General features: G+C 44.0%; 2 protein-coding genes across 4 annotated transcripts; both read left to right on the top strand.

Moving 5' to 3' along the window:
• The first annotated feature begins 135,513 nt into the window (after window positions 1-135,513).
• On the top strand, window positions 135,514-213,200 carry AHCYL1 (adenosylhomocysteinase like 1). Of its 3 annotated transcripts, none has more exons than XM_077295220.1 (17): window positions 135,514-135,780; window positions 163,790-163,901; window positions 168,775-168,918; window positions 169,017-169,117; window positions 169,921-170,023; window positions 181,347-181,441; window positions 181,548-181,654; window positions 183,277-183,393; window positions 191,755-191,818; window positions 199,240-199,328; window positions 202,349-202,419; window positions 202,594-202,688; window positions 204,261-204,359; window positions 206,389-206,457; window positions 211,767-211,845; window positions 212,069-212,189; window positions 212,997-213,200. In XM_077295220.1, exons 1-17 carry the CDS (start codon window positions 135,691-135,693, stop codon window positions 213,001-213,003), a joined length of 1,563 nt encoding a protein of 520 aa, XP_077151335.1. In that variant the 5' UTR covers window positions 135,514-135,690; the 3' UTR covers window positions 213,004-213,200. The 3 variants fall into 3 exon arrangements, with proteins under 3 accessions (XP_077151335.1, XP_077151336.1, XP_077151337.1); XM_077295221.1 differs by having other exon boundaries at window positions 135,552-135,780; window positions 163,793-163,901; XM_077295222.1 differs by lacking the exon at window positions 212,997-213,200 and having other exon boundaries at window positions 135,552-135,780; window positions 212,069-212,193.
• Window positions 213,201-232,343: 19,143 nt separating this feature from the next.
• Window positions 232,344-277,865, top strand: STRIP1 (striatin interacting protein 1). The gene is made up of 21 exons (XM_077295219.1): window positions 232,344-232,660; window positions 233,179-233,248; window positions 236,784-236,858; window positions 236,956-237,090; window positions 237,173-237,293; window positions 238,321-238,389; window positions 238,502-238,608; window positions 239,270-239,397; window positions 239,471-239,653; window positions 240,699-240,916; window positions 255,087-255,152; window positions 255,233-255,296; window positions 270,376-270,447; window positions 270,536-270,610; window positions 273,097-273,194; window positions 273,360-273,486; window positions 274,949-275,049; window positions 275,140-275,206; window positions 275,289-275,393; window positions 276,709-276,913; window positions 277,023-277,865. Exons 1-21 carry the CDS (start codon window positions 232,538-232,540, stop codon window positions 277,268-277,270), a joined length of 2,457 nt encoding a protein of 818 aa, XP_077151334.1. The 5' UTR covers window positions 232,344-232,537; the 3' UTR covers window positions 277,271-277,865.
• Window positions 277,866-288,358: the final 10,493 nt, after the last annotated feature.

Below are 288,358 nucleotides of genomic sequence, written 5' to 3'. Positions count from 1 at the left end.
TACCATGGCGGTGGAGGCTACCTGTGCAGCAGGCCACCCCTGACAGGGTTGTCTCTTGGTTGGTAAGCTATAGAATTTGCAGCCTGGTTATTGCATGAAATAAGTTTTTGATCACCTATCAACCAGCAACAATTCTGGCTCTCACAGACCTGTTAGTTTTTCTTTAAGAAAGCCTCCTACTCTCCACTCCTGTTTTACCTGTTTTAATTGCACTTGTTTGAACTTGTTAACTGTATAAGACACCTGTCCACACACTCAATGACTCTCCATACTCTCCACCATGGCCAAGACCAAAGAGTTGTCTAAGGACACCAAGGACAAAATTGTAGACCTGCAAAAGGATGGCATGGGCTATAGGACAATAGTCAAGCAGCTTGGTGAGAAGGCAACAACTGTTGGCACAATTATTGGAAAATGGAAGAAACACAAGATGACTGTCAGTCTTCCTGTCAATTTGATTCACTTTCAAAATCTGCAGTGTATCAAATACTTATTTTCCCCACTGTATATAGAGTGCTCGCAATTGAAACGGAGACAATTGGGGTGGGACCAAAATTTCTGAGGGACATTAAACACACAGGTGCAGACTCTGGTTTGCCATTTTCCCAGTGAGACCCTGACTCCCCTGCTGGAGAAGTGGAAGGATGAGGGTTATCATGCTCTCCTCCAGGTCTAGTACGGAGGCTGTAATTTCTACTTATGTGTCCAGTCCTTCCACAATTATAACATGTAACATTTCCTTGTCCTTGCTTTGTTTGGGCCCCTTGCTAGATCTGGTCATACATAAAAAGGGCCTCAGACCTAGGTTTTTGCCTTGTTATTCAGGGCTTTGGTTGCTTCCACATCCTTGGCTACTTGGAGTATGACTGCCGAGGACATAGTCTAGTACTCTGGGGGGAGAGGGACACTATTAGTGGCTCTTTAATTACAGGCTTTAAACCTTCAACAAAAGCACATGACAGTAAGTGGGTGAGGACTTCAGGTGCGCTCTCGTATCCTAAGTTCTGCCATCTTTGCCAGAGCCAGATATAATATTTTACTACTAACTCTAGCATCCTGTTGAATATCATGAAGGATAGCTGACTTGCTTACTGAGAAGCTAACCTGGCCTGCACCCACTGCGTAATTTATCACATACAGCTTCCCTGAATCCAGTGAAATATCTGCTGTGGGTGGGTCCCTTATTGCCCCCGCCATGAGTGCGTAGAAGGTATTCCCTGCCTTTGATGACACCAGGTCCTCTAAATCCCACCAACAATAGGAGAAAGCATTTCTAATTTTCTCTACTTCTCAAACAAATGGCATAGAAAACATTTCAGGATCTGGCATTCTATTTATCAAGGCCAACATTTGACTGGGATTCCCACAACGCCAGACACCCTCCTGGGGCTCTACACTATCTGTCACCCTAGACTGGGTTGTGAAATCTGGTGGTAGTAATCTGGGCGAGCGCTGCGGGTGAGCAGCAGGGGTTGAGGTGAGCTTTCCACCTTGACTGAGTAATTGTCCTATTGAGTCTAGGATAGCAGTTAAAGAATGATGTATAACTGCTGTATCTATTTGGGTTGTGTCAGGGGAGGAGCTAAACAGCAGAGCAGGTCCTGAAGCGGCTTTGGTTCCATCCAGTGCAGGCATGAAATTCATTGGGGGCATGGCATAGACTTGTGGGGATGTAGCACTTAAGGCACTGGCCAGGGTGGCTACACTGTCTTGGCCGGGCTCTGGCGGCTTATTGTATGCAAATGAATTGCAGGGCAATAATACAGGCTACAATCTTGTCTTTGGTATAAGCATAGCAGAGATGTTTACCTGCCCAGGCCTCCAGACAAATGCACTAACAGGATGCAGTGGACCCAACAAGCACAGGTGCAAAAAAAAGCCGATGAGACAACCACTCAAGACCAGCCAATTCATGGAGGGGGTGGTTGCTTGGCATATTAATGCACCCTTTTTTCGTGCATTAACATGCCAAGCAACCACCCCCTCCATGAATTGGCAGGTCATGAGTGGTTGTCTCATCGGCTTTTTTGCACCTGTGCTAGGTGGGTCCACTGCATCCTGTTGGTGCATTTGTCTGGAGGCTTGGGCAGGTAAACATCTCTTCTCTGCTTATACTTTTCTCAATGTTTTGTAGGATTTTTAAGTCCTTTTTTTGTTGCTTAGGAATACAATCTTGTCTTTGCAGTAAGAGGTTTATCAGTTTCCATGTGCCAACATGGTGCACCACAAACACGACAGATCTCCATCCATCCAATCTGGATTCTGATTCCTGCATACACAACATGTCCATACTTCAGGGACAATGTAAGGAGGTGGAGTCAATCTGGGAGTGGCAGGAAGGTCAGTGCCATCTTTGTTACGTGCTTTTACATACACAAACTTATTACCATGTTATTCTTCCTTCAACTTCCCTCTCTGTACACATTTAGAGTTTTTCCACCTTATATCAGCCTGGTCTAACAAGCCAGCATCATTGAAACATCCTCTCTTTTCCTTCAATACACTTTGCCAGAAATGTTAATTAAGCCTGCCGCCCTGTGAACAACCAGTCACTGAACCAAACCTATTCATTTTTGGCAAAAATTTCTTTCCTTCTTTCTCCTTCACCAATTTGACAGCATTTCTACCTTGCTTAGTCTGTCCCTTAGTGGACAGATTACCCATCCTCTGTCTCTTACAGCACAAATACTGGACTAGAGAGTTAAACCAGTTTGGACACTTACCTTTCACTATGGTCTCCTACTCTGTCACTCCTGCCTGACATATATGACTAGATGAAAACCTTCAGCCCCTTCTTCTTGGGGCTGAAACATACGAGTTTCCTTTGCACTACAAAAGGCTGCTGCCGGCAATCAACAACTTCGGCCCTACCGGGTACAATCAATTAATCGTTACAATTCAATCCCATGGACAGATGACCAATAAAATGCCAAATCCAAACTTCCCAAACAGCACACAACACAGCAATCCAACACAGTACACAACGTCTCCTAAGGGTTCTTTGTCTAACAGTAACTGACCCATTTTTGAACAGATCGAATGACGTGCGATACACTTACCCAAAACACATCTGGGCTAAGACAGAGGTACAAATTCAGGTAGTGTAAGAATAAAGATTCTTACCTTTGCTGCAGCTGTCCTGAGTTGTCTGTCTGTCAAGGCACGGCAAAACATTTATTTGGATGAAGCAGTCCTTTGAACTAGGGGGTCCCTATTTGTTGTGCCAGGTTTTGTTATTGTCACGTCATGTGGGACGTTCTGAGATGTTGTGCCTGTTCGAAATTAAATTGTAAAATCTAAGTACATATAGAAGAGAAGTACCACACACATACTTATGTATCTAAGCAGAACTCTCTTTATTACATCATCGGTCAGGGTTTATATAGTTTAGTGTACATACACTGTAACAATATAATTGGCTCAGCTTATCTCTACATATGTGCTGGCACATACATTTCTCGAATTCACTAAAGTTAACACTATCGACACCTAGCTTTAGTGTGGCTCTCATTTTCTTAACTTTCACTTTCCTGTTATTTCTAAGTCCCTTTTGACAAAGAAACTCCTGAGAACCCCTTATCTACAAACATACACAGACTCAATTTCGGAAAGCAAGGAGATGCACGTAGAATAACCAAAATGGAGTAATAATCGATAATAATAAACTCCTGCTTTCACACATTCAATCAGTGAGCTCAGGCTGCCGTGCTGTCAATGAGACGTCAGCGGTGCAGTCGATACCAAACAATGGGCGCAGTGGTGGAGACTCGCAGCTGGACCTGGAGAAAGTACAGTTCGGTTGGTTTCTATATTATAACATGCAGCTGGGAACCAACTTTTAAAGAAAGGGAACAACCCATCTAAGTAAAAAATCCTTCTTTCCTGGTCCCTCACAAGTCACATTCAGAAGCAATGTGTTTCAACAGCTCTTCCTTTCCACTGATCAGCAATGCTGGAGGGCCAGATGCTGTACATAAAGCCAGGATACTGTGTGACAGCATAATGCATCAAGAGTAAAGAGGAAATCCAATCCACTATACTTCATGCAAGTGGCTGCTTACTCTATTAAAGCCTGGATCTGCCGGTCACGCAGACAAAGCTTCAACTGGAAGTGTATATTGGTGATGGCAGTTTCTCGGCACCAGTCTTACTTTCTGCATGATACAAAAAGGAAGCCAGGTGTACTGATAGGTTGAGAACAGAAATAATCTCCATTTGTGCAGCTGTCTGATCAGTCCTCTTGCTTCTTAGGCTACTTTCACACATCAGGTTTTTTCATTCCAGCCCATTACGGCTATTTTTAGAAAAACCGGAACCGGCGAAATTAAAAACCGGAACTTTTTTTTCCCATTGACTTGTATTGGCGCCGGATTGCGCAGCATGGCCCTACGTTCCTTCCTGTTTTTTCTGGATCCGGCGAAAATTTCGATTCCGGCGTCTGGATAAAATGTCTACAGTAACATTTTTTTGTCTGCGGCGAAAAAGCCGGATCCGGCCTTTCTGACTTTTTCCTACAATGCATGTCTATGGATGCCGGAATGTGCCGGATCCAGAAAAAGCTGGATCCGGTGACCTGATCCGGCTTTTTAATCTAACCATGCTCAGAACATATTGGCCTGCTCCCAGGACACATATATAAACAATGCCAGTGAGGCCCTCACTCATTACCAGCCTTAGCAGAGCTAAGAGCCTGCCTGCCAACAGCCTGCCAACCAGAGAGCCTAGTCTGCCTGCCTGCCAAGAGCCTGCCAGCAGAGAGCCAAGCCTGCCTGCCTGCCAAGAGCCTGCCTGCAGAGAGCCTAGCCTGCCTGCCAAAAGCCTGCCAGCAGAGAGCCAAGCCTGCCTGCCTGCCAAGAGTCTGCCTGCAGAGAGCCTAGCCTGCCTGCCTGCCAAGAGCCTACCTGCAGAGAGCCTAGCCTGCCTGCCAAGAGCCTGCCAGCAGAGAGCCAAGCCTGCCTGCCAAGAGCCTGCCAGCAGAGAGCCTAGCCTGCCTGCCTGCCTGCCAAGAGCCTGCCTGTAGAGAGCCTAGCATGCCTGCCAAGAGCCTAACTGCAGAGAGCCTAGCCTGCCTGCCAAGAGCCTGCCAGCAGAGAGCCTAGCCTGCCTGCCAAGAGCCTGCCAGCAGAGAACCAAGCCTGCCTGCCTGTCTGCCTGCCAAGAGCCTGCCTGCAGAGAGCCTAGCCTGCCTGAGTGCCAAGAGCCTGCCTGCAGAGAGCCTAGCCTGCCTACTAAGAGCCTGCCTGCAGAGAGCCAAGCCTGCCTGCCAAGAGCCTGCCAGCAGAGAGCCAAGCCTGCCTGCCAAGAGCCTGCCTGCAAAGAGCCTAGCCTGCCTGCAAGAGCCTGCCAGCAGAGAGCCAAGCCTGCCTGCCTGCCAAGAGCCTGCCTGCAGAGAGCCTAGCCTGCCTGCCAAGAGCCTGCCAGCAGAGAGCCTAGCCTGCCTGCCTGCCAAGAGCCTGCCAGCAGAGAGCCTAGCCTGCCTGCCAAGAGCCTGCCTGCAGAGAGCCAAGAGCCTGCCAGCCGAAATACACAAGTACATACTTGTAGGTATGCATCTTGAGAAGCTGAGTGTAGTCTATCTGAAGATGTTGGAATAGGTAGAGGGACCTCAGTGTGTCTCATAGGTGTCTTGGTGGTGCGCCCATGTTGTTGAATGCACAGGTCAGACAGGCTTGAATGTGTTTGGCTGCAGTAACAATGAACCCAGGAGCATACCAGTGGCAGATAGGTCGGCATTGCCGTGGGTGGCTTGAGCCATCTTAGAATATAGAACCTGGGGAAGGCAAACTTTGTCTCCCACGTGCCGCAGTCCTTGTGATGATTGCACAGCTCCCTTCTCTTGCTATCTGGTGAATTCTTTAACAGCAGCCTGGTGTAGCTTCTGAACAATACCATGGCGGTGGAGGCTACCTGTGCAGCAGGCCACCCCTGACAGGGTTGTCTCTTGGTTGGTAAGCTATAGAATTTGCAGCCTGGTTATTGCATGAAATAAGTTTTTGATCACCTATCAACCAGCAACAATTCTGGCTCTCACAGACCTGTTAGTTTTTCTTTAAGAAAGCCTCCTACTCTCCACTCCTGTTTTACCTGTTTTAATTGCACTTGTTTGAACTTGTTAACTGTATAAGACACCTGTCCACACACTCAATGACTCTCCATACTCTCCACCATGGCCAAGACCAAAGAGTTGTCTAAGGACACCAAGGACAAAATTGTAGACCTGCAAAAGGATGGCATGGGCTATAGGACAATAGTCAAGCAGCTTGGTGAGAAGGCAACAACTGTTGGCACAATTATTGGAAAATGGAAGAAACACAAGATGACTGTCAGTCTTCCTGTCAATTTGATTCACTTTCAAAATCTGCAGTGTATCAAATACATATTTTCCCCACTGTATATAGAGAGCTCGCAATTGAAACGGACACAATTGGGGTGGGACCAAAATTTCTGAGGGACATTAAACACACATTTCTACCTTGCTTAGTCTGTCCCTTAGTGGACAGATTACCCATCCTCTGTCTCTTACAGCACAAATACTGGACTAGAGAGTTAAACCAGTTTGGACACTTACCTTTCACTATGGTCTCCTACTCTGTCACTCCTGCCTGACATATATGACTAGATGAAAACCTTCAGCCCCTTCTTCTTGGGGCTGAAACATACGAGTTTCCTTAGCACTACAAAAGGCTGCTGCCGGCAATCAACAACTTCGGCCCTACCGGGTACAATCAATTAATTGTTACAATTCAATCCCATGGACAGATGACCAATAAAATGCCAAATCCAAACTTCCCAAACAGCACACAACACAGCAATCCAACACAGTATACAACGTCTCCTAAGGGTTCTTTGTCTAACAGTAACTGACCCATTTTTGAACAGATCGAATGACGTGCGATACACTTACCCAAAACACATCTGGGCTAAGACAGAGGTACAAATTCAGGTAGTGTAAGAATAAAGATTCTTACCTTTGCTGCAGCTGTCCTGAGTTGTCTGTCTGTCAAGGCACGGCAAAACATTTATTTGGATGAAGCAGTCCTTTGAACTAGGGGGTCCCTATTTGTTGTGCCAGGTTTTGTTATTGTCACTGTTGTGAATTAGACTTTTTGGCTCCCTCTTGTGGTTACTAGTGATATGACTCTGGGATTGTCTTTCCTCAGTTTGGCACCCACCTGGGTCGTTAGTCCAGGGGTGTTGCTATTTAAACTTCCGGATCCTTAGTCCAGTGCCTGGCATCGTTGTAATCAGATCCTTTCTGTTTGCTCCTGTCTGCTGATCCTGGTTCGTGCAAAATTAAGCTAAGTCCTGCTTCTTGTTTTTTGGTTATTTGCTTTGCTCTTATTTTTGTCCAGCTTGTACTAAATGTGACTCCTGATTTTGCTGGAAGCTCTAGGGGGCTGGTGTTCTCCCCCCGGGCCGTTAGACGGTTCGGGGGTTCTTGAATATCCAGCGTGGATATTTTGATAGGGTTTTTGCTGACCATATAAGTCATCTTACTATATTCTGCTATTAGCTAGTGGGCCTCTCTTTGCTAAATACCTAGCTCATTCTTACGTTTGTCTTTTCCTCTTACCTCACCGTTATTATTTGTTGGGGGCTTGTATCCAACTTTTGGGGTCTTTTCTCTGGAGGCAAGAAAGGTCTTTCTTTTCCCTTCTAGGGTTAGTTAGTTCTCCGGCTGGCGCGAGACGTCTAGAACCAACGTAGGCACGTTCCCCGGCTGCTGCTATTTGTGGTGCTAGGATTAGATATATGGTCAGTTCAGTTACCACTGCCCTATGAGCTGGTTTTTGGTGTTTGCAGACTTAGTAATTATTTCTGAGACCCTCTGCCATTGGGGTCATATCAGTATGCCAGGCCAACATTGAATGTTTATTGCATTGCAGAAGTGGGATTATAAGAAAGGAAATTCTGAGGTTTTTTTTTTTTTTTTTTTTCCTCTCTTCCTCCCCTTTACCTCTGAGTGGCTTGTGCTTGCTGCAGACATGAATGTCCAGACCTTGATTACAAGTGTAGACCAGCTTGCTGCTCGTGTGCAGGCATACAAGATTTTGTTACTAGTAGTCCAATGTCTGAACCTAAAATACCTATTCCTGAACTGTTTTCTGGAGACCGATTTAAGTTTAGGAATTTCAGGAATAATTGTAAATTGTTTCTATCTCTGAGACCCCGTTCATCTGGAGATTCAGCTCAGCAAGTTAAAATTGTTATCTCTTTTTTACGGGGCGACCCTCAGGATTGGGCTTTCTCGCTAGCGCCAGGAGATCCGGCATTGGCAAATATTGATGCGTTTTTTCTGGCGCTCGGATTGCTTTACGAGGAACCCAATCTTGAAGTTCAGGCAGAAAAAGCCTTGCTGGCTATTTCTCAGGGCCAGGATGAAGCTGAAGTGTATTGCCAAAAATTTCGGAAATGGTCCGTGCTTACTCAGTGGAATGAGTGTGCTCTGGCCGCAAATTTCAGAAATGGCCTTTCTGAAGCCATTAAGAATGTGATGGTGGGTTTCCCCATTCCTACAAGTCTGAATGATTCCATGGCGCTGGCTATTCAAATTGACCGGCGTTTGCGGGAGCGCAAAACCGCTAATCCTCTGGTGGTGTTGTCTGAACAAACACCTGATTTAATGCAATGTGATAGAATTCAGACTAGAAATGAGCGGAAAAATCATAGACGTCAGAATGGGTTGTGTTTTTACTGTGGTGATTCTACACATGTTATATCAGCATGCTCTAAACCAGAGGTCCCCAACCTTTTTTGCACCAGGGACCGGCTTTAAGCAAGACCAGTTTTCCATGGCCCGGTGGGGGTGGGGCAGGGGCGGGGCTTTGGTCATATGGGGGTGGGGTTATGGAGGGATGGAGCTTAGTGCATACTTATCATATAATTATGACATTTATAATGAGAATGTGATTCAACTTACCATAGGTTCAGAATGAGTGGGAGCACCATGCTTGTTTCCCTGGTGTTCTGCACCATTATTGCCCCATAGCTGTGCCATATAGTGCTCTGCACCATTATTGCCCCATAGCTGTGCCATACAGTGCTCTGCACCGTTTATTATTGCCCCATAGCTGTGCCATACAGTGCTCTGCACTGTTTATTATTGCCCCATAGCTGTGCCATACAGTGCTCTGCACCGTTTATTATTGCCCCATAGCTGTGCCATACAGTGCTCTGCACCGTTCATAATTGCCCCATAGCTGTGCCATATAGTGCTCTGCACCGTTCATAATTGCCCCATAGCTGTGCCATATAGTGCTCTGCACCGTTCATAATTGCCCCATAGCTGTGCCATACAGTGCTCTGCACCATTATTGCCCCATAGCTGTGCCGTATAGTGCTCTGCACCATTATTGCCCCATAGCTGTGCCATACAGTGCTCTGCACCATTATTGCCCCATAGCTGTGCCATACAGTGCTCTGCACCATTATTGCCCCATAGCTGTGCCATACAGTGCTCTGCACCATTATTGCCCCATAGCTGTGCCATACAGTGCTCTGCACCATTATTGCCCCATAGCTGTGCCATACAGTGCTCTGCACCATTATTGCCCCATAGCTGTGCTGCTGCAATAAAATAATAAAACACATACTCACCTCTCTTGCTTGCAGCTCCTCGGCGCCATCTTCCCGGCGTCTCCCTGCACTGACTGATCAGGCAGAGGGCGGCGCGCACACTATATGTGTCATCGCGCCCTCTGCCTGCAGTCAGTGCGGAGAGACGCCGGGAAGATGGAGACAGCGCCCGGCGTGTGGAACGAGGACAGGTGAATATGTCATACTTACCTGCTCCCGGCGTCCCGCTCCTTCCCCCGGACAGCTGGTCTTCGGTGCCGCAGCCTCTTCCTCTATCAGCGGTCACCGGCACCGCTGATTAGAGAAATGAATTATGCGGCTCCGCCCCTATGGGAGGTGGAGCAGCCTATTCATTTCTCTAATGAGCGGTCCCACGTGACCGCTGAACAGGGGCGCCGCGGACCGGCTGAAAAACCCCAACGGCCCGGTCCTGGTCCGCGGACCGGCGGTTGGGGACCTCTGCTCTAAACGCCTAACAAGGGTTGTTAGTCCTGTCGCCATTGGTAATTTGCAACCTAAATTTATTTTGTCTGTGACTTTAATTTGCTCATTGTCTTCTTACCCTGTTATGGCGTTTGTGGATTCAGGTGCTGCCCTGAGTCTTATGGATCTGTCATTTGCCAAGCGCTGTGGTTTTGTTCTTGAACCGTTGGTAAATCCTATTCCTCTTAGAGGTATTGATGCTACGCCATTGGCGGAAAATAAACCGCAGTTTTGGACGCAGGTAACCATGTGCATGACTCCTGAACATCGGGAGGTGATTCGTTTTCTTGTTCTGCATAAAATGCATGATTTGGTCGTTTTGGGTCTGCCATGGTTACAGACCCACAATCCAGTCTTGGATTGGAAGGCAATGTCTGTGTCAAGTTGGGGCTGTCAGTGAATTCATGCTGATTCCCCGCCGGTGTCTATTGCTTCCTCTACTCCTTCGGAAGTTCCTGAGTATTTGTCTGATTATCAGGATGTATTCAGCGAGTCCAGGTCCAGTGCTCTGCCTCCTCATAGGGACTGTGACTGCGCCATAGATTTGATTCCAGGTAGTAAATTTCCTAAGGGAAGACTATTTAATCTGTCTGTACCTGAGCATGCCGCAATGCGTTCGTATATCAAGGAGTCTCTGGAGAAGGGGCATATCCGTCCATCCTCTTCCCCTGTTGGTGCGGGATTCTTTTTTGTGGCCAAGAAGGATGGATCTTTGAGACCTTGTATTGACTATCGGCTTCTGAATAAAATCACTGTTAAATTTCAGTATCCTTTGCCTCTGTTGTCGGACTTGTTTGCCCGGATTAAAGGTGCCAAGTGGTTCACCAAGATAGATCTTCGTGGTGCGTACAACCTTGTGCGCATTAAGCAAGGAGATGAATGGAAGACAGCATTTAATACGCCCGAAGGTCATTTTGAGTACTTGGTGATGCCTTTTGGGCTCTCTAATGCTCCCTCAGTGTTTCAGTCCTTTATGCATGATATTTTCCGGAAGTATCTGGATAAATTTATGATTGTTTATCTGGATGATATTCTGGTTTTCTCTGAAGATTGGGACTCACATGTGGAGCAGGTCAGGATGGTGTTTCAGGTTTTGCGTGAGAATGCTTTGTTTGTTAAGGGCTCAAAGTGTCTCTTTGGAGTACAGAAGGTTCCCTTTTTGGGGTTTATTTTTTCCCCTTCTGCTGTGGAGATGGACCCAGTCAAGGTCCGAGCTATTCATGATTGGACTCAACCCACGTCAGTTAAGAGTCTTCAGAAGTTCTTGGGTTTTGCTAACTTCTACCGTCGTTTTATCGCTAATTTTTCTAGCGTTGTTAAACCTTTGACGGATATGACCAAGAAAGGTTCTGATGTTGCTAACTGGGCTCCTGCAGCCGTGGAAGCGTTCCAAGAGTTGAAGCGCCGGTTTACTTCGGCGCCTGTTTTGTGCCAGCCTGATGTCTCACTTCCCTTTCAGGTCGAAGTGGATGCTTCTGAGATTGGGGCAGGGCCCGTTTTGTCGCAGAGAGGCCCTGGTTGCTCGGTAATGAGACCATGTGCTTTCTTCTCTAGGAAGTTTTCGCCTGCTGAGCGGAATTATGATGTTGGCAATCGGGAGTTGCTGGCCATGAAGTGGGCATTTGAGGAGTGGCGTCATTGGCTCGAGGGTGCTAAGCATCGTGTGGTGGTCTTGACTGATCACAAAAATTTGATGTATCTCGAGTCTGCTAAACGCCTGAATCTTAGACAGGCCCGCTGGTCATTGTTTTTCTCCCGTTTTGACTTTGTGGTCTCGTATTTACCAGGTTCAAAGAATGTGAAGACTGATGCTCTTTCAAGGAGCTTTGTGCCTGACTCTCCTGGAGTCGCAGAACCAGTTGGTATTCTTAAAGAGGGAGTTATCTTGTCGGCCATTTCTCCTGATTTGCGACGTGTGTTGCAGAGATTTCAGGCTGGTAGACCTGACTCTTGTCCACCTGACAGACTGTTTGTTCCTGATAAGTGGACCAGCAGAGTCATTTCCGAGGTTCATTCCTCGGTGTTGGCAGGGCATCCGGGAATTTTTGGCACCAGAGATCTGGTGGCTAGGTCCTTTTGGTGGCCTTCCTTGTCACGGGATGTGCGGTCATTTGTGCAGTCCTGTGGGACTTGTGCTCGAGCTAAGCCTTGCTGTTCTCGTGCCAGCGGGTTGCTCTTGCCCTTGCCTGTCCCGAAGAGGCCTTGGACACACATTTCCATGGATTTCATTTCAGATCTCCCGGTGTCTCAGGGCATGTCTGTCATCTGGGTGGTATGTGATCGCTTTTCTAAAATGGTCCATTTGGTGCCTTTGCCTAAGCTGCCTTCCTCTTCCGATCTGGTTCCTGTGTTCTTTCAGAATGTGGTTCGTTTACACGGCATTCCTGAGAATATTGTGTCTGACAGAGGATCCCAGTTTGTTTCCAGGTTCTGGCGATCCTTTTGTGCTAGGATGGGCATTGATTTGTCGTTTTCGTCTGCCTTTCATCCTCAGACTAATGGACAAACGGAGCGAACTAATCAGACTCTGGAGGCTTATTTGAGGTGTTTTGTTTCGGCAGATCAGGATGATTGGGTGACCTTCTTGCCGTTGGCTGAGTTTGCCCTTAATAATCGGGCTAGTTCCGCTACTCTGGTTTCACCATTTTTCTGTAACTCTGGTTTCCATCCTCGTTTTTCCTCGGGACATGTGGAGCCTTCTGACTGTCCTGGGGTAGATTCTGTGGTGGATAGGTTGCAGCAGATCTGGAATCATGTGGTGGACAACTTAAAGTTGTCACAGGAGAAGGCTCAGCGTTTTGCCAACCGCCGCCGCGGTGTGGGTCCCCGACTTCGTGTTGGGGATTTGGTATGGCTGTCTTCTCGATTTGTTCCTATGAAGGTCTCCTCTCCTAAATTTAAGCCTCGCTTCATCGGTCCTTACAAGATATTGGAAATCCTTAATCCTGTGTCCTTTCGCTTGGATCTTCCGGTGTCGTTTGCCATTCACAACGTGTTCCATAGGTCTTTGTTGCGGCGGTACGTTGTGCCTGTGGTTCCTTCTGTTGAGCCTCCTGCTCCGGTGTTGGTTGAGGGCGAGTTGGAGTACGTGGTGGAGAAGATCTTGGATTCTCGTCTCTCCAGACGGAGGCTTCAGTATCTGGTCAAGTGGAAGGGCTATGGTCAGGAGGATAATTCCTGGGTGGTTGCTTCTGATGTGCATGCGGCCGATTTAGTTCGTGCCTTTCACGCTGCACATCCTGATCGCCCTGGTGGTCTTAGTGAGGGTTCGGTGACCCCTCCTTAAGGGGGGGGTACTGTTGTGAATTAGACTTTTTGGCTCCCTCTTGTGGTTACTAGTGATATGACTCTGGGATTGTCTTTCCTCAGTTTGGCACCCACCTGGGTCGTTAGTCCAGGGGTGTTGCTATTTAAACTTCCTGGATCCTTAGTCCAGTGCCTGGCATCGTTGTAATCAGATCCTTTCTGTTTGCTCCTGTCTGCTGATCCTGGTTCGTGCAAAATTAAGCTAAGTCCTGCTTCTTGTTTTTTGGTTATTTGCTTTGCTCTTATTTTTGTCCAGCTTGTACTAAATGTGACTCCTGATTTTGCTGGAAGCTCTAGGGGGCTGGTGTTCTCCCCCCGGGCCGTTAGACGGTTCGGGGGTTCTTGAATATCCAGCGTGGATATTTTGATAGGGTTTTTGCTGACCATATAAGTCATCTTACTATATTCTGCTATTAGCTAGTGGGCCTCTCTTTGCTAAATACCTAGCTCATTCTTATGTTTGTCTTTTCCTCTTACCTCACCGTTATTATTTGTTGGGGGCTTGTATCCAACTTTTGGGGTCTTTTCTCTGGAGGCAAGAAAGGTCTTTCTTTTCCCTTCTAGGGTTAGTTAGTTCTCCGGCTGGCGCGAGACGTCTAGAACCAACGTAGGCACGTTCCCCGGCTGCTGCTATTTGTGGTGCTAGGATTAGATATATGGTCAGTTCAGTTACCACTGCCCTATGAGCTGGTTTTTGGTGTTTGCAGACTTAGTAATTATTTCTGAGACCCTCTGCCATTGGGGTCATAACATGTCACGTCATGTGGGACGTTCTGAGATGTTGTGCCTGTTCGAAATTAAATTGTAAAATCTAAGTACATATAGAAGAGAAGTACCACACACATACTTATGTATCTAAGCAGAACTCTCTTTATTACATCATCGGTCAGGGTTTATATAGTTTAGTGTACATACACTGTAACAATATAATTGGCTCAGCTTATCTCTACATATGTGCTGGCACATACATTTCTCGAATTCACTAAAGTTAACACTATCGACACCTAGCTTTAGTGTGGCTCTCATTTTCTTAACTTTCACTTTCCTGTTATTTCTAAGTCCCTTTTGACAAAGAAACTCCTGAGAACCCCTTATCTACAAACATACACAGACTCAATTTCGGAAAGCAAGGAGATGCACGTAGAATAACCAAAATGGAGTAATAATCGATAATAATAAACTCCTGCTTTCACACATTCAATCAGTGAGCTCAGGCTGCCGTGCTGTCAATGAGACGTCAGCGGTGCAGTCGATACCAAACAATGGGCGCAGTGGTGGAGACTCGCAGCTGGACCTGGAGAAAGTACAGTTCGGTTGGTTTCTATATTATAACATGCAGCTGAGAACCAACTTTTAAAGAAAGGGAACAACCCATCTAAGTAAAAAATCCTTCTTTCCTGGTCCCTCACAAGTCACATTCAGAAGCAATGTGTTTCAACAGCTCTTCCTTTCCACTGATCAGCAATGCTGGAGGGCCAGATGCTGTACATAAAGCCAGGATACTGTGTGACAGCATAATGCATCAAGAGTAGTGTTGAGCGATACCGTCCGATACTTGAAAGTATCGGTATCGGAAAGTATCGGCCGATACCGTCACAGTATCGGAATCCAATCCGATACCGATACCCGATACCAATACAAGTCAATGGGACTCATGTATCGGACGGTATCCCTGATGGTTCCCAGGGTCTGAAGGAGAGGAAACTCTCCTTCAGGCCCTGGGAACCATATAAATGTGTAAAAGAAAGAATTAAAATAAAAAATATCGCTATACTCACCTGTCCGACGCAGCCGGGACTTCAGCGAGGGAACCGGCAGCGTTGTTTGTTTAAAAATCGCGCTATTACTTGGTTACGTGAATTCCCGGCTTGTGATTGGTCAGGTCGGCCATGTTGCCGGGACGCGGACCAATCACAGCAAGCCGTGACGAAATTACGTCACGGCTTGCTGTGATTGGTCCGCGTCCCGGCAATATGGCCGCCCTGACCAATCACAAGCCGGGACGTCACGGGAGGCTGGACACGCGCTCATTTTAAAATGGGCGCGTGTCCAGCCTCCCGTGACGTCACGGCTTGTGATTGGTTGCGCCGCGATCAACCAATCACAAGCCGGGAGGCTGGACGCGCTCATTTTGAAATGGGCGCGTGTCCAGCCTCCCGTGACGTCACGGCTTGTGATTGGTTGCGCCGCGATCAACCAATCACAAGCCGGGAGGCTGGACGCGCTCATTTTGAAATGGGCGCGTGTCCAGCCTCCCGGCTTGTGATTGGTTGACCGCGACGCAACCAATCACAAGCCGTGACGTCACGGGAGGCTGGACACGCGCCCTTTTTAAAATGAGCGCGTTTCCAGCGTCCCGTGACGTCACGGCTTGTGATTGGTTAATGGCGGCCATGTTGCCGGGACGCGGACCAATCACAGCAAGCCGTGACGTATTTTCGTCACGGCTTGCTGTGATTGGTCCGCGGCCCGGCAACATGGCCGCCCTGACCAATCACAAGCCGGGACTTCGCGTAACCATGTAAAAGCGGGAATTTTAAACAAACAACGCTGCCGGTTCCTGCGCTGAGGTCCCGGCTGCGTCGGACAGGTGAGTATAGCGATATTTTTTATTTTAATTCTCTATTTTACACATTTTAACATTAATGTTGTTCCGATACCCGATACCCGATACCACAAGAGTATCGGAATCCCGGTATCGGAATTCCGATACAGCAAGTATCGGCCGATACCCGATACTTGCAGCATCGGAATGCTCAACACTAATCAAGAGTAAAGAGGAAATCCAATCCACAATACTTCATGCAAGTGGCTGCTTACTCTATTAAAGCCTGGATCTGCCGGTCACGCAGACAAAGCTTCAACTGGAAGTGTATATTGGTGATGGCAGTTTCTCGGCACCAGTCTTACTTTCTGCATGATACAAAAAGGAAGCCAGGTGTACTGATAGGTTGAGAACAGAAATAATCTCCATTTGTGCAGCTGTCTGATCAGTCCTCTTGCTTCTTAGGCTACTTTCACACATCAGGTTTTTTCATTCCAGCCCATTACGGCTATTTTTAGAAAAACCGGAACCGGCGAAATTAAAAACCGGAACTTTTTTTTCCCATTGACTTGTATTGGCGCCGGATTGCGCAGCATGGCCCTACGTTCCTTCCTGTTTTTTCTGGATCCGGCGAAAATTTCGATTCCGGCGTCTGGATAAAATGTCTACAGTAACATTTTTTTGTCTGCGGCGAAAAAGCCGGATCCGGCCTTTCTGACTTTTTCCTACAATGCATGTCTATGGATGCCGGAATGTGCCGGATCCAGAAAAAGCTGGATCCGGTGACCTGATCCGGCTTTTTAATCTAACCATGCTCAGAACATATTGGCCTGCTCCCAGGACACATATATAAACAATGCCAGTGAGGCCCTCACTCATTACCAGCCTTAGCAGAGCTAAGAGCCTGCCTGCCAACAGCCTGCCAACCAGAGAGCCTAGTCTGCCTGCCTGCCGAGAGCCTGCCAGCAGAGAGCCAAGCCTGCCTGCCTGCCAAGAGCCTGCCTGCAGAGAGCCTAGCCTGCCTGCCAAAAGCCTGCCAGCAGAGAGCCAAGCCTGCCTGCCTGCCAAGAGTCTGCCTGCAGAGAGCCTAGCCTGCCTGCCTGCCAAGAGCCTGCCAGCAGAGAGCCTAGCCTGCCTGCCTGCCAAGAGCCTACCTGCAGAGAGCCTAGCCTGCCTGCCAAGAGCCTGCCAGCAGATAGCCAAGCCTGCCTGCCAAGAGCCTGCCAGCAGAGAGCCTAGCCTGCCTGCCTGCCTGCCAAGAGCCTGCCTGTAGAGAGCCTAGCATGCCTGCCAAGAGCCTAACTGCAGAGAGCCTAGCCTGCCTGCCAAGAGCCTGCCAGCAGAGAGCCTAGCCTGCCTGCCAAGAGCCTGCCAGCAGAGAACCAAGCCTGCCTGCCTGCCTGCTTGCCAAGAGCCTGCCTGCAGGGAGCCTAGCCTGACTGAGTGCCAAGAGCCTGCCTGCAGAGAGCCTAGCCTGCCTACTAAGAGCCTGCCTGCAGAGAGCCAAGCCTGCCTGCCAAGAGCCTGCCAGCAGAGAGCCAAGCCTGCCTGCCAAGAGCCTGCCTGCAGAGAGCCTAGCCTGCCTGCAAGAGCCTGCCAGCAGAGAGCCAAGCCTGCCTGCCTGCCAAGAGCCTGCCTGCAGAGAGCCTAGCCTGCCTGCCAAGAGCCTGCCAGCAGAGAGCCTAGCCTGCCTGCCTGCCAAGAGCCTGCCAGCATAGAGCCTAGCCTGCCTGCCAAGAGTCTGCCAGCAGAGAACCAAGCCTGCCTGCCTGCCTGCCTGCCAAGAGCCTGCCTGCAGGGAGCCTAGCCTGCCTGAGTGCCAAGAGCCTGCCTGCAGAGAGCCTAGCCTGCCTACTAAGAGCCTGCCTGCAGAGAGCCAAGACTGCCTGCCAAGAGCCTGCCAGCAGAGAGCCAAGCCTGCCTGCCAAGAGCCTGCCTGCAGAGAGCCTAGCCTGCCTGCAAGAGCCTGCCAGCAGAGAGCCAAGCCTGCCTGCCTGCCAAGAGCCTGCCTGCAGAGAGCCTAGCCTGCCTGCCAAGAGCCTGCCAGCAGAGAGCCTAGCCTGCCTGCCTGCCAAGAGCCTGCCAGCAGAGAGCCTAGCCTGCCTGCCAAGAGCCTGCCTGCAGAGAGCCAAGAGCCTGCCAGCCAGAGAGCCGAGAGCCTAGCCTGCCAGCCACAGAGTATATCAGCCAGCCATCCGCCATGTCTTCTTCTGGGAGCCCTCCTGAATGTCGGCAGCACACTGAGGTAAACAAAAGTTCTGTTTTTAGAGATTATTTTTTTTTGCACAGTCTGAATGTCTATCTATCTATCTATCTATCTATCTATCTATCTATCTATCTATCTATCTATCTATCTATCTGTCCTATATCTATCTGTCATATTTTATTTTTTATATGTATATACATTATATTAATGTATTTTTCAATCTCTAATTTTTTTTAGGAAGCTGTAGCAGAAGAGGTGCTTTCAGAAGAAGACCGAAGGGGTGGAGAGAGACCTGGAGTGGGATTGCAATTGGTAAGTGTCTTGCATGCATCACGGAACCACAACCTCACACTACACCCAACACATACTGTACAAACAAAAGATCGTTACCGAAAGAACACTGCACACAACACATAAAAAGCCAATACACAAGCACATAATTTTTTTTTTCTTATAGTCTTCTGATTTTGTGCTCGATCCAGAGGTCCTCAGAGCGGCTCCCAGGGTCGTCGGCGTGAGAGTGCGGGCGGCCGTCATCGTGTAAGCATCTCCTTATTTTTTTTTATTTTTTTTAATTTGAACTTAGTGTTTTTTTAAATGTAATGTTTTTTTTTCTTCTTTTTCAACAGGCTTCACAGCGTGCTCTTGACTCGGACGGTGAGGAGTTTGGGCTAAATATTGACCTCCTCATCGATCTGATCCGAGAGAGGGAGCCGCTGTGGAACATGGGTGACTGCCGCCACGCTGATGTCATTCTGACCCGTCGGCTCTGGGAGCAAGTCTGCGAACAGCTGGTAGACAACTGGGAGGACCTCGATGTTCGGGCCCAGAATCAGGCACGTAAGTATACACAGTTCAGTTATGTTGATGGATTTAAAGTGTTGTATCCTAACCAATTTGTGTTTCTCCTTTTTTTTACAGGTGAGAGGATTGTCAAGCGGTGGCGGTCGATCAGGGATCGCTTCAAGAAGGAGTTCAACAAAGAGATGCGGGCCCCGAGTGGATCTGGAGGACACAGAAGCAGATATAAATATGCCCAAGCCCTGTCATTCCTCAGGTCAACGATGGTGAGCCGAAAGTAAATATTACCCACCACATTTAATAACCAATGTTTTACATGTCTAACCCTCTTTTGCTGTTTCAGCCAGGGCCATGCAATATCAGTATATTAATTATATTTTCTTTTCTCTTTGTTCCACAGCACCGTCGACAGCACTCGGGAGCCTGCAGCAGAGTTGAACCCTTCTGCGGCGATCCCTCAGGAGTCCGCCACCACGGGACACTTCGACAGTCCCGGCCCCTCTGCAGCTTCCCACTCTGCACCTTGCGACTCTGCACCTTGCCACTCTGCACCTTGCCACTCTGCACCTTGCCACTCTGCACCTTGCCACTCTGCACCTTGCCACTCTGCACCTTGCCACTCTGCACCTTCCCACTCTGCACCTTCCCACTCTGCACCTTCCCACACATCGGATCCCTCTGTCCCATCCACCAGCGCTGGAGCATCCTGGCCAGCTGCATTGCATGAATCTGCTGGTGAGGATATAGCGTTTCCTTTACCCCACCCCTCTGATGCTGCCACCTCTACTACACCTGTGGCTTCGGGGCGGCAGCTCCAGAGGGGTCAGGTACAGAGTTATGCGCCCGAGTTCTAGCACCTGAATGAATCCTTCCAGAACTGTGTCAAAGTTTTGTCCAACCAAATGGCGGCAGGTTTCAATTTGGTAACTAAAAGCATTCTCGAGTTGCATACACTTCTGCTACAGATGCATTTGTAAGGAGTTAAAAGCACAAGAAGAGTCTGGGGGCGGTTACCTTCTTGGCTCTGTGCCCGGAACCATTGAGCTGTGCTGCGGGTTCCCTAGGGAGAGACTGATAGACTGGGACAGAAAGGAAGCAGCCACAGGGCGGAAAAGGGACGCGCGCAGGAGACAGAGCAGCGTGCAGAGCAGGGTGCAGCTGCGCTTCAGAAGAGAGAGAGAGCTCCCGGTCTGAGGACAAATAGAGAGAGACTGCCCAGAAAGACTGTATCTCGTGAGTACATAAAGCGGACTCTGCTGTGACTGGAGAGGGGCACTTTGAGACCCGTTTTAGAGACTATGACACCCTGGTCCCCGCGGTAACAGTACAGAGCCCCTGACTCCTGGTACAGAGACTTAACATTGCGGAGCCCCTGTTTTCCTGGTACAGAGACTTAACATTGCGGAGCCCCTGTTTTCCTGGTACAGAGACTTAACATTGCAGAGCCCCGATTTCCAGGTTGTGCTGTAAAAGTTAAAGACTCAGAGCCTGTGCATACCACATTAACTCCCTAAACCCCAGGCAGCAGGCTCTCAGAGACTACTCTGCCCACGGACAACAGAGGGACGTCAAGTGCCACTGTTTCTCGGCGCCTACGTTGGAGAAAACGACCCTCCAAGCAAGTCATCTTCAGACTGATAAGTGTTCTTTTCTCAAGGAAACCTGCTTAATTCGGTTATATTGTTTAACTCCCGTATTTTTGCATTGTTTTATTGTTAGTTATTTTGCATTGCTTCCTCCCTGCGAGGAGAACCATATCCCTGTTATTAAACCCCTCAACTGTTGGTCTGTCTGTTCCGTGGTGACATACTCAGTACCTGCATTCTATTACACATTCAGAAGCAAGTCAATCACCGAACCACACTTTTTTCCGGTCGGTACTCGAGCGCATGGATAAGCTATCTCCTGATCAGCAGATGCAAGTAATTTCCAGGAAGAGTTGACCGAGGGCTGGAGATGGAGCTGGAGAGACAGGGGACGGGTAGAGGCTCCTGGGGTGGGTGGGGGCTTGGGCATCTCATTTCTCTGTCCTCTGACATGTATATCATGTTAGAAGAGAGAAAAATGGTTTTAATAGTGGTCACATTTTTTTTTTTTACGCTATCGCCGTTATTCATTGAAACCCCAGAGAATTTCCTACACTGGGGGACGCTATATCCGTATTCATGGTCACCATTTTAAAATGGCAATGAGGGAATAAGTTCCCTTAATAGCCGACATTTTAACGCATATCGGCAATCGTTAAAGGGTTAACTAAGCCTGTTTACCTTTTTCTTTCAACTAGCTATGATAAGCTACAAACAGCATTCATTGCTGTACAAAAACACTTGAAAAAAAGCAAGTAAAAAATGTGTGAAAAACACTCTCAAAAACGCATAAAGAATGCGGTAATTGTATGCTGTGTTTTTCCTGCCAAGAGATGCAGAAATGGTGAAGAAATTTCTGCATCCAAATACGCAATATGTGCATATACCATGTGTCTATGTGATTGCTGTAGATTTCACTTGAGTGGGGAAATATGCAAAACACTTGTAAAAAATATGCATCAAAAGACGCCTGTAAAAAAGACGTCAAATGTCACCTATATAAAGCAACATTTTCCTGCCAAGAGATGCAGAAATGGTGCAGAAATTTCTACACTAATTACTTTACATCTGCACAGGTATGTTTTTTGCTGCAGATTTCATAGATACTAATGAGTGGGGAAATCAGCACCAAAAACTCATGTAAAAAATGCATTTCCTTCAGTAGCGGTGATGCGCCCCTGCTGGATGTTCTCATGAACTGCAGCCTGGGAATTTTTTCCCACGCTCCAGGTCATATGAGGACATCCACCAGGGGGCGCATCACCGCGACTGAAGGAAATATAGGTCAATGACCTACATTTCCTTCATTCGCCGGGGAATTACAAGCACGAGCACAGCTGCATTTGCAGGGCTCCTGCTTGTAAATTATTTTAACCCCTTCAGATGGATTACCTCGTGGGACGTGACGGGTCAGCAGAAGGTATGTATATTGTGGGTTTATTGTTTTGCCAAGCGAGGGTCTGCAAATGGATTGAGAGAGCAATAAAATATTAAAACAACCGCTGTGTTTATTTCATTAAAATACTTTTAAATCATGTGTGTGTGTGTTTTTTAACCCTTTCAAACAATTGGATTAATAATGGATAGGTGACATAATTGACGCCTCTCCATTATTAATCTGGCTTAATGTCACCTTACAATAGCAAGGTGGCATTAACCCTTCATTACCCCATATCCCACCGCTACACGGGAGTGGGAAGAGAGTGGCCAAGTGCCAGAATAGGCGCATCTTCCAGATGTGCCTTTTCTGGGGTGGCTGGGGGCAGATATTTTTAGCCACGGGGGGGCCAATAACCATGGACCCTCTCCTGGCTATTAATATCTGCCATCAGTCACTGGCTTTACCACTCTGGCGGAGAAAATTGCGCGGGAGCCCACGCCAATTTTTTCCGCCATTTAACCCTTTATTTTAGCAGCTACAGCGCCCAAATTTTGCATACACACACTACTAACATTAGTAGTGTGGAATATGCAAAAAAAATGGGGATATGAGATGGTTTACTGTATGTAAACCATGTCTCATATCCTGTCGGGTTTGGGAAGGAGAAATGAAAAGCCGGCAATTGAATTACCGGCTTTTCACAGATATCGCGCTGAAGTAAATATAAATACAGACTATATATACAGTGGGGCAAAAAAGTATTTAGTCAGTCAGCAATAGTGCAAGTTCCACCACTTAAAAAGATGAGAGGCGTCTGTAATTTACATCATAGGTAGACCTCAACTATGGGAGACAAACTGAGAAAAAAAAATCCAGAAAATCACATTGTCTGTTTTTTTATCATTTTATTTGCATTTTATGGTGGAAAAGAAGTATTTGGTCAGAAACAAACAATCAAGATTTCTGGCTCTCACAGACCTGTAACTTCTTCTTTAAGAGTCTCCTCTTTCCTCCACTCATTACCTGTAGTAATGGCACCTGTTTAAACTTGTTATCAGTATAAAAAGACACCTGTGCACACCCTCAAACAGTCTGACTCCAAACTCCACTGTGGTGAAGACCAAAGAGCTGTCAAAGGACACCAGAAACAAAATTGTAGCCCTGCACCAGGCTGGGAAGACTGAATCTGCAATAGCCAACCAGCTTGGAGTGAAGAAATCAACAGTGGGAGCAATAATTAGAAAATGGAAGACATACAAGACCACTGATAATCTCCCTCGATCTGAGGCTCCACGCAAAATCCCACCCCATGGGGTCAGAATGATCACAAGAACGGTGAGCAAAAATCCCAGAACCACGCGGGGGGACCTAGTGAATGAACTGCAGAGAGCTGGGACCAATGTAACAAGGCCTACCATAAGTAACACACTACGCCACCATGGACTCAGATCCTGCAGTGCCAGACGTGTCCCACTGCTTAAGCCAGTACATGTCCGGGCCCGTCTGAAGTTTGCTAGAGAGCATTTGGATGATCCAGAGGAGTTTTGGGAGAATGTCCTATGGTCTGATGAAACCAAACTGGAACTGTTTGGTAGAAACACAACTTGTCGTGTTTGGAGGAAAAAGAATACTGAGTTGCATCCATCAAACACCATACCTACTGTAAAGCATGGTGGTGGAAACATCATGCTTTGGGGCTGTTTCTCTGCAAAGGGGCCAGGACGACTGATCCGGGTACATGAAAGAATGAATGGGGCCATGTATCGTGAGATTTTGAGTGCAAACCTCCTTCCATCAGCAAGGGCATTGAAGATGAAACGTGGCTGGGTCTTTCAACATGACAATGATCCAAAGCACACCACCAGGGCAACGAAGGAGTGGCTTCGTAAGAAGCATTTCAAGGTCCTGGAGTGGCCTAGCCAGTCTCCAGATCTCAACCCTATAGAAAACCTTTGGAGGGAGTTGAAAGTCCGTGTTGCCAAGCGAAAAGCCAAAAACATCACTGCTCTAGAGGAGATCTGCATGGAGGAATGGGCCAACATACCAACAACAGTGTGTGGCAACCTTGTGAAGACTTACAGAAAACGTTTGACCTCTGTCATTGCCAACAAAGGATATATTACAAAGTATTGAGATGAAATTTTGTTTCTGACCAAATACTTCTTTTCCACCATAAAATGCAAATAAAATGATAAAAAAACAGACAATGTGATTTTCTGGATTTTTTTTTTCTCAGTTTGTCTCCCATAGTTGAGGTCTACCTATGATGTAAATTACAGACGCCTCTCATCTTTTTAAGTGGTGGAACTTGCACTATTGCTGACTGACTAAATACTTTTTTGCCCCACTGTATATATATGTGTCTCAATGACATATATATATATATATATATATATATATATATATATATATATATATATATATATATACTGTATATATGTTTTCCCGAACATTTGAGCACATAAATCCATTAGATGTCGGTTTTGCAAGCCTGCGAGAAAATATCGCAGTACGGCTGCCATACGGATTACATACGGAGGATGCCATGCGCAAAATACGCTGACACACCCTGCCTACGGATCACTATTTTGGGAACATTTCTCCATATTACGGCCGTATTATGGCCGTAAAATACGGACCGTATTGTCTTACGCCGAGTGGGACGCCGGCCTAACTTGTAAGAAGAGTCCAGGAGAAACAGAGTTGATTTTCTCTGAAATCTTGTATTTAAGCACAATGCAGCAGGTGGAAAGAGTAATCCAAACAGAGAATTACACATGTACATCCAAAAATGGCTACAACAAACTGATAATGAGAAAGAAGGGAGGAGCAAAGGCTGACATCATCAACTACAGGAGAGAAAAAAGGACAAACTTCAAGGAGCAGGGCTTCTGCCTAGCAAAAGCAGAATGCAATGCATAACATAGAGAATATATAACAAGTTGTTCCCATTCATGGGACACAACACTTTTAGAAGAAGACACAATCTTCTTGTACTATATAAGACACAGGTCTATGGAATATAATACGTGTATGCCCCCTTTAAATATGTACTTGAGGTAAATTTGCATGTGATGAATCCTTTGAGTATTTTGGCTGACAGCACGATATGCAATATAATTTATGGTTGATTTCGTACAGTTCTTGTATTTGCTATAATAAATAATGGTTATGCCCTTTTGCAATATGCGCCTGATGGTCTTATATACCTATAACGCATTCACAAGTGTGTGACAAAATTGTCTTCAAGAAAATGGTGCCTTAGACTCAGGGTATGTGCACACGTTCAGGAATTTTTGCGTTTTTTTCGTGATAAAAACGCAAAAAAAAGCATACAAATGCATCCTATCATTTAGAATGCATTCCGCAATTTTTGTGCACATGATGTGTTTTTTTCTGCGAAAAAAAGGCATCTCGGTAAAAAAAGCAGCATGTTCATTAACCCCTTCACCCCCAAGGGTGGTTTGCACGTTAATGACCGGGCCAATTCTTACAATTCTGACCACTGTCCCTTTATGAGGTTATAACTCTGGAACGCTTCAACGGATCTTGGCGATTCAGACATTGTTTTCTCGTGACATATTGTACTTCATGATAGTGGTAAAATTTCTTCGATATAACTTGCGTTTATTTGTGAAAAAAACGAATATTTGGCGAAAATTTTGAAAATTTCGCAATTTTCCAACTTTGAATTTTTATGCCCTTAAATCACAGACATATGTCACGCAAAATACTTAATAAGTAACATTTCCCACATGTCTACTTTACATCAGCACAATTTTGGAACCAAAATTTTTTTTTGTGACGGAGTTATAAGGGTTAAAAGTTGACCAGCAATTTCTCATTTTTACAACACCATTTTTTTTTAGGGACCACATCTCATTTGAAGTAATTTTGAGGGGTCTATATGATAGAAAATACCCAAGTGTGACACCATTCTAAAAACTGCACCCCTCAAGGTACTCAAAACCACTTTCAAAAAGTTTATTAACCCTTCAGGTGTTTCACAGGAATTTTTGGAATGTTTAAATAAAAATAAACATTTAACTTTTTTTCACACAAAATTTATTTCAGCTCCAATTTGTTTTATTTTACCAAGGGTAACAGGAGAAAATAGACCCCAAAATTTGTTGTACAATTTGTCCTGAGTACGCTGATACCCCATATGTGGGGGTAAACCACTGTTTGGGTGCATGGCAGAGCTCGGAAGGAAAGGAGCGCCATTTGACTTTTCAATGCAAAATTGACTGGAATTGAGATGGGACGCCATGTTGCATTTGGAGAGCCCCTGATGTGCCTAAACATTGAAACCCCCCACAAGTGACACCATTTTGGAAAGTAGACCCCCTAAGGATCATATCTAGATGTGTGGTGAGCACTTTGACCCAAGAAGTGCTTCACAGAAGTTTATAATGCAGAGCTGTAAAAATAAAAAATCATATTTTTTCACAAAAATGATCTTTTCGCCCCCAATTTTTTATTTTCCCAAGGGTAAGAGAAGAAATTGGACCCGAAAAATTGTTGTGCAATTTGTCCTGAGTACGCTGATACCCCATATGTGGGTGTAAACCATTGTTTGGGCGCAGGGCAGAGCTCGGAAGGGAAGGAGCGCCATTTGACTTTTCAATGCAAAATTGACTGGAATTGAGATGGGACGCCATGTTGTGTTTGGAGAGCCCCTGATGTGCCTAAACATTGAAACCCTGTACAAGTGACACCATTTTGGAAAGTAGACCCCTTAAGGAACTTATCTAGATGTGTGTTGAGCACTTTGACCCAACAAGTGCTTCACAGAAGTTTATAATGCAGAGCCGTAAAAATAAAAAATCATATTTTTTCACAAAAATGATCTTTTCGCCCCCAATTTTTTATTTTCCCAAGGGTAAGAGAAGAAATTGGACCCGAAAAATTGTTGTGCAATTTGTCCTGAGTACGACGATACCCCATATGTGGGGGTAAACCACTGTTTGTGCGCATAGCAGAGCTCGGAAGGGAAGGATCGCTATTTTACTTTTCAATGCAAAATTGACTGAAATTAAGATGGGATGCCATGTTGCGTTTGGAGAGCCCCTGATGTGCCTAAACATTAAAAACCCCCACAAGTGACACCATTTTGGAAAGTAGACCCCCTAAGGAACTTATCTAGATGTGTTTTGAGAGCTTTGAACCCCCAAGTGTTTTACTACAGTTTATAACGCAGAGCCGTGAAAATAAAAATTCTTTTTTTTTTTCACAAAAATGATTTTTAGCCCCCAGTTTTGTATTTTCACAAGGGTATCAGGATAAATTGGACCCCAAAAGTTGTTGTCCAGTTAGTCCTGAGTACGCTGATACCCCACATGTGGGGGGGAACCACTGTTTGGGCGCATGACAGAGCTCGGAAGGGAAGGAGCGCCATTTGGAATGCAGACTTAAATGGATTGGTCTGCAGGCGTCACGTTGCATATGCAGAGCCCCTGATGTACCCAAACAGTACAAACCCCCCACAAGTGACCCCATATTGGAAACTAGACCCCCCAAGGAACTTATCTAGATGTGTTGTGAGAACTTTGAACCCCCAAGTGTTTCACTACAGTTTATAACGCAGAGCCGTGAAAATAACAATTCTTTTTTTTTTCACAAAAATGATTTTTAGCCCCCAGTTTTGTATTTTCACAAGGGTATCAGGATAAATTGGACCCCAAAAGTTATTGTCCAATTTGTCCTGAGTACGCTGATACCCCATATGTGGGTGGGAACCACTGTTTGGGTGCATGACAGAGCTCGGAAGGGAAGGAGCGCCATTTGGAATGCAGACTTAAATGGATTGGTCTGCAGGCGTCACGTTGCATTTGCAGAGCCCCTGATGTACCCAAACAGTACAAACCCCCCACAAGTGACCCCATATTGGAAACTAGACCCCCCAAGGAACTTATCTAGATGTGTTGTGAGAACTTTGAACCCCCAAGTGTTTCACTACAGTTTATAACGCAGAGCCGTGAAAATAAAAATTCTTTTTTTTTCACAAAAATGATTTTTAGCCCCCAGTTTTGTATTTTCACAAGGGTATCAGGATAAATTGGACCCCAAAAGTTGTTGTCCAATTTGTCCTGAGTACGCTGATACCCCATATGTGGGGGGGAACCACTGTTTGGGCGCATGACAGAGCTCGGAAGGGAAGGAGCGCCATTTGGAATGCAGACTTAAATGGATTGGTCTGCAGGCGTCACGTTGCATTTGCAGAGCCCCTGATGTACCCAAATAGTACAAACCCCCCACAAGTGACCCCATATCGGAAACTAGACCCCCCAAGGAACTTATCTAGATGTGTTGTGAGAACTTTGAACCCCCAAGTGTTTCACTACAGTTTACAACGCAGAGCCGTGAAAATAAAAAATCCTTTTTTTCCCACAAAACTTATTTTTTGGCCCCCAGTTTTGTATTTTCCCAAGGGTAGCAGGAGAACTTGGACCCCAAAAGATGATGTCCAATTTGTCCTGAGTACGCTGATACCCCATATGTTGGGGTAAACCCCTGTTTGGGCACACGGGAGAGCTCTGAAGGGAAGGAGCACTGTTTTCCTTTTTCAACGCAGAATTGGCTGGAATTAAGATCGGATGCCATGTCCCGTTTGGAGAGCCCCTGATGTGCCTAAACAGTGGAAACCCCCCAATTATAACTGAAACCCTAATCCAAACACACCCCTTACCCTAATCCCAACAGTAACCCTAACCACTCCTCTAACCCAGACACACCCAACCCTATTCCCAACCGTAAATGTAATCCAAACCCTAACCCTATCTTTAGCCCCAACCCTAACTGTAGCCCCAACCCTAGCCCCAACCCTAGCCCTAACCCTAGCCCTAACCCGAGCAATAACCCTAGCCCTATCACTAGCCCTAACACTAGCCGTAACACTAGCCCTAACCCTAGCCCTAACCCTAGCCCCAACCCTAGCCCTAACCCTAGCCCTAACCCTAGCCCAACCCTAGCCCTAACCCTAACCCTAGCCCCAACCCTAGCCCCAACCCTAACCCTAGCCCTAACCCTTGCCCTAACCCTAACCCTAACCCTAGCCCTAACCCTAGCTCTAACCCTAGCCCTAACTCTAGTCCTAACTCTAGTCCTAACTCTAGCCCTAACCCTAACCCTAATGGGAAAATGGAAATAAATACATTTTTTAATTTTTTTATTTTTCCCTAACTAAGGGGGTGATGAAGGGGGGTTTGATTTACTTTTATAGCGGGTTTTTTAGCGGATTTTTATGATTGGCAGCCGTCACACACTGAAAGACGCTTTTCATTGCAAAAAATATTTTTTGCGTTACCACATTTTGAGAGCTGTAATTTTTCCATATTTGAGTCCACAGAGTCATGTGAGATCTTGTTTTTTGTGGGACGAGTTGACGTTTTTATTGGTAACATTTTCGGACACGTGACATTTTTTGATCGCTTTTTATTCCGATTTTTGTGAGGCAGAGTGATCAAAAACCAGCTATTCATGAATTTCTTTTGGGGGAGGCGTTTATACCGTTCCGCGTTTGGTAAAATTGATAAAGCAGTTTTATTCGTCAGGTCAGTACGATTACAGCGATACCTCATTTATATCATTTTTTTTATGTTTTGGCGCTTTTATACGATAAAAACTATTTTATAGAAAAAATAATTATTTTGGTATCGCTTTATTCTCAGGACTATAACTTTTTTATTTTTTTGCTGATGATGCTGTATCACGGATCGTTTTTTGCGGGACAAGATGACGTTTTCAGCGGTACCATGGTTATTTATATCAGTCTTTTTGATCGCGTGTTATTCCACTTTTTGTTCGGCGGTATGATAATAAAGCGTTGTTTTTTGCATCGTTTTTGTTTTTTTTTTCTTACGGTGTTTACTGAAGGGGTTAACTAGTGGGGCAGTTTTATAGGTTGGGTCGTTACGGACGCGGCAATACTAAATATGTGTACTTTTGCAAAAGAAATGTATTTATGGGAATAATATATATATTTTTTTTCTTTATTTAGGATATTTTTTTTATTTATTTTTTTACACATGTGGGGAATTTTTTTTTTACTTTTTTACTTTGTCCCAGGGGGGGACATCACAGATCATTGATCTGGCAGTGTGCACAGCACTCTGCCAGATCTGCGATCTGCTGTGCAGGGCTGCAGGCTTACCAAGTGTCTGCTCTGAGCAGACACTCGGTAAGCCACCTCCCTCCCTGCAGGACCCGGATGCCGCGGCCATCTTGGATCCGGGACCTGCGGCGAGGAGGGAGGTAGGAGACCCTCGGAGCAACGCGATCACATCGCGTTGCTCCGGGGGTCTCAGGGAAGCCCGCAGGGAGCCCCCTCCCTGCGCGATGCTTCCCTATACCGCCGGTACACCGCGATCATGTTTGATCGCGGTGTGCCGGGGGTTAATGTGCCGGGGGCGGTCCGTGACCGCTCCTGGCACATAGTGCCGGATGTCAGCTGCGTTATGCAGCTGACACCCGGCCGCGATCGGCCGCGCTCCCCCCGTGAGCGCGGCCGATCGTGTATGACGTACTATCCCGTCAGTGGTCATACGGGCCCACCCCACCTCGACGGGATAGTACGTCAGATGTCAGGAAGGGGTTAATTTTGCTGATTTTTTCGCGTTTTCCCGCTATTTAATGCATTGGGAAAAAAACTTGAAAAAAAGACGCAAAAACGCGTAAAAAACGCGCAAAAAAACACGAAAAAAACACATGCGGATTTCTGGCAGAAATGTCCGGTTTTTGTCAGGAAACTTATGCAAGAAATCCTGAACGTGTGCACATACCCTAAAACATGGCGGCGTGCATGTGCAATTGATGGAATCATGGTGTTCCCTGTTATTCATGTTCTGGGCATGCACTCTGTGACTTCTGAGACACCAAAAGCGGCGCTGATATGTTTCTATTTGCGTTTGCATATTATAAATGGTGGGATGAGTCATAATAATTGCTAATTGTATGCACATGAGAAGACTTCTTGAAATTAAGATGTACAGTACTGTGTCTGCACTATTGTCTTTAATATTAAATATGAGTCCCTTGAGATACTATGTACAATTGAACACATGTGAGATGCACAATGCACTTTTTTGCACATATGTACAGATATGTATGGATCTACTGTATATATTAATTGTTGTTTAATTGAAACATTTATTTATATATCAACTGTATAATATTGCACTGCTTGAAAAAGGTTAACACTTGCAACAAAATGTTTCCCCGCAATGATGGGTCAATAAACCTTTGAAAATTGAACTATGGAGTGCTGCCTTAATCTAAGCAGCACCAATAGAAAACAAAGGGTGCAAAAAATCCTTCCAGGTATATACCAAACCTCATGCTATTATCCAGAAAAAAGAAGGCAGCACTCCAATAGAAAAAATGTATGTGATTTATTGGCCCAAGTGCAACGTTTCAGTCCAGGAGGTGGACCTTTCTCAAGTCCACATCCTGGACTGGAACGTCGCAGATGGCCCAATAAATTACACATATTTTTTCTATTGGAGTGCTGCCTTCTTTTTTCTGGATAATAGCATGAGGTTTGGTATATACCTGGAAGGATTTTTTGCACCCTTTGTTTTCTTTTGGTGCTGCTTTTTGTTTTCTATAGATAGATAGATAGATAGATAGATAGATAGATAGATAGATAGATAGATAGATAGATAAAGAAAAAAACAAGAGCAGCACAAAAGAAAAGAGGGTCAGGGTGCAAAGTTCCCCCAGGCAAATACCAAACCTCAATTGTAGAACTCCAAAGATCAGAGGCAGAACACCGTTTGTAGTCAAAAAATATCTATTTAAAGGAACCTGTCACCCTCAAAATCAAAGGTGAGCTAAGCCCACCAGCATCAGGGGCTTATCTACAGGGCAGACAAAGTATGCCTGCGCCGGAGCCGCAGCGTGAATACAAGAAGAGGACGTCATCGTAAGAAGATGGGAGGCCGCGACGCCCATCGGACCAGAACCGGATCGGGATCGCCCCTGGGTGAGTATAATCTAACCTCTTTTTCTCATCTTTCAGAATACATAGGGTGCTAGTGCAGCGCCCCAGAGTCCTGGTCGTTGCAGTAATGTCGCTCTGCCACTAAGGGGAGTGATGTTACGTCTGATTGCACTAAAGGAGTTTCTCTGACCAGGTAACACTCACACTACACTTCACACTCCGGCCACCAGGGGGGGTGGTTCTATCTAGTAGGCCACTCCTCACACTCTGGTAAAACTGGGGGTTGGACAGGAAGAGGGGGGGAGAAGTAACTGGGAAGAGCTAGTGAGAGGACCTGTCAGGGATGGGATCCTGGCAGACTCCTAAGAGCAGAACTAACCAGTGAACAACGGGAATACAGTAAAGAGGAATTAGGACCAGAAGGAGTCGTGCTGTTAGACCGAGGCAACATCCTTCTGAGGCGCAAACAGTCGGTGGCCGGAACGCCGAGCAAGTAAGAGACTCTAAGTACTACTGCAAACCACGGCCGGACAGCCAATTATAGGTTGGCTGTCTCACACAAATCACCTAAGCAGACAACGGAGGCAGCTGTGGGAGAGGGGCATCTCTAGGGTCCCGGAAGAACTCCAGGCCTACCCCGTCATACGGGTGCGTCCTACCATATCATCTGGGGGACGGAGAGAACGAACATCAGAGACAGACAGACTCAGTTGTGAGGACTATCCCGGGAGCTCAGCAGGGAAGGACTACAACACACAGCGCTAGAAGGTAGACACTGATTCCCACCTGTAAAGAGAACTCCTGATGTGCCTTTGGACCGGCCGGTCTCTGACAGCCCTGTTGACAGCGCTCTGGACTGAGGATTCTAAAACCTTCAGTAAAGAGGTAAAGAGACTGCAACCTGGTGTCCTCGTTATTTACTACGACCTACACTGCACCGCAATATCACCACCATTTACAACCACCTTTCACTGGACGCCCCTCAGCAGGGTCACGGACCGGGTCTAGCCACCGGGACAACCCCAGAACAGAGACTCAGAGGCCCGGTACCGGGTACCCCTCGGCCCTGCGGCAGTGGGGGCGCTCCATTTATCTACAGCATTACAGAATGCTGTAGATAAGACCCTGATGCTGGTGGGCTTAGCTCACCTTCGATTTTGGGGGTGACAGGTTCCCTTTAATTAGCCCATCTTAGCGACATTTTGGTCCAAAAAAATGTGAACCTTTCTCAAGCCAAAGGTTCATATTTTTTGGACCGAAACGTTGCTAAGATGACCTAATAAAATAGCTATTTTTTCACTACAAACGGTGTGCTGCCTCTTATTTTTGGAGGTCTAGATAGATAGATAGATTAGACTAGATAAATTAGATTAGACAGATATATAGATAGATTAGATTGATGCTACATTCTATGTATTTTTACTGGGATAAATAAATAAGTAAATTATTAGTTTAAAAAAATGACGTGGGGTCCCCCATATTTTTAATAACCAGCTAAGGGAAAGCAAGCAGCTGCAGGCTTATATTAATAGGCTGGGAATGCCCATGGTCATTCGGCCCTTTCCAACCTAAAAATACCAGCCCCCAGATGCCCCAGAATGGTGCATCATGTTTCATGCGCCAATTCAGGCACTTAGCCTCGGCTCTTCCCGATTGGCCTGGAGCGGTGGCAATTGGGATAATTGTTTTTGGGGTCGATGTCAGCAGATGATACTGACACCAAGCCCAGGAGTTAGTAATGAAGAGGTGATGCCTCTTTCCATTACTAACCCATTAAGTAAAAGGAAAGAAAACACACACACAGAAAGGTCCATTATTTAAAAAAAGAAAAAAAAACACTCCCAGACAAATCCCCTCTTTTACCAATTTATTACCCAAAAAACACTCCCCCGCAGGTCCGATGTAGTCCAGATTGAGGTTCCACAAAGATTCATGACTTTGCTAGATCCGGCGGCTGTGCCAGGAAGGGTTACCGTCACACTAAGGGCAGCGTGGGAACTGGTAGCTTTGCTCGTCACAGCGGCTGGCTCTCGCGCTATACTCAGCGTGAGAACCGGCAGGGGCTGCTACAGCATATCAAGTTTTGTTCTGTGAATGAGGCTTCATATGCTGCGGAAGTCAGAGCGGTGATCGTGGTGCTGTGGACCTTTACTTTCCAATAAATGGGGAAATTAGAAGAATTGTCAGGGAATGTTTTTTTATATAAAAAACTATTGTGCGTGTCTATTTGCTATAAAATAACTAATCTTCCAGTTAAGCAGATGTAAATGGTTACTGGATATTCACTGCTTCCCCCGCCCATCTCTCGGCTCTGAGAGATGGGTGGGGGAAATAACGAATATTCATTTTATTCTCTGATTTCTGAGGTCATTATGCCGAACATCGGGTCCCCGGTCTTAGCTAGACTCAATGAGGCCAGCCAATCACAGTAATGCCAGCAGCCACCATGGCCAGTTCATTTTTGTGTATGGCAGGCAATCCCCGCATGCCAAACATGCGGAACAGGGACTTGAGCACTGCGCTCGAGCACTCCCAATACTTCGAAGAGCAACGCGAGTTCACAAGCATCCTAATCCTCTGTCGAGTAATGAAAAAATTCTGCGCACTCTGGCTCATTACTAAAAGTAGTATGTCATGTTAGGAAGGGGTTAATAAAAGTACACAAGGGAGGGGAGATGCATGTGAGCTCCAGCAAGTATCATATACCGATCACACAGAATTTTTTTTATATATTGTTCCATAAGTAAATGTAACTTCTCTTTACATTTACTGTATAGCTCCATCAATTCTCACCGTATATGAGGGAAATATTGTAGCTCTTTGCAACCTCAATGACATACTTGTGGTTTTCTCACACAACTGCAGACGTTTTCTCACATTAGGTGAGAAAATCTTATTGGTACTTTCTGTTTCATTTCTCATTAACTCAGTGCTATTAAATCTTACAAGATGTAAGATTCAAACACAATGCACTTACATATAGACATTATGAAAGAGAATTACTGCAAAAACTGGTCACATGCTCTATGGATAGTTGCTAAACCCTTCATGAGTGAATTGATAAATTGCTACATGTACATATCACTGACTTTGAGGATCTTTTAACAAAAAAAGATTGACATCAACTATGTATGTATCCATAGGAAAATAACTTATCATATTGGACAAGATTTAAAGTATTGGAAAGTGTGGTAGAGCGCCTCACTCAGCTGGACACAGAGGTATCTCTGGAACACCGTCTCTTTAAGAAAGTGCTTGCTTTATTGTAGCAGCATAAACCAAGCTTAAAAGTGAATACAGCCCTCTGGGCAAAACAGCAAGACAAAGAAACAAAAAGAAAAAACTGTCCTTTTTCCTAGCGGGATCAGACCGCTAACACACAGCAATGTGCACAGTTGAGTTAGGGCACACAACTCCCTGGAGTCCTATCTCTCCAGGAACCACTGTACACTGGAAGCTCTGCCAGTCAGTCATTTAAGCCCTGACCTTGTCACTCCTTCATCATGTGATTGATCACATGATTCTGATATCACACAGGTCCTGGCAGTTTTTCAGGAGATACGTGGACATTCTCCCTTACGCTCTATGAATGTCCACTAAAACCAACCCATTATCTATATATATAATTGTCTAAGGGTTTTTCTGTCTGTCTGTCTGTCTGTCCTGGAAATCCCGCATCTCTGATTGGTCGAGGCCGCCAGGCCTCGACCAATCAGCGATGGGCACAGCATGGCGACGATGATGTCATAAAGGTTGCCTCGACCAATCAGCGACAGGCACAGTCTGCCGCAAATTCGCCTCGACCAATCAGTGACAGGCACAGTATCGATGTAGATGTCATAATGGTTGCCATGGCGACGATGATGTCATAAAGGTTGCCTCGACCAATCAGCGACGGGCACAGTCTGCCGCAAATTCTGGAATCATCATTGTCCATATACTATGGGGACATGCATATTCTAGAATACCCGGTGCGTTAGAATCGGGCCACAATCTAGTATCTATATATATAATTGTCTAAGGGTTTTTCTGTGTGTCCTGGAAATCCCGCGTCTCTGATTGGTCGAGGCCGCCTGGCCTCGACCAATCAGCGACGGGCACAGTATCGACGTAGATGTCATAATGGTTGCCATGGTGACGATGATGTCATAAAGGTTGCCTCGACCAATCAGCGACAGGCACAGTCTGCCGCGAATTCTGGAATCATCATTGTCCATATACTACGGGGACATGCATATTCTAGAATACCCGATGCGTTAGAATCGCGCCACATCCCGCGTCGCTGATTGGTCGAGGCCTAGTGGCCTCGATCAATCAGCGATGGGCACAGTCTCTGATTGGTCGAGGCCAGCCGGCCTCGACCATTCAGCAACGGGCATTGTCCTCCACTGCTGTCAAGTGCCGCCATTGTGTTGTCTAAGGGTCTAATTGTCTGTCTGTCTCAGAAATCCCGCCTTGCTGATTGGTCGAGGCCAGCCGGCTTCGACCAATCAGCGACGGGCACAGTCTGCCGCGAATTCTGGAATCATCTCCCTGTGTTTCTATCTTAGAATGGGTCGTAAACGAAAATACGCCAATGAGGATGACAGAAAAGCAGCAGCAGCAAGAAAACGACAACATCGGGAACAGGAGACACCACAACAAACTGCCGCCTGACAAGCCCAGGATGTGGAATCTCATAGACAACGTCGCCAACAGGAGACACCACAACAAACTGCTGCTAGACAAGCCCAGGATGCGGAATCTCACAGACACCGTCGCCAACCGGAGACACCACTACAAACTGTTGTACGACAGGAACAACATGATCGCCAAATTCATAAAAAACGAATGCTCTACCAACTAAGGCATGACCAGGACAATATTCAACAACTTGCACATTACATAACAGACAATGAAAGTACAATTCATGAACACTACTGTGGGAATATGAATGCAGTTTGCTCTAAATGCGACTCTCTGAATTTCATTGATGTAAAACCATCTGACAATCAGTTTACTCAATGCTGCCAAAAAGGAAAAGTTATGCTACCGAGACCTCACTACTCAGATCTGTTTGAGCAGTTAATGAAAGGAATGCATCAACACAGTAGAAATTTCATGGAAAATATCAGAAGCAGCAACAGTTCTCATGCGTTTGCTTCATTCGGTGCCAACATTGCACCGCCCCCTGGATTCGGACCGTATTGTTTTAAAATTCACGGCCAGATCTACCACCGCACTGGAACACTTCACCCAGAAATAGGACAACCACCAAAATTTGCACAATTATACATCATTGATACAAATGAGGCTACAGAACAAAGGATGAACCTAAAAGAAAACGAAAAGTGTGATGCGGTCCAGGAGGGAGTGGTAAAACATACCTCTATGAAGTTATAATGCATCACGTTAGAGGGCTGGGAAAAGTCGTATTGCCGTCGGCTACAACAGGGATTGCAGCAAACCTTTTACGAGGAGGTCGCACTATCCATTCACTCTTTGGGATACCAGTTCCAGTCAATGAAATCTCTATTTCCAGAATAAAACAAGACACATTTGCAAGAAGACTGTTAAAAAATGCACATGTTTTCATACTTGACGAGTGCACCAGGGCACCCAAATACGCTTTGAGCTTAATTGACAGACTTCTGCGTGAAGTAATGACTACAAATGTTGCTGAAAAAAATAAAATTCCGTTTGGAGGTAAAGTTTTTGTCATTGGCGGAGATTTTAGGCAATGCCTTCCAGTCATACCAAATGGAACAAGAACAGATGTTATCGAGTCCAGCTTAAAAATGGCTGACCTTTGGAAACAGTTCAATAAACTCCAACTAATTAACAATATGCGATCTTCGGACCCAGAGTATAGCAACTGGCTTCTTAAACTTGGCAACGGCGAACTTAGCAACGAATACAACCTTGGAGAAGATATTATTGAAATACCAGAAGACATGTTGTGCACTGACTGCATCGTAACTGATGTTTTTGGACAATGCATTGAAATTGATGTGAACGACCAAAGCAGTGTTGAGAGGGCCTCTTCTCATGCAATTCTCTGTCCCAAGAATGATGACATGGCTCTGCTAAATTCCCAGGTGATGGATAGAATGCCTGGTGTGTATAAGTTGTATAAAAGTGATGATTCAGTGGATGTAGACAATGAAGATGAACGAGAGCATTATCCAGTTGAATTTTTAAATAGTCTTACGCCATCAGGAATGCCATCCCACAGACTTCAACTGAAAGTTGGAACAATCATAATGTTGCTGCGGAATCTAAATACGAAAAATGGTCTATGTAATGGAACTCGCCTTATTGTTACTGGACTCCATTCTCACGTCATTCAAGCAAGAGTGATCACTGGATCAGCCAAAGGAGATGAAGTGTTCATTCCACACATTGATTTATGTCCTTCAGACGCGGGTCTTCCATTTAGGCTTCCGCATTGACAGCTTCCAATAAAACCAGCTTTTGCCATGACAATAAACAAGTCACAAGGTCAAACTCTACACTGTGTTGGCATATATCTACCGCAGCCCGTTTTTGGTCATGGACAACTCTACGTTGCATTTTCAAGAGTTAAAATGAGATCCAACGTCAAGGTGCAAGTTCTTCCTACCCCTTTACAAGGAAAGTTGCTTATAGGTAGTCAAAAGGTATTCACAAGAAATGTGGTGTACAAAAATATTTTGGCTTGATATTGTTAATAAATATATTATAGTGTCAATGTCCTTCTTTTGTCCGATGATTTATTTAAATACAGTTACAGTTCATGTAATGTGGTTTATATATTTTGATGATCTGTTTCATAATTTCATTCAATTGTATTAAGTTCTATGACTAATAAAATTTAATGATAATAAATATATTTTACCCATTATTGCATTATTCTTCAATCTTCATAAATAAACTACATACATATTCTAGAATAATACGCTATATACTACGTGGCCGGCCGCGAACAATCAGCGACAGGCGACAGGGATATGGTGCCCACACTGCTAAATACTGCGTTGGCTGTGTGATATACTGCCAGACAAATAGGCCAGACAAATAGTACGTGGCCTGTGCTATATACTATGTGGCTGCTATATACATATATACATATTCTAGAATACCAGATGCGTTAATACAGGCCACGCACTATATATAACACAGCCCACTTACTATATAACACAGCCCACGCAGTATATAGCAGCCACGCAGTATATAACACAGGCCACGCAGTATATAACACAGGGCACATAGTATATAGCACAGCCCACGCAGTATATAACTGCGCCACCCTCTGCCTGAACAGTCAGTGCGGAGAGACGGGACGCTGAGGAGCAGCGACGAGAGGTGAGTATGTGATATTTTGTTTTTATTGCCTCAGCAGCAGCATTATATGTGGCACAATGCTGTATGGAGCGTCTATGGGGCCATAAAGAACTGCATGGAGCATTATATGGGGGATCTATGGGGCCATAACTGCATGGAGCATTATATGGGGCATCTATGGGGCATCTATGGGGCCATAAAGAACTGCATGGAGCATTATATGGGGCATCTATGGGGCCATAACTGCATGAAGCATTATACTACGTGACTGGGCAAAATACTACGTGACTGAGCAATATACTACGTGGACATGCAATGTACTGCGTGGGCTGCGCAATGTACTGCGTGGGCTGCGCAATGTACTGCGTGGGCTGCGCAATGTACTGCGTGGGCTGCGCAATGTACTACGTGGCTGTGCAATATACTGCGTGGGCTGTGCAATATACTACGCATACATATTCTAGAATACCCGATGCGTTAGAATCGGGCCACCATCTAGTAATTTTATATATACTGTCCCAACACGCAGTGCTGGAGGAAACTAATCTGGTTTCACATCATTGACGCGATCATGCGCAGTGACACGTATCTCCCCTCCATCACTTCACCAGTGACTCTGTTACAAAAGTCTAAGGGCTTGTTCACACGATCCTTTTTTCGCTGCGGATCCGCAGCGGATTTGCAGCTGCGGATCCGCAGACGTTTTCCATGCAGGGTACAGTACAATGTTACCCTATGGAAAACGAAATCCGCTGTGCCCACTATCCTTTTTTCGGCTTGAAAATCAGCGCGGATTTTCAGCGGAAAAAAAGAAGTACCATGTCAATTCTGTCTGCGGATTCCGCAGCGGGTTTCCACCTGCACCAATAGGAAAATGCAGCTGGAAACCCGCAGTGGAATCCGCAGTAGAAAAAGGACTGAAAACCGCAGTGAAAACCACCGCAGGTTTTGCACTGCGGTTTTCACAAATCAGGACCTGAAAAATCCGCAGCGAAAAAAGGATCGTGTGAACATAGCCTAAAGCACGTAAAAGTTGTAATCTGGCAAGTTGCTATTGTTCACTCTGTCTCTTTTATAAATAAAAGACAGAGACTGATTCATTAAGACTGGCATGTAATAAGAAATTCAGAGCATCTTATTCCAAAATAACTCTTTATTAAAAAGTCCACGCTATTTAAAGACGTGTTCTTAAATTTCTTTAAATAGTTATCATGAAAAAAAGCAAGTTTGCAATTGACTTGCTTATTTTATTTTCCGCCATTCTCTTTTATTAATGAGAGATTTTATAATGAACAGCTATTCTCTATGAAGCCCAGCCTCCAGTGCCTGGCTGTAAGTGCGCAGCAGTTACATTCCAGGAAAAGGTTTTAACATCCCAATTAGCTCTCTCCAGTCCATTGATTTCTATACAGCAGTTATCTGCAGTTACTGTATCTGCTTGCCTCACTTCACCCACAACACCACCCACACCTTCTCCTATCCTGCTCTCTTCTCTTTCATCTTCTGAAGAGATACAGTTCTAAATCAGCAGCCAGGCAGCTTTTACAACAATTGTCTGCTCTTTCTGTCCAGAGATGTGTGCTTGTTGAAATTACATGTTATTGTAACACCCCAGGAAACCGGTTGTTACAGTGATGTTGGCTTCCTTTCAGGGAGAGTGGTGCCATGCCTGGAAGCAAGGAAGATCCCTTTAACAGGTGGTACACACACATGCAACATATTTTGATTCCAGGCCAGAAGGGGGAGCTCTGAACCCAGTTTCAGGGGAGCTTCCCCAGATATATATATATATATTCTGGCTTGGACAAGGAGTTAGTTAGTTCAGTAGAGTGAGGAGAGAGGAGTGAGCAGAGAGCTGGGGCCGTGCAGCCATGTGTGGTGCTGCAGCTCCAGGACAGAGAAGAGAAGCAGATGGGTTGCATTGATAGCAAGTGCCAGAGGGGAGAAGCACAGGAGAACTACGGACCTGGAGTGGAGCTGTGATTGGGCTCCCTCTAAGCTGAAGTACAGGAACCAGGCACCGGAAGCCCGAGGCTGTGTTGTACTTCATGTCCCACAGCAGAACCAGAGGGCAGAAGACTCTAGCTGTCTGTCTGCACCCACACCCAAAGGTGCAGCAATACATAGAGCCCGGAGTCATCATAGAGACCCCTGTAAAAAGGCTCGCATTGCCCACCATGCGAGTACTGTCCTAGGACAGGAACAGAGAGGACCTTGTTAGGAGCCACAGACAGCAAGGAACTCGCCTCAAAGTGCGAGAAGGAAGGCTTACAAACCTCACCTGAGAGAGGGATCCATCATTGCATCCAGGCCGACCGGACCTCACCAACACCTGTTGTCGCTACCCTGGACCGTGGCTGTCTACCATCAGTAAACCAGGTAAAGAGACTGCAACCCTTTGTCCTGTGATTATTCCTGGCACCACACCATCCTTGCCAAATGCACCAGGAGCCCTGGGGACCCAGCTTCACCTGTGGGAAGCCATACCATCTTTGCTGCAGTACTACCACCCCCAGAGGACCCCTTTAAGCAGGTAACCCCTGACCGAGTATCACAAGTGGCATCACGAACATTTCTTATTTTACAAACTTTATTCAAACCCTTTTAAAGACCATCCCTTTAACATGGGAGCCCAGGGCCACGGTCCGGGTCGCCACCGCTGTGACGCATCCCTTTAAGTACCAGACCCGGTACAGAGTACCCCACGGCACTGGCGGGCGTTTTATTTTCACTATGTATAAATACATGTATAATAATGCATACCCCAGATCAAATTAATGAGAGCTTAATGTATTATAGCACATTATCTGGACTTTATCATTCTACTAATGCTACAGTTCTATTCACTAGAGCCATCACTCGACGAGAAGCTGCCCGCTAAATACCAGGAAGTAAGAAAACTGTAAGGAGACTGCATAGCTCTGAACTGTTCAAGAGACCATTGGAGAATACCACTTTAATGAAATTGTAGCATACTCTCGGTGGTGAGCGCCTCTATTGCACCTTGACAGAAATGTGAGTCTAGTCTAGTCAGGGACTCGAATAACATTTCTGGAGTAAGAAATGCGAGCATTTTGCTTAATTTGATGGACGGGTGTAGTTACAGCTTGTCCTACCCTGTCTCCTCACCAGCTCTGACCATTTTAGTGGGGCTGGTTCAAACTGGTCTGAGAAAGCCAAAAATCACAACAATTTTGCAACCAGCCACTGTGTTTTACACATTGGCGTAAGTAATGCTCTAGAAGTAATGTTTCTGTGGACTCAAGCACAAAGTATGTACATACTTACAAGACCTATTACTTGATTACTCAATGGAGATCATTAGAGAAAGATGGCTGTTACTGACCTTGCCTGGTTCCAGTACCATATCATGGAGTAACCAGCCACAGCTTCTGCTCAGCTTTTTACTTTTGCTATGGCCCTTTTGATCTGCCTTTATTGCAGCATCTGGTTCCAAAGGTAAGCAATGCATGTCTGATATATCTGTCACACGTTGCCTGCTATATGACATTCTTCCTGATTACTTGTTAGGTGCTTTTCACTCTTGTGTTACCTGGGCTTGTTGTATCCTGTAACCTTGGCTTGTTTCCTGATCATGCATCACTCAGGGCTACCTCAGCTACTCCGTGTCTATTCTAGGGACAGCGACCTGGGAATCGTCTTGTAACAAAATCCACATCTCCTTGCATAAGAAAGGGAAAAACAAGGGTTCCTTTAAACTCTAAACCCCAGCCTAATTTCCAACACATAGATTGTGGATTAAAGTCTTGAGTTATTTGGACGGCCTGTACCTGCTTGTCTTTGCAACATTCTTTGACAGTCCACCATCCCTCCATTTTAGAATCCATGCTTCATCTTTCCGGTTTTCCATGGTTTGATGAGGATCATAAGGCTTGTCAGGAGTTTACTGGTCAGTGAACTATACACTTGAGACATTAGGCAGATTTGGCCAAGGTGGCTTATATCAGTCATTAGAACTGGGCACTTGTATATGTGATTACAGCAATATTTGTTTGTGAACCAAATTAAACTGTGCATGACATTTTGGTTTTCAGCTTTGACCTTCATGAGATACACAGATTGTACTGGAGGAAGAAATATAGAACACAAGACAGGTAATAAGCTGGAGGAAGAGCGGTATGATCAAAGTGGTAAGAGCGCAATGCCATAAACAGTTTACTTTGGATTGTAAATATATATTGTCTTAATCACATACTCGGGTGCCTTGCTCTTCTCACTTGTTATAAGGTTAGAACCCTTCTAGTTAGTCACCTTTTTTGGAGTGCAAAAGACATGAACAGTCTATAATTTTAAGGATAGGTTAATTTTAACATTGAGAGATAGAGTATAAAAAATGAAATCCAGAAATCACATTGTATAAATTATATTAATTTAGCTGCATTTTGCAGTGAGAAATAAGTATATGATCCCTCTGGCAAACAAGACTTAATACTTGGTGGCAAAACCCTTTTTGGCAAGCTCAGCAGTCGGACTTTTTTGTAGTTGATGATGAGGTTTGCGCACATATCTGGAGGAATTTTGGTCCACTCCTCTTTGCAGATCATCTCTAAATCATTAAAATTTTGAGGCTGTAATTTGGCAACTCTGCTACAACTCCCTCCATAAGTTTTCTATGGGATTAAGGTCTGGAGACTGGCTAGGCCACTCCATGACGTTAATGTGCTTCTTTTTGAGCCACTCCTTTGGCTGTGTGTTTTGGGTCATTACTTGCTGGAAGACCCAGCCGCGACCAATTTTTAATGTCCTGATGGAAGGAAGGAGGTTGTCACTCAGGATTTTACGGTACATGGCTCTTTCATTCTCCCATTGATGTGGTGAAGTAGCCCTGTGCCCTTAGCAGAAAAACATCCCCAAAACATAATTTTTCCACCTCCATGCTTGACAGTGGGGACAATGTTCTTGGGGTCATAGGCAGCATTTCTCTTCCTCCAAACACAGCGAGTTGAGTTAATGCCAAAGACCTCAATTTTTATCTTTATGTGTAGTTTTAGGCTGATCTCTCACCTTCCTCATGATCAAGGATACCCCACGAGGTGAGATTTTGCATGGTGCCCCAGATCGATGTCAATTGACAGTCATTTTGTATATGTTCCATTTTCTTACTATTGCACCAACAGCTGTCTCCTTCTCACCCAGCATCTTACTTATGGTTTTGTAGCCCATCCCAGCTTTCAGCAGGTCTATGATCTTGACCCTGACATCCTTATAAAGCTCTTTGGTCTTGCCCATGTTGCAGAAGTTAGAGTCTGACTGATTAATTGAGTCTGTGGACAAGAGTCTTTTATAAAGGTGATTATGTAAGACAGGGTCTAAGGGGTAAGGTTTCTCCTTGTGGAGAGTGACATACCAGCTCTGGCTTGTCAAGGTAAGGAGTCTTATTTACTGTGCATTGCTAGGAAATTTAATATGCAAATAGCCTCTTCAGAGAGAAAGAGGACTTGAACTCTATGGCTGCTTATAGAAAAATAAGTTAAAAAAATTAAGATGCTTAGCGCATTAATTGGCCAATTCATGTGTCTCCAGAAACCAACGATAAGGCATACCTCTTTTTCTGGGACCCTAAATGTGGAGTCACAAGGGCCAGCAGGTGCCCTTGTCCGCTAGCTGAAACCACATGGACCAGGGATCATCCCACTGAACGCCTGCTCTCCTTTTACCATGGGCAAAATACTACTCAGACAACACAGGGTGAGGGTAAAAAAGTGTGGTAATACTCTATTGAACCACAAAACAGGCAAATAACGCATAGAATAGTTCCAGTAAAATGCCCAAGTTGGTGCAAAATTACAGAGCCTCACGCTCCCGCTGACTCGCCGGGACAAGAGCAGCTGTGATATCAGAGCATCCTGGGCTGACTACCCCCACCTGTGGCATGCACAGAGAGGAGATAATGACAAGATTAAGAAGATGACAGTCCATTGAGGTACAATACCAGGTGAGGGTCACAACGGAGTGAGGTGACCTGTGGATCCCATTCCTGGCTTTTCCAAATGTATCTGTGGGTTTCAAGTGAACGGTGTGTTCAAATCCTGACTACCCCAAACGTATCCATGTGTTCAGTGATGATCAGTGGAGCAGATCTGTATTCTATCAGCTGATTCCATGGTTCCCTAAGCTGGCATCTTGTAGAATGTCAAATCTTTGTCCCTCATGATGGAGCCATGATCTGACAGCTATCCTGTAGAGTGTTCCTGGCTGTGGTTTTGTAAAGAGTCTCTTGTTCTTTAGTTCTTTTTGGATGTCTTGGATTTTTGGATGTCTCTTGTTGCAGAGGCATGTCCCCTTTTTATTGTTCACAACTGTTCTTCAAGCCATTATTCACAGGTCAAGGAGAAGATGGGATAAGATTAACTCACATTGTTTGATTATTTTGTTTATCCTTCGATGTTTGCAAGTCAACAAACTGCATGGCCTGGTATAATGTGTAATCAACATATCAGCAAACATCATTGTTCAGTTACCCTACATCCCTGTTTTGCAAAGATAACAGTACAATAACCTGTAAGAGCTGATAACAGGTAAATAACCATTCATCAACTTACAAATATCAATTTAACTTACAAGAAGAATCAACATTTCATACTCTTGACCAACCGAAGAAGGAAACACATAAACTGAAAAGTCAACATATAGATATAGCTTATGCCTCCTGGCTTACTGATATTGTTGGGACATGGCACGTAAACCACCACTTCTAAGTCTATGAGTTCTCTTACGGACAGGGCAGATCAGCAGCATCGGGGAGGAGGGACATTGAGGAGCTGTCAATTAGGCTGCGTAGGTGGAGATTGCATTTATACATTTAAAAAAGATTATACAGCTGTTCTGACATGGATTTCAAAAGTATGTATATGCCTAAGGTAATTAGATGTAATAGATCTATTTAATAATGTATAGTATGCAGCTTTTAGTGTGAAATCAGGAGACAGATCTCATTTAATCAAATCTCTAAACTGATATTAAGCAGAATTGTGCACAGTAACCTACAGTGTGTAGAAAAAAGAAAAATTCAGCTCACCCCTATGAGTACTTTCATGGTCCATGAAAGGAATCCGAGCACAGAAGGGCGTTTCTGCTTGACGCTGTAAACTGGTGCAAAGAGACAAAAGGGTTTCCAGCTCCGGATATAAAATCAAAAAACTTTATTCCATAATACTAAAAGAAGAGGGATTTAGTTGTTGGACATAGACAGGTGTATCATGGAGGAAGATGCCGTTGTATCACTGAACACGTTTCAAACACGTTTAGTGTTCTTAGTCCTCAGTGGGAAATGCGTTCAGTGATACAACAGCATCTTCCTCCGGCATACTAAATCCCTCTTCTTTTAACCCCTTCACCCCCAAGGGTGGTTTGCACGTTAATGACCGGGCCAATTTTTACAATTCTGATCACTGTCCCTTTATGAGGTTATAACTCTGGAACGCTTCAACGGATCTTGGCGATTCTGACATTGTTTTCTCGTGACATATTGTACTTCATGATAGTGGTAAAATTTCTTCGATATAAGTTGCGTTTATTTGTGAAAAAAACGAATATTTGGCGAAAATGTTGAAAATTTCGCAATTTTCCAACTTTTAATTTTTATGCCCTTAAATCACAGACATATGTCACGCAAAATACTTAATAAGTAACATTTCCCACATGTCTACTTTACATCAGCACAATTTTGGAACCAAAATTTTTTTTTGTGACGGAGTTATAAGGGTTAAAAGTTGACCAGCAATTTCTCATTTTTACAACACCATTTTTTTTAGGGACCACATCTCATTTGAAGTCATTTTGAGGGGTCTATATGATAGAAAATACCCAAGTGTGACACCATTCTAAAAACTGCACCCCTCAAGGTACTCAAAACCACTTTCAAGAAGTTTATTAACCCTTCAGGTGTTTCACAGGAATTTTTGGAATGTTTAAATAAAAATGAACATTTAACTTTTTTTCACACAATATTTATTTCAGATCCAATTTGTTTTATTTTACCAAGGGTATTAGGAGAAAATAGACCCCAAAATTTGTTGTACAATTTGTCCTGAGTATGCTGATACCCCATATGTGGGGGTAATCCACTGTTTGGGCGCATGGCAGAGCTCGGAAGGAAAGGAGCGCCATTTGACTTTTCAATGCAAAATTGACTGGAATTGAGATGGGACGCCATGTTGCATTTGGAGAGCCCCTGATGTGCCTAAACATTGAAACCCCCTACAAGTGACACCATTTTGGAAAGTAGACCCCCTAAGGAACTTATCTAGATGTGTGGTGAGCACTTTGACCCAACAAGTGCTTCACAGAAGTTTATAATGCAGAGCCGTAAAAATAAAAAATCATATTTTTTCACAAAAATGATCTTTTCGCCCCCAATTTTTTATTTTCCCAAGGGTAAGAGAAGAAATTGGACCCCAAAAATTGTTGTGCAATTTGTCCTGAGTACGCTGATAGCCCATATGTGGGTGTAAACCAATGTTTGGGCGCAGGGCAGAGCTCGGAAGGGAAGGAGCGCCATTTGACTTTTCAATGCAAAATTGACTGGAATTGAGATGGGACGTCATGTTGCGTTTGGAGAGCTCCTGATGTGCCTAAACATTGAAACCCCCCACAAGTGACACCATTTTGGAAAGTAGACCCCCTAAGGAACTTATCTAGATGTGTGGTGAGCACTTTGACCCAACAAGTGCTTCACAGAAGTTTATAATGCAGAGCCGTAAAAATAAAAAATCATATTTTTTCACAAAAATGATCTTTTCGCCCCCATTTTTTTATTTCCCCAAGGGTAAGAGAAGAAATTAGAGCACAAAAGTTGTTGTGCAATTTGTCCTGAGTACGACGATACCCCATATGTGGGGGTAAACCACTGTTTGGGCGCATAGCAGAGCTCGGAAGGGAAGGAGCGCTATTTTACTTTTCAATGCAAAATTGACTGGAATTAAGATGGGATGCCATGTTGCGTTTGCAGAGCCCCTGATGTGCCTAAACATTAAAAACCCCCACAAGTGACACCATTTTGGAAAGTAGACCCCCTAAGGAACTTATCTAGATGTCTTTTGAGAGCTTTGAACCCCCAAGTGTTTCACTACAGTTAATAACGCAGAGCCGTGAAAATAAATTCTTTTTTTTTTTCACAAAAATGATTTTTTAGCCCCCAGTTTTGTATTTTCACAAGGGTAACAGGATAAATTGGACCCCAAAATTTGTTGTCCAATTTGTCCTGAGTATGCTGATACCCGATATGTGGGGGGGAACCACTGTTTGGGCGCATGACAGAGCTCGGAAGGGAAGGAGCGCCATTTGGAATGCAGACTTAAATGGATTGGTCTGCAGGCGTCACGTTGCATTTGCAGAGCCCCTGATGTACCCAAACAGTACAAAACCCCCACAAGTGACCCCATATTGGAAACTAGACCCCCCAAGGAACTTATCTAGATGTGTTGTGAGAACTTTGAACCCCCAAGTGTTTCACTACAGTTTATAACGCAGAGCCGTGAAAATAAATTCTTTTTTTTTTCACAAAAATGATTTTTTAGCCCCCAGTTTTGTATTTTCACAAGGGTAACAGGATAAATTGGACCCCAAAATTTGTTGTCCAATTTGTCCTGAGTATGCTGATACCCGATATGTGGGGGGGAACCACTGTTTGGGCGCATGACAGAGCTCGGAAGGGAAGGAGCGCCATTTGGAATGCAGACTTAAATGGATTGGTCTGCAGGCGTCACGTTGCATTTGCAGAACCCCTGATGTACCCAAACAGTACAAACCCCCCACAAGTGACCCCATATTGGAAACTAGACCCCCCAAGGAACTTATCTATATGTGTTGTGAGAACTTTGAACCCCCAAGTGTTTCACTACAGTTTATAACGCAGAGCCGTGAAAATAAAAATTCCTTTTTTTTTCACAAAAATGATTTTTTTAGCCCCCAGTTTTGTATTTTCACAAGGGTATCAGGATAAATTGGACCCAAAAAGTTGTTGTCTAATTTGTCCTGAGTATGCTGATACCCCATATGTGGGGGGGAACCACTGTTTGGGCGCATGACAGAGCTCGGAAGGGAAGGAGCGCCATTTGGAATGCAGACTTAAATGGATTGGTCTGCAGGCGTCACGTTGCATTTGCAGAGCCCCTGATGTACGCAAACAGTACAAACCCCCCACAAGTGACCCCATATCGGAAATTAGACCCCCCAAGCAACTTATCTAGATGTGTTGTGAGAACTTTGAACCCCCAAGTGTTTCACTACAGTTTACAACGCAGAGCCGTGAAAATAAAAAATCTTTTTTTTCCCACAAAACTTATTTTTTGGCCCCCAGTTTTGTATTTTCCCAAGGGTAGCAGGAGAAATTGGACCCCAAAAGATGATGTCCAATTTGTCCTGAGTACGCTGATACCCCATATGTTGGGGTAAACCCCTGTTTGGGCACACGGGAGAGCTCGGAAGGGAAGGAGCACTGTTTTCCTTTTTCAACGCAGAATTGGCTGGAATTCAGATCGGATGCCATATCCCGTTTGGAAAGCCCCTGATGTGCCCGAACAGTGGAAACCCCCCAATTATAACTGAAACCCTAATCCAAACACACCCCTTACCCTAATCCCAACAGTAACCCTAACCACTCCTCTAACCCAGACACACCCAACCCTATTCCCAACCGTAAATGTAATCCAAACCCTAACCCTATCTTTAGCCCCAACCCTAACTGTAGCCCCAACCCTAGCCCCAACCCTAGCCCTAACCCTAGCAATAACCCTAGCCCTAACTCTAGTCCTAACTCTAGCCCTAACCCTAACCCTAACGGGAAAATGGAAATAAATACATTTTTTAATTTTTTTATTTTTCCCTAACTAAGGGGGTGATGAAGGGGGGTTTGATTTACTTTTATAGCGGGTTTTTTAGCGGATTTTTATGATTGGCAGCCGTCACACACTGAAAGACGCTTTTCATTGCAAAAAATATTTTTTGCGTTACCACATTTTGAGAGCTGTAATTTTTCCATATTTGAGTCCACAGAGTCATGTGAGATCTTGTTTTTTGCGGGATGCGTTGACGTTTTTATTGGTATCATTTTCAGACACGTGACATTTTTTGATCGCTTTTTATTCCGATTTTTGTGAGGCAGAGTGATCAAAAACCAGCTATTCATGAATTTCTTTTGGGGGAGGCGTTTATACCGTTCCGCGTTTGGTAAAATTGATAAAGCAGTTTTATTCGTCGGGTCAGTACGATTACAGCGATATCTCATTTATATCATTTTTTTATGTTTTGGCGCTTTTATACGATAAAAACTATTTTATAGAAAAAATAATTATTTTGGTATCGCTTTATTCTCAGGACTATAACTTTTTTATTTTTTTGCTGATCATGCTGTATGGCGGCTCGTTTTTTGCAGGACAAGATGACGTTTTCAGCGGTACCATGGTTATTTATATCAGTCTTTTTGATCGCGTGTTATTCCACTTTTTGTTCAGCGGTATGATAATAAAGCGTTGTTTTTTGCCTCGTTTTTTTTTTTTTTTCTTACGGTGTTTACTGAAGGGGTTAACTAGTGGGCCAGTTTTGTAGGTCGGGTCGTTACAGATGCGGCGATACTAAATATGTGTACTTTTATTGTTTTTTTTATTTTATTTAGATAAAGAAATGTATTTATGGGAATAATATATATTATTTTTTTCATTATTTTGGAATATTTTTTTTTTTTTTTTTACACATTTGGAAATTTTTTTTTTAACTTTTTTACTTTGCCCCAGGGGGGGACAATACAGATCGGTGATCTGTCAGTTTGCATAGCACTCTGACAGATCACCGATCTGCGAGAAGTGCAGGCTGCTTCACAGTGCCTGCTCTGAGCAGGCTTCTGTGAAGCCACCTCCCTCCCTGCAGGACCCGGATCCGCGGCCATCTTGGATCCGGGTCTGGAGCAGGCAGGGAGGGAGGTAAGACCCTCGCAGCAACGCGATCACATCGCGTTGCTGCGGGGGGCTCAGGGAAGCCCGCAGGGAGCCCCCTCCCTGCGCGATGCTTCCCTGCACCGCCGGCACATCGCGATCATGTTTGATCGCGGTGTGCCGGGGGTTAATGTGCCGGGGGCGGTCCGTGACCGCTCCTGGCACATAGTGCCGGATGTCAGCTGCGATATGCAGCTGACACCCGGCCGCGATCGGCCGCGCTCCCCCCGTGAGCGCGGCCGATCGCGTATGACGTACTATTCCATCCTTGGGAAGTAGGGCCCACCCCACATGGACGGAATAGTACGTCTAATGACAGAAAGGGGTTAATATTATGGAAGTTTTTTGATTTTATATCCGGAGCTGGAAACCCTTTTGTCTCTTTGCAACAGTAACCTACAGACAGTGTCAGGTCGGCACTGTTATACTGATTAAAATGATATCTTGGTTGATGAAATCCATCTTGTCGTTGTTTAATCTCTATTTGCAGTTTTCAGGTTATGAGATTCCCGTGCTTCAGGTCAGCCTGTGGAGGGTTTTTCATGTGGTGCTCTGCTTACATATGTGCAGCGCCCCAGAGTTCTGGTCGTTGCAGTACTGTGGCTTCGCCGCTAAGGGGAGCCATGGTACGTTCGATGGCACCGAAGGAGTTCCTCCAATCAGGTATCACAGACACCAATATGTTTCACAGCTGGGCCTCCGGGGGGAGCTAAGGGTGCTATTCATTAGGCCACTCCCCACCATAGTGGGTAAACTGGGGGTCAGGCAGGAAGTTAGAGAGAACGCTGACGGGATTGAACGGAGCAACACCCTGTGGCAGGGGGTGTTGTGAAGGGAGAGACTGTAGGGTCTCTGCCAGGGGTGGGATCCTGGCAGAGGCTTGGCATTGAAAGAACGTAACGGGTCCGCGCAGGCTCCTGGAAGCGGCGGGACTCAAGAAAGGACTAGAAGCGAGATAGATTGTGCTGAGTGAGAAACGAGATCAAGCAGAAGGAGAATACCAGCAGGGGTTTTGTTGAAAGAGGCAGCACCCTGCTGAGGCGCAATACCGGTGGCCGTAACGCCGAGGGAGTGGATTAGAATACAGCTTCAAGCCATACTCCAAACAGCGGCAGGACAGTCGGTCTCAGGCGGGCTGTCTACCACATATCACCTATGAAGTCTTGGGGGGCAATTGCGGGAGAGGGGCGACTCTAGGGTCCCGGAAGAACTCCAGGCCTACCTGACAAACGGGTGCCATTCCAACCTGAATACAGGGAAGGGGTGGATTACAGAGGAACATCAAATCGAGTTGTGAGGGAACTTAAGAAACAGACACAACCGTTGTGGGGTTACTTTCCGTAAGCACAGCAGGGAAGGACTACAACACATAGCGCTAGAAGGAAGGCACAGATTTCCACCTGAGAGGAGAACTCTGGAGGTGCCATTGGACCGGCCGGACTTGCGTAGCCTGGTGAACCGTGTTCTGGACTGAGGACTCAGAGATCTCCAGTAAAGAGGTAAAGAGACTGCAACCTGGTGTCCTCGTTATTTACCGCGACTTACACCCCACAACTGCACCGCTCCACCGCTACCATTACTACCACCTATTACACCGGACGTCCCCCACTGACGGACAGGGCCACGGACCGGGTCTAGCCACCGTGACAACCCCGAGACTGAGACCCAGAGGCCCGGCTCCGGGTATCCCCTCGGCCCTGCGGCGGTGTGGGGGCGCTCCAAACTTGGCGTCACGAACAGGATCTACTTAAGCCTGAAGAATCAGGTCATGTGTGCCTAGAGACTGTGATTTACTGTGCTTGGACTGTACTTTATTGCAAGACTGTGTGCTGTGCCATTTGCCGCCAAAATCCGCCGCCATTGCAGCGCTGAGGAAAGCGCAGGAAGAGAAGAGGGGCGTGGAGTGGGCGTAGACGAGCTGGAGAGCGCGAACAGTAATGGCCGCCCAGTCTAAGTATTTCTGTGTCCTGAGGACGTGCCCGTCAACAGCTGAGGTACGCCTCCTGATCTTGGTCGGAGGGTGGAGACCATGGGGACGGGGCCGCCCACGGAAGAGACCGCGGGAAGAAGACGCGGGAGAGGAGAAAAAGATGGCGGCACCCGAAGCACCACGCGGAGCTGAGTCGGCTCAGTCTGAGGCCGCGGCGTCCGAGATAGGCTCCGAGGCACCGCTGCTGGGAGGTCTGACCCTTACCGAGTCCCCGATGGGCCGACCTCCGACGCCGTTATCGGAGGAACGTGTGGCTGCGGCCGAGGCCCGCCAGCTGACCCGCCGACTGAGGGCCGATGCCCGCGTGCTCACCCGGGTGGGCCAACCCACCGAGATTAAGCTGTCTCCCATTGCTCCTTACCCGGACCCGGCTGAAAGCGCCCTACCTGCACCGGGTCTGAAGATCATGCCGGATGCGGAGCACTTACGGCGCCTTATGGCAGAGTGGCGGAGCCGGCCCCAGCCTGCAGAACAAGTGGACTTGGTTAGTGTCCCCGAGATTTCGCCCTCACACTGGGGTGTTGTGGTGGCCTTCCATCCCCAGCAAGGGAGAGGGGTCATACAGGAGATCGGGGAGCCGATCCAGGTCCGGGTGGACCGAGAAGAGGTGGAACCTTCTGGCAGGCGGTCTGATTGCAATCTGGAGCCGGGGGACGCCGTCACCTATACGAGGTGGAGAAAGAACACCAGTGAGACGGGCTGGTTTGCCCGGGGGGTCCAACGATGTGTCGCCCTCCAGGCTGCTGCTGGGACACCAGAAGAGGATAGTCCTGGAGGAAAGGCAGCGGGACCTGACCCCGCGGAACCAGGGGAAGTTCGACCTCACCGCGCCCCGGAGAGGCGGGTACGCCTACCGACGAGAAGGACCTCCCGGAGAGGGATTCTATCCTTACTGGGACCAGAACGGCGTCCTGGCTCACCGGGCCGATCTGTGAGTCTGGTGAAGCCAGGAAGAAGGTCACCTCCCGTAGAACCTCAGTAAGATATAGCTTTCAATGTTATGAAAATGTACATAGTTGCTACTTTATTGTTTTAACTGTTCCTGTTGCTGCTAAACCCGCCCAGGGTTAATGGATCCCTTTGTTGACCCGTTTGTTCTGAGTTTTCTTGAAATTTTACAAAAGTGTAAAGAACTGCAGAAATCATGGACTGTGCATGATTCGAACTTCCTTTGTAAATAGTTTGCACCTTCTTAAAGGTGCACCCTACTGGTTTTAGCCAAAGACACTTTGCGAAGATATTTGCCCTATTTGTTTGAGCCAAAGACACTTTGTGAAGATACCTTTCCTACCGGTTCTAGTTAAAGACACTTTGCGAAGATACCATGCCGGAACCTTTGCATGGGCCGGTAGGCTGAGAAGACGAGCTACCTTAGAAAGACTTGGTCTCCTCTTAAAGGGGATGTGAGAAACTGAGCTTGAGAGAGATACTGTTGCAGAACAGTAATGCCATAATGATGCTTTGAAAAGAAATGTAACTGTTTTACATGCTAAGTTATATGTGTTGAATTTGTTGAAATGTGAAATCTAAATAATGTTTTGCAGAAAGAAGAGATGCAGAGAGCCCGTAGGGGTAGATGTAGAGGTCTGCATAGTTGAAAGTAAGCGAAGTAATAATGAAGGTGAGGATAGAAGGTAAACCCCGCGTCCCCATTGAAAGTTACTTTGTTACTAAGGACAGAGAGTGAACCCGTAGGGGTTAGAGAGTGAGTCCTTAAAGGAGCCGAGTAGAGCTGGCTCAGAGTTCTTTAAACGAAAGGAATGTTATGTCTATACCATGTATAGTAGAGAAAGGCAGTAGGCCCTGGCTGAACGGGGCGGTCCTGTAAAAGAAAGGAGAGGCAGTAGGTCTGGTGCCATAGGGACAGGCGGTCCTGCAGGTTCAAAGTAGGAGAATGTGAAGTTACCTTGCCCTGTAATGTGATTATAGGAAGGCCTTTGGTAAACTAAGAGTGTATGTTTCTTAAAGGCAATGTTAATTTATTGTTCCAGAATTTGCACTAAGTAGAATACCCGGTTGGGTAACAGGAGTTATGCATAGCCTGTAATTTATAATGTTGACCATGTTTGTAACGTTAAAAGTGTCCTCACCTCCCATAAAGGGAAGCCTGTTCAAGTATACTTATTGTTTTGCACTCAACAAAATTGTATGTCTGTTTACTAATCTGTATTGTTGTTTTTCTTCCCAGTCCCGGAGTACTGTGTTTAACCAGGGGGGAGTGCAGCGCCCCAGAGTTCTGGTCGTTGCAGTACTGTGGCTTCGCCGCTAAGGGGAGCCATGGTACGTTCGATGGCACCGAAGGAGTTCCTCCAATCAGGTATCACAGACACTAATATGTTTCACAGCTGGGCCTCCGGGGGGAGCTAAGGGTGCTATTCATTAGGCCACTCCCCACCATAGTGGGTAAACTGGGGGTCAGGCAGGAAGTTAGAGAGAACGCTGACGGGATTGAACGGAGCAACACCCTGTGGCAGGGGGTGTTGTGAAGGGAGAGACTGTAGGGTCTCTGCCAGGGGTGGGATCCTGGCAGAGGCTTGGCATTGAAAGAACGTAACGGGTCCGCGCAGGCTCCTGGAAGCGGCGGGACTCAAGAAAGGACTAGAAGCGAGATAGATTGTGCTGAGTGAGAAACGAGATCAAGCAGAAGGAGAATACCAGCAGGGGTTTTGTTGAAAGAGGCAGCACCCTGCTGAGGCGCAATACCGGTGGCCGGAACGCCGAGGGAGTGGATTAGAATACAGCTTCAAGCCATACTCCAAACAGCGGCAGGACAGTCGGTCTCAGGCGGGCTGTCTACCACATATCACCTATGAAGTCTTGGGGGGCAATTGCGGGAGAGGGGCGACTCTAGGGTCCCGGAAGAACTCCAGGCCTACCTGACAAACGGGTGCCATTCCAACCTGAATACAGGGAAGGGGTGGATTACAGAGGAACATCAAATCGAGTTGTGAGGGAACTTAAGAAACAGACACAACCGTTGTGGGGTTACTTTCCGTAAGCACAGCAGGGAAGGACTACAACACATAGCGCTAGAAGGAAGGCACAGATTTCCACCTGAGAGGAGAACTCTGGAGGTGCCATTGGACCGGCCGGACTTGCGTAGCCTGGTGAACCGTGTTCTGGACTGAGGACTCAGAGATCTCCAGTAAAGAGGTAAAGAGACTGCAACCTGGTGTCCTCGTTATTTACCGCGACTTACACCCCACAACTGCACCGCTCCACCGCTACCATTACTACCACCTATTACACCGGACGTCCCCCACTGACGGACAGGGCCACGGACCGGGTCTAGCCACCGTGACAACCCCGAGACTGAGACCCAGAGGCCCGGCTCCGGGTATCCCCTCGGCCCTGCGGCGGTGTGGGGGCGCTCCATATGCATCTGTATGGGCTTATGACGGGTCACCGATCCCTCACTGACCTGTCTCCTCTTTAACATGCTGCAAAAACTATTGTTGGGTTAGAAAAAAAATGACCTATGTGCAGTAGCATCTATTGCGTTTGGAAGTAAATAGATACTACTGCACATGAGCTGCCGGCGGCACCATTTTGCAGGGTGTATATTAGTGTGTAAGCTCTCAGGAGCAGCATGTATAGTGTATATTAGACTGTAAGCTCCTAAGAGTAGGGTGTATATTGTATATTAGACTATAAACTCCTAGGAGCAAGGTGTAGATTAGAGCACTAGCATTAGATATACTGCTGTATTTCTCATGAGAGAATTGCATCATAATCCTCATACTGACTGTAGGCTGTCCTGACCTGAGCTTGACAGCTGCATAGCAGTCCATCATTCTGTCTTGCTAAGGTCAGGAGAAGTGCCAGTCCAGTCCGTGCAGTGCGATGTGATTCTCGTATGAGAAATACGTCAGTCTGAGTGTGCCCTTAGTCTGTAAACTCTCAGGAGCAGCCTTTAGGCTGTATGCACACGTAGCAGATTTTTTGCGTTTTTTGCGTTTTTTCGCTATAAAAACACTATAAAACCGCAAACAAAACGCTCACGTTAAGCATCCTATTTAATAGAATGCAATCCGCATTTTTTGTGCACATGCTGCGTTGTTTTCCTGAGTGGAATCGCATTCCAGAAAAAAACGCAGCATGTTCATTAAATTTGCGGAATCGTTCCGCACACCTAGGAATGCATTGATCTGCTTACTTCCCGCATGGGGCTATGCCCACCATGCGGGAAGTAAGCAGATCATGTGCGGTTGGTACCCAGGGTGGAGGAGAGGAGACTTTCCTCCATGGACTGGGCACCATATAATTGTTAAAAAAATAATTAAAATAAAAAATCGTGATATACTCACCCTTTGATGGCCCCGGAGTCTTCCCGTCTCTCAGCGGTGCACGTGGCCGCTTCCGTACCCAGGGATGCTGTGTGTGAAGGACCTTCGATGACGTCGCGGTCACATGACCGCGATGACGTCGCGGTCACGTGACCGCGACGTCATCGAAGGTCCTGCACACAAAGCATCTATAGGAACGGAAGCCGCTGAGGAGATCGGCTGTCTGCGGAAGGTGAGAATAACCATTTTTTTAATTTTTTTATTATTTTTAACATTCTATCTTTTACTATTGATGCTGCATAGGCTGCATCAATAGTAAAAAGTTGGTCACACTTGTCAAGCACTATGTTTGACAAGTGTGACCAACCTGTCAAACAGTTTTCCAAGCGATGCTACAGATCGATTGGAAAACCCTAGCATTCTGCAAGCTAATTATGCTGGCAAAACGCTAGTTTTTAGCGGGAATATGCATGCCAATTCCGCATGCGATATACTCGCGGCAGGATTTGCAGAATTGCCGTGGAAATTTCCGCGGCAATTCTGCAACGTGTGCACTTAGCCTTATAGTGTATATTACATTGTAAGCTTCTAGGAACAGGATGTATAGCGTATATTAGACTGTAAGCTCCTAGGACCAGGGTGTAGATTAGTCTGTAAGCTCCCAGGAGCAGCCTGTATAGTGCATATTACATTGTAAGCTCCTAAGATGATGATTTGTCTTTTCCTTCCTAGGGTAGACACGCCTGAGCTTATAATTACATGCAGATATCCAGCAATATGCAGCAGGACAGAAGTGATCCAGGGAAATATCCGATCAACACAACTGGGGTCAGGAAGGAATTCCCCCCCCCCTGAGGCAGAACTCTCTGGGGGGTTTCTTTGCCTTCCTCTGGATCTTTGGGTCCAGTGGCTCTCAGCTGGTCCTCAATGAACACAGCTAGTTCTGTGGTCTCCATGGGGTCTGACCTGAGAGTCATTGTGATCATGATTTAATTTCTTAAAAGGCCGGTAATATTTTTATTACAATGTTGTTTATTGCTATTCCAATAAAAAAGAGAGAAAATAAAAGTGTCAAGTGAGTTCTTTTGTCTTGACTTTTACACAGTTACAACAATGGAAGTGATCATTACCAGGGTTGAGCGAAACGGGTCGGCCATTTTCAGAAGTCGCCGACTTTTGGCAAAGTCGGGTTTCATGAAACCCGACCCGACCCCTGTGTGGGGTCGGCCATGAGGTCGGCGATCTTCTGAATCTGGTATCGGAATTCCGATACCGAGTTCCGATATGTTTGCGATATCGGGAATCGGTATCGGAATCCATATTTATTAATAATAATAATAATAATAATAATAATTTTTATTTATATAGCGCCAACATATTCCGCAGCGCTTTACAACTTATAGAGGGGACTTGTACAGACAATAGACATTACAGCATAACAGAAATCACAGTTCAAAATAGATACCAGGAGGAATGAGGGCCCTGCTCGCAAGCTTACAAACTATGAGGAAAAGGGGAGACACGAGAGGTGGATGGTAACAATTGCTTTAGTTATTTGGACCAGCCATAGTGTAAGGCTCTGGTGTTCATGTAAAGCTGCATGAACCAGTTAACTGCCTAAGTATGTAGCAGTACAGACACAGAGTGCTATTAACTGCATAAAGTGTATGAGAACACGATGCAAGGAACCTGATTATGTATTTTGTTTTTGTTTTTTTTTCTATTTTTAATAGGCCACACAGGGATAGTTAGGATAATGCGTTGAGGCGGTAGGCCAGTCTGAACAACTGCGTTTTTAGGGCACGCTTAAAACTGTGGGGATTGGGGATTAATCGTATTAACCTAGGTAGTGCATTCCAAAGAATCGGCGCAGCACGTGTAAAGTCTTGGAGACGGGAGTGGGAGGTTCTGATTATTGAGGATGCTAACCTGAGGTCATTAGCGGAGCGGAGGGCACGGGTAGGGTGGTAGACTGAGACCAGAGAGGAGATGTAGGGTGGTGCTGAGCCATGGAGTGCTTTGTGGATGAGGGTAGTAGTTTTGTACTGGATTCTGGAGTGGATGGGTAGCCAGTGTAATGACTGGCACAAGGTAGAGGCATCGGTGTAACGGTTGGTGAGGAATATGATCCTGGCAGCAGCATTCAGGACAGATTGGAGCGGGGAGAGTTTGGTAAGAGGGAGGCCGATTAGTAGAGAGTTACAATAGTCCAGACGGGAATGAATAAGAGAAACAGTAAGAGTTTTTGCAGAGTCGAAAGTAAGAAAAGGGCGAATTCTAGAAATGTTTTTGAGATGCAAATAAGAAGAGCGAGCCAGTGATCGGATGTGGGGGGTGAATGAAAGCTTGGAATCAAGGATAACCCCAAGGCAGCGGGCATGTTGCTTTGGAGTAATCGTGGAACCACACACGGAGATGGCAATGTCAGGCAAAGGTAGGTTAGTAGAGGGAGAGAACATGAGGAGTTCAGTTTTTGACAGGTTCAGTTTCAGATAGAGGGAGGACATGATGTTAGAGACAGCGGTAAGACAATCACTGGTGTTTTCTAAGAAGGTCGGAGTGAAAGCAGGAGAAGAGGTGTATAATTGGGTGTCGTCAGCATAGAGATGGTACTGGAAACCAAATCTACTGATTGTTTGTCCAATAGGGGCAGTATACAAAGAGAAGAGGAGGGGGCCTAGGACTGATCCTTGAGGAACCCCAACAGTAAGGGGAAGGTGAGAGGAGGAGGAACCAGAAAAACATACACTGAAGGATCGGTCAGAGAGATAGGAGGAGAACCAAGAGAGAACGGTGTTCTTGATGCCGATGGAGCGGAGCATAGTGAGGAGGAGCTGATGATCCACAGTGTCGAATGCTGCGGAAAGATCCAATAGAATTAGCATGGAGTAGTGACCATTAGATTTAGCTGTTAGTAGGTCATTAGAGACTTTAGTGAGGGCAGTTTCAGTAGACTGTAAAGAGCGGAAGCCAGATTGAAGAGGGTCGAGAAGAGAGTTATCTGAGAGATAGCGGGTAAGACGGGAGTGGACCAGGCGTTCCAGGAGTTTAGAGATGAAGGGAAGATTAGAGACAGGTCTATAATTAGCGGCACAGTTTTGGTCGAGGGAGGGTTTTTTAAGTAATGGATGTATGATGGCATGCTTAAATGAGGAGGGAAAAATACCGGAAGTGAGGGAAAGGTTGAATATTTTTGTTATGTGAGAGGTGACAGCCGGGGAAAGGGACTGGAGGAGATGTGACGGAATGGGGTCACTGGTGCAAGTGGTCGGGCGAGAAGATGCAAGGAGCCTGCTTACTTCTTCTTCAGTAACTGGTTCAAAGTCAGAGAGTGAACTAGATGCAGTGGGGGAGGGAGGACAGTGCCTGGTATGAAGAGATTGGGAGATGATTTCCTGGCGAATGTGGTCAATTTTTTCTTTGAAGTAATTGGCCAGATCTTCAGCGCGGAGATCTGTGGTTGGGGCCTGCTCTCTTGGGTTGAGTAGGGACTGGAAAGTGTCGAAGAGACGTTTAGGGTTATTGGACAGTGAGGTGATGAGGGTGTTGAAATAGGTTTGTTTGGAGAGGTGAAGGGCAGAGTTGTATGTTTTTAGCATGAACTTATAATGGATGAAATCTTCGGGTAGATAAGATTTTCTCCACAGACGTTCGGCGCACCTGGAGCATCGCTGCAGGAAGCGTGTTTGCAGCGTGTGCCACGGTTGTCGCCGTCTGTGTCGAGTTGCTCTATGTATAGGAGGAGCAGCTTCATCCAGGGCACTTTGCAGGGTTTCATTGTAATGGTTCAGAGCAGAATCAGGACATGAGATGGAGGAGATTGGGGCCAATGAGGACTGCAAGTTCTTCATAAGTTTCTGGGTGTTAATGGCCTGTATGTTTCTATAAGTGTGGAAAGTGGGGGTGACCTGAGCGGGATGGCAGTTCTTGATAGAGAATGAAAGAAGGTTGTGGTCAGAGAGCGGGAGAGGGGAGTTTGTGAAATCATCCACTGAGCAAAGCCGGGAGAAGACCAAGTCAAGGGAGTTTTTAATTAATTTTTAAGTGTTAAATAAAGAATCAAAATAAAAAATATTGATATACTCACCCTCGGACGCGCCCTGGTACTAACCGGCAGGCTTCCTTCCTAAGAATGAGCGCGTGAATGACCTGCGGTGACGTCGCGGCTAGAGTTGAGCGACTTTCATTTTTTTAAGATCGAGTCGGGTTTTGTGAAACCCGATTTTGTCCAGAGTCGAGTTGAGTGCAGTCGGCCGATTATCGCTAAAAGTCGGGGATCGACCGAAACACGAAACCCAATGCAAGTCAATGGGGAAGCATAGTCGGCAGTGAGTGGAGGCCAGGAAAACACCTACAGTGCCCATTTTAATGCCAAAAACATCCATTCTTGTTTCTGAAGCTTGTCAATCTTAATTAACTTTATAATAATAGTTGGGCATAGGGAATTGGGAGTCATTTGGCAAAAGTTGTGGGGGGAGTAGGGCTGGCTCAAGTTTTACGTGGGCCCAGGAAATGCGGACTACGTCACGGCGGTGTTGCAGGGAAAGGTAAGTATTTCAACGTTGCAAGTGCTGTGATCCTGAGCAAGCAGGGGGGGCCCACTCGTTCGCATTGGCACTGGCACAGGGCCCCTCAAAGTACGGCGGTGTGTTTGCATGGCGGGGGCGCCTCCCACCAGCAGCGACACTTTTGCGTACTCTGAGGGGCCCTGTGCCAGTGATGTCGCCAACGAGTATGCCCCCCCACCTGATGAAGGAACCTGCACTTTCATCTGCACCTTCCTCTCTGTCCCTGTGTAAGGTGGTATAACATGCGGGAAGGGGAACCTTACTTTCAGCAGGGTCAGATTCTGGCTGTGTAGAGTATAAGGGGAATGTAGTGGTCTAGGTCAATGTACCAGCAGACTCATCTAGCAGTGGCTGGGCAATGGGCAGGATGAGGAGGAAACAGATATAGGGCCAAAGAATAAAGTAGGCTAAATGCAGTTCAAAATTGGTAACAGGACTAAACAGGCGGCATTGCTTTGTTCAGTGGAGTAGCAAACCCAAGAGCAGCAGACACTGTTTCAAGGGCCTAACCACACTAGTAGGCCAAATGCAGTTTAATATCTGATAGTATAGGGCGAAAGCCAGAATGTGGAAGCTCAGCTTTGTTCAGTTGAGGACAACACCAGGCAGGGGCAGACAGACACCTTTAGTAGGCCGGAACAGCCAATTTTTTTAAAAAACAGCAGTTAATAAGAGGCAGAAGGTAGAAGCTCAGCTTTATTCAGTTGAGGACAACACCAGGCAGGGGCAGACCCCTTTAGTAGGCCGGAACAGCCAATTGCATTTTTAAAAATGGTAATTTGGAACAGAAGGTTGAAGCACAGCTTTATTCAGTTGCAGCTTCTTGGCAATAATATAAAGAAGACGAGACAGGACAACACTCGTTGGATGCCATATCTGTGTTTTCACTGGAAAAAAACCTGTCAGTTAACTACTTGTAGGAGAAAGTTTTTGTAGCTGGAGGCCACTTTTTGTATTGTACCAGTTTTTTGTTGTATGTTTGGAACTGAAGGTTGAAGCTCAGCTTTATTCAGTTGAGGACAACACCAGGCAGGGGCAGACCCCTTTAGTAGGCCGGAACAGCCAATTGCATTTTTAAAAATGGTAATTTGGAACTGAAGGTTGAAGCTCAGCTTTATTCAGTTGAGGACAACACCAGGCAGGGGCAGACAGACACCTTTAGTAGGCCGGAACAGCCAATTGCATTTTTAAAAATGGTAATTTGGAACTGAAGGTTGAAGCTCAGCTTTATTCAGTTGAGGACAACACCAGGCAGGGGCAGACAGACACCTTTAGTAGGCCGGAACAGCCAATTGCATTTTTAAAAATGGTAATTTGGAACTGAAGGTTGAAGCTCAGCTTTATTCAGTTGAGGACAACACCAGGCAGGGGCAGACAGACACCTTTAGTAGGCCGGAACAGCCAATTGCATTTTTAAAAATGGTAATTTGGAACAGAAGGTTGAAGCACAGCTTTATTCAGTTGCAGCTTCTTGGCAATAATATAAAGAAGACGAGACAGGACAACACTCGTTGGATGCCATATCTGTGTTTTCACTGGAAAAAAAACTGTCAGTTAACTACTTGTAGGAGAAAGTTTTTGTAGCTGGAGGCCACTTTTTGTATTGTACCAGTTTTTTGTTGTATGTTTGGAACTGAAGGTTGAAGCTCAGCTTTATTCAGTTGAGGACAACACCAGGCAGGGGCAGACCCCTTTAGTAGGCCGGAACAGCCAATTGCATTTTTAAAAATGGTAATTTGGAACTGAAGGTTGAAGCTCAGCTTTATTCAGTTGAGGACAACACCAGGCAGGGGCAGACAGACACCTTTAGTAGGCCGGAACAGCCAATTGCATTTTTAAAAATGGTAATTTGGAACTGAAGGTTGAAGCTCAGCTTTATTCAGTTGAGGACAACACCAGGCAGGGGCAGACAGACACCTTTAGTAGGCCGGAACAGCCAATTGCATTTTTAAAAATGGTAATTTGGAACTGAAGGTTGAAGCTCAGCTTTATTCAGTTGAGGACAACACCAGGCAGGGGCAGACAGACACCTTTAGTAGGCCGGAACAGCCAATTGCATTTTTAAAAATGGTAATTTGGAACAGAAGGTTGAAGCACAGCTTTATTCAGTTGCAGCTTCTTGGCAATAATATAAAGAAGACGAGACAGGACAACACTCGTTGGATGCCATATCTGTGTTTTCACTGGAAAAAAAACTGTCAGTTAACTACTTGTAGGAGAAAGTTTTTGTAGCTGGAGGCCACTTTTTGTATTGTACCAGTTTTTTGTTGTATGTTTGGAACAGAAGGTTGAAGCACAGCTTTATTCAGTTGAGGACAACACCAGGCAGGGGCAGACAGACACCTTTAGTAGGCCGGAACAGCCAATTGCATTTTTAAAAATGGTAATTTGGAACTGAAGGTTGAAGCTCAGCTTTATTCAGTTGAGGACAACACCAGGCAGGGGCAGACAGACACCTTTAGTAGGCCGGAACAGCCAATTGCATTTTTAAAAATGGTAATTTGGAACAGAAGGTTGAAGCACAGCTTTATTCAGTTGCAGCTTCTTGGCAATAATATAAAGAAGACGAGACAGGACAACACTCGTTGGATGCCATATCTGTGTTTTCACTGGAAAAAAAACTGTCAGTTAACTACTTGTAGGAGAAAGTTTTTGTAGCTGGAGGCCACTTTTTGTATTGTACCACTTTTTTGTTGTATGTTTGGAACTGAAGGTTGAAGCTCAGCTTTATTCAGTTGAGGACAACACCAGGCAGGGGCAGACCCCTTTAGTAGGCCGGAACAGCCAATTGCATTTTTAAAAATGGTAATTTGGAACTGAAGGTTGAAGCTCAGCTTTATTCAGTTGAGGACAACACCAGGCAGGGGCAGACAGACACCTTTAGTAGGCCGGAACAGCCAATTGCATTTTTAAAAATGGTAATTTGGAACTGAAGGTTGAAGCTCAGCTTTATTCAGTTGAGGACAACATCAGGCAGGGGCAGACAGACACCTTTAGTAGGCTGGAACAGCCAATTGCATTTTTAAAAATGGTAATTTGGAACTGAAGGTTGAAGCTCAGCTTTATTCAGTTGAGGACAACACCAGGCAGGGGCAGACAGACACCTTTAGTAGGCCAGAACAGCCAATTGCATTTTTAAAAATGGTAATTTGGAACTGAAGGTTGAAGCTCAGCTTTATTCAGTTGAGGACAACACCAGGCAGGGGCAGACAGACACCTTTAGTAGGCCGGAACAGCCAATTGCATTTTTAAAAATGGTAATTTGGAACAGAAGGTTGAAGCTCAGCTTTATTCAGTTGAGGACAACACCAGGCAGGGGCAGACAGACACCTTTAGTAGGCCGGAACAGCCAATTGCATTTTTAAAAATGGTAATTTGGAACAGAAGGTTGAAGCACAGCTTTATTCAGTTGCAGCTTCTTGGCAATAATATAAAGAAGACGAGACAGGACAACACTCGTTGGATGCCATATCTGTGTTTTCACTGGAAAAAAAACTGTCAGTTAACTACTTGTAGGAGAAAGTTTTTGTAGCTGGAGGCCACTTTTTGTATTGTACCAGTTTTTTGTTGTATGTTTGGAACTGAAGGTTGAAGCTCAGCTTTATTCAGTTGAGGACAACACCAGGCAGGGGCAGACAGACATCTTTAGTAGGCCGGAACAGCCAATTGCATTTTTAAAAATGGTAATTTGGAACAGAAGGTTGAAGCACAGCTTTATTCAGTTGCAGCTTCTTGGCAATAATATAAAGAAGACGAGACAGGACAACACTCGTTGGATGCCAAATCTGTGTTTTCACTGGAAAAAAAACTGTCAGTTAACTACTTGTAGGAGAAAGTTTTTGTAGCTGGAGGCCACTTTTTGTATTGTACCAGTTTTTTGTTGTATGTTTGGAACTGAAGGTTGAAGCTCAGCTTTATTCAGTTGAGGACAACACCAGCCAGGGGCAGACAGACATCTTTAGTAGGCCGGAACAGCCAATTGCATTTTTGAAAATGGTAATTTGGAACTGAAGGTTGAAGCTCAGCTTTATTCAGTTGAGGACAACACCAGGCAGGGGCAGACAGACATCTTTAGTAGGCCGGAACAGCCAATTGCATTTTTAAAAATGGTAATTTGGAACTGAAGGTTGAAGCTCAGCTTTATTCAGTTGAGGACAACACCAGGCAGGGGCAGACAGACACCTTTAGTAGGCTGGAACAGCCAATTGCATTTTTAAAAATGGTAATTTGGAACTGAAGGTTGAAGCTCAGCTTTATTCAGTTGAGGACAACACCAGGCAGGGGCAGACAGACACCTTTAGTAGGCCGGAACAGCCAATTGCATTTTTAAAAATGGTAATTTGGAACTGAAGGTTGAAGCTCAGCTTTATTCAGTTGAGGACAACACCAGGCAGGGGCAGACAGACACCTTTAGTAGGCCGGAACAGCCAATTGCATTTTTAAAAATGGTAATTTGGAACAGAAGGTTGAAGCACAGCTTTATTCAGTTGCAGCTTCTTGGCAATAATATAAAGAAGACGAGACAGGACAACACTCGTTGGATGCCATATCTGTGTTTTCACTGGAAAAAAAACTGTCAGTTAACTACTTGTAGGAGAAAGTTTTTGTAGCTGGAGGCCACTTTTTGTATTGTACTAGTTTTTTGTTGTATGTTTGGAACTGAAGGTTGAAGCACAGCTTTATTCAGTTGAGGACAACACCAGGCAGGGGCAGACAGACACCTTTAGTAGGCCGGAACAGCCAATTGCATTTTTAAAAACGGTAATTTGGAACTGAAGGTTGAAGCTCAGCTTTATTCAGTTGAGGACAACACCAGGCAGGGGCAGACAGACACCTTTAGTAGGCCGGAACAGCCAATTGCATTTTTAAAAATGGTAATTTGGAACAGAAGGTTGAAGCACAGCTTTATTCAGTTGCAGCTTCTTGGCAATAATATAAAGAAGACGAGACAGGACAACACTCGTTGGATGCCATATCTGTGTTTTCACTGGAAAAAAAACTGTCAGTTAACTGTTGTGAATTTGCTTTTTGCTCCCTCTAGTGGTTACTAGTTTTTTGACTCTGGTTTTTCTGTCATTCCTTTTATCCGCACCTGGGTCGTTAGTTAGGGGTGTTGCTATATAAGCTCCCTGGACCTTCAGTTCAATGCCTGGCAACGTAGTTATCAGAGCTAGTCTGCTGTGCTCTTGTCTACTGATCCTGGTTCCAGTTATATCAGCTAAGTCTGCCTTTTGCTTTTTGCTATTTGTTTTGGTTTTGTATTTTTGTCCAGCTTGTTCCATATCTACATCCTGACCTTTGCTGGAAGCTCTAGGGGGCTGGTGTTCTCCCCCCGGACCGTTAGACGGTTCGGGGGTTCTTGAATTTCCAGTGTGGATTTTGATAGGGTTTTTGTTGACCATATAAGTTACCTTTCTTTATTCTGCTATCAGTAAGCGGGCCTCTCTGTGCTAAACCTGGTTCATTTCTGTGTTTGTCATTTCCTCTTACCTCACCGTCATTATTTGTGGGGGGCTTCTATCCAGCTTTGGGGTCCCCTTCTCTGGAGGCAAGAAAGGTCTTTGTTTTCCTCTACTAGGGGTAGCTAGATTCTCCGGCTGGCGCGTGTCATCTAGAATCAACGTAGGAATGATCCCCGGCTACTTCTAGTGTTGGCGTTAGGAGTAGATATATGGTCAACCCAGTTACCACTGCCCTATGAGCTGGACTTTTGTATTCTGCAGACTTCCACGTTCCTCTGAGACCCTCGCCATTGGGGTCATAACAGTTTGCCAGGCCAGTATTAAATGTTTAATGCATTGCAGAAGAGGGATTATAAGAAAGAAGATTCTGAGTTTTTTTTTTTTTTCTTCTTCCCCTTTACCTCAGAGTGGCTATGCTTGCTGCAGACATGAATGTCCAGACCTTGATTACAAGTGTGGACCAGCTGGCTACTCGTGTGCAGGGCATACAAGACTATGTTATCAGAAATCCTATGTCAGAACCTAAAATACCGATTCCTGAACTGTTTTCCGGAGACAGGTTTAAGTTTAGGAATTTCGTGAATAATTGTAAATTGTTTTTGTCCCTGAGACCCTGTTCATCTGGAGATTCTGCTCAGCAAGTAAAAATTGTTATTTCGTTCTTACGGGGCGACCCTCAGGATTGGGCTTTTTCGCTGGCACCAGGAGATCCGGCATTGGCTGATCTTGATGCGTTTTTTCTGGCGCTCGGTTTACTTTATGAGGAACCCAATCTTGAGATTCAGGCAGAAAAGGCCTTGCTGGCTATGTCTCAGGGGCAGGACGAGGCTGAAGTGTATTGCCAAAAATTTCGGAAATGGTCCGTGCTGACACATTGGAACGAGTGTGCACTGGCCGCTAATTTTAGAAATGGTCTTTCTGAAGCCATTAAGAATGTTATGGTGGGTTTTCCCATTCCCACAGGTCTGAATGATACTATGGCACTGGCTATTCAAATTGACCGGCGGTTGCGGGAGCGCAAAACCGCAAATTCCCTCATGGTGTTGTCTGAACAGACACCTAATTCGGTGCAATGTGATAGAAAAACCGCAAATTCCCTCATGGTGTTGTCTGAACAGACACCTGACAGACTGTTTGTCCCAGATAAGTGGACCAGCAGAGTCATTTCCGAGGTTCATTCCTCGGTGTTGGCAGGTCACCCGGGAATTTTTGGCACCAGAGATCTGGTGGCCAGGTCCTTTTGGTGGCCTTCCTTGTCAAGGGATGTGCGGTCATTTGTGCAGTCCTGTGGGACTTGTGCTCGAGCTAAGCCTTGCTGTTCTCGTGCCAGCGGTTTGCTCTTGCCCTTGCCTGTCCCGAAGAGACCTTGGACTCATATCTCCATGGATTTCATTTCTGATCTTCCGCTATCTCAGGGCATGTCCGTTATCTGGGTGATATGTGATCGCTTCTCCAAGATGGTCCATTTGGTTCCTTTGCCTAAGCTGCCTTCCTCTTCCGATCTGGTTCCTGTGTTTTTCCAGAACGTGGTTCGTTTGCACGGCATCCCTGAGAATATTGTGTCAGACAGAGGATCCCAGTTCGTTTCCAGGTTCTGGCGATCCTTTTGTAGTAGGATGGGCATTGATTTGTCGTTTTCGTCTGCTTTCCATCCTCAGACTAATGGACAGACGGAGCGAACCAATCAGACTTTGGAGGCTTATTTGAGGTGTTTTGTCTCTGCTGATCAGGACGATTGGGTGACATTCTTGCCGTTGGCTGAGTTTGCCCTTAATAATCGGGCTAGTTCCGCCACCTTGGTTTCGCCTTTTTTCTGCAACTCTGGTTTCCATCCTCGCTTTTCTTCGGGTCATGTGGAGCCTTCTGACTGTCCTGGGGTGGATTCTGTGGTGGATAGGTTGCAGCAGATCTGGAATCATGTGGTGGACAACTTAAAGTTGTCACAGGAGAAGGCTCAGCGCTTTGCCAACCGCCGCCGCGGTGTGGGTCCCCGACTACGCGTTGGGGATTTGGTATGGCTTTCTTCCCGCTTTGTTCCTATGAAGGTCTCCTCTCCCAAATTTAAACCTCGTTTTATTGGGCCTTACAAGATATTGGAAATCCTTAATCCTGTATCTTTTCGTCTGGATCTTCCTGTGTCGTTTGCTATTCACAATGTATTTCATAGGTCCTTGTTGCGGCGGTACATTGTGCCTGTAGTTCCTTCTGCTGAGCCTCCTGCTCCGGTGTTGGTTGAGGGCGAGTTGGAGTACGTGGTGGAGAAGATCTTGGATTCTCGCCTCTCCAGGTCGGAGGCTTCAGTACCTGGTCAAGTGGAAGGGCTATGGTCAGGAGGATAATTCCTGGGTGGTCGCCTCTGATGTTCATGCGGCCGATTTAGTTCGTGCCTTTCATGCCGCTCATCCTGATCGCCCTGGTGGTCGTGGTGAGGGTTCGGTGACCCCTCACTAAGGGGGGGGTACTGTTGTGAATTTGCTTTTTGCTCCCTCTAGTGGTTACTAGTTTTTTGACTCTGGTTTTTCTGTCATTCCTTTTATCCGCACCTGGGTCGTTAGTTAGGGGTGTTGCTATATAAGCTCCCTGGACCTTCAGTTCAATGCCTGGCAACGTAGTTATCAGAGCTAGTCTGCTGTGCTCTTGTCTACTGATCCTGGTTCCAGTTATATCAGCTAAGTCTGCCTTTTGCTTTTTGCTATTTGTTTTGGTTTTGTATTTTTGTCCAGCTTGTTCCATATCTACATCCTGACCTTTGCTGGAAGCTCTAGGGGGCTGGTGTTCTCCCCCCGGACCGTTAGACGGTTCGGGGGTTCTTGAATTTCCAGTGTGGATTTTGATAGGGTTTTTGTTGACCATATAAGTTACCTTTCTTTATTCTGCTATCAGTAAGCGGGCCTCTCTGTGCTAAACCTGGTTCATTTCTGTGTTTGTCATTTCCTCTTACCTCACCGTCATTATTTGTGGGGGGCTTCTATCCAGCTTTGGGGTCCCCTTCTCTGGAGGCAAGAAAGGTCTTTGTTTTCCTCTACTAGGGGTAGCTAGATTCTCCGGCTGGCGCGTGTCATCTAGAATCAACGTAGGAATGATCCCCGGCTACTTCTAGTGTTGGCGTTAGGAGTAGATATATGGTCAACCCAGTTACCACTGCCCTATGAGCTGGACTTTTGTATTCTGCAGACTTCCACGTTCCTCTGAGACCCTCGCCATTGGGGTCATAACAGTTAACTACTTGTAGGAGAAAGTTTTTGTACCTGGAGGCCACTTTTTGTATTGTACCACGTTTTTGTTGTATGTTTGGAACTGAAGGTTGAAGCTTAGCTTTAGTCAGTTGAGGACAACACCAGGCAGGGGCAGACCCCTTTAGTAGGCCGGAACAGCCAATTGCATTTTTAAAAATGGTAATTTGGAACTGAAGGTTGAACTCAGCTTTATTCAGTTGAGGACAACACCAGGCAGGGGCAGACAGACACCTTTAGTAGGCCGGAACAGCCAATTGCATTTTTAAAAATGGTAATTTGGAACTGAAGGTTGAAGCTCAGCTTTATTCAGTTGAGGACAACACCAGGCAGGGGCAGACAGACACCTTTAGTAGGCTGGAACAGCCAATTGCATTTTTAAAAATGGTAATTTGGAACTGAAGGTTGAAGCTCAGCTTTATTCAGTTGAAGACAACACCAGGCAGGGGCAGACAGACACCTTTAGTAGGCCGGAACAGCCAATTGCATTTTTAAAAATGGTAATTTGGAACAGAAGGTTGAAGCTCAGCTTTATTCAGTTGAGGACAACACCAGGCAGGGGCAGACAGACACCTTTAGTAGGCCGGAACAGCCAATTGCATTTTTAAAAATGGTAATTTGGAACAGAAGGTTGAAGCACAGCTTTATTCAGTTGCAGCTTCTTGGCAATATTATAAAGAAGACGAGACAGGACAACACTTGTTGGATGCCATATCTGTGTTTTCACTGGAAAAAAAACTGTCAGTTAACTACTTGTAGGAGAAAGTTTTTGTAGCTGGGGGCCACTTTTTGTATTGTACCAGTTTTTTGTTGTATGTTTGGAACTGAAGGTTGAAGCTCAGCTTTATTCAGTTGAGGACAACACCAGGCAGGGGCAGACAGACATCCTTAGTAGGCCGGAACAGCCAATTGCATTTTTAAAAATGGTAATTTGGAACAGAAGGTTGAAGCACAGCTTTATTCAGTTGCAGCTACTTGGCAATAATATAAAGAAGACAAGACAGGACAACACTCGTTGGATGCCATATCTGTGTTTTCACTGGAAAAAAAACTGTCAGTTAACTACTTGTAGGAGAAAGTTTTTGTAGCTGGAGGCCACTTTTTGTATTGTACCAGTTTTTTGTTGTATGTTTGGAACTGAAGGTTGAAGCTCAGCTTTATTCAGTTGAGGACAACACCAGCCAGGGGCAGACAGACATCTTTAGTAGGCCGGAACAGCCAATTGCATTTTTAAAAATGGTAATTTGGAACTGAAGGTTGAAGCTCAGCTTTATTCAGTTGAAGACAACACCAGGCAGGGGCAGACAGACACCTTTAGTAGGCCGGAACAGCCAATTGCATTTTTAAAAATGGTAATTTGGAACAGAAGGTTGAAGCTCAGCTTTATTCAGTTGAGGACAACACCAGGCAGGGGCAGACAGACACCTTTAGTAGGCCGGAACAGCCAATTGCATTTTTAAAAATGGTAATTTGGAACAGAAGGTTGAAGCACAGCTTTATTCAGTTGCAGCTTCTTCGCAATAATATAAAGAAGACGAGACAGGACAACACTTGTTGGATGCCATATCTGTGTTTTCACTGGAAAAAAAACTGTCAGTTAACTACTTGTAGGAGAGAGTTTTTGTAGCTGGAGGCCACTTTTTGTATTGTACCAGTTTTTTGTTGTATGTTTGGAACTGAAGGTTGAAGCTCAGCTTTATTCAGTTGAGGACAACACCAGGCAGGGGCAGACAGACATCCTTAGTAGGCCGGAACAGCCAATTGCATTTTTAAAAATGGTAATTTGGAACAGAAGGTTGAAGCACAGCTTTATTCAGTTGCAGCTTCTTGGCAATAATATAAAGAAGACGAGACAGGACAACACTCGTTGGATGCCATATCTGTGTTTTCACTGGAAAAAAAACTGTCAGTTAACTACTTGTAGGAGAAAGTTTTTGTAGCTGGAGGCCACTTTTTGTATTGTACCAGTTTTTTGTTGTATGTTTGGAACTGAAGGTTGAAGCTCAGCTTTATTCAGTTGAGGACAACACCAGCCAGGGGCAGACAGACATCTTTAGTAGGCCGGAACAGCCAATTGCATTTTTAAAAATGGTAATTTGGAACTGAAGGTTGAAGCTCAGCTTTATTCAGTTGAGGACAACACCAGGCAGGGGCAGACAGACATCTTTAGTAGGCCGGAACAGCCAATTGCATTTTTAAAAATGGTAATTTGGAACTGAAGGTTGAAGCTCAGCTTTATTCAGTTGAGGACAACACCAGGCAGGGGCAGACAGACACCTTTAGTAGGCTGGAACAGCCAATTGCATTTTTAAAAATGGTAATTTGGAACTGAAGGTTGAAGCTCAGCTTTATTCAGTTGAGGACAACACCAGGCAGGGGCAGACAGACACCTTTAGTAGGCCGGAACAGCCAATTGCATTTTTAAAAATGGTAATTTGGAACTGAAGGTTGAAGCTCAGCTTTATTCAGTTGAGGACAACACCAGGCAGGGGCAGACAGACACCTTTAGTAGGCCGGAACAGCCAATTGCATTTTTAAAAATGGTAATTTGGAACAGAAGGTTGAAGCACAGCTTTATTCAGTTGCAGCTTCTTGGCAATAATATAAAGAAGACGAGACAGGACAACACTCGTTGGATGCCATATCTGTGTTTTCACTGGAAAAAAAACTGTCAGTTAACTACTTGTAGGAGAAAGTTTTTGTAGCTGGAGGCCACTTTTTGTATTGTACCAGTTTTTTGTTGTATGTTTGGAACTGAAGGTTGAAGCACAGCTTTATTCAGTTGAGGACAACACCAGGCAGGGGCAGACAGACACCTTTAGTAGGCCGGAACAGCCAATTGCATTTTTAAAAACGGTAATTTGGAACTGAAGGTTGAAGCTCAGCTTTATTCAGTTGAGGACAACACCAGGCAGGGGCAGACAGACACCTTTAGTAGGCCGGAACAGCCAATTGCATTTTTAAAAATGGTAATTTGGAACAGAAGGTTGAAGCACAGCTTTATTCAGTTGCAGCTTCTTGGCAATAATATAAAGAAGACGAGACAGGACAACACTCCTTGGATGCCATATCTGTGTTTTCACTGGAAAAAAAACTGTCAGTTAACTACTTGTAGGAGAAAGTTTTTGTAGCTGGAGGCCACTTTTTGTATTGTACCACGTTTTTGTTGTATGTTTGGAACTGAAGGTTGAAGCTTAGCTTTAGTCAGTTGAGGACAACACCAGGCAGGGGCAGACCCCTTTAGTAGGCCGGAACAGCCAATTGCATTTTTAAAAATGGTAATTTGGAACTGAAGGTTGAACTCAGCTTTATTCAGTTGAGGACAACACCAGGCAGGGGCAGACAGACACCTTTAGTAGGCCGGAACAGCCAATTGCATTTTTAAAAATGGTAATTTGGAACTGAAGGTTGAAGCTCAGCTTTATTCAGTTGAGGACAACACCAGGCAGGGGCAGACAGACACCTTTAGTAGGCTGGAACAGCCAATTGCATTTTTAAAAATGGTAATTTGGAACTGAAGGTTGAAGCTCAGCTTAATTCAGTTGAAGACAACACCAGGCAGGGGCAGACAGACACCTTTAGTAGGCCGGAACAGCCAATTGCATTTTTAAAAATGGTAATTTGGAACAGAAGGTTGAAGCTCAGCTTTATTCAGTTGAGGACAACACCAGGCACGGGCAGACAGACACCTTTAGTAGGCCGGAACAGCCAATTGCATTTTTAAAAATGGTAATTTGGAACAGAAGGTTGAAGCACAGCTTTATTCAGTTGCAGCTTCTTGGCAATAATATAAAGAAGACGAGACAGGACAACACTTGTTGGATGCCATATCTGTGTTTTCACTGGAAAAAAAACTGTCAGTTAACTACTTGTAGGAGAAAGTTTTTGTAGCTGGAGGCCACTTTTTGTATTGTACCAGTTTTTTGTTGTATGTTTGGAACTGAAGGTTGAAGCTCAGCTTTATTCAGTTGAGGACAACACCAGGCAGGGGCAGACAGACATCCTTAGTAGGCCGGAACAGCCAATTGCATTTTTAAAAATGGTAATTTGGAACAGAAGGTTGAAGCACAGCTTTATTCAGTTGCAGCTTCTTGGCAATAATATAAAGAAGACGAGACAGGACAACACTCGTTGGATGCCATATCTGTGTTTTCACTGGAAAAAAAACTGTCAGTTAACTACTTGTAGGAGAAAGTTTTTGTAGCTGGAGGCCACTTTTTGTATTGTACCAGTTTTTTGTTGTATGTTTGGAACTGAAGGTTGAAGCTCAGCTTTATTCAGTTGAGGACAACACCAGGCAGGGGCAGACAGACATCTTTAGTAGGACGGAACAGCCAATTGCATTTTTAAAAATGGTAATTTGGAACTGAAGGTTGAAGCTCAGCTTTATTCAGTTGAGGACAACACCAGGCAGGGGCAGACAGACATCTTTAGTAGGCCGGAACAGCTAATTGCATTTTTAAAAATGGTAATTTGGAACTGAAGGTTGAAGCTCAGCTTTATTCAGTTGAGGACAACACCAGGCAGGGGCAGACAGACACCTTTAGTAGGCTGGAACAGCCAATTGCATTTTTAAAAATGGTAATTTGGAACTGAAGGTTGAAGCTCAGCTTTATTCAGTTGAGGACAACACCAGGCAGGGGCAGACAGACACCTTTAGTAGGCCGGAACAGCCAATTGCATTTTTAAAAATGGTAATTTGGAACTGAAGGTTGAAGCTCAGCTTTATTCAGTTGAGGACAACACCAGGCAGGGGCAGACAGACACCTTTAGTAGGCCGGAACAGCCAATTGCATTTTTAAAAATGGTAATTTGGAACAGAAGGTTGAAGCACAGCTTTATTCAGTTGCAGCTTCTTGGCAATAATATAAAGAAGACGAGACAGGACAACACTCGTTGGATGCCATATCTGTGTTTTCACTGGAAAAAAAACTGTCAGTTAACTACTTGTAGGAGAAAGTTTTTGTAGCTGGAGGCCACTTTTTGTATTGTACCAGTTTTTTGTTGTATGTTTGGAACTGAAGGTTGAAGCACAGCTTTATTCAGTTGAGGACAACACCAGGCAGGGGCAGACAGACACCTTTAGTAGGCCGGAACAGCCAATTGCATTTTTAAAAACGGTAATTTGGAACTGAAGGTTGAAGCTCAGCTTTATTCAGTTGAGGACAACACCAGGCAGGGGCAGACAGACACCTTTAGTAGGCCGGAACAGCCAATTGCATTTTTAAAAAGGTAATTTGGAACAGAAGGTTGAAGCACAGCTTTATTCAGTTGCAGCTTCTTGGCAATAATATAAAGAAGACGAGACAGGACAACACTCCTTGGATGCCATATCTGTGTTTTCACTGGAAAAAAAACTGTCAGTTAACTACTTGTAGGAGAAAGTTTTTGTAGCTGGAGGCCACTTTTTGTATTGTACCACGTTTTTGTTGTATGTTTGGAACTGAAGGTTGAAGCTTAGCTTTAGTCAGTTGAGGACAACACCAGGCAGGGGCAGACCCCTTTAGTAGGCCGGAACAGCCAATTGCATTTTTAAAAATGGTAATTTGGAACTGAAGGTTGAACTCAGCTTTATTCAGTTGAGGACAACACCAGGCAGGGGCAGACAGACACCTTTAGTAGGCCGGAACAGCCAATTGCATTTTTAAAAATGGTAATTTGGAACTGAAGGTTGAAGCTCAGCTTTATTCAGTTGAGGACAACACCAGGCAGGGGCAGACAGACACCTTTAGTAGGCTGGAACAGCCAATTGCATTTTTAAAAATGGTAATTTGGAACTGAAGGTTGAAGCTCAGCTTTATTCAGTTGAAGACAACACCAGGCAGGGGCAGACAGACACCTTTAGTAGGCCGGAACAGCCAATTGCATTTTTAAAAATGGTAATTTGGAACAGAAGGTTGAAGCTCAGCTTTATTCAGTTGAGGACAACACCAGGCAGGGGCAGACAGACACCTTTAGTAGGCCGGAACAGCCAATTGCATTTTTAAAAATGGTAATTTGGAACAGAAGGTTGAAGCACAGCTTTATTCAGTTGCAGCTTCTTGGCAATAATATAAAGAAGACGAGACAGGACAACACTTGTTGGATGCCATATCTGTGTTTTCACTGGAAAAAAAACTGTCAGTTAACTACTTGTAGGAGAAAGTTTTTGTAGCTGGAGGCCACTTTTTGTATTGTACCAGTTTTTTGTTGTATGTTTGGAACTGAAGGTTGAAGCTCAGCTTTATTCAGTTGAGGACAACACCAGGCAGGGGCAGACAGACATCCTTAGTAGGCCGGAACAGCCAATTGCATTTTTAAAAATGGTAATTTGGAACAGAAGGTTGAAGCACAGCTTTATTCAGTTGCAGCTTCTTGGCAATAATATAAAGAAGACGAGACAGGACAACACTCGTTGGATGCCATATCTGTGTTTTCACTGGAAAAAAAACTGTCAGTTAACTACTTGTAGGAGAAAGTTTTTGTAGCTGGAGGCCACTTTTTGTATTGTACCAGTTTTTTGTTGTATGTTTGGAACTGAAGGTTGAAGCTCAGCTTTATTCAGTTGAGGACAACACCAGGCAGGGGCAGACAGACATCTTTAGTAGGCCGGAACAGCCAATTGCATTTTTAAAAATGGTAATTTGGAACAGAAGGTTGAAGCACAGCTTTATTCAGTTGCAGCTTCTTGGCAATAATATAAAGAAGACGAGACAGGACAACACTCGTTGGATGCCATATCTGTGTTTTCACTGGAAAAAAAACTGTCAGTTAACTACTTGTAGGAGAAAGTTTTTGTAGCTGGAGGCCACTTTTTGTATTGTACCAGTTTTTTGTTGTATGTTTGGAACTGAAGGTTGAAGCTCAGCTTTATTCAGTTGAGGACAACACCAGGCAGGGGCAGACAGACATCTTTAGTAGGCCGGAACAGCCAATTGCATTTTTAAAAATGGTAATTTGGAACTGAAGGTTGAAGCTCAGCTTTATTCAGTTGAGGACAACACCAGGCAGGGGCAGACAGACACCTTTAGTAGGCCGGAACAGCCAATTGCATTTTTAAAAATGGTAATTTGGAACTGAAGGTTGAAGCTCAGCTGTATTCAGTTGAGGACAACACCAGGCAGGGGCAGACAGACACCTTTAGTAGGCTGGAACAGCCAATTGCATTTTTAAAAATGGTAATTTGGAACTGAAGGTTGAAGCTCAGCTTTATTCAGTTGAGGACAACACCAGGCAGGGGCAGACAGACACCTTTAGTAGGCCGGAACAGCCAATTGCATTTTTAAAAATGGTAATTTGGAACAGAAGGTTGAAGCACAGCTTTATTCAGTTGCAGCTTCTTAGCAATAATATAAAGAAGACGAGACAGGACAACACTCGTTGGATGCCATATCTGTGTTTTCACTGGAAAAAAAACTGTCAGTTAACTACTTGTAGGAGAAAGTTTTTGTAGCTGGAGGCCACTTTTTGTATTGTACCAGTTTTTTGTTGTATGTTTGGAACTGAAGGTTGAAGCACAGCTTTATTCAGTTGAGGACAACACCAGGCAGGGGCAGACAGACACCTTTAGTAGGCCGGAACAGCCAATTGCATTTTTAAAAACGGTAATTTGGAACTGAAGGTTGAAGCTCAGCTTTATTCAGTTGAGGACAACACCAGGCAGGGGCAGACAGACACCTTTAGTAGGCCGGAACAGCCAATTGCATTTTTAAAAATGGTAATTTGGAACAGAAGGTTGAAGCACAGCTTTATTCAGTTGCAGCTTCTTGGCAATAATATAAAGAAGACGAGACAGGACAACACTCGTTGGATGCCATATCTGTGTTTTCACTGGAAAAAAAACTGTCAGTTAACTACTTGTAGGAGAAAGTTTTTGTAGCTGGAGGCCACTTTTTGTATTGTACCACTTTTTTGTTGTATGTTTGGAACTGAAGGTTGAAGCTTAGCTTTAGTCAGTTGAGGACAACACCAGGCAGGGGCAGACCCCTTTAGTAGGCCGGAACAGCCAATTGCATTTTTAAAAATGGTAATTTGGAACTGAAGGTTGAACTCAGCTTTATTCAGTTGAGGACAACACCAGGCAGGGGCAGACAGACACCTTTAGTAGGCCGGAACAGCCAATTGCATTTTTAAAAATGGTAATTTGGAACTGAAGGTTGAAGCTCAGCTTTATTCAGTTGAGGGCAACACCAGGCAGGGGCAGACAGACACCTTTAGTAGGCTGGAACAGCCAATTGCATTTTTAAAAATGGTAATTTGGAACTGAAGGTTGAAGCTCAGCTTTATTCAGTTGAAGACAACACCAGGCAGGGGCAGACAGACACCTTTAGTAGGCCGGAACAGCCAATTGCATTTTTAAAAATGGTAATTTGGAACAGAAGGTTGAAGCTCAGCTTTATTCAGTTGAGGACAACACCAGGCAGGGGCAGACAGACACCTTTAGTAGGCCGGAACAGCCAATTGCATTTTTAAAAATGGTAATTTGGAACAGAAGGTTGAAGCACAGCTTTATTCAGTTGCAGCTTCTTGGCAATAATATAAAGAAGACGAGACAGGACAACACTTGTTGGATGCCATATCTGTGTTTTCACTGGAAAAAAAACTGTCAGTTAACTACTTGTAGGAGAAAGTTTTTGTAGCTGGAGGCCACTTTTTGTATTGTACCAGTTTTTTGTTGTATGTTTGGAACTGAAGGTTGAAGCTCAGCTTTATTCAGTTGAGGACAACACCAGGCAGGGGCAGACAGACATCTTTAGTAGGCCGGAACAGCCAATTGCATTTTTAAAAATGGTAATTTGGAACAGAAGGTTGAAGCACAGCTTTATTCAGTTGCAGCTTCTTGGCAATAATATAAAGAAGACGAGACAGGACAACACTCGTTGGATGCCATATCTGTGTTTTCACTGGAAAAAAAACTGTCAGTTAACTACTTCTAGGAGAAAGTTTTTGTAGCTGGAGGCCACTTTTTGTATTGTACCAGTTTTTTGTTGTATGTTTGGAACTGAAGGTTGAAGCTCAGCTTTATTCAGTTGAGGACAACACCAGGCAGGGGCAGACAGACATCTTTAGTAGGCCGGAACAGCCAATTGCATTTTTAAAAATGGTAATTTGGAACTGAAGGTTGAAGCTCAGCTTTATTCAGTTGAGGACAACACCAGGCAGGGGCAGACAGACACCTTTAGTAGGCCGGAACAGCCAATTGCATTTTTAAAAATGGTAATTTGGAACTGAAGGTTGAAGCTCAGCTTTATTCAGTTGAGGACAACACCAGGCAGGGGCAGACAGACACCTTTAGTAGGCTGGAACAGCCAATTGCATTTTTAAAAATGGTAATTTGGAACTGAAGGTTGAAGCTCAGCTTTATTCAGTTGAGGACAACACCAGGCAGGGGCAGACAGACACCTTTAGTAGGCCGGAACAGCCAATTGCATTTTTAAAAATGGTAATTTGGAACAGAAGGTTGAAGCACAGCTTTATTCAGTTGCAGCTTCTTGGCAATAATATAAAGAAGACGAGACAGGACAACACTCGTTGGATGCCATATCTGTGTTTTCACTGGAAAAAAAACTGTCAGTTAACTACCTGTAGGAGAAAGTTTTTGTAGCTGGAGGCCACTTTTTGTATTGTACCAGTTTTTTGTTGTATGTTTGGAACTGAAGGTTGAAGCACAGCTTTATTCAGTTGAGGACAACACCAGGCAGGGGCAGACAGACACCTTTAGTAGGCCGGAACAGCCAATTGCATTTTTAAAAATGGTAATTTGGAACTGAAGGTTGAAGCTCAGCTTTATTCAGTTGAGGACAACACCAGGCAGGGGCAGACAGACACCTTTAGTAGGCCGGAACAGACAATTGCATTTTTAAAAATGGTAATTTGGAACAGAAGGTTGAAGCACAGCTTTATTCAGTTGCAGCTTCTTGGCAATAATATAAAGAAGACGAGACAGGACAACACTCGTTGGATGCCATATCTGTGTTTTCACTGGAAAAAAAACTGTCAGTTAACTACTTGTAGGAGAAAGTTTTTGTAGATGGAGGCCACTTTTTGTATTGTACCAGTTTTTTGTTGTATGTTTGGAACTGAAGGTTGAAGCTCAGCTTTATTCAGTTGAGGACAACACCAGGCAGGGGCAGACCCCTTTAGTAGGCCGGAACAGCCAATTGCATTTTTAAAAATGGTAATTTGGAACTGAAGGTTGAAGCTCAGCTTTATTCAGTTGAGGACAACACCAGGCAGGGGCAGACAGACACCTTTAGTAGGCCGGAACAGCCAATTGCATTTTTAAAAATGGTAATTTGGAACTGAAGGTTGAAGCTCAGCTTTATTCAGTTGAGGACAACACCAGGCAGGGGCAGACAGACACCTTTAGTAGGCTGGAACAGCCAATTGCATTTTTAAAAATGGTAATTTGGAACTGAAGGTTGAAGCTCAGCTTTATTCAGTTGAGGACAACACCAGGCAGGGGCAGACAGACACCTTTAGTAGGCCGGAACAGCCAATTGCATTTTTAAAAATGGTAATTTGGAACTGAAGGTTGAAGCTCAGCTTTATTCAGTTGAGGACAACACCAGGCAGGGGCAGACAGACACCTTTAGTAGGCCGGAACAGCCAATTGCATTTTTAAAAATGGTAATTTGGAACAGAAGGTTGAAGCACAGCTTTATTCAGTTGCAGCTTCTTGGCAATAATATAAAGAAGACGAGACAGGACAACACTCGTTGGATGCCATATCTGTGTTTTCACTGGAAAAAAACCTGTCAGTTAACTACTTGTAGGAGAAAGTTTTTGTAGCTGGAGGCCACTTTTTGTATTGTACCAGTTTTTTGTTGTATGTTTGGAACTGAAGGTTGAAGCTCAGCTTTATTCAGTTGAGGACAACACCAGGCAGGGGCAGACCCCTTTAGTAGGCCGGAACAGCCAATTGCATTTTTAAAAATGGTAATTTGGAACTGAAGGTTGAAGCTCAGCTTTATTCAGTTGAGGACAACACCAGGCAGGGGCAGACAGACACCTTTAGTAGGCCGGAACAGCCAATTGCATTTTTAAAAATGGTAATTTGGAACTGAAGGTTGAAGCTCAGCTTTATTCAGTTGAGGACAACACCAGGCAGGGGCAGACAGACACCTTTAGTAGGCTGGAACAGCCAATTGCATTTTTAAAAATGGTAATTTGGAACTGAAGGTTGAAGCTCAGCTTTATTCAGTTGAGGACAACACCAGGCAGGGGCAGACAGACACCTTTAGTAGGCCGGAACAGCCAATTGCATTTTTAAAAATGGTAATTTGGAACTGAAGGTTGAAGCTCAGCTTTATTCAGTTGAGGACAACACCAGGCAGGGGCAGACAGACACCTTTAGTAGGCCGAAACAGCCAATTGCATTTTTAAAAATGGTAATTTGGAACAGAAGGTTGAAGCTCAGCTTTATTCAGTTGAGGACAACACCAGGCAGGGGCAGACAGACACCTTTAGTAGGCCGGAACAGCCAATTGCATTTTTAAAAATGGTAATTTGGAACAGAAGGTTGAAGCACAGCTTTATTCAGTTGCAGCTTCTTGGCAATAATATAAAGAAGACGAGACAGGACAACACTCGTTGGATGCCATATCTGTGTTTTCACTGGAAAAAAACCTGTCAGTTAACTACTTGTAGGAGAAAGTTTTTGTAGCTGGAGGCCACTTTTTGTATTGTACCAGTTTTTTGTTGTATGTTTGGAACTGAAGGTTGAAGCTCAGCTTTATTCAGTTGAGGACAACACCAGGCAGGGGCAGACCCCTTTAGTAGGCCGGAACAGCCAATTGCATTTTTAAAAATGGTAATTTGGAACTGAAGGTTGAAGCTCAGCTTTATTCAGTTGAGGACAACACCAGGCAGGGGCAGACAGACACCTTTAGTAGGCCGGAACAGCCAATTGCATTTTTAAAAATAGTAATTTGGAACTGAAGGTTGAAGCTCAGCTTTATTCAGTTGAGGACAACACCAGGCAGGGGCAGACAGACACCTTTAGTAGGCTGGAACAGCCAATTGCATTTTTAAAAATGGTAATCTGGAACTGAAGGTTGAAGCTCAGCTTTATTCAGTTGAGGACAACACCAGGCAGGGGCAGACAGACACCTTTAGTAGGCCGGAACAGCCAATTGCATTTTTAAAAATGGTAATTTGGAACTGAAGGTTGAAGCTCAGCTTTATTCAGTTGAGGACAACACCAGGCAGGGGCAGACAGACACCTTTAGTAGGCCGGAACAGCCAATTGCATTTTTAAAAATGGTAATTTGGAACAGAAGGTTGAAGCTCAGCTTTATTCAGTTGAGGACAACACCAGGCAGGGGCAGACAGACACCTTTAGTAGGCCGGAACAGCCAATTGCATTTTTAAAAATGGTAATTTGGAACAGAAGGTTGAAGCACAGCTTTATTCAGTTGCAGCTTCTTGGCAATAATATAAAGAAGACGAGACAGGACAACACTCGTTGGATGCCATATCTGTGTTTTCACTGGAAAAAAAACTGTCAGTTAACTACTTGTAGGAGAAAGTTTTTGTAGCTGGAGGCCACTTTTTGTATTGTACCAGTTTTTTGTTGTATGTTTGGAACTGAAGGTTGAAGCTCAGCTTTATTCAGTTGAGGACAACACCAGGCAGGGGCAGACAGACATCTTTAGTAGGCCGGAACAGCCAATTGCATTTTTAAAAATGGTAATTTGGAACAGAAGGTTGAAGCACAGCTTTATTCAGTTGCAGCTTCTTGGCAATAATATAAAGAAGACGAGACAGGACAACACTCGTTGGATGCCATATCTGTGTTTTCACTGGAAAAAAAACTGTCAGTTAACTACTTGTAGGAGAAAGTTTTTGTAGCTGGAGGCCACTTTTTGTATTGTACCAGTTTTTTGTTGTATGTTTGGAACTGAAGGTTGAAGCTCAGCTTTATTCAGTTGAGGACAACACCAGGCAGGGGCAGACAGACATCTTTAGTAGGCCGGAACAGCCAATTGCATTTTTAAAAATGGTAATTTGGAACTGAAGGTTGAAGCACAGCTTTATTCAGTTGCAGCTTCTTGGCAATAATATAAAGAAGACGAGACAGGACAACACTCGTTGGATGCCATATCTGTGTTTTCACTGGAAAAAAAACTGTCAGTTAACTACTTGTAGGAGAAAGTTTTTGTAGCTGGAGGCCACTTTTTGTATTGTACCAGTTTTTTGTTGTATGTTTGGAACTGAAGGTTGAAGCTCAGCTTTATTCAGTTGAGGACAACACCAGGCAGGGGCAGACACCTTTAGAAGGACGGAAAAGCCAATTTTTTTAAAAACAGCAGTTAATCAGAGCCAGAAGGTAGAAGCTCAGCTTTATTCAGTTGAGGCCAACTTGAATTAGGGACTGCAGACAGACTTTCCCTGTGTGGACCATGCATCCAATACATTAACCCATTGAGCCACAAAGGACACGTAACCTTCCGTGGCCAGGCCTACAGGTCCATGTGTCTGTTGTCAGGTATACCTTTGGACTGACAAATTGACAGAATGCAAGGACAATGCGGTCTTTAACATGCAGGTGGAGGGGTGGGATGGCTTTTCTCGCAAAAGAATTGTCAACTGGGTAGCTCATAGCGTGGTATATCGTAGTTCATCCTGGCTTTATTAATATTAAATTAAATTAAAAAATAGGCTCTATGCACTTTATAATTGGTTCCAGGGGTACACGGGCAGCAGTGGTCTGGTCAGTGGAGGCCTAGTGGAAGGAGGGAGCGCAGAAAGGCTTCGAAGGCCTAACATAATTAAATTGGGCTGGCTGTAGGCACTTTATTATTAGTTACAGGGGTACACGGGCAGCAGTGGTCTGGTCAGTGGAGGCCTAGTGGAAGGAGGGACCGCAGACAGGCTTCAAAGGCCTAACATAATTAAATTGGGCTGGCTGTAGGCACTTTATTATTAGTTACAGGGGTACATGGGAAGCAGTGGTCTGGTCAGTGGAGGCCTAGTGGAAGGAGGGACCGCAGACAGGCTTCGAAGGCCTAATATAATTAAATTGGGCTGGCTGTAGGCACTTTATTATTAGTTACAGGGGTACACGGGCAGCAGTGGTCTGGTCAGTGGAGGCCTAGTGGAAGGAGGGACCGCAGACAGGCTTCGAAGGCCTAATATAATTAAATTGGGCTGGCTGTAGGCACTTTATTATTAGTTACAGGGGTACACGGGCAGCAGTGGTCTGGTGTTGTGAATTCGGTTTGTGGGCTCCCCCGGTGGTCTGTTATGGTAGTGTCTCTTATGTGCCTTCCTCCATCTCTGATTACCTGTCGCCACCCTCTAGGGGAGTTTCCTATTTAAGGCTGCTTGGCTGTTAGTCACATGCCGGCCAACAATGTGCTAGTAGCATTCTGTTGCATTCACCTGCCTCAAGTTCCAGTTCAGCTAAGTTGAATTTAGTTTCTTGTTTTGCTATTTTTGTCCAGCTATCTGCAATGTGACTCTTCAGTGCTGGAAGCTCTTGTGGACAGAAAATTACTACTCCAGTGGCATGAGTTGTCACTGGAGTTTAAAGTAATTTCTGGATGGTGTTTTTGAATAGTGATTTTTAGGTCGACCGTGAAGTAACTCTTTCCTGTCCTTCTGCTATCTAGTAAGCGGACCTCACTGTGCTAAATCTGCTGTTCATCCTACGTATGTCATTTCCTCTGAACTCACCGTCAATATCTGTGGGGGCCTACTATCATCTTTTGGGGTTCCTCACTGGAGGTAAGGCAGGCCTGTATATTCCTCTTATAGGGGTAGTTAGATCTCCGGCTGGCGCGTGGTGTCTAGGGCATCGTAGGTACATCCCCCGGCTACTGTAAGTGTTGGGTCAGGTTCAGGTCACGGTCGACCTTAGTTTCCATCACCCGAGAGCTAGTCCGTTTTGTATTTTTGTTTCCCATGGTCATTGGGGTAACCATAACAGTTTGGCCGGCCCGTAAAAAATCTATGTGTTAAAATATGCACTAAAGTAGGAAGGAGAAGAAAAGGTTTTTTTTTCTGTGTTTGAAAGTGCACCTTAGTTTGATCATTTGTATTTCTTGCTTAAACTGCAGTCTTCAGCCTTTTTTTTTTCTCCTCTCCTCTTAACATCTGAATGCTTGGGTTACACCCATTTGAAACATGGATCCACAGAGTTTAGTTGCAGGTTTGAATAACCTTGCGACAAAAGTACAGAACCTACAAGATTTTGTTATACGTGCTCCAATGTCTGAACCTAAGATTCCTCTGCCTGAATACTTTACCGGAGACAGATCCCGGTTTTTGAGTTTCAGAGAAAATTGCAAATTGTTTTTGTCTCTGAGATCTCACTCTGCTGGTGATCAGACTCAACAAGTTAAAATTGTTATCTCTCTACTGCGCGGCGACCCACAAAGTTGGGCATTTGCATTATCGCCAGGGGATCCTGTGTTGTTAAATGTAGATGCGTTTTTTCAGGCTTTGGGGTTGCTTTATGAAGAACCTAATTTGGAGATTTTGGCTGAGAAAGCCTTGATAGCTCTTTCCCAAGGGCAAGATGAAGCTGAGATATACTGCCAGAAATTCCGTAAATGGTCGGTGCTTACTAAATGGAATGAGTGCGCTTTAGCAGCTAATTTCAGAGAAGGTCTCTCTGATGCCGTGAAGGATGTCATGGTGGGGTTCCCTGTGCCTACAGGTCTGAATGATGCCATGAAATTGGCTATCCAGATTGATCGGCGTTTGCGGGAGCGCAAATCTGTGCACCATATGGCGGGGTCTTCTGAGGAAAAATCTGTGCACCATATGGCGGTATCTTCTGAACAAAAACCTGTGCACCATATGGCGGTGTCTTCTGAGCAAAGACCTGTGCACCATTTGGCGGTGACCTCTGAAAAGGCATTAGAGCATATGCAATGCGATCGTGTTTTGTCTAGAGGCGAACGTCAAAATTACAGGCGCAAAAATGGATTGTGCTTCTACTGTGGAGATCCAGCTCATGTTATATCAGCATGCTCTAAACGTATAAATAAGGTTGATAAAAAGGTTGATAAATCTTTTTCTACAGGTACCTTGCAGTCAAAATTTCTTTTGTCCGTGACATTGATTTGTACCTTATCATCTGTGACTGTGAATGCTTATGTGGATTCTGGCGCCGCTCTGAGTCTCATGGATTGGTCCTTTGCCAAGCGTTGTGGGTTTGATTTGGAGCCGTTGGAAGTTTCTATTCCCCTGAAGGGTATTGATTCTACACCTTTGGCTAGCAATAAACCACAATATTGGACACAAGTGACTATGCGTCTTACCCCAGACCATCAGGAGATTATTCGTTTCCTTGTATTATATAACCTACATGATGTCTTAGTGCTTGGATTACCATGGTTACAGATTCATAATCCCGTCTTGGACTGGAAATCTATGTCTGTGTTGAGCTGGGGATGTCGGGGTATTCATGGGGATGCACCTTTGGTTCCTATTTCTTCATCTACTCCCTCTGAGATCCCAGCATTTTTGTCAGATTTTTATGATGTCTTTCAAGAGCCTAAAGTTGATTCTCTCCCTCCCCACAGAGAGTGTGACTGCGCTATTGAATTGATCCCCGGTAGTAAGTTTCCTAAGGGTCGCTTGTTTAATTTGTCTGTACCTGAACATACTGCTATGCGGGAGTATATCAGAGAATCCTTGGAAAAGGGTCATATTCGCCCCTCGTTGTCTCCACTAGGGGCAGGATTTTTCTTTGTAGGTAAAAAGGATGGTTCATTGAGACCTTGTATCGACTATCGACTTTTGAATAAGATTACAGTTAAATACCAGTACCCGTTACCTTTACTGACTGATCTGTTTGCTCGTATAAAGGGGGCTAAGTGGTTCACTAAGATCGATCTACGTGGTGCGTATAATTTGGTGCGGATTAAGCAGGGGGATGAGTGGAAGACCGCATTTAATACGCCTGAAGGCCATTTTGAGTATTTGGTAATGCCTTTCGGTCTTGCAAATGCCCCTTCCGTTTTTCAATCCTTTATGCACGATATTTTCCGTGAATATCTGGATAAGTTTATGATTGTGTATTTGGATGATATTCTTGTTTTTTCGGAGGACTGGGAATCTCACGTTCAACAGGTCAGGAGAGTTTTTCAGGTTTTGCGAGCTAATTCTCTTTTTGTAAAGGGCTCAAAGTGTAGTTTTGGAGTTCAGAGAATTTCCTTTTTGGGATATATTTTTTCCCCTTCATCTATGGAGATGGACCCTGTCAAGGTCCAGGCTATTTGTGATTGGATGCAACCTACTTCTTTGAAGAGTCTGCAAAAGTTCTTGGGTTTTGCTAATTTCTATCGCCGATTTATAGCGGGTTTTTCTGCCATTGCTAAACCTTTGACTGATTTGACCAAAAAGGGTGCTGATGTTGCTAATTGGTCCTCTGCGGCTGTGGAGGCCTTTCAAGAGCTTAAGCGCCGCTTTTCTTCCGCTCCTGTGTTGCGCCAACCTGATGTGTTACTTCCGTTCCAGGTTGAGGTGGATGCTTCGGAGATCGGAGCAGGTGCAGTTTTGTCGCAGAAAGATCCTGACTGCTCAGTAATGAGACCATGTGCGTTTTTCTCCCGAAAGTTTTCGCCCGCTGAGCGAAATTATGATGTGGGAAATCGGGAACTTCTGGCCATGAAGTGAGCGTTTGAGGAGTGGCGTCATTGGCTTGAGGGTGCTAGACACCAGGTGGTGGTCCTCACTGACCACAAGAATCTAATTTATCTTGAGTCGGCCAGGCGTCTGAATCCTAGACAGGCGCGCTGGTCGTTGTTTTTCTCCCGATTTAACTTTGTGGTGTCATATCTGCCTGGGTCCAAGAATGTGAAGGCGGATGCCCTCTCTAGGAGTTTTGAGCCTGACTCGCCTGGTGATTCCGAACCTACCGGCATCCTGAAGGATGGGGTGATATTGTCAGCTGTCTCCCCAGACCTGCGGCGTTCTTTGCAGGAGTTTCAGGTGGATAGGCCTGATCGCTGTCCGCCTGGTAGACTGTTTGTCCCTGATAATTGGACCAGTAGAGTTATCTCGGAGGTTCATTCTTCCGCGTTGACAGGTCATCCTGGAATTTTTGGCACCAGGGATTTGGTGTCTAGGTCCTTCTGGTGGCCTTCTTTGTCTCGAGATGTGCGCATGTTTGTGCAGTCTTGTGATGTTTGTGCTCGGGCCAAGCCCTGCTGTTCTAGGGCCAGTGGGTTGTTGTTGCCCTTGCCTATTCCTAAGAGGCCTTGGACGCACATCTCTATGGACTTTATTTCTGACCTTCCGGTTTCTCGTAGGATGTCTGTCATCTGGGTGATTTGTGACCGTTTTTCCAAGATGGTTCATTTGGTACCTTTACCCAAATTGCCCTCCTCCTCTGAGTTGGTTCCTCTATTTTTTCAGAATGTGGTGCGTTTGCATGGTATTCCTGAGAATATAGTGTCTGACAGGGGTACTCAGTTTGTGTCTAGATTTTGGCGGACGTTCTGTGCCAGGATGGGTATCGATTTGTCTTTTTCGTCTGCATTCCATCCTCAGACTAATGGCCAGACTGAGCGTACTAATCAGACCTTGGAGACTTACTTGAGGTGTTTTGTGTCCGCTGATCAGGATGATTGGCTTGACTTTTTGCCATTGGCAGAGTTTGCCCTTAACAATCGGGCTAGTTCTGCCACTTTGGTTTCTCCATTTTTTTGTAATTCAGGGTTTCACCCTCGGTTTTCGTCCGGTCAATTGGAGTCTTCGGATTGTCCTGGAGTGGATGCTGTGGTTGATAGGATGCATCAGATTTGGGGACAGGTTGTGGACAATCTGAAGTTGTCCCAGGAGAAGACTCAACAGTTCACTAATCGTCATCGGCGTATTGGTCCTCGTCTTTGTGTTGGGGACCTGGTGTGGCTGTCTTCTCGATTTGTTCCTATGAAGGTCTCGTCTCCTAAGTTTAAGCCTCGGTTTATCGGCCCTTATAGGATTCTGGAGGTTCTTAATCCTGTGTCCTTTCGTTTGGACCTCCCAGCATCTTTTAATATCCATAATGTTTTCCATCGGTCATTATTGCGGAGGTATGAGGTACCGGTTGTTCCTTCTGCTGATCCACCTGCTCCTGTGTTGGTTGAGGGTGAATTGGAGTATGTGGTGGAAAAGATCTTGGACTCCCGTGTTTCCAGACGGAAACTTCAGTATCTGGTTAAGTGGAAAGGTTATGGCCAGGAGGATAATTCTTGGGTGACAGCATCCGATGTTCATGCTCCCGATTTGGTTCGTGCATTTCATAGTGCTCATCCAGGTCGCCCTGGTGGTTCTGGTGAGGGTTCGGTGCCCCCTCCTTAAGGGGGGGGTACTGTTGTGAATTCGGTTTGTGGGCTCCCCCGGTGGTCTGTTATGGTAGTGTCTCTTATGTGCCTTCCTCCATCTCTGATTACCTGTCGCCACCCTCTAGGGGAGTTTCCTATTTAAGGCTGCTTGGCTGTTAGTCACATGCCGGCCAACAATGTGCTAGTAGCATTCTGTTGCATTCACCTGCCTCAAGTTCCAGTTCAGCTAAGTTGAATTTAGTTTCTTGTTTTGCTATTTTTGTCCAGCTATCTGCAATGTGACTCTTCAGTGCTGGAAGCTCTTGTGGACAGAAAATTACTACTCCAGTGGCATGAGTTGTCACTGGAGTTTAAAGTAATTTCTGGATGGTGTTTTTGAATAGTGATTTTTAGGTCGACCGTGAAGTAACTCTTTCCTGTCCTTCTGCTATCTAGTAAGCGGACCTCACTGTGCTAAATCTGCTGTTCATCCTACGTATGTCATTTCCTCTGAACTCACCGTCAATATCTGTGGGGGCCTACTATCATCTTTTGGGGTTCCTCACTGGAGGTAAGGCAGGCCTGTATATTCCTCTTATAGGGGTAGTTAGATCTCCGGCTGGCGCGTGGTGTCTAGGGCATCGTAGGTACATCCCCCGGCTACTGTAAGTGTTGGGTCAGGTTCAGGTCACGGTCGACCTTAGTTTCCATCACCCGAGAGCTAGTCCGTTTTGTATTTTTGTTTCCCATGGTCATTGGGGTAACCATAACAGTCTGGTCAGTGGAGGCCTAGTGGAAGGAGGGACCGCAGACAGGCTTCGAAGGCCTAACATAATTAAATTGGGCTGGCTGTAGGCACTTTATTATTAGTTACAGGGGTACACGGGCAGCAGTGGTCTGGTCAGTGGAGGCCTAGTGGAAGGAGGGACCGCAGACAGGCTTCGAAGGCCTAATATAATTAAATTGGGCTGGCTGTAGGCACTTTATTATTAGTTACAGGGGTACACGGGCAGCAGTGGTCTGGTCAGTGGAGGCCTAGTGGAAGGAGGGACCGCAGACAGGCTTCAAAGGCCTAACATAATTAAATTGGGCTGGCTGTAGGCACTTTATTATTAGTTACAGGGGTACACGGGCAGCAGTGGTCTGGTCAGTGGAGGCCTAGTGGAAGGAGGGACCGCAGACAGGCTTCGAAGGCCTAATATAATTAAATTGGGCTGGCTGTAGGCACTTTATTATTAGTTACAGGGGTACACGGGCAGCAGTGGTCTGGTCAGTGGAGGCCTAGTGGAAGGAGGGACCGCAGACAGGCTTCAAAGGCCTAACATAATTAAATTGGGCTGGCTGTAGGCACTTTATTATTAGTTACAGGGGTACACGGGCAGCAGTGGTCTGGTCAGTGGAGGCCTAGTGGAAGGAGGGACCGCAGACAGGCTTCGAAGGCCTAATATAATTAAATTGGGCTGGCTGTAGGCACTTTATTATTAGTTACAGGGGTACACGGGCAGCAGTGGTCTGGTCAGTGGAGGCCTAGTGGAAGGAGGGACCGCAGACAGGCTTCGAAGGCCTAACATAATTAAATTGGGCTGGCTGTAGGCACTTTATTATTAGTTACAGGGGTACACGGGCAGCAGTGGTCTGGTCAGTGGAGGCCTAGTGGAAGGAGGGAGCGCAGAAAGGCTTCGAAGGCCTAACATAATTAAATTGGGCTGGCTGTAGGCACTTTATTATTAGTTACAGGGGTACACGGGCAGCAGTGGTCTGGTCAGTGGAGGCCTAGTGGAAGGAGGGACCGCAGACAGGCTTCGAAGGCCTAATATAATTAAATTGGGCTGGCTGTAGGCACTTTATTATTAGTTACAGGGGTACACGGGCAGCAGTGGTCTGGTCAGTGGAGGCCTAGTGGAAGGAGGGACCGCAGACAGGCTTCAAAGGCCTAACATAATTAAATTGGGCTGGCTGTAGGCACTTTATTATTAGTTACAGGGGTACACGGGCAGCAGTGGTCTGGTCAGTGGAGGCCTAGTGGAAGGAGGGACCGCAGACAGGCTTCGAAGGCCTAATATAATTAAATTGGGCTGGCTGTAGGCACTTTATTATTAGTTACAGGGGTACACGGGCAGCAGTGGTCTGGTCAGTGGAGGCCTAGTGGAAGGAGGGACCGCAGACAGGCTTCAAAGGCCTAACATAATTAAATTGGGCTGGCTGTAGGCACTTTATTATTAGTTACAGGGGTACACGGGCAGCAGTGGTCTGGTCAGTGGAGGCCTAGTGGAAGGAGGGACCGCAGACAGGCTTCGAAGGCCTAATATAATTAAATTGGGCTGGCTGTAGGCACTTTATTATTAGTTACAGGGGTACACGGGCAGCAGTGGTCTGGTCAGTGGAGGCCTAGTGGAAGGAGGGACCGCAGACAGGCTTCGAAGGCCTAACATAATTAAATTGGGCTGGCTGTAGGCACTTTATTATTAGTTACAGGGGTACACGGGCAGCAGTGGTCTGGTCAGTGGAGGCCTAGTGGAAGGAGGGAGCGCAGAAAGGCTTCGAAGGCCTAACATAATTAAATTGGGCTGGCTGTAGGCACTTTATTATTAGTTACAGGGGTACACGGGCAGCAGTGGTCTGGTCAGTGGAGGCCTAGTGGAAGGAGGGACCGCAGACAGGCTTCGAAGGCCTAATATAATTAAATTGGGCTGGCTGTAGGCACTTTATTATTAGTTACAGGGGTACACGGGCAGCAGTGGTCTGGTCAGTGGAGGCCTAGTGGAAGGAGGGACCGCAGACAGGCTTCGAAGGCCTAACATAATTAAATTGGGCTGGCTGTAGGCACTTTATTATTAGTTACAGGGGTACACGGGCAGCAGTGGTCTGGTCAGTGGAGGCCTAGTGGAAGGAGGGACCGCAGACAGGCTTCGAAGGCCTAATATAATTAAATTGGGCTGGCTGTAGGCACTTTATTATTAGTTACAGGGGTACACGGGCAGCAGTGGTCTGGTCAGTGGAGGCCTAGTGGAAGGAGGGACCGCAGACAGGCTTCGAAGGCCTAACATAATTAAATTGGGCTGGCTGTAGGCACTTTATTATTAGTTACAGGGGTACACGGGCAGCAGTGGTCTGGTCAGTGGAGTCCTAGTGGAAGGAGGGACCGCAGACAGGCTTCGAAGGCCTAACATAATTAAATTGGGCTGGCTGTAGGCACTTTATTATTAGTTACAGGGGTACACGGGCAGCAGTGGTCTGGTCAGTGGAGGCCTAGTGGAAGGAGGGACCGCAGACAGGCTTCGAAGGCCTAATATAATTAAATTGGGCTGGCTGTAGGCACTTTATTATTAGTTACAGGGGTACACGGGCAGCAGTGGTCTGGTCAACGGAGGCCGATTGTAATGAGTGTCTGCCAGTTAGTAGTCCAAAACAACAACTAAATGTGAATGTCTCGCATTAAAACAAAACAAAAACACTAAAGGGTGCAATCATTAGGTTCAGGGGTGGGATCCTCTGCGTTGTTTCAGACCTACTAATTTTGCGCAAAGTATTTACTGTGGTAAATAGAGGACACTGCCCCTGACTATGTTAAGTACCATCATACATGTCAACACAATGGTATTGTCAGTGGCAGGTATGGAAGGATGTCAGCGCATAGACTTAACATTGGTGGAAGTGTGAGAGATAACTGTGGAAGTGGTAGAGCAATGTTTGACCTGGGGGTGGGTGAACTCTCTTGTGGCCAGCGTTACAGGAGCAAGGCCCCTCATGTTACAACAGTGTGTCTGACGTTGGGTGCGCACCACCACCGCCAGAGACACTTTATTGTACTATGAGGAACCCAGTAGCAATGCCGTCGACCAAAAGCGAGTACACCCACCTCTTCAGACAAACAGCAGTCTCACGGGTGCTTGCGCCAAGTCGCGATACCACGGCCCCGTGTGGGGAGTTTGGCCATTTAGGGAGGTGTAAACATGTCGTATGCTGGACAATCAGCTGCAGCAAATTAGACATTAGAAAAGTAATTCACAGTAGTCCACAGGCAAGAGCTTTTCATAGGAAAGCTAGGTGTCGGCCGGGCAAGGTGGGGCAAAAGATTTCGAAATCCAGTTGTGGTTCATTTTAATGAATGTTAGATCGTCAACATTTTGGGTAGCCAGACGAGTCCTTTTTTCGGTTAATATTGAACCTGCAGCACTGAATACTCTTTCTGATAGGACACTTGCTGCCGGGCAAGCAAGCTCCTGCAATGCATATTCTGCCCAGTAATCAAATGGGAATGACGGTTGAGGGAGAACATCGATAAGGGATGAAAAATAGTTAGTAACCATACTGGACAAATGTTGTCTCCTGTCACTTTCAATTGATGCAACAGTACCTGTCCTGTCTGCGGTCATAGCAAAATCACTCCACAACCTGGTCAGAAAACCCCTCTGTCCAACGCCACTTCTGATGTGTGCACCCCTAACACTCCTAGTCTGTTGCCCCCTTGAGCTCGTGTGAGAACGATCACGTGCGCTGTGTGCTGGGAATGCCTGAAGCAAACGGTCAACAAGAGTTGATTGTTTGGTTGCTAATATTAGTTCCAAGTTCTCATGTGGCATAATATTTTGCAATTTGCCTTTATAGCGTGGATCAAGGAGGCAGGCCAACCAGTAATCGTCATCGTTCATCATTTTCGTAATGCGTGTGTCCCTTTTTAGGATACGTAAGGCATAATCTGCCATGTGGGCCAAAGTTCCAGTTGTCAAATCTCCGGTTGTGATTGGGTGAGGGGCAGTTGCAGGCAAATCTACGTCACTTGTGTCCCTCAAAAAACCAGAACCCAGCCTTGACACGCAACCAATTTCCAGTGCCCCCGGGAAAGGTTCCGCATTAAAAATATACTCATCCCCATCATCCTCCTCGTCCTCCACCTCCTCTTCGCCCGCTACCTCGTCCTGTACACTGCCCTGACCAGACAATGGCTGACTGTCATCAAGGCTTTCCTCTTCCTCTGGTGCAGACGCCTGCTCCTTTATGTGCGTCAAACTTTGCATCAGCAGACGCATTAGGGGGATGCTCATGCTTATTACGGCGTTGTCTGCACTAACCAGCCGTGTGCATTCCTCAAAACACTGAAGGACTTGACACATGTCTTGTATCTTCGACCACTGCACACCTGACAACTCCATGTCTGCCATCCTACTGCCTGCCCGTGTATGTGTATCCTCCCACAAAAACATAACAGCCCGCCTCTGTTGGCACAGTCTCTGAAGCATGTGCAGTGTTGAGTTCCACCTTGTTGCAACGTCTATGATTAGGCGATGCTGGGGAAGGTTCAAAGACCGCTGATAGGTCTGCATACGGCTGGCGTGTACAGGCGAACGTCGGATATGTGAGCAAAGTCCACGCACTTTGAGGAGCAGGTCGGAGAACCCAGGATAAGTTTTCAATAAGCACTGCACCACCAGGTTTAAGGTGTGAGCCAGGCAAGGAATGTGTTTCAGTTGGGAAAGGGAGATGGCAGCCATGAAATTCCTTCCGTTATCACTAACTACCTTGCCTGCCTCAAGATCTACTGTGCCCAGCCACGACTGCGTTTCTTGTTGCAAGAACTCGGACAGAACTTCCGCGGTGTGTCTGTTGTTGCCCAAACACTTCATAGCCAATACAGCCTGCTGACGCTTGCCAGTAGCTGGCCCATAATGGGACAACTGGTGTGCAACAGTGTCATCTGCCGATGGAGTGGTTGGCCGACTGCGGTCTGTGGAAGAGCTGTAGCTTCTGCAGGAGGACGAGGAGGAGGGGGTGCGAACGCCTACAGCCAACTGTTTCCTAGACCGTGGGCTAGGCACAACTGTCCCGAAATTGATGTCCCCTGTGGACCCTGCATCCACCACATTCACCCAGTGTGCCGTGATGGACACATAACGTCCCTGGCCATGCCTACTGGTCCATGCATCTGTAGTCAGGTGCACCTTTGTACTCACAGATTGCCTGAGTGCATGGACGATGCGCTGTTTAACATGCTGGTGCAGGGCTGGGATGGCTTTTCTGGAAAAAAAGTGTCGACTGGGTAGCTCGTATCGTGGTTCAGCGTACTCCATCAGGGCTTTGAAAGCTTCGCTTTCAACTAACCGGTAGGGCATCATCTCTAACGAGATTAGTCTAGCTATGTGGGCGTTAAAACCCTGTGTACGCGGATGCGAGGATAAGTACTTCCTTTTTCTAACCAGAGTCTCATGTAGTGTGAGCTGAACTGGAGAGATGGAGATCGTGGAACTTGCGGGTGTGCCGGTGGACATGGCAGACTGAGAGACGGTTGGAGACGGTATTGTTTCCGCCGGTGCCCTAGATGCAATATTTCCGCCTACAAAACTGGTGATTCCCTGACCCTGACTGCTTTTGGCTGGCAAAGAAACCTGCACAGATACTGCCGGTGGTGCGGAAAATGGTGGCCTTACAGTGACGGAAGGGATGTTGCGTTGATGACTAGCTTCATTGGCCGAGGGTGCTACAACCTTAAGGGACGTTTGGTAGTTAGTCCAGGCTTGAAAATGCATGGTGGTTAAGTGTCTATGCATGCAACTAGTATTGAGACTTTTCAGATTCTGACCTCTGCTTAAGCTAGTAGAACATTTTTGACAGATGACTTTGCGCTGATCAATTGGATGTTGTTTAAAAAAATGCCAGACTGCACTCTTCCTAGCATCGGATCCCTTTTCAGGGATTGCAGACTGAGCTTTAACCGAATGGCAACGCTGTGCTCCAACAGGTTTTGGCTTTGACATGCGTTTTGGGCCAGATAGGGGCCCGGCAGATGGAACCTGTTGCGATGTTGATGCCTGCTGCGGCCCCTCCTCCACCTCCGCTTCTGAACTACTGCTGCCTGCACCCTGTTCCCCCAATGGCTGCCAATCGGGGTCAACAACCGGGTCATCTATTACCTCTTCTTCGAGCTCGTGTGCAACTTCGTCTGTGTCACTGTGTCGGTCTGTGGTATAGCGTTCGTGGCGGGGCAACATAGTCTCATCAGGGTCTGATTGTGGATCTGTACCCTGAGAGGGCAATGTGGAGGTCTGAGTCAAAGGAGCAGCATAGTACTCTGGCTGTGGCTGTGCATCAGTGCACTCCATGTCAGAATCTACTTGTAATGGGCATGGCCTGTTAAGTGTTTCACTTTCTAAGCCAGGGACGGTATGTGTAAAGAGCTCCATGGAGTGACCCGTTGTGTCGCCTGCTGCATCCTTCTCTCTTGTTGTAGTTTTTGCTGAGGAGGACAAGGAAGCGACTTGTCCCTGACCGTGAACATCCACAAGCGACGCGCTGCTTTTACATTTACCAGTTTCAGAAGAGGAGGCAAAAGAGCTAGAGGCTGAGTCTGCAATGTAAGCCAAAACTTGCTGTTGCTGCTCCGGCTTTAAAAGCGTTTTTCCTACTCCCAGAAAAGAGAGCGTTCGAGGCCTTGTGTAGCCAGACGACGAAACTGGCTCCACAGCTCCAGACTTAGGTGGAATATTTTTATCCCCACGACCACCTGATGCTCCACTACCATCATTACCAGCTGACAATGAACGCCCACGGCCACGACCTCTTGCACCAGACTTCCTCATTGTTTTAAAAAATTAACCAAAGTAACTTTATTTGTTGCTGTCAAACAACTTACACGGTGAGCTATAATTTCAGTATGATTTCTATATCCCTTAACAGGTTGGTGAGACCACAAGGAAAATCAGGCACAATGTTACACACTCTGTTTTCTGTGGCACAAAATCACAGAGATGACACACACGCAGGACTGTCACTCAAGCACTAATGTCAATATTATTCTCCCATCTAATTTTTTTTTTTTTTTTTCTCAGGGAGACTTTAGAAACCAAATAAGATAAAATGTTTTTTTCAGGGACAATTTAGAAACCAAATACTAATAAAAAAAAAAAAAAAAAAAAAAAAAGCCTTTCTATGGCCCACAATTAGAGAGAGAGAGGTGGCACACCCAGGAGTCAAGACTGGCACACAAGCTGAAAGGGCAATATTACTCTCCCACTGTTTTTTTATGTATTTTTTTTTTTTCAGGGAGACTTTAGAAACCCAATAATATTAAAAAAAACAAAAAAATAAATAGGCTTTGTATGGCCCACTGAATGAGAGATGGCACACACAGGAGTGGCACACAAGCCCTGACTGAGGCCAATATTTTTCTCCCACTGATTGATGTAGTGTTTTTGTGTTGAGGTAGATTTTAGAACACAAATCTAGGAAAAAAATAAATAGGCTTTCTATGGCCCACAATTAGAGAGAGAGAGGTGGCACACCCAGGAGTCAAGACTGGCACACAAGCTGAAACGGCAATATTACTCTCCCACTGTTTTTTTATGTTTTTTTTTTTTTTTTCACGGAGACTTTAGAAACCCAATAATATTAAAAATAACAAAAAAATAAATAGGCTTTGTATGGCCCACTGAATGAGAGATGGCACACACAGGAGTGGCACACAAGCCCTGACTGAGGCCAATATTTTTCTCCCACTGATTGATGTAGTGTTTTTGTGTTGAGGTAGATTTTAGAACACAAATCTAGGAAAAAAATAAATAGGCTTTCTATGGCCCACAATTAGAGAGAGAGAGGTGGCACACCCAGGAGTCAAGACTGGCACACAAGCTGAAAGGGCAATATTACTCTCCCACTGTTTTTTTATGTATTTTTTTTTTTCAGGGAGACTTTAGAAACCAAATAATATTAAAAAAAGCAAAAAAATAAATAGGCTTTCTATGGCCCACAATTAGAGAGAGAGAGGTGGCACACCCAGGAGTCAAGACTGGCACACAAGCTGAAAGGGCAATATTACTCTCCCACTGTTTTTTTATGTTTGTTTGTTTTTTCACGGAGACTTTAGAAACCCAATAATATTAAAAAAAACAAAAAAATAAATAGGCTTTGTATGGCCCACTGAATGAGAGATGGCACACACAGGAGTGGCACACAAGCCCTGACTGAGGCCAATATTTTTCTCCCACTGATTGATGTAGTGTTTTTGTGTTGAGGTAGATTTTAGAACACAAATCAAGGAAAAAAATAAATAGGCTTTCTATGGCCCACTCAGTGAGAGATGGCACACACAGGGATGGCACTGTAGCAGAAATGCCAATCTTAATCTTCCACAAAAAAAAAAAAAAAAAAAAAAAAAACAGGGACTGTCCTACAATTACTATCTCCCTGCAGTAATCTCAGCCAGGTATGGCAGGCAGCAATAGGAGTGGACTGATGCACAAATTAAATAAAAAGTGTGGACAAACAAAAAAGATAGCTGTGCAGAAAGGAAGGAACAAGAGGATATGTGCTTTGAAAAAAGCAGTTGGTTTCCACAGTGGCGTACACACAGCAATACAGCTATCACGGAGCCTTCTAGGGCAGCCCAATGAGCTACAGCGCTGAGGGAAAAAAAAAAAAAAATAGCTTCCACTGTCCCTGCACACCGAAGGTGGTGTTGGACAGTGGAAATCGCTACAGCACAAGCGGTTTGGTGGTTAGTGGACCCTGCCTAACGCTCTCCCTGCTTCTGACGAAGCGGCAGCAACCTCTCCCTAAGCTCAGATCAGCAGCAGTAAGATGGCGGTCGGCGGGAACGCCCCTTTATAGCCCCTGTGACGCCGCAGACAGCAAGCCAATCACTGCAATGCCCTTCTCTAAGATGGTGGGGACCAGGACCTATGTCATCACGCTGCCCACACTCTGCGTTCACCTTCATTGGCTGAGAAATGGCGCTTTTCGCGTCATTGAAACGCGACTTTGGCGCGAAAGTCGCGTACCGCATGGCCGACAAGCACAGGGGTCGGATCGGGTTTCATGAGACGCCGACTTAGCCAAAAGTCGGCGACTTTTGAAAATGAACGACCCGTTTCGCTCAACCCTAGTCGCGGCTTGTGATTGGTCGCGAGCGGTCACATGGACAAGCCGCGACGTCATCTAAGGTCCTTCACGCGCTCATTCTTAGGAAGGAAGGCTGCCGGAAAGAAGCAGGGCGCGTCCGAGGGTGAGTATATCAATATTTTTTATTTTGATTCTTTATTTTACACATTAATATGGATCCCAGGGCCTGAAGGAGAGTTTCCTCTCCTTCAGACCCTGGGAACCATAGTATCCCATTGCACTGCATTGGGTTTCGTGTTTCGGCCGACCCCGACTTTTTTATAGGATCGGCCAATTTCACTCGGCCCGACTTTTGAGAAAGTCGGGTTTCGTGAAACCCGACCCGATCCTATAAAAATAAAAGTCGCTCAACCCTAATCATTACTACTCTCAGTATTCCACAAGTAGAACCAGGAACTATGGGGGTGTCATTTACAGATGGCAGACCACATACACATACAACTTCTGTCCCAAGTTACATTATAAGTGTTATGGGAGCCAATCTCTATGATGGGGCAGGGCCCTAAAATAGTATGTATCCTGCACAACAAACTACATGAGAGAAGACTGAAGACCGGGACACAGAGCTGCTGAATACAAGAGACACAAGGTTCTTGTATAAAAGTAGAAAACAGACTAAAGAGGTCTGCAATAAGTGGCCCTCGGGGAAAACCTGGTGGTAGGTTTTATATCTCATTCAGATGTCATTGATTTTTCTTGTTCTGCCAATGGACTCTTTTGTGATCCCAGGCAGAAAGATGGCCGCGGGGTCACTCAGGGACGGTGAAATGTCAGCTCAGGTTCAGAGCATGAGCTAATACGCCTCCTCCCTGCATCTGAGAAGCATCAGAAGTACTACAGAATATTACTAATAGATCAGCAATCTGTCAGTTCACCGGTACAGCTGATATCCCATTCTGGGACAATGTAAAAAATAAAAAAGTTAATAAAATTGTAATAACATTTTTTTAAAAAAATCACAAAATAAACAACAAAAAAAAGAAAACATATTCCAATAAATATATTTCTGTAAAACCAAAAATAAACAAAAAGTATGCATATTTGATATCACCGTGTCCGGACCCGCCCTATAAAACTGTCCCACTAGTTAACCCATTCAGTAAAAAAAAAAAAAAAAAAAAATGAGGCAACCTTGCTTTATAATCATACCGTCAACAAAAAGTGGTAGAAAATCAATCAAAAAGACGACTGTAAATAACAATGGTACCTATGAAAATTGTCATCTTGTCCCGCAAAAAACAAGCCATCATATGGCTCCATCAGCGGAAAAATAAAAAAGTGAAAGCTCTCAGAATAAAGCGATTAAAAATTTTTTTTGGTTCTATAAAAGCCCTGAGGAAGTGGCAGATTGACACGAAACGCGTCGGCACAATAAAGCTTTTAAGAAAATTTCCATCGTCGCGTGGTCACCGCGGATACAAGAAACCCTGTCTTCTTCTTCCTTCTTTGCAGCATTGAGAAATAGCATATCAAAAATAAAATCCAGAAAATCACACTGTATAAACTATATAAATTAATTGGCATTTTGCAGTGAGAAATAAGTATTTGATCCCCTACCAACCATTAAGGGTTCTGGCTCCTACAGTACAGTTAGACGCTCCTAATCAACTCATTACATGCATCAAAGACAGCTGTCATAGATATTCACCTTTATAAAAGACTCCTGTCCACAGACTCAATTAATCAGTCAGACTCTAACCTCTACAACATGGGCAAGACCAAAGAGCTTGCTAAGGATGTCAGGGACAAGATCATAGACCTGCACAAAGCTGGAATGGGCTATAAATCCATAAGTAAGACACTGGGTGAGGAGACAACTGTTGGTGCAATAGTAAGAAAATGGAAGAAATACAAAATGACTGTCAATGGACATCGATCTTGGGCACCATGCAGAATCTCACCTCGTGAGGTATCCTTGATCACGGGGGGGAAACGTTAATGATCTCAAAGCCACTGAGACCACAGTCACCAAGAAAACCATTGGTAACACATTACGCCATAAAGGTTTAAAATCGTGCAGTGCCCGCAATGTTCCCCTGCTCTAGAAGACAAATGTGCTGGCCCGTCTGAAGTTTGCCAATGAAGACCTGGATGATTCTGTGAGTGATTGGGAGAAAGTGCTGTGGTCAGGTGAGACAAAAATTGATCTCTTTGGCACTAACTCAACTCGCCGTGTTTGGAGGAAGAGAAATGCTGCCTATGACCCAAAGAACACCATCCCCACTGCTAAGCATGGAGGTGGAAACATGTTTTGGGGGTGTTTCTCGCTAAGGGCACAGGACTAATTCACCGCACCAGTGGGAAAATGGATGGAGCCATGTACCGTAAAATCCTGATTAACAACCTCCTTCCCTCTGCCAGGACATTAAAAATGGGTTGTGGCTGGGTCTTCATGGAAGACAATGACCCAAAACACACAGCTAATGCAACAAAGGAGTGGCTAAAAAAAAAGCACATTAACATCATGGAGTGGCCTAGCCAGTCTCCAGACCTTAATCCCATAGAAAACTTATGGAGGGAATTGAAGCTCCGAGTTGCCAAGTGACAGCCTCAAAATCTTAATGATTTAGAGATGATCTGCAAAGAGGAGTGGACCAAAATTCCTCCTGACATGTGCGCAAACCTCATCATCAACTACAAAAAAAATCTGACTGCTGAGCTTGCCAACAAGGGTTTTGCCACCAAGTATTAAGTCTTGTTTGCCAGAGGGATCAAATACTTATTTCTCACTGCAAAAAGCAGCTAAATTAATATAATTTATACAATGTGATTTTCTGGATTTTATTTTTGATATTCTATGACTCACTTTTAAAATTAACCTACCCTTAAAATTATAAACTGCTCATGCCTTTTTCAGTGGGCAAACTTACAAAATCAGCAAAGGATCAAATACTTATTTCCCCCACTGTATATTCCACAGGTTCGGTATAGAGGGCTAAACTAAGTGTTTATACCAGTTCATCAAAAATGACACACATCGTTCATGAATTTGGCACAAAGTAAAAAATGAACTTCAATCATGCTATGAACGAGCACAAATTGCACCAATATACTGGCATACTCAAAAAAACAAGGGGGATACTGGAGTGGAGTTGTTCCAAAATTTGCAACTTTTTAAAAAAGCCATAATTAATGAGTCAGACTAAAACAGTGTTTCTTAACTCCAGTTCTCAGGAGCCACCAATAGGTCATGTTTTCAGGATTTCCTTACTATTGCATAGGTGATGGAATTAATGCTTGAGCAGGTGACAAAATTATCACCTGTGCAATACTAAGGAAATCCTGAAAACATGACCTGTTGGCTCTTGAGGACTGGATTTCACCTATATATAACAAGGCTTACTCTGTGGCACTTCCCACAACAATATATGAACCAATCAGAAAAATCGGACGCAAAACGCCAAATAAAATTCAAACACTTTATTAATGATAAACATTACTGGTATAAATACACAAAATTATTAAAATATGAAGATACTGGTGCACAATACAACTGCCCTTCTAGGTGATACACCCCTGATAAATCCTAAACATCCCACTTTGTTAACGCCCACTTGGCTAAATACCAACTAGTTGTAAAAAGCCGTTAATAATATAAGGATTTGTCCATATACGCAGTGGCTTATACAAGCCTACCTAGCATGGAGGAGGCAGATAAAATCACCCCCAGCCCTGTGTATGAAAAATAGATTAAGTAAAAAACATAATACTACTCTTTAATACTCAATTGTAAAGTGCTCAGTGCAGGTGCTTAATCCATAATGGATTTAGATGCAATGTATAGTCTAATAATATGGGTACACATTACCTCAATAGCCTCACAGGCATAACAAACATGCATTGATTTACACCGATTTGAATACAATATAAAGGGCACACCTGCAAAAGTGCTCACTTAATTAAAGCAAATCTATCCGACTTAAATATATTGCACAGTAGCAAAAAGTGGACAGTGGGAGATCAGCTAAAATAGACTTAAGGAAAAGGGTATACGACCTAGTGGAGCAGTCTGGGTCCCCGACGCGCGTTTCGCGTTCCTGCTTCTTCCTGGGGGGTTTACCTAATGTGTGGGCTAATCTGGCGTGCTTTTATCTACCCATGAATCAGTGGTGGCAGTGGTTTGTGCGGCGCTTCCGCCCACGTGTCGGGCATGACGTAAGCCCTTGTCAGCGTCATATGACGCCGGCCGCGCACACCTCCGTCCGACGCGTCAGGACAGAGGGGCGGAGCCAGCGGCAATGCAGACGCGTCTCCAGGGCTACCCATACCCGGAAGTCAGCCGAAGCGCTCACCGCTGCAGAAAGCCTGAACTTATCAGTGTTCGCTACTCTACAGCCTACATCGTATGTATTTAAGTTGATGTTTTTCCCTCAATTACCTAAATAGCATCACAATGATAGAGAAAGGACTGCCTATGATTACTCATATGTCTTTTTGAAGTACCACAGAATAACAGAGTCCGGCCCTACATATAATAAATAAATAAATAAGTATGGCAGTTATCCATATTACCGATTAGTGATTAGTGCAGTATATAAAAAAAAAAGTGCCTACAAATCTATATAAAAAAATAAAAAAATGCTATAAAATATTGGATGAGTGACAGAAAATAACTAAAGTGAATCCTGATCTAGTGTGGTTTATTATCACTATACATATATATAAAGTGGGAGAAATGAGTATATCACTACCTGGGATGTTAAACACTTCTATATTGGCCCTTTGATTTTTAGTTATTTTTGCATGTACATGTTTCTATTTGTATTAGTTCACTATGTCTGCTGTAAATTATGGGCAGTAACATCTTGTGCACTTTTGGAGATCAGGTAAATATAAGTATCTGAGTAAAATCCCAGGTAGTGATATACTCATTTCTCCCACTTTATATATATGTATAGTGATAATAAACCACACTAGATCAGGATTCACTTTAGTTATTTTCTGTCACTCAACCAATATTTTATAGCATTTTTTTATTTTTTTATATAGATTTGTAGGCACTTTTTTTTTATATACTGCACTAATCACTAATCGGTAATATGGATAACTGCCATACTTATTTATTTATTTATTATATGTAGGGCCGGACTCTGTTATTCTGTGGTACTTCAAAAAGACATATGAGTAATCATAGGCAGTCCTTTCTCTATCATTGTGATGCTATTTAGGTAATTGAGGGAAAAACATCAACTTAAATACATACGATGTAGGCTGTAGAGTAGCGAACACTGATAAGTTCAGGCTTTCTGCAGCGGTGAGCGCTTCGGCTGACTTCCGGGTATGGGTAGCCCTGGAGACGCGTCTGCATTGCCGCTGGCTCCGCCCCTCTGTCCTGACGCGTCGGACGGAGGTGTGCGCGGCCGGCGTCATATGACGCTGACAAGGGCTTACGTCATGCCCGACACGTGGGCGGAAGCGCCGCACAAACCACTGCCACCACTGATTCATGGGTAGATAAAAGCACGCCAGATTAGCCCACACATTAGGTAAACCCCCCAGGAAGAAGCAGGAACGCGAAACGCGCGTCGGGGACCCAGACTGCTCCACTAGGTCGTATACCCTTTTCCTTAAGTCTATTTTAGCTGATCTCCCACTGTCCACTTTTTGCTACTGTGCAATATATTTAAGTCGGATAGATTTGCTTTAATTAAGTGAGCACTTTTGCAGGTGTGCCCTTTATATTGTATTCAAATCGGTGTAAATCAATGCATGTTTGTTATGCCTGTGAGGCTATTGAGGTAATGTGTACCCATATTATTAGACTATACATTGCATCTAAATCCATTATGGATTAAGCACCTGCACTGAGCACTTTACAATTGAGTATTAAAGAGTAGTATTATGTTTTTTACTTAATCTATTTTTCATACACAGGGCTGGGGGTGATTTTATCTGCCTCCTCCATGCTAGGTAGGCTTGTATAAGCCACTGCGTATATGGACAAATCCTTATATTATTAACGGCTTTTTACAACTAGTTGGTATTTAGCCAAGTGGGCGTTAACAAAGTGGGATGTTTAGGATTTATCAGGGGTGTATCACCTAGAAGGGCAGTTGTATTGTGCACCAGTATCTTCATATTTTAATAATTTTGTGTATTTATACCAGTAATGTTTATCATTAATAAAGTGTTTGAATTTTATTTGGCGTTTTGCTTCCGATTTTTCTGATTGGTTCATATCTTGAGGACTGGAGTTGAGAATCACTGGGCTAAAACATTTAGAATTGCTAAACTCAGCCCAGAAATTGGAAAAAAACAAACAAAAGAAAGAAACCAGACAAAAACAAATATAAAATAGATTAAGAAAGGCCCAAATATAAAAACGAATTGGGTGCAAACGAAAAAAGGTGCAAAACACTCAAAACTAGACAAAAAACATACTCAAAGGAAATGATTTGGGGACGTTATGTGCATCGAAATCTTGCCTTTGCACGAGATGACTTCATCTCCCTAATCGCTAGAGTGGATCTTTGTGTCCAAATGATGACTCAGTTAAAGGAATGTGGCAATCGTTATTCTCATTTGGCTCCAACCATTAATAACCCTTCTGCTAGGGAACCAGTTGAACCCATGCAATTGTTTCATGTTTTCCTGATACTGGGAAGACAAAAGCATTCTAAGAGTGATACCTTTACAGTGTCATGTAAAAGTTTGGGCACCCCTGGTGAAAATTACTGTTATTGTGAACAGTTAAAGGGGTTGTCCACTACTTTCAATTATCCCCCCAATGTATCCCCCCGGGGCCCCTGATGAATTGTGTAAATACCTTGCGTTGCCTTTTTCCCCTGTGAGCGGCGCTATGCTGGTGGCTGAGTCCGGGTCACATGACCCCCAGGCTGCAGCCACCGCTAATTTCCGCCGACGTCACGTCAATTTCCAGACTCTGGAAATTGACGTGACGTCAGTAACAGGCGTGTCCCAGCCGCACAGTCAGCAGTCACTCAAGAGTGACTGGGCTGTGGGCGGGACTGTGCTGTGCTGTGCTGTGCTGGGGGCGGGCGGGGCTTTGCTGGGGCGGGCGGGGCTCTGCACTGCAGGTGGTGTCTGGTGCTGGGATCTGCTTGCTGAGATGTGCTGCAGCGGCGGCTGATCCCGTGGCTGCGGCCGGTGCCGCGGCGGCTGGTGCGTCGGCGGCCGGTGCCCTGGCGGCGGCCGCTGGTGCGTCGACGGCCGGCCCCGCCGCAGCGGCTGCGGCCGGTGCTGAAGGTGGCTGTGCGGTGGTGGTGGCGGCGGCGTTGTCTCTGTGTGCAGGCATGTCCGATGGGACTACAAGTCCCATCGGGCTCTGCCTGCTACAGTGACAGTGAGTGACACATTAGCCAATGATGGGACAGTTGTAGTCCCATCATCCGGCTAATGTGTTGAATGTAAAAAAAAAAAAAAAAAACCACATATACAGTACATACTATACATAGAACACATAGAGGACATACGCCATGCGACGACATGCGCCATGCGACGACATGCTGCATGCGCCAACATGCGCCGACATGCGCCATGCGACGACATGCGGCATGCGACGACATGCTGCATGCGACGACATGCGCCATGCGACTACATGCGCCATGCGACGACATGCGCCATGCGACGACATGCGGCATGCGACGACATGCGCCATGCATCGCCATGCGCCATGCGATGACATGCGCCATGCGACAACATGCGCCATGCGACGACATGCGACGACATGCGCCATGCGACGACATGCGGCATGCGACGACATGCGCATACAGTACATACATACAGTACATACATACAGTACATACATACATTACATACAGTACATACATATAGACATACAGTACATATAACATAGAGTACATACTCACCATCACTTGTCACTTTGATCCCCGAAGCCATTGTCATCTGTAAAAAATATTAAAATAATAAACAAACACTATACTCCCTGATCCGCAGAAATCCAATTAAAACGAGTGTCCCACGACGATCTCCCGTGGAGAGCAGCAGCATCAGATGATGCAACCACTCAGCAGGGGCACCAGGAACACAATGAGGGGAGGAAGGTATCCTTCCACAATGTATTCCCCACAATGTATTCCTACGCCCCTGTGAGAAAATAGTCCCTAGTCTCACTTTATGGCATGCTGTATGAGAAAGTTCCCACGCAGCTTTTTGCCATAAAGTGAGACCAGTGAACTTTAGTAACCTCAGTGATGCACTGCAGAAGCCATTGCCTCCTGTCAGTGTGTCACTGAGGGTCCTATAGAGCGGTGACATCAACCCTAACCCTAACCGTAAACGTGACAGAAATACGTGGCACTTTAATACGTGTGTTGTGATCCGCTTTTTGGCTCCCCTGGTGGTGGCTGGTGGTACTGGAGACTTGTGTGTGCTTTTCTGCCTCAGCTCACCTGCTTCCATCAGTTTTGGGAGTTCCCTATTTAGCCTTGCTCTCCAGTCACTTCCTTGCCGGTCATCATTGTAACCTGAGTCATTCAGTTGCATGTTCCTGCTACTAGTCTGCTGATCAGCTAAGTGGACTCTTGTCCTTATTGTTTTGTTTTTCTTGTCCAGTTTACAGTTTTGTCATTTCCTGTTACTGGAAGCTCTTGTGGACTGAAATTGCCACTCCTGTGTCATGAGTTGACACAGGAGTCTTAAAGTAATTTCAGGATGGGTTTTTTGAAAGGGTTTTTCAGCTGACCGTGAAGTCCTCTTTTGTATCCTTCCTCTATCTAGTAAGTGGACCTCGCTTTGCTAAATCTACCTTCATACTGTGTATGTCTTTTCCTCTGAACTCACCGTTAATATACGTGGGGGCTACTATCATCTTTGGGGAATTTCTCTAGAGGTAAGCCAGGTCTGTTCCTTCCTCTTCCAGGCGTAGTTAGTTCTCCGGCTGGCGCATGGCATCTAGGCAGCCGTAGGAATGCTTCCTGGCTACTGTTAGTTGTGTGGTAGATTTAGGTCACGGTCAGCTTGAGTTTCCATCACCCGAGAGCTAGTCTGTTATTTTTGTGTTTCTGATGTTCCCATGCCATTGGGGAATCATGACATACGTGACACTGAAATACGTGGCACGTGGCACTTACATACGTGGCACTTAAATCCGTGGCACTGAAATACGTGGCACTTACATAGGTGGCACTTAAATCCGTGGCACTGAAATACGTGGCACGTGGCACTGAAATATGTGGCACTTAAATAAGTGGCACTGAAATACGTGTCACGTGGTACTTAAATACGTGGCACTTACATACGTGGCACTTACATACATGGCACTGACATACGTGGCACTTACATACGTGACACTTAAATACGTGGCACGTGGCACTTACATACGTGGCACTTATATACGTGGCACGTGGCACTTATATACGTGGCACTGAAATACGTGGCACTGAAATATCGTGGCACTATGACTGTCAGAAAATGTTCATTAAACGGTTAGGGGTGAGGTTAGGGGTAGGGTTAGGGTTAGGGTTTGGATCCCTTTATCACCCTGATGGTGGTGGGTGGTGTTTCAGTGTTTTTTTCTGTTTTTTTCTATAAAAACGCATGCGTTTTTAACGCAAACAAACGCATGTGCTTAAAAACGCATGCGTTTACATAGACAGCAATGCATTTTTTTGCCGCAAATAAACGCCTGTGTTTTTTTTGCGGCAAAAAAACGCCGCTAAAAATTACTACAGGTTGCATTTCTGCAAATGAACGCGCGTGTACAAAAACGCATGCGTTGCCGAAAACGCGTCAAAACGCATGCGAAAAAACGCATGCGTATTTAACGTTAAGTATAGGAAAAAAAACGCATTCGTTTTTTAGCGCTAAAACGCAGCGTCCAAAAACGCAAGTGTGAAACCAGCCTCAGTGCCGGAATTGGCGCATCTTACAGATGCGCCATTTCTGGGGTGGCTGCGGACTGGTATTTGTAGCAGGGGGGGGGACCAATATCCATGGCCCCTCTCTAGGCTATGAATATCAGCCCGCAGCTGTCTGCATAGCCTTTCTGGCTATAAAATATAGGGGGACCCCACGTCATTTTTTTTTGGGGGGGTCCCCCTATTTTAATAGCCAGTAAAGGCTACGCAGACAGCTGCGGGCTGATATTCATAGCAGGCTACAAATATTGGCCCCTTCGTGGGCAGCGGATGCAGTTTTTCAACGCATCCGCTGCCCATTCTGAAGTCCGGGGAGGAGGGGGCGGAGTTTTGGCCGCGCATGCGCGGTAGAAAATGGCAGACGCGACGGACGTGCCAACGGTCCGCCAAAACACGACGCATCCGTTGCACGATGGACGCGATGTGTGGCCATCCGTCGCGATCCTTCACTAATACACGTCTATGGGTAAAAAACGCATCCTGCGAGCACATTTGCAGGATCCGTTTTTTTCCCAAAAAGACGGATTGCGGAAAACGCAAGTGTGAAAGTAGCCTTATAGAAACATCGGCCTTTCTATTATATATCTATGGATATATCTATCTATAGATATATTTATCTATAGATATATCTATAGATACATAGATGTATCTATCCATATATTTGGGTGCTTTCACACATCAGGTTTTTGCCGTGAGGCACAATCTGGCGAGTTTTGAAAAAAACGGATCCATTTTTTTCCGGCGGATCCGTTTTTTTCTCATAGAGTTTCATCCGTTTTTTGCTGGATCCGTCAAAAAAGCTGTTTCCGCCGGATGGAAAACACATACAGAGGAACGTTTTTTCTGTCCGGCGAAAAAACGCACAGCGACGGATCCGGCAAAAAAAGTATGAAACTGAGCTGTGAAATGATGAATCCGGCCTTGGAATCCGTTTTTTCATGCATGTTTCCATTCAAATCATGCACATTTTCCGTTTATTTACTTATTTCCAAAAACGGCATTAAAACCGCGCATAAACCGCACCAAAAAAAGCATCAAAACTGCACCAAAAACTGCATCAAAACCTGGTGCAGTTTTGCAGTTTTGGTGCGGTTTTGATACAGTTTTTGGTGCGGTTTTGATGCAGTTCTTGGTGTGGTTTTGGTGCGGCTTTTTCCGCAGCATGTGCACAACAAGTCTGCGGCTCCCATAGACTTACATTGGTTGTACACTACACTGCGGATTTGATGCAATTCAGTGCAGCAAAAAACGCTGCGGATCTGCAATCAGATCCGCAACGGGTGCACACAGCCTTAGCATTTAGTGAACCTAGCCAAAAAGCCAAGCAAAAAACAAGTGTGGGATTGCACTTTTTTGCCATTTCATTGCACTTTGAATATTTTTCACATTTTCTGTTACACGACATGGTAAAACCAATGGTGTCGTTCAAAAGTAGAACTTGTCACGCAAAAGATAAGCCCTCACATGGCCATATTGACGGAAAAATTATGGCTCTGGAAAGAAGGGGAGCGATAAACGAAAACAAAAAAGCTCCAGGGGGTGAAGGGGTTTAGAAACATGGATATGGACAGATCTATGGAAATAGACATAGATGTATAGATATATCTGTATCTATCTATCTATCTATCTATCTATCTATCTATCTATCTATCTATCTATCTATCTATCTATCTATCTATCCATTTATCTGTGTGTAATGGAGTGTGCGTTGGACAAATGTAAAAGAGGAGGTTGGACAGAAATGACATCACAAATCTTTTTGAAGATAGAGGGAGATGAGGGAGGGGTTTGGGTGTGTTTTGGAGTGGGTGTGGTAGGTTCGTGCTTAGTAGCAGTGCAATGCATCATGGAACTTGTAGTATTAGAGCACAGTAACTCAGGAGAAAGGAAGTTGTCGATTAACCCCATGAGAGCTGAATCCAGCACTAAAGATGTGCTGCTACAGCATGATAAAAGGTAATATTGCTAAAATAAACACAGTAGATGTTTTCAGTGGCCCATAATAGCAAGATTTGTGAAAAAAAAAAAAAAGGTTATAGTAGTGGACAACTTCTTTAAGCAAGTTGAAGATTAAATTATCTCTTAAAAGCCTAAAGTAACACATGACACATTTTCTTTGTGTTTTAGGCAAAAACATATATATATGTATAATTTTAATTTTTTAAATTTTAAAAGTTAAAAAAAGTAAAATTGGCAGATGCAAAAGTGTGGGCATCCTGCATAATTAGCACCTAGTAGCACTCCCATTTGAAAGGTTCACAGCTTGTAAATGCTTTTTGCAGCTAGACAAAAGTCTTTCAATTCTTGTTTGCAGGATTTTCATCCATTCTTCCTTGGACTTGTGTGCACTGCTCTTTTGAGGTCTAACCACAGATTTTCAATGATGTTCAGATAAGGGGACTGTGAGGGCCATTGTAAAACCTTTAGTCTACACCTTTTGAGGTATATAAACCTATAAACCAAGCCAGCACCAATAATACTTAATACAAAGTAAGCGGTATCAAGGAGTGCAAGGATGTATAGGATAGGGTTCAGTGCCTAAACATGAAAATCCTACGAGAAGCACCAAAAGAACCAAATAGGTTTAAAACAATGAATTTTATTAATAAATAGCAAGTTATAAACAAGTATATTGAAAACAGGGATGGGACAATGGTAATACAAAAAGCATATCCGCAGTAGTGCAACAGGTTAGCAAATTGCAAGAAACTCAGGCAGTATAAATAGAATAGGACAAGTCATAAAGTGCGATAGTGCTACAAAGTACAGCTTAATACCATCATTGTATATATGCCACCAGTGGTGAGGTACTTATTGTGCACAGTATGCTAAAAAGGCTGACCACCTTAAAAGCAACAAAGTAAATGACCTGGAGCCTAGAGGAGTACTCCATATAACAAAGAGCCAAGGGAATTACCTGTATGACCACGGAGACTCCCACCCCAACGCACGTTTCAGCACCAGTGCCTTCTTCCGGGGGTATGGCATCAAGGGGAAATAGGCTTTACGTACAAGTAGTCAACCAATCCAGGCAGCAAGTTATATGGGAAATGACGTGTAATCTGAGACTGAGCATGCGCCGGATAGGCAGCTAATAGTAAAAGAGGTGACGTTTACTCTAAGGCGGCGCATGCGTGGACGGCAGTACCCACTCTGCTCATCACCAGGGGCTTCATCGGATGTGAAGACCAGCGCCGACAAACCACGCCCACATGCATCACGTGGACGGAATCATCAGCGCGAAGCCCAGACAGAGCCGAAGGAGACGCCACCAGCGATGCCCAGCAACGGGACGCCAAGCGCGCATGCGCACAGAGCAAGCACCTAATAATATAAAGTTATAGAGCAAAAAAACAATGAAAAAAGATGTGACAAGTGAATATGCTAAGACAAGAGGGCGGCTACAGCAAGTGCACAGTGTTCAATATTAAATAATAATTAGGATACATCCAAAGGATGTAAAGTCCATGTACATTGCATGTGATCATACTCCTATAACAAAACACATGATATAACAATATAAAAGTGAGAGAGTGTGGACAGAATATATAATTTTTTAACCATAATAAAAATGGAGTCACAACAATATTAATTAATGCAGTGATGACATATAATTACATGAAAAATGGTGTAAAAACATAACAATCTTGTAAAGAAGTGCTTGATCCGTAGTGTCGAGAACGCTCAGGGGGAAAAACAGGAAAGCCAGATTCCATAAAATATGAGCTAAAATGAAAAGAGTTACATTAAAACATTAAAAAAAGGAGACAAATATGAGATAAAAACAATATTAAAATGACAGATGCCAACTAAAAAACAAGGGATAGGTGATTAAAGAAAGGGAGCAAAACTCATCATTTCATTAAGGCCAAATGGTTGTATGGTTGTTAGTCTCCATATCCACCGGGATTCCTTCTGTGCCAAAATTTTACTTAAATTCCCACCTCGTTGATTTGATGCTATCCGATCTATAGTCACCTTTTGAGGTCGTCTATTGTGGATTTTGATGTGTGTTTAGGACCATTATCCATTTGTAGAAGCTATCCTCTCTTCAACTTCAGCTTTTTTACAGATGGTGTTATTTTTGCATCAAGAATTTGTTGAAATTTCATTGAATCCATTCTTCCCTCTACCCATGAAATGTTCCCCATGCCATTGGCTGAAACACAACCCCAAAGCATGACTGATCCACCCTCATCCTTAATGGTTGGTGAGATGTCCTTTTCCTGAAATTCCATGCATTTTTTTTCTCTCCACACATACCTTTAATCATTATGGCCAAAGAAATCTATTTTAACCTCATCGGTCCACAGGACTTGGTTCCAAAATGTATCAGACTTGTTTAGATGTTCTTGTGCATACTTCTGACTGTGGTGAATTTTATGGTTAGGACGCATATGACTTCTTCTGATGGCTCTTTTATGAAGGCCATATTTGTGCAGGTGTCTCTAAACAGTAGAACGATGTACCAAAATTCCAGAGTCTGCTAAATTTTTCTGGTGGTCTTTTGCACTCCTTCAGGGGTACTAATATATGCCGCTCTAGCAATCCTCATTGAAATTTTGCTTGTTCTTCCAGACCTTATCTTGACCTCCACTGTTCCTATTAACGGCCATTACTTAGGGTATGTGCACACGTCAGGATTTCTTGCAGAAATTTCCTGAAGAAAACCGGAAATTTTCTGCAAGAAATCCGCATTTTTTTTTTTGCGTTTTTTTCCCGTTTTTTCACGTTTTTTTTTAGCATTTTGCAAGCGTAATTAGCTTGCAGAATGCTAAAGTTTTCTAAGCGATCTGTAGCATCGCTTGGAAAACTGATTGACAGGTTGGTCACACTTGTCAAACATAGTGTTTGACAAGTGTGACCAACTTTTTACTATTGATGCAGCCTATGCAGCATCAATAGTAAAAGATAGAATGTTTAAAAATAATTAAAAAAAAATGGTTATACTCGCCTGCAGACAGCCGATCTCCTCAGCGGCTTCCGTTCCTATAGATGGTGTGTGTGTGCAGGACCTTCGATGACGCCGCGGTCACGTGACCGCGACGTCATCGCGGTCATGTGACCGCGACGTCATCGCAGGTCCTTCACACACACCATCTATAGGAACAGAAGCGGCAGCATGCACCGATGAGAGGCGGGAAGACTCCGGGGGCCATCGAAGGTGAGTATATGACTATTTTTTATTTATAATTATTTTTTTACCAATTATACGGTGCCCAGTCCGTGGAGGAGAGTCTCCTCTCCTCCACCCTGGGTACCAACCGCACATGATCTGCTTACTTCCCGCATGGTGGGCATAGCCCCAGGCGGAAAGTAAGCAGATCAATGCATTCCTATGTGTGCGGAATCCCCGCAATTCCGCAAATTTAATGAACATGTTGCTTTTTTTTCCGCGATGCGATTTTTTCACGGAAAAAAATGCAACATATGCACAAGAAATGCGGAAAACACTGAAAATAATGGGAGGCATATGTAAGCATTTTTTTGGCGTTTTTATCACGTTTTTATAGCGAAAAAAACGCGAAAAATACTGAACGTGTGCACATGGCCTTACTTAACTAGATTTCAAACTGAGGAAAGGGCAACTTGAAAACACTTTGCTTTCTTCTTATTGCTTTCTCCTATTTTGTGGGCCTCCACCATTTCCATTTTCAGAGAGCTAGGCAGTGGCTTAGAAGAACCCATGGCTGCTGTTTTTTGGCACAAGGTTAGAGAAGGCTTGGTTTTTATGAAGCTGGGAAATTTGTATCACCTGGCTTTGATGATAGTGAACAAGTCATAACCCTAACAGGCTAATTATGGTCTGAAACCTAAATGAGCTTGCATCACAGATGTTATGGATGTCCTGATAGATGCCGTTCACAGCAGGAATTAGACTTTTAGCTGGACTAGACTAGGCAAACACTGTAACAAATGGAGATTTCCAAGAAGACTCCAAGAAGTGAATTTGTCCCAATGAAGCAGGTTCAGCCAGTTATCTTGGTGGGAGTTAGAAAATATTTGTATATACTGTTATAAATACTGATTAATTCTTTCAGTCTGCCCATTATTTTGGGGGAATAGGCCAAGAAGAAGTCCAAGGAAATTTTTAAGTTCTTGCAGAGCTCCCTCCGGAGAATGGATACAAATTGCACATGTATAGTCAGAGACTATATGAGCTGGAAAGCCATGGAGCCAGAAAGTTTCTTTAAAAAACACTTAAACCAACTGTGGAGTGAATAAAAGACTTAGTAAGGGCACAAAACTAGATATTTTAGAAAATCGGTCCCCTACAACCCAGATAGTATTGAACCCCTGCACTTCAGGAAAATCAGTAACAAAATCCATAGAGATCTCAGCCCAAGGCCTTGTGGAATAGGAAGAGGCTGATGAGGACCAAGAGGCGCTTGACGATGGTTTGAACAACACATACTGAGGGCAGGATGCTGTGAACTACTTGAGCCAAGAATAAGTCCTTCCAGTGGATTGCCTTTCAAACCAGGGAACTTTCCTTACGTGGAGAATTTGAGGAAGAAGAAACAGTGACAACAATATGTTTATATGTTAAGGTTTAATTACATATGAGGGAGGATCATCATTAGCATTAGATAGATCAGAGGACCTGGATAGGGTGTCAGCCCTGCAGTTTTTCTCAGCTGGGTGATATGTGAGGATGAAATAAAATTGTGACCAATAGAAAGGCCATCGAGCTTGGCTGGGATTCAGCCTATGAACATACCGAAGAAACTCCATATTTTTGTGGTCAGTATATATAATAACTGGGAACTTAGCTTCTTCAAGATTAAATGAAGGACTCCAGAGTAAATGTCTTAATTAAAAACCACATTTAATAGGTATGTATTAAAGCATATGTATAGGAAAAATCTAAATATAAATTAGAAAATGTATGTCACAATCACACTGGGGGGGGGGGGGGTTGTTATGGACCAACGCATTTCAGACAGAAGTCTTTAATCATTGCATACCAATGATACATGTGCAATGATTAAAGACTTCTGTCCAAAAAGCATTTGCCCATAACATCTCCTCAGTGTGGTTGTGGCATACATTTTCTAATTTATATTCATATTTTTCCTATACATATGCTTTTACCTAATAAGTGTAGCTTTTAATGAAGGTCCTGATCCTGGAATCCTCATTTTTTCGTTTAATATTTTTAGGGCGCAATTTTGCCATTCAGAGGGCACAAAAGAGGCATTTTACTTTGTAAGTGGCACAGTGGTGGCATTATTATGATAGGTACTAAGAGGATCACTGTTTTTGTACCACGCAGCAGGTACAATAGTAGGGTCACAAAGAGCAGCAGAAGGCTCAGCATTGGTGTGTCAGTAAGATAATGAGTTTTTGCAGGTTGGGAATAGATGGTGTAATGTGCTGCTGCAGTGTAGTATAGTGCAACCTCCACCAGGGGGAGCTGGTTCAGGAAAAGAGGTTGTACACACAGCACAGCAATACTGAACAACAACACAGGTGTCACAGGTAATGCAAGAGAAGTCAGACAAGCCAAAGGTCATACACATAGAGGTAAGCACAGTATACAGGGGAAGTCAGAAGAATGGTCGGGGACAAACAAGAAGTCAGAGCCTACCGGGAACGTGGTAACAAAATGTCAGACGTAAGACGAAGTCGGGATACAAGCCAAAGGTCAGAACAAGTCATAAACGGGTACAGGCAGTCAGAGGCAAAAAGGAACACTAGTACAAGTGAACAGGTCAGGTGCTCAAGCCGTGCAGCATGAACTATAGCAGACACTGGGCCACAGGCTGCAGAGGACTTAAATAGCTCAGCCAGCTTTAAAGTGAGGCAGAGGGAATTAACTCCCACATGACCAGTCCAGAGACAAGACAGCTGAACATAAACACAGAACTGGATCATGACAGATGGAGACGGTGGTGGAAACGTGAAAAGTCAGATGTGTCTTTGCCATAAACTCTACAAATGAATCCCGGCTGGAATAAGTTGTGATGTCATCTGTGCCAGATGTAGAAGATGGGAAAAATGAACGACTAGGGTTAGGGTTAGGGTTCGGGTTGGAGGGTTATGGTTAGGGTTAGGGATCTGATGATTGCTGCTATGTAGCTGAACCGATCCAGTTGTGCCAGCTTCTAGCCTCCCATGAAGGCTATTGAAGCATGGCAAAAGTTTAAAAAAAAAGTCTAAAAAAATATGAAAAAAATAAAAAAATAAAAAAGTTTAAATCGCCCCCCTTTCGCCCCATTCAAAATAAAACAATTAAAAAAAATCAAACCTACACATATTTGGTATTGCAGCGTTCAGAATCGCCCGATCTATCAATAAAAAAAAGGATTAACCTGATCACTAAACAGCGTAGTGAGAAAAAAATTTGAAACACCAGAATTACTTTTTTTGGTCGCTGCGACATTGCATTAACATGCATTAACGGGTGATCAAAAGAACATATCTTCACCCCCACCTGACCCCAGATCACGAAAAATGAAGACGCTACGGGTATCAGAAAATTGAGCAATTTTTTTTTTTAACAAAGTTTGGAATTTTTTTTTACCACTGAGATAAAACGTAACCTAGACTTGTTTGGTGTATATGAACTCATAATGAGAATCATAATGGCAGGTCAGTTTTAGCATTTAGTGGACCTAGCAAAAAAAGCCAAACAAAAAACAAGTGTGAGATTGCACTTTTTTTGCAATTTCACCGCATTTGGAATTTTTTTCCCGTTTTCTAGTACACGACATGCTAAAACCAATGATGTTGTTCAAAAGTGCAACTTGTCCCGCAAAAAACAAGCCCTTATATGGCCAAATTTACAGAAAAATAAAAAAGTTATGGCTCTGGGAAGGAGGGGAGTGAAAAATGAGAACGCATAAACGGAAAGGGGCAAGGTCTTGAAGGGGTTAAGAACATGCGACATAAGAGACAAGAATCCCCAGAGCTGTGTGACATTTGTGCAAGTAGACCGCATCTACTGTCCAAATGAGATCCTGTGGAACCAACCAGAAGAGAGAGTTTCAGGAAGAGGAAGAGTCTGGGTCAGGTGACCTTAGGCTAGTTTCACATTGCGTTAAAGCAGCCCATTCAACACATGCGTTAAACGGGCTGCATTAACGCAAGTGCTGCAATGTGATCGCGCTAGCGCAGATAGAGCTAGCAGATACTCTATCTGCGCTAGCGGTGACAGACCCGGAAACACTGCAGCCCGCGTCCCAGGGTCCGTCACTCAATGATGGCACATCGCTAGCGCACGCTCATTGTGGGTGTGCGCTAGCGATGCGTCCGACATAGGGATTAATGGCGCCATTAATGCCGCGGTGTAACGTAGCCCATCTAACGGACTGCCAATAATGTAATGTGAACCCAGCCTTAATGACACAGTTCCCCAATATAAAAGGCCAGAGCCCCAAAAACAGGAGGAGATTTTGGTGCTAAGTGAAGGTACAGGCAAGAAGACGCTAAGACTGAGGTGGCTGAAGCGGAAGACCCAAGGCAGACGGTCATGGCACGCCTGTAAGCAGAACCTGGGCAAGCAAAGTTCCAGAATCCAGACGATGCCAGTCAAGACCCAATCCACACCAGGCAAGTTCTGGAATTCAGAAGATGCCGGTCAAGGTGTGAAAACTCATTGTTCTACAGTGAAGATCTGGCGTCCAGACTACGCCGGTCAAGAGCCAAGACCCAGCCCTCATCTCACCGGGCACAAGAAATATTCGAGAAATAAAGTCCAGCTCACCATATCAGCATCCTGTAGGTGTTAGGAGCACAGGAACACCACCACATCAAGGTGTAAGGAAATGCAAATGAAGAAAATCAGGATTAAGGGGGCCTAGTCACCTTAAACACGTCGATGCCGGGTGTCATTTAAGCCTTACTACAAACTTTGTACTGTATGTCCTTTGAGCACTTTGTGTGAACAAAACATACACGGTTTATGGAGCTGGATTTTCTTTATTTACAAGAGATATCTGCCATCAGGCAAGAACCGAAAATCAGAGAGGTTCTGCTTGGGGATGGACCCCCTTAGTAATGAACGGGAAGTGTGAGTGAGCTGGGTCATTGCTTCTAGCACTGACATACAGGGCGGGGGTCTATCGAAATGAAAGACAGCCAAGTGTGCTTTGTTAGACTTTGTCAGGAGGACTTGTGGCCTAGTGGGAAAAACCAGAAACCCCACTAGGGTCTGTGTTAGAAGAAGTGATAATACAGTGACTTTCTCTAGAACCGGTATCATCCTCCTTGTCAGACGTTATAAGAATGTACAACCAGAGACTGTTAAAGTAGCTAGAGGGAACCTGAGGATTCTTTGTACATTTGTTGCTGTACATTTCTTGCTGCAATTACCCCGTCTAACATTAATTGCCATTGCTATAGTTACAATTCCTGCCATATCAGGGAAATAGTTTCAGTTAGGGTTGAGCGAAACAGATCGGACAAATTCAAAAATCGCCAACTTTTGGCAAAGTCCCCTAGTGTGGGATCGGCCATGAGGTCGCCGATCTGCGCGCAAAAGTCGCGTTTCATATGACGTTTTCAGCTCCATTTTTCAGCCAATGAAGGAAGACGCAGAGTGTGGGCAGCATGATGAAATAGGTCTCGGTCCCCACATCTTAAAGAAGGGCATGACAGTGATTGGCTTGCTTTCTGCTGCATTACCGGGGCTATAAAGGGGCGTGCACGCCGACCGCCATCTTACTGCTGCCGATCTTAGCATAGGGAGAGGTTGCTGCAGCTTCATCAGAAGAAGGGATATAGTTAGGGAGGGAAGATTAACCCCCAAACTGCTTGTGCTGTAGCGATTTCCACTGTCCAACACCACCTTTTTTTGCAGGAACATTGGAGGCTAGATTTCTGTGCATCAGCTCTGTAGCTTATTAGGCTGCCTTATAAGGCTCCCTGATAGCTGCATTGCTGTTTGTACGCTGCTGTGCAAACCAACTGTTTTAAAAGCAAAAATCCTGTTGCTCCTTTCTGCACAGCTATCTTGTTTATTTGTCCACACTTTTGTGTGCAGCAGTCCTTTTTATTGCTGCCATACTTGTCCTGAGATCATTGTAGGGAGATTGAAATTGTACTACAGTCCTTGTATTTTTTCAGATATCTTCCATCCACTTTCTGCCACTTACATTGTGTTGTTTTATACACTGGGCCTGAGTTTTGGTTCAGTCTCCAAAAAAAAAAGTGAGATTCAAATTCTCACAAAGTGGATATACCTCAGTCCTGTTAGTTTGTCGTATATCAGCCAGCCACTTTCTGCCACTTACATTGTGTTGTTTTATGCACAGGGCCTGAGTTTTGGTTCAGTCTCCCCAAAAAAAGGGAGATTTAAATTCTCAACAAGTTTATATACACCTTCTACCTTGTTTTACATTACCATATAACGGTTGTTATTTTGGTTAGATTTTCCAAAAAATGAGGAAGTCTGGTGGAAGAGCCCGTGGGCGGTGGTTGCCAGCTGGTACTCAAATTATTTTTCCCCACCTTCCCCTGCTGACACGTAGCTTGCCTGAAAAATGTCTTGCTTTTGGCCTCCTCTTACTGACTTCTCCAATTCCTCCGTTTGCAGCTGCTGAATGTCCACCATAGGCCATTTTTATACCTCCCTAAATGGGCTGACTCCCCCCACAGGGCCGTGGTCACCACTTGGCGCAAGCACCCGTGCGAGTGCCGTTTGCCTGGACAGGTGGGTGGGCCCACTCTTGGGCGACGGCACTGGCACAGGGTCCCTCATAGTACAATGAAGTGTCTCTGATGGTGGTGGTGCACAACCAACGTCAGACACACCGTCGTAATATGAGGGGCCCTGTGCCAGTACCGCCGCCCACGAGAGAGTGTTGCCCCCAGCTCGAACAGTGCTCTACCACTTGCAACACTTACCTCTCCCTGCTCCACCACTGTGTAGTCTGTGCTGTTAAATCCTTCAATGGCTCTGCCAATACAAATTTGTTGAAATGATAGATGATAGTTAAAATATACAGGGGCCCTTGCCTCCATTTAGACCAGCTAATACTTTGCGCCTACTACCACTGTCTGCTACTCAGCAGAGGAGCCCACCCCTGAACCTAGCTATGCCACCTGTTTATTTATGAACAATTTTTTGTCAGACATTTAGCCCACTTTATTATTTGGGCCTACTAACTGTGTCTGCTACTCATTACAATTTTCCGACACTGAGCAAAGCAATGTCGCCTGTTTATTTATGAACAATTTTTTGGCAGACATTTAGCCCACTTTATTGTTTGGGCCTACTAACTTAGTCTGCCCTTCCCCTCTGCGTTCAAACATGCCACACTCATGCCTATCCTTAAAAAGCCAACCCTCGATCCAACTGCTATGTCCAGCTATCGCCCAATATCGCTGCTCCCATTCGCTTCCAAACTCCGGGAGCAGCACGTCCATGCTGAACTCTCCTCCCACTTCTCATCTAACTTGTTCGACAATCTACAATCTGGTTTCCGCCCCCATCACTCAACTGAGACTGCCCTGACCAAAATCACTAACGACCTACTTACCGCCAAAGCTACTGGACAATACTCTGTACTCCTCCTTCTAGACCTGTCCTCTGCTTTCGACACAGTTGACCACTGCCTCCTACTACAGATCCTCTCCTCCTTTGGCATCAAAGACCTCGCCCTATCCTGGATCGCATCGTACCTTTCTAACCGCACATTCAGCGTTTCCCACTCCCACACTACCTCCTCATCCCACCCTCTCTCTGTTGGAGTCCCCCAAGGCTCTGTTCTAGGACCCCTACTCTTCTCAATCTATACACTTGGCTTGGGACAACTCATAAAGTCCCATGGATTCCAGTACCACCTCTATGCTGATGACACTCAGATCTACCTCTCTGGCCCAGACGTCACCGCTCTGCTGTCCAGAATCCCAGAGTGCCTATCAGCCATATCCTCCTTCTTCTCCTCTCGCTTCCTCAAACTCAATGTGGACAAATCTGAACTCATCATCTTTCCTCCATCCCACAAATCTTCCTTACCTGACCTATCTATCGCAATCAATGACATCATGCTTTCCCCCGTAACCGAAGTCCGCTGCCTCGGAGTAGCCTTCGACTCTGCCCTGTCCTTCAAACTGCACATCCAAGCTCTTTCCACCTCCTGTCGCCTCCAGCTCAAAAATATCTCCAGAATCCGTCCTTTCCTCAACCCTCAATCTACTAAAATGCTTGTGCATGCCCTCATCATCTCCCGCCTTGACTACTGCAACATCCTTTTCTGTGGCCTCCCTGCTAACACCCTTGCACCTCTCCAGTCCATCCTTAACTCTGCTGCCCGACTAATCCATCTCTCTCCTCGCTACTCCTCCGCTTCCCCCCTCTGCAAATCTCTTCACTGGCTCCCATTCCCTCAGCGTATCCAGTTCAAATTACTAATACTGACCTACAAAGCCATCCATAACCTGTCTCCTCCATATATCTCTGAACTAATCTCCCGATAACTTCCCTCACGTAATCTCCGGTCCTCCCAAGACCTCCTTCTCTCCTCCACACTTATTCGCTCCTCATCCAATCGCCTCCAAGACTTCTCCCGAATATCTCCCATCCTCTGGAACTCTCTGCCCCAACACGTCCGACTATCAACTACAGTCAGATCCTTCACACGGAACCTGAAAACTCATCTCTTCAGGAAAGCCTACAGCCTGCACTGACACCGCTGCCGCCTCATCACTATCGAAGCTACCGCCTCACCAACACCGGAGCTCCTGCAACCCCCAACCTACTGTCTCCTTCCCCATAATCCTGCTGAATGTAAGCCCGAAAGGGCAGGGTCCTCGCCCCTCTGTATCAGTCTGTCATTGTTAGTTTGTTTACTGTAAGTGATATCTGTAACTTGTATGTAACCCCTTCTCATGTACAGCACCATGGAATCAATGGTGCTATATAAATAATAATAATAATAAATAATTACAGTTTTCCTCCACTGAACAAAGCTATGCCGCCTGTTTAGTCCTGTTACCACATTTGAACTGCATTTAGCCTACTTTATTATTTGGGCCTATATCTGTGTTTCCTCCTCATCCTGCCCATTGCCCAGCCACTGCTAGATGAGTCTGCTGGTACATTGACCCAGACCACTACATTCCCCTTGCACTCTACACAGCCAGAATCTGACCCTGCTGAAAATCAGGTTCCCCTTCCGCATACTATACCACCTTACACGGGGACAAAGAGGAAGGTGCAGATGAAAGTGCAGGTTCCTTCATCAGGTGGGGGGGCATACTCGTTGGCGACGTCACTGGCACAGGGCCCATCATAGTACGCAGAAGTGTCTCTGCCAGAGGGAGGTGCCACCCGCCATCAAACACACCGCCGTACTATGAGGGGCCCTGTGCCAGTGCCAACGAGTGGGCCCCCCTGCTTGCTCAGGATCACAGCACTTGCAAAGTTGAAATACTTACCTCTCCCTGCTCCACCGCCGTGACGTATTCCGCATTTCCTGGGCCCACGAAAATCTTGAGCCAGCCCTACCCCCCCACAACTTTAGCCAAATGACCCGCAATTTTCAATGCCTAACTATTATTATTAGGTAAATTAAGATTGACAAGCTTCAGTAATAAGAATTTATGTTTTTGGCATTAAAATGGGCACTGTAGGTGTTTTCCTGTCCTCCACTCTCTGCCGACTTTGATTCCCCATTGACTTGCATTGGGTTTCATGTTTCAGTCGATCCCCGACTTTTCGCAATAATCGGCCGATTTCACGCGACCCGACTTTTGACAAAGTCGGGTTTCGCGAAACCCGACTCGATCCGAAAAAAGTAAAAGTCGCTCATCTCTAGTTTCAGTAATTACTTCCGCCTTGTGTTTTGTCTGTGTGCTGCATCCGGTCTCCTGCTTACATACACACATATAACAGCATAATAGAAAAGTTACCAGAAATGAAAAGTATGCTTTATGTAAATATTTTTTATTGGTTTGATAACTCCTTTAAATCCAGCCTGATTAAATGTTTACAAAAAAAAATCTAAAAGGAGGCAATGCCGTCATAGACCTTATACAAACAAAATCATTTGCATAAAAAGTGTGATCTCTAATTAACAATACATTAATAACTTTATGTTTAGTAACTCACAATGGGGTTCTCACAATGCATTCTGTATTAAATATATCTCCCTTTGCCTAGACTTGTTACTTCCGCTGCAAAGAAGAAATGCTTTTAAAGGGGTTGCCTGCTTTAGGGTATGTTAACATAATGATAGAGGGCAAATGTTTTCAAACCCATATTTTCCCCACCCTAATCAGGACTCTGCTTTTCTCCTTAAGCCTGCATTGTTCTATAGCTGCTTTATTAACTTGCTGACTTCCCAGGGTGTGGATTCCAATGTAATGACTGTGTTTGCTCTGTATAAAAGGCATACAGGCTTCTGAATTTAACTATTACGACATTGTACTGATATTAACCATTTCTTAACAGGAACCTATTTCTTCTAGGAACACTATCTACACCTATAGTGATAACCTTGGTATAAATCATGGCTGGTTTTCAACAGGGTTTCATCTTGTAAAAGGTGCTCCAATCATGTTCTCTCCACAAGCCTAAATCACCAAATTTTAACTGGTGCTCTTGTAGGATTGTAGAAAATATTCAATAATGTCCATTACTGCATTATGACATCATATAGTATAGACAAATAAGCACCCACGTGTATTTCCAAGGAATTTGCATTTTCCATAAGTATTTGCAGAGACGCTAAAGTCAATATGAGCTACATTGCCTGTAGCCTACAGTGTAAACTGTGAATAAAGGTAAATTCTTTGGGTGATATTTGTCTATACTATATGATGTCATTCTGCTGTAATGGCCATTATTGAATATTTCATAAAGAAGCATTTGAATACAATCATATCAGAGCACCAGCTATTTATATGATGCCTCTCATACTGGAGCAGTAGCCACAAGGAGAAAATGAAATGATATTTTCCCTACAGCCGCTCGTCTCCTGTCATTGGCCGGTGCTTGGCTTATAATCTTCACCACTCACTACAGCTGTAATGACTCCCCAGCACATTGATTGTGTTAGTACCACGCCGGCTTCTCAGTTCACTCACCCGTGCTGCAGTTGGTCCCTCTCATGCTCTGCATGCTCCTAGCAGCACTTCTGGCCAGGCCTGTGGCTATGCTCTAAGGGCACACGCGCGCTCCCGTCCTCTTAAATAGCCAGCGTGAGCACATGCTACTTTCTCCCCAGCCAATGGTTTTGAGGCATTAAGTATATATTGCTTCTTCACTGGGGAGGTACCTGAGCCACCTTCCTGTTACTGTCTAAGTTGTGTAAGGTTGCATACCAGTGCAAAATACTCTAAATACAAATCCTGCCTGCTGTACACCGAGAGCAATCCTGCTTGCTGCACTGTAGGGGGGTGGTGCTGTTATGGACAGTAAGGAACACGCTGCCACTTTAAGAGACAGCACCCCCTTGTCTGGTGTGATGGAATGCTCTGCTTCCCCCCTGCAATAGACTGTGAGAATGAACTGGACTGTGCTGAGGGAGGGGGGGGGGAAATGAACAGTGTGTGTGAGCTGAAGGTGCTACAGAGAACTTTGTGCTTGTAACTGTAAAAGAGGACCCACAGCCTGGGACGGAGTGGACTCATGAAATTGGACAGACTCTTCGGGTGTAGGAAGAGTGGCTGTCCTGTGCTAGTTTGAGAAGCCACGAAGATACAGAGAAAGGGATTTACAGTTTCCAGGAGCACCTCCCGAATCCAGAAGCAAGGAGAAGACCACATTTCACGGAGCTGGCAGACAAAGAACGCATGCGCCGGAGCCGCAGCGTGAAGACAAGAAGAAGACGTCATCGTAAGAAGATGGGAGGCCCCGGACCGGACCGCGACACCCATCGGACCGGACCGCAGCGGGACTGCCCCTGGGTGAGTATAATCTAACCTCTTTTTCTCATCTTTCAGGATACATCGGGGGCTTATCTACAGCATTACAGAATTACAGAATGCTGTAGATAAGCCCCTGATGCTGGTGGGCTTAGCTCATCTTCCATTTTGGGGGTGACAGGTTCCCTTTAATGACATTGGCTGTATATGTGAGGTTGTTTGGCTGTAGAATACATTTTGATCCAATCAGACACCTCTATGATGGCACTGTATGACGGACAAGTATCTGCCGGTATTTAATAGCGTTGAAGACACCATTAATCCTGAACAAATCCTCAACTCCATTTTTTGAAATGCAGTCCTGAACTTGAAAGGAACCACCACAATGCTTCACTGTTTCCTGCAGTCACTCATTATTTTACTGCTCTTCAGCCCTTTGCAAACAAACTGCCTTCTGCTACAGCCAAATATATAAATTTTTTGACTCATCAGTCCAGATCATCTGCTGCAAATTTTCAGCACCACATTCCCTATGTTTTCATGCATAGTTGAGTCACTTGGCCTTGATTCCATGTCGAAGGTAAGACTTTTTGACACATATTTTCAATGAAGACCATTTCTGGCCAGACTTCTACAAATAGTAGATTGTTATAGCAGAGTCCCATTGGTTGCTGTCAGTTCTGAGTTGATGGCACTAGGGGACATAATCCGTTATCGAATGGAAGTAAGCTTGACGTGTCTTTCATCTGCTACACTAAGATTCCTTGGCTGACCACTACATCTACAGTCCTCAACGTTGGCTATTTCTTTGTGCTTCTTCAAAACAGCATGACCAGCACATTTTGAAAGCCCAGTCTGGTAAGAAATCTTTGCCTACTAGAGACCTTGCTGATGTGGTATAACTGCCTTGTGTCTTGCTACTGTGCTCAGACTTGCCTCGATGTATGACTGTGACATTAAAGAATTACAAGGAGTCCTGGAAGTGATGCTATGAGCTAACATAGCCCTGATTTCAACATTATTGAGTCTGTGTGGGATTACATGAAGAGACAGAAAGATTTGCATAAGCCTACATCTACAGAAGATCTGTGGTTAGTTCTCTAAGATGTTTTGAACAACTTTGAAAACTGTGTGTAAGTGTACCTAGAAGAATTGATGATGCTTTCAAGGCAAAGGGAGGTCACACCAAATATTGTTTTGATTTAGATTTCTCTTTCATTCATTCACTTTGCATTTTGCTAATTGACAAAAATAAACTATTAGCATATCTATTTTTGAAAACATTCTCATTTTGTAACATTTTTTCCACAGTATATATTAATAAAAATACCATAACAATGTCATACATATTTGTGTATCCTAGCTAATCATTATAACCCTTAAAACAGGTTCTGTTATATAGATCCTGTAGAAGAAGCCAGCGGCGAAACACGTGTTGGGGAGTGGGGACGCCACTCTGCCACTTCCAAGGTAAACTACCGTGTGTATTTAGGTCTTGAGGATTGTATTAGTTTTCTCCCCTCACTGGTGGGCATCAGCCTTTTGGCTGTGGAGACACTTACACCACAACTTATATATCGTCAACAATAGTATTTATATTTTATTGGGAGTCTTACATGTTCTTATTATACTAGACAATTGAACTAATCAAAAATTAAATTGCAAAATTCCTATAATTACTATCTTAAGATATTTGTCGTGGGAGTGCGGAAGAAGCATGCGTACACCCCCAGAAGAAGCTGAGTTACAAAATGTGCGTCAGGGTGAGGGGGAACATCCGGTTCATCCTGGCTGTTTACTGAGGTAACAGTTCTTCTAGCCAATTCCTATCAGTTACTTAACTTGTATAATATAACACAATTTGGTGTATAGCCATTTAAACTGTATAGCCCTATACAGGGGTGTTTTTATCCTGACAGCTTTTGAACAGCAGTAATAGTTTATACTTCCATCTTATATACGTAACTTTTCTGTTCACAATCAAATCTCTGTTCCTCGGCCATATTTTTTGTATGTGTGGTTATCACCTTTGCATATAATTTATGTTACATCTTCGGTATTAAGTATTAAATATATACTATATCTTGTTCACAGGACGTATTGATCATAGCTCCCTACTGGGCACTCTGCTATTATGTTCATCCTGCATTTATCTTATTTTAAATCTTGTTTTTATCTTGCAATTAATTAATTAATGGGTCTCTTTGTTCGGCTGTGAATTTATATTAGTCTGAAATTGAGTCACGTGTTTTAGGATGTTGCTTTGTGCACTGGGGACAGCCATGCAGGAACAGAAGAGGGTCTTCCCCAAACTGTTCCCGTAAATTTGGAAGCTTACAAATGTCCAAAAAGCCTTCCTATGATAAAGCATTAAGATTTCCCTTTACTGCAACTAAGGGGCTTAAGGTCTACCCTGAAAAACAACCACATGGCATTAACCTTCCTCCATCATAATTTACAGCTGGCACAATGCTGGCAGGTAATGTCCTTCTTCTTTTGTGAAACCCAGACTTGTCCATCAGACTGACAGAGAACGGTGATTTATTGTCCATGGTTCAGCAGCAATGCATGCCAGCCTTATATCACCAAGCACCAAGGTGCCCAGTGGTGAATGGAGTGGTGTAAAACGTGACACCATTGCATTACTCTCCCGATGGACAGTTTTTGTGCTGATGTTAATGCCAGACGAGGTTTGGAACCTAACAGCATTGGCATCTTTCATACAGTATGCGCGTCACCACTTGCCAACCATGCTCTGTAACTTTAAGTGTTCTCCACTCCATGGTTGAGTTGCTGTGGTTCCTAAACACTTCCACTTTATCTTACCGCTTACAGTTGACGGTGGATTATTTAGGAGGGAAGACATATTATGAAACGACTTTCTACAACAATAGAATCCTATTACAGAACCATGCTCAAATTCAGTGAGCTCTTTAGAACAACCCGTACCTGTGATAATTGGACTGAAAAACCTGAATTCAATGATTAGAGGTGTGTACTTTTGCCCATATAAATGAAGTTTCTTACAATAGTTACAGCAGTTTAGATGGAATCTGTCAGCAGGATTTTACCCCAAACTACTTCCAGTTATGTGCAAAATAGTCCTCAGAATAGCATTTATTTCTATATACACAAAGGCACTGGGGTAGTGTATACTCGTTACTCGAGATTTCCTGAGTATGCTCGGGTGGTCTCTGAGTATTTTGGTGTGCTCGGAGATTTAGTTTATGTTGACACAGCTGCATGATTTGCGGCTACTTAACAGCCCTAATACATGTGATGATTCCCTAACAACCAGGCATTCCTCACATGTATTCAGGCTGTCTAGCAGCCGCAAATTGTGCAGCTACGTCGACATAAACTAAATCTTCGAGCACGCCGAAACACTCGGAGATCACCCGAGCATGCTCAGGAAATCTCGAGTAAGGCCGGGGTCACACATGCGTGTTTTACGGACGTAAGAGCGCAGAAACTACGTCCGTAAAACTCACATTACATACGGCACAATGATTCTCAATGGGTCTAGTCCTATCAGGCGTATATTACGGATCCGTAATATACGGCGTTGTACGGGCGTAGAAAATCGCAGCATGCTGCGTTTGTCAGCGTATTGCGCAAAAAAATCGCCAATGAAAGTCTATGGGGGCGAGAAAAATACGGATTCCACACGGACCAGCAGTGTGACTTGCGAGAAATACGCAGCGGTGTTAGTGAAAAGTCGGTAATTCAATTGCCGGCTTTTCATTTCTCCTGCACAAACCCGACAGGATATGAGACATGGTTTACATACAGTAAACCATCTCATATCCCCATTTTTTTTGCATATTCCACACTACTGTTAGTAGTGTGTATGTGCAAAATTTCAGCGCTGTAGCTGCTAAAATAAAGGGTTAAATGGCGGAAAAAATTGGCGTGGGCTCCCGCGCAATTTTCTCCGCCAGAATGGTAAAGCCAGTGACTGACGGCAGATATTAATAGCCAGGAGAGGGTCCATGGTTATTGGCCCCCCCCCGTGGCTAAAAACATCTGCCCCCAGCCACCCCAGAAAAGGCACATCTGGAAGATGCGCCTATTCTGGCACTTGGCCACTCTCTTCCCACTCCCTGTAGCGGTGGGATATGGGGTAATGAAGGGTTAATGCCACCTTGCTATTGTAAGGTGACATTAAGCCAGATTAATAATGGAGAAGCGTCAATTATGACACCTATCCATTATTAATCCAATTGTTTGAAAGGGTTAAAAAACACACACACACACACATGATTTAAAAGTATTTTAATGAAATAAACAAACAGGTTGTTTTAATAATTTATTGCTCTCTCAATCCATTTGCAGGCCCTCGCTTGGCAAAATAATAAACGCACAAGATACATACCTTCTGATGTCCTATCACGTCCAACGAGGTAATCCATCTGAAGGGGTTAACTAATATTACAGGCACGAGCTGCGATAAACCACTCGCTCGTGCCTGTAATCCCCGGGTGCTGAAAGGAAAGCTGGATTGGTACTTACATTGAGTCGCGGTGATGCGCCCCTGCTGGATGTTCTCATGAACTGCAGCCTGGGAACTTTTTCCCATGCTCCAGGTCATATGAGGACATCCACCAGGGGGCGCATCACCGCGACTGAAGGAAATGTAGGTCAATGACTTACATTTCCTTCATTCGCCGGGGAATTACAAGCACGAGCACACAGCTGCATTAGCAGGGCTCCTGCCTGTAAAATATTTTAACCCCTTCAGATGGATTACCTCGTGGGACGTGACGGTTCAGCTGAGGGTATGTATCTTGTGCGTTTATTATTTTGCCAAGCGAGGGCCTGCAAATGGATTGAGAGAGCAATAAATTATTAAAACAACCGCTGTGTTTATTTCATTAAAATACTTTTTAATCATGTGTGTGTGTGTTTTTTAACCCTTTCAAACAATTGGATTAATAATGGATAGGTGACATAATTGACGCTTCTCCATTATTAATCTGGCTTAATGTCACCTTACAATAGCAAGGTGGCATTAACCCTTCATTACCCCATATCCCACCGCTACAGGGAGTGGAAAGAGAGTGGCCAAGTGCCAGAATAGGCGCATCTTCCAGATGTGCCTTTTCTGGGGTGGCTGGGGGCAGATGTTTTTAGCCACGGGGGGGCCAATAACCATGGACCCTCTCCTGGCTATTAATATCTGCCGTCAGTCACTGGCTTTACCATTCTGGCGGAGAAAATTGCGCGGGAGCCCACGCCAATTTTTTCCGCCATTTAACCCTTTATTTTAGCAGCTACAGCGCTGAAATTTTGCACATACACACTACTAACATTAGTAGTGTGGAATATGCAAAAAAAAAAATGGGGATATGAGATGGTTTACTATATGTAAATCATGTCTCATATCCTGTCGGGTTTGTGCAGGAGAAATGAAAAGCCGGCAATTGAATTACCGACTTTTCACAGATATCGCGCTGAATGACATCTAAATACAGAATATATATATATATGTGTCTCAATGACATATATATATATATATATATATATATATATATATATATATATATACTGTATATATGTTTTCCCGAACATTTGAGCACATAAATCCATTAGATGTCGGTTTTGCAAGCCTGCGCGAAAATCTCGCAGTACGGATGCCATACGGATTACATACGGAGGATACCATGCGCAAAATACGCTGACACACCCTGACTACGGATCAATATTTTTGGGAACATTTCTCCGTATTACGGCCGTAGTACGGACGTATAATACGTGGCGTATTGTCTTACGCCAAGTGTGACCCCAGCCTAAGGAGTATACTCGCTCATCACTAAATAGGAGCACTGCACATTCAATTCCAAATGAAAACATTAAGAAAATATTATTTTTTACAGGCTGTTAAAAAATATCAGTGTTTGCATTTTCATTTGCAAACTCAAATATTTACAGCATAAACTGAAATTTGTTTCCACACTTAGCTTTTCTGTTAATCACTGAACTAATAGCTGTATAACCTTTATTTCTGATAAGTGCTTTACATCTGTGTGGCATGGAGTCAAGTAACATCTGATACCTGCGAACAGATATTCCAGCACAAGCTGACTGGACTACATTCCACAGTTATTTTGCATTCTTAAATTTTGTATCAAGCACAGCATTTTTTTTGTGGGACTCCATAAATTCTCAATCAGATTGAGGCCTGGGGATTGGGCTGACCACTTCATAGCATCCATTTGTTGGTCTGGAACCATGATCTTGCCTACTTCCTAATGTGTTGGGGGGTTGGTATCCTCCTCAAACACTCATTTCAAGGGCATTTCTTCTTCACCATAAGGCAACATGACCTCTTCCAGTATTTTGATATATTCTTCAGTGTGCCCTTGCTTGAATTCAGTGCTTATGGGTCATCTCAAAAACTGCGGCTTTTAGATCCAATAAGAACAATCTTGCTTTCGTCTGTCCATAGAATGTTGAGCCACTTCTCTTTAGGTCAGTCAATGTGTTCTTTGGCCAACTGTAACCTTTTCAACACGTATTTTGTTTTGCAATGGCACTTTACGAGGGATTCTAGCAAATAGTTTGCCTTCTGATGGTTGCAGGACTCACAAATACCTGAAGCTCTTCTTTGATCTCCCTGGAGCTGATCATTGGATGCTTCTTTGTTATTCTATGATCTATGCAGATGGTAGTATTTCTGTTCCTACTATGTGTTTCGTTTGCCATTTTAAAGCATTAGAAATCTTTTTAGCTGAGCAGCTAATTATTTTCAGCACTTCTTTAAGTTTCCCCTTCTGCAATCAATTTCTTGATGAAAGTTCTTTCTCCTTCTGTACAATGTATGGAACGCCCCATTTTACTTACTGAGCAACGGCTAAAACCAGCAAGCGCAACATTTGCTACCCTCCTTCTTTAAATAAGGGCCATAATTGACACCTGTTTCTTCACAGAATGAATGACCTCACTAATTGAACTCCGCACGGTTATTAATTAGAGCACCCCACTTTCATTAAATTAGTCAATTACACCCAATTAGCAGCGTGTATGTCATGACTATTGATTGACCATTAAAACAGCAAAAAAGGGCAGCTGTTTTAATTTTTTGCTGTTTTAATTCTTGTTTTTGGAGGATTCTTCTTGTGGCTTCACTATTAAGATTAGTGTTAGGACTTGCAAGTGTGAGGACCCTTGACGCGGGTTGCGAGCTTGCTTATTTTGGCCAAACTATCAACCAACACCTCAAATATTATGGACCCGCTGAAGCGTTGTTACGTTTCTTTGGACATTTCTAATATGTAAACATATTTTTTGCACTTCATTTTTCAGGGTGCAGCCAAGCCCCGCATTTTTGGCCTTGTAAACTAGGGTGTCCATTCCCATGGGATGCAATAAGATAGTGCTGGACCGCCCGCCTGATCCAATAGTATGGGGTCACTAATAGGCTGTAAGCCAGACACTGTGCATTACCTGTGTGTGACCAGCGCCCTATACAAGCTGCTTCTTGTAAATTAATACTAAGCCATCACCCCTCCATGAACTGGTAGGTTGTGAGTGGCTGGTTCATCAGTGTTTTGCACCTGTGTTGCCACTGTCTTTATTACATGGGTTTGTTGCATCCTGCACTAGTTCTGAGACCTGAGCAGGTAAATGCTGCTGCCCCTTTTTGTTGGTTTAATTCTTGAATATTTGGAGGATTTTCAGTCCTTCTTTTGTGGCTTTGGTATTAAGACAAGTCCAACAATATTGCTACATGGCTAGCGCATTCTCCATTACTGAGAAATCAATGTTTGAAATTGTATGCAAATAAGGCTAAATAACTATTTGTAGATCTGAAGCCTCTGTCACTCCAGCTCTATTCCTCACGCAGAGCCTCCTCCTGCTTGACTGACAGCATCTATACGGTGAAGAAATATCTAGAAAGCAGAGAAAAGCACAATTGGGCATTATCCGGTTATTCAAAGGAATAAAATAAAGGTTATGCTCACCTAATGTGGTTGTGTTCACACAAAGATATAAGGCATGAAATCCCAGCAGAAGCAGGTCCATGGGTCATAAGACCAGAGATTCTGCATAAGAGAGGTTGTTGTGGAGATACCATGCTGCTGTTTAGGTACAGTCATAAATCCAGCTACACATAAATAGGTTTGCGGTTTTTGTCCACACGTTTTGAAGAATATCCATTTCTTCCTCAGGACAAAAAAAAATGAACTATTTGTAGATCTGAAGCCTCTGTCACTCCAGCTCTACCCACCACCCAGTGCCTCCTCCTCCTGCTTGACTGACAGCAGCTATGCTGTGTGACTTCAATAAAAGGATCTGTCAGTCAAGCAGGAGGAGGCGGCGCTGGGTAGGGAATAGAGCTGGAGTGACAGAGCTCCAGATCTACCATAGCAATTCAGCCTCATTTGTATATCAATTTAAACACTGAGTTCTCAGTAATGGAGAAACGCACTGTCCTCCTGTGATCACTACATTCCACGTCTGGGTACAGCACTGACGCGCCAAGACTAGGGGTGAGCAACAAGCTCTGCAGGGCTGAGGGCCGGCCGTCATGCTTCATCTCATAGGTTGTAAGCAGGGCCCGCATTCCTCCTGTATCTGTTCTGTATGTGATTATTGCTATGCTGTAATGTCTTTTATTGTCTGTACAAGTCCCCTCTAAAATGTACAGCGCTGCGGACTATGTTGGCGCTATAGAAATAAAAGGAGAGACGCTGGGGCGGCTAGGACGGTCGCAGGGCTCTGCTCTGATGACCATGGACTACTGATGGGGAAGCATGAATAGGGTCCAGTTTTTGTCAACTCTAGTGAACCCCTCTGCTGTCACCAGGATTCCCAGTAGTACCCTGCAGCGATCGCCTGGCTGGGGCACAGCGATTAATGGAGGTTCAGATAAGCATTAAGTGTGCAAACCTTATTGGCATATTTTACACAATTGTGAGCTGTCAGTAAAGATAATCATGGAGTTGGTGCAATGCCCCTGTAAGACAGAGCATCTGCTATCTCACATGTCGGTAACGGATGCGCACTTCTGATATACGCAGGTTCCAGGGCCACAGGGCGCCGCAATGCATGAGTTCCGGGAAATGACAGCAGCCCACAGCGATCAGCTGCGTCTCTCCAGCGCCCTCTGGCGCTCACTGCCACCAGCGCGTTGCCCACAGCACACAGCAGCCCCGCTTGCCAGGCTCTGACGCGATGAGGTAATACGCAGCCGTGACGTCCGGTCTTCCCGGTGCTGCTGTCACAGATTCCGGTAGTAAGCACCGTCATCTACTGTACTAGTAAGGACACGTGCCCTTCAGCGAGATGTCGACCCCAGACGCGCTTGCACCTGACGAAGCAGAGGCGTCCAACAGATTCTCCTTCATGGCTGCGGTCAGCAAGACCCCAAAGAAGGTAATGACGTCACTTGGCCATTTGCCACACCCCCTGCAGCAGATGGGCGGGTGCGTCTTACTCACCTGTCCCCCGGGTGTCAGGGGTCGTTTTTTCCGTTCCCGTCCCCGTGTTGTGACGGCTGATAATCTCTAGGATGAGCTGGAGATGTGTTCTGTACAGTGCAAGCCCCGGTGTGTGGCATCACAGCACAGAAGTGATGGGGCAGCCACTGAGCTCCCTCTGCATGGTAATGAGAGTGTTAATGACAGGAATGAGGCCTAACCCCTGTCATAGCACTGGTGTATGGCAGCAGGCCTGCTGCTAGGTTATGGGTCGCTATAGCAACGCATATAGGGACCAGTCAGATACACACCTGCAGATTGGAGATTAGTGGGTTGTGTGGCCAGTGTGCCCGGTATGGCAAATACAGTATGTCCGCCCATGTGCTACATACCCCAGCAGTGTATCACCCCATGTATTACATACCCCAGTACTGTATCCACCCATGTGTTACATACCCAGTACTGTATCCACCCATGTATTACATACCCCAGTACTGTGTCCGCCCATGTATTACATACCCCAGTACTATATCCGCCCATGTATTACATACCCCAGTAGTATATCCGCCCATGTATTACATACCCCAGTACTGTATCCGCCCATGTATTACATACCCCAGTACTGTATCCGCCCATGTATTACATACCCCAGTAGTATATCCGCCCATGTATTACATACCCCAGTACTGTATCCGCCCATGTATTACATACCCCAGTACTGTATCCACCCATGTATTACATACCCCAGTAGTATATCCGCCCATGTATTACATACCCCAGTACTGTATCCGCCCATGTATTACATACCCCAGCAGTGTATCCGTCCATGTATTACATACCCCAGTAGTATATCCGCCCATGTATTACATACCCCAGTACTGTATCCACCCATGTATTACATACCCCAGTACTGTGTCCGCCCATGTATTACATACCCCAGTAGTATATCCGCCCATGTATTACATACCCCAGTACTGTATCCACCCATGTATTACATACCCAGTACTGTATCCACCCATGTATTACATACCCAGTACTGTATCCACCCATGTATTACATACCCAGTACTGTATCCACCCATGTATTTTATACCCCAGTACTGTATCCGCCTATGTATTATATACACCAGAAGTGTATCCGCCCATGTACTACATACCCCAGTACTGTATCCGCCTATGTATTACATACCCCAGTAGTATATCCGCCCATGTATTACATACCCCAGTACTGTGTCCACCCCTGTATTACATACCTCAGTACTGTGTCCACCCCTGTATTACATACCCCAGTACTGTGTCCGCCCATGTATTACATACCCCAGTACTGTGTCCACCCATGTATTATATACACCAGTACTGTATCCGCCTATGTATTACATACCCCAGTACTGTGTCCGCCAATTTATTATATAAGCTAATACTGTATCAGCCCATGTATTACATAGACCAGTAGTGTATCTGCCTATGTATTATATACACCCGGAGTGTATCCGCCCATGTATTATATACACCCGTAGTGTATCCATCCATGTATTATATACACCAGTACTGTATCTGCCCATGTATTGCATACACCAGTAATATATCGCCTATGTATTATATACACCAGTAGTGTATCCGTGCATGTATCACATACACCAGTAGTATATCCGCCTATGTATTATATACACCATTAGTATATCCGCCTATGTATTATATACACAAGTACTGTATCCGCCCATGTATTATATACACCATTAGTGTATCCGCCCGTGTATTATATACACTAGTAGGTTATCCGCTCATGTATTATATACACCAGTAGTGTGTCCGCCCATGTATTATATACACCAGTATTATATGCACCAGTACTGTATCCTCCCATGTATTATATGCACCAGTAGTTTATTCCCCCATGTATTATATGCACCAATAGTCTATCGTCCATGTATTATATACACCAGTAGAGAGGGCGGACATCTGGATGTTCAGGTCCGGCTGGTTTGGCCAAATAGTTACATAAAATTAGGGTTTGGGGACCAGAACAGTACCCGATCCAGGACCCATTCACTTGAATGGGGAGTGCCTGAATATGGTAAAATTACCGCCGGTCAGATAATCGCGGTTCCCACGCTGTCAAAAGGAGGTATAAAGTTTACCTTCGGTCACTGATGTCAGCTGATGGGGCTACTGCTCCCATCAGCCGACGCCTGCTGTCGTTAATAACAACGAGAGCAGGTGGCAGTTGATGGGAGTATTATCAGCCCGCGCTGTAAATAAATAATTTAAAAAAAACGGTGTGGGGTCCCCCACATTTTTGACAACCAGCCTTGCTAAAAGCAGACGGCTGGGCGCTGGTATTCTCAGGCTGGTAAAGGGCCATGGATGTTGCTCCTCAGCCTAAAAATGGAAGCCCGCAGCTGCCCAGAAAAGGACAAGTGGCAAGTGGGGTTCATATTTGTGGGGTTGATGTCACCTTTGTATTGTCAGGTGACATCAAGCCCACAGGATAGTAATGGAGAGGCGTCTATAAGACATCTATCCATTACTAATCCTATAGTTATATTGTAAATATAGACTCAGCCATGCTGTATATACCTGGGTGTTTAGTCAGTCACCTGGAATAGCACAGGGAAAAGCCCGCGTGGGGCAGCACTGGACTAGTCTAGTCTATCTCTGTAGTCTCTCACCGGCTCTTCACTAAATTTATTTCTCTTCAAACGTTGTAGTGTTTCATAGAAAAAAATACCAGGCTGCAATCATTGAGTCAGGTTCTGATTTATGCTGCCTGAGGTTTACGCAGCATTAATCAAACAAGATCCCTTGACTATGACTATGCCATCACTTCCTAATGGGGCGGTGCCTGACTGACAGGTCAGGTTGCTTTGCAGCCACCAATAAGGTGGTTTTGGCCATTCTACGGTCCCATGTACAGGCTGCGGCCTGGGGCATTTGTTCTGTAGGGACACGGCACCATCACTTTATCAGATGGCAATAACCTTTGAAAGAAAACTAGGATGTAAGAACATACTAAAAAATAAAAAAACATTGGTAGTCGTCATAGAAAATTATACACTGACTTTTGTTTTCCTTTTTTGTCAAACTGCCCATCTTCCCCGGTATTTCTCCTGCCCTTAGTTTGGTAGAGCTGCAGGGGTCCAGATGTATAACTTTCTGTATTCCAGATATAACAAGGGTGTACTAAACCTGTGCATTAAAGGGGTGGTCCGAAGGCCAAAGTAATTTCTATTCTAAATTCTTATTTATTTAATGCCATAATCTCAGCTATTTTTCTAATATATCCTTCTCCCGGGCTCCCTGTCCATCCAATCAGTCTAGAACCCATTGCTGTGATTGCTCTCACAAGGTAGCATGATGGTGGCAATATCTCTGGTGTTAGGGCCCTGATGGCCATTATTGCTTTTCGAATGAAAATGTCTTTGCCTTGGGACCACCCCTTTAAGGCCAGCATACTTGTGCATTCAGTATGTGTGACAGATGTGATTTTACCATTGATCAGTGGGAGGAGATGTCATTACTGCTCTGTGCACAATGGGGAAAGTCTATGACATGAGTCTGCCTACATTACCCACAAGGGATTAATCTGTAAAATCCTAGACCAGTGGGTACATAATGTGCAGCTGCAGTGGAGGAAAGGTTGTGCTCCGACCATTAAAAAAACAAATCGAAACCTCAGTGCTGCAGACAAGAGCTGCCAGAAGAGGAAGGTCACAGAGGACAATAAGCCATTTTAATTAAGCCTCTGTGTATAAATGGTGACAGCGCATTCCAGCGTCCCCCCCAGAGCCCGCTAATGCTGTCCTGCGCGCTGTGATGACACGGAAACACCACTTGTAACAGAGTTCAATGAGATTTAAAGGGGTGGTAATCCTTTATGTAACAGATTTGTATAATCTAGTGCTTCCTGGATCTAGTACATAACGTTTATAATATTCCATGTAAGCCCCATTCATGTGTCTACCTAAGATGGGATACTTACCTTATGATTAATATTTGTTGTGAAATTGGATTCTGGGCTCCCCCGGTGGCCACTTGTGGAATTGTACTTGTGTGCATCATCCCCTCTGTTTACCTGCTCCTATCAGGATGTGGGAGTCGCTATATAACCTTGCTCCTCTGTCAGTTTCATGCCGGTCAACAATGTAATCAGAAGCCTTCTGTGCATGTTCCTGCTACTAGACAACTCCTAGCTAAGTTGGACTTTTGTCCTTGTGTGTTTTTGCATTTTGTTCCTGTTCACAGCTGCTGTTTCGTTACTGTGTCTGGAAAGCTCTTGTGAGCGGAAATTGCCACTCTGGTGTTATGAGTTAATGCTAGAGTCTTAAAGTAATTTCTGGATGGTGTTTTGATAGGGTTTTCTGCTGACCATGAAAGTGCCCTTTCTGTCTTCATGCTATCTAGTAAGCGGACCTCGATTTTGCTAAACCTATTTTCATACTACGTTTGTCATTTCATCTAAAATCACCGCCAATATATGTGGGGGCCTCTGTCTGCCTTTTGGGAAAATTTCTCTAGAGGTGAGCCAGGACTGTCTTTTCCTCTGCTAGGATTAGGTAGTTCTCCGGCTGGCGCTGGGCATCTAGGGATAAAAAACGTAGGCATGCTACCCGGCCACTTCTAGTTGTGCGGCAGGTTTAGTTCATGGTCAGTATAGTTTCCATCTTCCAAGAGCTAGTTCTCATATATGCTGGGCTATGTTCTCTCGCCATTGAGAATCATGACAGTTTGACCGGCCCAAAAAAGGGTTAAATTACTGGCTGAGAAAGGAGAGAAAAAAGAAGTCTGCTACAATTTTTTTTTTTTTTTCCTCTAGTTCTGAGTGTGCTCTTAATTGAATCACTTGCTAGTCTGCCTATACTGCAGTCTTCCTCTCTTTCTCTCCTTCTAATCCTTGAATGGCTCTGTGTTCACCTGTTTCAAATGGATCTTCAGAGTGTAGCTACAGGTCTGAATAATCTCGCCACAAAGGTACAAAATTTGCAAGATTTTGTTGTTCATGCACCGATGTCTGAGCCTAGAATTCCTTTGCCTGAATTCTTCTCGGGGAATAGATCTCACTTTCAAAATTTTAAAAATAATTGCAAATTGTTTTTGTCCCTGAAGTCTCGCTCTGCCGGAGACCCTGCACAGCAGGTCAGGATTGTAATTTCCTTGCTCCGGGGCGACCCTCAGGACTGGGCTTTTGCATTGGCACCAGGGAATCCTGCGTTGCTCAATGTGGATGCGTTTTTTCTGGCCTTGGGGTTGCTTTATGAGGAACCTCATTTAGAGCTTCAGGCGGAAAAGGCCTTGATGTCCTTGTCTCAGGGGCAAGATGAAGCTGAAATATACTGCCAAAAATTCCGCAAATGGTCTGTGCTTACTCAGTGGAATGAGTGCGCCCTGGCGGCGATTTTCAGAGAAGGTCTCTCTGATGCCATTAAGGATGTTATGGTGGGGTTCCCTGTGCCTGCGAGTCTGAATGAGTCCATGACGATGGCTATTCAGATCGATAGGCGTCTGCGGGAGCGCAAACCTGTGCACCATTTGGCGGTGTCTACTGAGAAAACGCCAGAAAATATGCAATGTGATAGAATTCTGTCCAGAAGCGAGCGGCAGAATTTTAGACGAAAAAATGGGTTGTGCTTCTATTGTGGTGATTCAACTCATGTTATATCAGCATGCTTTAAGCGTACTAAGAAGCCTGACAAGTCTGTTTCAATTAGCACTTTACAGTCTAAGTTTATTCTATCTGTGACCCTGATTTGTTCTTTGTCATCTATTACCGCGGACGCCTATGTCGACTCTGGCGCTGCTTTGAGTCTTATGGATTGGTCCTTTGCCAAACGCTGTGGGTATGATTTGGAGCCATTGGAGGCTCCGATACCTCTGAAAGGGATTGACTCCACCCCATTGGCTAGTAATAAACCACAATACTGGACACAAGTGACTATGCGTGTTAATCCGGATCACCAGGAGGTTATTCGCTTTCTGGTGCTGTATAATCTACATGATGTTTTGGTGCTGGGATTGCCATGGCTGCAATCTCATAACCCAGTCCTCGACTGGAGAGCTATGTCTGTGTTAAGCTGGGGATGTAAAGGAACTCATGGGGACGTACCTTTGGTTTCCATTTCATCATCTATTCCCTCTGAGATTCCTGAATTCTTGTCTGACTTTCGTGACGTTTTTGAAGAACCCAAGGTTGGTTCACTACCTCCGCACCGGGAGTGCGATTGTGCCATAGACTTGATCCCGGGTAGTAAATACCCTAAGGGTCGTTTATTTAATCTGTCTGTGCCTGAACACGCGGCTATGCGAGAATATATAAAGGAGTCCTTGGAAAAGGGACATATTCGTCCTTCGTCATCTCCCTTAGGAGCCGGTTTTTTCTTTGTGTCTAAGAAAGACGGCTCTTTGAGGCCGTGTATTGATTATCGACTTTTGAATAAAATCACGGTTAAATATCAATATCCGTTACCACTGCTTACTGATTTGTTTGCTCGTATAAAGGGGGCCAAGTGGTTCTCTAAGATTGATCTCCGTGGGGCGTATAATTTGGTGCGAATCAAGCAGGGGGATGAGTGGAAAACCGCATTTAATACGCCCGAGGGCCATTTTGAGTATTTGGTGATGCCTTTTGGTCTTTCAAATGCCCCTTCAGTCTTCCAGTCCTTTATGCATGACATTTTCCGCGATTATTTGGATAAATTTATGATTGTGTATCTGGATGATATTCTGATTTTTTCGGATGACTGGGACTCTCATGTCCAGCAGGTCAGGAGGGTTTTTCAGGTTTTGCGGTCTAATTCCTTGTGTGTGAAGGGTTCTAAGTGTGTTTTTGGGGTTCAAAAGATTTCCTTCTTGGGATACATTTTTTCCCCCTCTTCCATCGAGATGGATCCTGTCAAGGTTCAGGCTATTGGTGATTGGACGCAACCCTCTTCTCTTAAGAGTCTTCAGAAATTTTTGGGCTTTGCTAACTTTTATCGTCGATTTATTGCTGGTTTTTCTGATGTTGTAAAACCATTGACTGATTTGACCAAGAAGGGTGCTGATGTTGCTGATTGGTCCCCTGATGCTGTGGAGGCCTTTCGGGAGCTCAAGCGCCGCTTTTCTTCCGCCCCAGTGTTGCGTCAGCCTGATGTTGCTCTTCCTTTTCAGGTTGAGGTCGACGCTTCTGAAATCGGAGCTGGGGCGGTGTTGTCGCAGAGAAGTTCCGACTGCTCCGTGATGAGACCTTGTGCCTTTTTTTCCCGTAAATTTTCGCCCGCCGAGCGGAATTATGATATTGGGAATCGGGAGCTTTTGGCCATGAAGTGGGCTTTTGAGGAGTGGCGTCACTGGCTTGAGGGGGCCAGACATCAGGTGGTGGTATTGACTGACCACAAAAATTTAATTTACCTTGAGTCTGCCAGGCGCCTGAATCCTAGACAGGCGCGCTGGTCGTTGTTTTTCTCTCGGTTTAATTTTGTGGTGTCTTACCTACCGGGTTCTAAGAATGTTAAGGCGGATGCCCTTTCTAGGAGTTTTGAGCCTGACTCCCCTGGTAACTCTGAACCTACAGGTATCCTTAAAGATGGAGTGATATTGTCTGCCGTTTCTCCAGACATGCGGCGGGCCTTGCAGGAGTTTCAGGCGGATAGATCTGATCGTTGCCCACCTGGTAGACTGTTTGTTCCTGATGATTGGACCAGTAGAGTCATCTCTGAGGTTCATTCTTCTGCGTTGGCAGGTCATCCTGGAATCTTTGGTACCAGGGATTTGGTGGCAAGGTCCTTCTGGTGGCCTTCCCTGTCACGAGATGTGCGAGGCTTTGTGCAGTCTTGTGACGTTTGTGCTCGGGCCAAGCCTTGTTGTTCTCGGGCTAGTGGATTGTTGTTACCCTTGCCTATCCCGAAGAGGCCTTGGACGCACATCTCGATGGATTTTATTTCGGATCTGCCTGTTTCTCAGAAGATGTCTGTCATCTGGGTGGTGTGTGACCGTTTCTCTAAGATGGTCCATCTGGTTCCCTTGCCTAAGTTGCCTTCTTCTTCCGAGTTGGTTCCTCTGTTTTTTCAAAATGTTGTTCGTTTGCATGGTATTCCGGAGAATATCGTTTCTGACAGAGGGACCCAATTCGTGTCTAGATTTTGGCGGGCATTCTGTGCTAGGATGGGCATAGATTTGTCTTTTTCGTCTGCTTTCCATCCTCAGACTAATGGCCAGACCGAGCGGACTAATCAGACCTTGGAGACATATTTGAGGTGTTTTGTGTCTGCGGATCAGGATGATTGGGTTGCTTTTTTGCCTTTGGCGGAGTTCGCCCTCAATAATCGGGCCAGCTCTGCCACCTTGGTGTCCCCGTTTTTCTGTAATTCGGGGTTTCATCCTCGATTTTCCTCCGGTCAAGTGGAATCTTCGGATTGTCCTGGAGTGGATGCTGTGGTGGAGAGGTTGCATCAGATTTGGGGGCAGGTGGTGGACAATTTGAAGTTGTCCCAGGAGAAGACTCAGCTTTTTGCCAACCGCCGTCGTCGTGTTGGTCCTCGGCTTTTTGTTGGGGACTTGGTGTGGTTGTCTTCTCGTTTTGTCCCTATGAGGGTTTCTTCTCCTAAGTTTAAGCCTCGGTTCATCGGCCCGTACAAGATATTGGAGATTCTTAACCCTGTGTCCTTCCGTTTGGACCTCCCTGCATCCTTTTCGATTCATAATGTTTTTCATCGGTCATTGTTGCGCAGGTATGAGGTACCGGCTGTGCCTTCCGTTGAGCCTCCTGCTCCGGTGTTGGTTGAGGGTGAGTTGGAGTACGTTGTGGAAAAGATCTTAGACTCTCGTGTTTCCAGACGGAAACTCCAGTATCTGGTCAAATGGAAGGGATACGGTCAGGAGGATAATTCTTGGGTCACTGCCTCTGATGTTCATGCCTCCGATCTTGTCCGTGCCTTTCATAGGGCTCATCCTGATCGCCCTGGTGGTTCTGGTGAGGGTTCGGTGCCCCCTCCTTGAGGGGGGGGTACTGTTGTGAAATTGGATTCTGGGCTCCCCCGGTGGCCACTTGTGGAATTGTACTTGTGTGCATCATCCCCTCTGTTTACCTGCTCCTATCAGGATGTGGGAGTCGCTATATAACCTTGCTCCTCTGTCAGTTTCATGCCGGTCAACAATGTAATCAGAAGCCTTCTGTGCATGTTCCTGCTACTAGACAACTCCTAGCTAAGTTGGACTTTTGTCCTTGTGTGTTTTTGCATTTTGTTCCTGTTCACAGCTGCTGTTTCGTTACTGTGTCTGGAAAGCTCTTGTGAGCGGAAATTGCCACTCTGGTGTTATGAGTTAATGCTAGAGTCTTAAAGTAATTTCTGGATGGTGTTTTGATAGGGTTTTCTGCTGACCATGAAAGTGCCCTTTCTGTCTTCATGCTATCTAGTAAGCGGACCTCGATTTTGCTAAACCTATTTTCATACTACGTTTGTCATTTCATCTAAAATCACCGCCAATATATGTGGGGGCCTCTGTCTGCCTTTTGGGAAAATTTCTCTAGAGGTGAGCCAGGACTGTCTTTTCCTCTGCTAGGATTAGGTAGTTCTCCGGCTGGCGCTGGGCATCTAGGGATAAAAAACGTAGGCATGCTACCCGGCCACTTCTAGTTGTGCGGCAGGTTTAGTTCATGGTCAGTATAGTTTCCATCTTCCAAGAGCTAGTTCTCATATATGCTGGGCTATGTTCTCTCGCCATTGAGAATCATGACAAATATTGTTGTTAAAGGGAATCTGTCACCAGGTTGTTGCTATGTATTCTGCATGTGGAATGATCTAGGGTCTGAGACCCTGATTCCAGTGATGTATCACTTACTGGACTGCTTGGGGTAGTTTGGATAGAATCCCTGTGTAATCAAAATACTGAGCCCTGAATAAACCCACCCCCCCACCACTGATTGGCAGCTTTATGTGCACACTGTTCATAAGTAGAAGGCTGCCAATCAGAGGTGGGGGCAGGGTTATACACAAATTATACCCAAAATCAATGCCTATATCAAAAGCACTTCCACATTATACAATATCAAAATATAAAGAAGACGGAAGCTTGATGCCAATAAAAAAACAAAGTTTTATTAATACACATTAAAAACTAAACAAGTCCAATAGCAGTCAGTGGCAGTACATGAGACAGAATATACTGCCTGCAAAGGTAAAATATACCAAAAATACCTATAAACAATCAAATGATCCCAAAATTACTAAGGAAATAAACAAGTGCATATATAGCCCGCAACAATATATATATCAAAATGTACTTTCACTATATATATAAGTTACATCTAAAGAACAACATGTAGATTCTAAGCAAAAAATATAAATAAATATGAGTACATATAAACATATAATGAAAAAAAGCTTACACTAATAGTAGAAAAAACGCATTGATGGCCTCAGTTATAAACAATATGTGGCAAACTGCCTACAACATAATATGCACAGGCTATAATGGCCCCAATTTTGGCATATGAACCTACATATATAATGGCCAGAAAAAAGTGCATATAGCGCTAAAGTGCAAAGCATGAGAAACATAAATACTCAGTAGAAGATATACATAAGTATACGGACTATAAATAATGCATGTAAGCATATACTGAAAAGGAACTTACACCAATAGTAAATAAGCCGCATGAATGGCCTTAGTTGTAAGCAATGTGTGGCAATACGCATTTGCGTATGAGGGGGCAAAAGCCGCCCCCATGGCAGTCCCTCTCTGTTGTACATATATTGTTTCCTTAAACATGAAATAATTGTGTTCCAAAACAAATTTGAGTAATTCCAAAAGGAAATCAATTAGCTCTCTGTCCATATCCGTAGTCACTAAAAATGATTCAACTGCCATAATACCATGCTGATGCTGTATTGCAGTATACAAGGATTCGACGTCAAACGATACCAGCCACATGTCTTCTTCCATTGGTATACCTTCAATTTTATTAAGAACATCACCCGTATCCCTGATATAAGAGGGTAGGTTGTATACCAATGGTTTTAGGTAAAAATCTAAATATTTGCCAATTACCTCGCATAGGCTTCCGTTTCCTGAGACGATCGGGCGTCCAGGTGGTGCTGTCATACTTTTATGGATTTTCGGTGTAAAGTAAATACATGCCGTTTTCGGATATACCGGGATCAAATTGTTTCTAAGCTCACTAGTGATCACTCCTTCCTGGTATGCTTTCTCCAGAATATCATGCAATTCTCCCTGGAAGGTAAGAGTTGGGTTAAAAGTAAGTCTTCGATAGCAATTGCTGTCCCTCAGTTGCCTAAACGCCTCTTTTTCATACATTCTGATGGATTGAATGATGATGTTCCCCCCTTTGTCCGCTGGTTTTATTATTATATCCCTCATACTCTTTAGTTCTTTGAGGGCCTTTCTTTGATCCACAGACAAATTGTCTTTTATTATTTTACTAGGAATTTCTTCAAATTCTTTTGTGACTAATTTCACAAATAATTCTATATTAGGATATAAATTCAAAGGGGGGAATTTCTTTGGCTTAGGCGGTACAAACTTACCGATGTTAATTGTTTCATCCCGTTCTCCACTGAGTTCCTCTAATGTCGCAATAGTTTCTAATTCTTGTTCCGTCCATTCCATCCCTTCTTCAGATCTACCATGTAGTTTCTTTAAAACCAATTTTCTGGCAAATAGATTGAGGTCTTTTACCGCTGAGAAAGAGTCAAAGGAAGAGGTTGGTGAAAAGGTTAAGCCCAAGCTCAAGACTTCCAATTGTGGTTCTGTTAGTTGTTTCTCAGACAAATTGATTACCTGTAATCTTGATTTGCTCGGATTCTCAGCCCATTTATCTCGTCTCCTATAATTATCATTTCTTCTTTTATTAATATTCTTCCTCAAATTATAAATGTGGTTCGTTGATGTACTGTCATTTTCTCTTGATGACACAGATGAGACAGAAGATGCCCTGGATATACTATCATCTCTATTCGATCGATTACTCTGCCATCTATATACAGTCCCATTTTTGAAATCTTGCAGATCTCGCTGAAATTTTTTTGTTTTAATGTCTTTTACTTCTTTTTCCCAAGAAGGAAACTGGCTCTCAATATCCTTGTTTAATGCTTCCATCTCTAATAAAGTCAGATTATCAGTCAGTTTCTTGCGAGTATCATCTATATCCAAGTCCAGCTTATCCAGTCCTTTCTTATTATTACCAATCAATAATTCCATAAGGGATTTAGAACAAAGGTTGCACACCTCCTCCCATCTTGTTCTAAAATTGTCATCATCTATAGGGAAAGAGGGCATGATCCTCACCCTTAATCCCCTGGGTATCAAGCCCTTTGCCAGATATTTCTCTAGTGATGCTTTATTCCACCAGGTGCGTGTACGTTTTTTTAAAAGAGTTTTGATAGAATTTTTCAAGTCAACTTTCTGCCCACTTTCAGTAGAACTATTCTGCTCAGTATCACCACTGAAAACTGTGTCCATGCAAGAGAGCCAGGTCTGATCCCTGGCTTTAGTATCCATAATGGCTAAACTGTAAACAAAGTACAGCAATCAATATATACCCAAAATCAATGCCTATATCAAAAGCACTTCCACATTATACAATATCAAAATATAAAGAAGACGGAAGCTTGATGCCAATAAAAAAACAAAGTTTTATTAATACACATTAAAAACTAAACAAGTCCAATAGCAGTCAGTGGCAGTACATGAGACAGAATATACTGTCTGCAAAGGTAAAATATACCAAAAATACCTATAAACAATCAAATGATCCCAAAATTACTAAGGAAATAAACAAGTGCATATATAGCCCGCAACAATATATATATCAAAATGTACTTTCACTATATATATAAGTTACATCTAAAGAACAACATGTAGATTCTAAGCAAAAAATATAAATAAATATGAGTACATATAAACATATAATGAAAAAAAGCTTACACTAATAGTAGAAAAAACGCATTGATGGCCTCAGTTATAAACAATATGTGGCAAACTGCCTACAACATAATATGCACAGGCTATAATGGCCCCAATTGTGGCATATGAACCTACATATATAATGGCCAGAAAAAAGTGCATATAGCGCTAAAGTGCAAAGCATGAGAAACATAAATACTCAGTAGAAGATATACATAAGTATACGGACTATAAATAATGCATGTAAGCATATACTGAAAAGGAACTTACACCAATAGTAAATAAGCCGCATGAATGGCCTTAGTTGTAAGCAATGTGTGGCAAACTGCCTACAGCTTAATATGCACAAGCTATAATGGCCCTAATTATGGCATATAAGCCTACATATATAATGGCCAGAAAAAAGTGCATATAGCGCTAAAGTGCAAAGCATGAGAAACATGTAAATATTCAGCAGGAGATATAAATAAATATACGGGCTATAAATAATGCATATAAGCATATAAGGGAAAAGAGAACTTATACCAATGGCAAATAAGCCGCATAGATGGCCTCAGTTGTAAACAATGTGTGTCAAACTGCCTACAGCAAAATGTACACAGGCTACAATAGTCCTAACTGTGGCAAATGAGCCTACCTACATATTGGCCAGAGAAAGTGTATATAGCGCTAAAGTGCAAGGTATAAGGAAAGGTCAAGGCATATTTACCCAGGATTGCAGATCAGTAAATGAACCCCGACGCGCGTTTCGCGTTATGCTTCGTCCAGGGGGATAGTCATAGCCGCAATGGCCATACAGGGGTTTATATAGCGGATATAGGCAGTGGTGGCAGCGGTTATTAATGGCGCTTGCTTACAACACGCCGGCTCGGACGTCACTACCGGTCAGCGTCACGTGGAGCCAGTCCTCTCCCCTGCCCGACGCGTCAGAGCAGGGGGGCGGAGTCAGCCACACTATAGACTGTGTATAAATGGTGACAGCGCATTCCAGCGTCCCCCCCCAGAGCCCGCTAATGCTGTCCTGCGCGCTGTGATGACACGGAAACACCACTTGTAACAGAGTTCAATGAGATTTAAAGGGGTGGTAATCCTTTATGTAACAGATTTGTATAATCTAGTGCTTCCTGGATCTAGTACATAACGTTTATAATATTCCATGTAAGCCCCATTCATGTGTCTACCTAAGATGGGATACTTACCTTATGATTAATATTGTTGTTAAAGGGAATCTGTCACCAGGTTGTTGCTATGTATTCTGCATGTGGAATGATCTAGGGTCTGAGACCCTGATTCTAGTGATGTATCACTTACTGGACTGCTTGGGGTAGTTTGGATAGAATCCCTGTGTAATCAAAATACTGAGCCCTGAATAAACCCACCCCCCCACCACTGATTGGCAGCTTTATGTGCACACTGTTCATAAGTAGAAGGCTGCCAATCAGAGGTGGGGGCAGGGTTATACACAAATTAGTCTGACTGTTCTGCACGTGAGACCTTGTCCTGTAGTGATAATCTCCTGCTGATAAAATACTGATTGTATTGAAACTACAACACACAGCCTAGTAAGTGACATAGGGTCTCTTTGCCTATATTATTCTGCTCTCAGATTAAATAGCAAATACCCGCTGACGGATTCCCTTTGAGGGTATGTGTCCACGTTCAGGAAACGATGAGTTTTTGATGCAGCATTGAGCAGCATGCATAAAAAACGCAGCGTCCAGATGTTACAGCATAGTGGAGGGGATTTCATGAAATCCTGTCTCCACTATGCAGTAAAAGACGCATGCGGCACACCCGAGAAAACTCACATGCGGCGCATCTTTTAAGAACGCAGCATGTCCTTAGGGTACCGTCACACAGTGCAATTTTGATCGCTACGACGGCACGATCCGTGACGTCGCAGCGATCGTATGATTATCGCTCCAGCGTCGTAGACTGCGGTCACACGTTGCAATCACGGCGCTGGAGCGATGCCGAAGTCCCCGGGTAACCAGGGTAAACATCGGGTTACTAAGCGCAGGGCCGCGCTTAGTAACCCGATGTTTACCGTGGTTACCAGCGTAAAAGTAAAAAAAAAAAAAACGTACATGCTCACCATCTGATGTCCGTCCGGTCCCTTGCCGTCCGCTTCCTGCTCTGACAGATCCGGCCGTACAGTGAGAGCAGAGTGCAGCGGCGACGTCACCGCTGTGATCTGCTCTCACTTTCCGGCCGGCAGACAGTCAGAGCGGGAAGCGGACGGCAAGGGACCGGACGGACATCAGATGGTGAGCATGTACGGTTTTTTTTTTTTACTTTTACGCTGGTAACCACGGTAAACATCAGGTTACTAAGCGCGGCCCTGCGCTTAGTTACCCGATGTTTACCCTGGTTACCAGCGAACGCATCGCTGGATCGCTGTCACACACAACGATCCAGCGATGTCAGCGGGTGATCAAGCGACGAAAGAAAGTTCCAAACGATCTGCAACGACGTACGATTCTCAGCAGGGTCCCTGATCGCTGCTGCGTGTCAGACACTGCGATATCGTAACGATATCGCTAGAACGTCACGAATCGTACCGTCGTAGCGATCAAAATTGCACTGTGTGACGGTACCCTTACATTGCAGAAAAAACTCAAGGACAACGCAGGTGACCTGCCAGTGACCTCAGGTGCAGATTTGGTCAGGATTTTACCTGCATAAAATCCTGACCAAATCCTCAAGCAATCCTGAACATGGACACATACCCTAAGGCTATGTCTCCACGTTCAGGATGGCCGGCGGTATCGCCGCAGCGGCGAAGCCGCTCGGCGCTAAGCCCCGCCCCCTTTCTGGGACGCGATCATGCCGGATGTGTTAACTCTTCACATCCGGGATGATCACTCTCTCCCATAGCGCCCTGTGATATGCCTTGCGGGGACGCTGCGTCCCCGCAAGGTGTACGGACATGCTGCGATCTGAAAAGACGCGCAGCATGTCCGGAGTCGCAGGGCCGCCGCGTGCTGGTTTCCATGCATAGTGGAGACGGGATTTCATAAAATCCCCTCCACTATGCTGGAACATCTGGACGCTGCTTGTTTGACGCTGCAGCTCTGCGCAGCGTCAAACAAGCAGCGTTTCCTGACCGTGGAAACATACCCTAAGGGTAAGTCTCCACGTTCAGGATTGCATCAGGATTTGGTCAGGATTTTCCATCAGTTTTTGTAAGCCAAAACCAGGAGTGGGTGATGAATACAGAAGTGGTGCATATGTTTCTATTATACTTTTCCTCTGATTGTTCCACTCCTGGTTTTGGCTTACAAAAACTGATGGAAAATCCTGAACAAATCCTGATGCAATCCTGAACGTGGAGACTTACCCTTAGGGTATGTTTCCACGGTCAGTAAACGCTGCTTGTTTGACGCTGCAGCGTCAAACAAGCAGCGTCCAGATGTTCCAGCATAGTGGAGGGGATTTTATGAAATCCCGTCTCCACTATGCGTGGAAACCCGCACGCGGCGGCCCTGCGACTCCGGACATGCTGCGCGTCTTTTCAGATCGCAGCATGTCCGTACACCTTGCGGGGACGCAGCGTCCCCGCAAGGCATATCACAGGGCCCTATGGCGAGGGGTGCGATGATCCCGGATGTGTACTGTACACATCCGGCACCATCGCGTCCCAGAAAGGGGGCGGGGCTTATCGCCGAGCGGCTTCGCCGCTGCGCCGATACCGGCCCCCAGACGGACCGTGGAGACATAGCCTTAGGGAGTTGTTTTTGTATTCCTCCCCTCTATCTGGTTATTATACCACAGCAGTGTGGTTTAGGTGTATTTTTTGTTGCCTACTTTACATCGCAGCATTATCTGACTTTGGCAGGATCTAGGTGCATTACGTGGGACTGAACTAAGTGGTATCTATTATGATACTTTGTCCTCCTATGCATGCAGATTTTGGGTTACCAGTACACACATGGGCTTATGGCATGGATTTTAGGTCAGCTGGCAGTGTAGATCATTTGTTTGCATAACCATCTTGTGTGTGATAGTTTACTTTATATTCAATTGTATATTTTTATGTGCTCTTCTACATTGTCTTATGTATTGCCATATTTGATTGCTATCTGTCTGCCACCTGTGTGTCCTTTTTGGGGGATCTTAGTTAGTCCACTCAGCCATTTGGCTTTTTAGATGTTTTTAACTCTGTGTTCTGTTCTTTCCTTTTTGAAGTGTTATTTGTATTAATAAAAAAAATAATTATGCTCGGTTGATCCCACTAGTGTGCATATCTTTTCTCTTCTTTTTTTTGTGTACTTTTTTTATATGCACGTGGTTGATCCCTGTGGAGTAAATTTGTTGCTGTGCCCGCCACCGCTCTGCTTATCTGACATGTCTGCAGTTCTGGCATATACCACATAACAAACCAAATCTGAAGAAGATCCAATTATAGGACCTAAACGTTATGTTATTTCTGGATTGCCTATAATAAAACCATAGTCTGCATATATTCTCTTCTGAGTGCCAAGTACCTTATAGCATTATTATATAAAAGGGTCATTCTCTGTGAGGAGGCTGCTGGTCAAAGGAGACCCATCCATTCTTCTTATACTTATACTTCTTATACACCATGCAAGCCATCATCGGTATATATATATATAATGTGTATGTGCATATATATATATACAGTGTCTTGCAAAAGTATTCGGCCCCCTGGAACTTTTCAACCTTTTCCCACAGATCATGCTTCAAACATAAAGATACCAAATGTAAATTTTTGGTGACGAATCAACAATAAGTGGAACACAATTGTGAAGTTGAACAAAATTTATTGGTTATTTAAATTTTTTGTGGAAATTCAAAAACTGAAAAGTAGGGCATGCAATATTCGGCCCTTTTAACTTAATTCTTTGTTGCGCCACCTTTTGCTGCGATTACAGCTGCAAGTCTCTTGGGGTATGTCTCTATCAGTTTTGTACATCGAGAGACTGAAATTATTGCCCATTCTTCCTTGGCAAACAGCTCGAGCTCAGTGAGGTTTGATGGAGATCGTTTGTGAACAGCAGTTTTCAGCTATTTCCACAGATTCTCGATTGGATTGAGGTCTGGACTTTGACTTGGACATTCTAACACATGGATACGTTTATTTGTGAACCATTCCATTGTAGATTTTGCTTTATGTTTGGGATCATTGTCATGTTGGAAGACAAATCTCCGTCCCAGTCTCAGGTCTTTTGCAGACTCCAACAGGTTTTCTTCAAGAATGGTCCTGTATTTGGCTCCATCCATCTTCCCATCAATTTTAACCATCTTCCCTGTCCCTGCTGAAGAAAAGCAGGCCCAAACCATGATGCTGCCACCACCATGTTTGACAGTTGGGATGGTGTGTTCATGGTGATGAGCTGTGTTGCCTTTATGCCAAACATATCGTTTGGCATTGTTGCCAAAAAGTTTGATTTTGGTTTCATCTGACCAGAGCACCTTCTTCCACATGTTTGGTGTGTCTCCCAGGTGGCTTGTTGTAAACTTTAAAGGACACTTTTTATGGATACCTTTGAGAAATGGCTTTCTTCTTGCTACTCTTCCATAAAGGCCAGATTTGTGCAGTGTACGACTGATTGTTGTCCTGTGGACAGACTGTCCCACCTCAGCTGTAGATCTCTGCAGTTCATCCAGAGTGATCATGGGCCTCTTAGCTGCATCTCTGATCAGTCTTCTCCTTGTTTGAGATGAAAGTTTAGAGGGACGGCCGGTCTTGGTAGATTTGCAATGGTATGATACTTCTTCCATTTCAATATGATCGCTTGTACAGTGCTCCTTGGGATGTTTAAAGTTTTGGAAATCATTTTGTATCCAAATTCAGCTTTAAACTTCTCCACAACAGTATCACGGACCTGCCTGTTGTGTTCCTTGGTCTTCATGATGTTCTCTGTGCTTCAAACAGAACCCTGAGACTATCACAGAGCAGGTGCATTTATACGGAGACTTGATTACACACAGGTGGATTATATTTATCATCATTAGTCATTTAGGACAACATTAGATCATTCAGAGATCCACAATGAACTTCTGGAGTGAGTTTGCTGCACTGAAAGTAAAGGGGCCGAATAATATTGCACGCCCCACTTTTCAGTTTTTGAATTTCGACAAAATTTTAAAATAACCAATACATTTCGTTCAACTTCACAATTGTGTTCTACTTGTTGTTGATTCTTCACCAAATTCTCCCGTCTGTGCTCTCTTCTTTGACCTGACTACCCCATGTGCTATCCCCCTTGTCTGCTGTCTCTCTCCTTCCTGTGCTGTGTTCTCCCCTCAAAGACAATACTGACATTACAGCAGGAGATCACAGGGGATACATTTTGCGAGGTAAAATATGTTTTAAAAACAGTCAGTGAAATATTTTACCTCACGAAATGAATCCACTGTGCTCCCCTGGTGTAATGTCAGTATTGTCTTTTGCTCCCTCCCCTGCCCAGGAGATGTGGTATGCTCCGTACACGGTCAGACACAGACAATTTTTAACCGGCTTCCTCTGCCTGTAGACACGTCGCGCATCTGCCGCCGGGATCAGCAGAATGATTCACTGCGCCTGCTCGGAATTCGTACAGACGCAGTAGATCAGATTGCCGCCATCTTTGTGCAGACAGATAGCGGCGGTCACATTAAAACTGCGCATGCGCTCCTCCTGTACAAAGATGGCGGCGGTCAGTGAATCATTCAGCTGATCCCAGCGGCAATGTGTTTGTGACGGTGTTCCGCTTGTGGTACCACGCAAGAGGCTGCGTACGGCGTATACAGTGTGTGTGGTGCGTACAGCATATACATTGTGTGTGTGTGTGGTGCACATGGCATATACAGTGTGGTGTGTACGGCGTATACAGTGTGTGTATGTAGCGACGGTGTTCCGCTGGCGGTATCGCGCAAGAGGTTGGCACCACCAGCAGTTTCCATATTGAGACACCCACCACTTGAAGTGTCCCAATATGGAGGTCGGTGAAATTCCGCCGCTTGGAATTCTGGGATCCAGACACATCTGGACGGAACAGGATACGAAGACATTACAAGGTAAGTACAGTACATATTAAGATACTGTCCTGCTCATCTTAAAACTGATAGAGACATACCCCAAGCGACTTGCAGCTGTAATCGCAGCAAAAGGTGGCACAACAAAGTATTAAGTTAAAGGGGCCGAATAGTATTGCATGCCCCACTTTTCAGTTTTTAATTTCCACAAAAATTTAACCCCTTAACGACCTTGCCCTTTTCCGTTTTTGCGTTCTCGTTTTTAGCTCCCCTCCTTCCCAGAGCCATAACGTTTTTATTTTTCCGTCAATATGGCCATGTGACGGCTTGTTTTTTGCGGGACAAGTTGCACTTTTGAATGACCTCATTAGTTTTAGCATGTCGTATACTAGAAAACAGGAAAAAAATTCCAAGTGCGGTGAAATTGCAAAAAAAGTGCGATCCCACACATGTTTTTTGTTTGGCTTTTTTGCTAGGTTCAATAAATGCTAAAACTGCCCTGCCACTTTGATTCTCCAGGTCATTACGAGTTCATAGACACCAAACATGTCAAGGTTACATTTTATCTAAGTGGTAAAAAAAAATTCCAAACTTTGCTAAAAAAAAAAAAAAATGCGCAATTTTCCAATACCTGTACCGTCTCCATTTTTTGTGATCTGGGGTCAGGTGAGGGCTTATTTTTTGCGTGCTGATGTGCATTTTTAATGATACCATTTTGGTGCAGATACGTTCTTTTGATCGCCCGTTATTACATTTTAATGCAATGTTGCGGCGACCAAAAAAACGTAATTCTGGCGTTTCAAATTTTTTTCTCGCTAGGCTGTTTAGCGATCAGGTTAAACCTTTTTTTTTTATTGATAGATCAGGCGATTCTGAAATCGGCGATACCAAATATTTGTAGGTTTAATTTTTTTTTTTTTCTTTTTATTTTGAATGGGGCGAAAGGGGGGTGATTTAAACTTTTATATTTTTTTATTTTTTTCGTATTTTTTTAAACTTTTTTTTTACTTTTGCCATGCTTCAATAGCCTCCATGGGAGGCTAGAAGCTGGCATAGCCTGATCGGCTCTGCTACATAGCAGCGATCATCAAATCGCTCCTATGTAGCTGAATTGCAGGCTTGTTATGAGCGCCAACCACAGGGTGGCGCTCACAGCAAGTCGGCATCAGCAACCATAGAGGTCTCAAGGAGACCTCTGGTTGCTATGCCGACGCATCGCTGACCCCCGATCATGTGACGAGGGTCGGCGATGCGCTCATTTCCGGCCGCGCGGCAGGAAGCCCCGGTTAAATGCCGCTGTCGGCGTTTGACAGCGGCATTTAACTAGTTAATAGCGGCGGGTGAATCACGATTTCACCCGCCTCTATTGTGGGCACATGTCAGCTGTTCGAAACAGCTGACATGTCCCGGCTTTGAGGTGGGCTTAGCACCAGAGCCCACATCAAAGCAGGGGATCTTTCCTCCGCAGTAATAGTAAGGCGGAGGTCGGTAAGGGGTTAAAATAACCAATAAATTTCGTTCAACTTCACAATTGTGTTCCACTTGTTGTTGATTCTTTACCAAAAAATTACATTTGGTATCTTTATGTTTGAAGCATGATATGTGGGAAAAGGTTGAAAAGTTCCAGGGGGCCGAATACTTTCGCAAGGCACTGTATATACCGTATGTGTAATTTCCTTCCTGTGTAAGGGTATATGAATATGTTAAGTCTTTGCACCATAAATTCCTTCACGTCTCTTGGAAGGGAAACCATTGCGCTAAAGGTGCACTTTTTTCCCCATTCATTTAAAAAAATCTGAAAAGTCACTTAAAGAATTGACATGAAACTGCGACACATCTGCAAGGAAGAATTAGGGTACGTGTCCACATTCAGGATGGCCGGCGGTATCGCCGGAGCGGCGAAGCCGCTCGGCACTAAGCCCCGCCCTCTTTCTGGGACGCGATGATGCCGGATGTGTTAACTGTACACATCCGGAATCATTGCACCTTCGCATAGCGCCCTGTGATATTACTTGCGGCGACGCTGCGTCGCCGCAGTTAGCGTGGACATGCTGCGATCTGAAATGACGCGCAGCATGTCCGGAGTCGCAGGGCCGACGCGTGCGTGTTTCCACGCATAGTGGACACGGAATTTCAAAAAATCCCCTCCACTATGCTGGAACATCTGGACGCTGCGTGTTTGACGCTGCAGCTCTGCGCAGCGTCAAACAAGCAGCGTTTACTGACCGTGGACACACACCCTTAGGGTATGTGTCCACGTTCAGGATTGCATCAGTATTTGGTCAGGATTTTTCATCAGTATTTGTAAGCCAAAACCAGGAGTGGAACAATTAGAGGAAAAGTATAATAGAAACATGTGCTCCACTTTTGCATTTATCACCCACTCCTGGTTTTGGCTTACAAATACTGATGGAAAATCCTGACCAAATCCTGATGCAATCCTGAACGTGGACACATACCCTTATACTTACAGAAATCTCATTCATTTTGCAGGTGCCGTAAACTTCAGCGTTTTTGGTACAGAAATTTCTGCTGCAAATACTGAATGCGTGCACTTTCCCTAAGACTGATCTCTTGATTCCTGTGACCTACATGCTATTTTTACGCCTACCTTGTTCTTCCTGACTTTTTACGTTCCTGGCTGCCCCTTATTTACCTGCGATCTAGAATGGCCGTCTGCTAATGTAGTGCTTTAGTCACACAGGCTCCCTGCCCCCTAGTTTGCTTTCTGAATGCTTTTTCTGTAATCCGTAAGAGCCTGCGCTGCTCGCCCCATTGTTCAGACGTCTGACGGATGCTGGTTTAACTCTAGAACCTCTTTTAAGCTGCTTTGGCTATATTTAATATTTTTAGAATTTGATAAGCATTGCTCCAGCCCATGCAGAGGGTAAGGATTACTCCCTGATAATCAGCAGCTCCCCCTCTTGTGCGGTGATTCCTGTAAATGCATTACTGATGCTGCAGTACGTGGATTCCAGAACCGCTCTGATTTCTCCAGAAATACCGGAGGAATTTTACTATGTCATATGCCGACATTTTACAGATTTATGGGCCTGCGTGATTTCAGTGTTTGCTGAGCTGTGTTTGCTGTCTTTCCTCTCTTTATTCTCATGCATTGGGTCATGTAGGGTATTGGCACAAATGTTCCCTGACGTGAATGTTTGCTATCATTATTTCTAATAAAATAGTTGAGGGGTACAGTATTGGGATGTGATCAAATATACCAAAAGGGGTCGTACACATTCTGGTAGTATGGCCAATGGAGGCGTACTGAGCAATTATCAACGTAGACGACATTGCTGTTTGTAACTGCTTGTCTCTCAGAGCAGTGCCCGGTCTCTGACTTCTTCTTATGAAAGCCCCACCATATGCCTTCACTGACACCAGGCTGTGAATGCTACTGCTTTTAGATTAGGCAGCCATGTCTCACCTGCATAATACCCGCCCGATACGTTCTGAGCTCCTTCAACTTGATGGAACCTGTCACCTCAAATTGCTATTTACCTGCAGTTGTAGGGTTAATCTGCAGATAAATAGTGTTACAATGCTATCTGGCCACCGTACTGAACGTGTGGATACAGGGAGAAAATGAATTTAGTTCTTCCTTTGAGCCGCCTGCTTTCAGTCATGGGCTGCAGTCACCACGCACTATGCTGTGAACAGCGGCTACAAGCCCACCCTGGCACTGCATAGGGAGTTGTCAACAATCAAAGCGTCAGGGAGTTCTTATAGCCAATGTTCACAGTATAGTGAGCGGTGACTGTAGACACTCCGTGAACACTCCCATGACTGAGAGCCGGTGGCGCGTGAGGAAATAAGTTAATTTTTTTCCAAGTAGCAGCACTGTCAGTGCGGAGGTCAGGCAGCTTTGTAACTCTTTTATCGGCCGATTAACCCTATATTTGCAGGTAAATTACATTTTCTGAGGTGATGGGTTCCCTTTGAGGTATGTTCACATACTAGTAGCCGGCTTCAGCTCTCCAAAAACTGCAGCTTTGATTGTCAGACATCGAGCTCCGTGAAAGTGCTCGGCCTGGCTATTTCACAGCCTCAGAAGCCCTGTCAGGTGGGAACATTTCTGGTAAGGAATGCTATGTTACTGTTTACTGAAATCAGGTGTGTAGGACAGACATCAGACATGGCATGTCAGATCTTATTAGGGTATGTGCACACGTTGCAGATTTGTCTGCAGAATTTTCTGCTCAGAATCTGCATCTCTTGGCAGAAAACGCAGGTACAAATCCGCGCATTTTTGATGCATTTTTTGTGCTGCTTTTCATGCAGATTTGTCTGCGTTTTTGTAACCTAAATAAAGATCTATTATTTAACAAAAAAGAATTGTGATGTCATTTCTTTGTCCAACCTCTTATTTTACATACTCCATTGAAGAATAATGTTTACACACAGATGATAGATAGATCTATAGATAGATAATAGATAGATAGATGATAAATACATGATAGATAATAGATCTATAGATCGATGGATAGATAATAGATATATAGATGATCGATGGATAGAATAGATAGATGATAGAGAATAGATAGATAATAGATAATAACAAGGCCAATGTTTAGTAATGAACCTAATAAAATGGTACATAAATAGAAAAATAAAGAAAACATAGACACACACACACAAAATCTGCGCTCAATATCATTAATTTAAAAAAAAGAAGAAAAAAAATGGCGTGGGCTCCTGGTGAATTTTTGCGCCAGGGAGGGAAAGACGAAGGCTGGGGGCCAATGTTTCTAGCCTGGGAAGGGGTTAATACCCATGGATCTTCCCAGGCTATGAATATCAGCCCGCAGTTGTATATTTAGCCTTTACTGGCTATTAAATAGGGGGACCCCCCAAAAAAAATTACATGGGGTCCCCCTATAATTTATAGCCAGAAAAGGCTATGCAGACATCTGCAGGCTGATATTCATAGCCTAGAGAGGGGCCATGGATATTGGCCCCCTCCTGGCTACAGATACCAGCCCCCAGCCGCTTCAGAAATGGCGCATCTGTAAGATGTAAGCCATCGATGACCTGCAAAAAAAAACAAAAAAACCAACAGTATACTCCCTGGTCTGACACAGTCCAATTAATAACGAGTGTCCCACAACGATCTCCCCTATAGAGCTGTCACATCTGGCGATGTGACAGCTCTATAGGCCTCCAGTGACACACTAACAGGAGACAATGGCTCTTGCAGTGTTATCACTGAAGGTTCAATGCCCTCTCACTTTACCGCACTGCTGTGTGAGAATTTTCCCACGCAGCGGTGCTGCAAGTGACAGTATGAACTTTGCACTCACAGCAGCGGAGGGATACAGTGCAGAAGGATACCTGCTGCCGTTGTATCACCGGAGCCCCTGGAGAGCGGTTGAATCTGCCGATGTGACCTCCAGGGGAGATCATCGTGGGACACTCATTATTAAATGGATTACATCAGATCAGGGAGTGTACTGTTGGTTTATTATTTTTTAATTTTTTTACAGGTGATCGAGGGCTTCGGGGACTAGGTGATTGGTGAGTATATACACTGTATGTTGTATGTTTATATGTGTGTACTGTATATGTGTGTATGTGTTGTTGTTTTTTTTTTCTTCACTTGAACACAGTAGCCGGATGATGGGACTACTGCTGTCCCATCATCCGGCTACCTGTCACTGTAGTAGGCATAGCCGGATGGGACTAGTAGTCCCATCGGACGATGCCTGACACACACAGACCCGCACACACACACACACAGCCCCGCACATCTCCGCACAGACAGACACAAACACCTGCACACAGCCCCGCACATCTTCTCCGCACACACAGCCTCCGCCCACACACTCTCCCCTCTCCCGATCTGCAGCGTTTCTCGCAGGCACATCCGCAGCAAATCCGCAGATCTTTTTTAAACTTGCGGTTTTGCTGCAGATTTCCTGACACAATGGAAGTCAATGGGTGCAGTAACGCTGCAGATCCGCAAAAGTAATTGACTTGCTGCGGAAAAAAAAAAGCTGCTATTCCGTGCGTTTTTTTCCGCAGCATGTGCACACCAAATGTCAAATTCACATTGACTAACATTGCTTGTGCACTATGCTGTGGATTTGATGCAATTCCGCGAGTCCAAAAATGCTGCGGATCCGCATCTAAATCCTCAACATGTGCACATAGCCTTACAGTACAGCGCCCATCATGCCCAGACAGCCTCTTGCCCATCCCTGGCTCTTTGGGAGTGCTGGGAATTGTAGTTTCATAAACTGCTGAGTATGGTAATGGATGCTAAGAAATGGGGCATGATATGAACCAGTTCAGTATACTGGTGTACAACGTGAAATACACGATGTAGGCTGGGGTAGGACACAGATAATGTGCTCAAAGGAAAAAAAAGAGTTGTTGTTGTTCCAGCATCTGGTAAAGTTAGTTCTTTCTTTATTTTAAATCCATTAATACTTGTAAAAATTTCAATTTTTTTCTTTGAGCACATTATCTGCTGTGGATCCACCTGGTTCTGTGCAAACTAGACTTCAAGCACTAGGTGAGCTGGCTTTCTTTTTACTAAATAGGACACAGAACATGGTGATAGAGGGCAGCAGTGACACGTAGTCCTATTAGTTCTGAGTTCTAGCAGGTATTACAGGTTTACGTTTTTTATTGACACCAAGTATATTTATATGGCCAAATACCGTCCTGAAATGTACGCAGAGAACAGCTGTCAGCTCTGCCCTAATATCCGCAATATCTTCATATACACAACCAATTTTCAAAGGTTTATTGACCCATCATAGCAGGGAAATGTTTCGTTCCAAGTGTGAAATTATTTCAAGCAGTGCAATGTTATACAGTTGATATATAAATAGGTGTTTCAATTAAACCACAATTAATATATAGATCCATACATATCCGTACATATGTGCAACTCACGTGTTCAGTTGTACATAGTATCTCAAGGGACTCATTTAATATTAAAGACAATAGTGCAGACACAGTACTGTACATCTTAGGCTACTTTCACACTGGCGTTAACTGCATTACGTTGCAATGTGTCGTTTTGCCGAAAAAACGCATCCTGCAAAAGTGCTTCCAGGATGCGTTTTTTCTGCATTGACTAACATTAGCGACGCATTTGCGACGCAATGACACACGTCGCAACCGTCGTGCGACGGTTGCGCCGTGTTGTGGCGGACCGTCGGGACCAAAAAACGTTACATGTAACGTTTTTTGCTCCCGACGGTCCGCTTTTTCCGACCGCGCATGCGCGGCCGGAACTCCGCCCCCACCTCCCCGCACTTCCCCGCACCTCACAATGGGGCAGCGGATGCGCTGGAAAAATGCATCCGCTGCCCCCGTTGTGCGGCGGAGACAACGCTAGCGTCGGGAACCTCGGCCCAACGCACTGCGACGGGCCGAGCCCGACGCTAGTGTGAAAGTAGCCTTAATTGCAAGAATTCGTCTCGTGCATACAGTTTGCATTTTTTATGACTCATCCCACCATTCATAATATGCAAACGCAAATAGAAACATATCAGCGCCACTTTTGGCTTCCCAAAAGCCCACAACTCAACCCCAAATTATATTACATATCATGTTGTCGTCCCCTACATACTCAAAAGATTCATCATATGTAAATTTACCTCAAGTACACATTTAAAAGGGACATACACGTATTATGTTCCATAGACCTGTGTCTTATATAGTATAATTAGACTGCATCCCCTTCTAAAAGGGTTGATTATTTTGATTACAATAGACAGAGGAATATATTTGTTTGGGCGATTTTTAAGCAAAGTTTGTATACAAATATTGTGCATTTATTTTAATATATACAAATATATCTTTTATATGGTGGAGTGAGTCATGTTTCGATATGTTTCTTCAAGGTACAAACATCTGTGGAAACATAAATCATTATATTCCAACACTATAAAATAAAATCAATTTCTTGTACTACAATACCTACAGATTGTAATATTTACAATATGGCGTGTGACAATTTTATATACATATAACGCATGCGCATCTATCTATATATTCATCTATTTATCTATCATCTGTGTATTTCAGAGAGCCTCTATATAATAAATGTGTACATTTGTTTCTTTTCTGAAGCAGATCCAGTTTGCAGATGACATGCAAGAGTTTAGCAAGTTTCCAACTAAGACAGGACGCAGATCTCTGTCACGTTCCATCTCGCAATCATCCACTGACAGCTATAGTTCTGGTATGTATGTGGGTATATGTATACATGTGTATATCTATATGTGTGTTTTTATATACAACATGTGAAAAAAGTATTGAACATGTCACCAATTTTCTATGTTAATATATTCCTAAAAGTGTTATTGACATGAAATTCTCACCAGATGTCGGTAATAACTTATCCAATCCACAAAGGCAAATAGATCAAACCAGAGATGTCCAATATAATATAACAAACATATTGAACACATGAAAAAGAGCGGTGCAAAAAGCCATGGAAAGTCATGACACCAGCTGAAACCTATCAGTAATTGGAAAACCATTTTGCCTCTTAGTGAAAAATAATATCAACTGATGGCCTATAAAAAGGTGCCTTATTACCATGGTGCCACACAAGAACAGCTCATGATGGGTAAAAAAACAGTGAGTTATCTCAAACCCTTTACAACCTTATTGTTGCAAAACATATGTCATTGGTTACCCAAGAATTTCTAAACTACTGAAGGTTGTAGTGAGCACTGTTGGGGCTATAAACCAGCCACACCCATGTGCTCCTTGCAAGATTTCAGACAGAGGAGTGAAAAAAAGAGTTGCCCAAGATCCAAGGACCACCTTTGGAGAGCTACAGAAACACCTAAAATCAGCAAGTACAATTGTTTCAAGGAAAACTATAAGTAATACACTCAATCTCCATGGTGTGTATGCTTGGTCACCACGCAATACTCCGTTGCTGAACAAAAAACATGTTCAAGCGCGTTTAAAGGGACTCTGTCACCTGAATTTGGAGGGAACAATTTTCAGCCATAGAGGCGGGGTTTTCGGGTGTTTGATTCACCCTTTCCTTACCCGCTGGCTGCATGCTGGCTGCAATATTGGATTGAAGTTCATTCTCTGTCCTCCATAGTACATGCCTGCACAAGGCAATCTTGCCTTATGTACTATGGAGGACAGAGAATGAACTTCAATCCAATATTGCAGCCAGCATGCAGCCAGCGGGTAAGGAAAGGGTGAATCAAACACCCGAAAACCCCGCCCCTATGGCTGAAAATTGTTCCCTCCAAATTCAGGTGACAGAGTCCCTTTAAAGTTTGTTCAACAACATTTAGACAAGCCTGTAAAATACTGGTAGATTGTAGTCTAGTCATATGAGACCAAAATTGAACTCTTTAGATGCCATAATACACTCCATGTTTGGAGGTCAAAAGCACTACATGTCACCCCAAAACACCTTACCAACAGTGAAGTTTGCAGGTGGGAACATCATGGTGTGGGGTCATTTTTCACCATAGGAAACTGGCAAACTTCATATAATTGAAGGAATGGTGAATGGACAAATGCACCGAGACATTGGTGATTAAAATCTGCTGTTATCTACCGGGATGATGAAGATGAAACGAGGGTAGACATTTTAGCAAGACAATAATCCCAAACACACAGCCAAAAAAAGTCTCAATTGATTTCAAGGAAAGAAAATAAAGTAGCTAGAATGACCCAATCAATCTCCTGACCTGAATCCAATAGAACATTTATGGCAGAAACTAAATCTCAGAGTTCGTAGAAGAAGCACACAGAACCTTCAGGATTTGAAGTGCGTTTGTATGGAAAAATAGACTAAAATCACACCTGAGCAAAGCATGCGACTAGTTTCTCCATACAGGAAGTGTCTTGAAGCTGTCATCACCGATAAAGGCTTTTGTACTAAGTATTAAGTAAATTTCAGTAAGTGTGTTCAATACTTTTTCCTTCAACATATAGGAATAGCTGGCGCACCACTATAATTTTCATACATAAGTATTGGGGGTGCACAAAGCAGCTAATAGACAAGGCAATAATAACAAGAGAAAAGAAAGCCACTATAAAATGTGCACACCACCAAATTTAAAGTGAATCAAACAAGCTTTTATTGATAACATATAAAAACAGTTAAAACCATGTAAACAAAAATCCCTCCGTATACATACTCCCAACTCTAACCAATGGTACACACAATTTCCATATAATAATGAAAGGCATGTATCAAATACAGCATATTGGTCAATATGTATGGCACAAGACAATAGGGCAAGAAATGGGACCAGGGAGTAAAGAATAACGGAGGGCTCTCCCTCCGTTATTCTTTACTCCCTGGTTGCTCAGTCTCCATTATTTTCCAGGATGGTTGTGAGCCTTCTACTTTGAGCATTTTTTTGGTAGCCGCAGCATGTTCCCTCCTCACTTTCAGCACAGGTGACAGGTGTGTATAGGTTGGAGAGACCTTGTCCTTCCTTTCCATCTGGGGCCATTTCTTGCCCTATTGTCTTGTGCCATACACGTTCAACCTTTTGGGGGGGACCACGGACTGTGGGTGTGTGGCAGTTTTACATGGTTCTGCCATTGATGGGTATCCTTCTTAGCATAATGTGGCGGATTTGCCAGTAACTATCAAATTATGTACACACTATTGACCAATATGCTGTATTTGATACATGCCTTTCATTATTATATGGAAATTGTGTGTACCATTGGTTAGAGTTGGGAGTATGTATACGGAGGGATTTTTGTTTACATGGTTTTAACTGTTTTTATATGTTATCAATAAAAGCTTGTTTGATTCACGTTAAATTTGGTGGTGTGCACATTTTATAGTGGCTTTCTTTTCTCTTGTTATTAATACTTTTTCCTTGTGTCATTTCTCATTATTATACATAACTTAATTTATGGTAATCTGTGGTTTGATTTCTTTATGATGTCTTTGCTTGTGTGGATTGGATGGGTTGTTACCAATATCTGGTGAAAAGTTCATGTCAATAGCAACTTTAGAAAATTGGTGATGTGTTCAATACTAATTTCACCTGCAGTGTCTGTGTATACCTCGGATTATAAAACACACTTTTTCCCTCAAAATTTTGGGGAAAATGGGGGTGCGTGTTTTAATTCAGATTGTAGTTGCGGTGAAGCTTACCGGTTGCTGTAGAGCAGGACCTCAGGGTCGATGCTGCCGGAAGCTTCTGGCAGCGGAGGCAGGAGTTGACTGCGGGCCCCAGGCTAGTACGACGAGGTGTTTGGTAGTGCGATGGCTCTACCCACGTTTTGTGAAAGCCCGTAGCCACACACTTTCCACAGTCTTCTATGTGGTGTACTACGGGAAAATGGCTGCTGGAGGCGGCACATGCACTAATTGAGATCTTTACAATTGAGTTCTCATCTCCTGGGATCTCAGCTCCCGAGATCTCTATTGTGGATACAATGCCTTTTGGACTGTCACAAAATGTCGGCGGATCCCCCTGCACCACTGAACACCTTGTCGTGCCAGTCTGTGGCCCGCAGCCATGGCCCTACTCCTGCTGCCACCAAACACCCGTCCTACCAGCCTGGAGCCTGGAATGTCTCCTGCCTCCTCCAGCAGCGACCCTGCCACTTGGGACCCTGTTCCACCACCGCTGCCCCCCATGTAAGCTACTGCAAAAGCAGATCATAACATGCACCATTTTAAGAAAAAAAAACTTTATTTTCTATTTTCCTCCCCAAAATTTTAGGTGCGTCTTATAAACCAATGCGTCTTATAATCTGCAAAATACAGTATATTATAGGACATATTACTATCAACGCAAGTTGCAGAAAACTACAGTCAAAATGAAGAAGAGTCCATAGCCTTGACGGCTGTCTCATTTCTCAGACGACCACCAGCTTGCCTTAATCTGAATCTCCTTTAGGTTGTCTTAACATAACGCCATTTCCCAATCCCTTTTTCATGCTTTTACAGAATAGAGCACAGCACCGGATAATAGCTATGAAAATAGGGAAGTATGAAGCACACTAAAACATTACTTTTTTTTCATTTGTTTGTGTATTTTAATGCTGTCATTAGTTTTAATTTAGCCTTTTGTCCCCAAGAAAACAAACGTAAAAAGTGTGTGACCAAGATCAACAAGAAAAGCCACAAAAGTGTGTGCTGTAAACCTAAAGAAAGCGTTCAGAGCTTTTATATACAGACAAAGGTAACGTAGAAAACTCTGCAGATGAGAAAACATCTTTAGGGTGTGGTTATTTGCAAAATTGATATTGTAATACACCAGTCATTAATGACAGAAACAAGGAAGCAAAGCGCTGTAATCTCAAGACGGTTAGTGCAAGTCATGTGCATTGTTCATTTGTTACTTATTACCACTTTGATAATGAACTTGTTGTTAAACAAGAAAAAGACCTAATTTACACTGATCATTAGCCTATATTATATTCAGGAGATGGCATTCTGAGGAGGTTTTCCCCAAGCACAGTGTGTTTAAAAAAAATGAACTTAGCTCACCCTCCCCGGATCCAGCATTGAGACTCTGCCACTGCTCCCCGTATCTTATTGTGTGCAGCACTGACGTCACTTTTACAGCAGGGCTGTGGAGTCGGAGTTGTGGAGTTATAGCCCATTTTGGTGGAGTCGGTGTCATGGAAATTGAGGAGTCTGAGTCTGAGGTTTGGCTTACTGACTTCTCAGCCCTGATTGGCAGCACTGCAGCCAATCACTGAGATCAGTGGCTTTGCCTGAGTAGTTGGCTCGAGACGCTAAGAGCTGCTGAGTTTTGTGATTGGCTGCAGCTCTGCCCATGTAATATCAGTGCTGCCGACAATTACAGACACCGGTACTCAATACTCGACCAGGGGAGGGTGAGTAAAGCCAGATTTTTTTTTAAACAAAGTGTGCCAGGGGACAGTTGTTTTCTTAAATTGAAAAACTTCTTTAACTTGGGCTCCAAAGTTTTTGGGATATCCTTTCCTCGAAATATAGGCCAGAACTATTCCCTGAACACTGTGTCTAAAGTCTTTTCTACGACACTTTGTTTTCTAAGGCACACAGATACAATATGGTCCTGACAACAAATATGGCGTATACTAGATGTCCTATTTATGTGTTCTTCTGTTAGTCGCCTCCTACACGGACAGTTCAGATGACGAGACATCTCCTCGTGACAAGCAACAAACCACCTCGAAAGGCAGCAGCGACTTCTGCGTCAAGAACGTTAAGCAGGCGGAGTTTGGACGGAGAGAGATTGAAATTGCCGAGCAAGGTGACTCCTGATGTTCGTGGAGGAGCGGTGTAGTTTACACCGAATACAGTTTATCATTAGGAGAAATCCGTCAGTACTCAACTATTTCTCATTTACAGAAATGACCGCTCTGATCTCCCTGAGAAAAAGGGCGCAAGGCGAGAAACCACTGGCAGGAGCGAAGATAGTGGGCTGTACGCACATTACCGCACAGACTGGGGTGAGTGCGCCGATACCAAAGCTGCAGGAGAGGGTGTATTGCTTACTGATGGAACCATTGCTCCAGCAACACAAATGCTTTATTTCAGTTGGGTTTATTTGTGCATTTATTCATTTATTATTGTCTAAAGCTAAAAAATTGTACATAGTAATTTACAACTTGAGACCATGCAGATAAAGATTCACTTTCTTAATATACAACTAGTAATAGCAATTTACTTTCCTGAGTGTCTGAAGTCCTGGAAATATTAATATTAGCCTCCTTGAATATGTGTGTGACAGTTAGGATGGATTCATACTGCGTTAAAGCAGCCCGTTCAACGCATGCGTTAAACGGACTGCATTAACGCAAGTGCCGAAATGCGATCGCGCTAGCGCAGATAGAGCTAGCAGATGCTCTATTTGCGCTAGTGGTGACGGACCCGGAAATGCTGCAGCCCGCGTCCGAGGGTCTGTCACAGAATGACGGCACATCGCTAGCGCATGCCCATTATGGCATGCATTGGCGATGCGCCCGAAATAGGGGTTAATGGCAGTGTTAACGGACTGCGTTATGCCGCGGTGTAACGCAGTCCGTCTAACACAGTGTTCCCCAACTCCAGTCCTCAAGGCCCACCAACAGATCAGGTTTTCAGGATTTCCTTTGTATTGCACAGGTGATGCAATTATCACCTGGGCAAGACTAAGGAAATCCTGAAAACATGACCTGTTGGTGGGCCTTGAGGACTGGAGTTGGGGACCCCTGGTCTAACAGACTGTCATAATGCAGTATGAACCCAGCCTTACACTTTTCTTTATTTTTAGGTGCTTATCGAGACTTTGTGTGCACTTGGGGCCCAATGTCGTTGGTCTGCTTGTAACATCTACTCAACTCAAAATGAAGTGGCTGCTGCTCTGGCAGAATCAGGTAAGTGACTGCAATATGTGTTTTAAAGCAGTGACTGCAATATGTGTGTTGTCAGCAGATTTTACTATGGAATCTGAGAACAGCATGATGTAGGGGTTGAATGTCTGATTCCAGAGATGTATCACTTACCAGATGGCTTGGTGTATGTTTGATAAAATCCTGGTTTTCTCTTCTGTAGTGTAGCACTGCTACAGCCTAGTTTTCTCTGCTGTAGTGTAACAGTTCTACATCCTGGTTTTCTGTACTGTGGTGTACCAGTGCTACATCCTGCTTTTCTCTGCTGTAATGTATAAGTGCTACATCCTGGTTTTCTCTGCTGTAGTGTACCAGTGCTACATGCTGGTTTTCTCTGCTGTAGTGTGCCAGTGCTACATGCTGGTTCTCTCTGCTGTAGTGTGCCAGTGCTACATGCTGGTTCTCTCTGCTGTAGTGTACCAGTGCTACATGCTGGTTTTCTCTGCTGTAGTGTACCAGTACTACATGTTGGTTCTCTCTGCTGTAGTGTGCCAGTGCTACATCCTGGTTTTCTCTGCTGTAGTGTAGCAGTGCTACATCCTGGTTTTCTCTGCTGTAGTGTAGCAGCGCTACATCCTGGTTTTCTCTGCTGTAGTGTACCAGTGCTACATCCTGGTTTTCTGCACTGTCGTGTACCAGTGCTACATCCTGGTTTTCTCTTCTGTAGTGTACCAGTGCTACATGCTGGTTCTCTCTGCTGTAGTGTACCAGTGCTACATGCTGGTTTTCTCTTCTGTAGTGTACCAGTGCTATATGCTGGTTTTCTCTGCTGTAGTGTACCAGTGCTACATGCTGGTTCTCTCTGTTGTAGTGTACCAGTGCTACATGCTGGTTCTCTCTGATGTAGTGTACCAGTGCTACATGCTGGTTCTCTCTGATGTAGTGTACCAGTGCTACATGCTGGTTCTCTCTGATGTAGTGTACCAGTGCTACATGCTGGTTCTCTCTGCTGTAGTGTACCAGTGCTACATGCTGGTTCTCTCTGCTGTAGTGTGCCAGTGCTACATGCTGGTTCTCTCTGCTGTAGTGTACCAGTGCTACATGCTGGTTTTCTCTTCTGTAGTGTACCAGTGCTACCTTCTGGTTTTCTCTGCTGTAGTGTACCAGTGCTACATGCTGGTTCTCTCTGCTGTAGTGTACTAGTGCTACATGCTGGTTCTCTCTGCTGTAGTGTACCAGTGTTACATGCTGGTTGTCTCTGATGTATTGTGCCAGTGCTACATGCTGGTTCTCTCTGCTGTAGTGTACCAGTGCTACATGCTGGTTCTCTCTGCTGTAGTGTACCAGTGCTACATGCTGGTTTTCTCTGCTGTAGTGTAGCAGTGCTACATCCTGGTTTTCTCTGCTGTAGTGTAGCAGTGCTACATCCTGGTTTTCTCTGCTGTAGTGTAGCAGTGCTACATCCTGGTTTTCTCTGCTGTAGTGTACCAGTGCTACATCCTGGTTTTCCGCACTGTCGTGTACCAGTGCTACATCCTGGTTTTCTCTGCTGACAGATTCCCTTTAAGTAGAGTTTGAGCATTTTAATATATACACTTTTTGCCTGTTCTCTCGCTAGCACTTGTAAAGAATAAAATATAAATGATTTCTAATTAATCTATCTAAATGTCTTCAAGAAAAACAGAAATATGTTGGCCATATTTGCATCCCCATTCGTAGGAGGTGTTAAACCCCCATCTTGCTCTGACTATGAATTTCCACAAAACATCATAGGAATGCCCTCTTTAATGCCAACTTTCATAAGACTCTATTTTCTGGGGACATAGCACATAAGACTGTTCACAGTATTACTGAAGTGTGTCAGACAGAAGTCCGCCCAAACCCAGAGCCTCCGTATTTCATTATTTTGAAACCATCTGGGTATAAGCTGCACAGTGCCAGTCTTTGTATAGGTGACTGCAGTGTGATGACATGCTGTAATTAGCACGTGACACAGTATAATGTCAGTATGGATTGTACGTTGCCGCCACAGTGATGAGTCTGTTGTGGGCATGGCCTCATCATTGCAGCTTAGTATAGAAAGATGGATTTCTGCTGGAGTGATGGGGGATTTTTAAAGGTGAGTATGGGACTATTTCTCATTTTAATACACATACAATACTGTGCAATCATTTCAGGCAGATGTGGAAAAAATGTTGCAAAGTAAAATTGCTTTAAACCAAATCATCAATTCCAGGACTTATTTTCATGTCACAGGTCATACAATATGGCAAGGCAGGGCACAGCAATAAGACAGAAGGTAGTTATGCAGCATCAGCAAGGTCTCTCCCTGGCAAACACTTTCAGGCAGATTAGGGTTTTAAGATGTGCTGTTCAAGCTCTTTTGATAAAGCACCAAGAAATGGCTAACATTGAGGACTGTAGATGCAGAGATTGATCAAAGAAACCTATGCAGCAGATAAAAGAAACACAAAACTGCTTACTCCACTTTGAAATTGGAAGATGTCCACAAGTGCCATCAGCTCAGAACTGGCAGCAGCAGTTGTACCCAAGTACTGTTCTGTAAAGTTAGACCAGAAGTTGTCTTTATAGAAGAATTGCAGTTAAAAACCCTACATCCAACATGGAAGCAAAGTCCTGTGACTCAACTATGCAAGAAAACATAGGGTACTCCGATGCAGAAAAATGGCAGCAGGTGCTCTGGACTGATGAGTCAAAATATAAAACGTGGCAGTAACAGAAGGCAGTTTGTTCGCTATGGGACTGGAGAGCAGATCAAGTACAGTAATGAGTGTCAAGAGGCAATAGTGAAGCATGATGGAGGTTCATTGCAAATTTGGGGCTGCATTTTAGCAAATGGCATTCTGGATTTGTTCAAGATTAATGGTGTCCCCAATGCTGATAAATACATGCAGATATTAATCCATCATGTAATATCATCATGGAGACATATTATTGGCTTTAAATTTCTTGGAGGACAACAACCCCAAACATACAGCTAGTGTCATTAAAAACTTTCTTCAGGCTAAAGAACAAGGATTCCTGAAAGTGATTATATGGCCTCAGCAAAGCCCTGATATCAACAGTATCAAGTCTGTGTGGTCTTACATGAAAAAGCAGAAGGATTTGTGCAAACCTACATACACAAGATCTGTGGTAAGCTCTACAAAATGGTTGGAACAACCTCCCTGCCAAGATACTTCAAAACTGTGTGCAAGTGGTCACATCAAATGTTGGTTTGATAGATTTCTCTTTGATAAACATGAACAATGAACACTTCTATTTTTCAAAGCACTCTAACTTTGCAGCATGTTTTCCTCACCTGCCTAAAACCTTTGCGCTGTGCTAACTACTAATTCTTTTCAATTTCTATTACTGAATAAATAATACTATATACAGTGGCTTGCAAAAGTATTCAGACACCCCCTCCCCCCATCCTGGAACATTTTCTTTGTGAAACAAACAACAAATAGGATAAAATAACTGAAAACTTCAGTGTGCATAACTATTCACTCTCTAAAGTCAGTACTTTGTAGAGCCTCCTTTTGTGGCAATTATAGCCACAAGTCACTGTGGATAAGTCTCTATGAGCTTTCCAGATCTTGCCACTGGGATTTTTTCCCTGCCCATTTCTCAAGGCATAACTGCTCCAGCTCCTTCACTTTAGATGGTTACCACTGGTGAAGAAAAATCTTCAAGTCTGATTACAGATTCTCAATTGGATTAAGGTCTGGGCCTTGACTAGACCTCCCCAAAATATTTACATGTTTCCCCTTAAATCACTCGAGTGTTGCTTTAGCAGTATGCTTTAGGTCATTGTCTTGTTGGAAGGTGAACTTCCATCCTAGTCTCAAATAACTGACACACTGAAATGGGTTTTGCTCAAGAATATCCTTGTATTTTGCACCATCCATCTTCCCATTGGGTTGGACCATTTTTCTTGTCCTTGCTAACAAAAAAAAAAAATTCCCACAGCATGATGCTGCCACCTCCATGTTTCACGGTGGAGATGGTGTTCTTGGGGTGATGAGCTATGTTGGTTTGGCACCAGAGATAGTAGTTACCATGGTGGCAAAAAACTTTAATTTAGGTCTCATCTGACAGCATATTCCTCCATACATTTGGAAAGTCTCCCACATGACTTTTGGCAAACTGAAACCTAGCCTTACAATTCTTGTGTGTAATTAAAGGCTGTTTTTCGGACACTCTTCCATAAAGGCCACGTCTATGAAGTGTGCAGCTTATTGTGGCCAGCAATCTTCAAGTCTAACCATAGATTCTCAATTGGATTAAGTCTGGGATTTGACTAGGCCATTCCAAAATATTTACAGTGGCATGTAAAAGTTTGGGCACCCTTGGTCAAAATTACTGTTATTGTGAACAGTTCAGCAAGTTGCAGATGAATTGAACTTTAAAAGGCCTAAAGTTAAAGATGATACATTTCCTTTATCGCTGACTTGTTTGGAGATCTGCTTGGTCTTCATGGTGTTGTTTGGTTAGTGGTACCTCTTGCTTAATGGTGTTGCAGCCTCTGCGGCCTTTTGGTAAAGGTGTATATATACTGACAGACGATATGTCACTTAGATTGCACACACGTGGACTTCCTTTCACTAAGCGTGTGACGTATGAAGATAAATGCTTGTACAAACATTTTTTAGGGACTTCATTCTAAAAGGAGTGAATACATATGCACGTGACAATTTTTAGTTATTTAATGCAATAAATTTAATTTCTGGCTATATTTTTTCACTTCACATCACCAACTTGGTCAGAACCCTTATGAATTAGCTGATTCAGGATAAGTCAAATATTTGAAGCTCATGAATGTGACATGACAAGAATCAGCAATCTCTTATGACAACCTAAATTTTTGATGGTACAGCGAGTTAACATTTGTACTACAAGCAAATACAAAACTAATGGTACAAAACTATGTCCCATCCCCTGATGATGCCGCTAGTGCGGTAAAACATGTTGGGGTGGGATGCTGATGTTAAAATGTGTTGTCCTATTCTGCCAATATGTATTAGCATACCGGGTGCTATACACTTTCTAAATATAAATTAGCAGGAATACTGCACAAAATAACTGCAGACTTCTGAGACAGATTAGGGACAAAACATTTTATACCCTTTGTATATACTTTATTTTAATTAATAGAAATAACAGTAACATTTTATGGTCTTCAAGTGAGGGTTTATTTGGGGTTCTCCCCAATTTGGAAATTATATATGTACTAGATGGTGGCCCGATTCTAACGCATCGGGTATTTTAGAATTTGCATGTCCACGTAGTATATTGCCCAGCCACGTAGTATATTGCCCAGCCACGTAGTATATTGCCCAGCCATGTAGTATATTGCCCAGCCATGTAGTATATTGCCCAGCCATGTAGTATATTGCCCAGTCACGTAGTATATTGCCCAGCCATGTAGTATATTGCCCAGCCATGTAGTATATTGCCCAGCCACGTAGTATATTGCCCAGCCACGTAGTATATTGCCCAGTCACGTAGTATATTGCACAGCCACGTAGTATATTGCGCAGCCCACGTAGTATATTGCCCAGTCACGTAGTATATTGCCCAGTCACGTAGTATATTGCCCAGCCATGTAGTATATTGCACAGCCATGTAGTATATTGCACAGCGACGTAGTATATTGCCCAGTCACGTAGTATATTGCCCAGCCACGCAGTATATTGCCCATCACGTAGTATATTGCCCAGCCACGTAGTATATTGCGCAGCCCACATAGTATATTGCGCAGCCCATGTAGTATATTGCCCAGTCACGTAGTATATTGCCCAGCCACGTAGTATGTTGCACAGCCACGTAGTATATTGCCCAGTCACGTAGTATATTGCCCAGCCACGTAGTATATTGCGCAGCCCACGTAGCCACGTAGTATATTGCCCAGTCACGTAGTATATTGCCCAGCCACGTAGTATATTGCGCAGCCCACGTAGCCACGTAGTATATTGCCCAGTCACGTAGTATATTGCCCAGCCACGTAGTATATTGCACAGCCACATAGTATATTGCCCAGTCATGTAGTATATTGCACAGCCCATGTAGTATATTGCCCAGCCACGTAGTATATTGCGCAGCCCACGTAGTATATTGCCCAGCTACGTAGTATATTGCCCAGCTACGTAGTATATTGCGCAGCCCACGTAGTATATTGCGCAGCCATGTAGTATATTGCACAGCGACGTAGTATATTGCCCAGCCATGTAGTATATTGCACAGCCATGTAGTATATTGCACAGCGACGTAGTATATTGCCCAGTCACGTAGTATATTGCCCAGCCACGCAGTATATTGCCCATCACGTAGTATATTGCCCAGCCACGTAGTATATTGCGCAGCCCATGTAGTATATTGCCCAGTCACGTAGTATATTGCCCAGCCACGTAGTATGTTGCACAGCCACGTAGTATATTGCCCAGTCACGTAGTATATTGCCCAGCCACGTAGTATATTGCGCAGCCCACGTAGCCACGTAGTATATTGCCCAGTCACGTAGTATATTGCCCAGCCACGTAGTATATTGCACAGCCACATAGTATATTGCCCAGTCATGTAGTATATTGCACAGCCCATGTAGTATATTGCCCAGCCACGTAGTATATTGCGCAGCCCACGTAGTATATTGCCCAGCTACGTAGTATATTGCCCAGCTACGTAGTATATTGCCCAGCTACGTAGTATATTGCCCAGTCACGTAGTATATTGCCCAGCCATGTAGTATATTGCACAGCGACGTAGTATATTGCCCAGTGATGTAGTATATTGCCCAGCCACGTAGTATATTGCCCAGTCACGTAGTATATTGCACAGCGACGGAGTATACAGCACAGAGCCACTTAGTATACAGAGTTAAAATAAAAAATAAACATATACTCACCCTCCGTAGGCCCGTTGAAGTCCTGGCCCTGTGCGCGGTGCAGGCGTCAGCTTCCGGTCCCAGAGTTTGATGACGTCGCGGTCACATGACCGTGACGACCGCAGGCGGCAGCTTCCGGTCCCAGGATGGTATGCCAGAAGGGCCTTCCATGACGTCACGGTCATGTGACAGCGATGTCATGCAAGGTCCTTTTCGCAGGGCCTGTGATCACGTCGCGGTCACATGACCGTGACGTCATGGAAGGTCCTTCTGGCATACCATCCTGGGACCAGAAGCTGCCGCTTGCATGGAGCGGTCACCGTAGCGACGCTAGGAGCGCGAAAGGTGGCGGATGGTGAGTATAGCAGGTTTTTTTTATTTTTTTATTTTTAACATGACATATTTTTACTATTGATTCTGCATAGGCAGCGTCAATAGTAAATAGTTGGGGACACACAGGGTTAATAGCAGCGGTAATGGAGTGCGTTACACCGCGGCCCGTCACCGCTGCCATTAACCCTGTGTGAGCGGTGACTGGAGGGGAAGGGGATTATGGAGCGGGCGCCGGGCAGTGACTGCAGGGGAGTAGGGGCGGGACTAATCGGACTGTGGCCGTCGCTGATTGGTTGCGGCAGCCATGACAGGCAGCTGCCGAGACCAATCAGCGACTTGGATTCCATGACAGACAGAGGCCACGACCAATGAATATCCGTGACAGACAGAAAGACAGACAGAAGGACAGACAGACGGAAGTAACCCTTAGACAATTATATAGTAGACAGTATATATATCCCTCCAAAGACCACTTTAGCTCCTCCATTATTTTTATTATAAAGCATGGTTTACATTTCTATTACAAGCTGGCCTGGATAAGACTGTCATTTCTCTGACGTGCAGACCCAGATTACACAGTCTTCCACTCTTAGTAATATATTCAGTAAATCACTTGTAGAGGATGTTCTGTGGACTTTTCCAAAATTTAGCAAAATTGGGCAGCTTTTCTTTGCTCTCTAGACTTAAAAGTTTTTTTTCTTTACCCTGACTAGCCCCCTATGACTAGCTCTCCCTTTTTTTTTTTTTCTTCTTTATTTACATTCTCATTTTTGGAATTAAATGTAATCCTGTGCACTCTGCAGGCTGTTTTTTTACAGCCAGATCTCAGCTCTGAAAATGTAGGGTGGCAAGTTGCACAGATGTTTTTGGTCTCAGTATTGCAGTCACCTTGAAGTCCTTCCCTAATAGTAGGGTAAGCCTGCCAGGAATGCCAGGTAGCATGATCATGGTTTCTGATCCAAGTACTTGCCTGCACAAAGTCCATGTAAACTAAGCAGAACAGTGGCCGCATTGTGTAACCATCTGAATGTTGTTTTTATAGCTTGATATTCCCGTCTATTGGCTTTAGCTGGGGGAAAACCTGACTTTCTCTTAATTTATCGCTGTGCCAAAAGGAGTGCTTAGGCTACGTTCACATTTGCGTTGTGCGCCGCAGCGTCGGCGCCGCAACGCACAACGCAAACAAAAACGCAGTTGCGTTTTGAACAAAAAACGCTGCGTTTTGCGCCGCATGCGCCCCCCCAAAATCTATACAATGTTTTGCATATTTATTGGAAAACGCATGCGTCGTACAACGCACCACGACGCAAGTACTTGCGTCGTCTGCGTTGTCAATACAAATCAATGGGAAAAAAGGCGCATCGACGACGCAAAAGCGACGCAAACACGACGCATGCGTTTTTTAAAAAGTCAGCGCCGCAAAAAAAATGCAACATGTTGCGTTTGCCGCGCCCTGACAGGTGCGCCCTAACGCCGCATGCGGCGTACGACGCACCAAAACGCATGACAACGCATGTACATGCGGCGCCATGCGGCCCCAATGTTAAAGATAGGGCCGCACGACGCATGCGTTTTGTTGCGGCGACGACGCTGCGGCGCACAACGCAAATGTGAACGTAGCCTTAATGAGGCATTGTGAGAATAACACTTAATCCCTTCCTTGTTGGCATACTTTGCTATTCTGTGCTTTCTCGATCTAGTCAACAATTAACTCTGATAAGGTAGACAGAGATTTTTATCTGGCATCTGAAGTATTTTGGAAAATTAGTTGAAAAAAGGTGACGTTTCTATTTTATGCCCTTGATTTCGCAGCCAATTTTCATTTTACGTTTGTATTTTTCTCTCCCTCTCTTCCAAGCTCCATAACTTTTATTTTTCTGTGGATTTAGCCATGACAGGGTCAGTTGTTGTAGAACAAATTGTAAATTTGTATATCGCCATTCATTTAACCATGCAATGAAAAACGGAAAAAAAAAACGTTCAGATTAGTTGGTGAAAAAACAAAATTGTGCCATTGTTTTTTGAATTTTGTATTTATGGTGTTCACTGTATGCTAAAAATGACCTGGAGACTTCATTCTTAATATGATTACAGAAATCTTGAGTTTGCGTAGATGTTTTTTTCTTTACATGCTAAAAATAAATTCAGACTTTTGTAAAAAAAAAAAAAAAAAAAGTAATACAATTTTGATTTGTGTCTCTGTTTTTCAAGACCTATAACATTTTTTTTCTGTCAATTGAGCTGTGTGAGTGAGTGATTGTTAGCAAGCTGATGGTTTTATTAATACCAGTTTGGGTTACATACAGTGGGGAAAATAAGTATTTGATAAACTGCTGATTTTTGTAAGTTTTCCCACCTACAAAGAATGTAAAGCTTATCGTAGATAGACTTCAACTGTGAGAGACAGAATCTTAAAATAAAAAACAGAAATTCACATTGTAAGATTGTTAATAATTAAATTGCATTTTATTGCATGAAATAAGTATTTGATCACCTACCAAGAATACTGTGTAATGCTGTGTCTGACCATGCAGGAACATGGTCTAATCATACCACATCTCCTGGGCATGGGAGGACGCAAAAAGAGAGTATACAGACATTACTGCAGGGGGTCACAGCTGCTTCTTTCTGTGAGGTAAAACATTTCCCTGTCAGTTTTTTAAAATATTTTACTTCAAAGAAGAAAGCAGCTATGATCCCCAGCTGTAATGTCTGTATACTCTGCTTTGCTTCCTCAACTGCCCAGGAGATGTGGTATGATAACACCATATTCCTGCACGGTCAGACACGGCCATTACACAGTACACAGCAGTGGCACATTTATAAGATTATCTCAGCACAGGGACATTTTTTTGTAAACCCATCCAATTATTATTATTCCAAGACCTATTGATTAAAATTAAATTTGTTCATGGAAAAACCCCTTTTAAGAAGGGGTTGTCCAGTATAGACAGCACCTTTTAATTCTTGTTCAAAATTTTTGTATAAATTGGGTTGCACGGGTTAAACTAGAAGATACAGAAGGCCTCATGACTCCACTAGTATCCTCTGTCGCAAAATGGCCACTAATAGTTATTCATTGATTCATTTCCAAGAGGAACAACCAAGAAATAGCATAATGAAGAGCTCAAAGTAGAGTGGCACTCAATTTTTTATTTTATTTTATGTGAACCAAGTTATTCTGAGGGTAACCTTTTCTTTAATATCTTCTCAACCATTGAAAAAAATGTCCATCACAGTTAGGACGCTGTCAGATGGACATATAACACTGCTGCCGATCGCATCGCAGTGCACAGACAGGCCGGCGGCTCTACTGACCCGAGCGTCACAGCTGCATAGAAATACATGATGCCATCATGCTCTGGCCAGGAGAGAGGCCGGCCAGTCCGTGCACTGCGATGTGATCGTCAGCCGTCTGACTGCGCCCCTTAGTCTCAATATACTGGTGTTTACTGCCATAGCCGCCAGGATAAGAGAAGACTCCAATCCCTGCAGTGATCCTCATCCTTGCCTCCATCAAACATGATGGCAGCACTGTACCTTGTAGCCATGATCACTACAGTTCCAGCAGCTGCCACCACCATGCAGACAGTCCTAGGTCTAGCAAAGGTCCCTAGAGCTGGTTCATGTGTCTACCTGTTAGGGCAGCTACAATGTGCTAGCATGCAGAAGTATGCCAGCATATCGTTAGGAATTGTGTGTTTTTATGCTTGTGCCTTGATATGGAAATGCTTAATTTTCCATATCCCAAAATCCCTAGATCTCATTCATTGACCTCTACACAACTCCGAAACATTATATCATTTGGGATGATAAAAAAACGAAAAACTAAAATTCTTTTCCTAGGCTGGCCCTTATGGGATCAATAATGCATTTTTCATATACCATATTTAGGTTTTAAAGTGTCAGCGTAGGCTTACACATGATCTGACACTCGGTGTGGATAAACGGCAATGCGGAGACAACCGGCCATAACCCAGCAATGTCAGATCGAGTGGCTCAGAATGCCTGGACAATTCCTTTAAAAATATGTTACTTTACTATAAGCAGAGGAAACTACTAAACCGTAGTACATGTTGACTTGACTTTGTACAAAAAAGTCAACATGAAAATGTATTTTTTACTCTTGTTTTCCCCATATTTCTTTAGGTGTTGCAGTGTTTGCGTGGAAAGGAGAATCAGAAGATGATTTTTGGTGGTGCATTGATCGCTCCGTGAATGGTGATAGTTGGCAGCCAAACATGGTACATGGAAGCTCCTTCTTTCATTTAAAGAACGCTATCGATTGTATTTCATGTAGCAAGCAGAATTATTAAACCTCACGTCACTGCTAGCTTCTGTTTTTCTTAGATCCTGGATGATGGAGGAGATTTAACTCATTGGGTCTATAAGAAATACCCAAATGTTTATAAAAAGATCCGCGGTATTGTGGAGGAGAGTGTGACCGGGGTGCATCGGTAAGGTTATTACTTGCCCTGACACTTACTAATGATAATGCTTGCAGCTTCTGATATGATCAGGGGACATCCAGAGACTGTAATACCTGATGCACTGTAAGATAAGTTGGTTTGTAAGGGACCTATACAGGAACAGGTACAGGTGAAGGCGTACAACCAAAAACCGCCAACCCACAGTCCATCCGCATGATATTTTGCACAAGTGGCAATTTATGAGTGTATATACCTGTTAAGATTGCCTGCAAACTTTGTATGCATATACCTAGATGTCCCTGTGCATTATTAAAGGGTTGAACACTACTCGGACAAACCTTTCTTAAATACTATATGCCCCAGTGTAAAATAAAATAACAGGTACTCACCTCCCGCGCCGGTGCTGTTCCAACGATGTCGGTGCCGGGTCTCCTTGGGTCCAAGTGGCACTGTTGTGCTACATGAGCACTGCAGACAATCAACAGCTGATAACGGACTACAGATATCACACTTCTTTTGGACGTCAAGGTTCTTCTTAAGGAGGTGTAAGAACTGCAACCCATTAGTGACCATTGATTGGCTGCAGCGCTCATGTGTCATAACCTTGTCAAGCTGAGATCTTTACATTGGCGCCAGTGCAGGAAGAGAATATGTGTTATTTTTGTTTTACACTAGAGAATATAGTATTTAAGAAGGGGTTTGTCCAAGTAGTGGAAGGAGGAGACCCTAAACACTAAGCATTGTACAGCATGCTTTCTCTGGATATGTATAGATAACTAAAAGCATGTTTGTGTAAGTCTGTACACAGCCTCAGATTGAGGAAAGGTGATCATATGCTTTTACTAACACTTGGTTTAGTCGAGCGTGCATGTGTTTTCAATATTCTGAACAAGAATCTGCATTTTATACAGATGGCCTGCTAAAATTGGTTTAGTCAGCATACGTCTCTAGAATGTCTGACCATCTGTAATCACCAGGCCACCTAACAGCAGCATAAAGTGGGGGCAGACACCCTGAATATAGCATGGAGTCACTTGCTGTAGTTTTGATAAATCACTATTTTATCTATCTTTTATCTACTGCAGCTTTGCTAGTCCTCTCAGTAATGGCTCCTGCTGTGCAGTCCTTGATATTCATAGCTCTGGCTTATCCTGCGCACCAGCACTGTTTCGTAGCTTTCTATAAATCACATTGTAGCCAAAAAGCAGTTAATAAATATTACCAGTGGGGTTACATAGAGCTCATCACTGAAAGAACTAGCAGATAAAGCAAAGATTATATCAAAACTACAGCAAGCAGCTCAGTAAGTGACACAGCACTGGAATCCGGGTCACTGACCTTATTGTATACTGCACTTAATGGTGCCAAGTAAAAGTACACAATTTCCCATTGTTACCAATTATTTTTCAGATACTATTTAAAAAAATAAGTTTTAGTCTTATTGGGAAACTTTTCAACTATCCCCTCTGCTAGCTAATAAAGTGATTGCCTAAAGCAAACCCCTTGATGCTCCTTTTCCTAGAACATATCCATGTTTGTAAAATGGTATTTGCTACGTCTTTGTGTAATATGTGTGCCTCTTAAATACAGTGAACAAGACAATTTATATACTTTATAACTATTGAACAATATACTTTGTGTTTTTACAGCCTGTACCAGCTATCCAAGGCTGGTAAACTTTGTATTCCTGCCATGAATGTGAACGACTCTGTCACCAAACAGAAATTTGATAATTTATACTGTTGTCGTGAGTCAATACTGGACGGGTAAGAAATTTGTGATGGTACACGCTGGTAAATCCCAGAAACTTTCAACTAGTGCCATAATATGTACCTAAAGAAAATATAACTGCCTAATAGAGCATTCATTGACAATCGACCATGTTCTCGTACTTGAATGGCATGAGTACGAGTTATATGTAGTGTACCGCTATGTGGAAGGATGTAGAATACTGCAGTAGAAGTACAGTATATATTAAAAATGCGGTCTTTTTCTGTGACCCACTGCTGTGATTGCGCTGCTCCCTTTTTGGGAACACTGAGTAGTGATGTGATGTCTACTGAACAGCGAACACTGTAAAGTTATTTTCTAAAATTCATTTAATATCGTAAATCAACTTCTGCTCTGTGGTAAAAATAAATCCTGCTGTCTTTTGCATGTAACCTTTCTTCTTTATACACCAGAAACCAAATTATTATGCAAATTGAATTTAAATATCATATATCCTAAAGATGTAATTTTTTGTTTTCCAAATAAACTCATGGATGGTATTATATCTCATGGCTCTTTGCATCACTGAAATAAATAAAAAAAGTAATTTGCTAGGTGAGTCCATTCATGGGACAACTACTTAACAAGGGCGTTCCACATTATTAAGCATGCCACAGGTTTCAAGCAATATGGTAATGAAGAAGGATCTCTCTGCTGCCAAAATTGTCAAATAGTGCAATGCCTTGGACAAGGTATGAAAACATTAGATATTTCAAGCGTGATCATCTTACTGTGAAGAGATTTGTGACTAATACATAGCACAGACTGGTTCGTGCAGATAAAGGCATAATGAGGAAGGTTTCTGCTAGACAAATTTATCGGATTAAGAAATCAGCTGCTAAAATATCATTACAAATCCGCATCAGGTATTTGAAACTGTTGTTGCCTATGAGGTCCCACAAACCTCAATGTGTAGGATCCTCCAGACACTTGCAGCTGTGCATAAACCCACTATTCGGCCACCAATAACAGTGCTCAAAAGTAGAAACGGTTGCAGTGGGCCCAGACATAGATGAAGACTGGTTTTAAAACAGTTGTGCTTACTGATGAGTGCTGGTCAACCCCGGATGGTCCAGATGGATGGAGTAGTGGATGGTTGGTAGATGGCCACTTTGTCTCAACAAGGCTATGACATCAGCAAGGAGGTGGAGGAGTCATGTTTTGGGCTGCAATCATGGGGATAGAGCTGGGAGGCCCCTTTAGGGTCCCTGAAGGTATGAAAATGACCTCAGCAAAGTAAATATAGTTTCTGACTGACCACTTTCTTCCATGGTACAAAAAGAAGAACCGTGCCATCCATAGCAAAATCATCTTCATGCATGACAATGCACCATCTCATGCTGCAAAGAATACCTCTGAGTCATTGGCTGCTATGGGCATAAAAGGAGATAAACTCATGGTGTGGCCACCATCTTCTCCTGACCTCAACCCTATTGAGAACCTTTGGAGTATCATCAAGAAAAAGATCTATGAGGGTGGGAGGCAGTTCACATCAAAACAGCAGCTCTGGGAGGCTATTCTGACATCCTGCAAATATATTTAAGCAGAAACTATGTAAATCTCACAATTCTGTGGATGCAAGAATTGTGAAGGTGATATCAAAGAAGAGGTCCTATGTGAAAATGTAACTTGGCCTGTAAGATGCTTTTGATTGAAAAAGCTTTTGACTTCAGTAAACGTGACCTCTTAATGCTGCAAATTCAACAAATGACCATTTTCAGTTCTTTACAACCTATAACATGTTTGGAAACCCTGTTGTGCATAATAATATGGAACAGTGCATTTTGAAGTGTTTTTTTCAAAACTAAAACACTATCATTGGGAGGTATAAATGTATTTATACTCTTAAAGGGAACCTGTCACCTGAATTTGGCGGGACCAGTTTTGGGTCATATGGGCGGGGTTTTCGGGTGTTTGATTCACCCTTTCCTTACCTGCTGGCTGCATGCGGGTCGCAATATTGGATTGAAGTTCATTCTCTGTCCTCCGGAGTACACGCCAGCGCAAGGCAATATTGCCTTGCGCAGGCGTGTACTCCGGAGGTTAGAGAATGAACTTCAATCCAATATTGCGGCCAGCATGCAGCCAGCAGGTAAGGAAAGGGTGAATCAAACACCTGAAAACCCCGCCCATATGACCCAAAACTGGTCCCGCCAAATTCAGGTGACAGGTTCCCTTTAACGGTCGATGATTTGGACATTATACTGATTCATTTGTAACGTCCATGTAGGAAAATCAGACCAAAATAGGATTACATAATAATTTGGAACATGGTGTAAAGAATAAACCTCCATAGTAAATAATGCAACTTAAAAGGATTGTCCACCCCTGATTTGTTTTTTACAACGCATGCATATATTTTTTTAAGTATTTAAACATAGTTTATTTACTTTATTTATCCCCTTCTGCTCCACTTTAAAAATTGCCTGTATCCCCCCTCCGGTTTCCTGGCGGACGGGCAGGTGACGACTGCAACCAAACACTGGTCGACATGCTGATCACTACTGCGGCCAGTTATTGGCTGTGGCACTCATCCAGTTCAAACAGTAGAGAGACTGGTTGTGAACTTCTTGCCTGGATGGACGTATAACCGCTGTTGTCAGTGCTCTGACTCTAGCATCTAAGGCTTCTTTCACACTTCAGTTGTTTGGCGTCAGTCACTTCCGACATAGTGACGGATCCGTCACAATTGTTGAGAAAACGGTTCCAACGGATCCGGTTTTTTGACGGATCCGTTACTTGGGGGTTGTCTGGGAAAAGTATCTACTTTTTGGAGCATGCGCAATTGAAAAAACGGATTGGGGCGACGGATCCGCCGAAATGACGGTCGCGATGGATCCGTCGCCCATAGGCGGCCATTCTATGGAATGACGGACGCGACGGATCCGCTGCGAACCGTCATTTCGGCGTTGACAAAAAACGTTTCAATGTCCGTCTATATCTAAACAACGTCCGCCAAATTTCGACGGATCCGTCGCATGACGGATGGAACTGATGACCATCCGTCACAATCCGTCGCCAACGCAAGTCTATGGGAAAATAACGGATCCGCCAAAAAAAAATGATGGATCCGTTATTTGAGGAAACTGGCGGTTTTAGACTGACGCCAAAAAACTGAAGTGTGAAAGAGGCCTAAGCGGTTTACAGAGGAAGAAGAGTGCCACTAGTTGCTGTGGTGTCTAAAGGTGACTCAAAAGGAAAGGGAGAATTCGGCACATCCGTCCAAAAAATATAACAAACGTTATTGAAGATTCATTAAAAACATGTTTTTAATGAATCTTCAATAAAGTTTTGTTTTATTTTTTTATATATCGTTGGATGGATGTGCTGCATTCTCCCTTTTTTTTTGAATTTCGGCTGAACTTCACCAGCAGGACCGACACCCTCCACACAGATTTCAACTCTCAGCATCGGACTGCACGGCGTGGTGGCCTCCCTCAACTTGCGGTGTCTAAAGATGCATTTACAATAACATCAATCAGCTATATAGAAACCACCAATCAGTGGTTGTATAATAGTCTGTTTAGACAGGAAGGCCGCACTTCTCATGCGCACAGAACAATTGGTAATATGATCGTTCTGTGCACATAGACTGTAATTGTTCTCAGCAGTGCATGTCCTGTTTAGACCGGAAGATGCACTGTTGAAAGCAGTGATTTTTAGGCTGATTTAAAAATAATTTCACCCACCTACTAAGCGTTTTGCTTGTTTATTGGGTGATTAGAAATGCTTTTTTTCTGAAAATCGGCCAATGTCAATGCACCTAACAGACCCCCCAGATCTGCCATTTCAGTGCTTCTGTTAAGTGTGCATGATGCGAATAGGCATGATACCTTATAATAATAATCTTTATTTTTATATAGTGCTAACATATTCCGCAGCGCTTTACAGGTTGCACACATTATCATCGCTGTCCCAGATGGGGCTCACAATCTAAATTCCCTATCAGTATGTCTTTGGAATACTGCTATGCAGAATTGCAGTGTATTATAAAAAGGATCAAATTGTCACATATTAAAATCCACTAGTGGTATACAAATAACAGGAAAAAGATTAATAAAGTGTTAAAAAAAATAATTGGGGAAAAAATAATTCCAGCTTTTGTTTTGTAAAAAAAAAATAAACGAAGCCCCCGACACAAATATCATGACCACAACCATAAATATAAAGTTACTTCAGCTTCATGATGAATATCATAAAAAGGAAAAAGAAGCATCTGCTCTATCAACATGACGTCAGCAGCAGCTGAATCCCGGTAGGGCGGTCTGTGGCCTCTCTGTGCCGGTGATGATCGGCGCTGAGCACAACAGGCAAGTAGGAAGCAACTACCTGTCTGTTCGTGCTTAGGCATATTTTTAGTTTTTCACAAAGTCCCAGATACAATCTGTAAGCTATGTTTCCATGGTGTGAAAATTTCTGCTATGGATTTGTCTGCATCTTTTTCTTACACAATGTGGCTGCGGTCTTCACTCCATTCTATTGCAAAATATTGAATAGGGTGAAATACATCAGTGAAAATCTGCAAAAGCTTGAGCTTGCACCAGATTTGAACATATGATTTACAAGGAGAACCAGAGTCAAATATGCTATAAGATCTTACAAAAACGTATTTATTTATACACAAAATTACAATCAACATAAACAAATAACAGTATAGGAATATTATGCGTACATATACAAATCAGTGATTGGATCCCTAGGTACAGGTGAAACCAGAAGTTTACATACACTATATAAAAAGACACATATACACGTTTTTTCTGAATATCGGACGTGAAATCAGAATAAACTTTTCCCGTTTTAGGTCAATTAGGATTACCATGATTATTAACCCCTTAACCCCCGGAGCTTTTTTCGGTTTTGAATTTTCGTTTTTCACTCCCCTCCTTCCCAGAGCCATAACTTTTTTATTTTTCCATCAATATGGCCATGTGAGGGCTTATTTTTTGCAGGACGAGTTGTACTTTTGCACGACACCATTGGTTTTACCATGTTGTATAATAGAAAATGGGAAAAAAATTCCAAGTGCGATGAAATTGCAAAAAAAAGTGCTAACCCACACTTGTTTTTTTGTTTGAATTTTTTGCTAGGTTCACCAAATGCTAAAACTGACCTGCCATTATGATTCTCCAGGTCATTATGAGTTCATAGGCACCAAACATGTCTAGGTTATTTTTTATGTAAGTGGTGAAAAAAAATTCCAAACTTTGCTAAAAAAAAAAAAATTGCGCCATTTTCCGATACCCATAGCGTCTCCATTTTTTGTGACCTGGGGTTGGGTGAGGACTTATTTTTTGCTTGCTGAGCTGGCGTTTTTAATGATACCATTTTGGGGCAGATACGTTCTTTTGATCTCCCATTATTGCATTTTAATGCAATGTCGCAGCAACCAAAAAACATAATTCAGGCGTTTTGACTTTTTTTCTCGCTACGCCGTTTAGCGATCTGGTTAATCCTTTTTTTATTGATAGATCGGGCGATTCTGAACGCGGTGATACCAAATATGTGTAGGTTTGATTTTTTTTTTTTTATTGTTTTGTTTTGAATGGGGGGTGATTTTAAACTTATATATATTATATATATATATATTTAATTATTTATATATTTTTTTATTTTTTTAAAACATTTTTTTTTAAATTTTGGCATGCTTCAATAGCCTCCATGGGAGGCTAGAAACTGGCACAACTCGATTGCCTCTGCTACATAGAGGCGATGCTCAGATCACCCCTAGGTAGTAGAATTACAGCATTGTTATGAGCACCGATCACAGAGAGGCGCTCATAGCAACCTGCCATCAACAACCATAGAGGTCTCAAGGAGACCTCTGGTTGTCATGCCGATACACCGATGACCCCCAGTCACGTGACGGGGGTCACCGATGCGCGCATTTCCGGCCGGATGGAAGTGCTTGTTAAATGCCACTGTCAGTTTGACAGTGGCACCTAACTAGTTAATAGGCGCGGTTCCACCCGCGCCTATTGCGGGCACATGTCAGCTATTCAAAACACCTGACTTGTCCCGGCTTTGATGCGGGCTCACCACCGGAGACCACATCAAAGCGGGGGTTCTGCCATCGGATGTACTAATGAAAGAGAGAGAATGTTTTAAGCATTTTTATTACTTACTGCAAAGTCCAAAGTTTACATACACTAAGATTACTATGCCTTTAAACAATTCTGAACTGCCCATATAATGTCATGTGTTTGGAAGCTTATTTTTTTCTTTTCTTTTTTGGCAAAAAAGTCGCAACTGTGGATATGTTTTAATGCACACCTGAAACACACTGGTTCTTTGGGTAGCATATATAAGTCGACCCGAGTAAAAGCTGAGGCACCTATTTTTACCACAAAAAAACTTGGAAAACGTATTGACTCCAGTATAAGCCGGGTATGCATTGTCCCCTCATTCCTATCTTGGTATGCATGTCTCCTCATCCCCATACTGGTCTGCATGGCCCCCTCATCCCCATCCTGATCTGCATAGCTCCTCATCCCCATCCTGGTATGTATGACCCCTCATCCCCTTGTATGCATGGCTCCTCATCCCCATCCTGGTATGCTTGGCCCCCTCATCCGTTTCCTGGTATGCATGACCTCCTCATCCCCATCCTGGTCTGCTTGGCCTCCTCATCCCCATCCTGGTGTGCATGGCTCTTCATCCCTACCCTTGTATGCATGGCTCTTCATCCCTATCCTGTTATGCATGACCTCCTCAACCCCATCCTTATCTGCTTGGCCTCCTCATTCCCATTCAGGTCTGCTTGGCCTCCTCACCCCCATCCTGGTGTGCATGGCTCCTCATCCCCATCCTGGTGTGCATGGCTCTTCATCCCTATCCTTGTATGCATGGCTCTTCATCCCCATCCTAGTTTGCATGGCTCCCCATCCCTATCCTGTTATGCATGACCTCCTCAACCCCATCCTTATCTGCTTGGCCTCCTCATTCCCATTCAGGTCTGCTTGGCCTCCTCACCCCCATCCTGGTGTGCATGGCTCCTCATCCCTATCCTGGTGTGCATGGCTCCTCATTCCTATCCTTGTATGGCATGGCTCTTCATCCCTATCCTTGTATGCATGGCTCTTCATCAAAAAACATTTTTACAAAATTAAACCATCCTACTTACTGTCTCTACGCTCCCTCACTGTCTTGTTCCGGTTCTAGCAGCTGATGTATCCTTGTAAGCAGCACATAGCAGTGATGTCATTCGTTGCTTACAGAGGACAACTGCCAGAATACTCACTGCTCTCCGCGCTGGGTCTGTGTGCATGGAGGGCAGTGAGTATTCATTGCTGTTTAGTAGTGCTCATAGTGTCAGCCGCATCCAACGGCTTTCTGCAGCCGCCGAGCAATCACATGAGTCCGCTACTTAGGGGAATGAATATTCACTGCCCTCCACATCCATGGGAGTGGAGAGAAGTGAATATTTATTTCTATTAAATAGCGGGCACACATGACTGCCTGGTTTCTCCTGCAGCTGCGACTACTGTGCCCGCTATTTCACTGCCAGCGCAGTGAGTACTCATTTTTCTTTAACTGCGGGCACAGGCTTTAGCCACAGCAGACGGCTCCTGCCTCCTGTGACCCGCTGCTCCCCCTCCATGTTCTGGGACCCTCACTCGAGTATAAGCCGAGGGGGGACATTTTCCGCACAAAAAATGTGCCGAAAAACTGGGCTTATACTCGAGTATATACGGTATATGCTTTTTTAATCTTATTTCACCTGCCATAGCTGGTATATCAGCCCCAGTTATAGTTTCAGCCTCCTGCCTGCATATTAGAGATTCTTCATGGGGTGTCTGGCTGTGTCTGACAGCCGCCTCCACGCTCTCGCAGCTGTATGATCTTGAGCAGCTGATATACTATGCATTTTAGAATGTCACTGCAGAGTAGAACTTGGACTGCTGGACCGTTATAGTCTATGGGTGATCTGGAAGGTAAAGAAGTTAAAGCGAAGGGAGAAAAGTAGGCAAAGTACACAAAAATATGATTAGAAAAAAGTGCAAATATAGTGAAACTTAAAAAATATCTTAATATGGGAAGGAACATGCTATGGTAGTTTATACAGAGATTATGTTGGTATAATCAACAAGAAAAGACCTTTTCCTTATCAAACATTGGCGTCATATATTAATCGTATTGGTATTGTGTATGCAAATGTTCCATTGTTTACCCTAATAGCTCATTCATTTAAGGGGACAAAGGAATAGAGAGCACTGTGGTAAAATGTTGGCTACCATCTTATGTAAATACACAATAACTTCATGTATCAGTATAACATACAGATGTGTGTCTGTATATGTGTCACTTCTATTTTAGTTACTGACCATTTTCTTTATTTCTCTTTTATATTACTGCAGACTTAAGAGAAGCACAGATGTTATGTTCGGTGGAAAACAGGTTGTTGTATGTGGATATGGAGAGGTGAGTACTATATAAGGCATTGTACATGTGTACAATATGATTCACCTGTATGTGCCATGGAGTGCACTATGGAGCCATATTGTATACACCGAGTTCGGAGTGAGAAACCAGCACCAATACTGCAATACCTCTAGAAGAAGATACTTCTGTACTCCAGAAATTCTGAGAAATATAAGTCTGTGTCTCGTGCACCATATAGGTTTATTAGTCTGGAAATCAGCTGTGTGAGCCCTGGACACCCCAATATGTATTATGATACTTTTTGTCTATGAATTGGCAGCTATAAATTAAGGATAGAGATTTTGTATAGGGCACAAGAAATTAAGGATAGAATCTCAGGTTGAAAATCTAGAAGTAGCACTTATCTTTTAGAACTATGCGGATTACCCGCATCTAATGACTGTCTATTTAGGGAAAGTACTCAGAGGAGAGTGGTTAAAATAACCATAACTTATTTTTCCATTGATGGAACTATTTCAGGCTTGTCTTTCGCATGGTGAGCTGTTTGTTTGTTTTTTTTAACCAATTTGTCATCTTTTTTTTTTTTGTTAGGCAGCAATGACTAAAAAATTGCAATTCTGGAGTTTTGATTTTTTTTCTTTACAGTGTTTATCATATGGGTAAATATGGGAAAATATAGTTTTAAAAGCTGACCAAAGCAATAGAGAGAGACGAAAGTAGAGTGGCACAGCTCCAGATAATTGACCGGTCTCTCCAATGAATGTACATAGGGATAAATGGATCAATAAACTGGAGAGGAGCAAGGAGAAGCCAATCGGGGGCTGCACCAGACTAAACAGGTCTTTCCCTTTTAGTTCCCAGGCATTTTCTCCCTGCCCAGGTTCAGTTATTTGATAGATCTCTTACTATGTACACACATTAGAGAGACCTGTCAATCACCTGGAGCATGACGGGGAGAAACTCGCTTTTCAAACTATGTTTTTTCTTAAGTTTTGCAGTCTTTCAGAGAAAGACATACCTGGCGTCAATCAGGTGTTTGGGGTTGTCTCAGATGAATGGGAGAGTTGCAAAACATTATGCAAGAAACTAGACACAGGAACACTGTCTCTTTAAATTTACCACTGTCTTATTGAGGAACAGCATAAGCAAGGGAGGGTTAGCAACATAAACATGGCTTTTCTGGCCTAATGGGAAAACAAAACAAAAACAAGTGGCACAGTTCATGTTGCTGCTGGGATCCGCCCGCTCAGGAAACAAACAGGAAAAAAAAGGTTCAGCTTTCCTTATTCTCAACCACAGCTCTGGAGCGCCCATCTCCAGGCACTCCCAACACTGAATGAGCCAGAAGGATGTGTATTTATCCTCTTGACTCCTCCCTGGGGGTGGAGATTAGGTGAGCAGCCACTCACCCACTCTTCACTAAACCGATCCCTAAACATGGCCTGTTAACCCCTCTCAGCTCTTAGGGTGCTGGAACATTTTTCTAGGTTCATATCACTGAAGCTAACAACCTCAGTGTTACTTATCTCCCCTCCAGTACTTTGCCAGTGACGTTGTCACAATACCTTGATCGATTATTTGTTGCGTGATGTCACCTGAACTGTAAACTGCTGTGTAAATATTTTCCAGTCTTTTTTAATTTAAAGAATTAGATAGGTTTTCTGTGCATTCTGTAGTGTTTTGGGAATCCTGTTTTTTTCCAGTCCTGCATGCCCGGTGCTCTCTGCTGGTCTTTTGTTTACCTTGGCTGTAGACATGGTGTCCTTTATACACCACGTGACCTCTGCCGCCAATCACTGGGCTTAGTAGTATACGACATAAGACAGCTGAAGCCAATGATTGCTGCAGCCAAAGTAAAGAGAAGACCCGTGGGGAGCATGGAGACATGGCGCTGTGGTGTCAGGTAGTAAAAGGGCACAAGAAATAAAACAAGCAGTCAGCTCACCGCTTCGTCTCTTTCGACCAAACTAGCATTTGAAAGAACAAAATTCTAGCAGCGTGGTCGTGACGTAGGACATTTGTCTGAAGTGCGTGGGTCGGCGATACGAGCTCCGGATTTTTATTGTATGAGGACTAGCTCCTTTTTTATGTATCAATTGAGTGTTTTATTTCCTCACCATTTTCCAGACATATGTTTGCTGTCCGTGAATGAGAAATATGTCATTTTAAACTCATTGACCCACTCTGTCTTCAGCTGAGAAATATATACAATTTTGTGTTCTCTAAGCAGTGCTGACAGTTTGTTATTAGTCTGGACTGGGGCTTTTTATCTCAGAAAACATTCTGCAGACGGGACATGGTTGCATCCACTTTCCGCTGCTCTGGATGTGAGCCAGTGTTCATCTTGCACAAACATATAATTCTTTTTAAAGGTCTGGTTAGCTATGTTCACATCTGCAATAGGAATTTGTACCATTTTAGGAACAGAAAAATGGAATTCATGCGGGGTATGTACCTGTCACATGACAGGCACAAATTGAACCTTATATTGATCATGTATTGCTCTATTTCTGACGGTAAAAATGACAGAATCTGCAACCGAAGCTTCTATGTGAGCCTTAATACAGGTGTGATCAGGTCCTACAACAAATACAGGTAGCCAGTGTACTTATCCACTCCAAGGAGACCCAACTAAACGTAATCACTCTTTAGCCGAAACAAATCAAATGATCGATAAAGTAGCAAGCAATAATATCAAACCAAATATGGAAACTATAACTAGCCAGGAACCCTTTAAAAACAGGAAAGTCCATCAAGCAGGTTCACAAGTGTAAAAATATCTGAGGACATCAGTCCTCCTGTCACTATGAGCTATCAAAATAATTCCCTTCCCAGTGAGTTAAGGAATATGAGGACCAGAATTGCTGAAGATGAGTGGTGTTAAAATCCATGATGTAGCAAAAATCCGGTATCGCCACTGGTTAATAACTGACCAGACTGTAGCCTCTTAAAAAGCAATATTGTTACCTTTAACATGTAATATTATTTAAATATATCTAATATATAAAGCTGAATGTGTGTGTGTGTGTATGTCTGGGATTGGCATTGGCATCTGCACCGTCGCAGCTACAGCCACAAAATTTTGCAGTCAGGCTATGTGCACACGATGCGAATTTAGTACAGATCTGCAGCGTTTTTTTCTGCTGCAGATCTGCACTTTGATTTACAGTACAATGAAAAAAAAAGCTGTGCACATGGTGCAGAAAAATCCGCGCAGAAACGCTGCAGATTTCAAAGAAGTGCATGTCACTTCTTTTGTGCGTTTCTGCAGCGTTTGTGCACCCCTCCATTAATAGAAATCCGCAGTGGTAAAAACTGCAGAAAATCCGCATCAAAAACGCGCAAAAAACACATCAAAAACGCAGCTGCGGATTCTGCCAGAAGATGCAGATTTTGTGCCAAAAATTCTGCACCAATTCTGCATCGGGTGCACACAGCCTAACACGTCTGGACCCTGAGAGCGTCATAGGCTATGTTGTGAGGCGAAATTTTAACCCCGCGCGTTCCAATTCACCAAACAATTTTGCCCCTATCTACATAATTGGGAAAAAGTGAAAGGAAAAGTGTTGGAGGCAAATTGACAGCTGCCAGATGTGAACAAGGGGGACTTAAAGAGTGAGAGCGATGGTGCCAAAGAGTATATACCATACAGTTGCTAAGGTGGGGCCCCGACATGGGATACTCACCACACACGGGGATATGAACACACACACAAAATGCGCCACATACTACCACGTGCTTGAACACATATACCACCCTCAGCGCACATTTCACCACACATACACCAACCTCGCCACATAAAAGTCGAAACACAAAAGTCGCCGCGCAAAACTAGCCACATGCAAAACTAGGCTCACGCAAAACTAGGCTCACGCAAAACTAGCCACACGTGCAAAACTCACCTCATGGAAAACTCGCCACACGCAAAACTTGCACACGCGGAAAAATTGCCACATGCACAAAAGTTGCAACACATGCTAAAGTTGCCTCACACAAAACTTGCACATACTCAAAACGCACCACACATAAAACTCGCCACGCGCAAAACTCGCCATGCGCAAAACTTGCTGCACACAACTTGCTACACTAACCTGTCACATGCAACTCGACACACAAAAAGTTGCTACACGCATGTCGCCACACACAACTCATCTCACAAAAGTCGCTACATGCATGTCGCCACACGCAACTCAACACACACAACTTGACACATGAAACTCGCCCTAAAACACACACAAGTCTGGTATTATCCTTCAAAAATAAAAATCTGTTTAATAAGCAGACAAACTACAAGATCAACAAATGTACCATATAGGAAATACGGCAGCTGTCAGTCACATGACCTGTCTATTATGTGTATGTGTGAGCTAATATATACTGCCAGGGGGGAGGGCTTCCTGTTGGCTGGGGATTTATCAGTCTGCCAATTTAGCTTACAAATACTGAGGTAAAAATACTGAGCAAATAACGTGTGAACGAGGTCTAATACAGGAGGAGATGACATACAGGTACATACTATATACAGGGGAGATGACATACAGGTATATACTATATACAGGAGCAGATGACACACGTATATACTATATACAGGAGGAGATGACATACAGGTACATACTATATACAGGGGAGATGACATACAGGTATATACTATATACAGGAGCAGATGACACACAGGTATATACTATATACAGGAGGAGATGACTTACAGGTATATACTTTATACAGGAGGAGATGACACACAGGTATATACTATATACAGGGGAGATGACACACACATACAGTGGGGCAAAAAAGTATTTAGTCAGTCAGCAATAGTGCAAGTTCCACCACTTAAAAAGATGAGAGGCGTCTGTAATTTACATCATAGGTAGACCTCAACTATGGGAGACAAACTGAGAAAAAAAAATCCAGAAAATCACATTGTCTGTTTTTTTAACATTTTATTTGCATATTATGGTGGAAAATAAGTATTTGGTCAGAAACAAACAATCAAGATTTCTGGCTCTCACAGACCTGTAACTTCTTCTTTAAGAGTCTCCTCTTTCCTCCACTCATTACCTGTAGTAATGGCACCTGTTTAAACTTGTTATCAGTATAAAAAGACACCTGTGCACACCCTCAAACAGTCTGACTCCAAACTCCACTATAGTGAAGACCAACGAGCTGTCAAAAGACACCAGAAACAAAATTGTAGCCCTGCACCAGGCTGGGAAGACTGAATCAGCAATAGCCAACCTGCTTGGAGTGAAGAAATCAACAGTGGGAGCAATAATTAGAAAATGGAAGACATTCAAGACCACTGATAATCTCCCTCGATCTGGGGCTCCACGCAAAATCCCACCCCGTGGGGTCAGAATGATCACAAGAACGGTGAGCAAAAATCCCAGAACCACGCGGGGGGACCTAGTGAATGTACTGCAGAGAGCTGGGACCAATGTAACAAGGCCTACCATAAGTAACACACTACGCCACCATGGACTCAGATCCTGCAGTGCCAGACGTGTCCCACTGCTTAAGCCAGTACATGTTCGGGCCCGTCTGAAGTTTGCTAGAGAGCATTTGGATGATCCAGAGGAGTTTTGGGAGAATGTCCTATGGTCTGATGAAACCAAACTGGAACTGTTTGGTAGAAACACAACTTGTCGTGTTTGGAGGAAAAAGAATACTGAGTTGCATCCATCAAACACCATACCTACTGTAAAGCATGGTGGTGGAAACATCATGCTTTGGGGCTGTTTCTCTGCAAAGGGGCCAGGACGACTGATCCGGGTACATGAAAGAATGAATGGGGCCATGTATCGTGAGATTTTGAGTTCAAACCTCCTTCCATCAGCAAGGGCATTGAAGATGAAACGTGGCTGGGTCTTTCAACATGACAATCATCCAAAGCACACCGCCAGGGCAACGAAGGAGTGGCTTCGTAAGAAGCATTTCAAGGTCCTGGAGTGACCTAGCCAGTCTCCAGATCTCAACCCTATAGAAAACCTTTGGAGGGAGTTGAAAGTCCGTGTTGCCAAGCGAAAAGCCAAAAATATCACTGCTCTAGAGGAGATCTGCATGGAGGAATGGGCCAACATACCAACAACAGTGTGTGGCAACCTTGTGAAGACTTACAGAAAACGTTTGACCTCTGTCATTGCCAACAAAGGATATATTACAAAGTATTGAGATGAAATTTTGTTTCTGACCAAATACTTACCGTATTTTCCACCATAATATGCAAATAAAATGATAAAAAAACAGACAATGTGATTTTCTGGATTTTTTTCTTCTCAGTTTGTCTCCCATAGTTGAGGTCTACCTATGATGTAAATTACAGACGCCTCTCATCTTTTTAAGTGGTGGAACTTGCACTATTGCTGACTGACTAAATACTTTTTTGCCCAACTGTATATACAGAGGAGATGGCATACAGGTATATACTATATAAAAGAGGAGATGACATACAGCAGGTATATACTATATACAGGGGAGATGACATACAGGTATATACTATATACAGGTGATGACATACAGGTATATACTATATATAGGAGGAGATGACACAGGTATATAGTATATACAGAAGAGATGACATACAGGTATATACTATATACAGGAGGAGATGACACATAGGTATATACAATATACAGGAGGAGATGACATACAGCAGGTATATATTTACAGGGGAGATGACATACAGATATATACTATATGCAGGAAATGACATACAGGTGTATACTATATATAAGGGAGATCACAAACATGTATATACTGAGGGGAAAATGAGAGGTGTGAGGTGAAAATGAGGGGTGTGAGGTGAAAATGAAAAGGTGTGAGTGCAAAATGAGAGGAGTGATGGAAAATAGTGGAGTGATCGGAAAATGACAGATGTGAAGTCGAAATGACAAGTGAGGGGGGAATGAGAGGAGTGAGGGGGGAATGAGAGGAGTGAGGGGGAAAATAAGAGGAGTGAGGGGGAAAATAAGAGGTGTAAGGGAGAAAATGAGAGACGTGAGGGGGAAAATGAGAGGCGTGATGGGAAAATAAGAGAAGTGAGGTGCTATAACTAACCACAGATATTTACTATGCCCAGGCAACGCCGGGCTCTTCAGCTAGTATTACTATATTATCTCTGCCCAATACCATAACCTATATATGGTAGCTACCCTCCTTGCAAAGGAGTATATTTCTTTAACATCAAGAGGGTCCAAATGGAGTAGTAGCATTGAGTCTTGGTTTTATCAGCAGCACTACATAGGAAACACTGATTACCCTACCATATGCCGAACAGGGAGCCCAGCAGTTAATGAATTCTGCTATTTCATCATGTAGCCAAGGTCAAGTTATTATTACAACTACAAATAATCCAGAACAAATTCCATCTAGAGGTTCATGAATTGTAGGGCCTTAGCACTAACGGTCTAACAGACAACATGTTCACACGTATCTGTATATTATTATTTGTCTTCCCTGTACAGGTTGGAAAAGGATGCTGTGCAGCTCTAAAGGCGCTAGGTGCCATTGTACATGTCACAGAGATTGACCCCATCTGTGCTCTGCAAGCTTGGTAAGAGATGGTGGGCTCTCATAACAACATGAATAGCTAGAAAATTAAATCTGTCATTTTCATACAATTGATTCACATCACTTGTAAGTTAGGTCATCCAGTTGCTCTAAGCTGGGTTTCTCCTAATAAAACTCATTAAAATTGATTTGAAATTACCATTTTTAAGGTAAAAACAGATGTAAATTTAATTTTTCTCTATCAAGGGTATAAACGTTGTCCGTGGTGCCATTTCTCTTTACCAAGGATATACCGTAAGCGTTGACCGTGGTGCCATTTCTCTTTACCAAGGGTAAAAGCATTGACCATGGTGCCATTTCTGTTTACCAAGGGTATAAGCATTGACCGTGGTGTCATTTCTCTTTACCAAGGGTATAAACTAGTGGCACACAACTTTTTTTTGGTTCAAGGGCCACATTGAAGCAAGTCCAAGAACTGCAGTAAAACCTGTTTATTAGGGGGCTTTCCCTTTTGAGACATTTATGCCATACTGAAAATATAGTACATGCCATAAATATCTAATATGTGCTAATTCTTTTTATAAGACTCTGACATTTCAAAGATTATATAGGTCCCGTTTCCGCCTTTCGTAGTCCAGAAAGAAAAACACCATATATTGAGCTTTCTCCATTGTTGTTTTTGCAAAATGCTGAACTAGCCAAGTGCTTGTCTTCTGTCATAAACTGCAATGCATACAGCAGCACTCATCTACTTCTTGCTGTGCTCATCGGGAGTTAGGACTCTCTAGAAAATATGGTGGAACTCCTAGATGTCCACACTGTGCACCATTAACTCCTCTTCTCTCTGACTTGGGAAATACATGCAAGCAGCCACTAGACACTTTTAAGCATGTCCGAGACCATATGGTTGAGGGTATTATGGGCCACAGGTTGTGCACCCATGGTATAAACATTGTCTGTGATCCCCATATTTTAGGATAGAGTTTTTTAATTCTCATTGACAAAAATTTGACAGGGAAAAATAATATAAAATTGAAGACAATGTCAAAACACAATTACCGTAATTACACTATTTATTCAGTTTGGAACAATGGGCAAAATCAGACTAATGCATTATTAGTTAAAAATGAAACATGTCCCCACCTTGTCATGCACACATGACCTTAAAGAGGTTGGTCACTTTCTCTTGTTAGCACAGCTTTCCTCGCAAACTGATCTACACTTCCATCCATAAAATGGCTGATGATGGAGAATGATGTGACCACACCAGTCCAACAGCTTCCACTAATTGTAAAGCCCCTCAAATAGAACCGCTTTTTTTCTAGTTGAGGAGGCTGATGGACTGGTCTGGGTACACGCTTCCACATGAGCAGTTATTTTATGGACATAAATGTCATCATCAAGCACAAGCAGTCTATAAGACTATCTCCAAAGATCTTGCCATCCGAGCTTGAACTCTTCAAACTGTTACCAAGAAGTTTACTGCTCATGGAAAAGTCAAGAGCCTTCCAAGAGATGATAGAAAAAGAAAAATGAGGGAACCCTACAAAAGGAAGGGTGTGAAGAAATGGCACTGATAGCACATATAACATCCAAAGTACTTCAGACTGAGCTGCAGAATCTGGAGTGATGGTTTTATCCTGTTCTGTGCCATATACTGAAATAATTGTGAATATATGCGCAAAGGCCCAGGAGGACTACATTGCTTAAAAAAAAAAATTAAAACAGACACTGAACATTGCCAACATTTTCATAGATAATCTACACTTCTAGGAAAATTGTTTCTTGAGGAATGGTGAAATGAAGCCTGTAGAGAAGAGTGCACCCTACATATAGTGAAATATGGTGAAGGATCTATAGTGCTGTGTGGCGGCTTTGCAGCCTGCGGGACCTTAGGCCTTGAATGTGTCATAAAAAGAATGAAATCAGAGGATTATCAGAGCATGTGAAACTGGCTTACATTTGAGAGCAATGAGTCATGATCTCAGTCCATTTGCACTTTTTTGGAGAAAGCTGAATTCTGCAAACATTCATTAGAATTTCAGTGGAAGATGCTACTAACAGGCGATGGAAAACGTGCACAGATGGCTATAAAATCTTTTGAAGACTGTCATTGTAGCTAAAAGTTGTGCAAACAAAGATTAGGCAATGGATCCTACAATTCTGTCATATTCGGTATTCCTAATTTTTTTTTTTTAATGTAAACCATATGTAGTTTCATGAAAATGAAGCTGTGTGTATGCTGACGCCTATTTTTTTTATGTACTATTAAATATTCTAATAGCACACAATTGGTACCTAGCCACTTTCTGAATATCATTTCCTTTTTATAATAAACCATCAAGTGTGCCAATAATGTTCTCGACAGCTGATCCAAACGTGATCCATTGGTGGAATGGGGATACTTGAGAACTGCTGTTGAAAAACGCACGGTTTTATTCTTTTTATAATGCATCCACTTTCTATACAATTGTATGTACCATGTATGTGAGTTGGTAAGTAATCAGGCCCAAATATAGTTATAGCTTCTGCTTCAAGCTTCTACTAAATCCACAATTTCGAAGACCAAAAATTGAACTACTAAAGTTGAAGATATTTTGATAGTCCAGTCTATATGTTGAAATCTTTGTGAGTGTAAGTCTGTGGAGCCTCGTTCTGATGGTCCATAGGAGTACATTGTAAAAGCCACGTGTAGTATGACCCAGAGTCTGAAGAATGGTGCTGGATACTAGAGAAAGCACACTCACACTACACATGGGAGAGCTTCTCCGGGCTGTACACGGTATCCATTCCCACCCATGGATTGCCTGTGTGTATCAGGACAGCACAATTCCTCCAGAGTGAAAGATGCTCTCTGTAACTTCACTCAACTGGTCAAGAAATGAGGATCCCGAAGTTCTATCTGTCAACTATTTCTTTATAAGATATACAAGAACGGGTTTTCTAAATGGACAACCCCTTTATATGATCAGTGAACTGTATGTAGAGTGTTAATACCCCTTTTTATGTTCATGGGCTGTCACTGCCTGTGGTCTCAGTACAATACTTTTCTCTCCAATGCAGCATGGAAGGTTTTCGTGTGATGAAACTCAATGAAGTTATAAGACAAGTGGATGTGGTCATCACTTGTACAGGTAACCAGGTATATGGCAACTGGGATTTTTAGGCATAGACCGTGGAATCCCATAACTAGTAGACATGCAAACTGCACTTAAACTGAAGGTATAGACAACTTCATCTGCAGTTTTTCAGGAGTAATATTAGCATGAATTTTCCAATATACCTTCTGATGTTTCTTTGATCCATAGGTAACAAAAATGTGGTAATGCGGGAGCATCTTGACCGTATGAAGAATGGCTGCATTGTATGTAATATGGGACACTCTAATACGGAGATTGATGTAGTAAGCACAATATTATTATTTTTTATCATTGATTATAATAATATTGTAAAATGATATTAAATAACAATTACAAAGTAACATAAAGAGTATCGAAAGCTGTTTATGGAGCAATCGTTATGAATTACCCCATTAACCTTCTTTTGGGATTTCACAGGCTTGAATGTAAGATTTTTTCTAAAAATTGTTAATCCTTTTTAGATCTGGTTGCCATTTACAAAAAAATCCAAGTAATGTGAAAAAAAAGAAGATTGTGAATGAAGTTTAAAGGGCACCTGCATGTCCCAAACGCTGTTATTCTGCAGATAGGGTTAATCTACGGTTTAATAGCGTTACAAAGCTGTCTGGCTGTCTTACTAAAAGGGAATCTGTCAGCCGGTTTTTGCTGTGTCATCTGAGAGCAGCATTAGGAAGGAACAGAGATCCTGATTCCAGCAATGTATCGCTTACTGGTGTAAGTAACTGATTGGTGTCTTTTTTTATAAAATCAAAGATTTTATCTGCTGCAGATCTACAAGTTCTGTGAATGCTGAATGTACACAAAAAGCAGCCAATCAGTGGTGGAGGCGGGGTTGGACTACATGGCAGCAGGTTTACTAGTCCTAACTACAGCAAGCAGCCCAGTAAGTGACACTTCACTGGAAGCAGGATCTTTTTCCCTGATTGAATAGCAAAAACCTGCTGACAGATTACTTTGACAAGTGTCGCTACAGGGAGAAAATGAACTTTCCTTCCCCTAGGAATCACTGGCTGTCAGTCATAGAGGCATGCACAGAGCCGCAGCTGTAAGCATGGCCCAGCACTTTGATTGACAGCTTGCTCTGCACAGAAGGTTTGCAGAGCAAGCTGTTAATTAAAGTGCCTAGGAGAGTTTACAGCCACCACTCACTGTGTACTGAGCAATGACTGTAGACATTTATCTATGTCTGAAATCCGGCGACTCCTGGGAAAAACAAAGTTAGTTTTCTTCCAGTAGCCACGCTTTCAGTAAGGTGGCTGTACAGCATTGTCGTGCTATTAACCTGCAGATTATCTCTTTATCTGCAAGTTGGAGGGGGTTTCCAGGACTTTTATATTGATGGCATAAAATTAGGATAGGAAATTGATATGTGATCGGAGGGGGTGTGACGCCCAGCACTCCCGCTTATAAGATGTTCCTGGTACCGGCCAGGTGTGCTGAGTTTCAGAGCACCGAACCACAGCTCCATCAACTGCATTGTGCCGCAGCTGAGTACTGCACGTCCATCCCCATTGATGTGAATAGGGAGTGGATCTGCAGTATCTGGCCTTGGACACTATTCTGCTGACAGAGCTGTGCTGTGCAGCTCCGCTACTTGCAGACCACTGCAGCCACGGGGAACAACTGATCCGACGGGGGTGTCGGGTGACACATTCCCGCTTATCAGAAATTGACGACCTGTCCTAAGGATAGGCCATCAATATAAAAATCCCAGACAAACCCATTAATAGCATTCAGAGACATGACAGGTTCCCTTTAACGCTAAAGTACCCTAAAATTGAAAGTAATAATACACTGTAAAGCGTTCTGCTGCCTCATTGTAACTTTCTTTTCAGACCAGCCTACGCACTCCTGAGCTTACATGGGAACGTATCAGATCTCAGGTCGATCATGTAATCTGGCCAGATGGAAAACGGATAGTTCTGCTGGCTGAGGTAAGCACTCTGCCAAAATTATAGGGGGTTTCCATCAATTAATATTTATGACTTACCAAGTTCCTTCCGCTGGGACCTTCATTGAAGTTTGGTTGCTCCATGAAGGTCTACGGACACTACAGAAACAGCTCAGTCAGATATATCCTACAGCAATAATATTATCGGGCAAGGTCTTGCAGGTCTCCCAGCCTTTGTATTATGTGAAATAAACTTTCCGCGGCAATGATTTCCAAAAGAAAAGCTTCTTATCAAGCCAATCAATGAGGGGCTTTTTAGCATCATCTTTAAAGGGAACCTGTCACCAGGTTTGACCGATATGAGAAAAGACCACCACCTTTCAGGGCTGATACACAGCGTTCTATAATGCTGTGTATCAGCCCCCAACCCGACCTGCAAGAGAAGAAAAAGACCTTTTATTATACTCACCTGCGGGGCGGTCCGGCCCAAAGGATGTCGCTTGTCTTGATCTAGCGCCTCCCTTCTTCTTGCGATGTCGTCCTGCTTCTTGATTCATGTGGATAATAATAAAAGGTATTTTCTTGTCTTACAGATCGGGTTGGGGGCTGATATACAGCATTATAGAACGCTGTATATCAGGCCTGAAAGGGGTGGCCGTATCTCATATATTATTAACCTGGTGACAGGTTCGCTTTATAGAGTAACCATCATTTTAGTATTGATTTTTTTTCCCATAAATCAATTGTACGCATGAAAGCAAGAAGCTTTGTAATTCAGCACTGATCATTCATTTTCAAAATTTGTCTTCACTGAATACAGATTTTATAACTCTTACTCATGAATTGACAGCGTAAGGTCACTCCAGGAGGAGAAAGAAGCAGATTTTCCTGATGAGATGTATTACAAAGTTTCTTATTTTCATGTGTACTATTGAGTTATGAAATAAAAATTAAATTGACGTCTAATCTTTAACACATTGTGTTGCCACAGTCGTAGAAAGCTTGGCCTTTTATATCAGATTTCACAGTCTGTTGCTGAAACCCTGCACATAGCCATTATCTCATGCCTAGTTTATAGTATGTATAGTATAAGGCTTACAGACTGACAAATACAGGGGGAAGTATGTTACTGTCTACTGTTTATTCTGATCCCTTGTGTTTAGGTTCAGTGGTCCTATAATATTGTTACCTGAGACTTACACGCATACTCCCCTCCTGCAGTGGCCCCGTCTAGTGATGTTGTCATTGCTGTTATAGGGGGGTCATTGAGATTGTTGTGTCACGGATCTGCTGCAGCCAATCGGTGGTCTCTGATTGGCTTTAGCTCACTCATATTTCATCAGAGCGGACTTCTGTTCTTCCAAAAAGGTACAGGGTGCAGCTGATTAGTGGTCACTGATTGTCTGCAGCAGACCTGTGACACAACAGTGTCATGTGACCCATCGGGAATAGCAATAGCGACGACATTACCTGAATGGTGCCATTGCAGACAGTGAGTATCCACTGTTTTTATTTTAAATGGAGTCCTGAAGTGCTTATTCTGGGGTTCATCAGCAGTGGACAACCCCTTTAAGTCAGCACTTCCATTAAGTTTTTTATTCATTAAATGTGTATATATTCATGTAATGCAGTGTGAGTGTATTAATATACTCACCTATCTCTGCTTTCTCCAAAGTCCAATGCCGTTCTCCTTCGCTTCTCAGTAATGTCACCATGATTGCAACTAGCGGCTCGCTCTGTGCTCTATGCATGAGCCGGATGTCTCCCTTATAATGTAAGTCTATGGTGCCTCCTTCTGACGCTCCATAGACTTACATGGTGGATGACTATAGAAGCAAGAGAGATGATACACAAACTGGTGAAGATAAAGGCCTGGGTGAGAAATGTGCCGGATGTGGGTATAGAATCATAGTACAACATAACTAAATGGCAATAAGTTGGCAACAAATAATCAGCACAAAAATGATTGCCGAGAATGTCAGTAATATATGAACATAGTGTTGAGATATTGTTAACGCTCAATTCTGGCCTGTTGTCTTCATCCTTATGTGCAACTTTAATATGTGTTGCAGGGTCGTCTCCTCAATCTGAGTTGTTCAACTATTCCAACCTTTGTACTTTCGATAACTGCAACAACAGAGGTAAGTTGTCAAAATCTGATTGGATGTTTCCATAGTCAAATTTTCTTGATATATTTCAATTAATGTTTGCACATCATTAGGACCACTGCATTGCCTAAAAAATAAATTGCCTGTCCTGATTCCCTACCCATTCGCTCTGCTCACATATACAGTGGGTAGAGAAAGTATTTAGACCCTTTACATTTTTTACTCTTTGTTTCATTGCAGCCATTTGGTAAATTCAAAAAAGTTCATTTTTTTCACATTAATGTACACTCTGAACCCCATCGTGACTGAAAAAACAGAAATGTAGACCTTTTTGCAAATTTAATAAAAAATAAAAACTGATATCACATGGTCATAAGTATTCAGACCCTTTGCTCAGACACTCATATTTAAGTGACATGCTGTCCATTTCCTTGTGATCCTCCTTGAGATGGTTCTACTCCTTCACTGGAGTCCAGCTGATAGGACTTGATTTGGAAAGGCATACACCTGTCTATAGAAGACCTCACAGTGCATGTCAGACCAAATGACAATCATGAGGTCAAAGGAACTGACCAAGGAGCTCAGAGACAGAATTGTGGCAAGGCACAGATCTGGCCAAGGTTACAACAGAACTTCTGCAGTATTCAAGGTCCCTAAGAGCACAGTGGCCTCCATAATCTTTAAATGGAAGACGTTTGGGACCACCAGAAGTCTTCCTAGACCTGGCCGTCCAGCCAAACTGAGCAATCATGGGAGAAGAGCCTTGGTGAGAGAGGTAAAGAATAACCCCAAGATCACTGTACCTGAACTCCAGAGATGCAGTAGGGAGATGGGGAAAAAGTTCCACAAAGTCGGCTATCACTGCAGCCCTCCACCAGTCATGCCTTTATGGCAGAGTGGCCCGACGGAAGCATCTCTTCAGTGCAAGACATATGAAAGCCCTCATAGAGTTTGCTAAAAAAACATATGAAGGTCTCCCAGACTATGAGAAATAAGATTCTCTGGTCTGATAAGATGAAGATAGACCTTTTTGGTGATAATTCTAAGTGGTATGTGTGGAGAAAACCAGGCATTGCTCATCACCTGCCCAATACAATCCCAACAGTGAACCACGGTGGTGGCAGCATCATGCTATGGGGGTGTTTTTCAGCAGCAGGGACAGGACGATTGGTTGTCATTGAAGGAAACATGAATTCGGCTAAGCACAGAGACAGAGATATCCTCAATGAAAACTTCTTCCAGAGTGCTCTGGACCTCAGACTTGGCCGAAGGTTCACCTTCCAACAAGACAATGACCGTAAGCACACAGCTAAAATAACAAAGGAGTGGCTTCAGAACAACTCTGTGACCATTCTTGACTGGCCCAGCCAGAGCCCTGACATAAACCCAATTGAGCATCTCTGGAGAGACCTGAAAATGGCTGTAGACCAACGTTCACCATCCAACCTGATGGAACTGGAGAGGATCTGCAAGGAAGAATGGCAGAGGATCCCCAAATCCAGATGTGAAAGACTTGTTGCATCATTCCCAAGAAGACTCATGGCTGTACTAGCTCAAAATGGTGCTTCTACCCAATACTGAGCAAAGGGTCTGAATACTTATGATCATGTGATATTTCAGTTTTTCTTTTTTAATACATTTGCAAAAATTTCTACATTTCTGTTTTTTTTTCAGTAAAGATGGGGTGCAGAGTGTACATTAATGAGGAAAAATGAACTTTTTCGAATTTACCAAATGGCTGCAATGAAACAAAGAGTGAAAAATGTAAAGGGGTATGAATACTTTCTGTACCCACTGTACACACATAAAATAATTGTAAACTGTGGTTTATACTAGAATAGTGAGTCTGCCAGAACCCAGGTTGGGACTGTTATCTTGATGACGCAGGTGCGGCAGTTATATACATTGATAACACTATTAAGAATTGAATTCATAATATTAAAAGGGATTCATTTTCCATGTACCTTTTAATCTAATGTATTAGCATATACAGTATAAGCAGCAGGTCTGATCTCTAATGGGAGTTTGCTTATGTGAGCATATTACTTCTTTGGAAAAGCAGCTCGTCTCGCCTGTGACATCCACGTTGTGGTTTTAAAGGGAACCTGTCAACAGGATTGTTCTCAGTAACCTACACACAGTGTCAGGTCGGCGCTGTTATACTGAACAAAATGATATCTTGGTTGATGAAATCCATCTTGTGGTTGTTGTTTAATCTTTATTTTCAGTTTTGAGTTAATGATAGGCTCGTGCTCTGGGGAGTGGCTGTGGGCGGGGCCTCATGTGGTACTCTGCTTAGCTATTCATAATGCAGACTGCTGACAGGTCACTGATCCCTCACTGACCTGCTCCCTAGTTTAATTAATATCTGTAGATACTGAAGAAAAAGAAACCTTCTGTCGGCAGGCGTCAGCCATAGCACCTGCTCTGCAGCATAATTGCCTGTTTAATGTTCCAATAACAAATGTGCTTGATGTTATTCAGATAGGAAAAAAATCAATTTGAAAATGGCGACGTCCACGACTGCGCAGTAGCAGCTCTCTGCTATCTCCGATAGCTGGTACTGCGCAGGCACGGGCGGCGCCATCTTGGATGAAGAAATTTTTTTTCTTCTCCAGCAAGATGCCGGCACGTGCGCAGTACCAGCTATAGGGTCACCTATGTACACCGATAGATGCTACTGCGCAGGTGCTGCGGTCGCCATTGTAAAATTGATATTTGTTTTTTTTTTCTATGTGAATAACATCAAGCACATTTATTATTGGAACACTACACGTGATTATGCAGAGCAGAGGCTATGGCGGGCACCTGCCTGCAGAAGGTTTTTTTTTTTCTCCAGTATGTGCAGATATTCCCTACGTAAACTAGGGGGCAGGTCAGTGAGGGATCAGTGACCTGTCAGCAGTCTGCATTATGAATACCTGGTCAGAGCACCACATGAAGTCCCCACACAGACCGCCCCACAGCACGGGCATATCATTAACTAAAAATAAAGATTAAACGACAACCACAAGACAGGTTTCATCAACTGAGGTATCATTTTATTCAGTATAACGGCGCCGACCTGACACTGTGTGTTGGTTACTGTGCACAATCCTGCTGACAGGTTCCCTTTAAGCAGCTGCATTGAAAGTGCAGCAGTTATGATTTTCCAGCCCCTAAATGACCAGGGTGATTTTTTAAAAATTAATTTTATAAGTAGTTCCCCGATATATAATTCAGCTGCTATTACCTTTTTTAATTGTTCCTTTCAAGCTTAAATTAATAGATTCCTTCCCCTCATTATGTATTATAATCACTTGGTAATATGAGAATTACATGCCTATATGTTCTCTGAAGGGGTCACTATCTCAGTCACCAGAAGTGCCTGTTTAATGAAACTGTGTAAGGCTATGTTCACATGTCCAGTAATCATCAGTTAGAACAGATCCAGCAGCAATCCGTTAACAGAAAAGGTGGGCAGACCTAACTTTTTTGTGCGGCTAAAAAACTTCTTACAACTGTATCTGTTTTTTAAATATTAAAGTCTATGGAAAATTGATCCATTAAATAGCCATCTGTTTTTCTTCCATTTGAAACTTATCCAGTAAGCAAAAAATGTATCCTTTTCAAATGGAAGAAAGTTGATGGCTAATTAATAGATCTGATTCTATAGACTTCAATGTTTAAAAAATGGATCCAGTTGAAATCAGTTTTTTTTTTTTATAGCTGGACGAAAAAGTCGCACAACTTTTTTGTTAACGGATTGCTACTGGATCAATTCTAACTGATGATTATGGGCATAGCCTAAAATGCACCACACACACTTCCTCCATTGGGGCTGGACGTACACTACTATCATTGTTACTGCTGAAGATTAGACAGCTCTTGTCACAGAGTTATAATGAGGTAGATCACAGCTAAGCCTCTGGAGTATAAGAGAGAGAAATGAATAGGGGGAATATAATCATAGTGTCCTTCCATCAGGGAGAGATAGTGCTGGCTTTAACTGCCTGTGTGATGCTTTACTGATAATCATCATGAGACTTGTTTAGCTTAGAAAAATATGTACAAATATACAGTATGTGTGGTCAATACAAAGGACTGGCACGCAACTTATTCCTTCCAAAGAGCGAGGAAAAAAGGGGTTTAATTTCTGCGCTGCTACGATTACCAATGGATATTCAATAGAAAGAATCGGGATCCAGGATAAAGAAATGCGATTTATTGCTGACGCGTTTCAAAGTATAACAAACTTCTTCCTCAGGACAAACTGCAAGTGCAGGACTAAACCAATGTGCGGGTTTAAATATAGGCGCCAAAAACATACAGGATGTCAGATGACACATCAATTGTCAGCTTGAATACAGCTTGTCAGCATGAAAGCAGGAAAAAAAAAGAACAAAAGCGCATTTCACAAAGCACATCAACATATACGAGAAACTGTTAAAATTGACGATGAAATAAAAACAAAAAACCTAGAGATAAAAAATAGTAGATGTACATGGAAAAATAAAACAATATATATGTACCAGGATTAAAAAAAGGACTCGAACCTGCCAATGTGTGGCATCATTGTAGTGTGCAAGACAAATCTATTTTTTCTTTCTAAGTTTTTTGTTTTTATTTCATTGTCAATTTTAACAGTTTCTTATACAGCCATAGTCGAAAGTGTTGGCACCCCTAAAATTGTCCCAGAAAATTTTGTGAAATGCATTTTTTTTCTTGATTTCATGTTGACAGGCTTTATTCAAACTGACAGTTGATGTGCCATCTGACATCCCATGTATTTATTGGCATATGTATTTGAAAATATTATTTTATTTATTGATTTTACTCACATAGCACCATTAATTCCACAGTGCTTCACATTACATTATTTAAATCCACAAATGGGTTTAATCCTACACTTGCGGTTTGTCCTGAGGAAGAAGTTTGTTACACTTTCAAACGCGTTGACAATAAACCGCATTCCTTTATCCTGGATCTTTCTCTGGAATATCCATTGGTTTTCACTACAGGGCCAAAATGAATCCTCTTATTTTTCCTTGCTATTGTACAGTGGACAGCTGTGCAGGTCTGCAGCAGCCATATGAAGCGCATTATATGTTGTGGTTTCACAACCCAACCAGGTGAGCTATTCCCCGTTCCCTAATATCCTATTCACCCAGATAAGACACTATTGTGCCTTTTTTTCATCACTGATTTACCAGAACATGAGAGATACCAGTATACTGTACTACAGCCCACAACTGTAACCCTTTGAGGTGATCTGAAAGTGCACTTAAAAAATGCCAACCTGCCATTTTACCCGTAATGTGAATTTACCGCATGTGTTGTCAAAATATCTCTTTTCTCCGTAGGCATTAGCGCTAATTGAGCTGTATAACGCCCCAGAAGGCAGATACAAGCAGGATGTGTACCTGCTACCTAAGAAAATGGGTAAGTTATGGAACAGTAGACACATTTTATATATTGGAGAGATTACAGCTTGTTGTACTTTCACGGGGTGATGATAATTACCAATAAATTGTCAAGAATCCGCTCTGACTGCAAGTAGAAATTGACAAACACGGTATAATGGACAATGTGATGCCACGTCTTCCTTTTTTTGTACTTCTTCATATTTTCACCACTTCTCATCACAACACTTTCTTCTCTCTAGATGAGTATGTTGCCAGTTTGCATCTGCCGTCTTTTGATGCTCATCTAACAGAGCTAACTGATGACCAAGCCAAATATCTCGGACTCAACAAAAATGGGCCATTTAAACCCAACTACTACAGGTAAAATGTTATAATGGGGAAAATGGTCTCGATGGTGTAAATCGAATAAGAAACAAATGGCAGACTACAGCTCAAACACAGATTTCTTCCAACTGAAAGGGGTTGCCGGTGAAAACCGTTTATCACCAAAGGTGATAACTTATGGATCGGTGGGCGTCTAACAACTGGGACCTGAACCAATCAGTATGATGGGGCACTTTTATCCTTGCTAGAATGGAGCAGCAATACGCATGCTGAATTTATTTCTTATGGGGCTTTCCAAGTGCTGCTATCATCTGTTTCCAAAAAGCCACATAGAGAATGAATGGAGCGGTGGTCAGGCATCTGACCTGCAGCGAAATGGTCCATGTTGGAAAAGAAGAAATGGATCCAGCACCTCTGTTAAAATCCCAGGCTTTATTTCATGCTTTAAAACATAGTTTCAGGGTAAAGTTCACACTTGACATGTATGATGTATCATATCAAGGAGACAGTCTCACGAGAAATTCAAAAACAGTGTTGACGCGTTTCGAAGCGATGCTTCTTAATCATAACCTGGCTTCACTGTCCCCGCCTTTAGATGTTTTGTCTGGCCTCTCTCTTCCTGTTAATTACGTATACGTCTGAAGGCGCGAGCCCCAAAAGAGAAATTGCCCACACTGCTGGAACAGTAACCGGAGGGGAGTATAAGCTTTTGTATTTGAACTGGGCCAAACATGAGGAATGAGAAGGAGTTAAGATCACTCCGGCCCTGGGAAAATAGTACATAGCATAGAACATATGGTGTAAGTACATGTACTTATGTTATATTGTATCATTTCCTTTCAGATACTGATGCTTGAAATGAGACAATTCATCTGTGAAATCTCAAGACAGAACAAGAACCACCAGCCTCGTTTGTCTGCATCTATATCATATCTGTTTCATGTGTTTGCATGTGGTCACTTCCTTGTGTTGGAACAATCCTGTTTATTTTGCAATGCCAGGCTCCAGGAATGGATTTCTAATATTTCACTGACGGTGTAAAAAGTTAAAGAATACCTGTTGTTTTACTTTTATTTTCATAAATCAATAGTACACGTGATGAGATGAAACTTTGTAATGTATTTTATCAGAGAAATCTTCTTCTTTCTCCTCCTTTTCATTCAGAAAATTCTCAATACACGGATAAAATCTGCCCTCAGTGAATCTGTATTCAGTTATGACAGATTTTCACAGTTGGTTCTCATATAGATCAAGAGAACTTGCAGCAGTTCCATAGAATTTTACAATCACCAGCTGCACAACTGCCATCTCTTATCTCAGTAATGTGAAAGGGGTTGTCTGGTCTAAATTGATAAGTCTGCAGTCACTTTGTGTGACTGCAGACTTATGACTCCCCCCAGTGCACACACTGTGCACTGCGAGGATTCGCCAGTGTCTGAGCTGCGACCACTGGGTATGTATGTATTATGAATACTCCCAGGCAGAATGTGTCTAGTGGGAACGGCCTCACTGCATACACTTGTATTGAGCGACGCCGCGCACAGTCTAGTGACTTGGCCATCCAGTGGGCGCAGCGTCGCTCAATGCAAGTGTATGCAGCAAAGCCATGCCCACTAGACATGTTCTGCCCGGCAGTATGCATAACACAGACGTACCCGCCGGTCCCGGCTCAGAAACCTGCCAATCGCAGTGCATAGTGCGTGCACTGGGGGGTTTCATACATCTGCAATCACACAGAGTGACTGCAGACTTATTAATTTATATCTGACAACCCCTTTAACTGAATACAGATTTTACCCATGAATTGAGAAAGAGCAATGATTAATCCAAGAGGAGAACGATGCAGATTTCTCTGATAAGATACATTAAAATAACAGTTACTCTTTAAAGGGATCCTGTCAGCAGGATTGTTCTCAATAAGGCCTCTTTCACACTTCCGTCTGCTGGCAGGCGTCGTAATGCGTTGTTGTGACGTATCGACGGACGTTGTGAAAATAGTGAAAAATGTGTGTAACGCATCCAGTGTTTTGATGGATGCGTTGTTTGAATTTCAATGGAGAAATTTAGAGAGAGAGAGAGAGCGCCTTCTGGGCATGCTCAGACTGGAAAAGCGTGATAGGTTGCTGGATTCCTGTTTTCCACAGTCAGCGACGCATCCTGCGCCCATAGGCTTCCATTGTAGCCAGTGACGGGCAGCGCAGGATGCGTCGCTGACCGATTTTCCGACGTGCAGTAAAAACGTTCCTCTGAACATTTTCTCCACCCATCGGACCGTTTTTGGCCGACGGATCCAGTGCATGACGGATGAAATGGATGGCCATCCATCACAATCCGTCGCTAATACAAGTCTATGAGAAAAACAGGATCCTGCAGAAAAATTTGCAGGATCCTGTTTTCTCAAAACTCGACGGATTGTGACGGGAGATGAAAGACGGAAGTGTGAAAGAGGCCTAATCTACACACAGTGTCAGGTTGGCGCCATTATACTGAATAAAATGATACCTTGGTTGATGAAATCCGTCTTGTGGTTCTTGTTTAATCTTTATTTTCTGGTACTGAGATTCTGTTGTTCCGGGGCGGCCTGTGTGGGTTCTTCATGTGCTGCTCTGCTTACATATTCATCTGCATGGCTTCTGACGAGTCACTGATCCCTCACTGACCTGTCCCTTATTTTACATACTGATTATAATATGTATTTTAAAAAAAATCACATTCAGCAGGCAGGCTGCAGCACCTGTGCTGCAGCATGATTGCATCTATGATGTACATTTAATTATTTTATTTAGGGATGTACATTTATTCTGAAAAAAATAAATCTTTCTCATCTATCAGCGATCTGATAGATGCTACTGCGCATGTGCCGCTGGCGCCATTTTTCTTGAGGGGGAAAAAAATTGTCTGTACCAAGTTGGCAATGACAATCGATGCTACTGCTCAGGCACAGCCGGCTCCATTTTGAGAAAAATTTTATTTTTATTTTTTTTAAGAATAAATGTACATCCCTAAATAAAATAATTCAGTGCACATTATAGATGCGATCATGCGCAGTGCCAGCGCCTGCCTGCTGAATGTGATTTTTTTTTTCAACACATATTATATTCATTATGTAAAATAGGAGGCAGGTCTGTGAGGGATCAGTGGCCTCTCAGAAGGCATACAGATGAATACCAAATCAGAGCATCACATGAAGACCCCCCACAGGCCGCCCCGGAGCACGGGCATATCATTAACTCAAAACTGAAAATAAAGATTACACAACAACCACAAGATGGATTTCATCACCCAGGTATCATTGTAATCAGTATAACGGCGCCGACCTGACACTGTAGGTTATTGTGCACAATCCTGCTGACAGGTTCCCTTTAAGAAATATCACCTAACTTCTTCAACTTCTTCAAAAGCATTCCGCTAGGTCGTCCAGTAAATGTAATATTTATCTCAGATCCTATGTGAGATCAGTTTGTATAGGTCTTTCATGCAGTAGCTTGCCATTGGCATTGAGCGGCTACAATGGGAATCCTGTGTTTATAAAGGAACCGTTGTTGAAATTGAATCCAACCGCACCAAGACTGCTCTCGGGGAACTTTCAGGGAGTCTTCTTATATAATATGTGATTATTTAGTGGCTGCATTGGCCCTATGTATATCAGAAGGTAGAGTATCTGTAGATACTGAGACTCCTGAATATGGAAGGCTTCTGCACATGCTGGTTATACTTCACCTTTCAACAGTTTAGCGCAAAGAACGCCTCCTGTGAGCCCTGGCAATACTGCTGCCTTAAATCTGTATGGTACCTCTTTTCGTTTTCATCCTTGATGTTTTGATGTTTGTCTATGAGCAGGGCTGGAGAATCCTGTGAAGGAATTATGTGAAGGGATACTGGCTACTTTATGCTATAAGACTAATAGCAAGTATTTGGCCCAGGTTGGCAATGCTGTACTTTCACCACCTTTGTTATAGGGTCAGGACCAGTCACTTATTCTATATATATATATATATATATATATATATATATATATATATATATATACCACTATATATGCTCTCAAGAGACTTCACGTACAATAAAATCTAAAAAAAAACACAAGGGGAACATTTATGGGAGCCATATGAGAAGTTAAAAAAATTGTATGCAAAGCAATAGGACTTAAAGGAACACTAACCGAGAAAGGAGTGACTATATGAAATGAGAAACTTAGTTGCTTCACTATTTGTAAGTCTGCAGCACTTTCTGCGTGATAAAACAGAACTTGTAGAAATCCTGCAGATCACAAAGGTATTAAAGGAAATCTGTCAACAGATTTTTGCAATCTATGATGTAGAGGCAGAGACACTGATTCTAGTGTTGTGTCACTTATTGGGATTTATTTTACTGTTTCAATACAATCAGTGTTTTATCATCTGGATACTATTGCTACAGCACAACTGTCCTCCTGCGTACTAGTCCAGCCATGCTCTCAGCACTAACAGCTGACAGATTACATAGCAAAAGCCTGCTGACAGATTCCCTTTAATACTCCCCTGGTAATTTGTTCCGTTTGAGTCAGAAGCTGCCTCCTTAGCCAAGGAAAGGGGTATTTTTAGTCCTACTGCTATATGCTGCCCTTCTGCTACAGTCAGTTGTCTTACAGCCAGACACAGGATTGTGAGGAGGGGGGGACATCGCTCAGTTCCTGAGACAAAGATAAGATTGCGCTTTTTATTTCTCAGTTTTAGATGTATTAGAATACAAAATAAAAGAGGAGTATGACGCACAGAATATTGTGAAGTTTAAAGTATGCAGGAGAAACCTTTCCATGTTGGCTTTTCCTTTTAGATAACGCAGGAGGTCATCCGCCTTTCTGCCCCTACATGACCCCACCGTACACAAAATTCTGTATAACACTGTGAGCTTATAATGCAAACACAACAATCTTAGCTTTTATCCTTGATATTCTAATCTCAGGCTTGTGAGGCTTTTTTTTTCCTTAAATATGTATTTTAGATGTAAATGATTGTGATTCTTCGTTAATATATAATCAGCTCTGCCACTCAGTGATTTATAATTATGTCTCCAGCAAATGCCGTATTCTTACAATGTGAATCAGTAGCACTTGATTTGGCTTTAGGGTGCTCAAGAAGTTCCATGCTATGCATGTGATATTAGCCTTCTTGTAACCTCTGCTGGGCTGCCCATGTACACAGTCCTGGAGAATAGAAGCTCACCAATATTGCTTTGCTGTACACAATTGTTACGTGAGCAAAGGGCTGAAATCTGACCGAACCCTGCAAACCATTATAGATTCTTTTATCTGCATGTTACATTGATCTGCCTGACCGAGATTCTTTATTTTATTTATAAATATATGTAAGCAAATGATTTCTAATGAATGCAATACTACTATGATCCATGCAGGTCAGCAATATGAAATAAAGCCAAATTATGATTCCTCTTACTGTGTGTATTTTTCATTTTGTCATTAGATGAATTTTGTGCTCCCCAATATATTATGCTGCTCTTGTGCTAAAATAAAGTAGTAATTCCAACTGTGTCATAGTAACATAGTTAACAAGGCCGAAAAAAGACATTTGTCCATCCAGTTCAGCCTATATTCCGTCAGAAGAAATCCCCAGATCTACATCCTTCTAAAGAACCTAGTGTCTAACTAGTCCTATCTAAATGATTCCTAAATATAAACAATAAGTAAAAAAAAAGTTTAAAGGGATTCCGTCCGTAGGATCAACCCTCCTAAGCCATCTATATAGGCATTTGGGTCTTGGGAAGCTGAATAAAATGATACCTTGATATTTGTGATGTGATGACTTACTCCAGAGAAACTCATGCTTTTCTCAATATGGAAATAAGCTGTTAAGATCTATTAGCCAAACACAGATCTCCCTGAGAATCTGCCGCCAGAGCTTATTATAAATGAAAGTATTCTTTACCAGTGTGAGACTTGTAGATCAGGAGAGAGGACTGTCAGTCATTACATGTAAAAAACCAAAAAACTCATTAAACCGCACCCTATACCCATATGGCTTCCATAAGCCTAGTAGCGCACGTCAATGCCAGGGGGTCAACCCAGCTGCAAAGTCCAATCCATATCAAAAAAGAAGACAGCGCCACAATGATCAGTGAAAAAGTAACTTACAGATTTAATCTGCCATCTGCGGCGACGTTTCGGTATAACAACCTTTATCAAGCACAGTCTGACACATGTCCCAACCACCATTATATACTTCAAACCCCACCCCCCAATTCCGTAACTCACCAATGGGAGTGAAGCACCATGATAGAAAAAACACATAAATACATATAAATGCAGTTAAACAAACAAAAACTATTTCACAAATACATAGACAAAAATACTATATCATCTAACAAAGGCATACTAGCCCTGATCGCTAATACATTAAAAAGCCAGCCTATTATAATGCGATCAAGATCCCCTATAACCATACCGCAGTCCTCCAATAGATCCGTAGCATACCATGTAACCAGGAAACAGGTCCACCCTCCAAATGATGTCATAGCGGCCGTAGTCCAATAGAAAGTCGATCGCATATCAGGTGAACACAGAGGTGGAGGAAAATGCTGCGCAAGTCCAGTTCATAAATCTCCACTGCGCATAAAGGTGGAGATGAAAGAGATTACTGCACAAGTCCAGTTCATAAGACCTCACTGCGCATGGCACACACAATATCCAGGATAAAGATCAACCCCCAGGATGTTGCCATAGCGACCGTCTTCCAATCGGGTTCCTAGTTCTCCGTCACATGATCGCAGGGGTGAAGTAGGTTACTGTGTAAGTCCAACTGGAACTCTCTGTGCAAAACATAGATAACGTCCAAAAGGATCCATAAATATAACGCCATTGCGCAGAGCTTGCTTCAATAACTTCATCAGGACACCAATATATGTGTCCTACAGGGCTTCCATGTGCTGGCGATTACGGATCCATTGTAACTCCTCCAAAATATATGGCAGTCCAGCAGTGTAAATGTCTATTAGAAAACTGAGACTCATAAGAGAATTAGGGACAAGATACCTACATATTGTATATCACAAATCGCCAAGACATTATATCTAATCTATAGTGCAGTGTACCAGCACAGATATCCCAAAATGGCCAACTAAAATATGGTAGCAGTGATTCAAGGCATCTGTATCATACAAAACAAAATATCCCAGATCCATATGAATCTTCCTATATATACCAGTTGGCCTCTTCAGTGCAAACCAAGTACAATGCACTAAAAGTGCATCATACCTGGCTACACCAAAAAGTACAACCGCCCTCCTGGAGGACACAAAGATCATAATATAACCGAACAGAAACACAGAAATATATATTTCAAGTTATGGTTACTAAAAATCGGGGGATTTCTTAATCACATATATTGTAACAAACCAAAAAGGGCTGGTCTAACCATCATTGGCATAAATATACCATATAGCATAACACAACATAACATGACAAAAAAGACTTATGTAAATGTGAGAAATGTATAGAAAATACATAAAAAATGGTTAAAAACACTATACCAGAAGAATACTGCAAGAACTATAAAAAGACCACTAGAGACAACAACTTTGCTGGTAATCCAGATTCATCCCCCTAGGGTGTAGGGTATCTAGCTCAAAAATCCATCTCAATTCCTTCCTTTTCAAAAGGGTAATGCGATCACCACCACGTCGCAACACTGGTACATCATCAATCACCCTGTATCTTAATTGGTTAACCGAATGTCCCTTATCGTGGAAGTGTCTTGGTACAGGTAGATCCAATAACTTAGTTCTGATCGTGCTTTTGTGCTTGCTGATTCTTGCTCTGACCTCCATTGTGGTCTCCCCCACATAGAAGAGACCACAAGGGCAGGTCAGAACATAAACAACATAACTGCTCCTACATGTATACCGTCTCCTAATGTCAAATCTTTTGCCGGTGTATGGGTGGCAAAAAAAAGCCCCCTTGAGCATATTGCTGCAGCAAGCACAACCCAGACACGGAAAATTACCAAGACTAGGTTGACTCAGTGTCGTTTGTAGATCTCTCTTCGAACTACCAATATCAGAAAAGACCAGTTTATCTTTCAGATTTTTATTCCTCCTATATGAAAATAGTGGAGGTGTTTGAAACTCAACCACATTAGAGTGACCCTTATTTAGCAGGGACCAGTGTTTCCGTATAATGCCCGAGACCCTCGAGCTCATGCTATTATATGTGCTCACAAAAGGAATCCTTTTGTTTGTCTCAACCTTATTCTTCGGAACCAAAAGGTCCTCACGTTTAGTAACCAAAGCCTGTTGTTTATATTTCTCAAGGTCAACCCTAGGATAGCCTCTCGATAAGAATTTACGACACATCTCTTCCAATCTACCATCCACGGAGGTCTCACATGACACAATCCTCCTCACCCTCAACAGCTGACTCCAAGGCAAGGACTCAACCATCTTGCGTGGATGTTCACTGGAGAAGTAAAGATTGTTCCTATCCGTGTCTTTGACATACAGATCAGTGTGTAGACATCCCCCAGTCTTATAGACACTAGTATCAAGGAACTGAATCCTGTCACGAGAACACTCCATGGTAAAACCAAGGCCAGGATGAACACTGTTCAGATAGGAAAGAAAGGATTCAAGCTCATCCCTATCACCATCCCATACCAGGAAGATGTCGTCGATGTAGCGTCGCCAACCCCTGACACGGCACCAAAACCGTGAACCGTACACGCACTCATCCTCCAGGATGGCCATATAGATGTTAGCGTAAGTGGGGGCCACATTGGACCCCATGGCCGTCCCGCGGCGCTGCAGGAAGTAGTCATCACAGAAGAGAAAAAAATTCCTCCCCAGGATGAACTCCAGCAGCACCAGGATGAAACGCGTACAGCTCGGGGCCATGTTGGAGCCGGCGAGCGCCACACCGACGGCATACAAACCCCTGGCATGCTCGATGGAAGTATACAGGGAGGACACGTCAAAGGAAACCAACCACGTGGAATCATCCACATGTATCCCTTCAAGGGACTTGATGAAATCGCTCGTGTCCCTCACATACGAGGGAGCAGATACAGCAAAATCCCTCAACAGCCGATCAAGGAAAATGGCCACTTTATTGCTCAGAGACCCCCTGCCCGACACAATCGGTCGGCCAGGAGGTCTCTGCAAATCCTTATGAATCTTAGGTAGCGTATACAGTATAGGGACTACCGGATGCTCGACCTTCAAAAACTCCGCCAATTTAACATCAATGATGCCCATACTCAAGGCTTCATCAATGATTGCCTCCAACTCAGATTTAAATTCCTGAATGGGATTTCCATGCAGTTTCTCATAAACATTATCATCAGACAGTTGTGACCTTATTTCACTGACATATTGTGAGGTATCCATCACCACCAACGCCCCGCCTTTATCGGCTGGCTTGATGGTGATGGATTTGTTTTTCTTTAATGTTCCAATCTCTTTTCGCTCAGCAAATGTTAAATTGGATTTACTAAATTTTAAATCATCCTTCCTCAACTTGGCTATATCAGCCTTGACAAATTTGGAAAACGTCTCAACAACCGAGTCATGTTCAGGAGGAACAAAGTCACTTTTGTTGTAGAGACCTAATTTGCTGAGCGAAAAGCCCTCCTGTGGAACCGAGGGCACAGAGCCTTCTTTACCTGAAAAAAACAATGTCAGTTTCAACCGTCTAAAAAAAGAGAATAAATCATTATCCAAAACAAACCAGTCAGTCCGACTGGTAGGGCAAAATGATAACCCCTTGGACAGAAGCTTAATTTGAATATCTGAGAGAGAAAATGAAGATATATTTACCACCAAGGATGTCGGAGCACTCACTTCATCCTCCCCTTGGATCTCGTTGTCAAGCCTTGGCTCCCTTTTCTTATGTCTCCTGCCGCCCCTGTGGCCACTGCGCTTCCTTGGGGTATAGGCCCCACCTCTTTGGCTAAAAAACCAGCAGGACCAGTACTCATAGTACCACCATCATCGGTGGAATCCGACTCACCACCTGTAAAACCAAATACATTCTGCGGGGCTGATTGTTTCTGGGGTCTTCTCCACCTCTTAGGGTGATTCTTGGACCGCCCAGAGCCCGACTTCATTTTGTTAGGCAAAGAGTTCCTAAATTGCCAGCCATATACTCTGCCATTGTTGTAATCCTCAAGATCTCTGAACCACTTGGACCTCTTAGTATCTTCCAAACCGGTCCGATATTTCAAAAGGTTCTCTTCGATCTTGGAGTTAATTGAACCAAAGTCCGTAGCTGAAACCAATGGTGTGAGATTATTCCCAATCTCTTCCACCTTAGCTTTAAGGGATTCAATCTCCTTTTTCAAAAACTCTATATTGAGCAGCATGATATCAAATGCATACTTGTTACCAATGGCTTCAAACTTGGCACAAAATTGGATGTTATTTGGCATTAAGGTGGGTCTTAAATTAGGCCTCAATCCCCTCGGGATTCTCTTTGCCTTATAATACTCCACCAATGTCCCAGCATGTAATTCCAACGAAATGAGCTTTTTCCTCTCAATCTCCCATCTGTTTTTCAACATCTCAGGAGAAAGTTGATTCAAAAATGAATTGTCCACTCCAGTATCAGAAATAATCCTAGCAGCATCTTCATCGGTATAATAAAAACAGGCAGATGCTAGTTCACTGCCACTTGTACTAGCGAATGTATCCATTATAGATCAGGGGTAAGGTGCAGGTAAAACAGGACCCACAACATGTAAAAAACCAAAAAACTCATTAAACCGCACCCTATACCCATATGGCTTCCATAAGCCTAGTAGCGCACGTCAATGCCAGGGGGTCAACCCAGCTGCAAAGTCCAATCCATATCAAAAAAGAAGACAGCGCCACAATGATCAGTGAAAAAGTAACTTACAGATTTAATCTGCCATCTGCGGCGACGTTTCAGTATAACAACCTTTATCAAGCACAGTCTGACACATGTCCCAACCACCATTATATACTTCAAACCCCACCCCCCAATTCCGTAACTCACCAATGGGAGTGAAGCACCATGATAGAAAAAACACATAAATACATATAAATGCAGTTAAACAAACAAAAACTATTTCACAAATACATAGACAAAAATACTATATCATCTAACAAAGGCATACTAGCCCTGATCGCTAATACATTAAAAAGCCAGCCTATTATATTATAGCCTATATTGTGCTTGATAAAGGTTGTTATACCGAAACGTCGCCGCAGATGGCAGATTAAATCTGTAAGTTACTTTTTCACTGATCATTGTGGCGCTGTCTTCTTTTTTGATATGGATTGTCAGTCATTACATGTCTCACACTGGTAACGCCCCCTTTATCTACAATAAGCTGTGGAGGCAGATTCTCCAAGAGATCATTGTGCAGCCCATAGATCTTAGCAGCTCAGATCTTAGGAGGGCTCCTCCTGCAGGCAGATTTCTTAACTACCTAATTGGCAAATTGCTACAACTCCTCTCAATGGTGGATACGCACACATATTTAGCAACAGTATAGAATCGTATCAGCAGGGGCCTCAAATTCAAAGATTAATTTACTAAAGTATCAGCAGCTTTGAGAAAATGATTTTAAAACATAGCTTTTACTACAAAGTTCTTAAAATTACAAATAAGTGTGCAATAGACATATAGTGCATAAAACGTGCTTGTGCCAAAAAAATATATAATTCCATATGTATATAGGGGTTCAGCCACTCTTAGTATGCTCGCAAAAAATTGTGGTCTCTTTACCCCAGTATACAAAATGTTCAGATTTACTTAGACCTGCTCTATGGTTCCCGTAGTTACACTGGGTTACCTATAGATGAAATAGTGGATAACAGCAATAGAACCCTATCTGTGTTACCAAAGCAGGTATCTGAATAACTACAGTAGGTATGGACAAGATGTTTACTGCATCATTAATAAACAAATATGTCTGTCAATACCTTATACTGTCCAATCATGCCAAACCCTCATGTATCTTTTCATGGGGGTATTGCTCATTATTCTTTTTTTGTCATTCCATATCTCACAAATACATTATCAAAACATCCGAACATTGTCAATTCAGCAGCAACAGGCTCATATAAAAGAAGGAATCGAATAACCAGGTCCTTCAATATACATCTCTCTCCAGTATGACTCCCTAAATACATCTATGCCACTCATTTGAGATACATTTATCGGCATACGTTCAAACTGTAGTCACACTGGATTATATATGTAATCAATCTGCTGATACTCATCTGGGTCACCGGATCCATCCTTCAGTTTCACCATCTGAGTTTGAATTGTGCCATGAGTGACCAAGGAGCTATCTTATCTTATCCTCATCTGGTCCATATGCAATTTGCAAAAAATGTATATTAAGCCGCTCTACCAAACGTCAAGGTATACCCGTATTAGAGCAGTCCTAACTAATGTATGTAATCCCTATCTGATGTATTTAAAAACCTGGTCCTTGTGAGCCGTGCACATAAAAGCCGTTCTATGCTACTGTAGCGCCCCCACTGCCGCAGGGCCGAGGGGTACCCGGTACCAGGCCTCTGAGTCTCTGCTTCTGGGGTTGTCACGGCGGCTAGGCCCCGGTCCGTGACCCTGCCGTGGGGCGCTCAGTGAATGATCGGTGTGGATGTCGATGCAGTTGTGGGGTGCAGGTCGCGGTAAATAACGAGGACACCAGGTTGCAGTCTCTTTACCTCTTTACTGGAGATCTCTGAGTCCTCAGTCCAGAATACGGTTCACCAGGCTGCGCAAGTCCAGCCGGTCCAATGGCACTTCCAGAGTTCTCTTCACAGGTGGAAATCGGTGCCTTCCTTCTAGCGCTATGTGTTGTCGTCCTTCCCTGCTGTGCTTACGGAAAGTACCCCACAACTGTTGTGTCTGTTTCTTAAGTTCCCTCACAACTCGATTAAATGATGTTCTTCTAATCGTCCGTCCCTCCCTGATGTTACGGTTAGAACAGCACCCGTTTGTCGGGTAGGCCTGGAGTTCTTCCGGGACCCTAGAGACGCCCCTCTCCCGCAATTGCCTCCCAAGACTTCATAGGTGATATGTGTTAGACAGCCCGCCTTAAACTGACTGTCCTGCCGCTGTTTGGAGTATTGCTTGAAGCTGAATGTTATTCTACTCCCTCGGCGTTCCGGCCACCGGTAGTGCGCCTCAGTAGGGTGTTGCTTCGGTCTTACAGCACGACCCCTACTGGAATTCTCCTATTGCTTGATCTCGTTTCTCACTCAGCACAATCTATCTCGCTTCTAGTCCTTTCTTAGGGCACCGCCGCTATTCTGAGCAGGCACGGTCCCGTTACGTTCTTTCCAATGCCAAGCCTCTGCCAGGATCCCACCCCTGGCAGAGACCCTACTGTCTCTTCCTCCACAACACCCTCTGCCACAAGGTGTTGCTTCGTTCAATCCAGTCAGCTTTCTGATCTAACTTCCTGCCTGACCCCCGGTTTACCCACTATGGTGGGGAGTGGCCTAATGAATAGCACCCTTAGCTCCCCCCGGAGGCCCTGCTGTGAAATGTATTGGTGTCTGTGATACCTGATCAGATGAACTCCTTCAGTGCCATCGAACGCACCATGGCTCCCCATAGTGGCGGAGCCACAGTACTGCAACGACCAGGACTCTGGGGCGCTGCACTCCCCCCTGGTTAAACACAGTACTCCGGGACTGGGAAGAAAACAACAATACAAGTTAGCAAAAAGACATACAATTTTGTTGAGTGCAAAACAATAAGTATACTTGAACAGGCTTCCCTTTATGGGAGGTGAGGACACTTTAACGTTACAAACATAATTAAATATCATAGCAACATGCTATAATTAGCTTTTCTTACCCAACCGGGTATTCTACTAAGTGCAAACATTATTGACCAATAATTTAACTTTGCCTTTAAGGATATACACTCTTAATCCGCTAAAGACCTTCCTATAATCACATTATAAGGTATTTTAACTTTTACATTCTCCTACTTTGAATCTGCAGGACCGCCTGTCCCTATGGCACCAGACCTACTGCCTCTCCTTTCTTTTACAGGACCGCCCCGTTCAGCCAGGGCCTACTGCCTTTCTCTACTATACATGGTATAGACATAACATTCCTTTCAATTAGAGAACATGGAGCCGGCTCTACTTGGCTCCTATTAGGACTCACTCACTAACCCCTACGGGTCCACTTTCTGTCCTTAGTAACACATTTCTAACTTTCTATGGGGACTCAGGGTTTACCTTCTATCCTCACCTTCATTATTACTTTCTTACTTTCACTTAAGCAGAACTCTAAATCTACCCCTACGGGCTTTCTGCATCTTTCCTTTTAAAGAACATTATCTAGGTTTCACATCTTAAACAAATTGAACACACATAACTTTCCTATATGCAAAGCAGTTACATTTCTTCCAGAGCATCATCATCAGCATTTCTTCACATTTAACTAGTTAAAACACATACAACTTTCCTCATTCCAACATTACCATGGCATTACTGTTCTTAAAACAGTATCTCTCGTAAGTACGCTGTTGGACATCCCCCTTAAAAGAGGATCAAGTCTTTCTGAGGTAGCTCGTCTTCTCAGCCTACCAGTCTTTGTTCAGCAAAGGTTCCAGAACGGTATCTTCGCAAAGAGTCTTTAAATGAAACCAGTAGGAAGCGCCTTTAATAAGGTGCAAACTATTTACAAGAAAGTTTGGATCATGCACTGTTCATGATTTCTCAGTTTGTAAAACTTGTAGAAAAACAAACAATAAGGATCCCGGGTCAACTAAGGGATCCATAAAAAGTTAACCCTGGACGGGTTTAGCAACAACAATCAGGAACAGTAACTATTTACATTTTCAGAAGCATTAAAATCTCAGAATCCCCCACGAGGCGCCACCTGGCGGGGGAACCCCTGCAATACAGGCAGTTCAGGTCCCAGGTTCACTCCCGCGGCCAGGTACACCCCATGGGTGCGGGTCTGTTGCACAACCAGATCGTGTGCGGTGATGAGGGTCTGCGTTCCTACTTCCTTCTGCGCTGGTACATCAGGAGCATCAGTTACTTGAAAAGACACTTCTTTGGCCGCTGCGGTGGTTGCGGGGGTCATGTGGCAGATCGCAGGTTCCGTGATCAGACAGGTGGGGGTGACCAGGGTGGTTGCAGATCGGTCACACGGGGGCACTTTGGCTACAGGGGCTGGTTTCTCTTTCTTGTAGACGTTCAGAGCGAACCACCCCTTTTCCCCAAAATGCCGGGTGTAAGTAACGCTGTCCCCCGGGTAGAGGTCTCGATCGGGGTGGCCCTCTCTGAGGTGCGACTCGACATCCCGTCGGTTAACAAAGACCTCCGCGTACAGCCCCGGTTCTTTAATAAAGCCCCAGCCTCCTCGGAGTTTAAAGGTGGTGACGATGCCCTGCCTGCGCGGGGCCTGGTGAGTGGTGGGGTCCTTACGGGCCCGGTCCATAACCGCCAAATCCTTTTGATGGTGGGCCTCCCGCCCAGCCTGATGTATTTTCTCTTCCTCTCGCCACCGTTGTTCTAGCTGGACCCGGTATTCTTCCCAGCTTAGGGCCTGTACCATCTCCCCCTTCTGGGTCTCCACCCCGGGGAACCCCATAAGATTGGATCCGGGGTTCACCCAGCGGCACACCGTGCGCTCCGCATGGACCTCACACAGCAAGGGAGTAGGGGTGATTGGGGCTCGCATACGGTGTTCCATGCCCGTGGCTTCCTCCCATGGTAGTAGGCGCTGGAGTCTATGGGTTCCCGGGAGAGGTGGTGCCGCTACGGGACCCACTAACACACCCTCGGCTGGCGGGGCAGGATCGGCGGACTCACCAACTGGTACAAGTTCACTTTCTGCAGTAGGTCCTGCTGGTTCTTCCGGTGAGAACTCCGATGTCCGGGAACCCTCTGCCGGCACCACCGGGTGCGGAGCCTGGACTCTCACATTCAGTTGGAGGAGCTGGTTATATAAGTCCTCCATCTCGGCTCTCAGGAATCTGGTGTTATCCACGGAGGACGGGTTGCTGGGCTCATCCAGGTAGTCGGGGGAGACTTCCACTTCAACCCCACTGTCGGGTTCGGAGCTGCTGGCCATAGCGTCCTCCACGTGGGTCACTTCCTGGTCTTTTTCCCGCTCTCTCCTTCGGGAGCGGTTTCGTTTTCTCTGCCTCCGCCCCCCATTAAGGATTAGGAGGCGGATCTCTGCTGCTGACGGACACGTCCTCACCGTGCAGAAATATTTAGACTGGGCGGCCATTGCTGTTCGCGCTCTCCAGCTTGCCTACGCCCCCTTCACGCCCCTCTTCTCTTCCTGCGCTCTCCTCAGCGCTACAATGGCGGCGGATTTTGGCGGCAAATGGCACAACACACAGTCCTCTTAATAAAGTACAGTCCAAGCACAACAAATCACAGTCTCCAGGCACACATGACCTGATTCTTCAGGCTTAAGTAGATCCTGTTCGTGACGCCAAGTTTGTAGCGCCCCCACTGCCGCAGGGCCGAGGGGTACCCGGTACCGGGCCTCTGAGTCTCTGCTTCTGGGGTTGTCACGGCGGCTAGGCCCCGGTCCGTGACCCTGCCGTGGGGCGCTCAGTGAATGATCGGTGTGGATGTCGGTGCAGTTGTGGGGTGCAGGTCGCGGTAAATAACGAGGACACCAGGTTGCAGTCTCTTTACCTCTTTACTGGAGATCTCTGAGTCCTCAGTCCAGAATACGGTTCACCAGGCTGCGCAAGTCCGGCCGGTCCAATGGCACTTCCAGAGTTCTCTTCACAGGTGGAAATCGGTGCCTTCCTTCTTAGCGCTATGTGTTGTAGTCCTCCCCTGCTGTGCTTACGGAAAGTACCCCACAACTGTTGTGTCTGTTTCTTAAGTTCCCTCACAACTCGATTAAATGATGTTCTTCTAATCGTCCGTCCCTCCCTGATGTTACGGTTAGAACGGCACCCGTTTGTCGGGTAGGCCTGGAGTTCTTCCGGGACCCTAGAGACGCCCCTCTCCCGCAATTGCCTCCCAAGACTTCATAGGTGATATGTGTTAGACAGCCCGCCTTAAACTGACTGTCCTGCCGCTGTTTGGAGTATTGCTTGAAGCTGAATGTTATTCTACTCCCTCGGCGTTCCGGCCACCGGTAGTGCGCCTCAGTAGGGTGTTGCTTCGGTCTTACAGCACGACCCCTACTGGAATTCTCCTATTGCTTGATCTCGTTTCTCACTCAGCACAATCTATCTCGCTTCTAGTCCTTTCTTAGGGCACCGCCGCTATTCTGAGCAGGCACGGTCCCGTTACGTTCTTTCCAATGCCAAGCCTCTGCCAGGATCCCACCCCTGGCAGAGACCCTACTGTCTCTTCCTCCACAACACCCTCTGCCACAAGGTGTTGCTTCGTTCAATCCAGTCAGCTTTCTGATCTAACTTCCTGCCTGACCCCCGGTTTACCCACTATGGTGGGGAGTGGCCTAATGAATAGCACCCTTAGCTCCCCCCGGAGGCCCTGCTGTGAAATGTATTGGTGTCTGTGATACCTGATCAGATGAACTCCTTCAGTGCCATCGAACGCACCATGGCTCCCCATAGTGGCGGAGCCACAGTACTGCAACGACCAGGACTCTGGGGCGCTGCACTACGTGTCCACATTGGACATTACCTTTCTGAATCCTGCTCATATAGGTACTATACATATGACCAGGTTTTTAAATACATCAGATAGGGATTACATACATTAGTTAGGACTGCTCTAATACGGGTATACCATGACCAAATTGTGCCTAATTAGCTATTTACCCTCCCTGGTTTCATGTGACTTATTTGTGTTATAAGGTCTCAGGTGTAAATGGGGAGCAGGTATGTTAAAGGGAATCTAGCACCCCATTTTTTGCCTATAAGCTAAGGCCACCGCCACCAGGGGCTTATCTACAGCAATCTGTAATGCTGTAGATAAGCCCCCGATGTTACCTGAAAGATAAGAAAAACAAGTTAGATTATACTTACCCAGGGGTGGTCCAGTTGGCGTCGCGGTCCGGGTCCAGTGCCTTCCATCTTCATACGATGACGTCCTCTTCCTTGCTTTATCTGTCTTGTTGAGGGCAGAGCAAAGTACTGCAGTGCGCAGGTGTCAGGCCTCTCTGACCTTTATCGCCGCCTGCGCACTGCAGAACTTTGCTCTGCCCTCAACAGGACAGATAAAGTACGCCTGCACGGGAGCTGCGACAGGAAGCAAGGAAGAGGACGTAATCATATGAAGATGGGAGGCGCCGGACCCGCGATGCCCATCGGACCGGACCGAACCAGGTCCGCCCCTGGGTGAGTATAATCTAACTTGTTTTTCTTATCTTTCAGGTTACATCGGGGGCTTATCTACAGCATTACAGAATGCTGTAAATAAGCCCCTGATGGCGGTGGCCTTAGCTTATAGGCGAAAAATGGGGTGACAGATTCCCTTTAAATTTGGTGTTATCGATATCACACTTTCTCATACTGGCTAATGGAAGTTGAACATGGCATCTCATGGCAAAGAACTCTCTGAGGATCTGAAAAAATATTTTTTGTTCTACATAAAGATGGCCTAGGATATAAGATTGCCAACACCCTAAAACTGAGCTGCAGCATGGTGGCCAAGACCAATCAGCTGTTTAGCAAGACAGGTTCCACTCATAACTGGCCACGCAATGGTCGACCAAAGAAGTTGAGTGCACGTGCTCAACGTCATATCCAGAGATTGTATTTTCAAAATAGATGTATGAGTGCTCTCAACATTGCTGCAGTGGTTAAAGAGGTGCAGGGTCAGCCTGTCAGTGCTCAGACCATACGCCGCTCACCGCATCAAATTGATCTGCATGACTGTTGTCCCAGAAGGAAGCCTCTTCTAAAGATGATGCACAAGAAAACCTGCAAACGCTTTGCTGAAGACAAGCAGACTAAGGACATGGCTTTCTGGAACCAAGTACTGTGGTCTCATGACACCAAAATAAACTTTTTTGGTTCAGATGGTGTCAAGCACGAGTGGCGGCAAATAAGTGAGGAACACAAAGACAAGTGTGTCCAGCCTACAGTCAAGCATGGTGGTGGGATTGTCATGGTTTGGGGCTGAATGAGTGCTCTGGGAAGCTACAGTTCTTTGCGGGAACCATGAATGCCAACATGTACTGTGACATAGTGAAGCAGCACATGATCCCTTCCCTTCGGAAAATGGGCCACGGGGCAGTATTCCAACATGGTAACAACCCCAAACACACCTCCATGATGACCACTGCCTTGCTAAAGAAACTGAGGGTAAAGGTTCTGTACTAGCCAAGCACGTCTTTATACCTAAACCCTAATGAGCATCTGTGGGCATCCTCAAATGGAGGGTGAAGGAACGAAAGGTCTCTAACATCCACCAGCTGCGTGATGTCATGAATGTCATGAAGGAGTGGAAGAGGATTCCAGTGGCAACCTGTGAAGGTCTAGTGACCTCCATGCCCAAGAGAGTTTGGCCACAAAAAATATTAACACTTTAAGCACAATTTGGCCATTTTCACTTAGGGGTGTACTTACGCTTGTTGCCAGCGGTTTAGACATTAATGGCTGTGTGGTGAGTTATTTAGAGGGCACACCAAATGTACGTTATACAAGCTGTACACAGACTTCTTCATATTGGGGATCTCATACTGTGTGGAGAGGGCTGTGAGGTTCTCTTAGTGTGAGGGGCTTTGTATTATCATTTGTGTGGAGGGGCTTTCTGAGTATTATACTGTGTGTGGGGGTGTTGTGAGGGCATTATGCTTTATGGGGGCTTGGGGTACTGTAGGGGCATCGTGTGTGGTGGGCACTCTGGGGGCCACAGTGTTGTATCATGCACTAACGGCCTTCACATGGAGCAATTCTTCTGGGTGGGCGCATATAAAGGACCCTGCAAGGTTAGTGCAGGGGTTTAACTATACATTTCCTGGGACAGGGGTCCAACATTCCTTTCACAGTTGGGAGGTTTGTACATAACTTGTATATATAGTTAACCCTTTCAGAACACTTCCTAAAAACGGTTTCCCTTCAGAATAATAACCATTCATCTTTTATAACAACTCCGTCTTCATCCGTTTATCATTCGTCCTGGAAAACCACACAGAGATTGCCCGAAAATAACCATAGTGGCCCATGAGGACATGAATAAGGTTGTCAATTAGCTTAAATGAGCACAGGCCACTCGCTACTTATTATTCTCATTTCTACCCATCTTTCCCAGTGTACAGCTGACAACGGAGGCACGGTATGGTCAGAGCAGCAGCCGGCGCGGCACGCGCAGCCGCAGCTCGGAGCCGCCTGGAACGCTGTACGTCCAATACGCGGAAGTGTTTGCGTTCCACATGACGCATTCCACGTAAGGCTGTGTTCTCACGATACCTTGTTCTCAGTCTGAGGGTGCTCCCTACGGAAGATGGAGGCTTCCGGGGCGCTGAGTGTCAATAATAAACTGAGAACCGGCGTAGGCGGCGGAGCCGGGAGCCCTCAGCCCGGAAAGGGGCGAGAATACAATCGGAACCAGCGCAAGGATTCGGAGGTAGACCGCGGCGTGAGGGTTAAATGGCGGGGCTGAGGTGTCACCCGGGGGTATGAGGAAGCTCCTAATGATGTGTGCAGCATATTGTGTCAGTGCAGACTCCCGCCGTGCACAGTGTGGGGGCGCTAATGCCAGGTGTACACTGTGGGCACCTCTGTGTGCTGTGAGCAGACAGCCTTTGTGGGCTTGCATGCACTGTAATACCCTCCATGCTGCTCAGTGCTGTGCAGGCTCCCCATCAGGTGTAGGCACATATTGGGCACATGGTTCTGGATCAGTTTGTAGATGCAGGCGGTAATTTTATGCACAAGTTTTAAAGGGAGCCATGGAATATTGATATCACTGTAGCCCTTTAAATCTGTCCCCCCCCATAATATGAGCATACCCCGATCACCAGAGTTTCTTCTGTCTACCTTATATACTGTAGGGTGTAATACCAGCTTGTTAGATGCCGGGGTAAGGACGTTTATATACTGCTAGAACTGCTGTATAATTTTTCTACAATTTTGCTCTTACAGGGCTGTTCTGAGTCTCCAGATCTAGAATTTGTTTATGCGGATGCTGATAAATGGGCCGCAGAGCTGTCGGGTATGTAGGTTTTCATCATTAGGCCACCTGCACAGGTTCCGTATTTGGTCAGTATTTTACATCAGTATTTGTAAGCCACAACCAGGAATGGGACATTCAGAGGAAAAGTATCATAGAAACATATGCATCACTTCTGTATTTATCACCCACTCCTGGTTTTGGCTACAAATACTGAGGTAAAATAGTGACCAAATACTGAGGTAAAATACTGAACGTTGCCTTATAGTAAGCTTAGAGGTAAGTCTTATCCCAGCACCAGGGTGGGTAAGTGTCTGCCAGAGACGTCTTGTGCTGCTCACCTATGAAATACAGAAGAACAGTGAAGCCCCCATACACGTTAGACTAATGTTGGGTTCGGCTTATGCTCTGTGTATGGGTGCGCCGGCCAGCTGATTCTCGGACGATGTGGTGATTGGACACGGCTGAGTTCAGACTGCCTATTGCTTTTTTTCCTCTGGAGATAAGTCGCCTGATGACATTTTTGTTGGCTGCTTTCTCATAGAGAACACAGGAGTGCTTGGTCAAATGAGTGGTCTTCTGTATGGGAAAGACTGCCGAGATGGCAGCCAGCTGAAGCATCATGCACTCAACAGCCATCTATGGTGTATGGGCGCTTTTAGGTAAAATACATTGTGTCTGATCTTATAGCAGTTCTTTGGGTGGACCCTAAATGCCATCAACAGATTCTGTAAAAATAAGTGTTGGGCTATTAAAGGGAACCTGTCAGCAGGATGGGGCACATTCATCTGTAGACAGTGTCAGGTCGGCGCCGTTATACTGATTACAATGATACCTTGGTTGATGAAATCCATCTTATGGTTGTTGTGTAATATTTATTTTCAGTTTTGAGTTAATGATATGTAAACAGTGCACTAGATAAAAAATGGCACAATCTCACCCAAATTTTCAGCTGGCCCTTGGAATTCTGCTCCATATACCATGAGATCAGATGATGGGGAGAAAGGACATCAAGACCAAACGAACGATATAGGGGGGAGTGGGGAACACGGGGTCCTCTTTACCCTGTCGTGCCCTCTGCAATTAGCTCCCGCCCTTACAAGGGCAGAACCCAAGTGTAAGTCTATTTTTCAGTGCCCCTGGTAAGTATAGCCACCCTGAAAAAAATTGTGTGTATCTTCCCTACGCGTTTCCCCACCCGTTTGGACCATTTTTTTTTTATACACAGGATCTCGGCATACAGAGAGGTCACACCCTGCCACTGCAGGTGACTTCGTCCGTTTTTCTTTAGCCCGAATAAACTTCCCCTGATGAACCCCCCAAACGGGTGGGGAAACGCGTAGGGAAGATACACACAATTTTTTTCAGGGTGGCTATACTTACCAGGGGCACTGAAAAATAGACTTACACTTGGGTACTGCCCTTGTAAGGGCGGGAGCTAATTGCAGAGGGCACGACAGGGTAAAGAGGACCCCGTGTTCCCCACTCCCCCCTATATCGTTCGTTTGGTCTTGATGTCCTTTCTCCCCATCATCTGATCTCATGGTATATGGAGCAGAATTCCAAGGGCCAGCTGAAAATTTGGGTGAGATTGTGCCATTTTTTATCTAGTGCACTGTTTACTGCGAGCACTTTATGTACACTATTTATATATATATTTTTATTTTAGGTATATTATTAAATGTTAAGTTTTAACTAGGATTTAAAGGGGCTGACTTTTGCTGCAATTGTTTGATATTTTGAGTCAGAGACATTCAGAGTAGACTTTCTGGGTGGTTGTATTGCTCATATTCGAGTTAATGATATGCTCATGCCCTGGGGCGGCCTGTGGGGGGGGGGGGGTCTTCATGTGGTGCTTTGCTTAGCTATTCATCTGTATGGATTTTGACAGGTCACTGATCCCTCACTGACCTACAGTATATGTGACATTTTTTTTATTTTCAGTGATGTGGTGATTAGTGCAGCAATGACTGAGTCCCGGCGTAAGGACGTTGACAAGAAAGTTTGACAAGCTGAAAAAGACAAAGACTTGTTTTATGGTCCGGTGGTAGGACCTCAAAACTGACCTGACACATATGACCAGAATATAGGACAAGTTCTGGGGATGTGGCAGCTATACTGACCGCAATCCTGATCCTATCCACACACACTAAAGGCAGCCGTGGAGCGTTCCTAAAATCCTAGACGCCACGTTCACAGCCTGAGAAACTGACTACCCCTAGACAGAAAGCAAAGACCAGCTCAGTCCCCGGACCTCAATCCAATAAAAAATTTGTGGCACAAGGTATCATTAGAGATATCTAAAAAACAGCCAAGGACCAAGAGTGAGTTGATTGAGGCTCTGATACAGGCCTGGAACCACATCATCACTCGTGAACATCTGCAGAAGCTTGTTCACTCAATGCCACAGAGATGCAAGCTGGTGCTCAAGAGCAAAGGCTGGCCAATAAAGTATTAGAAGCTAAAGATGCATTCTAAAGGCCCTTTTCAGGACTCTGAATTAAATAAAAAATAATAAATCTTAAAAAGTAAAATTTAAGTCTGTGTGAACTTGCATTGGAAGTTAATGAACTTAGAAACCTGTTCACCATTCTACACACTGTACTTGTGTAGGTATGGTTATGCTGTAAAAAAAAATATCAAAAATGCGCATACCATAACAATTTATACACTTGGGACATTCAAAAATGAGTATGGCATACAATGAGGGATTACAAAAACATATATGTTCCACCAGTTTCACTGTAGAGATGCAGAAGTATGAAACCTATAGTTTTCTTTACGCCTATGCAGGACTTTTGAACACCATTGTACCTCCTAGTTTACATACTGAATATAATATGTATTGAAAAACAAAAAAAAATTACATTCATCATGCAGACGGCGGTTCGTGCGCTATAGCATGATACGATCTATAATATCCATATTTTCATTTAATTTTGTCATATACATTTCTTGAGAAAACATTTTAAAAAATCTTATAGTATACCAGGAGCTAGGTTAGGTGGCATAAACAGGAATTCACTATTCTCATCAGCCTGTGAGCAACTATATTGATTTTAGATGATGTATACTGGGACTTATTAATACTAATAAAAGTGTAGCTTTATTTATAGGGTGGCGAAAGATTGGTAAATTGTTGTCCCTTGGACTAAATATATTTTGTGCTGAATCCATAGGGTTTTGGTACAGTGTATCTGTGTTGGGTGGTGCTGGATGTTTAGTCCACAGATTATCATCGATATTGGCTACAGCAAAGTGTTAGCCACTGGATATTAACAGGAGTGTTGAGACAGCAAAAATGTCCATGCTATATGTTACATGAGGGTACATGATCACGCTCCGTGCTATACTAGTCACAAACTTTGCCTGCTGTAATAAACCCCTGAGAAATATTCATACATAATTCAGGAATCCTTCTGGAACGTCAATGTGCAATGTAAAGGGAGAAGCCATATCCCGCAGTGTCTTCGTGTATTGACCCCGGGCATTATATGGGGGGAGCAGTCAGCGGCTTCATTGTGCTGCCATATTTTGGTGCTATGAAGATACCGAGTGCATTATGTCTCCTTCACAGAGCTGTACAGTTACACTGAGGGCCCCGAATTTCACTCCAACAGGAAATGTTTTGAGGATGACTTGCGATTACATGGTGAGCTGATGAAGATGGCGGTGTCCTGCTGCTGCCTGTGTCTTACTGTAATAATGCTCTGGTTACTATGTGCTGTACATGAATTTTTCTTTTGAAGTGCCTGATAAAAAATGGACAGAGTTGGACGTGTCCCTGCAGCGTGCCCACACCATGAGGCTCCTCGACGCTCTGGAGGTCACGGCCAGAGAGAAAAGGCTGAAAGTGGCCAGGGCAATCCTGTATGTGGCTCAGGGTAAGTACAGGGCATTCTGTTAGGGATTTGGGTCAGTTTTAGATATTCTAGGAAGTTTGACATTATTTTTTGTTCTTTTAAGGCACATTTGGGGAGTGCACATCTGAGACAGAAGTACAGACCTGGCAGCGACACAACATCTTCCTGCTGCTTGAGGCGGGTGCATTTAATGCCCTTGTGGAGCTCCTTAACATGGAAGTGGAGTGAGTAGGAAAGAACACAATGAATACACATGTAAAAACCATCAGTTCTTTGATACTGGTGTATTATTTTCCTTCTTTCATGTCTGCGGTTTTATTTGTGCGCATTTTATTTTGGAGGATTTTGTGTAAATGAATGTCATTGTATGTCAATGTACATCCCGAACCTTGTGCCAATAGTATCTGAATGCCTATCCTACAGTTCTGTGTGCCAGTTTTATTCCTCATATGCATGTTCCTTTGGGAGGATTCTGAGCATGCATCACTGCTGTTCAGGGATTGTCCATCTCCACAATGTAAGGCTTGGCTATTGTGATCGCTGGCGATGAATGCAGCCTTTTCCCATGAGTTTCTTGTTACACTGCTCTTATTAAAATGGGCGGCTTAACATGAAGACTGCGCTTTGAAGCCCTATTAATAAAGGATTGTCCCATGCTAGCAACAGAATACTTAGAAACTAAATGTGACTCTGGTTTTGGATGCTCAGATTAAACATTAAATAAAGGATATCCCAGCATTTTGATCCAAGTGCTAAAAAATGCTTATTTTTGTGGAATTTAGTGTAATTTTACAAAGTGTAGGTTGTCTGTTGTGGAATAATACAGGTACTGATTATTAACACTGAAGATAACAAAGGAATTCCTCAAAATAAGGATGTGTTCATACAATGTTATGTCTGTTAGATGCTCCACTGGGGCTTACATCTGAAGCCCTGGAAACCGGGACGCCAACGTTTGCGCTGATGACGCGACTGACTTTAATTATGCTGACATCCGTATCTGCTGATTGGAGGCAGGCACCAAAGCACAGTCGACCACGTTTTTGTGCCCACTTCAAATAAGTGGTTACTGATGAAAATTATGTCCACAACGTGGCTCCTTCTGCATTATAAAAATCAATGGCCCCGGCAGCGCAAACATCCGAATCCAACATTCCGGGTCTTCAGACATTAGTCCTGGCGGAGGTACTGACAATAACACAAAGTGCAATGTGAACATAGACTAATGTGAATGTATGTGATGTCTTTCAGGAACAGCGCAGCCTGTAGTAATGCTGTAAGGAAGCCCGCAATCTCTCTGGCTGACAGCACAGATCTCCGGTAAGAGAAATCTATGCTGACCGGAAGTTATTTCAATTTTTTTTCCTTTGTTTTATGTTTAGTAGAAAATGGTAGAGGGTTTTAATTTCTTTCTACTGCTTTTGCTCTTCAGTGTTCTCTTAAACATCATGTACCTGATGGTGGATACATTATGCGAGGAAGGTGAAGCCGATAGTGAGGACTGGAAAACCATGAGACAAACTTTCCGTGCAGAGCTAGGTATGAAACGGATATAGGTTAGAATCTAGGGAACAGATTTTTATGGCTCTGGGTGCAAAAATACAATGAAAACCATCTCCCCAATCATAAATTGTGAATCGATATGCAGAACCTGGTCCAATGAGTTCTTCTTTCAATGAGCTGGTCTGGCACATGTATGTAATGTTGTGCCAGGCTGGCTAGTCCAAAGAAGAGCTGCAGATGCCATGAGGTATCAGGCAGTTTTAACTTCTAAAGTCCAGCGGCCACAGATTACTGATGTCACCAATGGACTGTATCTTGCCGATTCTATTTGCACTAAATAATCCTAAGTCAATAATATCCACCATCATACTTTGTGAAATTCATCTATTGTTGTAAAATTGCACTCATGAAGTCATTGTGAGCAGAGCCTCATTATTGAAACCTTATTCAGACTAGGAAAAGACAAAATTGTACTGAGTATGGTATGAGCAGCTGTTTACATAGTGTGTTTTTTTTTTTTTTTTTTTCCTCAACAAAAAATGAAAACCATGTATTGTAGTTTAATCAGTTGTAATCTTCAGATAATTTATCAGCTTTTATAAATTAAGGCTTTTTGCTGTCTTAGAAATACATTTCCAACTAGCCATCTGCTTCTATGGAAGTCTAATCACGGCTTTGTATCGTCATTCTAATGCAGGATCCCCCATACACAACAACGAGCCATTCGCTGTGCTGCTTTTTGGGATGGTCACAAAGTTCTGTAGCGGTCATGCTCCACATTTTCCTATGAAAAAGGTGCTGTTGCTGCTTTGGAAGACTGTGTTGGTAAGTTGAAAACTAAAGAAAAACAATAAAAATACAGTTTTTAGCATATTTTATAATGATCTGCCTCTTTCAGTGCACTTTGGGTGGGTTTGAAGATTTGCTGAAAATGAAAGCAGAAAAGCGAGAGATGTTGGGGCTTCCACCTCTTCCTGAAGATAGCATTAAAGTGATCCGGAGTATGAGAGCGGCATCTCCCCCAGCTTCTGCATCCGATCTGATTGAGCAGCAGCAGAGAAGGGGCCGTAGGGAGCATAAGGTAAGCAGCGGCTTGTTTTATGGCATATAATCTATTAGGCTAAGTGCACACGTTGCAGAATTGCAGTGGAAATTTCCGCGGCAATTCTGCAGCTCCTGCCGCGGGTATATCGCATGCGGAATTGGCATGCATATTCCCGCTAAAAACTAGCGTTTTGCAAGCATAATTAGCTTGCAGAATGCTAGCGTTTTCCAAGCGATCTGTAGCATCGCTTGGAAAACTGATTGACAGGTTGGTCACACTTGTCAAACATAGTGCTTGACAAGTGTGACCAACTTTTTACTATTGATGCAGCCTATGCAGCATCAATAGTAAAAGAACGTTAAAAATAATAAAAAAATTTAAAAAAATCGTTATTCTCACCTTCCGCAGACAGCCGATCTCCTCAGCGGCTTCCGTTCCTATAGATGCTGTGTGTGAAGGACCTTCGATGACTTCGCGGTCACGTGACCGCGACGTCATCGCAGGTCCTTCACACACAGCATCTATAGGAACGGAAGCGGCCGCGTGCACCTCTGAGAGGCGGGAGGACTCCGGGGGCCATCGGAAGGTGAGTATATCACAATTTTTAATTTTAATTCTTTTTTTTTTTTTTTTTACCAATTATATGGTGCCCAGTCCGTGGAGGAGAGTCTCCTCCACCCTGGGTACCAACCGCACATGATCTGCTTACTTCCCGCATGGTGGGCATAGCCCAATGCGGGAAGTAAGCAGATCAATGCATTCCTAGGTGTGCGGAATCCCCGCGATTCCGCAAATTTAATGAACATGCTGCGTTTTTTTCTGGAATGCGATTCCGCTCAGGAAAACAACCCAGCATGTGCACAAAAAATGCGGATTGCATTCTATTAAATAAGGATGCTTAATGTGAGCGTTTTTCCGCGTTTATATTGAAAAACTTTGAAAAAAACGCGAAAAATCTGCTATGTGTGCACACAGCCTAAAAGTAGAATAATTTGACCCTAAAATAAACTGCCTAAACTTACTAATGCACTTTTTATGGTATAAACGATGCAAGAGATAAATGTTTTTGGTCTGTTTCTAGGCGCTCATTAAGCAGGATAACCTTGATGCATTTAATGAGCGGGATCCATACAAAACAGATGATTCTCGTGATGAAGAGGAGGAAAACGATGAGGACAACAGCTTGGAGGGAGAACCATTTTCCATAGAACGGGAAGAAGTCATGCCCCCATCCACCACTCAACCTCCTACTGATCGGCTTTCATTTCCAAAAGGTTTACCTTGGGCGCCAAAAGTGAGGTGAGAGCAAAAATATGGTTAAATGGAAAGCCCAGAATAAATTATAGTGTTAAAGTGAATGTCATCAGAAAATGACCTGTTGCTAAAATTAAATTAGTTTTGTTAAATATATGTATACGGAGAGACTCAGGAGGGACGGAGCGCTATTTGCCTCCTGGAGCTCAGATTTTCCTAGAATAGTTTGTGGATTTCATATAAAAAGCCCCAAAGTGCTATACAAGCAGAATCTCACCAATTTTGGTGCTTTCCAGAAACATGCAGCAGTGGATGTTGCTGAGTGAAAATTGCGGACTGCCACTGTGGTGCCCAGTATGCTGTAGTGCCTAGTACATTATGCCCAGCTCATACTTCTGGAGACATGCACCTGTAAATTTGGCAGGATCTCGTTACTACAGAAATGCCAAACATGTGGATGCTAAATGTGGTTTAGGCACACTGGGGCTTTGGATTTGGGAGCGGAGAATTTGCTGAATTTCTTTTGGGGAGCGAGGAGCCATTTCGCTTTTCTAGAGCCTTTGTGCTACCAGTAACGTGGAAGCCCCCTATATTTCCGTTAACAGAAGACAGACCTGAGTGGAGACTTGGTTTTTTGTGGATTGAGTTGAAGCTTTTATTGAGAACATTTTACATAACATTTATTATCACATTTTTTACCCTTCGCCATGACAGCACCCACTGGAGAGATAGGGATCCGCCCCAAGGAACAGGAAACCTACAGAGACATAAAAGGGGGGCGGTCCCCCTCTCCTCCTCAGTTTAGGTTTCCTGTTCCCAGGGGACAGGATCTCTGAAGTCTACAGAAGATCTTACCTGGGCTAGGAGCATCCGCCTGTGCGGTCTCTGCGGGAACGGCAGGGGATGCAGTCCAGATGCAGCGTCGGGGGAGATTCCGTTAGACGGCTCCCCCCTCGTCTGGCCGGCATGTGGGATGGCTGAGTCCGGGGGAGACGACGCCGATTCCACGGAACAACGCTGCAGAGGTGCGGCCTTGAGAGGCTCCAGACGCGGACCACAGGTAAAGGGTCCGGGATCTGCGGCACAGCTGCAGCGGCAGCCGGTACACCGCTCCATAGCGCAGGCCGGGATAATGGCGGCCGCACATGCGCAGGAGCGGTGTAAGAATCCCCAGAATGACCCGGAGGTAGAGGACACTTCCGGGTCACTCACACAGCGGTGGGGAAAAGCGCGGTTTCGCGCATGCGCAGTGCACTGCAGAAAAAAAAAAAAAAAAAAAAGTTACTGACCGGATCTGGCCTATAAAAGAGGGGAAGTTGCAAACGCACAGGCGATGCAACATGTCGTCCCCAGGCAAGACTGTGGACCCAGCAGGTGAGCCAGCCAGCAGAAAGTCCTCAGATGCCAGCCACAGGAGTGAGACCAAGGATTCAAGATCCAGAAAGTCGCAGCCTCCTATTTCGGTACCGTACAGCTTCACTGGGTGAGTGTGATTTCCCCTCTGCCTATAAAGCTGACACCCTTTTCCACAAATGTCTTCTTCTCCCAGGCCAAAAGGAGACAGAAATCTAAGCACAAGCAATGTGCGTTATGTGACGAGCCTCTCCCAGATTCCCACCCCAAAAAACTCTGCAATCAGTGTATGGCGGAAACAATGCAGAGTCCATCTATGTCGGTCACAGATATACGGGCCATAATTAGAGAGGAACTACAGGCCATCTCACAAGCCAGTACCCCCCCTAAAAGATCCGGGAAAGAAAAGGCTGTATCTAGCTCTGAGTCCGAGGAGGAAGGCGTTATCCACTCAGACTCCTCGCAGGCGTCATCCTCTTCCTCAACACATTCCGACATTGAGGGTCGAGCTTGTTTTCCCCTTGATGGGGTGGACAACCTAGTAAAGTCCATCAGGAATACTATAGGTTGTGAGGATACAAAAGACGACCAAACTGCACAAGACATCATGTTTGCAGGGTTGGCGGAGAGGAAGAGAAGAGCATTCCCAGTAATTCCTGCGGTTAAGGCACTGATAAAGAGGGAGTGGGAGAAACAGGACCAGAGAGGTTTTCTCCCGTCAGCCTCCAAAAGGAAATACCCCTTTAATGATGAGGAGTTAATTTCATGGACTAAGATCCCTAAGGTGGACGCTGCAGTCGCCTCCACCTCAAAACAGTCAGCTCTACCAGTCGAGGATGCGGGCCTACTTTCTGATCCTCTAGATCGGAAGGCAGAATCGTCACTGAAGCGATCATGGGAGGCTTCCACGGGCATTTTTAAGCCATCAATTGCCAGCACATGCACAGCTAGATCCATGCTTGTCTGGATTGATCAGCTGGATCAACAGATCGAACAGGGGGTCTCCAGACAAAAATTGCGGGATGCGATACCACTAATTAGAGGTGCAGCAGCATTCATGGCCGATGCTTCAGCTGACTCTCTTCGCCTTGCAGCAAGATCAGCCGGTCTAATTAATAATGCCAGACGTGCGTTATGGATGAAGAGCTGGAAGGGGGATACGCAGTCAAAGGCTAAGATCTGCGCTATTCCGTGTGAGGGTGAGTTTTTGTTTGGGAAAGCATTAGACGAGATCCTCAAAAAAGCAAAAGAGAGGAAAAAAGCCTTCCCTGACCCCTCAATTCCTTTCTATAGGAAGACCTTTAGGAAGAGGCCGTTCGGGAAAAGAACACAAAATGAAAGACCGTCACGATGGGCCACAAGAGAGGGAAAACAGGGTGGCACTATGTTCAAAGGCCCCCCCTTCCGTAGAGACAACAAATTCTGAAACACCAGACACCCCAGTAGGGGGCAGGTTAAAATTTTTCTTTCCCCAATGGCGAAAAATCACGTCAAGTTCCTGGGTGCTAAATATTATTAAGGAAGGAATGAAAATAGAATTCCTCCAAATTCCCCATGATTCCTTTATTTTAACAGCCCTTTCCTCACCAGTGCAACAGAAGGCCCTTGAACTGGAAATTAGAAGTCTTATAGTTAAAAATGTTTTAGTTCGGGTGCCAAAGGGACAAGAGGGTAAAGGGTTCTACTCTCCGTTATTTTTAATCCCTAAACCCGATGGTTCTTTTCGAACAATTATAAATCTTAAAAAAACTCAATACATTTATTAAAAATTATACGTTTAAAATGGAGTCTATTAGATCGGCCATTAAGCTCCTTTTTCCAAATTGTAGAATGGGCGGCATTGATTTAAAAGATGCCTACTACCATCTCCCTATCCATAGTAGATATCAAAAATACTTAAGAGTGGCAGTAACTCTTGAGGGGGAGATTCATCATTTCCAGTATACAGCCATGCCCTTCGGTCTCTCCACGGCACCCAGGATCTTCACGAAGGTAATGTTAGAAGTAATGGCCTACCTTCGCCAGAGAGACACATTAATCATTCCCTACTTAGATGATTTTTTAGTTGTAGGGAATTCGTCCCTTCAGTGTGCGGAACGATTAGCTGACACTGTCTCGTCCTTAGAAAGCCTGGGCTGGATCGTCAACTATAAAAAATCCAGACTCCTCCCACTTTCTCTTCAAACATTTTTGGGATTTAATCTAGATTCCATAAAGCAAAAATGTCTACTTCCCCAAGAAAAAATATCTCTTATAGAGGGTAAAGTTATGGCGGCCATTCACAAACCTCAAATGTCCCTGAGAGCAGGAATGTCCTTGCTAGGATCCCTCTCCTCCTGTACTCCAGCCGTTCAGTGGGCACAACTTCATACCCGAACATTACAACATCAGATACTTCGGGAACAGAGGAAATTTCTGGGGCACCTTGAATCAAAAATAACTTTATCCGAGAAAGTCTTATCCTCCTTAGAATGGTGGCTAAATAAAGACAACCTAGCGGGGGGTGTCCCTTGGGTAATATCACCATCCCACACGATAACTACGGACGCTAGTCCCCACGGGTGGGGCGCACACATGGGAGATAGATTCTGCCAGGGAACCTGGGATAAGAATGAGGATTTATATTCATCAAACCTAAAAGAATTGAATGCGGTAAACTATGCACTGCGTCAATTTCTCCCACAGCTACGAGGAAGCCACGTCCGAATCTGTTCAGACAACACTACGACAGTGGCGTATTTAAACAAACAAGGCGGCACAAGATCAGACGCTCTAATGTCTTCCGCAAACAGTACCTTAATCCTGGCCGAAAAGCATCTGTTGTCCCTCTCGGCAGTCCACATCAAAGGAGAGGACAATCAACAAGCGGGCTTCCTAAGTCGACACACTCTTCATCAAGGAGAATGGTGTCTCAATCCTCACATTTTCCACAAGATAACATTGTTATGGGGCAAACCCCAAATAGACCTGTTCGCTACAAAACAAAACAAACAAGTCCACAAATTCGCATCTCGGTCCCGTGCAGATCACCCGGACATTCTAGATGCTCTTCAAACACCATGGCAATTCAAGCTGGCGTATGCTTTCCCTCCGATAATTCTGCTTCCACAAGTAATACGGAAAATCAGGGAAGAGCAGGCCAGGATAATACTAATAGCGCCATTCTGGCCCAAGAGACCATGGTTCTCGTGCCTGCGGTCGATGTCGGTGACGGATCCTTGGGTCCTTCCCTCAATCCCAAACCTTCTCTCCCAGGGACCTTTCTTCCACCCTCAGGTGGACAGCCTCCACCTGACGGCCTGGAATTTGAAAGGCAGATATTAAATTCCAGGGGGTTTTCAAAGGGCCTAATTGATACACTCCTGCTTAGCAGGAAACCATCTACAACAAAAATTTACACCAAAGTATGGAAGAAGTTTCTTCAGTTCCATACTAGTTCAAACCCCTCTGAAGTCCCAATAAAATCTATACTAGAATTTCTACAGAAAGGGAAAGAGTTAGGTCTGTCAGTTAACACACTAAAGGTCCAGGTGTCCGCTCTGGGTGCCCTCTATGGCCATAATATTGCTGGTAATAAATGGGTATCCCGCTTCATCACGGCCTGTGAACGAGTTACTCCTGTCCACATACCTAGAGTAGCTCCGTGGGATCTAAATCTAGTCTTAGACTCTCTAACAGAATCTCCGTTTGAGCCTATAGACACAGCATCTTTAAAACACTTGTCGTTAAAAACAGCCTTCTTAGTAGCCTTAACATCGGCTAGAAGAGTCAGCGACATTCAGGCCTTGTCGATAGATCAACCTTACCTTCTCACATTTCATGACAGACTAATCTTAAAACCGGACCCCCTATACCTTCCTAAGGTAGCAGGGAAGTTCCACAGGTCACAGGAGATACATCTTCCTACTTTCTTTAAAGACCCCTCTACTCCTGAAGAACAAAAATTTCATACTCTAGACGTCAGGAAAGTAGTTTTGCAATATATTGAGAAAACTAGTAGTTGGAGGCAGAGTAGGGCTCTGTTCATATCCTTCCAGGGCAAAAAGAAAGGATATGGAGTCACAAGAGCAACATTATCCAGGTGGATAAGAGACGCTATCCGGTTGGCCTATTCCATGAAAAATGAAGAACCTCCGGAGGGCATCAAAGCACATTCCACCAGAGCCATGGCTTCTTCCTGGGCCGAAAAAGGGAACGTGCCAATCGAAGATATATGTAAGGCTGCAACTTGGTTGGCTCCTTCCACTTTCTATAATCACTACAGGCTTGACCTGTCTTCTGACTCTGACCTACACTTTGGCAGGACTATCCTCAGCACGGTGGTCCCCCCCTAGGTGTTGGTCTCTGGAAATCTCTCCAGTGGGTGCTGTCATGGCGAAGGGTAAATAGCCGGATTACTTACGGTAATGCTCTTTTAATGAGTCCATGACAGCACCCAGTCACATCCCTCCCTAATAAAAGCCAATGTAATTACTTCTATGAAGTTTATATTCTGATGATACATTGTGATGATTGACTAACACTGGCGGTCCTCCGGGTACTCTGAAATTAAACTGAGGAGGAGAGGGGGACCGCCCCCCTTTTATGTCTCTGTAGGTTTCCTGTTCCTTGGGGCGGATCCCTATCTCTCCAGTGGGTGCTGTCATGGACTCATTAAAAGAGCATTACCGTAAGTAATCCGGCGCTCTACGCTCGGAGTTTCCATCTAAATCTCCAAGTGATGTGACAGATAAAACCCTTGATGGATCCATTCACTATAATGAGGCAGCAGAGTTACTCTGGACACCGTCTGGCCTCTGTTCAATGGGGGTCCTTCTTTTTTCTGTCCCCCATGACGGCACCACGGAGAGAGGGGATCCGCCCATCAAGGACAGGAAACCTACAGATAAAAAGGCGGTACCTCTCTCCCGCATCAGTTTGGTTTCCTGTCCTTGACGGGACCTGCAGCAGATCTTACCTCAGATCGTCGTTGGATTCCGGGGCCAGTCAGACCGGTTCAGGCAGCGGGGGTTCCCTGGCTAGGCTGGGCCACCCGAAGCGCCACCGCTGGGATCAGTAGGTCTCTAGGGTGAGCGGGGGACCGCAGCAGCAGCGCTGCGGCTCCTAGAGGAATCCTCACTTGGTGGGGATTCCACATGGCACACCCGCGCGAGTTCCACTGTGAGGGGTCCCTCCATAGGTGGAGCACGGCGCGGCAATGCGAGCGGCGCATCAGGAGACAGCAGCGGCATGTTGCCGGCTTCCTGGTTTGTAATGCGCACGCGCGGGTGCCGCAATGCCTTCTGGTCGATACAGGGCATTCTGGGCGGCGCAGGGCTTGCTGGGACAACGCGGGGCATGCTGGGGTTCGCGCATGCGCACTGCTAAGCATCAGGGAGCGCGCGGAAATCGGCTCGTGGAATATTTAAATGAAGCCTGACTCCCTGGCTAGTTGCTCTAATGGAGTACAGCCAGCGTTCCCCAGCAGCTATGAGTGACCCCGAATTACAGGGCTCACCAGCGCAGCAAACGCAGGCACAGCAGCAGCAGCAGAAACGCCGGCAGCAGGGGCAAGGGGCCTCATGTCCAGCGGCGTGGAGCCGGAGCGCGGTCTGGATCTCAGCACAGCAAAAATTCCAGTGCTGCATCCGGATCAAAGGAGCACCAGACAGTTGATACGGACCATCCACAGCCGGTACTGAGGGTACACCAGGTGGTGAGTGATCTCCGTGAATGCTCCGGCTAATAGAGCCTACCTTTCTCTTGCTTGTTTTAGGGAAGGAAGAGCGCAGGGAAGTCCAAACACAGGATCTGCGCACTTTGTAAAGAAGATTTACCTGCCTCATGGGAAAAAAGATTATGTAAATCCTGTATGGAGGAGACTCTCTGTGAAGGGCTTCCGGGGTTCGCCACAGAACTCAAAACACTAATTAAAACTCAGGTGGAAGATACCTTTAAGTCTCTCCAGGAGGGTAAAAAACGTAAAAAAATTAAACAAAAAACCCCTATATCTGATTCTAGTGACTCGGATAGCGGGGAGATTAGTTCAAATTCCTCCGATTCTTCATCATCCTCTTCATCATCCTCTTCTCAGGGAGGTCGTAGTTGCTTCCCATTAGAAGAAACGGACTCCCTAATTAAAGCAGTCAGAAGTACCATGGGTCTTGCTGAATCCCACACTAAAAAATCAGTCCAAGATATCATGTTCGGTGGACTGGAGCAGAAAAAAAGAAGGGTGTTTCCCCTTAATGATAAAATACAAGCCTTAATAAACAAAGAGTGGAAAAAACCTTTAAGAAAGGCCCTGCTTACACCCAAAAGGAAATACCCTTTTGAAGACCCTAAATGCTCCTTTTGGGAAAAAGCACCCAAATTAGACGTAGCAATCGCTAAAGCGTCAAAAAAGTTTGCCCTACCTTTTGAAGACATGGGGGTCTTGAAAGATCCCATGGATAAAAAAGCGGATGCTTTCTTAAAAAGTTCCTGGGAAGCAGCAGGAGGGGGCCTAAAACCAGCGGTGGCCGCAGCTTGCACTTCCCGCTCCCTTATGGTGTGGCTTGACCAGCTGGAATCCCAGCTCAAGGATAAAGCTTCCAGAGACAGTATACTAAATACCCTACCAGTAATGAAAGGGGCAGCCGCTTTTCTGGCCGATGCGTCAGCAGACTCAATCAGGCTTTCGGCCAGGTCAGCGGTGTTCTCCAATGCAGCCAGAAGAGCCCTCTGGCTCAAATGTTGGCCTGGAGACCTCCAAACAAAGGCTAAACTTTGTAATATTCCCTGTGAAGGAGAATTCCTTTTCGGCTCTACTCTGGATGATATTTTGGAAAAGGCAGGGGACAAAAAGAAGTCCTTTCCCGTCCTGCAATACCCATCTTACAAACGTCCTTTTCGGAGTAAAAAATTCTTCCGTAGGAAGCCCCCTAGGCCACAGGACAGATGGGAAGACAAAAAGAATAAGAATAAAGGGTTTATTTTCAACAAAAGCCCCACCGATCCCAAAAAACCCTCACAATGAACTTTTGCCCCAGGTGGGAGGAAGATTGTCCCTCTTCCTCTCAGCCTGTGAAAAGATAACCAGCAGTGCCTGGATTCTGGATTTGATACAATCGGGACTAAAATTCAAATTTCTTACGTTCCCTCAGCCGTCCTTCCTGGTGACATCTCAGAGCTTCTCCGCAGGAGCGGATGGCTCTGGAACAGGAAGTCACAACGTTATTAAACAAAGGGGTTCTTCGGGAGGTCCCCCTCCAAGAAAAGGGGAGAGGGTTCTACTCTCCGATTTTTCTCAGGAAAAAGCCAGACGGGTCTTTCAGGACAATTATCAATTTAAAAAATTTAAACAAACACCTGATTGTAGAACCTTTCAAAATGGAAACAATAAAGACAGCAGTCAAAATGTTGTTTCCGTATTGTTTCATGGTAGTACTCGACTTAAAGGACGCATACTACCACGTCCCCATTCACAAAGACTTCCAAAAATTCCTCAGGGTGGCAATCGAAATAGAAGGGATGGTAAAGCATTATCAGTTTACAGCCCTCCCGTTCGGTCTCGCAATAGCCCCACGGGTATTCACCAAATTGATAGCGGAAGTCATGGCAGACCTTAGGAAACAAAACACCCTAATCGTCCCATATCTGGACGACTTCCTGATAATAGGGAACTCTCCCCAACATTGCAAAAACCAGCTAGAGTTAGTTATGGACTCTTTGGAAAGCTTGGGGTGGCTCCTGAATCTGAAGAAGTCCAGACTAATACCGAGTCAGATTCAGGAGTACCTGGGAATCACGTTGGATTCCATCTCCCAGGAATGTCGCCTACCCCAAGAAAAGATCCAAAAGATGGTGGGGTTGGTGTCCAGGGCAAGAGATCTCCCCTCTATATCACTTCGAGAAGCAATGTCTCTCCTCGGGTCCATGACAGCCTGTATTTCTGCCGTCCAATGGGCCCAGTCACACACAAGGGAACTGCAATGGCAGATACTAGCGGAAGAAATTTCCCTGAAAGGAAATTTAGAAAGTCAGTTCACCTTCTCATCAAACACAATTCTCTCGCTAGATTGGTGGACAAAAGACAGCAATTTGGGCCGCGGTCTACCATGGGTGATCCCAGTGTCAAAGGTGGTAACCACAGACGCAAGTCCCTTCGGCTGGGGGGCTCACCTACTCGATCTAGTGGTTCAGGGGACATGGTCAGACGACGTAAAGGAAGCATCCTCCAACATGAGGGAATTACTGGCAGTAAAATTCACTCTTACAGAGTTCCAAAAACCCCTTTACTCACATCATGTAAGACTGTTTTCAGACAACAGAGTGGTAGTGGCATACATAAACCATCAGGGGGGAACACACTCTCAACCACTGATGGAAGTCACACATTCAATCTTACAGATGGCCGAGGAAAATGTAGCATCCTTGACGGCACTTCATATAAAAGGGGTGGACAATGTCAAGGCAGACTACCTGAGTCGGGTCTGCCTAAAACAGGGGGAATGGGAACTGAACCAGTCCATATTCAATCAAATAACGGAGATGTGGGGGGTTCCGACAATAGATCTCTTCGCAAACAACCTAAATCGAAAGGTGACCACATTTTGTTCCATAAACCCAGCAGGGAACCCAGTGGCGCTGGACGCTTTCATGATTCCTTGGAAGCACAAACTGGCCTATGCATTTCCCCCTATGACACTGATACCAGCGGTTCTGAGGAAAATAAGGGAAGACAGCGCCCGGGTGATATTGATTGCCCCTTTCTGGCCGAAGAGAACTTGGTTTTCCTGGGCCAGAAGGATGTCCATAACAGACCCGTGGATACTCCCAGACCTGCCCAACCTCCTATTCCAGGGTCCAGTATCACACCCGCAGGTAGCGAGGTTACACATGACAGCTTGGAATTTGAGAGGGGGTTACTGATAGAGAAAGGTTTTTCTCAAGGTCTAGTGTCAACCCTCTTAAAAAGTAGAAAATTAACAACTACTAAGCAGTATGGTAAAATCTGGAAGAAATTCCTCTCTTCCTCAGGGGCTAAAGTCTCCGAAGGAATCCCTCTCAAATTGGTGTTAGAATTTATGCAAAATGGGCTGGAAAAAGGCCTAGCCACTAATACACTGAAGGTGCATATTGCCGCACTTGGGGCACTGTTTAATTACAATCTAGCAAGGAATCGTTGGGTTTCCAGATTCGTTAAGGCAGCAGAAAGATCTAGGCCTCTACCCTCACGTAGAGCCCCACAGTGGGACTTAAATCTAGTTCTCACGGCCCTTACCAAAGCACCCTTTGAGCCCTTAAAAGAACTTCCCTTAAAGATTCTATCCCTTAAGACCTCCCTTTTGGTAGCCCTCACTTCAGCCCGAAGAATTAGCGACATACAAGCCTTGTCAGCCGGGCCACCCTTCACGCTAATATTGGAGGACAGGGTGGTGTTAAAAACTGATCCGGCATACTTACCAAAAGTGGCCTCCCGGTTCCATAGGTCCCAAGAGATCTCTCTTCCCTCCTTTTGTCCTAACCCTAAAAACGAGGGGGAAAAATCACTACACACATTGGATGTTAGAAGGTGTCTCATCCATTACCTGGAGGCTACTAGGGAGTGTAGAGAGGAAGGTTCTCTCTTTGTGTGTTTTCAGGGCCCTTGGAAAGGCAAAAAGGCCTCCAAGGGTACGTTGGCAAGATGGATCAGAGATGCCATCAACCTCGCGTATACCTCAAGCGGGATGCCAGCTCCAGGGGAAGTTAAAGCTCATTCAACTAGGGCGATGGCGGCTTCCTGGGCAGAGAGAGCCGGAGCAACAATAGACCAGATATGTAGAGCTTCTACTTGGTCTTCACCCTCAACTTTCTTTAGGCACTATCGGTTGGACTTAAATTCTTCTTCAGACCTTACCTTTGGTAGAAGGGTTCTGGAAGCGTTAGTCCCTCCCTAATGTACAGTCTCTGCAATTCTCTCCGTGGTGCCGTCATGGGGGACAGAGAAAATAGTAGTTACTCACCGATAACGGTGTTTCTCTGAGCCCATGACGGCACCCGTACATTCCCTCCCTCACGCGTGGGTGTGCACATTCTTATAATGTTTAGTTATGTATATAATCATTAAGCACGCGGTATCTCTATTAAGGTTTAGTAATGTTGAAACATTTGTAATCATTAACCTGATGTTCCCTTTATGCTCTGTTAACAAACTGATGCGGGAGAGAGGTACCGCCTTTTTATCTGTAGGTTTCCTGTCCTTGATGGGCGGATCCCCTCTCTCCGTGGTGCCGTCATGGGCTCAGAGAAACACCGTTATCGGTGAGTAACTACTATTTTCAGAAGTGCACAAAACAGTGGCCGACGGCACTTTTATGCAATCCTAAAAAGACGGACATTGCCGCATCACTGGTTCTATGGGGTCCACAGTTCCTTCATTTGCCTCATTATAGGGAATCTGTCTGAATCACGTATTTTAGATATTTACAAGGAAACCCCTGTGTAAGCGCTCAGTGCAAAGTGCAGGATAAATGTGAGCCGAGCCTTACTGCGATCTTTGAGAAGCAGAATGAAAACATCAACAGTAGGTGAAGAACTGGTTTTATGTATTTTTTACGTTGTTCCTCGTGCGATATAAGTGATTAGGCGACTTTATTCTTTGGGTCGGTGCGATTACAGCGATACCAGATTTATATCGGGTTATTATGTTTGGCTGCTGTCACACACTAAAAGACGCTTTTTATTGTGAAAGCTAGTCTTTGCATCGTCATATTTTGAGTTATAATTTTTCCATATTTCAGCCAACATTGTCAAGTGAGGGCTTGTTTTTACTGGATGAGTTGACGTTTTTATTTGTACTATTTCCGGGCACATGACATTTTTGACTGCTTTCTATTCCGATTTTTCGGAGACAGAATGAACAAAACCCATCAATTCAGGATTTTTATTCTTTTTTATACCGTTACGTGTGTGGTAAAATTGGTAAGGCAGCTTTATTCTTCGGGTCAGTACGATTACAGCAATAGCACATTTATATAGGTTTTTTTTTAATGTTTTGGTACTTTTACACAATAAAATATATTTTATGGAAAAAAAATTTTTTGCATCACTTTATTCTGAGAGCGATAACTTTTTTTATTTTTTTTGCTGATGGAGCTTGTTTTTTTGAGGGGCAAGATGACGTTTTCAGCAGGACAATTTTTATTTACATTCATCTTTTTGATCGCGTTTTATTGCACTTTTTGTTTGGCAGTATGATGATAAAGCATTGTTTTTGCCTTTTTTTTTTTTTTTTTTACGGTGTTCACTGGAGGGGTTAACTAGTGGGACAGTTTTATAGAGCGGGTCATTACTGATGCCGAGATACCAAATATGTGTACTTTTATTTACATAATTTATTTAGTGGAAAATGTTTCTTTTTTTTTTTTTTTTATTTGGGGACATACTGGGACATCACTGTATTACATCAGATCACTGATCTGATACTCTGCAATTCTTCTTCACTGCAGGACATCAGAGCAGCATCTGACTGGCAGCAAAGGAGGCGTCTCAGGTCCTGCTCTCTGCAGGCACTCTGAAGCCACCTTCCCTGAAGGACCCCGTGGCCATCTTGCGGCCGGTGGTCTCCATGCATTGTCCTGATGGAAGCGCGCAGGAAACCCATTCCCGGCGTGATGCTCCTCTGTCGCTGTCACTATTGATAGTGACATTAGCGGGATTAAATGCCCATGATCGGTGCTAGCACGCAATCATGGGCATTGCTGCCGGGTGTCAGCTGTCACACAGAGCAGATACCCACACCTGATCGTCGGGGCGCTCTGTGTGAGGCCATGCGATCATGCTGCCGTACCTGTACTGCTGTTTGCAAGAATGCAGCTCCCGCAGAGCACTATATGTACGGCGCATGTTGGGAAGGGGTTAAAAAACAGGAAGCATTAGTTTAGAAAAAGCCTCCATGGCCAGTATGAAAACTGCAAGTGACTAATTTGTTCTTTGTTTTTTTTTATTACAGAGTATATGAAAGAAAAAATGTACAATATGTTTTAAAATACATATAACACAAAAACCTAACTTAAACAATGGGTAATTTTTTATAACAAATGTAGTAAATTATTTATACAGGCTTTTGTGCTGAGAGGTAGCCATTTTTCTGTGCATTTTACCAATAAAAGGACCAAAGATTACCATATTTTTCGGACTATAAGACGCACCCCAGATTATCAGAAGGTAAATGGGAGGGAGGGGGGGGGGGAATTAATGCATCAAATGGGGGTCCATCTTACAGTCCTGAATTCAGCTTACCCGGGGGGTGATTGGCAGCTCTGGTGGAGCAGAGTCACAGGGGGTCTTTGGTGGACTGGCAATGATATGGCACCGACTGATGCCAGGTTCGGTGGTGCGGGGGCTCTGGTGACATTTTGTGAAAGCCCGGACCCCCGCAGCCCGGATCCCAGTTTGATGCTGCAGGTTCGTTGGTGCTGGGGCTCCGGTGACATTTTGTGAAAGCCGAGGATCCCGCACTTCTATTGCCTCGATGCTGTGGTCAGCAGCCATTTTCCAGGGGGCCACAGCATCAAGGCAATAGAAGTGCGGGGGGGGGGGGGGCTTTGGGCTTTCACAAAATGTTGCTGGTGCCCCACACACACCACCGAACCTGCCGCTCCAGGCTGGGATGGGACCGAGATCATCTCCCTGCAGCGTCGGACCACCGGAAGAATCGCCCGACTCCTGCTGCGGCCACCACGCTAACTGTAAGTACATTCCGACTATAAGACGCACCCCTGTTTTCCCCTCAAATTTTGAGGGGGAAAAAGGTGCGTCTTATAGTCCGAAAAATACGGTAATTTTCTTGGGACTGATGAATGTATCAAACCTATTGCAGTTCTAAAAATTATTTTGTGCTTTTCCATACTCCCAGAGAGAAAGATATTGAGATATTCCTGGAATCGAGTCGCAGTAAGTTCATTGGATACACTCTTGGAAGGTAAGATGGATTACGTGACCTAATTACTAGCTTAGATGAATGTAAAGGCTGTGCTCACTATGACCTCTCCAATTTCACAGTGACACAGACACCGTCGTTGGCTTACCGCGCCCTATTCACGAGAGCATACGCACTCTAAAGCTGGTAAGAAACCCGCTAATATAATTATAGGGGCAGCCACCTATAGAAGTTGTGTTATTGGAAGCAGCATCCTATGTCTTCTATATTGTTTTCTTTTAAGTTACTTCCTATCAAAGAGGATATGTCACCAGGCCAAACATGAACCGTTTTTGCTGTTCTTTAACTCCTTAATGACCAGGCCAATTTTAACAATTCTGACCACTGTCACTTTATGAGGTAATAACTCTGGAACGCTTCAACGTATCCTGGTGATTCTGAGGTTGTTTTTTCGTGACATATTATACTTCATGATGGTGGTAACATTTCTTTGTTATGACTTGCGTTTTATTTGTGAAAAAAAACAAAACGGAAATTTGGCATAAATGTCACAATTTTTCAAACTTTTTAATTTATCCCCTCAAATTAGTCATGTCACACAAAATAGTTAGTAAATAACATTTCCCACATGTCTACTTTACATCAGCACAATTTTGGCAACTTTATTTTTTGTTGTTAGGACGTTATAAGGGTTAAAAGTTGACCAGCGATTTCTCATTTTTCCAACAAAAGTTACAAAACTGTTTTTTTAGGGACCACCTCACATTTGAAGTGACCTTGAAGGACTATATACAGAAAGTACCCAAAAGTGACACCATTCTAAAAACTGCACCCCTCAAGGTACTCAAAACCACATTCAACAAGTTCATTAACTCTTCAGGTGCTACACAGGAACTGAAGCAATTTGGAAGGGAAAAAAATGAACATTTAATTTTTTTTTCACAAAAAGTTTACTTTCGACCCAAACTTTTTTATTTTCACAACAGAAGCGGGAGATAACGGACCCCAAAATTTGTTGTGAATTTCTCCTGAATACGCCAATACCTTGGAGAAATCTACTGTTTGGGTGCACGGCAGTGCTCGGAAGGGAAGGAGCGCCATTTGACTTCTTGAATGTAAAATTTTCTGGCATAATTAGCTATGGCTATGTTGTGTTTGGAGAGCCCCTGATGTGCCTAAACAGTGGAACCCCCCCTACAAGTGACCCCATTTTGAAAACTACACCCCTCAAGGATTATATCCAGGAGGGTATAGTGAGCATTTTGATCCCACAGGTACAATACAAAATTTGATAACATTAGGTTGTCATATTGAATATGTGAGTGTTGAGCGCAAGTGCTCCCTACTCCAGTTAGCATTGGATGCTCAGATATGCACCAAATATCATGGGTGCTTGAGTAACATGCTCGAGTCCCTGCCCTGCATGTTTTGTGGCTGTTAAACACCCAAAAAAAAAGCCAAAACAATGGGATGAGCCGCGATACTCTGTGCATACCCAAGCACCCGATGCAAACTCGAGTAATAGCATTTTTGCACTCAAGACAAGCAGTCTTATCGTCTTTTTTTTTTTACTTTTGAAAAACCCCCAACCCTAACACACCCCTAACACCAATTGCAAAAATTGAAGAAAAAAATGTTATCCTTTTTATTTAACTAAGGTGATGACAAAGTGGGGTTTGATTTACTATTTTTTTTTTTTTTTTTAATTTTGATCACTGTGATTTATTATTATTATACATTTTTATAGCGCCATTTGTTCCATGGTGCTTTACATGTGAACAGGGCAAATATGCACAAGTACAATAAACATGAGTAAAACAAGGCACACACAAGTACAGAAGGAGAGAGGACCTTGCCCGCAAGGGCTCACAGTCTACAGGGGATGGGTGAGGATACAGGGTCTATCACAGTTATCAAAAGGAACCAATAGGAAAAATTTCCTATTGATGTCGGGTACCGGCCGTCAGATCTCGGCGTGACCACCGGCAGCTGCAGGAAGGCTCCAGCTGACACTTTGCACGCTACTGAAGAGCAATGAATACTCACTGCTCTGCGCCCACACAGTCCCAGCGTGCAGAGCAGTGAGTATTCTGGCAGCTGCCCTTCAGCTTGCAAGCAGCGCATGACGTTCCTGCCATGCGCTGCTTACATGCATAAAGCAGCTGCTGGCATCGGGACAAGATGCTGCGAGGGAGCGCTGGGAAGGTAAGTGTAATGGTTTAGGGGTTATTTTTATTTTTTCTGATGGGGCCATGCATACCAGGATGGGAATGGGGGCCTATCATACCAGGATGCTAAAGAGATATGAATATTCATTGCCCTCTACACCCATGGGTGTGGAATGCAGTGAATATTCATTTCTCTTTAGCATTGGTCACAGGAATTAGCGCAGCCGCCGGCTGCTGCCTCCTGTGATCTGCTGCTCCGCCGATGCCGCTCCACCACATTCAGAGCCGGTACATCCGGACTATAAGACGCACCCCCTATTTTCCTCCACGTTTTTGTAGGGAAAAAGTGCGTCTTATAGTCCGAGAAATACGGTATATTTTGATCTGACTTTTATCAACGCAGTGAAGCCAAATATCCGTATTTTTTAGTTTTATTTTTAATGAGGGAAAAGGGGGTGATTTAAAATTTTTTTTTTTTTTTAATCACTTTTTAATGTTTGTTTGTTTTTGTTTTTTTTTTCAGTCCCCTTATGGGATTTGAAGCTGCGATAGTCTGATCACTTGTCCTATACATAGGAATGCATCTGTGCTGCTATGTGTAGCTAAAATCACAATCTCCTACGAATGCCGGCCATGGGCTTTTACAGGAGTATTGTAATGACAGGCATGGGGGTCATCAGCAGACCCCTGGCTGTTATGACAATCCATCGGTGCCCTTCGTTCACATCACGGGCAGACAGATGGGAGCGTGGATTGATGCGCTCCCGTGCCGGTGTGTGTCAAATGCCACCATCGAGATTGACAGTGATATTTAACATGTTATCGGCCACGATGGCTAATTGAGGCACTTGCTGATTGATTGAATGGGTCCTCATGTGTGCAGATAGATGCAGGATCGGCATGTGAGCCCGCATCAAAGGCGGACTTACGTTATACAGTACAGACCAAAAGTTTGGACACACCTCATTTAAAGATTTTTCTGTATTTTCATGACTATGAAAATTGTACATTCACACTGAAGGCATCAAAACTATGAATTAACACATGTGGAATTATATACTTGGCAAAAAAGTGTGAAACTGAAATTATGTCTTATATTCTAGGTTCTTCAAAGTAGCCACCTTTTGCTTTGATGACGGCTTTGCACACTCTTGGCATTCTCTTGATGAGCTTCAAGAGGTAGTCACCGGGAATGGTTTTCACTTCACAGGCATGCCCTGTCAGGTTTAATAAGTGGGATTTCTTGCCTTATAAATGGGGTTGGGATTATCAGTTGTGTTGTGCAGAAGTCTGGTGGATACACAGCTGATAGTCCTACTGAAGACTGTTAGCTGCTTTTTTCTTGCCATAATTCAAATTCTAAGTAAAGAAAAACGAGTGGCCATCATTACTTTAAGAAATGAAGGTCAGTCAGTCCGAAAAATTGTGAAAACTTCGAAAGTGTCCCCAAGTGCAGTGGCAAAAATCATCAAGCGCTACAAAAAAACTGGCTCACATGAGGACCGCCCCAGGAAAGGAAGACCAAGAGTCACCTCTGCTTCTGAGGATAAGTTTATCCGAGTCACCAGCCTCAGAAATCGCAGGTTAACAGCAGCTCAGATTAGAGACCTGGTCAATGCCACTCAGAGTTCTAGCAGCAGACACATCTCTACAACAACTGTTAAGAGGAGACTTTGTGCAGCATGCCTTCATGGTAAAATATCTGCTAGGAAACCACTGCTAAGGACAGGCAACAAGCAGAAGAGACTTGTTTGGGCTAAAGAACACAAGGAATGGACATTAAACCAGTGGAAATCTGTGCTTTGGTCTGATGAGTCCAAATTTGAGATCTTTGGTTCCAAGCACCGTGTCTTTGTGCGACGCAGAAAAGGTGAACGGATGGACTCTACATGCCTCGTTCCCACTGTGAAGCAGGAGGAGGAGGTGTGAGGGTGCTTTGCTGTTGACGCTGTTTAAGATTTATTCAAAATTGAAGGCATACTGAACCAGCATGGCTACCACAGCATCTTGCAGCGGCATGCTATTCCATCCGGTTTGCGTTTAGTTGGATCATCATTTATTTTTCAACAGGACAATGACCCCAAACACACCTCCAGGCTGTGTAAGGGCTATTTGACCAAGAAGGAGAGTGATGGGGTGCTATGCCAGATGGCCTGGCCTCCACAGTCACCAGACCTGAACTCAATCGAGATGGTTTGGGGTGAGTTGGACTGCTGAGTGAAGGCAAAAGGGCGAACAAGTGCTAAGCATCTCTGGGAACTCGTTCAAGATTGTTGGAAGACCATTCCCGGTGACTACCTCTTGAAGCTCATAAAGAGAATGCCAAGAGTGTGCAAAGCCGTCATCAAAGCAAAAGGTGGCTACTTTGAAGAACCTAGACTATAAGACATAATTTCAGTTGTTTCACACTTTTTTGTTAAGTATATAATTCCACATCTGTTAATTCATAGTTTTGATGCCTTCAGTCTGAATGAACAATTTTCAGAGTCATGAAAATGCAGAAAAATCTTTAAATGAGAATGTGTGTCCAAACTTTTGGTTTGTCTTATATTCTATTATATATACAGTTAAGTCCATATATATTTGGACAGAGACAACATTTTTCTAATTTTGGTTATAAACATTACCACAATGAAATTTAAACAAAACAATTCAGATGCAGTTGAAGTTCAGACTTTCAGCTTTCTTTTGAGGGTATCCACATTAAACTTGGATGAAGGGTTTAGGAGTTTCAGCTCCTTAACATGTGCCACCCTGTTTTTAAAGGGACCAAAAGTAATTTGACAGATGAAATGAACATTTTATTTAAAATTATTTATAGTACTTGGTTGAAAACCCTTTGTTGGCAATGACTGCTTGAACTCATGGACGTCACCAGACGCTGTGTTTCCTCCTTTTTGATGCTCTGCCAGGCCTTCACTGTGGTGGTTTTCAGTTGCTGTTTGTTTGAGGGCCTTTCTGTCTGAAGTTCAGTCTTTAACAAGTGAAATGCTGCTCAATTCGGTTGAGATCAGGTGACTGACTTGGCCATTCAAGAATATTCCACTTCTTTGCTTTAATAATCTACTATATAATTGTCTAAGGGTACTTCCGTCTGTCCTTCTGTCTGTCACCGTTATTCGTTCGCTGATTGGTCTCGGCAGCTGCCTGTCATGGCTGCCGCGACCAATCAGCGACGCGCACAGTCCAGAAAAAAATGGCCGCTTACTCCCCGCACTCACTGCCGGCGCCCGCATACACCGCTCACACAGGGTTAATGCCGGCGGTAACGGACCGCGTTATGCCGCGGGTAACGCACTCCGTTACCGCTGCTATTAATCCTGTGTGTCCCCAACTTTGTACTATTGACGCTGCCTATGCGGCATCAATAGTACAAAATGTAATGTTAAAAATAATAAATTTAAAAAAAAAAAACTGCTATACTCACCCTCCGCCGCCTTTCTCGCTCCTCGCCACGCTCCCCGGACCGCTCCATTACAAGCGTCAGCTTGCGGTGCGGTCCCGTCCCAGGGCTGGTGTGCGGCAAGGACCTGCCGTGACGTCACGGTCATGTGACCGCGACGTCTTCATAGGTCCTGCTCCCACCAGCCCTGGCACTTGCAATGGAACTCGGCTTCAGGAAAATGGCCGCCGCGATCTCGATCTGCGCACGCGCAGCATCCAGCGGCCATTTTCCTGAAGCCGACCACTACCATCTGCACAGGATCCCAGGAAGAGAAGAGGCAGGACGCAGAGGAGCAGTGACAAGAATGGTGAGTATGATACACTACAAGGGGCCCTCAGATCGTTAGGTGAGTATGTTTATTTTTTATTTTTTGGCCCTATACGTGCCTTGGTAATATACTACGTCACTGGGCAATATCCTACGTGGCTCTGCTGTATACTACGTGGCTGGGCAATATACTACGTGGCTGGGCAATATACTACGTGGCTGGGCAATATACTACGTGGCTGGGCAATATACTTCAAAGCTGTGCAATATACTATGTGGCTCTGTGCAATATACTACGTAGCTGCGCAATATCCTACGTCGCTGTGCTGTATACTATGTAGCTGGGCAATATACTACGTCGCTGGGCAATATACTACGTGACTGGGCAATATACTACGTGGACATGCATACTCTAGAATACCCGATGCGTTAGAATCGGGCCACCATCTAGTGCTTTAATAAACTCCTGGTTTGCTTTGGCTTTATGTTTTGGGTCATTGTCCATCTGTAGTATGAAACGACGACCAACCAGTTTGGCTGCATTTGGCTGGATCTGAGCACACGGTATGGCTCTGAATACCTCAGAATTCATTCGGCTGCTTCTGTCCTGTGTCACATCATCAATAAACACTAGTGACCCAGTGCCACTGGCAGCCATGCATGCCCAAGCCATCACACTGCCTCCGCCGTGTTTTACAGATGATGTGGTATGCTTTGGATCATGAGCTGTACCACGCCTTCGCCATACTTTTCTCTTTCCATCATTCTGGTAGAGGTTGATCTTGGTTTCATCTGTCCAAAGAATGTTCTTCCAGAACTGTGCTGGCTTTTTTAGATGTTTTTTAGCAAAGTCCAGTCTAGCCTTTTTATTCTTGATGCTTATGATTGGCTTGCACCGTGCAGTGAACCCTCTGTATTTACTTTCATGCAGTCTTCTCTTTATGGTAGATTTGGATATTGATACACCGACCTCCTGGAGAGTGTTGTTCACTTGGTTGGCTGTTGTGAAGGGGTTTCTCTTCACCATGGAGATTATTCTGCGATCATCCACCGCTGTTGTCTTCCGTGGGCACCCAGGTCTTTTTGCATTGATGAGATCACCAGTGCTTTCTTTCTTTCTCAGGATGTACCAAACTGTAGATTTTTCCACTCCTAATATTGTAGCAATTTCTCGGATGGGTTTTTTCTGTTTTCACAGCTTAAGGATGGCTTGTTTCACCTGCATGGAGAGCTCCTTTGACCGCATGTTTACTTCACAGCAAAACCTTCCAAATGCAAGCACCACACCTCAAATCAACTCCAGGCCTTTTATCTGCTTAATTGAGAATGAAATAACGAAGGGATTGTCCACACCTGTCCATGAAAGCGCCTTGGAGTCAATTGTCCAATTACTTTTGGTCCCTTTAACCCCTTCACCCCCGGAGCTTTTTCCGTTTTTCCGTTTTCGTTTTTCGCTCCCCTCCTTCCCAGAGCCATAACTTTTTTATTTTTCCGTCAATTTGGCCATGTGAGGGCTTATTTTTTGCGGGACGAGTTGTATTTTTGAACGACATCATTGGTTTTAGCATGTCGTGTACTAGAAAACGGGAAAAAAATTCCAAGTGCAGTGAAATTGCAAAAAAAGTGCAATCCCACACTTGTTTTTTGCTTGCCTATTTTGCTAGGTTCACTAAATGCTAAAACTGACCTGCCATTATGATTCTCCAGGTCACTACGAGTTCATAGACACCTAACATGACTAGGTTATTTTTCACCTAAGTGGTGAAAAAAAATTCCAAACTTTGCAAAAAACAAAACAAAACAAAATTGCGCCATTTTCCGATACTCGTAGCGTCTCCATTTTTCGTGATCTGGGGTCAGGTGAGGGCTTATTTTTTGCGTGCCGAGCTGGCGTTTTTAATGATAGCATTTTGGTGTAGATACGTTCTTTTGATCACCCGTTATTGCATTTTAATGCAATGTCGTGGCGACCAAAAAAACGTAAATCTGGCGTTTCGAATTTTTTTCTCATTACGCCATTTAGCGATCAGGTTAATGCTTTTTTTTATTGATAGATCGGGCAATTCTGAACGCGGCGATACCAAATATGTGTAGGTTGGTGTTTTTTTATATTGATTTATTTTGATTGGGGCGAAAGGGGGGTGATTTAAACTTTTATATTTTTTTTATTTTTTTCACATTTTTAAAAACTTTTTTTTTTTACTTTTGCCATGCTTCTATAGCCTCCATGGGAGGCTAGAAGCAGGCACAGCCCGATCGGCTCTGCTACATAACAGCGATCATCAGATCGCTGTTATGTAGCTAAAATGCAGGTGTGCTGTGAGCGCCGACCACAGGGGGGCGCTCACAGCCACCGGCAATCAGTAACCATAGAGGTCTCAAGGACCTCTATGGTTACAATGGAGGAGCATCGCCGACCCCCGATCATGTGACGGGGGTCGGCGATGCGCTCATATCCGGCCGCACGGCCGGATGCGGTAGTTAAATGCCGCTGTCTGCGTTTGACAGCGGCATTTAACTAGTTAATAGCGGCGGGTGATCGCGATTTCACCCGCCGCTATTGCGCGCACATGTCAGCTGTAAAAAACAGCTGACATGTCGCGACTTTGATGTGCGCTCACCGCCGGAGCGCACATCAAAGCGGGGGTCCCGACATGTGACGTACTATTCCGTCACATGTCGGGAAGGGGTTAAAAACAGGGTGGCACATGTTAACCCCTTACTGACCTCGGACGTACTATACCGTCCGAGGTCAGCTCCCCTGCTTTGATGCAGGGCTCCGCGGTGAGCCCGCATCAAAGCCAGGACATGTCAGCTGTTTTGAACAGCTGACATGTGCCCGCAATAGGCGCGGGCAGAATCGCGATCTGCCCGCGCCTATTAACTAGTTAAATGCCGCTGTCAAACGCAGACAGCGGCATTTAACTACCGCATCCGGCCGCCCGGCCGGATATGATGTCATCGCCGACCCCCGTCACATGATCGGGGGTCGGCGATGCATCAGGAAGGTAACCATAGAGGTCCTTGAGACCTCTATGGTTACTGATCGCCGGTGGCTGTGAGCGCCACCCTGTGGTCGGCGCTCACAGCACACCTGCAATTCTGCTGTGTAGCAGCGATCTTATGATCGCTGCTGCATAGCAGAGCCGATCGCGTTGTGCCTGCTTCTAGCCTCCCATGGAGGCTATAGAAGCATGGCAAAAGTGAAAAAAAAAAGTAAAAAAAAATGTGAAAAAAATAAAAAAAACATAAAAGTTTAAATCACCCCCCTTTCGCCCCAATCAAAATAAATCAATTAAAAAAAAAACAAACCTACACATATTTGGTATCGCCGCGTTCAGAATCGCCCGATCTATCAAAAAAAAAAAGCATTAACCTGATCGCTAAATGGCGTAACGAGAAAAAAAATCGAAACGCCAGAATTACGTTTTTTTGGTCGCCGCGACATTGCATTAAAATGCAATAACGGGCGATCAAAAGAACGTATCTGCACTGAAATGGTATCATTAAAAATGCCAGCTCGGCACGCAAAAAATAAGCCCTCAACCGACCCCAGATCATGAAAAATGGAGACGCTACGAGTATCGGAAAATGGCGCAATTTTTTTTTTTTTTAGCAAAGTTTGGAATTTTTTTTCACCACATAGGTAAAAAAAAACCTAGTCATGTTAGGTGTCTAGCAAGCAAAAAACAAGTGTGGGATTGCACTTTTTTTGCAATTTCACTGCACTTGGAATTTTTTTCCCGTTTTCTAGTACGCGACATGGTAAAACCAATGATGTCGTTCAAAAGTACAACTCGTCCCGCAAAAAATAAGCCCTCACATGGCCAAATTGACGGAAAAATAAAAAAGTTATGGCTCTGGGAAGGAGGGGAGTGAAAAACGAAAACGGAAAAACGAAAAATCCCAAGGTCATGAAGGGGTTAATGAGCTGAAACTCCTAAACCCTTCATCCAATTTTAACCCCTTCCCGACATTTGACGTACTATCCCGTCGAGGTGGGGTGGGCCCGTATGACTGCCGACGGGATAGTACGTCATACGCGATCGGCCGCGCTCACGGGGGGAGCGCGGCCGATCGCGGCCGGGTGTCAGCTGCATATCGCAGCTGACATCCGGCACTATGTGCCAGGAGCGGTCACGGACCGCCCCCGGCACATTAACCCCCGGCACACCGCGATCAAACATGATCGCGATGTGCCGGCGGTGCAGGGAAGCATCGCGCAGGGAGGGGGCTCCCTGCGGGCTTCCCTGAGACCCCCGGAGCAACGCGATGTGATCGCGTTGCTGCGAGGGTCTTACCTCCCTCCCTGCCTGCTCCAGACCCGGATCCAAGATGGCCGCGGATCCGGGTCCTGCAGGGAGGGAGGTGGCTTCACAGAAGCCTGCTCAGAGCAGGCACTGTGAAGCAGCCTGCACTTCTCTCAGATCGGTGATCTGTCAGAGTGCTATGCAAACTGGCAGATCACCGATCTGTATTGTCCCCCCCTGGGGCAAAGTAAAAAAGTAAAAAAAAAAATTTCCAAATGTGTAAAAAAAAATATTCCAAAATAATGAAAAAAAATATATATATTATTCCCATAAATACATTTCTTTATCTAAATATAAAAAAAAAAAACAATAAAAGTACACATATTTAGTATCGCCGCGTCCGTAACGACCCGACCTATAAAACTGGCCCACTAGTTAACCCCTTCAGTAAACACCGTAAGAAAAAAAAAAAAAAACGAGGCAAAAAACAACGCTTTATTATCATACCGCCAAACAAAAAGTGGAATAACACGCGATCAAAAAGACAGATATAAATAACCATGGTACCGCTGAAAGCGTCATCTTGTCCCGCAAATAACGAGCCGCCATACAGCATGATCAGCAAAAAAATAAAAAAGTTATAGTCCTGAGAATAAAGCGATGCAAAGATAATTATTTTTTCAATAAAATAGTTTTTATCGTATAAAAGCGCCAAAACATAAAAAAATGAGATAAATGAGGTATCGCTGTAATCGTACTGACCCGACGAATAAAACTGCTTTATCAATTTTACCAAACGCGGAACGGTATAAACGCCTCCCCCAAAAGAAATTCATGAATAGCTGGTTTTTGGTCATTCTGCCTCACAAAAATCGGAATAAAAAGCGATCAAAAAATGTGACGTGCCCAAAAATGTTACCAATAAAAACGTCAACTCGTCCCGCAAAAAACAAGACCTCACATGACTGTGGACCAAAATATGGAAAATTTATAGCTCTCAAAATGTGGTAACGCAAAAAATATTTTTTGCAATAAAAAGCGTCTTTCAGTGTGTGACGGCTGCCAATCATAAAAATCCGCTAAAAAACCCGCTATAAAAGTAAATCAAACACCCCTTCATCACCCTCTTAGTTAGGGAAAAATAAAAAAAAAGTATTTATTTCCATTTTCCCATTAGGGCTAGGGTTGGGGCTAGGGTTAAGGCTACAGTTAGGGTTGGGGCTAAAGTTAGGGTTAGGGTTTGGATTACATTTACGGTTGGGAATAGGGTTGGGATTAGGGTTAGGGGTGTGTCAGGGTTAGAGGTGTGGTTAGGGTTACTGTTGGGATTAGGGTTAGGGGTGTGTTTGGATTAGGGTTTCAGTTATAATTGGGGGGTTTCCACTGTTTAGGCACATCAGGGGCTCTCCAAACGCGACATGGCATCCGATCTCAATTCCAGCCAATTCTGCGTTGAAAAAGTAAAACAGTGCTCCTTCCCTTCCGAGCTCTCCCGTGTGCCCAAACAGGGGTTTACCCCAACATATGGGGTATCAGCGTACTCAGGACAAATAGGACAACAACCTTTGGGGTCCAATTTCTCCTGTTACCCCTGGGAAAATACAAAACTGGAGGCTAAAAAATAATTTTTGTGGGAAAAACAAAGATTTTTTATTTTCACGGCTCTGCGTTATAAACTGTAGTGAAACACTTGGGGGTTCAAAGTTCTTACAACACATCTAGATAAGTTCCTTGGGGGGTCTAGTTTCCAAAATGGGGTCACTTGTGTGGGGCTTCTACTGTTTAGGTACATTAGGGGCTCTGCAAACGCAATGTGACGCCTGCAGACCATTCCATCTAAGTCTGCATTCCAAATGGCGCTCCTTCCCTTCCGAGCCCTCCCATGCATCCAAACGGTGGTTCCCCCCACATATGGGGTATCAGCGCACTCAGGACAAATTGGACAACAACTTTTGGGGTCCAATTTCTCCTGTTACCCTCGGGAAAATACAAAACCGGGGGCTGAAAAATATTTTATGTGGGAAAAATTTTTAGTTTTATTTTTACGGCTCTGCATTATAAACTTCTGTGAAGCCCTTGGTGGGTCAAAGTGCTCACCACACATCTAGATAAGTTCCTTAGGGGGTCTACTTTCCAACATGGTGTCACTTGTGGGGGGTTTCTACTGTTTAGGTACATTAGGGGCTCTGCAAACGCAATGTGACGCCTGCAGACCATTCCATCTAAGTCTGCATTCCAAATGGCGCTCCTTCCTTTCCGAGCCCTCCCATGCGCCCAAACAGTGGTTCTCCCCACATATGGTGCATCATCGCACTCAGGACAACTTGGACAACAAATTTTGGGGTCCAATTTCTCCTGCTACCCTCGGGAAAATACAAAACTGGGGGCTAAAAAAATAATTTTTGTGGGAAAAAATTTTTGTTTTATTTTTACGGCTCTGCATTATTAACTTTTGTGAAGCCCTTGGTGGGTCAAAGCGCTCAAAACACATCTAGATAAGTTCCTTAGGGGGTCTACTTTCCAAAATGGTGTCACTTGTGGGGGGTTTCAATGTTTAGGCACATCAGTGGCTCTCCAAACGCAACATGGCGTCCCATCTCAATTCCTGTCAATTTTGCATTGAAAAGTCAAATGGTGCTACTTCCTTTCCGAGCTCTCCCATGCGCCCAAACAGTGGTTCCCCCCCACATATGGGGTATCAGCATACTCAGGACAAATTGGACAACAACTTTTGGGGTCCAATTTATCCTGATACCCTTGGAAAAATACAAAACTGGGGGCTAAAAAATCATTTTTGTGAAGAAAAAAAAAAGAATTTTTATTTTCACGGCTCTGCGTTATAAACTGTAGTGAAACACTTGGGGGTTCAAAGTTCTCACAACACATCTAGATAAGTTCCTTGGGGGGTCTAGTTTCCAATCTGGTGTCACTTGTGGGGGGTTTGTACTGTTTGGGTACATCAGGGGCTCTGCAAATGCAACGTGACGCCTGCAGACCAATCCATTTAAGTCTCCATTCCAAATGGCACTCCTTCCCTTCTGAGCTCTGTCATGCGCCCAAACAGTGGTTCCCCCCCACATATGGGGTATCAGCATACTCAGGACAAATTGGACAACAACTTTTGAGGTCCAATTTATCCTGATACCCTTGTGAAAATACAAAACTGGGGGCTAAAAAATCATTTTTGTGAAAAAAAAAAAGAATTTTTATTTTTACGGCTCTGCATTATAAACTTCTGTGAAGCACTTGTTGGGTCAAAGTGCTCACCACACATCTAGATAAGTTCCTTAGGGGGTCTACTTTCCAAAATGGTGTCACTTGTGGGGGGTTTCAATGTTTAGGCACATCAGGGGCTCTCCAAATGCAACATGGCGTCCCATCTCAATTCCAGTCAATTTTGCATTGAAAAGTCAAATGGCGCTCCTTCCCTTCCGAGCTCTGCCCTGCGCCCAAACAATGGTTCCCCCCCACATATGGGGTATCAGCGTACTCAGGACAAATTGCACAACAATTTTTGAGGTCCAATTTCTTCTCTTACCCTTGGGAAAATAAAAAATTGGGGGCGAAAAGATCATTTTTGTGAAAAAATATGATTTTTTATTTTTACCGCTCTGCATTATAAACTTCTGTGAAGCACTTGTTGGGTCAAAGTGCTCACCACACATCTAGATAAGTTCCTTAGGGGGTCTACTTTCCAAAATGGTGTCACTTGTGGGGGGTTTCAATGTTTAGGCACATCAGGGGCTCTCCAAATGCAACTTGGCGTCCCATCTCAATTCCAGTCAATTTTGCATTGAAAAGTCAAATGGCGCTCCTTTCCTTCCGAGCTCTGCCATGCGCCCAAACAGTGGATTACCCCCACATATGGGGTATCAGCGTACTCAGGACAAATTGTACGACAAATTTTGGGGTCTATTTTCTCCTGTTACCCTTGGTAAAATAAAACAAATTGGATCTGAAATAAATTTTGTGTGAAAAAAAGTTAAATGTTCATTTTTATTTAAACATTCCAAAAATTCCTGTGAAACACCTGAAGGGTTAATAAACTTCTTGAAAGTGGTTTTGAGTACCTTGAGGGGTGCAGTTTTTAGAATGGTGTCACACTTGGGTATTTTCTATCATATAGACCCCTCAAAATGACTTCAAATGAGATGTGGTCCCTAAAAAAAAATGGTGTTGTAAAAATGAGAAATTGCTGGTCAACTTTTAACCCTTATAACTCCGTCACAAAAAAAAAATTTGGTTCCAAAATTGTGCTGATGTAAAGTAGACATGTGGGAAATGTTACTTATTAAGTATTTTGCGTGACATATGTCTGTGATTTAAGGGCATAAAAATTAAAAGTTGGAAAATTGCGAAATTTTCAAAATTTTCGCCAAATATTCGTTTTTTTCACAAATAAACGCAAGTTATATCGAAGAAATTTTACCACTATCATGAAGTACAATATGTCACGAGAAAACAGTGTCAGAATCGCCAAGATCCGTTGAAGTGTTCCAGAGTTATAACCTCATAAAGGGACAGTGGTCAGAATTGTAAAAATTGGCCCGGTCATTAACGTGCAAACCACCCTTGGTGGTGAAGGGGTTAATGTGGATACCCTCAAATGAAAGCTGAAAGTCTGAACTTCAACTGCATCTGAATTGTTTTGTTTAAATTTCATTGTGGTAATGTCTATAACCAGAATTAGGAAAATGTTGTCTCTGTCCAAATATATATGGACTTAACTGTATAATCTCTATCTATCCTGGTTTTGCTATATTTCTACCGATCTGATGAATCCTGTTGCTAATTCACCTTTGCCATACATTGTACACAGTGAAAATAAAAAACATTTCAGAGAGATTGCTTCTTTTGCCATCCAGCCCCATTTGGAACTTTTTTTCCTGATCAGTACATTATATGGTCAAGTGAGTGCTGCCAGTGAAAACCAGAGATCTGCTCGCCAAAAGAAAAGCTTCCTAATGAGGATGTCCATGACAAAAGTTATGGCTCTTGGAAGCAGGATAGAAAACAATGGAAGCGTAAAAACAAAATATCGGCCAGTCGGGAAGGGGCTAAAATGGTTGGTTGCTGCTACTTCAGGAAAATCTACCATTTTGTAACCACAGCTTCTTCTTTTGCCTTTTCTGCAGCATAAATATACATCCGTAGCTGAGGTCCAGATTCGCCTGGAGGAAGAGTTCATAAGGTGTCCTCTGTCAGGCGTAAGTGGTGTTCTACTAAATAAGTGTTACATCTTTTTCTCTAAGGGTTTATCCTTCTATTTTAATTACTCTTGTTCTTGTTCCTTAGGGTGAAGAAGAGGTCGAACAAGTTCCTGCAGAGATCTTATACCAGGGTCTTCTCCCCAGTTTACCTCAATATATGGTGAGTGCCGAATATTTATAACTAGAATTGGAATAAAATAGTTTTGCAAGATATTGGTTGGCCAATGAATGTAGTTAGATTCCGCGATGTGTGAGCAAATCTTTCCTCTCCATTCACCCATGCAACTAAAGGCATAGGGGCGTTCCGCACTGCCAGCTTTGTCCTGCTAGGTCTTCATGCCTGAGCCATTATGCTGCATCAGTGATGGAGGATGGGAGTAAGGCCATATTCACACACAGCACAAATGCTGCCTTTTTTTGCAGAAAATCCACTGCAGTCAGGCAGACTGAATGCGATTCCTTGAAAACAAACTGCGTTTAAAGCACCACTCTAGTGTTTTGTTGTGTTTTCTTATTGCAGCGCTGGAGTGGTGCTACTAATCTGTACTCCCTGCCCCTAGCCTGGCTGCTGTCTACATGTTTTACCGGCACTGCTCCAGTCGGTCTCTGCAAGTTGTGATCGGCCGGATCGCTCCAGTGTTTGCTGGGTGACTTGGAAGTCACAACTCAATGTAAGTCTATGGGAACCATAACGAGGCCAGAACGAACCTCTCATAGACTTACACAGAAAGCTTGTGACCGTTACCTATGACTTCCGGTCAGTCAGAAGCTGCGGTCACAAGATGGTGGCGCGGGAGCAGAGCGGAATAACTGAAGTCGGCGGCTGATAAGTCTAAGATTAGGATCAGGGAACTTAGATTAGTAGCACCACTCCAGTGCTGAAAAAAAAAAAGCAAATAACGCTGGAGCGGTGCTCTATAACCGCACTTGAATAAACTCACTTGAAAATATGCATTTTTTTTCATGCAGAATCCCTGCATTTCTGAACTGAAAAAAGCAACAATAATGCTGCTATAAATCTGCACCAAGGAAGGAAGGAAAAAAGTATCAGTTTGCTATAGTGTATTGTGGTGTGGACACCTGCACTAAAATAGGCTGCATTAATGCACATGTGATCATCACCCATCACCCGCACAATCTTGCTCCTCCCGTTGCATTGTTACTAGTGATGAGCACAAGCGCTCTTTACTCGAGTTTCCCTAGGGTGCTCATGTATGCACCGAGTATCGCGGGTGCTCGACTGTTCAAGTCTCTGCGGCCGCATGTTTCGCGGCTGTAATGCAGCCACACAACATGCAGGGATTACCTGTGTCTGGCAACCCCCCACATATTGTGGCTGTCTTAATAGTTCCGAGACATGCGGGGGCACGAATTTGAACCTGTCACTCGAGCACCTGCGATACTCGGTGCATACCTGAGCACCCTAGGGAAACGCGAGTAATGAGCATTTGTGCTCATCACTAATTGTTTCTCTGCACAGGTCAGGAAACAATCCCATAGCCCTCTCCTACTGACATAAATGTGATTTCTTACAATCATGGGGATAGATATATAATCTTAGGCTGGGTTCACATTGCGTTACTGCAGTCCGTTCAACCCATGCGTTAAACAGACTGCGTTAGCGCAAGTGGCGAAAAAGATCGCGTTATGTGACCGCGCTAGCGCAGATGTGGTGACGGACCCGGAAACGCTGCAGCCCGCGTCCGAGCGTCCGTCACAGAATGACGGCACAGCACTAGCGCATGCCCATTATGGCATGCGTTGGCGATGCGCCCGATTATAGGGGTTAATGGCAGCGTTAACGGACTGCGTTACACCGCGGTGTAACGCAGTCTGTCTAACGGACTGCCCTAACGTAATGTGAACCCAGCCTTACACTCATGGGGATAAATATATAATCTTAGTGATGGGACAAATCTATTATATTAAATGGTAATCAGTGCCTTTTACCTTATCCAGTCATGAGATATGGTATTGAAGCTTTTAAGAGAATTTCAGGATTGTGAAAAATGTTGTGGTCACCCTTGTTTAAATATATTTATATATTTTTAAAGGAATTATGTCACCAGGTTTTTGTACTCCATCTGAGAGCAGTGTGATGTAGGGGCAGAGACGCCGATTCCAGTGATGTATCACTTATTGAGCTGTTTGCTGCAGTTTTGATAAAATCACTTTTATCTGAGGCAGATTTATCATTTGTCTGAATGCTGTGCTCTGTATAACACTGCCCACTGATTGGCAGCTTTCTGTGTACACTGTGCATAGGCAGAAAGCTGCCAGTCAGTGTTGGGAATTTGGTTGTTCGGGGCTCCTTAGTATGGAGGGCTACATAACAGGTTTATTAGTCCTTTAATGATAAAATCACTGTCTTATAAGAAGATTATCAAAACTACATCAAGCAGCCCAGTAAGTGACACATGACTTAAATCAAGGTCTCTGTCTTTACATCATGCTGCTCTCAGATGAGGTGGCAAATACCTGGTGACAGATTCCTTTTTAATGAGGATAATCCATCCAGTAACTCCACACAAGCCGTTTTTTCCCACCATGTAGTAGTAGCAGTTTGTAATGAATGTTGTGTGCCGGCGTTTATTGTGACCTATTTTTCGGCAAGTTCTATTAATTGATGTGTAATAATCCGTTTAGATTGCCTTATTGAAGATCTTGCTTGCTGCTGCTCCCACTTCTAAAGCCAAGACAGATTCAATAAATATTCTGGCAGATGTGCTTCCGGAAGAAATGCCGTAAGTATCGCTGTGATGAGTGGGCGCACGTGTAGGATGCATGTTTAGTGTAGCTGCTGATTGGAAATCTGTGCCTTTCTGTACATACCGGTTATTTTGGCACACAGATTTAAATAAAATCTCATCTTTGTCCCTTTTGTTTTACTCTTCTGTCTTCCCATCTAGAACCACCGTTCTCCAGAGCATGAAACTGGGAGTGGATGTGAATCGGCACAAAGAGATTATTGTGAAAGCGATTTCTGCTGTCCTTCTGCTGTTACTGAAACACTTCAAGCTAAACCACGTTTATCAGGCTAGTATTTCTACACCACAGCCCTTTCAGGCATAGTGTGCCACCCTATCAAACATCGGGCATGGATGGGCACCGCCTAGCATGCTGTTACATCTTTCTGCAAACTACATGGAGAAGTTTTCATTTACTTGTGGTGCACGTCTAGTAGGAATGTGACCGGGTGTATGCATAGTGCATACTTGCGGTAAAATGACCTCTTGGTCTCTACCTGTACCGGAGAATCCACACAGCGTGCACTCTACGCAATGTTAAGACTTACAAGTCTGCAGACTCATAGTGACTTCAGACTTTTGTGCACATCCTGGACAACACCTTTAATTCATAGCAAATAAATAATCTCCACTGACAGGTGTATTATTGAAGGGCGGTGTAAAGTAAAACCTGGAAAAGATTTGGGAGTGTAAAAATTTACTCTTAATAGCCAGTAGCATAGAAAGAAGTGCAGAAAGGTAAATGCAGACCGTGAGATGCAACACAACCCCGAAGTGAGCCACAAGTAACTTGGCTAAGTAGTGAATATGGCATTAATATACACTGGCATAAAGCAGTATAAAGGTAAACCCAGCAAAGTACACCCCAAATAGTCTGCAAGCTAATACTTAAATGTAAATAAAAACCACACAATGGAGCACAACCCTGATGTATGTTTCGCCTATAACTTTCTCATGGGGTAAACAAAAACAGCTGGCGTTGAACACATCTTACACTGGCTTTACACTCCCAGCTTTTTACTGATTTTCCTTCATTCAATAAAATTTACTGCTTATCCATTTTTTTTATGTGCTATAATAAAGTATTTATTTTATATTTACTCATGGTGTGCAATATTTGAAGACGTGTACCATTGTAACATTTATATTGCACACAGTACTAGTTCATAATTTTGCCAATGTTTCCAAAAGCTTTATGGTTTTAGAATAAATTATCTTAAACTTAGTAATATTTATTTTATTATTTCTCCATACTACGTCCCTTGTCTAAAAGGCATTAAAGGACTTGTCTTGTTGAAAATGATGCATGATCTGCAGGCACCATGTTATAGAGCAGGAGGAGCTGATCAGATTAATATATCATTTTATGCTAATGGTTTCTGTAAAACTTGCTTTTTAGTTATCAAAATCCCTGGTGTTTTATGTATGAGTCCAGTGGGCGATTTTACTCCAGTGATTGCCATTCTTCCCTGTATGACTGTACTTGGAGAGAGCTGTCAGTCACTGGTAGGACCGCCCACTGGACTCATGCACACAAACACCAGGGATTTCAATGAATAAAATACAAGTAATACTGAATATGTTCTAACAAAAACATACACAATTCTGCTCTGTTTCTCCTTCTGTACACCATTCTGTCCACAGATCAGACTACTTGTATGATGTGACAGGCTCCCTTTAAAGAATATGTGCATGCCAGGTAGAAGAACAAAATCTAACAACTATCAATTCCATCTTTCTGCTTCCCACAGATGGAGTATATGGCTCAGCACCTCGTGTTTGCAAATTGCATTCCTTTAATATTGAAATTTTTTAATCAAAATATAATGTCCTACATCACTGCCAAAAACAGGTAAATGAGGCGGGGGGTAAATACCATTAGTTTTCTGGTCAAATTCCATGTTTCACATTGATTGATTGATTTTTTTTTTTTTCTCTATAGTATTTCAGTTCTTGACTACCCATACTGTGTGGTCCATGAGCTGCCGGAGCTCACAGCAGAGAGCCTGGTAAGCAGTGAATTCATAAATGCAGATTGAATCGTATGATTTTTTTTTTTTTTTATTGACTGGTCTTGTCGTCTCCTTAAAGGAAGCCGGAGATAATAATCGATTTTGCTGGCGGAACTTGTTTTCGTGCATAAATCTTCTACGCATCCTGAATAAGCTGACCAAGTGGAAACACTCTAGGACCATGGTGAGGGACAAGCTCTTGGTCTTATTTGTTTGGTTTATTGTAATGTACTTTGACACAATATACAGTATAATGTTTCTCCACAGCAGATACTTATGTAATGCGTCAATGTCCTTTTAAATGAAATATTGCATGACTATAACTGTTGACCACTTATCAACGGAATTAGACCTAACTATGGAGACCGTGATGATGTCTGTAAGGCACAATGGAATTATTAATGGCGCTATGTAAGTGAGTACTTTTAATTTAAAAAAATCACATTTATTTATTGGTAAAATAAAAAAAAAAGTGACTGGCTCAAGCGTATAAATCTGACACGTGCTATCCTTTTTTTTAATGGGACCGCACACTGACCCATGTAATTCAATACTGCTGTTCAGATGAAAGATTTGTTTTTTCCTTGGTCAGACCGTCCACGAGAAAAAGATCTCCGCATGCACTACAGTCATACAAGTCTCTGATGAGACTAACACATTGAAATCTATGGATGCGAGAAACAAAATATCGGATCCCACACGGACATTCAATTTTCATGGATTGATTTCTATTATAATCCTAGGAAACTGTATGTGATCATGTACATGTTTTAATATAGTTGTAAAAGAATGGACACACTGAGCCTTACTCCCTGCATACTCCCTGCCTCCACATAGAAGCGGTCACCAACAAACACACAGGGTGGGAGTCACATGCCAGCTGCAGCCTTCCACATGATACAAAGGCTATGTCCACCTTAATACACATGCATTCCTAGGAAATTGGTAAAAATACCATTCCTGACAGTATAGGATAATCCGAAAATTCAGGCTCAACAAACGAGTCTGTTCCTGATGAAGGCTCGTGCCTGAGCCAAAACGTTGTTTGGAAATCACTTTTTTGATTAGTTTATCTTGTACAAAAAAAAAGTAGAGAGAGAACTTGTTGCTTACAAAATTTTAGAGTGTGCCGGGGTTTGATCTTTTGTACTGTAATATTGTGGTGCCAGATACCATTTCCACCATGACTGGTTCCCTTTAAAGGAATCACACTTACCCATGACCTGGCAGATAGAATGGGTGTGCGCTACAGCACAGGGCAATAGAAAAAGCTAGGCTGATGAACCCCATTATTTACATCATGTGGATAATGTAAGTGCTTCAGTTTTTTAGGGAGGGGAAAGGTGACAATATGATGTGCTACAGAAATAGGAAAAGCCTATGGAGGAAGTGTGATGCAGTGTGAAAACCTTGGCTTTCACATGGATCTGATTGACTGAAATAACTTCTATTGTTTTGATTGTAGATAACATTTCCCTATCTTCCTTTGTCTTCCATAGATGCTTGTGGTCTTTAAGTCTGCGCCCATCCTAAAAAGGGCTCTTAAAGTTAAGCAGGCAATGATGCAGCTGTATGTACTTAAGTTGCTGAAAGTACAGACCAAGTACTTAGGACGTCAGTGGAGAAAAAGCAACATGAAAACTATGTCCGCCATTTACCAGAAAGTGAGACATCGTCTGAATGATGATTGGGCGTATGGAAATGGTATGATGATAAAAACCGTAATGATTTATATTTGTCTTGTGGAAATATAGGCAAGAGATCTTACCGTGTTTTTTTTTTTTTTTTTTTTTTTTCCTTCCTTTTAACATAGATCTTGATGCTCGACCCTGGGATTTTCAAGCCGAGGAATGTGCACTCAGAGCCAACATTGAGCGCTTCAACTCTCGCCGTTATGATCGGACTCATAGAAACCCCGAGTTCCTTCCTGTAGACAACTGTCTCCAGAGTGTGCTTGGCCAACCCGTGGAACTACCAGAAGACTTCCAGATGAACTATGACTTGTGGCTAGAGAGAGAAGTGTTCTCGAAGCCCATCTCGTGGGAAGAGCTGCTGCAATAACTAGAACATCTGCCCAATGATAAGAAATGACTTCTCCTCCATATCACATTTATAACACTATTTACTCTTCAAAAACGGCCTCTTATTGCCATTCCCTAATGTGTCTGGGCCAAATGGCTACAGTCTATACATTTTAGATGCAGTGTAAATATGAATGGTTTTCGAAAAGGGCTTGCCCTTCTTTAGAGTTTTCCTTCTGCAGATTTTAGTTCACTCCAAACTATCACTCCGTATGTAAATGTAATATTTCTGCTTCAAGAGGTCAATTTCTATCTGACCTTCCATCTATCGACCGAGGGGAAGATTAGGGTGATTTATAGGGTAACAAATATTTATATTTTATGTCTTGTCAATTGCATCGTAGTACCAGATGCGAAGTGCAATGTACATCGGGGAACTATTTATTATGGTTTTGAATGAACATTCCTCTTGTTCAAGGAACGTATTATGTGTTTTTATATTTCTGCGACTTTAGCTTTAAATATATTTTAGCAGCTCATACAAAATATCTGTCCAGACATAAAGGAGGATAAGTTGCAATTTGGAATACCTTATATTATACTAAATGTGGATTAATTGAAGGGATCAGCATGGACTTCTGTACTCTTTTTTATTATTCTTTCATTTTGTAGGCTCAGTATTTAAAATGGTGCTCCCATACTTATTTTTTTCACATATAAGGCTAAATCACTAGCATTTTTCATCAGCTGTGTTCCATTTATACATTCCCCTTCCAATTCTAGACTGGTGTGATGTGTGAGCTCTTGTCTGACATTTCTGTACATGCTGTTGTGTGTAGACAGTGTGTCGGTCATGGACGTCCTGTGAACTATAGGAAAATATCATGCTCTATCATATGTCTTCTGGAAGCTCTGACTCCTCCCCTTCCTGCTAGGCGCCACCCTCTTTGTCGAACGTACACAAAAATATCACTTGTGCTCTTTATTAGAGAGCAGTGGTATAGTAAGCGAATCCTAGCAGTTATTAGCTTCAACTATAAATATCCCCTCACTTAAGATGTCTAGATCTACAGTGGGTATAAAAACTCTACACACCCCTCTTAAAATGCCAGGTTTCTCTCGTGTAAAAAAACAAAAAAAATTCTTCAGTGCTTTTTACACCATTAATGTCATTTATAATCTGTACAAATCCATTGGAAAACAAACTAAATTCACTTTGAGGGGGCAATAAAAAAAACAAACAAACAATAAATTAATGTGGTTGCATAAGTGTGAATACTCTTTTATAATTGATTAATTCTAACCCCTTCACAAATAAGATTGTTAAATAGTAGTGAGTGCACAGCTGCCTTTATTTATAGTGATTTTGAAATAAACCCCATATTAAGTTGAGCTGGTCTAGTAGGATTTTACTGGCTTTTTCATAGTTGTATTTTACGCGAAAAGCCACGGTCTGTAAACGGTGTACACCACAGCAAAAGGATCTTATTGTTGAAAGCTCAGTCAGGTGAAGGGTACAAAATAATTTCAATCAAGAAGTGGAATAAATATGGGATAAATTCAGGCCTGGCTCTGTTTTACCAAAACCTACATAAAGTCTACCAAAAGAATGTGGTAAAGTGAGTCATGGCCAAAAAGTTCAATCTTGGTCTCATCAGATTATAATTTCAAAATAAATGTTTGGTGCAAATGCTCTACATCAACAAAAAAATCTTCATACCCCCATTGAAGCATGGGGGAGGCAGCATTATGATTTGGGGCTCTTTTTGGTAGCCAAGTGGAGGGAATTATGAACAGTTCCAAATATCAGTCATTTTGCATAAAAACCTTCAGGTTTGTGCTAAAAATCAGAAAATGAAGAGACGTCTCAGCACAACAGCCACCCTAGTCATACCTCCAAATCAGCAAAAAAAATGGATTCACCAGAAGAGGATCAAAAATACTGAATGCTGTCATAAATTCAAAAGGTACTTCAACAGTGCATTAAATTAAGATTATGCAACCACATTATTTTAGTTTTTGTTTTTCCAAAGATTTCAGTTTGTTCTTCAACTGAATTGTACTGATTCTAGGTGGTAAATGTTTTGAAATTATTTTTATTTATTTTTTTACGCCAAAAAAAAACTGTTATTTTACAGGGGTGTGTAGACTTTTTATATCCACTGTTTGTTTATATACTCATTTGATCATACCCATAGAGTTTCATCCAGAAAAGTTAGATGATTTTTTTTCTCACTTTCTGCAATCAGTGTTTTTTTACAGCTGGATTTACTAATCATTTACACCATTTACAGTTTCCTATGTTACAGAACAACAATGTATCCCTAAAAATCACTTGCTATACTGTGAGTCAGTGTCACATCTGATTTTTTTTTGTTGTTGTTTTTTTTTTCATGCACCCACAGACTTTAATGGGCGAGTCTCTTCCAATTTACAGAAAGTAGGGCAATTTTTTTTTTCACACACATTCGGTCAGTGAAAAAAAATGTGGTCATGTTCATTGCCCCGCTGAATAACATTGCCCTGAGTGCTAACCGTTTTTCCATGGACAGCACTGAGACCAAAAATATCGTCATGTGAACGAGCCTTTAAGTGAATCTCCAGTGAAATTCTATGAGCTGCACCTGCACAAAGCTAAAATTTCATGAAAATAAACTGGTGAGGCCAGTCCCAGGCTGAAGTATAAGGCTGCCGTCACACTAGCAGTATTTGGTCAGTATTTTACCTCAGTATTTCTCAGCCAAAACCAGGAGTGGGTGATAAATGCAGAAGTGGTGCATATGTTTCTGTCATACTTTTCCGCTATTTGTTCCACTCCTGGTTTTTGCTTACAAATACTGATGTACATATTCTTCACAGTATCATCATCTTCAGGGTATACAGCAGCAAACTCCTCTTCTGTCCATTTCCGTCTCTTTCTTCTGCTAAGCTCGCTTCTGGTACAGACCGTACCTTTCGATCCCTCAGCATCCTCTCTGTCCAGTTTGCTTGCCTTATGTGGGGGTTCCCTCAATAGCTGCTTCACCTCAGCTCTGAGGGCATCAGCCCACGCAATCATCTGCCACACTGCTTAGCCTTCTACCAGCAACTGCAGATCCACTTAACTGCACTGCCAGCACTGCTTCTATATCTCCCTCCTGAGACAATCCAGGTCCCGAATATCAGAGTCACAGGCTGGGTATGTAGACATTAAAGTGCCATGCATTAACAAAGTGCCAAGTGCATTTCATTCATATAGCGTATAGAGCATATTTAGTGTTCCCAAGGGAAAGTGACTTAGTACGGGAGAGCACAGGAATCGCTCAAACTGATTACCTTCACTCACAAAACAAACCTAGGAACTCACAATAGTGCTATGCCAAATGCTTCTTACCCATGTTGCCCATTAGTGTATGTCCTAGAGCAGCCCTGACGCGCGTTTTGCTTGGGCTTCTTCGGGGGGGCGTAGCTCTGTGTGTCCACTGGCACAACTTGAATGCCGCTGGTATTAGATACAATGACCCCAATGGGTCTGAATGAGCAATTAAGTTTTTCTCTTTTTCTGTAGGTTGGTAATATATTTTTTCTAGTTTTTGTTGAATTTAATCTGTGTTTTTTTTATCTTTATTTAGTATAATCTCATCTTATCAATTTATACCATCTATGTTGCTATACCTGGTCTGAGAAATGTGCAACCATTGGTGCCTTAAACTGGATGAAATAATTAAGCCTAAACATGATGATTGAACCATCATCCCACTATATGGGACCTACGGATCCGCGGTGCATGTTACTGCCATCATGACATTTGGTTCCATGTATTTATATTTTGGACATCTTTTTACATGTGACGGATATTACCTTTTATGTGATATTGACTAAGGAGCACGAACAGGTAGATCCATATTTTATGTGGCATTTTTGGTAGATGGTCAATACCCCCACAATTATATAATTAGGAGCTAAGGGGTTAATAAAATTGTCTGTCTCGCAAAGTCCGGATTGGACAGTATAAGGCATTACACCTGCGATATTATGCACTGGTTTACACATAGCCCTTGCCCTCTTTATTTGGTCTTTTGCCCTTATTTAGGATGGCCACCACAGCGCGAGCGCATGTTTACGGTGTCCTGATTCGGGATGCATCTCCTCGGCCTCCAGGCAGTGACGCGGCCAATCTTCTGATATCACAAGGGATTTCCCTCTGACCCGCCCCGTCACATGAGAAGCTGGGGGAGTGGCATTCACGCGCGGCCCGGGACTCAGTGCGCATGCGCCGATTATGGCGCTGATTACACGAACATATGTGCTGCACATGGAGCGCCCCCAGAGGCAGGGCCGCGGGGTACTCGGTACCGGGCTTCTCTGTATCAGTTCTGTGTGTTGTAGTACTTCCCTGCTGAGCACCACGGGATAGTCCTCACAACTGTTGTCTGTTTCTGATGTTCTTTCCCACAACTTATGTCTGTTCTGATGTTCTTCTCCGTCCCCCAGATGATATGGATTGGACTCACCCGTATGATGGGTAGGCCTGGAGTTCTTCCGGGACCCTAGTGACGCCCCTCTCCCACAGTTGCCCCCTATGTCTGCTTAGGTGAGACAGCCAACCTATAATTAACTGTCCTGCCGTTGGTTTGAAGTAATGCTTGGAGCCCAATACGTCCTCGGCGTTCCGGCCACCGGCTACGCGCCTCAATAGGATGTTGCCTCGATCTTACAGCACGACTCCTACTGGTCTTATCTCGTTTTTGCTTTGATCTCGTTTCTCACTCTCCACAATAAACCTCGCTTCTTGTGCTTTCTTGAGATACCGCCGCGATGTAGTGCAGGCGCGGTTCCTTAACGTTCTGTCCTGTTCGCTAGGCCTCTGTCAGGATCCCACCCCTGACAGGGACCCCCCTGAATCTTCCCCTGCAACACCCTCTGCCACTGGATGTTGCCTGGTTCCAACCCAGTCAGCTTCTCTCTAACTTTCTATCCAACCCCCAGTTTTACCAGATTGTGAGTGGCCTAATACATAGCACCTTTAGCTCCCCCTGGAGGCCAGACTATGAAGTGTATTGGTGTCTGTGATACCTGGTCAGGTGAACTCCTTAAGTGCCATCAGACGTACCATCACCCCCCTTAGTGGCAGAGCGATGTCACTGCAACGACCAGGTCTCTGGGGCGCTGCACACACATTTAAGGACCCGGGTGGACACACAGAGCTACGGCCCCCCGAAGAAACCCACGCGAAACGCACATCGGGGCTGCTCAACTGTAGGACATACACTAACGGGCAACATGGGTAAGCAGCATTTGGCATAGCGCTATTGTGAGTTCCTAGGTTTGTTTTGTGAGTGAAGGGATTCAGTTTGAGCGATTTCTGTGCTCTCCCGTACTAAGTCACTTTCCCTTGGGAACACTATATGTGCTCTATATGCTATATGTATGAAATGCACTTGGCACTTTGTTAATGGCACTTTAATGTCTACATATCCAGCCTGTGACTCTGATATTGAAAAGGGTTATATCAATTAGGCCGGGGTCACACTGGCGACTTAACGGACGAGTGCAATGTGATTAAAAATCGCATTGCACTCGGACCAATGTTAAGCTATGGGGCAGCTCCCAGCAGCCGACTCTCGGCTCACTCGCACTCATATGAGCCTATGGGTGAGAGTGAGACAGCGCACATCACTCGGATATCACTTTTGGTCTGTACTGTACATACTGCATACATACATACTACATACAGTACAGATCAAAAGTTTGGACACACCTCATTTAAAGATTTTTCTGTATTTTCATGACTATGAAAATTGTACATTCACACTGAAGGCATCAAAACTATGAATTAACACGTGGAATTATATACCTAACAAAAAAGTGTGAAACAACTGAAAATATGTCTTATATTCTAGATTCTTCAAAGTAACCACCATTTGCTTTGATGACTGCTTTGCACACTCTTGGCATTCTCTTGATGAGCTTCAAGACGTAGTCACTGGGAATGGTCTTCCAACAATCTTGAAGGAGTTCCCAGAGATGCTTAGCACTTGTTGGCCCTTTTGCCTTCACTCTGTGGTCCAGCCCACCCCAAACCATCTCGATTGGGTTCAGGTCTGGTGACTGTGGAGGTCAGGTCATCTGGTGTAGCACCCCATCACTCTTCTTCTTGGTCAAGTAGCCCTTACATAGCCTGGAGGTGTGTTTGGGGTCATTGTCCTGTTCAAAAATAAATGATGGTCCAAGTAAACGCAAACCGGATGGAATAGCATTCAGTTGCAAGATGCTGTGGTAGCCATGCTGATTCAGTATGCCTTCAATTTTTAATAAATCCCCAACAGTGTCACCAGCAAAGCACCATCACACCTCCACCTCCATGCTACACGGTGGGAACCAGGAATGTAGAGTCCATCCGTTCACCTTTTCTGCGTCGCACAAAGATACGGCTGGAACCAAAGATCTCAAATTTGGACTCCTCAGACCAAAGCACAGATTTCCACTGGTCTAATGTCCATTTCTTGTGTTCTTTAGCCCAAACAAGTTTATTCTTCTTGTTGCCTGTCCTTAGCAGTGGTTTCCTGGCAGCTATTTTACCATGAAGGCCAGCTGCACAAAGTCTCCTCTTAACAGTTGTTGTAGAGATGTGTCTGCTGCTAGAACTCTGTGTGGCATTGACCTGGTCTCTAATCTGAGCTGCTGTTAACCTGCGATTTCTGAGGCTGGTGACTCGGATAAACTTATCCTCAGAAGCAGAGGTGACTCTTGGTCTTCCTTTCCTGGGGCGGTCCTCATGTGAGCCAGTTTCTTTGTGGCGCTTGATGGTTTTTGCCACTGCACTTGGGAACACTTTCAAAATTTTCCCAATTTTTGGGACTGACGGACCTTCATTTCTTAAAGTATGGCCACTCATTTTTAATACAATTTCTAACAGTCTATTCAGTAGGACTATCAGCTGTGCATCCACCAGACTTCTGCACAACACAACTGATGGTCCCAACCCCATTTATAAGGCAAGAAATCCCACTTATTAAACCTGACAGGGCACGCCTGTGAAGTGAAAACCATTCCCGGTGACTACCTCTTGAAGCTCATCAAGAGAATGCCAAGAGTGTGCAAAGCAGTCATCAAAGCAAAAGGTGGCTACTTTGAAGAACCTAGGATATAAGACATAATTTCAGTTGTTTCACACTTTTTTGTTAAGTGTATAATTCCACATGTGTTAATTCATAGTTTTGATGCCTTCAGTGTGAATGTAATTTTCATAGTCATGAAAATACAGAAAAATCTTTAAATGAGAAGGTGTGTCCAAACTTTGTCTGTACTGTACATACATACATACTACATACATACAACATACTTACTACATACATACATACATACATACTACATACATACAGCATGCAAACTACATACAACATACATACTACATACAATACATTACATACAATACATACATATAACATACAGTACATATAACATAGAGTACATACTCACCATCACTTGTCACTTTGTTCCCCGAAGCCAGTGTCCTCTGTAAAAAAAATATGAAAATAACAAAAAAACAATATACTCCCTGATCCGCAGAAATCCACGAGTGTCCCACGATGATCTCCTGTGGAGAACGGCAGCATCAGCTGATGCGACCGCTCTCTAGGTGCTCCAGGAATACAATGACGGGAGGAAGGTATCCTTCCACACTGATATAAGTAAAATAACCCAAATTTATTAGGACATTTTAAAAAACAATATTAAAAAAAGAGAGAAGAACTCTCGCCGTGGTGCGCCAGAAACGCGTCAGGCAAAGAGAGTTCTTCTCTCTTTTTTTAATATTGTTTTTTAAAATGTCCTAATAAATTTTGGTTATTTTACTTATACTGGATGGATGTGCTGGAAATCCCCATTTCTCCTCTCGTCTACATCAGCTGTTAATCACCAGCAGGTACGGCACCCACCGGTTATATTCATTTGCAACGGTTCTTAGATGCCTGTCTCGGCGTGTCAAGCTTCAACCCTTCCTCTTCCCCCCCTCCTCCCCTTCTGAATTATCCTTCCACACTGTATTCCTCCACCGCTGTAAAAAAATAGTCCCTAGTCTCACTTTTGGCATTGCTGTGTGAGAAATTTCCCACGCAGCATATGCCATAAAGTGAGACTCTGAACTATAGTAACCTCTCAGTGATGCACTGCAGGAGCCATTGTCTCCTGTCAGTGTGTCACTGAGGGTCCTATAGAGCAGTGACATCACCCGATGTCACTGTTCTATAGGGGAGATCGTCATGGGATACTCGTTATTAATTGGACTATGGCAGACGGGTAGTATACGGTTTATTATTTTACGTTTTTTGCAGGCGCTGAAGTATGGTAAGTATGGTTAAATTAAAAATATTAAAATACTTTTTTCTGGCTGTGTCTTTATTTTTTTTTTAACTCTTTCACTACACTAGGATTAATAATAGATAGGTGTCTTATTGACGCCTCTCCATTATTAACCCGGCTTAATGTCACATTACAATAGCAAGGTGACCTTAACCCCTTATTACCCCATATCCCACTGCTACACGAGAGTGGGAAGAGAGGGGCTAAGTGCCGGAATTGGCGCATCCTACAGATGCGCCATTTCTGGGGCGGCTGTGGACTGGTATTTGTACCAGGGGGGGCCAATATCCATGGCTATGAATATCAGCCCACAGCTGTCTGCGTAGCCTTTGGCTATAAAATATAGGGGGACCCCATGTCATTTTTTGGAGGGATCCCCCTATTTTAATAGCCAGTAAAAGCTACGCAGACAGTTGCGGGCTGATATTCAAAGCCTGGGAGGGGCCATGGGTATTACCCCCTTCCCAGGCTACAAATATTGGAACCCGGCCGTCGGCTTTCCCCCTCTGGCGCAGAAAATTGCTTGGGAGCCCACGCCATTTTTTTCCTTTTTTTTTTTTTAAATTAAACGCTCATTAAGGCCTCTTTCACACTTGCGTCGGTATGGGTCCATCGCTATGCGTCGGGCCGAGGTACCGACGCACGTTGTGAAATTTGTGCACGACGTGGGCAGCGGATGGTTTTTTAACGCATCCGCTGCCCATTCTGAAGTCCAGGGAAGAGGGGGTGGAGTTTCAGCCTCGCATACGCGGTAGAAAATGGCGGACGCGATGGACAAAAAAGTTCACTTGAATGTTTTTTCGTGCCGACGGTCCGCCAAAACACGACGGATCCGTTGCACGACGGACGCGACGTGTGGGCATCCGTCGTGATCCGTCGCTAATACAAGTATATGGGTAAAAAACACATCCTACGAGCCCATTTGCAGGATCCGTTTTTTCCCAAAACGACGGATTGCTAAAAACGTAAGTGTGAAAGTAGCCTTAGAAACATCGGCCTTTCTATTATATATCTATGGATTTATCTATCTATAGATATATTTACAGATAGATATATCTATAGATACATAGATGTATATATCCATATATCTGGCTGTTTTCACACATCAGGTTTTTGCCATCGGGCACAATCCGGCGAGTTTTGAAAAAACCGGATCCGGTTTTTTTTTTTTCCGCCAGATGCGTTTCTTTCTCATAGAGTTGTAATAGCACTGGATTGTGCCTGATGGCCACACGTTTCATCTGTTTTTTGCCGGATCAGTTAAAAAAGCGCCAGACGGAAAACACATACAGAGGAACTGTCAGGACTCTGAACATTTTTTACCTTTTGTGCATTACTGCCCTTTTCCAACATGGCGTCTTTGGTCTCATGTGCACTTGTCTTCCTGCTATAAAACTCCACCCCAGCCTTCAGTCTGTGCTAGATTATTCTGCTTTGCATCCAGCTCCTGATTACTCCCTGGCCTTGCACCTGCACCTGTGAACCTGTGTTGGAGATCCTGCCACTCTGCTCTGAGTTCCTGCTGCATACACCAGTGTTCAGTAATCCTCCTTCATCTGCTGCGCGTGTTATTTCCATCTGCACTTGCTGGACATGTAAGCTGTTTCTGCTCTGCAAAACCTGAGACTATTAACCAGGCCTCCCTGGTTGAGCTAAGATATGATTTGAACTGCCTAATAGCATATCTATCTGTGTCTGGACTAAGTCAAGGATCTATTCGTGTCAAGTTTCCTCAAGTATAACTGTGCTTCATAGACTTTGTTTGTTTGCATCTACCTCTGAAGTTTCCTATTGGCTGCTAAGCTGTGTTTATTATTTGCACCAAGTGTTGTGGACTTGAGTTTCTCTCTGCACCTGCTTGAATGACCGTGTGATAATATAAACTTTACCACTTATAAAACTGTGTCCTGTTGTCTTGTTCCACGCAAAGTCTCCTGAATTATCCCCTATAATTATTACAGGAACATTTTTTCTGTCCGGTGCGGTTTTTGATGACGTTTTGGTGCAGTTATGATGCAGTTTTTGATGCAGTTTTGGTGGTTTTGATGCAGTTTTGGGAAAAAAGGATCCTGCAAATGTGCTCGCAGGATGCGTTTTTTACCCAAAGACCTGTATTAGGTACGGATGGCCACACGTCGCATCCGTCGTGCAACGGATCCGTCATGTTTTGGTGGACCGTTGGCATGAAAAAACGTTCAAGTGAACGTTTTTTTGCCCGTCGTGTCCACCATGGGGACCCCCAAAAAATGACGTAGGGTCCCCCTATATTTTATAGCCAGAAAGGCTACACAGACAGCTGCGGGCTGATATTCATAGCCTAGAGAGGGGCCATGGATATTGCCCCCCCCTCCGGTTACAAATACCAGCCCGCAGCTGCCCCAGAAATGGCGCATGTAAGATGCGCCAATTCTGGCACTTAGTCCCTCTCTTCCCACTCCCGTGTAGTGGTGGGATATGGGGTAATAAGGGGTTAATGTCACTTTGCTATTGTAAGGTGACATTAAGCCGGGTTAATAATGGAGAGGCGTCAATAAGACGCCTATCCATTATTAATCCTAGTGTAGTGAAAGAGTTTTAAAAAAAAAATAAAGACCGCCAGAAAAAAGTATTTTAATATTCTTCATTTAACCATACTTCCAAACTTCAGCGCCTGCAAAAATTGTAAAATAATAAACCGTATACTACCTGTCCGCCATAGTACAATTAATAACGAGTTTCCCATGACGATCTCCCCTATAGAACAGTGACATTGGGTGATGTCACTGCTCTATAGAACCCTCAGTGA

Source organism: Ranitomeya variabilis, chromosome 3, assembly GCF_051348905.1.
Source record: "Ranitomeya variabilis isolate aRanVar5 chromosome 3, aRanVar5.hap1, whole genome shotgun sequence".
Classification (NCBI taxonomy): Eukaryota; Metazoa; Chordata; class Amphibia; order Anura; family Dendrobatidae; genus Ranitomeya; species Ranitomeya variabilis.
This window is presented reverse-complemented; position numbering and strand designations above follow the sequence as displayed.

What these genes read in the sequence shown, in the direction of transcription:
- AHCYL1 (XM_077295220.1), top strand. Translation starts at nt 135,691, where the DNA reads ATGTCGACCCCAGACGCGCTTGCACCTGACGAAGCAGAGGCGTCCAAC. An exon ending in ATAGTTGGCAGCCAAACATG is followed by an intron (nt 181,442 to 181,547) that starts GTACATGGAAGC and finishes TGTTTTTCTTAG; the next exon opens with ATCCTGGATGATGGAGGAGA. An exon ending in CCTGCTACCTAAGAAAATGG is followed by an intron (nt 211,846 to 212,068) that starts GTAAGTTATGGA and finishes TCTTCTCTCTAG; the next exon opens with ATGAGTATGTTGCCAGTTTG.
- STRIP1 (XM_077295219.1), top strand. Translation starts at nt 232,538, where the DNA reads ATGGAGGCTTCCGGGGCGCTGAGTGTCAATAATAAACTGAGAACCGGC. An exon ending in GGGGCCGTAGGGAGCATAAG is followed by an intron (nt 239,654 to 240,698) that starts GTAAGCAGCGGC and finishes GTCTGTTTCTAG; the next exon opens with GCGCTCATTAAGCAGGATAA. An exon ending in TGATTGGGCGTATGGAAATG is followed by an intron (nt 276,914 to 277,022) that starts GTATGATGATAA and finishes CTTTTAACATAG; the next exon opens with ATCTTGATGCTCGACCCTGG.